The 288,358-nt window shown below is 37.2% G+C and overlaps 5 protein-coding genes and 1 pseudogene across 7 annotated transcripts; 3 read left to right on the top strand and 3 right to left on the bottom strand.

Annotated features, from left to right (window-relative positions):
- Nucleotides 1-76,256: 76,256 nt before the first annotated feature.
- LOC127423644 (serine/threonine-protein phosphatase 2A 55 kDa regulatory subunit B delta isoform-like) lies at nt 76,257-107,891 on the top strand. The gene is made up of 10 exons (XM_051668146.1): nt 76,257-76,422; nt 76,651-76,725; nt 92,628-92,725; nt 92,821-92,986; nt 95,191-95,303; nt 95,634-95,811; nt 100,255-100,419; nt 102,241-102,410; nt 102,657-102,748; nt 107,408-107,891. The coding sequence occupies exons 1-10, from the start codon at nt 76,413-76,415 to the stop codon at nt 107,685-107,687; spliced, it is 1,347 nt and encodes a 448-aa protein (XP_051524106.1). The 5' UTR covers nt 76,257-76,412; the 3' UTR covers nt 107,688-107,891.
- A 6,201-nt stretch (nt 107,892-114,092) lies between these two features.
- Nucleotides 114,093-125,738, bottom strand: LOC127423647 (BCL2/adenovirus E1B 19 kDa protein-interacting protein 3-like). Its single transcript, XM_051668150.1, has 6 exons — nt 125,595-125,738; nt 123,047-123,215; nt 122,549-122,627; nt 121,720-121,826; nt 121,449-121,598; nt 114,093-117,021 (listed from the first exon to the last, which is right to left on the bottom strand). The coding sequence occupies exons 1-6, from the start codon at nt 125,635-125,637 to the stop codon at nt 116,979-116,981; spliced, it is 591 nt and encodes a 196-aa protein (XP_051524110.1). The 5' UTR covers nt 125,638-125,738; the 3' UTR covers nt 114,093-116,978.
- Nucleotides 125,739-125,938: 200 nt separating this feature from the next.
- LOC127423637 (janus kinase and microtubule-interacting protein 3-like) lies at nt 125,939-206,545 on the top strand. Its single transcript, XM_051668120.1, has 27 exons — nt 125,939-126,090; nt 126,175-126,257; nt 130,484-130,571; nt 131,295-131,864; nt 139,471-139,710; nt 153,011-153,253; nt 155,711-155,953; nt 179,381-179,572; nt 184,715-184,834; nt 190,048-190,194; nt 190,380-190,511; nt 191,448-191,483; nt 192,024-192,095; nt 193,840-193,956; nt 194,270-194,398; nt 196,811-196,894; nt 197,903-197,965; nt 200,658-200,756; nt 201,010-201,108; nt 202,747-202,800; nt 202,916-202,981; nt 203,116-203,184; nt 203,620-203,697; nt 203,907-204,113; nt 204,575-204,640; nt 204,812-204,878; nt 205,999-206,545. Exons 5-27 carry the CDS (start codon nt 139,576-139,578, stop codon nt 206,028-206,030), a joined length of 2,550 nt encoding a protein of 849 aa, XP_051524080.1. The 5' UTR covers nt 125,939-126,090; nt 126,175-126,257; nt 130,484-130,571; nt 131,295-131,864; nt 139,471-139,575; the 3' UTR covers nt 206,031-206,545.
- A 7,303-nt stretch (nt 206,546-213,848) lies between these two features.
- On the top strand, nt 213,849-241,205 carry LOC127423639 (dihydropyrimidinase-related protein 4-like). Of its 2 annotated transcripts, none has more exons than XM_051668126.1 (14): nt 213,849-214,233; nt 221,664-221,752; nt 222,658-222,842; nt 224,480-224,644; nt 225,898-225,959; nt 226,067-226,147; nt 226,311-226,379; nt 226,544-226,664; nt 226,740-226,896; nt 228,572-228,713; nt 230,975-231,145; nt 231,579-231,758; nt 232,328-232,499; nt 240,011-241,205. In XM_051668126.1, exons 1-14 carry the CDS (start codon nt 213,883-213,885, stop codon nt 240,100-240,102), a joined length of 2,037 nt encoding a protein of 678 aa, XP_051524086.1. In that variant the 5' UTR covers nt 213,849-213,882; the 3' UTR covers nt 240,103-241,205. The 2 variants fall into 2 exon arrangements, with proteins under 2 accessions (XP_051524086.1, XP_051524087.1); XM_051668127.1 differs by lacking the exon at nt 213,849-214,233 and adding an exon at nt 216,123-216,412.
- Nucleotides 241,206-245,055: 3,850 nt separating this feature from the next.
- LOC127423649 (E3 ubiquitin-protein ligase TRIM35-like) lies at nt 245,056-250,400 on the bottom strand (annotated as a pseudogene).
- Nucleotides 250,401-255,982: 5,582 nt separating this feature from the next.
- LOC127423241 (kinesin-1 heavy chain) lies at nt 255,983-285,982 on the bottom strand. 2 transcript variants are annotated; one of them, XM_051667382.1, is made up of 26 exons: nt 285,807-285,982; nt 276,505-276,592; nt 272,218-272,291; nt 271,795-271,899; nt 271,665-271,713; nt 271,446-271,501; nt 271,262-271,349; nt 270,930-271,054; nt 270,647-270,751; nt 270,386-270,531; nt 268,292-268,440; nt 268,016-268,206; nt 264,027-264,095; nt 263,280-263,486; nt 262,609-262,752; nt 262,170-262,358; nt 261,779-261,896; nt 261,545-261,600; nt 261,330-261,439; nt 260,868-260,969; nt 260,722-260,782; nt 260,561-260,632; nt 257,963-258,067; nt 257,651-257,867; nt 257,135-257,270; nt 255,983-256,601 (listed from the first exon to the last, which is right to left on the bottom strand). In XM_051667382.1, exons 1-25 carry the CDS (start codon nt 285,930-285,932, stop codon nt 257,140-257,142), a joined length of 2,883 nt encoding a protein of 960 aa, XP_051523342.1. In that variant the 5' UTR covers nt 285,933-285,982; the 3' UTR covers nt 255,983-256,601; nt 257,135-257,139. The 2 variants fall into 2 exon arrangements, with proteins under 2 accessions (XP_051523342.1, XP_051523343.1); XM_051667383.1 differs by having other exon boundaries at nt 262,170-262,355.
- Nucleotides 285,983-288,358: the final 2,376 nt, after the last annotated feature.

Below are 288,358 nucleotides of genomic sequence, written 5' to 3'. Positions count from 1 at the left end.
CAGACAATATTGATTATCCAGCAAATAAAATTTGATGTTGTTAATCTAACAATTTATTCTGGACTTATTTTGTAGGGCAGTTATTGCATGTATTTATAAATGCTATGGTGTATATGTGTGTTTTTATTATTATTATTATTATTATTTTATTGTAAGGGGGTTCAGTGGAAAGGAGGAGGCGAGAACCGGCTTGACAACTTAAATAATAATTTAATAAACAACTTAAACAAAAACACACAACCATAAACACACAGTACAGCTGCCTGTAATTCTCTCTCTCTCTCGAACTGTCGTCCCCGGCCGCCTTTATCCCTCGCGCGCCCCATCAGGCTGATTGGGGACTGGGCGTGCGTCATTCCAGCACGGCCCCGCCCTCCTCGGCTCTACATTTATATATGTAGATTTTACCAGGGCTGTTGATTTAACACGTTAATTCAGTGCAATAATTCTATAAAAAATAACAAGGATAAAAAAAAAGACATTTCTATTGACTGCTAGTCACACTGTCATCATGCATCTGTCCTTGTTAATATATTTTTATCAATGCTGAAAATAATTTCATATGACATACCTTGCAATTGCGTGGCTGTGACTGAAGTCCCCCCTCTGTTGTACGAGTTGGTATCACCCAACTAGACGGCGGTGTCACGTGATACTGTTACTATTCTCAGCGCTGGCCATGATTCATTAACTCACAGTCATTTATTACTACTGGATGAGGGTTTTTTAAAATGCTTTTATAGATAATTCTATAATTGCAATTAGCAGTTTTTATTACAAATAACTATGCAGTGTAAAATGTCTCCAAATGGATAGAAAGCGTTCTTAGATTTAAATGTGTATGCGTGGAGGATTCGGTTTTCAAGCGTCAAGCGCTTGTATAAATATATAATATAAAAGATTTTTTCGTAAGATTTTGTAAGCCTAAATGGGAAAACTCTTGTGCCTGTGTGGGTACTGGAGCTGTTGCTATGGTTACGGACTGTGGCCGCGTGGTGCTTTAATGGCCAGGTGTCGCGAACTGAAAGTGAACTTTCAATTCACATGAAACTGAAGCTTAAACATGAATTCCAAAATATAAGAGAGGAATTCGATCTACTAGATTCATATCCATCAAAAAAGCGACTTAAAACGGCTGTTTGGCAGCATTTAAATGACTGACTGAAGACGGCGGATGTAAAACATGCAGACAGAAGTCCTAGAAAGACACACATTCTACAAATGGGACAGGATGCTCCACTAGTCTTCCAAAAACAAACTTGTAAGGTTAATATTTTTAGCTGTGTTGATTTTAAAGTGATGTATTAAAGATGCTACTTTTTGTATTGTTTAAGCATGCTGAGAGCATGTGGTGTATTTGTGTGTATTTAATATCATAGAAATTTCTGGTTGTTCTGTCAATGTTTTGGACCTCTGTTAAGATCGTGGATTCCGGGTAGTTCAGTGCTGGAATAATCAGGTGGGGGTTTGAAGCGAGGCCTCCCGCAAGGGAGACTCGCAACTCCCCGTCACGTAAGTCATAGCGCAGAGAAGATAACTTTTTGAGGAGGGGTTTGGCTGGTCTTTTAAAATCTTTCTGTTTGGTCACACCCAAAGAGGCTCTAAGCCAATCAGAGGCGGCTTTTCAGATACCAAGAGATCATCTCTCTATCCCTCTTTCTGAAGGTGATTAATGAGTCTTTGTTTTTAAGGTTTGTTAGTTTTCCCACACAAAAGTTAACACACTTTTGCACCTATATCATTATATAAAAGTCAGGATAAGAGACATGATATCTGTTAACATCAACATTCTCTACATAAACAGGCATGCATTTACATATGAATCATGACATACTTTCTTTTATGGTTAATTCACTAGACATTAATATTTGAATATACATTATTATACACTGTATAATTGAGCATCATGTATGCACATGGTCAGAATAATGCATTCTATGATTCTAACCACAGTTAGGCATCATGTGATTCATATTAGCATATTAAAATGAGGTTATGCGTGTTGTAAAGTGTAAAATGATGATACAATGGAGTATTTTTATAGTGTTATAGTTCATAATATTTGTATATGCCTGTCATGACAACAGGCCCCACCTGTGCAAAAATTGTCATAAATTTAAAACATATAAAACCACTATAAATGTGATGACTGTATTTTTTTAGAGAAAGCACTAGAATAAGCACTTTATAGCTCAGACAAATAACATGTCCAAAAACTTTTTTCCCAACATACAGATGTTAGGTTAAAATGTACATGAAAGTACAAGGGAAAGTGTGTATTTTAGGTGCTGTGACAAGTCAGCATTTCTTAAAAGTTTTTAAAGATCTTAATCACCTTTAAACTTCTTCTAGAAGTGCAAATAAACTATTGTCTTATTTAATATGAGTTTGTGGAAACAAAAAGTATAATAACAATATATTATATATGTATATACAGCTATATAAGATCATAAAATGTTGTTTAAAATAGTTAGAGGAAGAAAGTGTCACACAGCAGGACACTGATGACAATGATTACAATTTCATGTCAACTACCCATATAACTATGTGTAAATGTTTATTTAAAAAAATCAATGAAAACAAAGTTGGTAAAGAATATGTACATATATATATATATAAACAAATATAAATATATGTAAAATTTAAAAAAATTAAAGTGTAGATTTCTGCAGATATTTTGCATATTAATTGCTCATATTTTCACTCTATGTGAGTTTGTTGTGTCTATATCTGCAGTGTTTTAATTCCTTCTCCAAATTGTTCTTGAGAAAAAGTGAAAAGCCCTATGCTTTGACAAGTGCTGTTTCTGCTGTCCTTTAAACAAAGAAAGACTCAAAGACTCAAATAGTCACAAAGTAATATTTTTCATGACTTATTTTCTGCATTTTTATCAGGCGTGAGCATTATTCAGCAAGCCGTACTTCAGCTCCCAGTAATGCTTTGTGTTATTAATAAATTATGCAAATGACTATGTACTGATCATAGCTTTAATGTTTGCCAATTTTATTTATGTTGCTGTTATTGTATTTGTTGTAACTTGCAGTTATTTGTTATTCTGTGATTATTCAGAGCTCATATTATACTCAATATTTTTTGGTTGTCACCATTATTGTGATTTGTATGTCAAATAATCAGGTCCATGCGAGGTAATGCACAGGTATGGATAAGCGCTCTGATGCTTAAGTAATTTTAAAATATAAGACATTACATTATTTCAAAATAAAAGACATTGTATTGGCTTTACACGGTTTATTGATTATTCGCTCTGTAATGGGGTTTGCGCGGGCATGTCGGAGTCCAGGTCGGCCGCCTATATCACCAGTAGGACGGGCCAGTACTTGCGCAGCAGCGGGCCGGCCCAAATTACCCAGCGGCCCACCAGGAAAACCCCCAATGCTCCCGATGGCCAGCCCCCCAATGGATGGTTCTATACATTACCAGCAAATTAATTTCAATCAAAGCGTGATTGTAATGCTGAAATATTCATGTATCTCTTTGCCAACCCCTACAGTAAATGAATAGATATACCATAATTCAATGATTTACAGTTATGAAGGACTATTTTAAATACATTTTCTCCTTATATTTTAAAGAATAGCAAACTACAGTATTAGGAGGAATGAATGGACAGAACAAAATATTTTTGTACTGATTTTGAACTTCTCTGGATTTGCTTGCAGACAAATTAATCTCAGCAGGATTTGTGGAAGATCCGATGCATGAAGAAGCATCCTCAAAAAGTTATTAGCATGAAAGAATTCACTGTGTCCTGATATAGAGATAATCAGTTTTCTGGAGCATCGGTCTCAAGGGAACAATCACAATGAAATGTGAAATGAAACTGATCATTACTTTGAATGAAACCCCAATTAAATATTCATGACAGAAGAAGGATCACCATTGAAAAAATTTACTCAGAAATACTCTTTAGCAGAAGGATATATAAAATCACCTTTGGTTTAACTCATATTTCAACAAAATGCTGAGGTTATTGTATGGTTAAATAATACTTGCATATGTCTTGGTTAATATTGCTTTTGTGGTACTGTATGAGCCCAATACAATAAACATGCCATTGCTATGTGTTTGCTAAGACTTTTATAGTGTTTTTAGTGTGTTGTTATTCAGTTGCTAGGGTGTTCTGGGTGGTTGTTATGGTGGTCTGACTTACTGGCCCAAGAGAATAAAGTAGGGTGATCTGTATCCCAATAGTAATATAGTCTAAAATTAAGGGAAAAGTAACCAAACATATAACATCTTGGTCTAGTCTGGATCTCTTGGACTGTTGGTGGAGTTTACCTGAAAAGTAAGTTCAGCAGAGTGGAAGAAAGACCTTGAAAATCAATGTGGACGTGTGTACAGGGTTATATAATTATTTATCTGCCTCCTTTCTTTTTATACCTTGTCTTGTCTTTTACCTACAGTCCTTCGATCACTCTCTCTCTCTCTTTCTCTCTCTGGCTTTGTCTAACTGACTGCCTGGAAAATATTTGAAACTAATCAGTACAGTCAGTGAACAAAAACAGCTACTTTTCCCAATCACAGTGTTTGTGCATTTCCAATAAAATACATTTAATTGAAGCCATGACATGCTGTTGCAACAAGACATCTGCTATTGGATTATTTTAAAGCGTGATGGAAAAGGGTTTGGCTGCCTCAAGATAGTAGGTGGGCTTATAAGGAGAATGTTTTTTCAACAGGTGGGCTGATATCTTAATTCAGTTGATTGGATGATTCCCTCCCATTAGGTTTGCATGAACTACTTTTCGTGCACATACACGGTTGCAAATCCCAAAAGTGAGGGCTACAGGAATTGCAAGCAGAAATAAAAACTAGCAAATTTCAAAATAATTATTGGTTGGTTTTAGGCGTAGAGGTAGGGTTAGGTGTTGTAGTGTTATAGGGTTAGCATTATAGTGTCATGCAAATAAAATTATAAACTACATTTACCTGCCTGTTGCATGTTTTGTATTGTTTGTAAGTGTTTTGGTTCAGAAAAGGGGTTAGGTTTGGGGATCTAAAATATATGGTATAATGTAACTAAACACATTGTAACATACTGCGCTTAAACACGTGATTAATCCAAAGATTGTCAAACTTATGACAGAATTGTTTGAAATAAGGAGAGAAAGTCATGACACTAAAGTTGTGAGACTGACCTGGTTTTCCCAGTATAAGATTGTACATTTTAAATGTATGTATCTGCTGAAAGTGAATTTTGTCAACATTAAGGACTGCACTAGCATTTAGATGACCTCAAAGCAAACATACATGAGCCCCTTTCACACATGCAGCCAGATGCATTACAGGAAAATCTTTGGATTGCCTTTACTGGTAAATGATACTGCTATTCACACATGAAACTACTTTTCATCTTTTCCCATTTTGCTACCATTCACACATCAGTACCAAATGCCATTAAACTAGGTGTATTGTTTGCCAGAAATGACCTCAACACGTTTCTAGTTTCACTATCTGACCAGTTTGTTGATATTTTTTTTACTTCCGAATCACCGGTGTTAAACAGTGCAGAGTACTTGCGTCATCTCCATCAGAATATTCTTATGTCAGTGCGCCCTGACCTCATACGAACCGAAATCAGTAATCTTTTGGCTCTGTTCACACATACCATCAATATCGAAATTTATAGGTGGTAATACAATTTTGGATTAAGGAACAGAGCAAATGAACAGAGCAAAATAGGTAGGTAATTTTCTGGAAAAGGCTGTATGTGCGAATGCGACTATGGACTTAAAGCCATAAAACTCTCACTTTTATTTTATGGGGTTTTTAAATTACAAGGTCCTTTGGTATCTCTGTAATCTGTTGCTTAAAGACACCACAGCACAAAAATGCTTTAGGGCAAATGTTCTAAATGCAAACACACCCCAGGTGATGTGCAGCCAGAAAACTTTGCGAATAGTGGTAACATATGCAAAATATGATGGCATGCTGTGCACCTAATAATCCAAAGCCAGATGCTTCCATTAAGCACAGATGTTTTGAAAATGGTGTAAATAGGATAATGTGTACACCATGTGTATACGCCATAGTCATTTAATTCATATATTTACAAAATTAAAGACGAGCTCCTTGTGATGGCTATTACACTGTGAAACAGATCTAAAGACCATCTGACATTTAAAGCCATTACATCAAAGGCAGCAAATAAATATGTCCTATAAAAGCCAACACTCACAATGGCAACAATTTGTTAGTGTATTCACATACTAAATGCATAATTAATAATAATTAGAGAAGCCAATGATCTTTTCAGCAACCAATATGACCCAGGCATACAGTAAATGTCAAGATAAAAAATATATATAGAAAAGTGCCTTTTTTTTTTTTTTTTTTTTTTTTTTTTTTTTTGTAGAAAAGACAATTGATCTACTAGCCTATGAAAACAAAACAGGAAGGTTAATTTGTCCTTCTAAACAAGCATTTTAGGTATTTTTCCGAAATTAATAACAGCAATCAGAACAAGTGCTATGTTTATTATGCTATTTTACCATTGAAGACTTTTAATGTTTACTATTTTTTTTTTTTTTTATAAAAATGGCAAGCATCACTAACTATTGCTCATACTAAGGGTTAGTTTGAGAGACCGATATAAACTGAATGAATTCTGTAATATTATTCCAAAGTGCACTCTAATATTACACAGTGGAGCCTTTATAATCAAACCCAAGAATATCTGGCTCAATAACACATAATTCAAGGATAACACTAACCCACTGATTTCAAACGCTGCCTCTATTATAGTACATTATAGTGGCTAGTTGCACCCCAAAGTTTATTAGAACCATAGAAATTTAAGACAAACTGCATTGTAAGTGTGCGTGAGGTGTAAGGGCAGTGTGAATGTGCCTTTTCGACCAGGGTCCGATTCTGAATTTGTGGCGCTAGTTTCTGTTTCCGGGTCTAAACTCTTGCTATATTTTTTTTAAATACTACTTATAATAATACATAAAAATTACTATAAAGGTAGTTTTACTATTGTAGTAATGCAGTAACCATGTTTTTGGCAGACACCATACATTTTATGCAATTAACAATGGTTTTACTACAGTAATTTGGTGTTAAAATAGTAACCATGTTTATTTTTGTGGTTACAATTATTCTACTACAAAATACCGTGGTGACACTGTAGCTTCTGTAGTAAAACCATGGTTAATTTTGGTAAAGGAAGGATAGGGTTAGGGTTAAGTTTAGGGGCAGGGGTTGGTATAGTGTGTCTGTGGGACTCTACATAAACACAATAAACTTGCTGCAGTGATGCTCCTATACTGTATGTTAGTACTGTATTTAATTAAGGGTGCAAATAGCATCTGCCATTATTTGTACCAGGGTTGTGGTGCAAATAATATTTTCCACTATTTGCACTGGGGTGTAAATAGCATCCACCTCTATTTGCACCAAGGTGCAAATAGCATCTGCCAGAAAAATTCCACTGACTTGTCCATTTGGGAAACAGAGCCACAAAGTTGCATCAATAGTATAGGACTATTGGTAAAAACAAGCACTTTATAGTGCAATCTTTCTAGAAACTCCTGAAACTTTTCTAATAAATTAAAACTATGGACAACTCTTGTGTCTTACAGTGTCTTAAAATAAATCGCACCATACTGTATGCACATTCATACCTATACACGTTTATAATACTGAAAACCGTTTGACACTTCCAGGTTAATTTAAAAGAGCTGTGTTAGAGAGCTTCACCTCACCTAATTGGCCTTTTTTTGGGCCCAAGCACAATAGATGCATCTGCCTGCGAGTAAATTTGGTTCCAGATAAAGTCATCAATCTCTCGGCCAGCAGCCTTTGTCCACCAGCTTTTTACACTGCCAGTTTAGTCCCACATTGTTTTGGTTGGGAAGACCACACTTAGTGGCTTTGTAAAATGTGACATAGTCTGCAAAACTAAGACAAAAATATTTTGCCATTAGTTGAGCTAATGTTGTTATGTTAAAAGTCATATTTCAAGATTGATACAGTTGCATCGGCAGGACTGAATCTCTATACCCTTAGATGTAATCAGTTTGCCTGTAAACATGTTTACTTTTTGGAGTGTTTATTGTGGATATGCTATTGGACACTGATGTATGATTCTTTTTTTATCTTGATAAAAACCCTACAGCTGAGAATTGACTGTGTTTGTAGCTGCCTGACAAATCAGTTGTAGCAAAAACAGAATAAATAATCCAAACAAATATCCATCAGTTCCAATTTTTGTTCCACGGCTACTGGCTTTGTACTTCCACCTGCAGAAGAACAGAGCATTACTAATTCGATAAAATCTCAAATTGATCTTAACAAGAAAGGGCAAGTCTTTAGCGTAGCAGGTCTACTTCCAGCAACTGCTCTATATGGTGTTCCTGTGCAAGAGAGGTTTATGTTCAGTTTCTGCTCAGTCTAGTGGATGTACCGTTGTCAAATAGGGATGTTATCTTATGCTTGAGCAATGATGTGGAAAAAGGAGGGCCCGCACAGTACTGCAATGATAGACACACACACACACACCAGGGTAACTCAGCAGCCCTTTGTAAGATACTGTGTTTTATGAAAGTTTCCCTTGAAGGTGAAATATGTAATTTTTTTTTAATGTTAAAATACTTTGTTCTGTTCCAGATTAATGGAAAAGTTCTTCCAAAAATGAAAATTCCATAACACTTTCTATAAAGCCCATATTTATAATGCATTTCAAAGGCATTTTAAATCCATTATATTGCATTTGTAATGTCTGATAATACACCTTATAATTTTTTATAACTACTTAGAAATAATTGTAACCACAATTATAATCCATTATGATATTTAAATATTCATAGTTATACCACAGACTAGAGTATAATGCATTATAACATGACCAACGTCAGATTTTATCTGCAGAAGTTATAAGGTATTATATATATGTATGCTTGAAATAAAGTGACAAAAGCAATGTCTTCTTATAAACATCCATAAGATATTTTTAAATGGTTATAAGACATTATAAGTTAAGCTTGTGAGATTCTTGTTATTTATTTTCATATATTTGCAAGCTGTATTATATATTTTCATCAGGCCTATCAGACATTGCTTTTGTAACTTTACTTAAAGCAGGCCAAGACCACTTTAATGGTATACTCACGTCATAAAGCCTTATGACTGTTGACACTATGCTGCTTTTGCAGGACAGCATTTATATGATACATTATATACAGTATACTGTATATATACACATTGCATTACAACTACTGCAGATAAAATTGGATGTTGATTGTGTCATAATGAATTATACTCTTTAAGGTGTAACTATGAACAGGTATTAGAACAAGTATTATAATGTGTTATAACTGTAGTTGAAATTATTTTTTAACATAAGGTGTTTTATATGAGATATTATGAATGCATTACATTGCATTTTAAATATGGGCTTCATAGAAAGTGTTACTGAAAATTATATCATCATTTACTCACCCTCATGTCGTTCCAAATCTGTATAACTTTTTTCTGTGGAGCACAAAAGTAGAAATTTTGAATATAGTACTGGTTGCCAGTTTCTATGCAATTACAGCTTTCAAGCTTCAAAAAGGACACAAATACATTCTGACTAAACGGACACCTATTTACACTTAGTCACTTAAAGGAATAGTTCACCCAAAAATGACAATTCTCTCATCATTTACTCACCCTCATGCCATTCCAGATATGTATGACTTTTTTTCTTCTGCAGAATAAAAAACATAAAGCAGAATAACGCGGCTCTGTAGGTCCATACAATGCAAGTGAATGCTGACCAAAACTTTGAAGCTCCTATAAGCACATAAAGGCAGCGTAAAAGTAATCCATACGACTCCAGTGGTTTAATCCATGTCTTCTGAAGTGATTTAATCCATGTCTTCTGAAATGATTTTGGACCAAAATATAACTCCTTTTTCACTATAAATCTTGACATCAACAGTCTCCTTGGCAATCATGATTTCAAGCTCGATTACACTTCCTAGCACCATCTAGTGCTCAGCACATGCGTCAAGCACTAGGAAGTGTAATCGAGCTTGAAATAATGATCGTGCCCAGAGACTGCAATGGCAAGATGCACAGTGAAAAAGGAGTTACATTTTGGACAAAATGTATTAAATCATGACATGGATTAAACCACTGGAGTCTTATGGAGTATTTTATGCTGCCTTTATATGCTTATTGGAGCTTCAAAGTTTTGGTCAACATTCACTTGCATTGTATGACCCTACAGAGTTGAAAGATTCTTCTTAAAATAATTGTATTTGTGTTCTGCAGAAGAAAGAAAGTCATACACATTTGGGATGGCATGAGGGTGAGTAAATGTTGAGACAATTTTTATTTTTGCGTGAACTATTCCTTTAATGCATCTTGATTGATCAGATTGCTATACATTCTATTTACACATATTTGAGAGAGTTTCTGTTAAAAACTCATTTCTCCTGAGATAGTTTGAGACAATATAGGATGAGATGGGTCACTGGTATGCTAACGAATGGGGAAAATCGTAATGCTAAATATGACAGCTGTAGGAATGGGGAAAAAAGCCGTTTTTATCATGATATGGGCTAAAGAAGCACAATTTATGATACCATTGTTGTCATGTTTTATTGCTTGATTTGAAAAGATTTCACTCTTTCCCCATTCAAGTACACATGAGCTGTACTTGCATCCATAGAAAATAGCTGCCCGGAAGCATTACAAACATGGCCACTGAGTGACCTGAATTGCCTTAAGGATACTTTGGGTATAAGGATTGGGAAAGAGAAAAACAAACAGGACAACAACAAAAAAACACATGCTGACACCAGAGGTGTTGGTTACACCCCTGACAGGCTAAAATTTTCAGATGAGAAGTGCTGACAACATTATCAGACTCTAATCACTGCTGCCAGCTGATTATTTGAACTTATTCAAATTAATTAAAGTTAACTGGCATCAAACATTATCATCCAGCTGCAATATAGAAGCATGTATGCTTGCTTGAATTTATGGTGTAGAGGTGTAGAGTGTGAAAACAAGTTCTATGGCCGTGAAGATATGAAATGTAAGTGTTCTGTAGTACCACATAGCTTATGAGAGCTATTTGGCATGAGTATATGTGACATATTATATTGACAAGGTGAAATCAGAACAGCCACTGCTAGAATCTAAGCTTATTTGGTGTCATTGTGTGACAGTATAAAAGGTCACAACAAGGGCAGACAGAAAATAATAAAAACAAACAGCATTGCTTTACATGAACTATGGAAGAAAAACGATGTGTCCTAATAGTCATTGTAGTCTAGAATATCCTATACCTGTAGTTGTGAATATTTTCACTATGAATTTTTCACTCTCTGCAAATTGATATTTAAAATTCCTTGTCCAGTAATCACAAAAGTCATGAAAATGCATTGGTCAAGAGTTATGGGAACCCAGTATCCTATAGATGTAAGGCACTGACTACAGAATTAAGAGTACTGAAAATTATCTGTATATATCTTGTAGATATATGAAATGGAGGTAAGTTTTTCCACTTTTCCCAAAAAAAAAAAAAAAAATAAAGCAGAAGAAGAAACTTAATATTTCCAAATAGACACAGTTAAATGTGTCAAATTTCAAATGTATGAGTTTGAGCACTTTAAGCATAAAAAAATGTAAGCAAGCTCTATCGTAAACAACTTACTAAAGTTTGTTTACTGAAAGATATAAATACTTTCCATGATTTATTCTGTATGTTTACAGCTAAAGCCCAGTTAGACTGCATTTTAAAGACATTAACCATATATTAATAATGAGTAACTTCTGCCAAAAAGATACAAAAATAAAAAAAAATCTTGTGGGGTTGACAGTACAGTGGGAAATTGCATATAGTTTTACTAATTCAACTATTTATGTGCAATGTTTTTCAGGATTATTTCTTTATTTACTTTGTCATATACAGTTGGTTTCTACATAGGTGCAGTTTCTTTGTGTAGAGAGATGTTTGAAACATTGTTTTTTTTAGAAAGGGATTCATAGTTGACAGTGTTGGCGCTGTAAAGAATGACTTTTGCAAACTTACGAAGATTTTTAGAAGAATCACTCATCTTTGTTGGTCTAATCAATGCAAGTGAATGCTAACCAGACCTTTAAAGCTCCAAAAATCACATAAAGGCCACATGAAAGTAAAGAACCTTAACCAACAGCTATCCATTAGCAATAGACAGCTTGTTTGTGTGTTAGGGAAACTCAGACAGGCTTGCCTTTGCACCCCATGCGCATCAATGAGCCTTGGGCGCCCATGACCCTGTTCACCGTTGTCCTTCCTTGGACCACTTTTGGTAGGTACTAACCACTGCATACCAGGAACACTCCACAAGACCTGCTGTTTTGGAGATGCTCTGACCCAGTCATCTAGCCATCACAATTTGGCCCTTGTCAAAGTCGCTCAGATCTTTACGCTTGCCCATTTTTCCTGCTTCCAACACATGAAATTCAAGAACTGACTGTTCACTTGCTGCCTAATATGCCACACCCCTTGACCGGCACCATTGTAACAATATAATCAATGTTATTCACTTCATCTGTCAGTGGTTTTAATGTTATGGCTGAACAATGTATATGTAAACCTTCCTTTACAAGAGTAACGTTTTGGTCATGATCTTCAAATGTATTCTGGATATATTTAAAAGCTTGTTCCCCAAAGTTTTATAAAATTCTACACTTTTTGGGAGATAATAATTATTTTTTAAGTGATTCAAGTGCTGCAGTTACACTTCAGCCTTTTAAACAATGTTATTATTTTCCTAAGAACTAAAATAATAGTATGAAGGTTTCCATTTGTCGCTCAAAGCAGTTAGTGTTTGGATTTGCAGCATAAAGTCTGCAAATCAAGATTGCAGTTTATTGTGGCCACCACTTAGACTTTAATCTACTTTAAAAGCAACCAGTCACAGTTCATTTTGGTTTTATTTGTCATTTAGATGTTTGTCTGAAGAACTTGATACCTTAATCCACCAATGTGATTTTTTTTTATTTATTTTTTTTACTGGCAGTTCAGAAAACACAGCAGAAATTAGCGGAAATGAGGGTAGATTTTGTAATCTAAATTTATGTCCATCCATAAGTGAAAAGAACAGATTATTTCACAGAAATTATTCATTTAAAAAAGCAAAATTTATATACAATCATAATACCTTTTAAAGGAATGTTCCGGGTTTAGTTAAGCTTAATCGAAAGCATTTGTGGTATAATTTTGATTACCAAAAAATAGAAATAAATAAAATTGACTTGTCCATCGTTTATAAAAAATACAATTAAAAAAGCAGAAATCACGGTTACATTAAGGCACTTACAATGGAAGTGAAAGAGGCCATTTGTAAATGTATATAGTTAATAAATGTTCAAATACACAGTTTTAAAAGTATAGCCACAAACATTATATGTGAGTATGCATGATTTTAGTGTTATAAAAATCACTTATTATCCTTATGTATAAAGTTACATCTAATAAAACATCTTTGTTGTCATGACAATATAATGCAGTTTCCGCTATGAACCAATGAGGGTTAGGGGTGAGTGTAGGGGTGGGCTTTAGGGATAAGGGCCAATCAGGTAGCGAAACACAATGAGCACGATGGACACGATGGACAATGCATGATAATCTGATATAGGCTAATAATGACACAATCAATTCAATAAACGTTTGTTCATTATAGCTACTTTTATGATTAAAAAACCTAAACAAAAACGTCCGTCATGGAATTATAGCGTCTAATTAAAAAAATAATAATAATAATAATCAACAATGGGGGCGAAACAAAACAAATAAACTGCAATTTGCCCCATACATTTTTGTTTATAAACAAATATTAAAATAATAAATCGTTTGGATATGTCATATAATTTCTCACCTTGGCTAATTTCCTTGGTTTTTTATTTTATGATTTTTATATAGTTTCTTCATAACACAAAAGAGTTTTGCTGCCAAAGTTAGGTCAGATGTGTCCGGTGTTTCTCTACAGCTTGAGATGCACATAAGCCTGGTGTCCTTCTCTCCAGTTTAACTGTGATTCGTTAGAAGCTTATTACTGCGGGCACGTGAAACAGGATTAACAATGGCAGCTTTTGCCAGTGTGCGGGATACAAAATGCTGTAGTCGCGGATTAGGACTCCGCAAACTCTAGGGAATGTTAATATTTTCACCGGACATTGTGTCCGACAATGTTTGAATTTGTCGGACATTAGGACATTTTAACGGTCAAAAAACGGTAATTACCGGCTAATGGAAACCCTGGCCGGTAAATCCTGTAATATGATAATCCCATAATGCTGGTAAATCCCTGACTTTATCACAATAAAATCATTAAAAACATATAATGTTTAATGTTAATCTTGTGGTTATACTTTTTAAACAATGTGTATTTTAATGTTTATGGACTGGCCCCATTCACTTAATTGTAAGTGCCTTATTGTAACTGGTTTTTTTTTTTGGTTTTTTTTTGTGGTAATCATCATTATGGCACAAATGCTGTCAGTTGAGCTCAACTTGTATTTAACCCGCAACATTCCTTAGAAAATTAAAGATTTGATGCCACTAACCTAGAAAACTTTCGCAAATCCAGTGATTAGTTTCTCCTCAAAAGTGCTCACTGTATCAACAAGGTACTTGTTGTGAACACAACTTTGTTTCCAGGTGAACTTGTGAATCAGATTGAAACTGGAGATTTCAGCCATATTTATGTGCACTATACATCAGACAGTCAGTGAACGCCTTTAAGCATAACAGGGAGGAAGCTAAAAGACTAGAAATCAAAACATAAATGTTAGACCAGTTTTATTTTTTTTTATAAATTACTATAATTAGCAGAGTAATCCTTTAGGTTTGCCATTTCAAGTGATGGCTGAGTGGTTTTAAACCACATAAAGTCAGGGTGCAGAACACCTAGAAATGGATACAGATTAATTTTATAGAGTGCTTGCCAATTATGTTTAGAAATAGCCTGGGCCATAAGCTAGAGGTTGGGAAATTAAGACTTCAGAGACCGCAGGTTTGCAGACATCTTAGCATATCTTCTTTCTTTACCTTCTCTCTCCCTTTTTCCAACTGCTCATCCCTCCATCCTCCCACCTGAGCCAGAAAGATAGAGCATTGCTATGACATGCAGGGAGAGCACAGCTGTTCCTCTCTTTGGAAAAATGAACTAAAACCTCGCTGATTTCCCACTCGCTTCTGGGCCTTGAAATCTTTCGAGAAGGATAAGGAATCTCTAGTGGCAGGGGGACTGGAGGTAGAGATGTGAAGCTTCAAGGCTCAATGGTAAATACATTCAAACAGTCCTCATGGTGAGAAGGATTCAGGGTTGCCCACTTACAAGAGATGCATTTTGAAATATTCATTTGTGAACGAGTTTTGAAGTAAAGAGCAAGACCTGACAGAGAGAGAGAGAGAGAAAGGGTGAAGGTAAGCCGTCAAGAACTCTTCCCAGTATCTCCAGCACGCATCCATGCTAAAATATCTACCTGCATTCGTCGTTCTCCCCAATTTGGCCCAAAAAATGGGGAAAATTCAAGTAAAACCTGATTACAGCCAGTTATTAGTCAATATATAACACCTTTAAGAGTTGATTTATTAATGCATGCAATTTATGATCAAATTATACTGCTGTTCTTCTTTAGGTGTGTTCACTTATGGTGCGCTCTCTGTGATTTTGGTTTCTGGTAGGCAATTTACTCAACTGTTGTATCTAACTGTATCAGGCAACTGATCACAGTCTGGACTCCTATTGGAAGTTGTTGTGTTGTGTTGCTGCACATCTGTAAATCTCATTTCGAAATGCTTCATCCCCAATATTCACTGTCGCCCATGTCACCTGATATTGGAAACTCTCATTGGAAATATTGCTCATTTGCATTTTTCAAAAATGTGTGTTTAGAACTTGTTGGCATCTAATGCAACAAGGGGTGCTGAAGTCACTTGATTTTAGTAATAGACCTACCTATCTGTGTGTGAAAATAAAATGATGATGCTGCCACCTTTCTAAAGTTATTTTTTTTACCTGCAATTTTGCTCCATCATGGGTGAAAATTTGGTGAAAATTGTCATTTGGACCCCAGTATACAAAATAATTGATTACTCAGTAAATATTGATTCATTGCATTTAATATTTTGGCTTCCATAATAATTTTTGTTTATCTTTCACCAGTAAAAAAAAAAAAAAAAAAAGATAAAAAAACATAATTTTGAGCTGGGCACCTCTGGTTGAGCTGACACATACTGTATAATCAATAACTTTAAATCAGTAGTTTTATATTTTTCCACAGTTTTTCTTTTGATTGTGTCATTCGCAATGCTTCTTGAGGATTGTAGTTTATTCCCTCATAACAGATGGTAAGACAGTAAGACATAAGACAGATTGGTGTCAAAATATGCACTTAAGGAAAAGCACGAACTATAGTCTCTGTGATTTGCTTGCATCACTCCAGGCAAAAAAGATACACAATTCATAATTGATGTCAGTGTCCAAAAGAGAGTGGTGTTACTGTATTATTCAGTTCTGAATAATAGTTCAGTTCAGTTCTGTGCACAGTATAGAGATTTAATGAAAATTTGCTTGTCACTAACTGATTTTTCAGGAGTGAATTTGGTTTTAGAATGCAGTTGTTGTAAATAAACAAACTCTATGCAAGCAGAACGTGTCAGCCCATTTAGCTGAAGCTGCATCTGTGGATTTCAAGTCCTCTAAAAGTCTGCCAATATTAGTTAAAAAGGTACTTTTCTACTCTAATTACTTTGTCTATTATGTTACTGGCATTTGAAGAGATGACCTCAAGACCTTATCCAGACTCTTTAGATTCTGGCAAGGAAAATGGAAAACCCTGGGCGTTTTATGTAATTAGCTCAATGTTAATGCACTCCCATAGTCTAACTGTGCGGGACTTCTCTCACATAAGCTTAACCAGTTGACCGGACATACACTGCATTTAAATCCAAGATGCCATGGATCAAGGCAAGCTAAAACGTGCTAATGATCGTAAATGAAGCACTCTCATAACTAAAGTAGGGTGGAGTGTATTGGCTTGGCTTCAGGCAGTGTTTTAATTAGCAAAGTTGTTCCACATCTTGAGCCACAGGTATAGGGCCACAGGGATTGATTCTGTGAAATATCATTATAGTGATTATCAGTTGTAGTGCCGCTGGAGAGGATTGAGAATGTTGAAGCTCTAGGATTAATGAAAAGTGTATGTCGCTGTGGCAGGGTGAGCAAGAGACAGACACAGTGGGTGTGGCGTGAAGCCTCGAAGAGGCATTTATTTAAAAATAATAATAAACATAAAATGTTCATAAATGGGGAAAATAAAGTCTCCTGGGGGAATGGTGTTCAAAATAAAAGGGGACCTGGCATCCTCGTGGTGAAACGGGGCTCCGTGAGGTTCAAGGAAGTGTCCAGGAGAAAGTCAAGGGCATGAGTGGGGTTCGACGGCTACACGCGCTCCCCTCATATCCTCTGAGGTACAAGGATGGTGGCATCTCTGGCGGCCTGTCTTCCAAGGTGTGAGGGAATGGCGGCTCGGCCTCTAGCCCGTCGGCCGCAACACGTGCTGTCCTCCCCGGCGATAACTCCAACTCGAGCCGGGAGTCCGAATATTGGGCCCGGCCGCTCTTCTTATGCGGCCAGCACCCTGCCCACTCTGCCCTGGAATAGTGAGGATGCCAATGTGCACACATGGAGATTTGAAGCTGGCTCCCTGAGAAGAGGTGCGCTCTGCATTTTAAAGACAGTGGCGATGAAGCATTATTCAGGTGTGCTTCATCCACCACTGTCGAAACAAGGCTTATTAACTATGCATCTCTTCTCACTCTCCTGCCAACTCCCATCATGAGCCTGACTGAAGAATGGCTCTAAGAGGCAGGGCAACGATGATGAGAGGGAGGGGCGGGTCATTCCACCACATCCCCCACCCCCCAAGACCCCCCCCCCAGGTGTCACCCCTTCGGCACCTCCTCCCATGTTCGTTTACAACCATGGAGTCCAGAGCCAGAGGTACGCACTCTTTAGCCACCCACATGGGAATGCTACTTCTTCAACCAGGCCCTACGGTCGGAGTGGGCAAATGGGCGATATCTCTCCGGGCCAACTCTCACTCGCACCCGGGTGGGAACAGAGAAAAGCACTAATTAATATGACAGCCTCAAGCAACCCGCAGGGTAAATGCTTATTAAATGCCACATACCCTTTGCTGCGGCTGGGAGGCCATCCTCGTGTTTTCTCCATCCCACTCCAGGCTTCCCATCTAACCGGCGAACGAGAGGAAGAGTGACGTCACTGTTGGTGCCCAACTAAGCCGTCTCTGCCCATAAATGTGCCCGCATTCTCCACCACTGTGGCGGGGTGAGCAAGAGACTGACACAGTGGGTGTGGCGTCAAGCCTTGTAGATGCATTTATTAAAAATAATAATAAACATAAAATGTTCATAAATGGGGAAACAAAGTGTCCAGGGGGAATGGTGTTCAAAATAAAAGGGGATCTGGCATCCTCATGGTGAAACGGTGCTCTGTGTGGGTCAAGGTAGTGTCCAGGGGAAAGTCCAGGGCATGAGCGGGGTTTGACGGCCACGCGCATTCCTTTCCTATCCTCTGAGGTATGAGGGGTGGTGGCATCTCTGTCTTCCCAGGCCCACAGCAGGTGTGTGGGAATGGCAGCCCGGCCTCTAGCCCATCGGCCGCAACGCATGCTGTCCTCCCTGGCGACATTTCCAACTCGATCCGGGGATCCAAAGATCGGGCCCAGCCACTCTTCTTACGTGGCCAGCACCCTGTCTGCTCTGCCCTGGAAAAGCGAGGATGCCAGTGTATGCACACATGGAGATTTGAAGCCAGCTCCCCGAGAAGAGGTGCGCTCTGCGTTTTAAAGACAGTGGTGATGAAGCATTATTCACATCAGGTGTGCTTCATCCACCACTGTCAAAATGAAGCTTATTAACTATGCACTTCTTCTCACTCTCCTGCCAGACTCCTGTTGTGAGCCTGGCTGAAGGATGGTCCTAAGAGGCAGGGCGATGTTGACGAGAGGGAGGGGCGGGTCATTCCACCACAGTCACTTACATAATGAGAGAAACCCATGGCACTTCAAGTTGTCGCTTTTGATGCAAGAACTGTGCTTCTTCTTTAGTATTTTCTCTAGTTTCCAGAGAGCATCATCTTCTTCACTTGGCAATGGAGGATTAGGGATGCTAATTGTAAGGGACTGAACAATTCTACCTACAGTTTTAATTCTACTTAATTGTTAAAGTTCCTTAACAATTCCATTAACAATTGTTACAGTACTTGCAAAAAAAAAAAATAAAAAAAATTTTTTATTACACTATGCTCCTAATAAAATGTCCAACGTGGTTTACTGCTGTTGTAGCCCATCCCCCTCAACTCACCATTTTAAATGTATAGCCACAAGGCGTAAACAATATGCATGTTAAGTAAGGAATAATTGACGACAGACCATTGAATTATTGAAAATTAATGCACTATTTGTGTGCATTATTTTTCAATAATTCAACGGGCCGGAGTCAATTATTCCGCTTATACCACGGTTACCACACCTTAATACAATGTTCAGGGTTTTATCTCAAGACATTTTCTGGTTTTCGTCCCTAAAACACTCTTGTGAGTGGAACTACTTTCTTCCGCCACAGATTCAGCGTCTTGCTTTGATATAGTCTGAGCCTTCGTAGCTAGTTCGAAAATGTCACTTTAGAACTAGCAACAGAGGATTGTGAGGCTTGTGCTGTTTTACTCGAGGATTTACTGGAGTAATAAGGTAGTGCGTTTGTGCATAGGTGTGTGAGTTTGTGTGTGAGTTTGTTTTTGAGGGATCGAAACTGAGATTGCATCTTGGATTACCTTTTTTGTTGCAGCTCTCGTCAGAAGTAACATCACTTCAAAATCGCCAAGATGTAAGCTTAAGCACTTCTCAGCAGAAGTTTCACCATATTTCTGTTGTAAACCTTAACCTAACCTGAGATGCAGGTGTGCGCTGACATGACGGCTCTGTTTTTCGCTTGCAAGTGTGTGCGTAATGTGTATAATGTATGTGTGTCCACGTGTGTGAGAGCTTAAGAGAGGGGAAGGGGGAGCGCAAGGGTGTTTCCCATAGATACTTCAGTTAATATAGAAACTGTTGTATTGATCAAGTGTATCTAGCTTTGATACAGCTCAAGCCTTCATTGCTAGTTCGAAAACATCACTTTAGAACTAGCAATGGATGATGTGCTGCTTTTCGGAATTGGAGTAAAAAGGTAGTATGTGCGTGTGTGTGTGTGTGTGTGTGTGTGTGAGTGAGAGAAAGAGAGAAACTGATAGAGATCGTGAGTTGAATTGCCTGTTTAAAGTGGCTCTCGTCATGAATAACATCACTTCAAATTGCCAAAGTGTAAGTTTAAGTCTCAGCAGCAGCAAGTGTCACCATTCTTGCATACAGCTTTTCCATTGCTAAACAACTTTTTACAATCCCAGTGAGTCGCGGAGGTGTGCTGACTTTGCTCCTGAGAAAGTTTGTGTGAGAACGAAAGAGAGGGAGGGGTAGCGTGGTGCTTTCCACTATAGCTATGTGAGGCTGATTAGGGCAAAATACATTGAAACATAAAAAGTTTTACATATTAAAAGTTATTTCAGATAATAGAAACTGTTGTATTGATCAAGTCGCGGTGGTGCGGCTCTTTTTGTTGGTCGCGATTCAAGTCTCAGTGTGTGTGTGTGTGTGCGTGTGCGTGCACGTATGTGCGTGAGCGTGTGTAAGTTCGGGGGAGACGAGGGAGCGCGATGGCTCTTTTTAACTGAAATTGAAATAAATGTAGTATATTTTAGACATTGTTTGATGTTCTTAACCAATTAACTTTAACCAATGTCTTTGTTTTAATTGGTTATTTTGTTGTGGTAGCCTGTAGGGCTCTTTGAAATAACTAAAATAATTTGGCAAAGTGATATGGAACCATTATGCGGTCAAGACCTGGAACTTCTTTATAGCCATGCGTTTACTTGAAAAATAATTGCACACCTTAGAACATCCGTCAGCCAATCAGAATCAAACATTCAATGGACCCATGGTATAACATGATTTTATTGTGCTCACTAACCTTTTCTTTGGAACCAACTTTGCTGCCATGACGCCTTGATACTGTACACCCTAAAACGACCATAGAAACTATGATTTAAACATATTTACAGCTAAAATACTGTAATAGATTTGAACAGACGAGTTAATGTGCTTTTAAAGTGTTTTTATAAAATGATAGGCTTATCATTTCTGCCTTTAAACCCTCCAAAAATTGGCCCCATTCACTTCGATTGTAAGCGCCTCACTGTAACCTCAATTTTGCTCTTTTTTAAAACATTATGCCACAAATGCTGTCGATTGAGCTTAACTTGTTTTGATCCTGGAATATTCCTGTAAATGTTAAGCTCAGTCGACAGCATCTGTGATAAAATGTTGATTACCACAAAGATAATTTTGACCCATCCCTCAAAAATCGTGGTTACAGTAAGGCACTTACAATGAAAGTGAATTGGGCCAGTCCATAAACGTTAAAACATACACTGTCCCAAATATATAGTCACAAGATGTAAACATTATGCAGATTAATATGACTTCAGTGTGATAAAATTGCTTACTAACTTTATCTGTGTAAAATTATATTCAATATTACAATTTCGTTGACATGACAACATAACATTGGTAAACCCTGTTATCTGGTAAATGCCATAATGTAGGTAAATGCCATAATATTATCACACTCATATCATGTTAACACATATAATGTTTACATTTTGTAGCTTTACTTTTGAAACAATGTGTATTTTAATGTTTATGGACTGGCCCCATTCACTTCCATTGTAAGTGCCTTACTGTAACCTCAATGAAAACAAGCGAAAAACAATGAGCACATTTTCAGAGTGCCTCTTCTATAGCTGAGGCCACAGTCAATAAAAAAACTGTCCTCTGATATCCAAGAGAACAGTGTTTTGTTTCCATGGTTTATCGGGCAGACCCACACAGGCTTCAGCAAGTTACAACAGTCCTGACAGGAACATTTGGATCATGGTTCCCCTTGTGACAAAAGTGATGATGTGTGACTGCGCTCAGTCAGAAGTCATCCAGAGCTGCGACCTCATCGCAACATGCTAATTCCAGTCACTTGCTGCTTGTCACAGGAGTAAATTGATTCAGAGAAAAGCGTCCGAGAGAGAGAGGAAAATGAGTGACATAGAGTAAGAAACGTCAAATATAATGAAGAGAAAAGGTTGCAAAGATGTTAATGTGTTTTAGCAAACAAACGTATCTCCACAGTGCAGCGCTGGTACACCGCGTTCTCCGAAACCGTCTGAGGGAGGGGAAATAACAGGAACGTGAAAAGAGAATGACATAGGACTTTGCTGTAACTTTCTCAGAGGATTATGAGCTTAAAAGGGGAAATGCTTTCTGTTCCCAACTGTATTTAAGCCATCTTTCCAGTTTTCCTTTTGCCTCAGATTGGAACAGACTGAACTCATTTCTGTTCTGTGCTAGGTTTACTGTGAGGATGTTTTCTGAGATGTGACTTGAACAACAAAGGCTTTGGTGTAAAGGCTTGAACTCTGTCAGATGTCTTTTTTTTGATCCAAACACTCAGGATAATGAGAAACTGCCACCTGGATGATGCGACGGCAGCCATTGTGCGCCAGTATGCTCAACACATACTAGCTATTGGTGGTGAGGAGAGAGTAGACTTATAGAGCCAATTTATGGATGGGGATTATTAGGAGGCCATGATTGAGAAGGGCCAATGGGGGGAATTTGGCCAGGAGACCGGGGTTACACCCCTACTCTTTTACGAGAAGTGCCCTGGGATTTTTAATGACCACATAGAGTCAGGACCTTGGTTTATCGTCTCATCTGAAGGACGGTACCTTTTTACAGTATAGTGGCCCCTTTCCTATACTAGGGCATTAGGACCCACTCAAACTGCAGGGTGAGCACCCCCTGCTGGCCTCCCTAACACCTCTTCCAGGGTAACCAAATACATTTACAAGCTTGTTCAACCACGACCAAAATGTGCAGTAGCTCAACTGATTGAGTGTCGCACTTGCGATGCAAAGGACCCGGGAACAAATCCTGAACAGCTTGTGAGTCAACAAGTAATCTGAAAGTGTCATACAAGCACCACAACATGATGTGATTGGTTCAGCAACTACGCTTTTTATCTTGCATTTGTTTTTTATGACACTATCGTTTGGTTTAAGTTTAGGGTAGGAATGAAGTTTTTGTTAATTTACATAAAGCATTATCGTTATTAACCTTATCTGTTTTGAAGAAAATTTCACTCGCTTTTAGTGCCACTCAGTTGGGTAAGTTACTTAAAAATAGTAATCCACTACAAATGACTAATTATTTCTCTAACATTGTAATAAGATTACTTTACTAATTACTTCATTGGATAGTAATCACATTACTAATTTCTTTACTTCTAAGTTACTTTCTAAACGATTTTCATTTCAACAAATTCAAAATAATATCTATATTTCTGCCTTGTTCATTGTTCCACACAAGTCATACACTCAGCACCTCACATTTCTCCTTCACAATGACACGTTACGGGGCCATAATTCATGTATTCTACATAAATAATATATTAGAAATAAGCATAACCCTATAGTGTACTTACTGTAAAATTAATTAAATTAATTGAAAGTCAGTAACTGTGATTTGATTACAAGAATTTAAAATGTAATACATTGCACTACATTTTTGACTAAATTGTCATTAGATTACAGTAACTAATTACTTTTTAATTAGATTAAACCCAACACTAAACGTCACCACAGTCACGTGATTATGTTCAGATTTAGCATGTGTTGTCATGACACCCTAATTTGAATACTGAGGAAAGAGAAAGGATTTGAGAGCTGTAAATCAATCGGTTTATTTTTTCAAATGATTTATTTATTTTTATTTATTTTATTTTTTTTTGCTAAAACACAATCAGCAAAAGTGATGAATATAGAAATGCTAAAAGTGGATATGGCTCATTTACCATCAATTAACTCTGTGTCATCACTCCGCTTTCAGTCTAACTATTTGCTTGTAGCTTTTGTTTCCGGTAGAAGTGTATGCTTTTGCACATTTATATTGAAATGGTATTCCTCCCACCTTGTAAATCTCACACTAACACTTGCTAAAGAAATCATACGGGAATGAGAAGAACATTAAACCATACTGTTACTTGTGCTCACTTGATCAGCCTGTGCTTTATTTAAATGTATGTACTTTTATTTACTTTCTTTTTCATATTCATATTTCACTCTTTCTTTTTAGACCATTTTAAATTAGCTTTTGAGTATACCATATACCATTTGTTGGACAAAATGACACTCATCACTCACACCATTGAACCATTATTAATTACCCATGGTTGTCTCTGCATATTTAGCTGGGATATGAGAATTTAAACATTTATCTATCTATCTATCTATCTATCTATCTGTATGCATAGTTTAGCTCAATTTGGCTTAAGGATATAGAGCTTTCTTTGTAGTACATTTTTTACAGAATATGAATGAACAGGCTCTGTACTCTTATCTAATTTTGGAAACAGAGTAAGTACATTTACATATAAAAATGACAGTATACATCAAACAGAAGTGTGGTAGTGTGTGATCAAAGTTGCTATTATTTGTTTAGCTTTTTCTGGTCATTTGAGCTCAGGGTGTCAGGATAAGCGGATGATGTATTGAAGATACATGACAGAGATGTAAAGAGCTATATTATTATCCCATAAATTACAGCTATGTAGTTCTGAAATCAAATTCCACACCAGTCTTGGCATGTTTAATGAGGGTAAATCTGACATCTTTCTGTGCATCATGGAGTAATTACTGGTATTATCTTTTAATTTAGCTCGAAATGGAACTTCATAACTGGAAGTTTAAGTATGATATGACTGTGTTCTGCTTCATTATAGATTGCTTCGTATCTAATAAGAAGTAAAACTACATTTTTACTTGCTCTTTAGAAAACATGAGTGGTTGCTAGATGGTTGCTAGGAGGTTCTGGGTGGTTGTTTACTGGCCCAATTTATAAGAGCCCTGCCCCCATATTGATGATTCCGGTATGAGGAGATATTCTGGGCATCAACAGTGAACTATAAACAGGAGAAAGGAAAATTGTGGAGATTATTCACTGCCAGTGTGAGTGAATGTGTTGAGCCAAGCTTTACATCAAATAGACACACTCCATTAAACCCGCATGATGGTGGCTGTAAAACATTTCCATATGAAAGAGGAAAGAAGGTCAGTTCCTCTCCACTGGGACAGTCATACACCCTTCGTGAAAAAGAAAGAACTAAACTATCTGGAGTCTTTACTACAGAAGACCAGGCAATGATGCAAGAGGGACTCTAATGACAGACTAACACACTTGCTTTATGCTGTCAAGGTCAAAAGCTATTTAAAAACATATTCCTTTATGCATTTGTGAACAGGAGAGTTGAGGCGATTTAGCTCTGCAAATATTAAACTGTAATACTCTTGTGGTTTGGCCAAGTCGCCCAGTTACACAGTCGAAACCAATGAGAATTGACTTGAAGCCTTGTATCCTTCACTCTCTGTTAGGTCTTTTACTAAGTACTTCAAATAGACCTAATATTTTAGATATATTTATAACAGCAATTGGGTGGTAATAAGGTTAGGATTGTAAAGCAAAAAGCGCACCTGCTATGTTTCTTATTGCTCAGTATACGTTAAAGGACAGGGTTGGGGAGTAATGAAATACATGTAATGGGATTACGTATTTAAAATACTAAATATAAGTAACTGTATTCCACTACAGTTACAATTTAAATCATTGGTAATTAGAATACAGTTACATTCAAAAAGTATTTTGATTACTGAAGAGATTACTTTGCATTTTATTGTCATTTGTTTCATTTAATATTTAGTCCTTTCAGATGGAAAACATTTATACATATAAATGATGCAATCAAAAGTGCATTTGAACAGCGGTGAAACACTTTCTTATGATGTGTTACATTCATACGAGCAGACAGAGAAGTAAGTTTGAAGTAAGTTTGGAGCAGAAGAAATAGAAATAAACCATGTGTAAATTGTCATGTGAACCTTTAGCTTTATGCTAAGCTAAAATGCTATTTCAAGCCATTTTACATGCACCTGTTATCAGGTACAATCATATTTTTTATCAAGAAAATCTACATTAGATCATGTTTTTTCTCTCTCTCTCTCTCTCTCTCTAGTAATACCTTTGATATTAGGGCAAAAATCTTATTCTTGATAATAATTTTTGTATTGTTTTTCTGTATAGAAATTGAAAAGTCCTTAAAACAAGAACAATTTGCTTAATCTTGTTTTAGAAACAACACTGCATATGATATTTAGGTTTTTGAGAGAATGTATTTTTAACATGTGTATTTTGTCTTACTGTACTGGCAGAGTTTTTATAGTTAAAATAAGTGAGAAAATCTACCAGTGCTGAAGAAGTAATCCAAAGTATTTATATTACATTACTGACCTTGAGTAATCTAATGAAACACGTTGCGAATTACATTTTACAATAAAAGTAACCCTCTCAACCCTGTCATCAAAATGCAAATACTCTCATCATTTACTCACCCTCATGCCATCCTAGATGTGTATGATTTTCTTTCTTCTGCAGAACACATACAGAGATTTTTAGATGAATATATCCGCTCTGTAGGTCCTTACAAAGCACATAAAGTAGCATAGAAGTAATCCATATGACTCCAGTGGTTTAATCCATGTCTTCTGAAGCAATCCAATTGGTTTTGGGTGAGAATAGAACTTTGAAGCTCCAAAAAGCACATAAAGTAGCATAGGAGTAATCCATATGACTCCAGTGGTTTAATCCATGTCTTCTGAAGCAATCCAATTGGTTTTGGGTGAGAACAGAACTTTGAAGCTCCAAAAAGCACATAAAGTAGCATAGAAGTAATCCATATGACTCCAGTGGTTTAATCCATGTCTTCTGAAGCAATACAATCAAAAGTTTTGGGTGAGAACAGACCAAAATATATATCTTATATTTTACTTTACATCTTGCCATTTCAGTCTCTTGTCATGATAATGATTTCAAGCTCTGCTACACTTCCTATTGCTTGACACATGCGCAGCGCGCTAGATGGTGCTAGGAAGTGTAACTGAGCTTGGAATTATAATCGCCAAGCAGACTGCTGAAGTCAAGATTTACAGTTAAAAATGTAAAAATTTACAGTTTAGATATTTTTCTAAAAATCCTTGTTTGTGTTCTGCAGAAGAAAGAATGTCATACACGTCTGATGGCATGAGAGTGAGTAAATTATGAGAGAATTTTCATTTTTGGGTGAACTATCTATTTCACATTTTAATTTATACCAGGAAGTGAACTCCACAGCATTTAGAGAAAGTGAATAAAGACTAATGTTTGTCACGAATAAGGCTCTGAGGAAGATGATGAGGAGTAATCTGGATGTTTTCGGGGCTGCTCATGGACTAGAGTGAGCGATCATTCACACTTAAGTTGAGATATCTTTATTCTCTCATCCCTCTCTCTCTCTTTCCATCCCATCAGGAGGGAGATTTCATCTCCTAATGTGACTCTTCCTCTAGAGAAGGTATAGAGAGAGGGCAGATATCAATCAAAGAGGTATAGAATTGTTTGTGCTTCTGCCATTATCCACTGGAGGCGATTTCACTGGTGCGATGAGACTTTACTTCTTAGACAACCAATTATCTAGCCTCTATACTCACTTTGACATAGTGCTGAAGTTTGTTGGTTTTCTGGTTGTGTTAAAGGGATAGTACACCTAAATTTGAAAATTGTGTCATCATTTACTCACCCCCATGTTGTTCCAAACTTTTGTGGGTTATTCTGTGTCAAACCAACAAATTTTCAGAAACTTCTCCTGCTGAAATTTTTTATTTTGTTCAAACGTTTTAACTAAATCCAATAAATATTTGTCTAGTGCACTAGAAATGCATTTCTCTTGAAAAATGAGATGTTGACATTATTGTGTTTTATGTGAATAAATAAAAGGTACATTTCTAGTTTCAACATTATTTGTAAAGAAAATCTAGCATCATACCATGTGACCCACATTTGTTTTTCGACAATTGAAAATGGGTAAAATTTTACAATTCATGGATGGTGCCACATTGAGAGCCAGGGACCTCTGGTTGAGTTGGCATGGAATGACCCGAATTACATTTTTTTTTTTTTTTGGAAACACGTAAAGAAATGTTACGCAATATATACAGTCTCAGTCACCATTCACTTTCATTGTAGTGAAAAGTCCCTAACATTTTGCCTTGCTTACTTAGGTTATTGCTTACTGACCTGTGTTTTTACGATATTCTGAACCCTAGATGGTTCCTCCTTCAATGCAAATACTTTGCCTGTTTTATTGTTTGCCTCTTGTCAATAAGCTGTACAATTTGAGGTTGCATAAACAGTGCAGGATGAGTTACACACCGAAGTTTAATACTTAGGGTTAGAGGTTTGTTCAAATTAATATTTGTTTAATAACCTTTTTATGACATTTTAATGCTATATTAATAGAAGGATCAATCAAAATCAATGGAAAAATGTTTTTCTCAGACAGAGCAGTCAAAAGTGTTGAAATCTTTCAAATGAATGCGTCTGCTTTTCAGCACAGCTTCTTTTCATAATCTCAGAGTCCATGACTTAGCCAGTACTTTACTGATGGATGATCATCTTGAGCTTTCAGGAACAACTGTTTGTTATATTGATGATTCCCAGCAATGGTGCATTCTGAGATGTTCTGAACGAAGGCCTTTGAGAATAGTCAGCTCTTATAGCCAGCATGCATTCTTTCAAACACTCCACCAGGGGTTGGTGGAGGCAATGCAAAGCCCTTAAACATTTGTGCTTAAAAATATCTTTGAGCAAGGACAGGCCTGATACTGTGAGAAGTCTTCGTAAAGGCTGGTCTGGACGTTGCACTGAGCACAGCATGGTAGTGAGCCAGATATGTCAAGATGTTCTTACTTCAGTTTTCCTTTCTTCAGCTTATGGCTGAAGTTGTGTATGAGCAACTTTTAGCATTCTTCTCTTGTTCTGCAGACAACTTTGAGAAAGTTATAGAAAACCCACAGAAATGGCTAAACTGCATACCAATTTATCCAAGGAATAGTTCACCCAAAAATTAACATTCTGTCATTATTTGCTCACCCTCATGTGTTCATGGGCTTGGGATCGATGCTTTTTTCACGCATCATTAATCAGAACATTTTCTAGATGATTATCGATATATATGGCCATTTTTTCATATAAAAATAGGGCTGCTCATTGCACAATAGTCTTTGACTTTTCATACATATTTCTCAACACAATTTTGGTAAAGTGTGAGCCGCTGGGTAAATAAAAAGTTTAAATAGAAAGTCTTCTGTCTAGAACCGCCCCTGGTGTGTTGCAATCATTTGATTTGAAATTACTGTACATTACAAAAAATAAAAATAAAAATGAAATTCACAAGGTCAAACATGATATAAAGAGTAGTTGTAGTGCTTTCAATATAGTTATATATTTACAAATCACTCCTTTTTGTTTTTATTAGCGTTTTTCAAACTGTCCCAACTTTTTCGGAATTGGGGTTGTATATCAATGCCTCAACAATGTATCGATAAAATAACTTGTCATCAGTAATCAATATATCGATATTTTATGACATGCCTGGTTGTTCCCAACCCATATGGTGTCATTTATTTCCATGGAACACAAAAGGAGAATTTTGAAGAATCATACTGCAGCTCTTTTTCACACAAGTTTATAGTGTTCACCGCTGTTAAGCTCCAAAAAGGACAAGAAACACTATGAAAGAAAGTCATGTGGGTCTGAAATGACATACTGTAAAGGTGAATGAATAATGACTTTTCCTTTAAAAACAGTCATAATTTTATATATATATATTTTTTTTTTTTTTTTAATTTAAAGCACAATGTTTTGCTTGTAAAAACAGTGTCCAATACCCCAGCTTATTTTCAAAGCATTTTCTGTTCCAGTGAGCTGACAGATTCTTCAACACCACACACACTTGCTGTTATCATCACAGAACCAGCAGCTTAGGAGGAAAACAACCCTTTTTGTTTATATATATATATTGTTAATGCTGTCTATCATAAGTTGTGCTACCTAAATAATAGATAAATTGAATTTCTGCAGTGTTTAGAATTTTTCCAGTATTACATTTTCCCTCTGTAAGACATCTGGTTATTAATGCTGTTAGGGTTTCTGCTAACAAATAAATAATGAAACAAATAAATAACCGAATGCTAAGCAATCAAATCCAATTGTTAGACTTTCAACTGCACTACAAAGAAGTCCAATATCTCTCCTGTGCACAGGACATCACAGTCAAATGATATAGGTTTATTTGTTAAATCTATTTCAAATGTAGAGACCTGATCTTCTATATCTAGATACATGAGATGGTAATGATTCATTATAAAATGCAAGGGCACCATGAATGGATAAAGTATCCTCGACTCATAACATAAATGGATAATAACACTAAAAGTTTTTGCAGAATTTGCAGAGGGATTATATATCTTCTAATTGGTTTCGTGTAGAAACACAAGCAACCGATTCTTGCTGCTAATAAAAGTCATTGCCAAGGTCAAATGTTGTTGTTTTTTTTTATTCAGCACCAGTTAAAAAAAAAAACAGTTAATGCTCACTGAACTGAAATATTTAGGTCTATCAGATTTGCATTATAATATGCTCATTAAAAAGAAACATGCAAATCATATCCTATTACACTAGGGGGAAATGTGTAGAGCTTGTACAGGTTCACTTTTGTTTTTTAGCAGCAGATCCTTTAGAAACTGAAAAATACAGTTTGTAAAAATGCACTTCAAATGTTAATTGCTACATCTCTAAATCAGGTTTATTCAGCTTGCAAACTGCTAACCAAAACCAGCCTGTTTAAAATGTTCATTGGGAGGTTGCCAGTTATTTCACTCCATTTCTACTAAACTGCTTTCCTCATGGTGTATATACTGTATGTGTGCACTATTATTCACTGTTAGATGCCCGCACTGCACTGTGGAGAATGTGCTTCTCAGTTTTCGATCATTCAGTTTTAAAATCAGTGTGGCACCTTTTAGTGTCATTTCCCATCTGAAAAATAAATAAATAAAATAAAATAGTTAAAAACTGTCAGTTCCAACTAGAATTGACTGTCAAGTACTTGTTCAGGCTACCAAACACAATTAGTTCTCAACCAATGTGTTTGTTATACAGCAAGACTCTGTTCATAGTGGAGTACGGTGTAAAAGAGTCTAAATCGATGCACAGCAATGTGGGGCTTTACTGGTTGTTTAGATCAGTGTTACTATCAGAAATAATTAATAATTATTTCTTTAGTTATTAATTAATATTTAAATTAATTAATTGAATCTAACTCGTTAAAACCTCATATGGGGCGCCAGTAAATGTAGTGCGCTACGTTTAGGAGTGGGTTTGGTTATTAGCAATAATTAATAATTATCAAAGACAATTATTAATTATTAAAATCAATAGAACATTGATGAGAATCAATTGATCATTCAAATTCAACAATCATCAAAGATAATTATCAATTATCAAAAATCAATAGAATATTAATAAGGATTAACATTGACAGGGCACCACCCTGGAATCAGGGACTAATAACCAGATAGTAAAACAGTCTCAATATTAGATTGTTTTCTTTGGAAAATCGACATCCGAAGAATATCGATTTCCACAAAAAAAACAATGAATGAAGGCTTGAATCCGAGCACTGACATCCCGTCAGCATGACACAGGCGTATGCAAAACAAACCAAAACACTTCTCTTTGTAATATAAACAAAGTTTATTTATGCAGTAATATCAATTAAGAATTAATACAATGCAGTCAATAAACTTCCGACTTACAACTACAAACTAAACAGTGATATGATTAGATATGGAAATCAAAATAATCCTATAACACATGAGGGTGTGTGTGTTTGTGAGGGGTCGTGTGTGTGTGTGTGTGTGTGTGTGTGGTTAGTACAAGAGAGAGAGAGAATAAAGTGACGGCCCTAAAGCCGATTTCGCGATCGTGGGAGAGAAAGAAGCTGTTAGTTTATCGCTCAGAGACGCGGTGGACGGCTCATAAACAGTCCCGCGTTCTTTGACTCTTTAATGGATAAACTCAGTTTGCTGGTCTCACCCGCGATGGCGAAAATGCACAACAGTCCAATTTGGTTGGACCACAATACAGCAAAACAAATTTGTGATAATTAATACCCTGAGTATTAATAATGAGCGGACATGGCGGTCCGTAAACTGTACAAGCAAAAACCTTGAAACACAAGAATAACACACTATAATATTCTATCTCTGCCCAGACGTAAACCTCTTACTTGAATCGCATGAGGATGCAGAATATGTGTTCATCCGTCCTGTAATTCCGACCCGGTTCCTTGAGGCTCGGGTGATGACGGGAGGCCGTTTCCTCGCTCTGTCGGCAGGCGTACAGCTGACTGTTTCTCGGCGGGCTGGCGGAGAAATCAGAAATGTCGACTTGATTGAAGATGGAAGAGAAATCTTTAATCTCTTCACTTCTGCAGGCTTACGGATGAAGATGTGGATTGCTCAGCGGTCTCCTTCGGATCCGTTAGAGTGTTTGGTTGAACACAGAGTAATCTCAACTCGTCCAGCGAGATGGAGATTGTATGGCCACAGTTTCAAGTCGGACGTTACTTCCTTGTGCCACGAGGTTGCACCTGAGAGCAGCGATGAGCTACGTCTATACTCAGCGAACAAAGTTCCTGGAAGCAAATCCCAGAAGCATTTCAGAGGTATTTCTTCTCCTGATGATGTCATGGTTTGAGGGACGTTCTGGTGTGTGCCTTATCCAATAGGAGTTGAGAGTTCGATCCTTTAGTGAGCAAGGCTTCATGGGATTTGTAGTCTGTTTTGGACTCCCTTTGTTTGATTTTGGTGCGATTTTTATCAGTAAGATTTATGACTTGGTATGTGGGGGTTGAGTTAGGTTTTACGACTGTGTTAGGCCTGCCTTTGTCTTCTATCTGAATACATGAGGCCCAACAGCAAAATAGCATCAGTTTACTCGCCACCTTTCTTATATGGACCAATTTCAAAAGCACTAATTTGTTGATTTTGTAAGTGTTTCTGTCATGTTTTGTCTCAGGTTTAAAGTCAAAATTTGAGTTTTGTGGCTTTAGTCCATGTCTGTTAGCTTTCCAGGCCATCTACTGTATATGCTAGTGTATGATAAAAGTAGCTGATTTTAGCAAATATGTTTGAAATATTCACTCATCTTGCACTCATGGGTATATATAGTTTTTTGTCCAACAGAATGCTGTCTAGAATGATAATGTCCTTCCCCCTAAAAGCAACTACTTCTGGGTAGCAATAGAAAGTAGAAAATTTTGTCGCAAAAAAAATCAGAGCTCCTTAGACAGGGGAGGGCATTTATCTTCTGAAATATTTTTGCGTTCCCTCGTAATTACTTTGGGTTCTCTCACGATACATTTATCCATCCCTTACAAAATTAAACCATGGTTTAACTACCATAACTATAGCTGAACTATGGTATTTTAACTAATACCACATAGTAACCACAAAATTTATCATCATTTTACTGCAGTACAGTAACCATACAGTAGTTGGACTATGGTATTTGTAATATAACCATAGTAACCACAAAATGTATCATCATTTTACTACAGTACAGTAACCATACAGTAGTTGGACTATGGTATTTGTAATATAACCATAGTAACCACAAAATGCACCATACTTTTACTAAAGTAACTATAGTTAAGCTGTGGTATTTGTAATAAAACTATGACCACAAAATATACCATGGTTTTCCTACAATAACCATATTTTAACCTTGATTTTTGTAATTAAAAAAAAACAAACAAACAAACAAAACAAAAACATATTAATAATACAGCAAAACAAAAAACTATGGTTAAAAAAAATCATAATTATTCTGCAAATAATAATAATAATAATAATAATAATAAACTAAAAAAACTATGTTACTACTGTTTTACTATAGTAAAACCATGGTTAATTTGTGGTACAAGTATAATTTTTAAAACCATGATTTCCACCAAAAAACATGACCTTATCAAAATTTTTATTTTTTTTTTTATTTTTTTTTGTAATAACTATAGTTTTAAAAACATTGCAGATGTACCATAAATTAATCATGGTGTTACTATACTAAAACTAACCATGTATTTTTGGCAAAATTATTAGGATTTTTACTACCATAGTTTTGGCTTTTCTGTTTTATTAGGTTTATTCCACAAATATCATGGTTATATGGTTACTGTAGTAAAACCATGGTCAATTTTGTGGCTTTGGTTTTACTACAAATACCATATTGAACTATGGTTACAGTAGTAAAACTATGGTAAATTTTGAGGTTATGATTTTACTACAAATACCATTGTTGAACTATGGTTATTGTAGTAAAACCATGGTATGAATAAAGGTATTGTGAGGGAATGCAGAACTATTGTGAGGGAACACAAAAATATTTCAGGAAATAAATTCCCTTCCTGTCCTGTAAGGGAATCTGTTAAAATGGCACAGATAAAGAAATAAATAAATCAGTTTTTAAAAAAAGCTATTAGAGGTTTCAAAAAAAGAAGAACTCCTTCGATATGTGCCGCCCCAATTGCCTGTTTAAATAGAGCTGTTCAGCCGTGACGTCAGTTTGTAGGCGAAGCCATGGAGGTCTAATTCGCCATGGGTTCCCTCTGGATTTTCCTATGAGTTTTTATAATGGGGTGTTTGAACTTATGTGTAAATTAAGGTCTGTGGTAAACATTACTTGACAATATGTGGTTGTTTTGTTCTACAATGTAAATTACACACAGTCATACCTCAAATGTGAATTTTGAAACCGCAGTGCGTTTAAAAAAAAAAAAAGTATGTAATTCAATACGTCAAAATCAAAAATCAAAATTCCTGTTTGCTGTATGACTGTGTGTAATTTATGTTGTTGAACAAAACATCCACATATAAGCTGAACAATTCTATCCACAGTATTCTCAGCAAGTCCACTGTATTTTGCTTGGTGGGTGGAATTTTCGGTTGGCTAGCGGAAGTGCGATTGGTTGCTGTTTAGTGTGTAGCTGGTCACTGCTTGCTTGTGTGTCATGCGGTTAGATTCTTGCTTTATAAATGTTGTAAGATGTCTTTAAAATTCCCCGGATAATTTGTGCAGTTAATGGTTATCCTAATAATCAAGCGAAACTAAAGTTTTATCTAAAACAGCAATGTTATGATCAGAAACCACACGCAAAGCAAAGTGCTCCAGTCTCAGATGCTGCTTCTTCCATCAGCTGCCTGCAGAAGGATTGACTTAGGAACATCTGTTTGAAAAAGCTTGGAATATTTTGTTTGTGTGCTCTTTTCACACAGTCCGGCTACAACAGATGTCCAGAGCACAATGAATTACCTAAATGATAGCATTATTGTGCTAACAGGTGTGTGTACATGTGCTGAGAGTTTGTTCATTTCTATTCAGCATTGGCTTTTGTGAATGCTTCACGTGTTTTGAAATGCCATTATTTCTGAGAATAAAAAGGAACAGTGTCTTTCCTGAACTGTCTGTGAGTAGTGACGATGTTTTCAACAGTTTTCATGCTGTGATGCTAAATGGATAAATTCTACAGTGAAAGACCATAATTATTAGATGAGACATGTACAGTATTGAGATGTTTTATCACGTTTGAAATTAACTGTCACAGAGTAACTGAACCTAGCGAAGGTAGGATCCAATCATGGGACTTTATTGACTCAACAGGCAAAGCAATAACAGAACGAACGATAAAAGGAAAATAAAGGTAGGAAAACAAAACAAGTAATCCACAATAAGGATATCTAGACAACACTAGGAAGAAATAAACACACAGTAAATATAATGGGAGACTAGACAAAGGATGACTGAACTAGGAAGTCTATATATTCAGATGAATAGCTGATAGAGAAACGATGAACAGGTGAGAATACTAATCAGAAGTCCAGGGAATTAGATCGAGGAAGCATGGGATTGGAGGAGACTGAAGAGGGTATGACAGGCTTTTTTGAGGGGAGTTGAAGTTGGATGTCCCAAGTTGAGAGCCATGCCTTCCGCCCAGGTTGGTACACCAGAGTATCGGAACGTCAAGCATCAGTGTGGATCTTCTGATTCTGCATGGCTCATCGTAGATGAATGTGTGCCGAGTTCCATAGTTGCTCGCTGTTACGAAACCAGTAATCCACTGCCGGAACATCTGAAGGCTCCCCTGTCCATGAGAACAAGGGATGTTGAAACCCCAAGACGCACTGGAACGCAGTGAGCCCCGTAGAAGTATACCTGAGGTAATTTTGAGCATCTTCCACCCAGGGTAGAAATCGTCTCCATTCATGCTGATCCCGGTGACAGTATGTACGGAGGTACCTGCTGATCTCCTGAATCTTCCTCTCAGACTGCCCGTTGGATTGGGGATGATATCCAGAAGACAGGCTGACCGAAACTCCAAGAAGATGGAAAAAGGCCTTCCAGACTCTGGATATGAACTGGGGCCCTCTGTCCGAGACAATGTCTTCAGAGACCCCGAAGTTACGGAAAACATGCTGGAATAAAGCTTCGGTGGTCTCTAGCGCTGTAGGGAGCCCTTTAAGGTGAATTGGTCGGCAGGCTTTGGAAAACCTTTCAGCTGCCACCAGGATGCAGGTGTGTCCCTGAGACAGAGGGAGGTCAGTGACAATGTCCACGCCAAGGTGGGACCAGGGTCACTGAAGGATGGGAAGAGGTAGGAGTTTACCTGCTGGGAGGTGACGAGGAACCTTGGAGATGGCACATTCCTCACAGGACAGAACAAAGTTACTGACTTCTTGAGTTAGCCAGGGACACCAGTATATTTGTCGAACTAAGCAGAGAGTCTGGTTGATCCCAGGATGTCCAGATCCTGGGGATGAGTGGAGCCATTCCAGGAGATGCCAGTGCAGAGGTTCTGATGAAAGTGCGGCCAGGAGGACATTGGTTTAGGACTGGAGCATTCTCCCTGACACTAGCAATCTCTTGCTCGATGTTCCACTGAATTGGGCTCAGGAGGCAGGAAAGAGGAAGGATAGGTTCTGGTGAAGAGGAAGTGTAATCTGGAGAATGAATACATGATAGGGCATTGACTTCCAGGTTTTAAGAACCAGGGCGATAAGTGACAATTCATTGAAACTGGGTAAAGAACAGGGCCCATTGTGCCTGATGGGGATTCAATATTTTAACTAAGCGAAGGTATTCCAGATTTCAATTATCTGTGAGAACTTGAAATTGGAACCGGGCCCCCTCCAACCAGTGTCTCCATTACTCCAGAGCCAGTTTGATGGTTAGTAGCTCTCGATTGCCGATATCATAGTTTTGTTCAGCGGAAGTTAGCTTCTTGAAGAAGAATGCACATGGATGAAATTTGGCTGGGGTTCCCTGTCATTGAGATAAGATGGCCCCCACACCCTTAGTTGATGCGTCTGCCTCAACAATGAAGAGGAGATCCAGATTAGGGTGTATCAGGATTGGGGCACTGTTGAAGGTAGATTTAAGACATTGGAAGGATTGACTGTCTGCAGGAGTACAGGAGAGGATTTTAGGTTTATTTTTTAACAGATCAGTGAGTGGTGACCTTTTTACTGAAGCAACGGATAAATCTACGGTAGAAATTAGCAAAGCCAAGAAAGCATTCTAATTCTTTGAGGGTGGTGGGTTGTGGCCAGGATGTAAAGGCGGTCACTTTTTCTGGGTCCATCTGTACTCCTTGAGGTGAAATGATGTATCCTAAGAACTGGACAGAGGGTGGGTGGAAATGACATTTTCAGGCTTGAGATAAAGGTGCTGCTCACGGAGTCACTGGAGTACCTCTCGTACATTGTGGATATGCTCAGTGAGTGAGGATGAGTAGATTAAGATATCATCGATGTATACAATAACAAATCTGTACAGGAAGTCCCTGAGTACCTCATTCATAAAAGACTGAAAGATGGAGGGGGCATTGACCAATCCATAGGGCATGACTTGATACTCATAATGACCTGTCACGGTGATGAAAGCAGTCTTCCACTCGTCCCCCTCCCGGATACGGATCAAACTGTAGGCGCTCTGTAGATCCAATTTGAAGAATATGGTAGCTCCTCTCTGCTGTTCTAGGGCTGTCAGTACCAGAGGAAGAGGGTATTTAAATTTTACGGTAATGTCATTGAGGGCTGGGTAGTCAATGCAGGGACGCAATCCACCACCTTCTTTGCCACAAAGAAAAAGCTAGAGGCAGTGGGTGAAGTGGATGGACGAATGTACCCCTGATTCAAAGCCTCGTTAACATACTCCTCCATGGTTCATTGCTCAGGAATGGAGAGGGGGTATATCTTCCCGTCAGGCAGCGGGGTGCCTGGAAGTATCTTGATCGCACAATCCCATGGCCGATGAGGTGGAAATTGAGATGCTTTCTGGGGTCAGAATAATTCCAGAAATACCTGGTAGGCTGCAGGAATGTGGAGATCTGTGCCGATGGAGGGATTTTCAATGGATGTGGGATGACATGGAATTGATAAACAATTGCACAAACATCGGTCGCCCCAACGAGTGATACTCCCAGTAGACCAGCAGATTACTGGGTTGTGGTGAATGGGAAGCCAGGGAAGACCCAAAATGAAATCCACCATAGAGTTCTCTAGCACCAGCAGCATGATGGACTCCACATGTAGTGCCCCTATTCGCAGAGTGAGTGGTTCTGTCTGATGGATGATGCATCCTGAGCTGATGGCGTTGCCAACAAAGGAGTGAACAGGAATAGGAGAGGGACATGGGATCGCCTGACCCTTAAGCTTCTCAAGGAGGAGGTAAGCAATGAATTTTCCCACTGAGCTGTAGTCTATTAGGGTGAGAGCAGAGGTCGTATGAGTTGTGTTGGAGATGGTAGTTGTGATAGTGAAGGAGGTATGATGTACAGTGGGACAAAGAAGAGAGCTCACCATCACTCGAGGAGGGCACACCGGGGTAGCAAATGATCCGAAGCCCCACAGTAATGACAAAGGTGTTGATCTCATTGCCTCTTTCATTTGGCGAGTCGAGTGGAACTAAGCTTCATATGTTCCTCCTCGGAAAAATCCATCACTGGCTCAACAGACCTCCAGTGCGGCTCAGGGAAGACATGCCTGGACACTGGTATGAGACGGGCATGCAGACGAATATCGACCTGAATAGACAACTTAATGAACCTTTCCTGCCCCATGGTGTCATCAGCGCAAGCTAGCTGGCATTGCAAGGTGGTACTGAGCCCCTTTCGATAGGTGGTCAAGAGGGCAGGCTCGTTCCAGTTACTGGACGCTGCTAGGGTCTGAAATTTTAAGGTATAATCAGAGACAGAAAGTTGCTCTGGCAGAGATGAGTTAGTTGCTCCCCGGAGTGGAAGCCTGACACAGGATGTTCAAATACCTCCCAGAAGTGTTGCATGAAAGCTCTGGAAGAGTGAGTCATTGCCCCATTTTGATTCCAGATGGTAGCCCCCCACTGGAGCGCCCTGCCAGTCAATAGAGAGATGATGTATGCTACTTTAGCTCTTTCTGTAAGAAACCGATCAGGCTGCAGCTTGAATGCAAGGGAACATTGCAGAAGAAAGCCGTTACATTCCTCCGCGGAGCTGGCATAATGTGTCAGGGTGGCCTGTGGACTCGAACAGGGGCAAATCAGAAACATAGAAGTGGAAGGAGGATTGACTGGGGCAGGATCAGAATTACTCCTGGAAGACGGGGTAGCGGGACTCACTCCGGAAACGGAGAGAGTGGTGACCGCTGCTGTGAGGGTATCTAGAGCGATTTGGATGTTGTGCAGGGCGTCAGCATGTTGTTGAAGCATTTCCCCTTGTGCCAACAAAGTGTGGGCAATCGACGATTCTCCCACTGTATCCATTACAATCGGTCTAGTCTTCTGTCACAGAGAAACTGAACCAAGCAAAGGTAGGATCCAGTAGTGGGACTTTATTGACTCAACTGGCGAAGCAATAACAGAACGAACAATAACAGGAAAACAAACCAAGTAATTCACAATAAGGATATCTAGACACCACTAGGGGTGGGATTGGAGGAGACTGATGAGGGTATGACATTAATTCTATTATGATTTTCCTCTTTCCTGCATTTTTCCGGCCTGCAATTCACTTTCTTTTGAGTGTCTTTGCAGAATGTGTATGTCTTCCCTTAAGGAGAAATGGTGATTTCTTAATTCAGTGTGAACATTAATTCAGTAGTAATTAAATGTATTTGTGCAGTGCTTTTAATAATACATACTGTTTTATAGTTGCTCTACAGAGAACATTGAACATTTGTGTACAATGTATATAATGTATGTCCAAATAAATATGTATATTTGTATTGCATGTAGTTCTTTTTGTACAGTACAGTTTATTGTGTGGCTGCTAATATTTTTTTATTTCCTACACAAGAACAATAAATTCAATCTATCAACAAGATCATTTGTTCAGTCATCACTAAAACATTTTATGTAGGTTATAGCATTTAGATATGGAGATTAAGTATGTAAATTGACAATTATAAAGCTAGATTTAGCTTACTACACATTTATCGCCTGCAAAAAAATTGTATTTTATCCGAAAAATGGCAGCATGACAGTATCATCGCCTGAGTCCTACAATACACGAGCATCCTGCTGTCTAGACCTCCCCTGTGTTTGCAGTAAGTATATAATCTCGGTACAGCAAACTCTTCAGGTTCTGACTAAACTCAATGTATTCTTTAAAATAACCATAATTATCTACAGTTCTCAAAACATGTCCAACTTTACAGCTGTTAAGGCACTAATAGGCTACATAGCTTTTCAGGTTAGTTTGCTCAGGTTCTTCCATAAGACTCAACAAAATAACTAAAATGCTTCTATTTGCAATATATGGCCATAATCCTGAATTCCATAATCATTAACAGATAGGTGGGGAAAACAAATATTGCCTCGCTATAATTCTGCAATCATTTGTTCTCAAGTTTCTGTCATTTTTAATGCTGCTTTAGTACATAACATAATGATTGTTTACGCTTAACCAGAAGTTCCGCCCGCAATGCATCATGGGATTTAGGAATATTGTGGATAAGAAATATGTCAACATGCTGTAGGAAAGAAAACTGCTTGTCAAGCGATTTAACAGTATTTAACTATATTTTGTCTGAATTTCCTGCTAGATGGAAATGTTTCTAATGACAAATAAAAACTATAAGCTCTAAACACTGATGTTTTGTTTAAATAGTGAAAAAATATTAAACTATTGTATATTACAGAACTATTATTTGTAAATAGCCGCTGACAAAATAATGCAGCTCTGCCCACATGCCACAAAGAATGTTTCCATTTGGCTCACTTGTTGAAGCCCTGCCAAACACTTTGCAGGCTGTTTTGGAAACCACATTATTATATGAACTTTAAATTAGAATCACACACTGCATTCAAAACATACAGTTTATCACATAATTAACTAAGCTCTTTTGATTCCTATAATGGAATCTAGAAGCTATTTGAGAGCTGTAACCTGATGCAGTGTGGGTTAAAAGTAAAAAATGTTGCATCCCTTGAAAATGCGTGCAGGACATGATAATTGGGCAGGTTTGAAAGCCCATTTATGACTGGAGACGTGAACTGAATGAAGTTTATTTCAGGAAGATGTCAACATGTGTCCGCTGGTAAACAACACTAATGGGCAGGAGTCCTGAAAGCCGGTTCATCTTGAATCTCATGTCTGAGTTTGGAGAGATCGCTTTTCTGTACATATGTTGTAGCTCAAACAAATCCATAAATGTGTATTTACTGGCATGTGTGGTGATGTGAATAATTCTTGGTAGACAATTCACCCCTGCATCTCAATGGTGATTAAAGCACGTAAACATCCATGAATGCCGATTTGATTTTCCTAGTTCTTTTTGTGGTATTTTTCATCCAATAATGAAAATTAATGTAATTCTGAAGCTATATGCTGTTAATGTTTTTTATAAAAGTAGCCCATATGATTTGTGTGCTATATTTCAAGTTTTTAAAAGCTTTTTGTATAAGGAACAAACCAAAATTTAGGTTGTTGTTCACTGATAAGCTTCCTATTCACCAAAGCTCTCAAATCGTATTCGCCTTCCCACATATTCGAACTGCCGCATCACATTCTGTAACACGCATGAGAACAATGGATTTTGCTGTCAATAACACAAGAAATGCATTATGAAAACATTTTTAAATCTGACTGCGTTCACGTAAGAGTTTTCAGAACTTCGGCGGAGGGTACGATTTTCAGTGAATAACAACTTAAATTCAGTCTGTTCCTCACTCAAAGCTTTCAAATTCAGCTTTGACTTTAGAAGACTTGAAATATCGCACACAAGTCAAATGGACTATTTTTATTGTGCTTCTATGGTGTTCTTTTGTCCTTTTTGGAGCTTGACAGACGTAGTCACTATGAACTGTCATTATATGGAAAAAAGCTGCATTAAGATTATTCAAATTGTTTGCTTTTGTGTTCAACATAAAAAAAGAAAATATTAGCATACTGGTTTGGAATGACATGAGGGTGAGTAAATAATGACAAAATTTCAATTTCGATTTCTATTCCTTTAAGAAGACATACTTAACATTCATTGTGCATCCCTGGTATAAGAAACTTTCACTAACTAGAGAAGATACTGTAAGTTTGTCCTGACATACTGCATATTGAAACTGACAGCTTTATCATGCTGCTTCTCTTTACGACAAATCTACTGTAATTAGCAGCATATCATCACTGCCCAGTTTTACGGTGCAATTAGTAGTTCTTTACCCTTGTTGCTTTACTTTTAATGGATTTTTGTACTAGCGCAAAGCATTCAGGCTTAATTCCCCTGGCTATCAACATACCCCAAAGATTTTTTAATTAAATGTTTACTATAAATGACTGAGTCAATGGAAATCAATTAATTCTGTGCTTAACAACACTGTGTGTCTATATAGGTGTTTAAATAAGAAGCAGTTTACATGTAGACAGTATGGTTTTATTGTGGGTGTATCAATTTGAGTCTTTCTTTAAAAGAAGAAAGGTTTTTTTATTTGAAGACAGTAATATGTTAAGGCAATTTTAGGCATTGTAATGTCAGGGAATTTATTCTAATCTTAAATCATGTCATGATTGTGATAGATATTACCTCTAGTAAGGACTATTGATTTCGCCCTTGCCCGTATATGAATGTAGGACACCAGTACCTGTATATGTGAGTTGCCCCCCTCAGGACAGTCATTAGTGAAGCAACTGACTGATAGAGTCTGCAAACTACAGGGATACATTTTTTGCTGTACTTCATACTATGTGGGGATGGCCGGAGCCAATTGTAACACTTTTTACAAAACACTGGCCTTCATAATTCACAGACTACCAAAAATCTCTCTGCAATCTTTGGGTGTAAGTAGAATGTATATGCACCAAAAGTAACGGATCCATTGATAGACTTATACTTAGAAAGACTACATCATAATATTGAATTAAATGCAAGAAGTCAAAAGCCCACATAATAAAGACAGTTGTAACACCTCAATACAAGTCAATACAAGATAAGCTCAATCAACACCATTTGAGGCATAATGTTGATTAAGACTTAAAAATACAAATGATAAAATCAAGGATTTACCTTGTTTACTGGCATTATGTGGTAATGACAGTGAAGTAATATTGGATATAACTTATACAGAACATACACAGAAAAGGTTAATAAAAGATTTTATCTAACTAAAATCATGTTAGCATGTATAATGTTTACATCTTGTAGCTGTAATTTTGAAACAGGGTGTACTTTAATATTTATGGACTTGCCCCATTTTTAATCATGATTTTAGCTTTTATATATATATATATATATATACACAAGGGATGAGTTGATTTTTTATTATTATTTATTTTATTATTATTATTTTATTTTTTTTTATTATTATTATTTTGGTAATCAACATCATGCTCTCAAATGAGTTTGCTTGTATTGAATCCATTGTACTGTATCTAAAATAAGAGCATACCTCAAAGTAATAATTTCGATGTTCTAAAAGTTATTGTATAGTTTAGGTCTTTATATGGTGTTAATATTTTATCTGTCAGGAATAATTTGTGTTTAAATCCTTTTTACTAAATTATATTGATTAAATGATATTCAATGGTCTACAACCAGGGTTGGGGAGTAACGAAATACATGTAACGGGATTACGTATTTAAAATATAAAATATAAGTAACTGTATTCCACTACAGTTACAATTTAAATCATTGGTAATTAGAATACAGTTACATTCTAAAAGTATTTTGATTACTGAAGAGATTACTTTGCATTTTATTGACATTTGTTTCATTTAATATTTAATCCTTTCAGATGGAAAACATTTATACATATAAATGATGCGATCCAAAGTGCATTTGAACAGCAGTGAAACACTTTCTTATGATGTGTTACATTCATACGAGCAGACAGAGAAGTAAGTTTGAAGTAAGTTTGGAGCACAAAAAACAGAAATAAACCTTGTGTAAATTGTCAGCTTTACGCTAAGTTAAAATGCTATTTTTAACCATTTTACATGCACGTTACCAGGCACGATCATATTTTTATCAAGAAAATTTACGTTGGATCATAATTTCTTTTTTTCTAGTAAGACCTTTGATATTAGGGCAAAAATCTTATTCTTGATAATAGTTTTTGTATTGTTTTCCTATAAAAATATTTTTAAAAAATCCTTAAAACAAGATCAATTTGATGTATCTTGTTTTAGAAACAACACTGCATAAGATATTTATGTTTTTCAGAGAATGTATTTTTAACATGTGTATTTTGTCTTACTGTACCGGCAGAGCTTTTATAGTCAAAACAAGTGAAAAAATCTACCAGTGCTGAAGAAGTAATCCAAAGTATTTAGAATATGTTACTGACCTTGAGTAATCTAACGGAATACGTTACAAATTACATTTTACAGCATGTATTCTGTAATCTGTAGTGGAATACATTACAAAAGTAACCCTCCAAACCCTGTCTACAACTTGATACTTTTTATACAGCAGGAGAATAATACTGGACATCTAATAAAAAATACATACAGTATATACACTCACTGAGCACTTTATAGGAACTCTATGGTCCTAATAAAGTGCCCGACATGGACTTTTACTGTTGTAGCCCATTCACCTCAATGTTCGACGTGTTGTGCATTCTGAGATGATATTCTTCTCACCACAATTGTACAGAGCGGTTATCTGAGTTACTGTAGACTTTGTCAGTTTGAACCAGTTTGGCCATTCTCTGTTGACCTCTCTCATCAACAAGGCATTTCTGTCTGCAAAACTGACACTCACTGGATGATTTTTGTTTTTGGCGGAATTAGGAGTAAACTCTAGAGATTGTTATGCGTGAAAATCCCAGGAGATCAGCAGTTACAGAAATACTCAAACCAGCCCATCTGGCACCAACAATCATGCCACAGTTGAAATCACTGAGATCACATTTGTTCCCCCATTCTGATGGTTGATGTGACATGCTATATACCAACTAAAACTAAACAGCATTTTGCTCATTCTTTTACTGTTATTTTACATGACCGCTTTATGGAATTATATTTACTGGGAGACTTGGAATATTTATATTTAAAACTAAAAGGTCAGGTCCATTTAACATGAGCTAGTGAAGGCCAAAAGGAGTTTCAAAATGGTGAAAAGAAATAGTGACCTGAAAAAGCACCTAAAACACTCACTTAAACAGGTCTTAATTCAACTTCGGGCAATTTCATGTCCCACGGACTGGTTTAATTTTTATTTATTTATTTTTTTTTTTTTTTTCTAAATAAACTGTCCCACAGTTGTGGCGTCATTTCCATTTTTTTTTATTTTTTTTTACAGTTGGTGTACTTGTTAACCAAGTCAAGAAAAGTGTCAGTGAAGAGCATACTTGAGATGTTTGATAAGTGATGTTTAAATAACAATAAAAATAAAGGGAATTATCACTAGTGAGAGGGATATTTTTTATTGCATATAATTTCCAATCAAGCTGTAATTTTGCCAAGTTATGCAATTATCATTTAATTGTGTGTATGAGCGATACATAAAAATTTCCATCACAGATTTCTATACACAATACAGAATTTGAGATGTGGTGGAAAGGACACTTTGTTGGGAATTTTCATGACTTGCAGAAGAAAATAACAAAAATGGCATAAATCTGATCTCCTGAGATGCATGTACATACACTGTTGGATATGTTAGTAAAAAAATAAATAGTGAGTGTAAACAAATGTTGTAACAAGACTTTACTTTCTAGAAGTCATCCACTTTGCTATAAGTGCCTGAAGTTAAAGAAAAACCCATACATTCATATAAATATTAACCTAAAAGCTTGATTTTAAAACAGAAAAAAGTCCATGAACTACCTAAAATCACTGCAACAGCCTCTTGTGGCTTTTTGTTTTATTGTATTTTTGTAAGGTAAAAACTATTCTGTACGAAGACCTAATGTCATGCTACTCAGGAAATAGCAATCCGAATGTTAATTAGCTCTGCTTCTCTCTCAGACTGCTCATTTGTAAACATCTCTCTGGAATATGCTAAACCGAAGGCCACAGAATTGCTCATAAATGCCACCTCTGCACCTCCCATAATTCTCACTCATTGTGTTCTCTGGCTGGGTTTTAATAGACTCACAGTGTGTGAGCATCGTTCAGCAGTCTCTTTCCAGTGGCTTGCTCCCAGGAGTGAATTTCCATTGATTTAATAGGCGCTGAGAATCATTTGAGCGCTATCACACACATACAGTTCATTGAGCATGATGGAACTCTCACTTACCTGTAACTAAACGCAGAGCTGGTGGACTTATCAGACTTGGGGAATGATTAATAAACGTATGATTTCCATTGGTGGAACCTTTGCCTATATCCTTATTTCATTTATGTTCTTTAACATATCCTACATCTTCTTCAATACATTACATCACCTGCACATAACTGTATATCTGTATATAAAATATTCTAACAACATTATGGCGCTATTGTATATTTCTCTTTTTTTATCTGTTATATCGCATTTTTTAGTTATTTTTTATGTCACTATATGTATATATGTTTAAATGTATATGTTTGTATGTATGTACTGTATATACGTTGCATTCTCTTGCACTGGAAGCTTCTGTCACCAAGACAAATTCCTTGTGTGTGTAAGCATACTTGGCAATAAAGCTCATTCTGATTCTGATTCTGAAAGGGTCAACAAAGTGGCAATTAAAAAGCACTGGCTGAGAAACAGTACATTAAGTTTTGAGAGATGATTGTTTGGTGCCACTGAGATCTCGCCCCTCGGTGCATTTGTTCTTCAGCCATATTGAAACTCACTCACAAGTGGAGGTGCATACTAAACAGAATACATTCTGAGCAGAGGTTGTGTTAACTGGAAGTTTCTGCCATTTTACCACATTTTAAAAACATTAATAGATTTTAAGGGGTTGGGGGGTTAGGGATAGGCTAACTTCTTGGCTCCAGATGCTACCTCACAAAAAGTTTTTTTTTTCCTTGCAAAAGTTTGCATCAGTAAAAGTTTGTAGTAAAACCATAACCACAAAACGTACCATTGTTTTACAACAGAAACCACATTTGAACCATGAAATTCATGGTAAAACCATAGTAATATTAGAGGAAAACCAAAACTATGGTAATAAAAATCATAAACACTTACTTTTCACCCTGTTCCCCACAATGCTTTCTTTTGACATCTAAACACTTTTACTATGACGCTTGACTTGTAACGCTGTACATTTTAACGTATGCATTACATAACCAGCTGAATTAATAAGCCTGTTTACGTGCAATCTAATTGTGTGGCGGCTTAACTGATGGAGAGTTGCTCTTGCAATGCAAAGGACTGAATATTTTTAAAACTGGCATTTCATGACACTATCGGATAGGTTTAAGGTTTAGGGAAGGGAGGTAGGTTTTGTTAATGTAAAACTCGATTAGCATTAACCTTATAAACCTCATCAGTTTGAGAGAAAATTTAACTCAGTTTTGGTGCCACTCAGTGAACACTCCACTTCGGAACTGCTGTGATATGTGTAAGGAACCACCTAAAACCATTTTGCAAAAAATGTTTCCACAGTCACGTAATTTTTGCATTAAGATCTGGCTTTATTCTGGTATGGAATGCCCGCTTTTCAAAATCTTATCAATTCCTCATGGATAATATTAATGTCATCAAGTCCAATTCATTTTTGCCCTGTTGAATATCCTGTAGTTTTCGTAAAAAACTTACATTACCGAAGTAAATGCATTAAATGCTGTTTCATGTTGACTTTAAGCTAGGTATTGCAGAAATTAGAAGCTTTTATTTAGTTTATAAAATAAAGTAAAGGCTAAATGTAATTATTATAAACTTTACAAGCTTGAAATATTCCAAACTTTAGAAGGATGAGTATTTCTAGCTTTTTTTTTTTCTTCTGAAGAACAAGTATAATGAAAGGGAGGTTTGCTCTTTCTCTTTCTCTCCATGTCTAAATCACTGGGAATTTCAAATTAATTAACTACCAAGATGATTAATTATGAGATACTTATTAGTTTAGCATTAAGAGTGGCGGGTCTGACATTTCATATGGCTGAAACTACGCAGTGACAAGTCGCTATATTAAACATTTTTGTTTGTGCCAAACAAACACCTGTCAAAAAAGGCAAATCCACAAACCACTTACATTGAAATCACAGCAACCAGACAGAGAAAAGGTCTTGCAATATAACAACCAATCAGGCATGCTGTTAGCATGGCATTAACGTCAGTTGAATAATTAAAGAGTAGACTGTTTCGCTAGGTGTCTTCGCGATAAGTATTTAATATTGTTAGATTTTCTATTCCTTTGTTTGTTTGTTTTCTCTTTCAGGTAGTTTATGGAAGCAAAGGAAGATGCCCTCATCTTGTCAGCTCTCGTTTAAGGGCCAGTGACAACAGCCATACCACATTAAATCACTCTGTCACATGGTATTACTGGGCTAACCGAGCTTGTGGAGTTCTGACTGAGTCAGCCAGCTGATAAAATCACTCTCTGCCATCACACTCGGTCCTGCAGTATACAGATAGTGGCTCAGACACAGCAAGTCCATTTTAAAATGCGACGGGAATGAGCATTTAATTGCAAGGGTTAAATATTGTGAGCCCTTATCACAGTGTTTAAGGAATAAGTAACCCAAAAATGTTGTTCCAACCCTGTATGACTTAGAATGCATGAATAGAGTATGACTGTGAGTAAATGATTACAAAATTAAATTTTTTCAATAAAGTATCCCTTTAATGTAAGCTGATGTAAGCCTAGTGATTAAAGTATTTCAGCTTAATGCGTGCTGCATTGTTTCACTGTTTTCCTGCAAGCAAACTTTTGGCCTTGTCTTATCGTTCAGCATTTACATGTTTAATCATCAAGCCCCAAAGAACAAATGATAACCCTGAATTAATGGAAGTCAGTAAAGCGTTGCGATCCAAATAGATCTCTCTGCTTCATTTAATCTGGATATGAAAAGCAAAATCAAAGAGGAACAAACTGCTGTGTCAGAATATTTTCCTGCAGTAATTTTAATGTCATAAAAGGAACAGACTCACAGTATTTCACAATTCAAAACTTGATAGCCTTATAAAATATTTAAATGGGCCTGTCTGTAAATAAAGACTGTGGTAACGGGGCATGGTTTATTATGTTATGCATTACACATTTCAAAAAAAAAAAAAATGAATATGTCTGTGTTGTAATTTAAGGAAGTATTTATATGAAAGGTTATACCAGGCTTTTAAAAAAATATATACTAGTCAAGCTCAGGCACATTAAGTGTTGGGGAAGCTACTTTGAAAATGCAGCTTCCCAAGTTACAAGCTACTCATATTAAGTAGTTAAACTACAGTCAAGATGATTTTTTTTTTTTTTAAAGTAGCTAGCTACACTACAAAATACCAGTAAATAGTAGCTAACTACATCAAAGCTATTTAACCAAAAAAAAAAAAAAATATATATATATATATATATATATATATATATATATATATATATATACACACACACACACACACACACACACACACATATATATATATATATATATATATATATATATATATATATATATTAGTGCTGTCAGTCTATTACAATTTTTAATCATGATTAATTACATAATATTTTGTAGTTAATCGCGATTAATCGCAGATTTTGAAAGTGCTGAAATTTTACACTACATACTTCTTTTCCTGCCAAAATGAATTTATTTCCATCTTAAGAAAGAAAACAAAACAATATGTAACAATATAATGCTTATTTAACATTTTCCAAACAAAGCTTTCCACAGTACAAAGATAAAATAGCACCAATTCAAGTAACATTAAATGTTTCCCAAAGTCTACATGGGGGTTTGACTTATTGAAAGAACTAGTCTCCCCATAGGTTGCATATTCATTGCAATGCGCATTAAATCTCTTAAAATCAAATCCTCCACAACATTAATCTGCTGGTAGACTGTGGCTATCCACTTTGTTACAGCAATCATGAAGCTGCGTTCATGATTCGCGTCAGGGTGGCAATGTCAGCGGCGCTTTGAAATCCACGTGAAGAGCGCTTGCTAACAAACACATCTCATTCTGCGTTTTGGTAATAGTTAAGATTTGACTTGCTTCTGTGGTAATTCAAATGCGCCTTACAAAAATTACCCAGTTTCTACCACAAGTCCCATATGGGCTTGTTTTGAACATCAAATAATGTTACGAGCTCCTTTCTTTTTCATTTTTATCACAGAAGTGCTGCTGTGTGTGTGTGTGCAGAGATGTTTTTATTTATTGAGGCAACAACCTCTGCAGCATAGGAGAGAAAATAAATCAAATCTATGTTATATTTTAGCATCTTCAAAGTAGCCAGCCTTTGCAAAGAATTTTCAGAAATGTACTCTTGACATTTTCTCAACCAACTTTTTGAGGTATCACCCTGGGATGCTTTTTAAACAGTATTGAAGGAGTTCCCATCTATATGCTGGGCACTTATTAGCTGCTTTTCTTTATTATTCGGTCCAAGTCATTCATTTCAAAAGCTTTTTTTATATATATATAAAATTTTAGTTTTATAATGAAATAAATGAATATGGTGGCACAATTATATTTTTGTCTACAAAACTAATTTCAAACATTTAAGCGTACGCCTTCAGATCAAAAGATTTTTAAGATCATGAGAAACATTTCAGTCAAGTGATCCCAAACTTTTGAACGGCAGTGTATATATATATATATATATATATACAGGTGCATCTCAATAAATTAGAATGTCGTGGAAAAGTTCATTTATTTCAGTAATTCAACTCAAATTGTGAAACTCATGTATTAAATAAATTCAATGCACACAGACTGAAGTAGTTTAAGTCTTTGGTTCTTTTAATTGTGATGATTTTGGCTCACATTTAACAAAAACCCACCAATTCACTATCTCAAAAAATTAGAATACATCATAAGACCAATAAAAAAAACATTTTTAGTGAATTGTTGGCCTTCTGGAAAGTATGTTCATTTACTGTATATGTACTCAATACTTGGTAGGGGCTCCTTTTGCTTTAATTACTGCCTCAATTTGGCGTGGCATGGAGGTGATCAGTTTGTGGCACTGCTGAGGTGGTATGGAAGCCCAGGTTTCTTTGACAGTGGCCTTCAGCTCATCTGCATTGTTTGGTCTCTTGTTTCTCATTTTCCTCTTGACAATACCCCATAGATTCTCTATGGGGTTCAGGTCTGGTGAGTTTGCTGGCCAGTCAAGCACACCAACACCATGGTCATTTAACCAACTTTTGGTGCTTTTGGCAGTGTGGGCAGGTGCCAAATCCTGCTGGAAAATGAAATCAGCATCTTTAAAAAGCTGGTCAGCAGAAGGAAGCATGAAGTGCTCCAAAATTTCTTGGTAAACAGGTGCAGTGACTTTGGTTTTCAAAAAACACAATGGACCAACACCAGCAGATGGCATTGCACCCCAAATCATCACAGACTGTGGAAACTTAACACTGGACTTCAAGCAACTTGGGCTATGAGCTTCTCCACCCTTCTTCCAGACTCTAGGACCTTGGTTTCCAAATGAAATACAAAACTTGCTCTCATCTGAAAAGAGGACTTTGGACCACTGGGCAACAGTCCAGTTCTTCTTCTCCTTAGCCCAGGTAAGACGCCTCTGACGTTGTCTGTGGTTCAGGAGTGACTTAACAAGAGGAATATGACAACTGTAGCCAAATTCCTTGACATGTCTGTGTGTGGTGGATGCCTTAACCCCAGCCTCAGTCCATTCCTTGTGAAGTTCACCCAAATTCTTGAATCGATTTTGCTTGACAATCATAAGGCTGCGGTTCTCTCGGTTGGTTGTGCATCTTTTTCTTCCACACTTTTTCCTTCCACTCAACTTTCTGTTAACATGCTTGGATACAGCACTCTGTGAACAGCCAGCTTCTTTGGCAATGAATGTTTGTGGCTTATCCTCCTTGTGAAGGGTGTCAATGATTGTCTTCTGGACAACTGTCAGATCAGCAGTCTTCCTCATGATTGTGTAGCCTAGTGAACCAAACTGAGAGACCATTTTGAAGGCTCAGGAAACCTTTGCAGGTGTTTTGAGTTGATTAGCTGATTGGCATGTCACCATATTCTAATTTTTTGAGATAGTGAATTGGTGGGTTTTTGTTAAATGTGAGCCAAAATCATCACAATTAAAAGAACCAAAGACTTAAACTACTTCAGTCTGTGTGCATTGAATTTATTTAATACACGAGTTTCACAATTTGAGTTGAATTACTGAAATAAATGAACTTTTCCATGACATTCTAATTTATTGAGATGCACCTGTATATACACACACACAGGTGCTGGTCATATAATTAGAATATCATCAAAAAGTTGATTTTATTTCACTAATTCCATTCAAAAAGTGAAACTTGTATATTATATTCATTCATTACACACAGACTGATATATTTCAAATGTTTATTTCTTTTAATTTTGATGATTATAACTGACAACTAAGGAAAATCCCAAATTCAGTATCTCAGAAAATTACAATATTACTTAAGACCAATACAAAGAAAGGATTTTTAGAAATCTTGGCCAACTGAAAAGTATGAACATGAAAAGTATGAGAATGTACAGCACTCAATACTTAGTTGGGGCTCCTTTTGCCTGAATTACTGCAGCAATGCGGCGTGGCATGGAGTCGATCAGTCTGTGGCACTGCTCAGGTGTTATGAGAGCCCAGGTTGCTCTGATAGTGGCCTTCAGCTCATCTGCATTTTTTGGTCTCTTGTTTCTCATTTTCCTCTTGACAATACCCCATAGATTTTCTATGGGGTTAAGGTCAGGCGAGTTTGCTGGCCAATTAAGAACAGGGATACCAAGGTCCTTAAACCAGATACTGGTTGCTTTGGCACTGTGTGCAGGTGCCAAGTCCTGTTGGAAAATGAAATCTGCATCTCCATAAAGTTGGTCAGCAGCAGGAAGCATGAAGTGCTCTAAAACTTCCTGGTATACGGCTGCGTTGACCTTGGACCTCAGAAAACACAGTGGACCAACACCAGCAGATGACATGGCACCCCAAACCATCACTGACTGTGGAAACTTTACACTGGACCTCAAGCAACGTGGATTGTGTGCCTGTCCTCTCTTCCTCCAGACTCTGGGACCCTGATTTCCAAAGGAAATGCAAAATTTACTTTCATCAGAGAACATAACTTTGGACCACTCAGCAGCAGTCCAGACCTTTTTGTCTTTAGCCCAGGCGAGACGCTTCAGACGCTGTCTGTTGTTCAAGAGTGGCTTGACACAAGGAATGCGACAGCTGAAATCTTGCATACGTCTGTGCGTAGTGGTTCTCCCCCACATTTTTGAATGGGTTTTGTTTCACAATCCTCTCCAGGGTGCGGTTATCCCTATTGCTTGTACACCTTTTTCTACACATCTTTTCCTTCCCTTCACCTCTCTATTAATGTGCTTGGACACAGAGCTCTGTGAACAGCCAGCCTCTTTTGCAATGACCTTTTGTGTCTTGCCCTCCTTGTGCAACGTGTCAATGGTCGTCTTTTGGACAACTGTCAAGTCAGCAGTCTTCCCCATGATTGTGTAGCATACAGAACTAGACTGAGAGACCATTTAAAGGCCTTTGCAGGTGTTTTGAGTTAATTAGCTGATTAGAGTGTGGCACCAGGTGTCTTCAATATTGAACCTTTTCACAATATTCTAATTTTCTGAGATACTGAATTTGGGATTTTCCTTAGTTGTCAGTTATAATCATCAAAATTAAAAGAAATAAACATTTGAAATATATCAGTCTGTGTGTAATGAATGAATATAATATACAAGTTTCACTTTTTGAATGGAATTAGTGAAGTAAATCAACGTTTTGATGATATTCTAATTATATGACCAGCACCTGTATATATAAGTTTGGAGTAATGTACAGATTTTGCTGTTTCGAAAGGAAATTGGTACTTTAATTCACCAAAGCGGCATTCAGCTGATCACAAAGTATAGTCAGGACATTACTGATGTAAAAAAACAGCACCATCACTATTTGAAAAAGTCATTTTGATCAAATCTAGACAGGCCCCATTTCCAGCAGCCATCACTCCAACACCTGTTCCTTGAGTAATCATGCTAAATTGATAATTTGGTACTAGAAAATTACTTGCCATTATATCAAACACAGATGAAAGCTATTTGGTTCATTAAATGAAGCTTAACATTGTCTTTGTGTTTGTTTTTGAGTTGCCACAGTATGCAATAGACTGGCATGTCTTAAGGTCAATATTAGGTCAAAAATGGCAAAAAAGAAACAGCTTTCTCTAGAAACTCATCAGTCAATCTTTGTTTTGAGGAGTGAAGGCTATATAATGCTTGAAATTGCCAAAAAAAAAAAAAAAAACTGAAGATTTCATACAAAGGTGTACACTACAGTCTTTAAAGACAAAGGACAACTGGCTCTAACAAGGACAGAAAGAGATGTGGAAGGTCCAGATACAACTAAACAAGAGGATAAGTACATCAGAGACTCTAGTCTGAGAAATAGACGCCTCACATGTCCTCAGCTGACAGCTTCATTGAATTCTACCCGCTCAACACCAGTTTCATGTTCAACAGTAAAGAGAAGACTCAGGGGTGTAGGCCTTATGGAAAGAATTGCAAAGAAAAAGCCACTTTAGAAACAGAAAAACAAAAAGAAAAGGTTTGAGTGGGCAAAGAAACACAGACATTGGACAACAGATAACTGGAAAAGAGTGTTATGGATCTTAACTCCATTGAGCTTTTGTGGGATCAGCTTAGACTGTAAGGTGCGTGAGAAGTGCCCGACAAGACAGCCACATCTATGGCAAGTGCTACAGGAAGTGTGGGGTGAAATGTCACCTGAGTATCTGGACAAACTGACAGCTAGAATGCCAAGGATCTGCAAAGCTGTCATTGCTGCACGTGGAGGATTTTTTTGATGAGAACTCTTTGAAGTAGTTTAAGAAGTTCTGAACGTTATTAATGTCGTGTCTATACATTGTGATCAGTTGAATGCTACTTTGGTGAATAAAAGTACTAATTTCTTTCCATAAGAGCAAAATCTGTACATTATTCCAAACCTTTGGCCGCCAGTGTATGTATATATATACACAGGGTTGGGAGGGTTACTTTTGAAATATATTCCACTACAGATTACAGAATACATGATGTAAAATGTAATTTGTAACGTATTCCGTTAGATTACTCAAGGTCAGTAACATATTCTAAATACTTTGGATTACTTCTTCAGCACTGGTAGATTTTTTCACTTGTTTTGACAATAAAAGCTCTGCCAGTACAGTAAGACAAAATACACATGTTAAAAATACATTCACTGAAAAACATAAATATCTTATGCAGTGTTGTTTCTAAAACAAGATACATCAAATTGATCTTGTTTTAAGGATTCTTAGATATTTTTACAGGAAAACAATACAAAAAATTATTATCAAGAATACGATTTTTGCCCTAATATCAAAGGTCTTACTAGAAAAAAAGAAATTATGATCCAATGTGAATTTTCTTGATAAAAAAATATGATCGTGTCTGGTAACATGTGCATGTAAAATGGCTAGAAACAGCATTTTAGCTTAGCATAAAGCTGACAATTTACACAAGGTTTATTTCTGTTTTTTGTGCTCCAAACTTACTTCAAACTTACTTCTCTGTCTGCTTGTATGAATGTAACACATCATAATACTAGTATATACTGAATATATATATTCAGTATATACTAGTATATACTGTATATAGCAATCTGATTATTTATTGCATTCTGTGACCAGTTCCGATTGCAGAATTCAATATTTAAGTCATTTTTTACTATATATCTCCACTTTCACTTTCACGTTCTTCTTCTTTTGATTTTGGTGATTCGCAGTCTTTGCACATATCGTCACCTACTGGGCAGGGAGGAGAATTTATAGTAATAAAGGCCTTAAATATTGATTCTCACCCACACCTATCAAATAGTTTCTGAAGACATGGATTTAACCACTGGAGTCTTATGGATTACTTATATGCTTGGAGCTTTTTGGACCTACAGAGCTAAAATATTCTTCTATAAACCTGTTTTTGTTCAGCAGAAGAAAAAAAAAGTAATACACATCTATGATGCAGGGCCGGCCCATCTTACAGGCAACACAGGCAGCCGCCTAGGTCCCCTACATGCCTCAGGTGGTCCCACATACACAAGCAAAGTAAATGAACAAGTCACACGATTAAGACATATTGATGACTTTTATTTTGAATTTCTCTGCACTCCAATGGTTTCTAAATCGCACACACAGGCAGGACAACATGCAACACGTGTGGACCTGATCATTTAACATACAAATCATACATACATACAATGTCGGTGAAAACTAAAAACATCATATTACGTATAAAATGAGCTCTTTATAATCACAAAAACACTAATAAAGGAAAGTTACAACAAATAAAATAACAGCAGTGGATCAAAAATTGTGAAGAAGTAAAGCTAAGCAGTACACAATAATCTGCATAATGTATTCATTACGCAAAGCATTGCTGGGAACTGGAGCATGGACTTTTTCACAGTATTATTAGACAGGAAGGAATTCAGACACTGCTGATATAAAGATGCAAAAAACTCACACAGAGTGAAAATATGAGCAATTAATCTGGAAAATAACCAAACCATCCTATCTGCAAAGATCTCTGCTCTCTAAGAGGTACGTGTTTATTCTTTACATTTATTTACAAATACATATTTAGAGGTGTTGTGTTTATAGGCCCTATATAAAATATATAATTTTATTTATACATAATTATACACTATATATTGCTGTAGTTACCTTATTTTCCCTGTTTTCACTTTTGCACAAATTCTAGCCAATTTTTTGTTTTCATTGATTTTGTTGCTCTAAATAAACTAACACAGTTATGTGGGTAGTTGAAATGGAATTTCAAGCATTGTCAGCAGTGTCCTATAATATTAAAACTATCTAAAACTATTTGAAACAGCATTTTCTTATTTTGTGTTACTTTAATGGGTAACACTAATGGTTGTATTTATTAACATTAGTTAACTACATTAGTTAACATTAACTAACAATGAACAATACTTAATAATCTTGATTAATGTTAATTTCTACATATACTAGTCAATTTTTAACATTAAAAATTGTATAAGTTAACATTAGTTAAGACAATATGAACTAAAATGAACAAGCAATAAACAGTTGTATTTTTATAAATTGACATTAGCCAAGATAATTAAATGCTGGAAAATTTTATTATACATGGTTAAAGATACCTAATGCAAACCGTATTGTAAAATGTTACCCAGTAATTATCATACTTGCAGTTTCCATGACCTCATATTAATTGAGACACTGGTTTATTTGTACTTCTAGAAAAAAGTTGAAAGGCGATCAAAATAAGGCAATAAAATGGTGACTTGTCACCTAAAATACACATATTCCCTTGAGCATGCATGTTAACCTAACATCTTCATGTTGGGAAAAAAAGCTTTTGGACACGTTACTTGTCATCTACTGAGCTATATAGTGTAGTGCTTCTTTTTTAGTGCTTTCTATTAAAAAAAATCTGCTCATCACGTTTGCAGTGGTTCTATGGATGTTATAAAGTTATGACAGTTTTCACACCGGGGGGCTCATTTTCATGATTTCTCCTAGGGCCCCACAAACCCACGAGCCGGCCCTGCTGGGATGGCATGAGGGTGAGTAAATGATGAAAGAATTTTCATTTTTGCGTGAACTATCCCTTTAAATGATTTGGATTTCTCAGAAAAATATAGCTCATTTTGTAGAGTTGCTACTTTTAATTAACTTCTCCCCAACAACACTGGAAGGAAGTTATTTGTAGACAAAATCAGATTCATCAGTATGATAAAAAAAAAATGTGTTTGTTTCTGCACCGATTTAATTTTGCTCCTAATAACAAAGACTGTTTAGCCCAAGAAGGACAACTTGTATTAAAATAAATTGGAACACTCAATGTGGTGGATGTAAAAAAGGAAGTTCCGCCTTGCATGTAAAAGAGCCAATCACCTTTTAGATACAGACATCACTTGTCGGTGAACTCGCACATTCGCATTAGCTGGACCAGCCTGAAAAATAGTGTTATTTAGCGTTATCTGACATATAGACGCACAATTTATGATACCATTGATTGTTGTCAGATGTACTGTAAGTGCTGAAATATATTCTTTGATCATAATCTTGACCAACCGTTTTGGAGATTTTGGTCTTTCCCCATCCAAGTAGATAGGAGCTGTACTTTTATGCCGCTTGTATCCATAGAAAATAGCTATCCGGGAGCGTTCCAAAGATGGCCGCCAAGTAGACTGACTTGCTTTGAAAGGGGCTTTGCTGATAAGCCTGAGGGCCCAGTAGCCGACTCCCTCAGGAACCTGGAGTTTTAGGCCCATTACTAAAGTCATAACATGGTGCTCTGGCTTCAATTATTGTACAGAACTTATGCTTATGAAAAATAAATTGTAACAATTTTGTAACAACAAGGGAAATTGCAGTCATATGTTTGGGCAGGGTACACCTCAATTTTTTAAACTGTGAGGCTGTCCTAAAAATTATCTGATAAATTATCCAACTTCAGAATGCCCCTGGCCACCATATCCAACCAGAGAAAACTCGGTCACCTGGAATCAGGATACAAAATTGTCCTCAAACTTAAACTTGCATTGGAAATATTATTATTTGAACAATCTTTTAAAGGTGATGTGTATAATTTTTTTTCTTGTTAAAATACTCTCCTATGCCAGTGTAATATGCAAACACAACTATAAGTAAGCCATTTGAAGGTTAATTCCTACAAAAAGTGTAAACACAATGGGGAGGAAAAGCATACTACCATACTATTCTTACTATTTTGCGATATATAGATACAGCAGAAATATTTAGCCCGACATGTCAACATTGGCTCAACTAATGATGTGAGTCTGGGGCTGGGACTATATGTGTTTTCAATCAATGACAGGTGGGGTGAATATTTGGGGAAACCTGTTTGGAAACTTTATTTTTGCAATAGGGCTCAACAGTGCCCATCCACTTTCTCAACAATCTTGGTTCTGGAAGTATTTTTCCCATTAATTCCACAGAAATTTCATTAAAAAAAATATAAATAAAAATAAATAAATATATATATATATGTGGCAGCGGGGGCGTGGTCAAGCATCTCTCCGGAGAGAGAGAAAGCGAGTTAAATTATGTCTAACACCTGTCTCTAATTTCAGTGAGCACGGGGAGAGCAGCATAAATAGTGCCACACCGCAGGTAGACGAGAGAGAGAGCCTGAGCACCAGAGACCCGATTGTGAAGCCAAGAGTTTATTATTGCAAAGTTGAGAGTTTATTTTGTGAAGTAGTTTGTGGATTTTTAGAGTGAGTTATTGAACAGCATAAAAGCCTTGAAACACTGTATTTGCTGCAGTGAGGAAAATAAACGCTTACCTGAACCAGGAAATCTGCTTCTCGCCTCCTCCTTCCACTGAGAAGTGTTACAATATATATATATATATATATATATATATATATATATATATATATATATATATATATATATATATATATATATTAAAGTAATAAAAGAGTTCTAATCCATGAACCAAACCAACCAGCTCCAAGGTGAATCACAACATTGCAAACTTCGATTTGAAGCAAAAACATATATGAAAATCAGACAAAAAGACAAGGGTACAAGTTAGTGTAGCACACATATATACTGTAAATGTTATTATTCATAAAAAACATGTGGTGAAATTTGGCTTTTTATAAAATGTGCTCTGCCTGTGTTCAGATATTTAACATATACGCAAGTCAGATTAGCTTCTGAGTTTCTCGTACCGCTTTTCATTTCATTTTCACCTTAAAAACAGATCCTTGTCTTTTGGTATGCATGACTCCAGTCAGAACTGAATACTAATAGAGTAGAATAAAAAATAAAAAAAAATATTAAATAACTATTGCCACTCTCAGCTTTGCTTGAAAGCACCAAATTGGCATCATGTCTCCTTCTATCATCCAAGACCTCAACGATGCATAACCACAGCGCCCCAATGGACTCAATTGTAATTGCAAGATTTGATATTTCTTGTGCACATCCCTAGAAATAATGCAGACTGATGGCTTTAGCAGAAGCATATAGCATTGATTAGCAGCCTCGTTGATCACAGTATCTGTCTTTAAAGGTTTAAGTTATTGTTAAATATCAATTACCCAATTTTTATTTCAATTGTTGTGCTCTATTCTGTTTGGTGATGTTAGTGGAATAGAACTTAGATGCTTCACCTTTAATCTTTCCAAAAAATGGGAAATGTCAATCATTGCTGTTTTTGATACTCAGTGCTTAGACGTATGTCTCTTGAAGTTAAATTAGCATGACAGCCTTTTTCTATCACATAGTTCAAAGTCTTTGACAGTTTCTTGGGCTCTGCAAGAAGACCTCCTAGAGATGAACAGATCAAAAATCTATATTACAGCTCCTGTTCTCGTAGTCTTTGTATTAAACATATCTGTCTGGGTTTTGAGTTGTTTGCATGAGGATAATAACCCCCTTCAGTAGGGCAGATGGGAGGTCATTCCAACCTATCAGCTTTGATTTTTCCACAAATTTTCGTAACACTTGGTTGGAAACGCAAAAAATTAAGTTGCTAAAGTGCCCTCGACCTAAACTGTCTGCAAAACTCAAACAAGTTCCTAATTAACTGTTTTGGGAGGTCAGCAATCAGTTGTTGTTCAGTTTACATCCTAGTCCTCAGTGCATACAGAACAAGCTCCCAGCAGTTTGTGTTGAGTCGGCTGGTTTATATCCCTGAAAAGGGCACTGGGGGGATAAGTGTGGAGCATCAACATTTGTTATGCCTTAAATAATTCAACAACGCTATTCCATAGCTTTTTGTCAGCAGTAATTTCTCATGCAGTCTGTTGTGACAGAATACTTTTGTAAAGGTGTTAGATCAGTATATCATTGAGGATAATGAAACAACAGTATGATTTTTATGTGCAACGTAATTAACACTGTAAAAAAAAAAAAAACAATTGTTAAGGTAAAAAACTGGTAGCTGTGGTATATATATATTTTACAATCCTTTTCCATTAAAATTAAAAGCATTTCTTTACAGTGAATGAATTAAATTTGGTTGTAGATTGTGTGGCCTTAAGCTTTCAAAAGGTAAATAAATATTAACAAATATTAATTTTTATAAATGTAATGTTAGAAATATAATACAATAACAGATAAATATTCATAATAAATATTTATTAAAAATGTAATAAAATCATAAAAATATGAATATTTTAAATTGCAATTACTTATACAGAATAAATACACATATATAAATGTGTACAATATCAATTTAACACATTTAAAAAAAATTAAAATAATTATTACACATTTATATGTAGATTATACAGTATATTACTGTATACAAATTAAAACATTTTATATTGAAATATAATAATGATAAACTTCCATATTTTCCATATTTATGCTTTTGGCATATTAATATTTGATAGATTATTATAATAAATACTTAATTAAAGAATTTAATTATATTATATTATATTATATTATATTATATTATATTATATTATATTATATTATATTATATAAGAATGGCTTATTTATAGAAGATATTGGTCAATATTAACTCTCCTCTTATGGTAGGTGTGACAATTCTCTGGCTTTCTTGTGAAGGAGGAAGTGGGAGCCGGGCAAGCAATCCAACGTAAATCTTTATTTTTAATACTTTTCAGTATTCCAACATGGATTGCTTTTCAGCATAGCATAAATGAATACACACATGAATACTGCTGCGTGCTTTTCTCTCCCCGGTTTGGACTGCCCATTTATCCCTCTCCAGCTCTCAAAAGAATTGTTAGAGGTGATTTCCCACAGGTGTCAATCCTTACCATTCTTCCACTCCCAGCCTCACTCTCCACAAATCCACTACATTAGTATTTCAAGTTTGGTGAAGATAGCTATTCCTCTTCAAAAGTTATAGCCATTTAAGTAAAATTGGCCCCACCCACTGCTGACAATTTGGATGGGCGTGGCCATCCTGAATTGAAAGTTCAACATGTTTTTGATAATTACTGATATTGGGACTCCAGCTAATATTTCTGCACTAAATAAGTGTTGTTATAGAAATATATATTTTATATATTTTATTAAAACAAACATAATATTGTCTTTTCATTTTAATTGGACAACAATATAATTAATCATGTCTGGCAACTTGACAAATATGTTTTCAATATTTGTAGGATATATAAAAATTAAGGGGACATTTGATTATCTACAAGCATTTTGGAGATGACAGATTTCTTTGCAAACTAATTATATAAAACTCAGAAGACATTTTCAGTGTACCATAGTTCTTCAAATAAATTTCTATGCATTTATGTAAAACATAAATACAAGTTATTCAGCCATCTAAAAGGACTTCTTATCCTGTAGTATTACAGCCATCATCTGTCTGTTGAAATGCCTGATCATTTAAAATCTGCTGTTAGCCCCCCTTTCATCAGAAATTCATGACATTGAGCATGTTTCCTCAGAATGTAAAATTTATTTTAACTATAACTAGAGGTTGCTGGTCCATGAGATATCTGCTTCTGTGAGAGTGCAGATGTCAGTTTCTCTTATCTTTACCATGGGTGATGGAAAAGCAGCACAAACAGTCTACAATCGCAATATTAACATATTAAATTGTATTTGGGGAAGAAGCAACAACTATGAAATTACTTTGGTCATATGGATGCAAACAGTTTAGAATAATGACGCAGAGAGCCCAGCTTGGAATCTTACGTAGGTTCATGGAGTGTACTCAGCAACGTCTTACATTTTCTGGCATCTTGTTAACCAACATAGCTGAAAAGTGCTGATTTACAGGCTTTTTACCAACGTGTGTCAATTCACAGGATATTAAAATCACCAAGGCATTATTATTACAGGGCATTTTATTATAGTAGATAAAACACGCTGTATTTTTTTTTACCAGTGTGGGAACGTGCACACTGTAAAAAGTCTGAATAAAATTAGTGACATTACAAGGTATTTAAATTACTGAAGCTCTGGTAATAATTAAATTCCCCCACATCCACATATAAAACGAATCCTGTCCGATTAAATCTATCCCTCAGCCTTTGTTTTCATTTCCAGATGAAGATCTATAGGCTTATGTATGCTTATTACATTTCTTCATTACACAGGTGCTTTCATCAAAAGCAACTGGCAAATAAGGACAACAGAAGCTAATCTTCCAAAGGAGAAATTAAGAAAAAAATCTGTTATTTTAATTATTTATTTATCTGATTTACAAGGAGTGGCTGAATGGCAGAATATAACTATTTGTATTCTTTGAAGACATTTCATGTCATGTGGCTCTTTCTGGTGAACAAACAGTAAAACTTTCTCCATATTTCTAACAGCTTAAAAATGCAGTTGTATAAATAGCTATTTCTTCTGTTATAGCACTGTCAAATTGATGTAATTTTGCAAGTGACCTCATAGTGTTCCTTTTTCCATGTTTTTTTTAAGTTTTGCTAAGTTTTAAAATTGTGCTCACAAGATACAAGGCCAATTAGTTATTATGGGCCACAGCCCAAAATATATTTGATTATATCTTCAGAATGATTTGAAATACCAAAGTTCTTTTGACAATTTTTTGTCTGGAGGGTCTTTTGATGATGTATATTCATTCATTGAGAAAACGGCCTAGGACGAGTTTGAAAAAGTTTTTTTTTTGTGGGAATGGAAATCCTTGTGACCATATCACTGGGGGCACTGGTGAATTCAGAGAAGCTACACATTTTTATTGTAGCCAATATGGTTCTGGAGTTATAAGCAAAAACGTGAATTAGCTAATTATACCACCACCATGTGGCTGATTGTCACAAAATGTGATATGCGGCTTTGAGTTGACACCCTGCTTGTGTATAGTAATTTCCATAATCCTCGGCCATTCCCAATATGAGTTATTAGGTGCTGAAATTTGATTGCCCACTGGCAGCCAGATTTGTTGATTTGTGGAATCTATTTTTTAAGAATATGTTAGCACTTGAAGAAGATGCATATTTAATTTGAACTTTGTCACTCAAACAGCTGTGAAGTTATGACAGTTTGTTTGCTGTGGCACCCCCTAGTGGCAGAACTGTACGAAACTTTGCATACATCTTCAAAATGTCCTGCTGACTATGTATACCGAGTTTGGTTACGTTTGGGGTTTGCGTTGAGTAGATATTGATCAATAACTCAAATCCCATTTAAGTGAAGGAATTGGATCGTTAATATCTTTGGCAAGATTTGACATATCAAAATTCTTTGAATTTGTCAGGAGGGTCTGTAGATGATGTATACCAAAATTTGTGTCAATCGGACAAATGGCCTAGGAGGAGTTCGAAAAAGTAGGTTTTTCAAAATTTTATGGACGGAAATGAAATCGGAGATAAACATTTTGTAGGGCTTGATCCAGTGAATCAGAGGGGTTTTGATTTTGATTTTGATTCTAGCCCTCACAGTTGCAGAGATATGAGCCAAAATGTAAAGGTGCTAATTATAGCGCCACCTAGAGTCGGACGGTGTGCATGTATGCGCCTGAGTAGTGGTCAGGATTTGGGACCATCCAGCCAAGTTTGATGTCTCTAGAACTTACGGTCTTTGCTGCCCATTAATAATAAGAAAATCCTAACGGATACAATAGGGTTCCAGCACCTTCAGTGCTTGGACCCCTAATAATAAAAGCAAATCTGAGCAAAAACAATAGGGTTTCTAGCTCTTCGGACTTGAACCCCTAATAAAGACACACCACACAATGAGTTACAAGTCCTTACTAGCTGCAAAGTACTTTATGTCTGGAACAATTTTGTTAATTCCACTGAAAAATCTAGTTTTCTCGTTTGTGGTCTCGGTGAATTGTGAGGAACAAGTTTTCATCATGGATCAGTTCCAGGTTAAACCAATTCAGAGTCTGTTTACAATAATGTCTGGATCACTGCTAAGCTTTAGTAAATAAACCTTTAAACTCTAGCTGGAACAATAGCGTTTATGCTTTTTACAGTAAAACCAAAACCACTTGACATGTAACGACCTCTTTAATCTAGCATGGTGCATGTCCCCATTGTAAATAAGTGTGTTATGACTTCTAAGTGCCTGATTATCCCAGTTCAATAATGTGCTGCCTTACCACACACTTTAATATGAAAGGTGGTGTCATGTGCCTGTTATTGTTGCTCTTGCTGTGACAAATCACCACTTTCACTCACTCCCCCTGCCGTGTACAGAGCCATCACATCAAAACAACACAATGTAATCACAAACATCAATCTCTCATGCTCTTCCTACACACAAGTGAGATGTCTTCCCCAACATAACACAAAAACAATGTTCAGAAAACAGCATTTTAAGGCATTATAGTCACGCTCCTGATGCAAAGGCTGCTCTGAAAGGTAGGCAGTAAATTTAAACTGTCTTCTTACCTTCTAAGGCCAGGGGCCTCTACCATAAAGCTAGTTGAACAAACTTAGGGTTATTGGTTTCATAAGTTATTATGGCGGTGAACATCGGTAAAGGCCGGCCCACTTTCATGGTACCTAAAACCCTGGGTTGAGGCAAACTAAACTAAAACTTACCTGGCTTTTTACTTTGATTTGGTAATTACCAAAATGAGTTGGGCTTCGCTTCCGCTCTTCTGCCTGGATGAATCTGATGGTTTGAGGAGTAACCATGGTAACAGGCGATCTTCTTATCAGAGTGGATGATAAGCTTATGACAACAAAACTCACCCCCTCCCCTCAAAAAATTTATAAATAACGAAAGGAAGATAAAGACGGATATCCCAAACTATGTCTTATGAGCAGGTAAGTAGCATATCTTCTGCTGTTGTTTTGACTTATTGAAAACAGTTGTTTTCAAATAAATAGCATTATAAGTTAGGCAACAGTGACATTAGACATAATGATTACTAGTCATATGAGATAAAATGGTGGAAACTATAATAACTTAGCAAGCAGGCAACTAGACCAAGGTAGTATGGGCTACTAAATGTTAAATTTTTTCCATTGTCCTTCCTTCCTCGAAAATTACATTGAAAGCACTGCAGTATCACAAACTATAATAAAATGCCCCATTAGAGTGGCGAACACTATCTAACGAACTACCACACTAAGAGAGCTACCTGGCTAACTATCAGTCCAATAAAATATCTTATCTGTCCAGCAAGAAATATTCCATCTCTGGATCAGTTTTAAATCCTTTAAGATCTCGGAGTTGTCGCCACCTCTGAAAAGCCAATCCAATGTTGTTTTGTGTTTTATTATGGGCTCTGTCGCTTTCGTTTTTTGCTTGCAATCTCTTCTCTGTTCAAGGTTTCTTTATTTTGAAAATGGGTGATTCCCCAGAGGGTTGCCTTTTTGAATAGTCCATGTTCAATGTCGCTCATATGTTATGGCTACTAGCTTTCAGCTTCAAACTACTACCACACCTATCAGTGCACATACACTATGTTGGCAAAAGTATTCGCTCATCTGCCTTTAGACACATATGAACTTAAGTGACATCCCATTCTTAATCCATAGGGTTTAATATGACGTCGGCCCATCCTTTGCAGCTATAACAGCTTCAACTCTTCTGGGAAGGCTTTCCACAAGGTTTAGGAGTGTGTTTATGGGAATTTTTGACCATTCTTCCAGAAGCGCATTTGTGAGGTCAGACACTGATGTTGGACGAGAAGGCCTGGCTCGCAGTCTTCGCTCTAATTCATCCCAAAGGTGCTCTATCGGGTTGAGGTCAGGACTCTGTGCAGGCCAGTCAAGTTCTTCCGCACCAAACTCGCTTATCCATGTCTTTATGGACCTTGCTTTGTGCACTGGTGTGCAGTCATGTTGGAACAGGAAGGGGCCATCCCCAAACTGTTCCCACAAAGTTGGGAGCATGGAATTGTCCAAAATCTCTTGGTATGCTGAAGCATTCAGAGTTCCTTTCACTGGAACTAAGGGGCCAAGCCCAGCTCCTGAAAAACAACCCCACACCATAATCCCCCCTCCAACAAACTTCACAGTTGGCACAATGCAGTCAGACAAGTACCGTTCTCCTGGCAACCGCCAAACCCAGACTCGTCCATCAGATTGCCAGATAGAGAAGCGTGATTCATCACTCCAGAGAACGCTTCTCCACTGCTCTAGAGTCCAGTGGCGGCGTGTTTTACACCACTGCATCCGACGCTTTGCATTGCACTTGGTGATGTATGGCTTGGATGCAGCTGCTCGGCCATGGAAACCCATTCCATGAAGCTCTCTACGCACTGTTCTTGAGCTAATCTGAAGGCCACATGAACTTTGGAGGTCTGTAGCGATTGACTCTGCAGAAAGTTGGCGACCTCTGTGCACTATGCGCCTCAGCATCCGCTGACCCCGCTCTGTCATTTTACGTGGCCTACCACTTCGTGGCTGAGTTGCTGTCATTACCAATCGCTTCCACTTTGTTACAATACCACTGACAGTTGACTGTGGAATATTTAGTAGCGAGGAAATTTCACGACTGGACTTGTTGCACAGGTGGCATCCTATCACAGTACCACGCTGGAATTCACTGAGCTCCTGAGAGCAGCCCATTCTTTCACAAATGTTTGTAGAAGCAGTCTGCATGCCTAGGTGCTTCATTTTATACACCTGTGGCCATGGAAGTGATTGGAACACCTGAATTCAATTATTTGGATGGGTGAGCGAATACTTTTGGCAATATAGTGTACATGCACTGTAGTAGCTGGATCATATTTTTCTTTTATTTATGGACATGATGTAAACACACACAGACGAATTACGGAAGTATGCAATTTCCTGCGAAATTCTTCTAAAAATCTTCATTTGTGTTCAGCAGAAGAAAGAAAGACATACACATCTGCAATGGCATGAGGATGAGTAAATGATGAGAGAATTAAAATTTTTGGGTGAGCTATCCCTTTAAACTGGCTTCATGATAGGCCTTCATGCTGTACGCAAGTACGCAAACACAGTTTTGCCAATGCATTGCAAGTGTGCAGTCCTGTTTTTCTTGATGCATTGGTAACAAACCTCAATACTCAAGGGGGCGATAGAACCTTCAAATAGGGCTGTCGTTTACACGACAATGATGTACTAAAAACGGAAAAGTTTTTCCTTTGCGTTTTTGAAAAGTTTCGCGTACAGACGACAATGTTGTCAAAACGATCCCCGTTCACATGGATCCGCGAAAATGACTAAAAACGCTGTATTATGCATGCCAGGCCAGTAGTTGGCGATGTCACTTTGTAAAGAAACACTACGCGCCTGCACACATAAGCATTCTTCCACAGAGCGGTGAATACAAACAATGAAGATGGCAATCGCTGGTCGTAGTAGTGATGTAGTAAGAAACTCAATCTTGAGCAGCACAAACACATTCCTGTAGTCCGCCATTGTAGTTTTGAATGTCTCGCGCATTGTTTTGAAGTAGTCGCGCGCATGCCTATAGACTGAACGTAATACGCGTGTGGATGACGTCATCGTTTTCACAAACTTGCACTTTGAAACCTGTTTTCAAAGGTTTGTGTTTTCAGGCCCCAAAATAAAATAAAAAAACAGCTGGACAGTGATCAAAGACGTCCGATTGGCACATGTTTGCATAGAAAAACAATGGAAAAAGAGCACAAACGGGCACAAAAACAGTTCTGTGTGAATCGTCCCTTTTGCTGTGAGACGCTGATTCAGGTAGCAAGACGCAACGACCAAAGAACTCCACCTAAGTTATCTTCGGTGCTTGGCACACATCTAAAATTGTGTGCATTTTTATCTTATATTCAAATAAAAACTTGAATTTCAAATTTTAATTTGAGAGCCTTAAAATTGGATATTATTCAGGTTGCTAGATAAGCTAGATAATAAACATAATAAACATGTTTATGTGCGTTTGACAGAAGTTGACCTGAAAAAGAACATTTACTGCAAAAAAGACAGTTTACTCTATAGCACCACTTGTGGCAACAATGAGAATGCAACATGTATTTGCATTGTGTTATGAATTGTGTATGACATACTGTGAAACACATTGTCACCTGTAATCAAACTTAGCTAAAAGCATTTGCTTTCATATAGGCTACTTGCGCCTAAAATACCTTATTTTACTTAAACGGTAAGGCAGCATTACATGTTGCTAACCTTCACAGAGTATGCATTGTCAGAATTCATTATGACAAGTTCAGTGAAAGAAATGAGAGAGAAAAGTCTCATTAGATCTAATAAATATGTGGCCGTTTTACCCATTATCTGAGTGTGCTACTGTGTGTAAAACTTTTTGTTATGCTTATTAGACTGTTAATGTTTAGCTTAGCAACATGCTAAAGTCAAATCCTATTGAAATCAATTTTGCATCATGTGATGAGCGCTATTTGTGTGTAGTTGCTGCCTATTTAAAGCGTTCCAAAATAGTCACTTGAGAGGTCCCTTGGAAGTCAGCTCTCTATGTAGGCAGTAGACATCAAGGCAGCTCACATGGTTCTCTAGCATAGGCATACAAACACTTAAAAGCAAAACTCGGGCATTGTTGCATTTATTTATTGAGTGTATACAGTTGTATTTCAAATTGTCCGTGGTGTCCTGCTGAGACCAGATTTTTTTTCACGAGCATCTGCTTTCCAATTGTTTATTCAGGTGGGATTATGAAGTTTAAAAGGCCTGTTCTCATTACTCCCATGACTCAGTTTGATCTGAATATATATAGTTCAGTGGGAAAAGTGTAATTAATAATTTATGAACATGGAAAAGTAGGGCTGAATATCAATGGAACTAATGAAATCAGAGTAAAGGAGAACAAGATAAAAGAAGGACCAGGTCACTGTAGAGAGAGAGGAAGATGAGTGCAGACGGCAGAGACACACTCTGAGTATTTCTAACTTTGCAGTACACATGATATTTTGATAGACAGAGCTTAATGAAGATATTTTGCGGTTATAAAAATATATTTAAAGCAGAAGTGTGTGATTTTTACGCCACTAGCACCACCAAATGGAATTGCAAAAATAAAAATTGTTTCCAAACAGCTTTCCCGAATACTCCCCCCATCTGCCATTGGTCAAACAAAAAGATAGTCCCACCCCAAACTCCTACCATTGGCTAAGTGGTTGTTGCTGTGGCGGGCATTTGGGATGCTCAAAGTACTGTACAAAGCAATGTTTTTAAAGCGGCAAAGAGACAGTGTTTACAGTTCAACGAATGGCTTACTTACAGATGTCACTCCATGTTTAGGTTACATTAAAAAAACTTACACACTTTAAAGGGATAGTTCACCCAAAAATGAAAATAGTCTCATCATTTACTCACCCTCATTTTATCCCAGATGTGTATTAGTTTCTTTCTTCTGCTAAACCCCAGTGAAGATTTTTAGAAGAACATTTGAGCTTTGTAGGTGCTCACAATTCAAGTGAATGGGTACCAAAATTTTGAAACTCCAAAAAGCACATTAAAGCAGCATAAAAGTAATTCATACAACTCCAGTGGTTAAATCTATATCTTCAGAAGCTATATGGTAGGTGTGGTTGAGAAACAGATCAATATTTAAGTCCTTTTTCACTATAAATTCTCCTCCCTGCCCTGTAGGTGGTGATATGCACAAAGAATGTGAATTGCCAAATACAAAAAATGAAGAATGTGAAAGTGGGGATTGACTGAAAAAAAGAACTTAAATGTTAATCTGTTTCTCACCCACACCTCTCATATCGCTTCTGAAGAGATAGATTTAACCACTGGAGTCTTATGGATTACATTTATGCTGCATTTATATGACTTTTGTACTTTCCGAGTTCTGGCCACCAATCACTTGCATTGTATGGACTTACAGAGCTGAGATATTCTTCTAAAAATCTTCGTTTGTGTTTAGCAGAAAAAGAAAGTCATACAAATCTGATGGCATGAGGGTAAGTAAATGATGAGAGAATTTTCATTTATGGTTGAACTATCACAAAGTTTTTGGACTTTGACGCATTAACTCGCATGGACTACATTTATGATACTTTTGGGTCCTTTAAAGTGAATCACTATCCACTGCCATTGTATTGAAAACATGGTTTGCAATATTTCTTAAAGCATTTCCTTTTGTTTTCCGCATTAGCAAGGAAGTCGTACTGGTTTGAAATGACATGAGGGTGAGTAAATAATGACATAATTTTTGTTTTTTGGGTGAACTATTCCTATAAACTATTGTGTTCTTGACGCAAACTGTGTGTCATTCAAACCATTTTTTTTTAAAAAATTTTTTTAGTTTGTCTAGTTTCATTGCCATATTCTCATTTGTGGTCCTTCAGAAATAAAAGCTTGATGATTAAGCATCTGAGCTTATGAATAGCAGAAATAAGGTCCAATGACAACACTTGGTAGACTCCATTGCATAAAGTTTTACAAGACACATTGTGTATATAAAACACATCAAAGCGAATGTGTCTGCAGAATTATGATAAATTACACTCCTGCAGTAAGAGGTGTAATTTACTCGTAGTCTGGACTGAAGAAGAAATAGTCATCATAATTAAGGTGGTAAAATGAAGGCCTGCTTTTCTTCCTCTCCATAAGTGGCCAGCATTTTCTGTGTGATTTCCAAGCTAATTTAGTTTTTTTTAAGTATTGCACTTAAAAGTTTGTGTTATTCCCCACACTGCTGGAAAAGTGTAGCTTACATGCTCACATTGTCTATTTCATTAAAGGACACAAACACTCCTTCATATAAGAGTGTTCCTGATCTTTTGTCTTGACATCACCTAATGGTGGATTTGTAACCATATATACACTTCTGTAGCCTTATGTTTCAAGACAGCAATTGAACATATAGCATAAGGGAATACATTTTGAAAATGAGTTACACTATTCAAATTTTTTTTTACTAAAAAGAATGTTGAAAGTTTATGATTTTAACCATTTATAATTACCTTTTTGTGTTCACTAGTTCATTTTAAATGGTCATGTGATGTGAAAAATATATACATTTTAAGTACTATTCCACAAAAGTGTTTCATATCAACTACCCCTTTATCAATACCAATAGGAGTTGATGTTAAATAACCAACACAAACAAGTGCTCCACCTGTCTCTTATCTGCAGAGAAACAGCTTTGCATATGTTAGATAGAGTAAATCAGGCTGTTGAATAACAGGCTCATACCCTTAAATTACTGTTGGCCTATGGCCACTGGGGTAGACACATGGCTTACACACATAACCGTTTACATGGGGTTGGATGCTGATCAGCAGTGCACAGCTACATTTCAATTCTGTTGGCTTGAATACAATCCATTTATATGTAAAGATTGCCATCTGCTGGTCTTTAAAGCTGTATTGCTGTATTTAAAAAAAAAATCTAGGCCTACTGATGTGGAAAAATAGAGCACATTCAATCTCAGTAGGGTGCTAATGCACAGCATTTTATTTAATTTAATTTTGTGATTAGTTTGGGGAAGCAATCCACCTCATAGGGTTTGGTAACAACAACAGAAAACTGTCTGTCAGAACTATTATTATTATTATTATTATTATTTGCAATGCTAAAATTGTGCATCTGGAAATGTTTCACTGTGTTTTCTTAGGTGGACAAAATAATAATAATTCACCAGAATAATTAAACCACTGTTTTCCTATTTGAATATGAAAATTAGGGATGCACCGATTCGATACATGGATTGGTATCGGCTCTGATACTGGTGTTTTTTTAACCGGATCAGGTCTCAGTCTGACAAGACCGATCCAAATCCAATACTTATTAATAATAATGATAACAATTATAATTATTATTATTATTATTATTATTAAATTACAATAATATTTAACTTGAATGGGTTCCAAAAAAGTGGACTGATATCCTATTACAACTGAGGTGAACATAAAAGAGGTCTAAATCCATAATCCATCTATGTCTAGATACATGTTGAAAAAATGTGTATAGAAAACGGGCTTCTTTTCTACTGAGGACTTTCACTGGAATTACTGTTAATTTTGCTGCTGAATTATCCAGTAGACCATTTAAAAATACAGTTAGGCTACATATTTTTTATGTAATCTTTTTTTGTTTGTTTTGTCTATTTCATAATGAAATAATGTGTTTTTGTTTCTTTACATATAAAAGACTACCTCCAATCAGTTTCACACAGTGAGGTATTCTTAACTGATTAAGAAAAATACAACACTGGTATCTGAATCAGATCGGGAGAGAAAATTGGTATCGGTGCATCCCTAATAAAAATGCATGATTGGGGCCTGGGTAGCTCAGCGAGTATTGACGCTGACTACCACCCCTGGAGTCGCAAGTTTGAATCCAGGGCATGCTGAGTGACTCCAGCCAGGTCTCCTAAGCAACCAAATTGGCCCGGTTGCTAGTGAGGGTAGAGTCACATGGGGTAACCTCCTCGTGGTTCTCGGTCTCAATGGGACGCGTGGTGAGTTGTACGTGTAACGTGGAGAACAGCATGAGCCTCCACATGCTGGGAGTCTCTGCTGTGTCATGCACAGCGAGCCACGTGTTAAGATGCGTGGATTGACTGTCTGAGAAGCGGAGGCATCTGAGACTTGTCCTCCGCCACCTAGATTGAGGTGAGTAACCGCGCCACCACGAGGAACACTAAGTAGTGGGAATTGGGCATTCCAAACTGGAGAGAAAAAAAGGGGATAAATAAATGTTAGATTTAAAGTTAATGTAAAGAATGCATAATGTATAAATAAAACTACATACAGTATTCACATAATACTGCTGTCAGTAGCTTAATAATAAATCATCAATGAATTATAATGACATACAGCATTAAGCATTAATTAGGGTGTAGACAAGCGATCATCCATTGTTTAAATCACTGCTCACTTATTCTCTTTCCCATTAACTGTGTGGTATGATGTGTTTTGTTGCCGTGATAATGGCTCGTGCATGGTAATGACTCTTTATTGCAGAATGTCTGTGTTGATATACACTCTAATTTTGTTATGCTCTGCTCTCTGTAAAACATTGATCTACAGACATCTGCTGTATCCACATGAGTCTTGCAAACAGATCAATTATTCATTTTGATATTATTCAGTATGCTTTATTTATGTTCTCTTTCAAAACAAGGCTGAAGAACCCCAGGTAATGTCCTCAAATAAACACATCTAATGTGTAGGTTTAAAAATGGTACAGAAGAAACTGTCTTTACAGTAATTCGCTGATTATGATAGATAGATAGATTCACTGAACTTTAAAGCAAATGTTATCAAATAAATATTTTTTTTCTTGATCTGTCAGTTTATACAGATACAGTGGCTCCTCCATGTGGCAAACCAATGAAACAGCTCTAATACTGTACTGAACATTGACATCATACATTTCATTAAAGAATAACACACCTTACAAACACTGAGGAAGAGGTGACCTTAGTTTCAGAGGTGTATGAAGTGGTGTTTATTGATAAATTAAATTGGACTTTAAAAACTAGCAATTTGTAAAAGGAATATTCCGGGTTTAATGCAAGTTTAGCTCAATCGACAGCATTCGTGGCGTAATACTGATTATCATATCAATTTTTTTTGACTTGCCACTCCTTTTCTTAAAAAAAAAAAAAAAAGCACAAATCTGGGTTCCAGTGAGACACTTACAATGGAAGTGAATGGGGCCAATCCGTAAACGTTAAAGTACTCATTATTTCAAAAGTATAGCCACAAGACATACACAATATGCGTGTTAACATGATTTTAGTGAGGTAAGATCACTTACTAACCTTTTTTTGTGTAAAGTTATAGCCAATTTTACAACTTCGTGGCCATGACAATGTAATGTCAACAACATAAAATGACTGGAAAAAATGATGATTGAAACAACTTTACGGCTCAATTAATACATGAAAAATGGCCCAATTTAATTCCATTGTAAGTGTCTCACTGTTTGTGGTAATCAACATTATGCCACAAATGCTGTCGACTGAGCTTAACTTGTATTAAACACAATATTCCTTTAAACAGATTTACAGAGAATAGATATAAACTTAAAAATATTGAAATATTATATTTGGATCCAATATATATATATATAACCAATTATTATTATAATTAGTAGTAGTAGTAGTATTTGCAATGCTAAAATAATGCATCTGAAGCAAAGCGGCCTCGAGGGCCCCTAAATTAAATATATACATATTAAATAATAATAAAAATAATGTATGATAATAAGACGCTTCTACTTCTTACTGACAGTGATTCCAAATATGACAAATCATATGTATTAACTAAATCAAGCCATTCAGATCATGCTGAAGAATTACTTAATTAATCAGGATCTTTTTCGCTGTTGAAAACTACTGTAAACACAAGAAGGGGAAAAGTCTCCTGCAAACTACAAGGAATGAATGGCAGATGAAATGAAGATATGAAAGCTATGCACTCAAGTAGCCTATATGTAATGTAGGTACATTTGAACTGAAAAGTTGAACTGTGTTCTTAGGACAAGAGTAGTTTTCCTAAAGGGCAGGGCAGGGCTTATAGGTTATTATAACTTTATAATTTATGTACTTCATAGAAAATTCAACAATATAACATTAAAACTTGTGTAACTCTGCGCAAATCCCCACGCAGCGAGGACGCGCCGGGCGCACAGCCGCGCGCTTGATTAAATGACGTCACTTTGTCATGTCGACGGGCAACGTTCGCCATCTTGAACTGAAACAAAATCACGGGCAGATCACGCTCGCGCTGCTCCCGTGCGTCTCTACGCTCGCGCTCTCATACCGCGCTCGTTCACACCGCGATCGCCCGGTTCAGCTCACGAATAAGCCGCACTGAAGGCTCGAGGCAGAGACAGAGGCGATGATGGCAGGTAAACCGGGGTGTTTTTGTGCTGGTAGGCGGGGGCGCAGCGGCAGCTGTGCGGCCTAAACATCCAACCAGACCCCCTTAGATGATCAGACTCCCTTCTTTATTGCTTTAACACAGTATGCATGCTCATTTGGTGTAGGGCTCTTGGTTTAGTATGCTAATATGCCTCGAGGAGGTTGATTTGAGCATGCATTTAAATGCACCTGTGTTGTTGTTGCTTCTGCTGCAGGGGTCGGTGGAAGCAATGACTTCCAGTGGTGCTTCTCCCAGGTGAAAGGAGCCATAGACGAAGATGTTGCAGAAGGTAAGTGATGGTTTGCATTGCTTTTATGAAAGCTAGTAGAGATTAAAATGTTAGCGTGCTGACGTATAGAGGGTTCGAAGGAGTGCTGTATAGAGAATGGTGGCAGGTCATGGAGGAAAAAGCATGCATGGATGGGCTATGATGGCAAAAGAGATGGAGTCGGGTGTTGCAATCATTTCAGCATTCCTGCCTTTAGAAATATATACATTCATGCCACATATTATAGTTAATTTGCAAAGATCAGTACCTTAATGTGGCCCTTAATTTTTCAAATTGTTCCTACAAATCTGGTCTGTAGAGATAGAGTAGTCCATTAAAGTCCCAGTGGAATAACATTTTTTGAGTTAGTTTTTTAGTTTTTACTTTTAGTCTCTGTTTTTTATATGGTAGCGTACTTTTAAAAGTCGAACATTTACTTTTCGCAGCATTTAAAATGTACAGTCTTTGTATTCTGGGTCAACTGGCCAAAAAAAATTGATGACTCACCTTGCACTCAGGGGTGTATCCACATTTTATTTCCAATAAAATGCTCTCTAGAATTAAAGTGTCCCTCCCTAATGTGACTTGCATCTGACTAGTTTAACAAATTGGGTATTTAACAAAAAGGGATGAGCGTTGTGTCATGTTCCAATTGAATAGGAACTATGTCAGTACAGGTATGCATGTGGGTAATTGTTGGGAGTAAGATGCAGTCAGCATGGTACACAGAAAATGCATTAATATAAATGCAAAAATGTATTGAAATGACATGGGAAGTTGTAGATTGATGGATGGGACTGATGGAGGGTGTGCTGGATTCTAGGGCCCCTGTAGGGAAGCATATCCTGCCTTTGAGATAGCGGAAAGCACGTCCAACTAGTCCGACCGGTTCATATCATGCAAGTGCTGTTTTCGAAGAGCCATCCAAGATCCAGGCGTAACAGTTACTGGGTTTTAGGGAATAATTCTCTTTGACAGTATACTATGGTTTATTTTCATATGGAAAGACTGACTGGTTACCCTTACCATGGTGCTGGGATTTTGCTGTTCGTGTTTGGTTGGTTGGTTGGTTGGTTGTTGTTTTTGTTTTTTTTATTTTATTGGGGTGGGGGGTGTTCGCAGCTAAACTCTTTTTATATAATCTGCTGTCAAGAATATATGGACTGAAAATGGATATAATTATGTTTTATTAGCACTAATGATTATTTTAAATTAGACTTTGTTTGAAATAATTAAACAAATTCTACATGTCTTTATTAGGGATGCAACAAACCACTTGTTCTATAACAACACAATTCATTATAAAATTGAGTAAATAATAAATAAATAAAAAATGTAGCCTATTAAGAAAACCGTTATCATTAACTACTCTTGGATAATGCAGCAGCAAAACTAACAGTAATTCCAGTGAAAATCTTTAGTGAACATGAAGCCAGTTCTATTGGCACTTCCCCCCCCCCCCCCCCCACATTGTATGTGGACCTAGAATGTAGAATGGATTCTTTAGTGGATCACTTTTGTGTTCATTTTAGTTGTGATTAGGGCTGTCACAATTATGAAAATTGGCTGACGATTAATTGTCAAACAAAAAATTGCGATTATGACGATTAATTGTCTGTTTTCAGGCTCTCACGATTAATGGTCATAAATGGTCATATTTCTTAAGGTGCATGTGTGCATCATACACAAGATGTCATTTTACATATTTCACTTCTAATATACTGTATAAATCAAATTCTAAAACAGGGATATTTGATTTTCTTTTAAGGTTTTAAAAACTTGAAAATGTAGTTTCCAATATTAATTTCTAAATTCTTAATGTCTTTTTTGTCAACTTTACATTTACACGTTTTTTTTTGTTTTTGTTTTTTTGAACTCCTAAAAAAGAATATTTCATTCTTATAAAAAACAAAAACAAACAAAAAAAAAGATAATATATATACAGTTGTGCTCAAAAGTTTGCATACCCTGGCAGAAATTGTGAAATTTTGGCATTGATTTTGAAAATATGACTGATCGTGTAAAAAACTGTCTTTTATTTAAGAATAATGATCATATGAAGCCATTTATCATCACATAGTTGTTTGGCTCATTTTTAAATCATAATGAAAACAGAAATCACCCAAATGGCTCTGATCAAAAGTTTACATACCCTTGAATGTTTGGTCTTGTTACAGATATACAAGGTGACACACACAGGTTTAAATGGCAATTAAAGGTTAATTTCCCACACCTATGGCTTTTTAAATTGCAGTTAGTGTCTGTGTGTAAATAGTCAATGAGTTTGTTATCTCTCACATGGATGCACTGAGCAGGCTAGATACTGAGCCATGGGGAGCAGAAAAGAACTGTCAAAAGACCTGCATAACAAGGTAATGGAACTTTATAAAGATGGAAAAGGATATAAAAAGATATTCAAAGCCTTGAAAATGTCAGTCAGTACTGTTCAATCACTTATTAAGAAGTGGAAAATTTGGGGATCTCTTGATACCAAGCCAAGGTCAGGTAGACCAAGAAAGATTTCAGCCACAACTGCCAGAAGAATTGTTCAGGATACAAAGAAAAACCCACAGGTAACCTCAGGAGAAATACAGGCTGCTCTGGAAAAAGACGGTGTGGTTGTTTCAAGGAGCACAATACATGTTGACCCCTCTCCAAACATAGCGCTTATGGTTGTGACCATAAAGCTCTATTATGGTCTCATCGCTCCAAATTACAGTGTGCCAGAAGCTGTTAGGCATATCAAGGTGTTGTCGGGCATATTGTAACCAGGCTTTTTTGTGGCATTGGCTTCTTTCTGGCAACTACACAATGCAGCTCATTTTTGTTTAAGTATCGTCGTATTGTGCTCCTTGAAACAACCACACCGTCTTTTTCCAGAGCAGCCTGTATTTCTCCTGAGGTTACCTGTGGGTTTTTCTTTGTATCCCGAACAATTCTTCTGGCAGTTGTGGCTGAAATCTTTCTTGGTCTACCTGACCTGTTTTCAGCACCACAGTGGAAAAAAAAGTCTGTAAGACGTGAAGCGTCTGACTACTGCTTTTCTGAGACATCAGCACTCAAGGAACATCTCTCGTCCAATCAGATTCGAGGACCGAAACTAACTGTTGTATATTATGTAATATTATTTTATATTATACGATAGTAAAATATTTGTGTTCTAATTTCTTCATTTTCGCTCATTATTTTAAAGCTCTTTGAATAAACCCACGAGCCATTATTTTTCATGAACCAAAATCTTTGAGATTTCATCTCATCGTTTTATCACTCCACAGTCATAGAGTAAGCATGGTCTCCTCCTCTGTGTCACTGCGTGTATGAACCTGCTATGAGCAGGAACATTTGCCATTAAACAATTGTTAAAGTGAAACCGGAGTGCTTTGCGTTCACTATAAAAGTTTATATTTGTGCTTTTATATTTTCACTGGAGTTTGGCGCGAGCCTCTGCTGAAGTGCTTCACATGCTCTTCCAGACAGTAGCTGATTTGGTTGACGTGGTGTGGCTCAATGACGCACTTTGTTCAAATGTTCGTCCTTTCTTTCCACTTTCGGCCGAAAACTGGAAATAGCATTTATTGCCATTTGCGGCAGCCAAAATTTGGTGCATCCCTAATTTGCACATTATAACACCCGGAACACTCTTATGTTGTTCCGAACCCATATTATTCTCTTACTATGCCACAAAAAAGTCTATGTTAGGCAGAATAAGAATAGCTTCGGTCACGATACATGTTCATTGTACATGGAAAAAAATGCAGTGGTTAGCTAACTGGCTAACAGCTCCTTTGTGTTCCTTGGAAGAAACAATACATATGGGTTTGAAACAACAGGAAGAGTAGGTAAATGATGACAGAATGTCATCCCTTTCATTAAGTTTCCAGTAACTTTTGGTGGCTTTTCTATGGTGTGGTGGTGGTTGTGGATGATGTTGATGTATGCATCACTTTCAGATCTCCACTTTGTCCTCTGTAAAAAATAAAATAGATTTCTAGGAAACTGACACATGTACACTTGTGTAATATCATCTGAGCAGAGTGACCCATATGTGGAAGAGCAGGTTATTTACAGATGACGGTCACTGTATTGCAAGATGCAAAATCTTCAGTTCCATGGAATTCTGTAGAAGTTTCTATTTGGAGTTTTTTTTTAAGGCACTCTGAAAAGGTTGCACGCTTATTTGGTAAAAAGGAAAACTACAAAGTCACAATACACAATTTCAGTCTGATATTTTATCTTGAACCTTCAAGGCTTGTGGTTACTGTTGATAATATTGCCCATATTATTGATCTTTTTAGCACAATTTCAGTCCGTGTGTTACAGGATGCTAACAGAGAAACGAATGTGTGTTGACTCTTTCACACAAGTTTATAGCTCTGAGATGGTTGCTGGCTCCTGGCCAGGATATTTTCCATGTAAAAGTAATTCCTAAGTGTGAAGGTTTCCGGTTTCCTCTTCAATATTAATATATTTTTTTCTGGTGGGGCTTTTATGTTTTTGTTAGTCTTGTCTCAGAAAATCAAGGATTAGTCATCATTTGATGCTCTTCATTATTAAAACTGTTGGTTCTGTGCATTATGGAGCATGAATATTTCTTATAACACATTGGAAGCTGTTTCTGTGCCCTTCTGAACTTGTTTCAAAGCTTTTATTGGAATAAATGTGTGAAATAAGGTTTATAATAACTCTAGAATGTTTGACTCATCAGTGATAAATAAGGCATAAATAAGATTTCCAATGTTTGTTTACTAAGTGGTAGGGCCAGTGCTTTAGTCCTATTTGCTGTTTATTATAGGTATGGGCAGGGCAGAATAACTTAAAATCATACTTCAATATCCGTTGTTGCCAAGCAGATTCAAATAGCTTAATGTAAGTACTGAAACACAATCAAATCTGGTTTAAAATAATCGACACATTTTCCACATTGTTTTTCACTAGGCTAAATGAACACACACACACACACACACACACACACACACACACAAAAAATGGATGTTTAATAATTTTTATTTTTGTGCACCTAAATAATGATATATGGTCATTCAGGCTCAGCAGTATAGAATATTAATGATATATTCAATGACTTTTGCTGGCGACATAAAATTAAGCAACATCTTAAATACCACATTGATTTTAATGGAGAGGACCGAATTGAGTCGACTTGAAGTACTACCGGTACTGCAGAAACACCGGTTTTTTTATTTCAGTATTTACTTTTGACATTTGTAATTATAATAGTACAATATGTTGACTTGGTTCCAAAAATAATGTTGAAAAGTGGGCTGAGACCCATAATACAAAGTGGACAGGTACAATGTGAATACGAAGAAGAGTGTTTTCTTTATTTGTTTGTGGCTAAAGTGAAAAATGTCAAAGTTTAGTTCTGTTTTTTTTAAGAGGGCTCAAGTATGAACCCTCAAGGAGAAGCCTTTTTATTGGCAATAGAACATGGGCAAAACGTTACTTTTGTCGTAGTTCAAATCAAATCGCAATATTTTTCAAAATAATTGCAATATGACTTTGGCCAAATCTTGCAGCCCTAATTTTTTTAATAGATTTTAACTGTTTTTATTCATTTTTACTTCTTGCATTAAACATTTCGAATCTACTTGTAAACAATGGCTGTTTGGTCAAAATTATGGTTCCTCTGATCTAAAAAAAAAAAAAAAAAAAGAAAATCCTTATAAAACTTAAAGTTTTGCTGCTTTTAGTCCATATGTACAGTATTAGCTTAAGTAATCCGCAGAACTGCGGCTCACTGGATGTTTTTTTTTGTTTTTGGTACCATTCGGAGTAAATTCTAGAGACTATTGTGTGTGACACGATCAAAATAACTAAGATACATTTTCCCGTATCTGCATGATTTTATGCATTGCACTGCTGCCACACGATTGGCTGATTAGATAATCGCATGAATAAGTAGATGTACAGGTGTTCCAATCAAAGTGCTCTGTGAGTGTATATGCTTCTGTGCTTCTAAATGTTCACAAAATTTGTTGTCAGAAGATATAAGCATTTAAAATCTATTGTCTCTCTTTTCTGGCTTAACAGACCAAGGCAAAATCATGAAACTTAGTCCAATCAAATGCTTTTTAGAACGAGAACGCACCATTCCCCTATATCTGTTCAGCGCACATGGCTGTGTTGTAACATGCGCTGATATATGCCTTCGCAGGGCACTTCAAAGAGAGCACAATCCATCCTTAGGGGTCGTTCCAAACATATTTGCCAATAAAAATCGCTAAAAACGTGAGTTATTAGTGACCGTTATCACCTTTCAGCCCTCTGAAGCTCTGAAAGTCGAGGATAATTGTCTTTTGAAGGGAATAGGGCATAGGGATGATCACTTCTGAATAGAACATGCACGAAGGAGCTGGATGGGAAGAAGTTGCTAGAGTTTATTCCTTTGTTTAATGCAGGCGTTTTTTTCTCAGTTTTCTTGGGATGTACAGCACTTGTAAGTGTTCTTCATTCTTTGTTTAGTGTGTTGTGATTCAAAAGATTGATATATTGTGATCATTTCCCCGCTAGTTTTTCGCATCTGCATTGACTTGCACAACGGCTCCAGCTTCGTTGTGAGCAAAGGCCGTCAAATGCGTTATTTGTTTCTGGGCTGGTTGTGTGGTAATGTTTTCAGTTCGGTCATTGTTCGTTTCTCAAGTCAGTGGAAAAGCGGTCGGACTCCGTAGGGAGTTTGCAGTGCAGCCCCTCCCAAAAACAGTTATACATCATGTTATTTGTTTTTTGGTTCATATCCCAGAAAAGGGTATGTGTCAATCATGGGTGGGTGGGTAGGTGGGTGGGTGGGGGGGGGGGTTCCTCATCATAACTGTCGGACATGGCCGCAGGGCACCCCTTGCCCACCCTCCCTTCACGCGAGCCAACGCCGTCCACACCGCAGCTTCTACCAGGCTTTTAAATCTTCCTCTGCTGTCTTCTGTGCTCTGCTGACAGCCACAGCCTGGAACTGTGTTACTATGGCCTCTACCTACCTTTCACGATGGGTATGTGTGCGGTTATCTCTGTCGGTTTCTCACACTGGCTACTCCGCTTGTTTTCAAGCTTTATGAGGTCAGGCTTAGTCTGCATTTCCTATTGCTAGGAGACTCCTCGCTGATCTTGCGACATCTAACGTTGTTTTGTTTGGGTTACTGTATGATGCTCTAATTTTATCTTGATCAGGGGGTGCTGATGTAATCACTGCTGTACATTGTGGGGGATGTCCGATCTGGATGTTAGATGCTTTTGGACGGATCGTAGATATTTGCTTGCTTGGCTTTTTTACAGGGTGGTCACCATCCATGACATACCTGCCTACATTACTGCTGTTGTTTTTGTTTGCATTGTGATACTGTACTGTGGTGTTTCCTCAGATGTGTCTTCGGTTGTGTTTTTCTCTCTCGCTCTCTTTAGTGGAGGATAGATGATCTGACCAGTAACTCATAATGAAAGATCAGGCTAGTTAATGGCCATGACACTCCATAAGGCATAAGGAGAAAAGAGATTTTGCATCTTGATAATAAAGGCTATTTTTAGGAAGAATTTTTACATTGTGGCATTATTTTCATGACAATTTAGCACATATTGCATCCCCCCCACCACATCATCTTAAATTAGAGGTGCAAGTTATGGAAAAAAATATATAAATGCACAGCTCCAAATTGCCAGCTTATTCATTGACCCATGTTTGATTTGTGTGTGATTGGTCCTGATTTCATAAATATCTAATAACAGTTTGTGTCATTTTATACATGGGTGACTTTGTCGTCAACTATGTATTCAAAACACAAGTCAGATCATATGAGAATCACAACATACAAAAAAACACAAACATAATCACAAATTGTGTTTAAAACCCTCAATCATTTTATCAAGAAACATTTGTTATTAATGAGAAAATGGAATCTACTAGTGGTAGACCAATATGGGTTTTTTAATGGCCGATGCTGATATCCAGAGAGCAGGGTGGCCGTTACAATGCCGATATATCACACAATTTAATATAGTAAATAACATAAACATAAAATTGCTAAAAAAAATAAATAATATTTAGCACTATATGTACTCAATTTCACACACAATTTGTAAAAAAATAAAATAAAAGACTCTAAAAAATAATATTGTATTTTAAATGGTAGATAGCGGGTTTAATCATCAAATGTTAGTAATTTATTTGCACATGAAGAAATTGTTAATATATTAGGAAGAAGGAAATAACAGTACATACAGTAGTCCAGAAACCATGGATGGCATGTGGCATGTCCACTTTAACAGTCGCATTTACTCTTAAAAATAAAAATACAGAATTAAACTAATTGTACATACACTGCATAATGAATAAGACATCTACTTATAGCACACGTGAAGCGCTTTTACCTTGAAGTTGCACCAGATACTATTTAGCAGAGATGGGCCACTTCTATTAAAATGAATGGGAGAAATTAGAACGCCCAACTGCAGCCAACCGTCAACGGATGTAGATAGGAAGTCCCGCCTTACAGGTAAAAGAGCCAATCACCTTTTAGATACAGACATTATCTGTCAATCAACTTGAGTACAAGCATGCGCATTAGCTATAAAAGCTGGGGAAATTGAGTTTTTTAGCGTAATCTGAGGTAAAGAAGCACCATTTATGATACCATTGTCAGATTTTACTGCTGACATCCATTAATGCTGCACGATTGATTGAATAAAGATTGAAATCACAATATGACATTGTGCGATTACTAAGCCTTAAAAGGCTGCATCATTACTAGCAAAGTTTGTCAAAATGATCACTTTTCCATTTGTTGGCTATACAGTTGAAGTCAGAAGTTTACATACACAGGCTGAAGTCATTAAAACTAATTTAACCACTCCACAGATTTAATATTAGCAAACTATAGTTTTGGCAAGTCGTTTAAAACATGTATTTTGTGCATGACACGAGTAACAATTGTTTACAGACAGATTGTTTCACTTTTAACTGACTATATCACAATTCCAGTGGGTCAGAAGTTTACATACATCAAGTTAACTGTGCCTTTAAGCTTGGAAAATTCCAGAAAATGATGTCAGGCCTTTAGACAATTAGCTTCTGATAGGAGGTGTACTGAATTGGAGGTGTAGCTGTGGATGAATTTTAAGGCCTACCTTCAAACTCAGTGCCTTATGCTTGACATCATGGGAAAATCAAAAGAAATCAGCCAAGACCTCAGAAAAAACATTGTGGACCTCCAAGTCTGGTTCATACTTGGGAGCAATTTCCAAATGCCTGAAGTTACCATGTTCATCTGTACAAACAATAGTACGCAAGTATAAACACCGTGGGACCACACAGCCATCATACCGCTCAGGAACGAGATGCATTCTGTCTCCTAGAGATGAACGTAGTTTGGTGCAAAAAATGCAGATCAATCCCAGAACAACAGCAAAGGACCTTGTGAAGATGCTGGAGGAAACAGGTAGACAAGTATCTATATCCACAGTAAAACGAGTCCTATATCGACATTACCTGAAAGGCTGCTCAGCAAGGAAGAAGCCACTGCTCCAAAACCGCCATTAAAAAAAGCCACATTACAGTCTGCAAGTGCACATAGGGTCAAAGATCTTACTTTTTGGAGAAATGTCCTCTGGTCTAATGAAACAAAAATTGAACTGTTTGGCCATAATGACCATTTTTATGTTTGGAGGAAAAAGGGTGAGGCTTGCAAGCCGAAGAACACCATCCCAACCGTGAAGCATGGGTGTGGCAGCATCATGTTGTGGGGGTGCTTTGCTGCAGGAGGGACTGGTGCACTTCACAAAATAGATGGCATCATGAGGAAGGAAAATTTTGTGGATATATTGAAGCAACATCTCAAGACATCAGCCAGGAAGTTAAAGCTTGGTCGCAAATGGGTCTTCCAAATGGACATTAACCCCACGCATACCTCCAAAGTTGTGGCAAAGTGACTGAAGAACAACAAAGTCAAGGTATTGGAGTTGCCATCACAAAGCCCTGACCTCAATCCGATAGAAAATTTGTGGGCAGAACTGAAAAAGCGTGTGTGAGCAAGGAGGCCTACAAACCTGTTGCACCAGTTCTGTCTGGAGGAATGGGCCAAAATTCCAGCAACTTATTGTGAGAAGCTTGTAGAAGGCTACCCAAAATGATTGACCCAAGTTAAACAATTTAAAGGCAATGCTACCAAATACAAACAAAGTGTATATAAACTTCTGACCCACTGGGGATGTGGTGAAAGAAATAAAAGCTGAAATAAATCATTATCTCTTTACTATTATTCTGACATTTCACATTCTTAAAATAAAGTAGTGATCCTAACTGACCTAAGACGGTGAATGTTTTATACGATTAAATGTCAAGAATTGTGAAAAACTGAGTTTAAATGTATTTGGTTAAGGTGTATGTAAACTTCTGGCGTCAACTGTATATGCTGTACACTTGAAACACATCACAGAACAAAGAAATAATTTGCGATCTATCTGAATCATCATGGCAAAAGGTGTGGCAGATGTTTGATTCTCCCATAAATAGCCTCTCCATAATTTGAAATGAAGTGCCCATAACTGTCACGCAACTAACGCTTTATGGGTAAAGAGAAAAGTAAGAAGACCGTTCATCAACATGTGCACGCTGAGGCCAGTTATGATCTTAAACCGGTGTATACCTGCATGATGGATGAAGATGAGCTACATTCACACTGTGTACAATCGTACTGGGAATATCACCGCTGTCTAAGTCAGTCTCTGTGTTGTTAAAGTGTCACGTTCATTTGGAGCACGACACGTGCAGCTGATCAGATCGGGAGCGGCATTAAGACAAGCGCTATGAATTCTTTCTTTCTTCCTTATTCAGCCTTTGGTGGATTTACAACGTATGTAACTTTAGCGTTTGCAATATTTTTTGCAAAATCTCGATTTCTCGATTTAAAATAAATCGCGTCAAAACGCAAATTCGAACTAATTAGAGAATTTTTTATTTTTTATTTAAAAATTTGTGTAAACAAAACACTTTTTTTTTCCTTCCTATTAAAAACTTTTACTGTTTACTGAGCTTTTAGTTGATGTGTTTTAATTCACATCACCAGAATGTATTGCTGGTCAGAGGGGATGAATAATTTTGATTACAACTGTACATGTAAAATGTGAGTTCTTTTGTTTTTTGAATTGCAAAAACAGAGTAGTACAAAATAGCCTTTTTCAAATCAATCAACCCCTTTTTTTTATTTATTTATTTTTTAATCTTTTATCTCTTTTTGTGGCTTAAAATTTTGGCCTGTCATGTGTTCAGCAGATCCAATCCATGTTCAATGGTAAATATTTATTATTATTAGAACAGTAAAGTTCAGCCTATAGTTTTTTTGTTAAAATCGGTATCTGCCAAAAAGAAAAATCAAATCGGTGCATCTCTTATTATCTTGTATATTTTTTGTATTGGTAATTTTGATGTTTTTTATGTCTTAAAGAGACAAACTGTCTTGGTAACACTTGACAATAAGGTTGTATTTGTTAACATTAGTTAATTGCATTATTTAAAATGAACATGTTTTTTACAAGTATTAATTTTGTTAAATGTTAATGTCAACATATACTGTTATTTTTTTTAATGTAAAGTTGTATACGTTTTAGTTAATGAATTATGAACTAAAAACGAACAATTGTATTATCATAATTAACATTAACCAAAATCAATAAATGCTGTAATACAATATTGTTCATTGTTAATTCATGATACTCAATACATTCATGTTAACAAATAGAACCTTATTTTAAAGCGTTACCAAAATTGTTATGGTCCCATAAATGTGTTTCATTTTCTTTTATGAAAATAGTTTTTCTTTCATTTGATTTTGGGCTGAAATGTGATCAGGACATGTTCTTGACTGGTTTATGTAAGATTCACTTACTAGGCTAATACTGAGTCATCAGATTACTCGCTGTGACTTAAGTGTGACTAGATATTGATTAATCGGACACACTGTACCGAACACACACACAAACACATGCTGAGGCTTTCATTTGTTTATTGCTCATTAGCTCTTTCTTTTTACCCTGGAACACTGTTGGTTTGTTTGGTTTTTTTTTTTTTTTTTTTTTGCCTTCAACTTTTGGTGTCTTTTGGGAAATTCTCTCTCTCTTGGGAGCTTATCTATATTTATAAAAGATTGTACAAAATGCTTGACTTTAGAAAGCAGATTGGTGAGAAAATGAACTTGATAACTTGACTTAATATAGAGTTGCCATGGCAAAATTGGTTTATCCAAAAAAAAAAAAAAAAAAAAAAGGAACAGTTCACCCACAAATGAAAGTTCTCTCATCATTTAATCACCCTCATGTCGTTCCAAACATGTATGGTTTTCTTTTTTTCCATGGAACACAAAACAAAATACTTTGAAAGTTTATGCAGCTCATTTCCTTGCTATTAAAGTGAATAGGGATGGATGCTGTCAAGCTCCAAAAAGCACTATAAAAGAAGTTTTGCATGTATTTCAAGTCTGTGAGAAACAGACCGAAATGTAACTTAATTACTGAAAATCTTTTCCACAATTGTCACTCAAATCTCAAACACTAGGTTTGACATTAACGGCGCAAAACATAATTCGTTTTGCGTGCGTCGCAACCAAGTGCAACAGTATGTGGACGCATGTGGTTTTGTACTGCTTTTATGATAGTGTGAAGTTTTTCTAACAGCCCTTGTTCACTTTATGCTTTTGTTGAATGGAAAAGAGCAGCTTGGACATTTTTAAATATTTTTTTGTCTCATGGAAGAAAATCATACCGGTAGGAAAACGGCAAGAGGGGGTGAGTAAAGGCCCTGATATACTTCCGGAGAAGTTCTTCTTCGTTCAAGGGTAAAAAGAAGTTCTAAACAGACGAGCAACGGTATACTTTATGCTAACATTCAGATACCTGCCACACCGCTGTGTGAGGCGTTTAGAGGAGCATTTAAATATGAGGATGCTAAATGTAAAACCTTTAAAATGTGTTATCAATGACATTTTGCCTCATTCTTTGAGTAGAAGTCACGGTCAGTAAAATAAGTTGTTTTCACATTTACATTTATGCATTTGGGGGACGCTTTTATCCAAAGTATCCCTTATTACAGGGACAATCCCCCTGGAGCAACCTGGAGTTAAGTGCCTTGCTCAAGGACACAATGGTGGTGGCTGTGGGGATTGAACCAACAACCTTCTGCTTACCTGTTCAGTGCTTTAGTCCACGACACCACCACCACTCCTTTTAACCACTCGATGATTTTTACATTGTGAATTCATGGTGCTTATGCACTAACACGCTATATGTGGCCATAATATGCGCAATTACACTGTTATTTTAATTTATGATGACACTTATACAACTGCAACGATGGCTGTATGTAAAGTGTTAATGATGATAATACAGACAAAAGAATGGTGATAGAGGCTTATCTTACTTTGGGCATATGTATGAATAGCTTTCGCTGCAGACGGCACATGAGTGAATAGGCAATTGAGAGTACTTGAGTAGATTTGATTCCTTTTGTGGAATTATTAAACAAAACAAAAAAAAAATCTCATGGCATGTTCTTGGAAAATGTGTCTATGCAAACGATTGTAGTGATGTAGGTAAATGTGCACCAGCTCACTAATAACTATACGCCGGGGTGTTGACATTGAATACAGACTGAACAAAGTAGTAGGTGGAGCTTCAGGACACACCTACCGATGATGTGGACCAATGGCAGTAAGGTGTTTAGCAGCCAGGTAGACGTTTTCCTAAAAGTTTGCCCAGGCGGGCTGTTACGAACCACCAAAACGAACGCAAAAACACCTTTTTGGCCACATTTTTTTTAAAATGATGTCACGCCCGTTCGGTTTTCGATTTCTTATAAAGTACATCTGGGCCTTAAATGTTGACAGACTTTTCGTTTTTGGGTGAACCATCCCTTTAAAGTCTTACACAAGAGAAAAGTTTCTCTGAACCATACGGTTTTTGTGTAAACTGTTAACACCAAACAAGTCTTTTTGCTGTTGATCATATCATAACTTCCAGATACCATTTATTTTGATCGGACACATAACCTGTTACAGTGCTTGATGTTTAAACAAAACCTGTAGAGAAAACTAGTACTGAAACAAGACAATATGCTGAATCATTTATATTAGATCAGAGTTCATATGAATTTTTCAATGTTAGTTTTGTTGAAAATCAGTATTTCTCAGCCTGCTGATTTAGAATTTCTCTATTGTCAACTAGGCCTGTCGCGATTATTAAATAACCGTCTGATCGCGGTTATTTGATCTAACCTCAGTTATTTGAGACAACCGCGATTAATGGGCGTTCAGTTTTCAATCACATTATGATGCCCAAATAAGGGCGTATTTTAAGTGAATATACTGAATAAAAATCCTTTGAACGGTGCATTTATGTGTCATTCAGTTGAACTCCCGAGTCAGAGCGTCACTGAGCCGCACCGTGGAGGTCAACCAGCTCCTGACCCGAAGAGCGCGTGAAGCACTCTGATGCGCACGCTGTCAGCAGCGGCTCGCGCCAAACTCCAGCGAAAATATAAGCGAACAAGTATAAACGTTGATAGTGAACGCAAAGTGCTCCGGTTTCACTTTAAACTATTGTGTAATGGCAAAGGTTCCTGGTTCATACACGCTGTGTTAATGACACACGGTGACAAAGTGGAGACGACACACGCTTACTCTATTTCTGTGGAGTGAGAAAATGATGAAACGAAATCTTAAAGGTTTTGCTTCATGACAAATCCGAGCATTAAAATAACGTGTGAAATTGAAGAAATTAGGAAAGTAGAATATTTCTATCGCATAATTTAAATAAACTGTATATAAACAAATATTTAAAAAATGATAAAATATGAGATCAAAAAACAAGTGTAAAGTTGACCAAAAAGAGACATTTTAAGTATTCAGAAATATTTGGATATTTAAAACATTATTTTTCATGTCATTCATAAGTTATTAAAGCCTAAAAAAGGAAATCATAGTTTATTCCTATTTTATTATTTGATTTATTTGAATTTAAATATGTAAAAATTACATCTTGAGGTAATAAAAAAAATCACACCTTAAAAATGACAATTAATCGTGAAAGCCCTGAACGAGACAATTAATCGTCATAATCGCAATTATTTGTTTGACAGTTAATCGTCAGCCAAATTTCATAATCGTGACAGCCCTATCTATTGTAGGAAATGTTTATGAAATGTTTAGTTTTGGTTTAGTTACAAAATTGTTTAGAGATTTGTAAAAGAGAAGCTTTATCATCTCTTGCATTGCAATTTTGAGGTGTGAATTGTTGGCCACCCTGACTGTATTGAGCTAATTGTTCTGTTTCAGGAACAGTGAATCATGCCTCTGTCCCTTTGTCCTTCAGAGAGAGAGAGAGAGAGAGAGAGAGGGTAGCAGGAGGGGTGTAGAGAGGAAATGATCCACGGAGAAACAAAGAAAATGGAAATTGTTGGCATTTTGTAATGTCAAAGTTTGCGATTTTTGTTAAAACATCAAGTTGATCATGGATTAAGTTAAAAGTTTGTAGACTACACAATAATATATATATATATATTTCTTATTGAAACATTGAAGCCCCCCACCCACTTTGTTTGTTATTATATAGCCAGTAGAATTTATTTTTTCGATTTATTTGGAAGAGGGATATTCTCACTATAGAGAGCATTTTATTGGACAAAAAATTTGCCTGTGAGCTCAAGACGAGTCATCAGTATTTTTTGGTCAGTTTCAGAAGTGGAGCAAGTTTTACTAAAAGATTACAAAGACAAGCATTATTTTTATTTGGAATAGTGTGCTCTGATAATAATGCACACAAGACCTGGAACGTTTCTTAAATTAAATAGATGATGGGATCTACTTTTCACAAAGCTTTGCCTGTTGAATGTATGAAATAATAATTGTTTATCTCTCTTCCTTTTGGATGTTCAGCGGACATTATCTCAACTGTTGAATTTAACTATTCTGGGGAGTTACTAGCCACAGGAGACAAAGGGGGAAGAGTCGTCATATTTCAGCGGGAACAGGAGGTGATGCAACCCAAAGACTGTATATTGATTTGATAATTTTCTAAAACAATGTGACTCAATTGGAAGTTTAATTTATGTGTTCAATAATCTTACAGAGTAAAAACCGCCCACTCTCGAGAGGGGAATATAACGTGTACAGCACTTTTCAGAGTCACGAACCTGAGTTTGATTACTTGAAAAGTTTAGAAATTGAGGAGAAGATCAATAAAATCAGATGGCTCCCGCAACAGAATGCTGCACACTTTCTCCTCTCCACAAATGGTATGTGAAATTGTTTTGTGCTTGTGTTTTTATTTTTTTGTAGTATTTGTATCTCTGTTCTAAAACCTAGGGAGCTGACTACCTAGACAGCTGGGTCAATTTTGACAAAAGTGAAAAAAAAAAGGGACTTTTACGCAATGTTTTTGCGCTATGTATTTCGAGGTCAACCGATAGTGGATTTTGCCGATACGATAACTAAAGGCCTGTTCACACCAAACCCATTTTTTCGGTATGAATGTTCTTTCCAAACGAGCTTTTGTACGGTAAATATGAATTTCGATGGCGCTATTTATACCGAGTCTGACAAAGCGTCCTCCGACAATCCAAAAGTTTTTTTTACTTAGTGTTCCGATTTTTTTTTCTTTCTTCGGACTGCAGTGAAAACTGACTGACCAATGAAATAAGAGATTTTTGTCAGTCACTGCAGCTGCTCAATTCAGCGTGTCGGTGCCGCTAATCAACTGGCAAACACCGGCATTGGACATGCAGCTCATACACACACAAAAATTATATACTTAAAAATAAATAGTTGCGGTTCATGTACCCTTGAGTACTGCAAACATAAACCCGTTCTATTTTTGAAAGTCTGCTTATGGTGTTTTGTTTTAATATGCATTATTTAATATGTATATCACTGTGCCGGTTATATTCTCTTGGCATTAAAAATAGCAGCGACGTTCAGCAATTTGTTTAAACTAAGCTTGTAGTAAAATCCCATAAAAAGATTTGTTACATGCAATGTTTTAGACAAACGAATTGCAGAACCACACTGCTATTTTTATTGCAAGGATAATATAACAAATTATTGCAATTTAAATAAAGAACAGGCAGTGAACCATTATTTTTAATATGCATCCTATTTTATACTAAACTGTTATTCTTAATGTACATTATTTCACATGTATTTATATCACTGTACCTTGTGTTATATTACCCAGGCATTATAAAAAGTGAAGTTGGGTTCTGGAGTTTGTTTGGAAGATACTTATAGATAAATACATGTGCAAATATAAATAGGACATACTGTATATTTATGGAACAGTGCTCTTTACTCATCTCACTCGCATTAAAAACACAGATTATATACTACTTTAAAAAGAACATATTGAAACGGTTATGACGAATTAGGTAAATAAATGTCTTAACAGCGTTCATTAGGCTATGTTAATATCTAACAGCTGAATGTATGGGGAGAAACATGTTTAGATCAGCAACAGCGCCGCCTACTGTACAGGGGTGAAATAGTGTTTCATTTCGTATTTATATGGACTCCGTGTGGATAGACGTTCTGTCAGAGGTTCATCTTGCAAAATTGTTACGGATTTGGTGTGAACAGGCCTTAAGGTGGTGGAAAAGGCCATTAACCGATGAATCAGCCAGTAGTTTTTAAAATCGATTTGTTGAATGTCAAAAAAGTGTATTAGTCTTTCCTTGCTATGATGGGTGCAGACATAGAGGCTACAAGAGTCCAAATAAAATCCCAGTTTATTGTGCAATCAAAATTCCCCAAATAACCTGGGGAAAAAAAACATGATTTAATGCGTAACATAAAAATTTTAACTGTAAACAAGCCCGGAATACAAAGAGGACTCTTATTTTTAAATGACGGAGACTTGGCTCCATTAAAATGCTTAAAATTAAGCATTTATAGCCTCTAGAGATGCTCCGATCGATCGGCCACCAATCGGAATCTGCCTATGACGTGATAGATAATTTGGCCGATCGCATAAACCGATTGCTAACGTCGCAAAAGACACGCGGCTCCTTTAAGACATCAGCAGCGCTGTCATGGCATTAATGAGGGGAATACTGGCATAGTGTTGTAAGACAACAAACTTGATCCAGCAGTTAAGAACGATGCAGTGGGAGAGGTATGGCGGAAATGAAAAGTTTGTGTATTATACTGTTAATATGGCATTTCACACACGACAAGGCAAAAGGAAAACCTAATGGAGGAATAATATAATTTTTTTTGCTGATAACCGATAGTTACAAAAAGCAACTAATGACACAGATTAATCAGTAAAACCGATATATCGGTCTGCCTCTATATGTATTGTAGGCTTATTGGCGTAACGCATTGTTGCTAGGTTTTTGTGTACTTCTCTTTTTCCATTGCTTTTCTAAACAAACATGCATTAGATGGTTCAATATGTATATGGATGTGAAATGTTTTTTGATTGTTTTATTTTTCTATCAAAAAGACAAAACCATTAAACTATGGAAGATCAGTGAAAGGGACAAACGAGCGGAAGGATACAACCTTAAAGACGAAGACGGAAGACTGCGAGATCAGTATCGAATCACATCACTACGGGTTAGTCTGTCATTCCTGTTCACAGGTGAAATTTCTAGGTGACTGCATTTGAAGCCATTGAAGCATTGGTTTTTAATTCATGATATGTAATGTGTTAAAAGTCGGACCATGTAGTTTTGACTGTATATAGTCTACTATTGCACAGAAGAAAAGTGTCAGTGGGTAAAGACTAAGTGTTTCTCACATGGTTGAGAATATAATTCCTTATCCAATGAAATACAGCAGAAATCAGGAGGCCTTACTTATCGCATGAATCCAGGATGGGTTGCAGGCTTTTATTTTTGTTGGGTATTCATATTTCATGAAGAGACTCTCTCTGGTGTTTTGCAGGTTCCTGTATTGATGCCGATGGACTTGATGGTGGAAGCCAGCCCGCGCAGAATATTCGCAAACGCACATACATATCACATCAATTCCATTTCAGTAAATAGTGATTATGAAACATACCTTTCTGCAGACGACCTCAGAATAAACCTCTGGCATTTAGAAATCACAGATAGAAGTTTTAGTATCCTTGGCATAATCAGTGACATCTTTGGAGTTTTGTTGCAGTGTTACCTCCCATCTAGATCAGAATGTGTCTTGCTTTAAAGGGGTCCATCCATCCATCCACACTGATCAGCCGCAACATTAAAACAACCTGCCTAATATTAAATTCTAGAGCCTGTTGTGTGTGAAAATCCCAGGAGATCAGCAGTTACAGAAATACTCAAACCAGCCCGTCAGGCACCAACAACCATCCATGCAATTATCTAATCAGCCAATCGTGTGGCAGCAGTGCATAAAATCATGCAGATACGGGTCTGGAGCTTCAGTTAATGTGCACATCAACCATCAGAATGGGGGAAAATGTGATCTCAATGATTTGGACCGTGGCATGATTGTTGGTGCCAGACGGGCTGGTTTGAGTATTTCTGTAACTGCTGATCTCCTGGGGTTTTCACACACAGTAGTCTCTAGAATTTACACCGAATGGTACCAAAAACAAAAAGCATCCAGTGAGCGGCAGTTCTGTGGACAGAAATGCCTTGGTGAGAGAGGTTAACAGAGAATGGCCAGACTGGTTCGAACTGACAAAGTCTACGGTAACTCGGATAACAGCTCTGTACAATTCTGGTGAGAAGAATAACATCTCAGAATGCTATTCTGAGATGTGGGTTGGCGCTGTTTTAATTAACATTAAAACCACCTGCCTAATATCGCGTAGGTCCCCCTCGTGCCACCAGAACAACTCTGACCTGTCGAGGCATGGACTCCACAAGACCTCTGATGGTGTCCTGTGGTATCTGGTACCAAGACGTTAGTAGCAGATCCTTTAAGTCCTGTAAGCACATCCCATAAATGCTCAATCGGTTTGAGATCTGGGGAATTTGGAGGCCAAGTCAACACCTTGAACTCTTTGTCAAGTTCCTCAAACCATTCCTGAACAATTTTTGCAGTGTGGCAGGGTGCATTATCCTGCTGAAAGAGGCCACTTCCATCAGGGAATACCGTTGCCATGAAGGGGTGTACATGGTCTGCATCAATTTTTAGGTAGGTGGTACGTGTCAATGTAACATCCACATGAATGCCAGGACCCAAGGTTTCCCAGCAGAACATTGTCCAGTGCATCACACTGCCTCCACTGGCCTGCCTTCTTCCCATAGTGCATCTTGCTGCCATCTCTTCCCCAGGTAAACGACGCACACACACCCGGCCGTCCACATGATCTAAAAGAAAACGTGATTCATCAGACCAGGCCACTTGCTTCATGGTCCAGTTCTGAAGCTCACGTGCCCATTGTAGGCGCTTTCGGCGGTGGACAGGGGTCAGCATGGGCACTCTGTGGCTACGCAGCCCCATACGCAGCAAGCTGCGATGCACTATGTTCTGACACCTTTCTATCGTGGCCAGCGTTAAGTTTTTCAGCAATTTGTGCTACAGTAGCTCTTCTGTGCAATCGGATCAGACGGACTAGCCATCGCTCCCCATGCAAATCAATAAACCTTGGGCGCCCATGACCCTGTTGCCGGTTCACCAGTTGTCCTTCCTTGGACCACTTTTGGTAGGTACTAACCACTGCATACCAGGAACACCCCACAAGACCTGCCGTTTTGGAGATGCTCTGACCCAGTCGTCTAGCCATTACAATTTGGCCCTTGCCAAGTCACTCAGATCCTTACACTTGCCCATTTTTCCTGCTTCTAACACATGAAATTCAAGAACTGACTGTTCACTTTCTGCCTAATATATCCCACCCCTTAACAGGTGCCATTGTAACAAGTTAATAAATATTATTCACTTAATTAGGAGTGTGCAGGGAAAAACATTAAATGAACATTTAATAAAAAATAATAATAATAAACCCCCTGTGTCATTTAAGTCTCATTTTTATTTATGCAGTCAGCGATGGTCAAAAAACATTTACAAAACAGTTACTGTTTGCAGTCATTGCTCGATACGAGTGACGTATGCTGGTAAAACTTCGATATTTGATAAGCTATTTACACCGACATCACCTGAGGATATATAGCGCGCGGTGCGCACAGAGCCGCAGGTTTGCCGAAACTGCACGCAGACACACACCCTTCCGTCTTTAAGCGGGCACTCGGTGCTAGTTCGGACAGACATGAAACAAGAATTAATGCGTTTGGGGTGTTCATAGCCAAAGTTATGTTGCCCTTACTCCATTGATGAAGATGTGGGATTTCCGCGTATGATTAAAATACTCAATTCGTGTTATGACATCCATTCTCGTATTCATTTTAATAGCAAGTTTATTTCTTCTGTAGTGATGTACAGATTCTGAACTTTGAATATACGTTGAGTTGAGTTTGAAATGCACTTTATTGATGCATGTAGCGTAATAATGCAGGTATTAGGTTAAAATGTTGAGTTAGTAATTCGAGAATTTAAATTTTTTTAGTTAAGGACCCTAACGAAAATTAACCATGGTTTTACTGTAGTAATATTTTAGTAACCATGACTGTAAAAACAAGTACTGTTGTCACCATGGTTTTCTTAGCAGAAATCAGGGTTTTGATAAATTAACCATGGTTTTATGTAGTAATACTGTAGTAACCATATAGTAACCATTTTTTTACAACAGTAATACTATAGTTTCCATTTTGTAACCTTGATTTTACTATCGTATTGTAACCATGACAGTAACCATGATAATTTTGTGGTTACTATGATTTTACTACAAATATAATGTTTAAACTATGGTTACTGTAGTAAAACCATGGTAATGCGGGCAAATCTCTTGAAGTGTCTGTTACCAAATAGAATATTTTTTATTTGGATTTGGCAGTGATATCTTTTTTTTTTTCCCCGAACATAAATGCCAAACTGTACCAAAACCGTGATACAAACTGAACCATGAGAAATGTGAACCGTTACACCCCTAATACATACAGGGAATATACACTATATTGCCAAAAGTATTCGCTCACCCATCCCATCCAAATAATTGAATTCAGGTGTTCCAATCACTTCCATGGCCACAGGTGTATAAAATGAAGCACCTAGGCATGCATACTGCTTCTATAAATATTTGTGAAAGAATGGGCCGCTCTCAGGAGCTCAGTGAATTCCAGCGTGGTACTGTGATAGGATGCCACCTGTGCAACAAGTCCAGTCGTGAAATTTTCTCGCTACTAAATATTCCACAGTCAACTGTCAGTGGTATTATAACAAAGCGGAAGCGATTGGGAATGACAGCAACTCAGCCACGAAGTGGTAGGCCACGTAAAATGACAGAGCGGGGTCAGCGGATGCTGAGGCGCATAGTGCGCAGAGGTCGCCAACTTTCTGCAGAGTCAGTCGCTACAGACCTCCAAAGTTCATGTGGCCTTCAGATTAGCTCAAGAACAGTGCGTAGAGAGCTTCATGGAATGGGTTTCCATGGCCGAGCAGCTGCATCCAAGCCATACATCACCAAGTGCAATGCAAAGCGTCGGATTCAGTGGTGTAAAGCACGCCGCCACTGGACTCTAGAGCAGTGGAGATGCGTTCTCTGGAGTGACGAATCACGCTTCTCCATCTGGCAATCTGATGGACGAGTCTGGGTTTGGCGGTTGCCAGGAGAACAGTACTTGTCTGACTGCATTGTGCCAACTGTGAAGTTTGGTGGAGGGGGGATTATGGTGTGGCGTTGTTTTTCAGGAGCTGGGCTTGGCCCCTTAGTTCCAGTGAAAGGAACTCTGAATGCTTCAGCATACCAAGAGATTTTGGACAATTCCATGCTCCCAACTTTGTGGGAACAGCTTGGGGATGGCCCCTTCCTGTTCCAACATGACTGCACACCAGTGCACAAAGCAAGGTCCATAAAGACATGGATGAGCGAGTTTGGTGTGGAAGAACTTGACTGGCCTGCACAGAATCCTGACCTCAACCCGATAGAGCACCTTTAGGATGAATTAGAGCGAAGACTGCGAGCCAGGCCTTCTCGTCCAACATCAGTGTCTGACCTCACAAATGCGCTTCTGGAAGAATGGTCAAAAATTCCTATAAACACACTCCTAAACCTTGTGGAAAGCCTTCCCAGAAGAGTTGAAGCTGTTATAGCTGCAAAGGGTGGGCTGACGCCATATTAAACCCTATGGATTAAGAATGGGATGTCGCTTAAGTTCATATGCGTCTAAAGGTAGATGAGCGAATACTTTTGGCAATATAGTGTGTGTATGTGTGTGTGTGTGTGTGTGTGTGTGTATATATATATATATATATATATATATATATATATATACACACACACACACACACACATACATACAGAATAATATATATATATATATATATATATATATATATATATATATATTATTTTATTAAATGTTTATTTAATGTTTTTCCCTGCCTACTCCTAATTATTTAATTACTTGCTGCTGGAATAGATCGCAACTCTTTTAAACAGTTTGAAGTTTTCTGCTACTCTGCTGTTGGTTTCCTTCACCATTTCCCCCCTCAGACATTGTAGATATTAAGCCAGCCAATATGGAAGAGCTGACAGAGGTGATTACAGCGGCCGAGTGCCACCCACACCAGTGTAACGTCTTTGTATACAGCAGTAGTAAAGGAACCATCCGCCTATGTGACATGAGGGCCGGCGCGCTCTGCGATAGACATAGCAAATGTGAGTATTTATGCTGCTATATTGATATTCCTCAAACATTCTGGTTAGGGATTTTTCTGAACTTGTAACTCTGAGTATTCATATTCTGCAATTCAGTCCGAACTGCTTAACGCACAGACTGCAAGTTTAAATGAACTAACAATGAACAATACTTTTACAGCATTTATTAATGATTACCTTTAAATTCTACTAGGGCTGGGAAATTTAACAATGTTTATGTGATTAATAGGAATAGTTCACCCAAAAATGAAAATTCTCTCATAATTCATTTACCCTGATGCCATCCCAGATGTGTATGACTGTCTTTCTTCAGCTGATTTTTAGAAGAATATAGAGCTCTTGTCAGGTCCTTATAATGCAAGTACATGGGTGCCAGCAATTTGACGGTCCAAAAGTCATATTTAGGCAGCATAAAAGAAATCCATGTGACTGCAGTCGATCAATGAATGTCTTCTGAAGCGAATCGATTTGTGTGAAAAATAAATTGATAATTTAAACAGTATGAACTTTTAAAAAACGCTGTCTGGTAGCAGCTGACGCGAAGCTTGACCTAAGCACGTCGGTGAGTTCACGCAGGAATTCGGAAGCGGCACTTATTTACCACAGAAGAACGATCATCACACGAGAGTTTGACTATTTCAAACAGCATCAGATGTGTGGATGGAAGCGCCGATTTAATGTTAAAAACGTTTTAATTATCTACTTGTTTCTTACATAAACCTGTCGATTCGCTTCATAAGATATTCATTGATCGACTGCCTAAATGTAACTTTTGGACTGTCAAAGTGCTGGCACCCATGTATTCCATTATAAGGACCTGACAGAGCTCTATCATCTTCTAAAAATCTTCATTTGTGTTCTACTGAAGAAAGGCAGTCATATGCTGTCTTATGGTCAGTTGTTACCCAGCATTCAATGGCGACAATATTTGCATACTTCTGATCTGTTTGTGCACTGAATTGTGATTGGTCTTCCATGCATATTTTTAACCATTTATTTCATTTACACAGAATTAAAGCCTTAATCTAAAGCTTACCTAAAACGTTCAAATTATTCTTGTGCTGCTTTGAAAGCACTGGAAGGCTATTTCCTTTGGGAAATGCAAATCTAGTTTAGATATGTTATTTGTACCCATCATAGTCTAGAGGTACACACAACTGTTTGCAAACGATATTTTTGTTTCTACCTCTGTTATTCTTTTCCTTTTTTTATTTCCTCTTTTTCATTTCCATCACTTAACTTTCCATGTGAGAATGTTACTAACCATGACCTCAGTCAGTAGTGTCCCCTTAAACACATTCAGACTCTTACTACATGGCCATGGAAAATTGTGGCCTATTTTGTCTGTTTTTGCAATAGGCTTCCACTGTTCAATGTCAGCAAGCTCTTGTATTACGTAATCAGCGGATTATGTAATTAAACAAACGCCGTGTTCTCAACATGGATCTCGCTCCAGACCAGCAAAGCAAAACAGCACAACTCTGGCCATTTACTTCCTGTCAGATCCACTTGGTGCAAAACATCAGACACTGGAAATTAAAAAAAAAAAAAAATGCATGAAATTAAAAATGGTTTCCACAATTATTTTAATTTAGGTTTGCAAATGGACACTTTATTTTGAGTATTTGTTAAGCTGATCTCAAACTGCCTTTGTTGGTAATAGTGTACTTGCTAACTAAATACTGCAGAAATAAAAGTATGGTAGTATGCTATTCTGAACCTGGCCTTTAAAGTGTTGTGAGAAACGTGTAATGTCATCTAAAACAAAGACATTATCTTTTATTATTAACACAAATATTTGATTTCTTTGTTCCTCCAAAGTTTTTGAGGAGCCAGAAGACCCCAGCAGTCGGTCGTTCTTCTCGGAAATCATCTCTTCCATATCCGACGTCAAGTTCAGCCACAGCGGCAGATACATGATGACCCGGGATTACCTCTCCGTGAAGGTCTGGGATCTGAACATGGAGAACCGGCCCGTAGAGACCTACCAGGTAAACTACAGTTGTGATTATTGCAACAGCAAACACAGAACATTCCAGAACACGTGCTGTCATGTTGTGTATGTTTCATGAACATGCTATTTCACATCTTGGATTAATACATTCTTAAAATACTTACGGCACCTCCCTAAGAACACTTTTTCACACAGGGCTAATACATGTCTTTTTTTGCACTTAATTATAAGCAGTATTCTCTTTGTTTGTTCTTGCTGAATCACATGTGCTTCTCCAATGCAGGTACACGAGTACCTACGTAGCAAGTTGTGCTCGCTCTACGAGAACGACTGCATTTTCGACAAGTTTGAGTGCTGTTGGAATGGTTCAGACAGGTGAGTAGCCCATATTTAAAACAGATTTCGTTTAAGATGCGTATTTAAAGCTGAAGTATGCAACATTTTCTGTGTTAAAATACTTTCTCCTATCCCAGCTTTATATGCAGAGACAGCCATAAGCCATTCATAGGTTGATTTAGAAAAAAAACTGTAAACACTTGGGGGCCTGGGTATCTCAGCGAGTAAAGACGCTGACTACCACCCCTGGAGTCGTGAGTTTGAATCCAGAGCATGCTGAGTGACTCCACCAAGGTCTCCTAAGCAACCAAATTGGCCTGGTTGTTAGGGAGGGAAGAGTCACTTTGGGTTAACCTCCTCGTGGTTAGCTCTCGGTGGGGCGCGTGGTGAGTTGTGCGTGAAGCCTCCACATGTGCTATGTGATAAGATGCACGGATTGACGTCTCAGATGCGGAGTTGAATGTGTATTTCACTCACCAGTGATTTGATTAGTATATTGGCGAAGATGTTCAGCATCCATTCCCTGCATGTTGAGAGTTTAAGTTTGGTATGACACATTCCGTGTAATGTGTGTCCAAAGATGAGATCCACGCATATCCATTTGTCATTGAATAATGTATTTTCTTAATACCCTTTCTGTTCTATTCAGTCAAAAACAAAACCGATGAGGATTGAGCCATTCTAGTTCTCCCTCGTTAATAAGCATTCATTAGCTTTTTTCCCCATCCAAGTTGCGAATTTAATTTTACTCAAAAAACCACATCGCTGCAAAAACAATGTGCAAATAAAGCCGCGTTTCCAACCCAATACGTTATAGATTATTGTAAGAGTGACATTTTTATATCTCTTATCTGTTCGAGTTAGCAGCTGGATGCAGTGAAGTGCATAAATGTCAAAATAAGAGTCCCCAGTGTATTTCAGCTTTTAAACTTAAGAGTTCCGCACTATGAATCACATCTTTTTTTCTTTTTTCCCTTGGTTATCATTATTTTGGTTGCACCATAAACTGCATCTGGAAATAATTCATTTTGGGCTCTTGTAGCCTCTGTCTGGTCCTCCCCATCACAGGAAGGAAAGACTAAGAACATTTAATAAAGGCTTCCAGTTTTTTAAACTATTGGCAGATTAATTACCTTTCAACTCATATCGTATCAGCAAAATCCAATATTGGTCGACCTCTAATTTGTATTTATTTATATAATGGTACATAAACAATTTTAATGTGATATTTATGTGGAAAACATGTCTTAAGTATTTTAAACTTGAATATACACTACTGTTCAAAAGTTTAGGGTCACTCATTTTATTTTTTTCACATTTTAGAATAATAGTAAAGTCATCACAACTATGGAATAATAGAAATGGAAATATGGGAATTATATTGTGACTAAAATCCAAAATAAATCAAAACTATGTTATATTTTAGCATCTTCAAAGTGGCCACACTTTTTGCAGAAATGTACTCTTGACATTTTCTCAACCAACTTCTTGAGGTATCACCCCGGGATGCTTTTGAAACAGTATTGAAGGAGTTCCCATCTATATGCTGGGCACTTATTGGCTGCTTTTCTAAATTATTCAATCCAAGTCATCCATTTCAAAACCTTTTTTTTATTTATTTTTTTTTTTTATTACATTTTAGTTTTGTAATAAATTAATATTTTGGCACAATTATATTTTTGTCTACAAAACTAATTTCAAACATTTATGCATACGTCTTTAGATCAAAAGATTTTTAAGATCATGAGAAACATTTCAGGCAAGTGACCCCAAACTTTTGAACGGTAGTGTATCCTACCCTGTTTTACTGATAAGCAATGTTAAGGCCATGTTGAATGTGTGCTCCTGCCTGTTTAAGTAAGAGTCTGTGAGACTTGATTTATTTTGAGATTGTGTGGGTTTGTTTTGGTATGGGGATACGGTATTAATTTGATTTGTTCAGGTCTTGAAAAAGGTCTTAAGTCTTAAATTTGATTTTAAAAACTCTGCAGCAACCCTGCATGGGTTCAAAACAACAAAATTGTCACTTCCGGAGAAATTTTATTAATAAAATACTTTTACTTTAGAGCACTCAGACAAAACATTGTAAAGAACTTTGTCTCGTGTCTGGGAGCGACAGCGCGTCACACAGTTCTGGGAGCACTATGTGTTTGTGCTTTCCTCCTTTATTATGTCTTTGTCGTACGGAATATATTTGAGTATAATATATTTTTCAAAAGTGTCAATAAACCTGCTCTACGGCACAGTTCATTCGATTTATTTGCTGTGCAAAATCTTTGCAGGCTTTGAATTCTCAGGACACCGTTATTTCAGGATGACCAGAGCAACATTTCAAATGCGATGATTGATTGGTCCGCTGCTTAGTCCAGTTATGAACGAGTTATTCAGTCACGTTACTTTTTTAATGCACACCTTGTATTCCTAATAAATCCGATATGAGTTTATTCGGTTAATGTGTTTCCATCATAGTTTATGCGCATTTCTTCTTACCCAATAAAAAATGTATCCACCACAAGCGAGCGTATACATTTTTATGTGTTTTATCCAAAAATGCACAAAAAAAAATATGTGGCTGGAAACCAAGCTCTTTACAGATGCTTTTAACAACTGCTGGTTTTCTTAAAGAGACGGTACCGATTTTTAGCACCGGTTCTACAAACAATGTAAATACTTGTAAATAGTACAAATTGTGCATTGAACAGTAAAAATGTAACAAAATATAATACATGCAATAAAATATCATATTTATTCATGAAATACAGGGATTCATTCACTTTTAAAAAGCTAAAATGTACCAAATTGATAAAAAACAAATACAATATAATTTGTAAAATGTCTATTTTATATAATGTAGGGTACAACGAGGCAAAAGGGTCCATTGGGTAAAAGGCTTCTTTGATTTTATTTTCTTCCAAAACACTAAATAGCAACAAAGTCTACCACAGCACTTTCCTAAACATCTGTTTGTCACTATGAACTGCAAAATTTTCCTCTTCCATGAGATCATTGCGTGTAATGTCTAAAGGTTGATTCTGAGTCAATTTGATCTAATATTTTATTTTTTTTATGTATTTTTTTAAATCTTGTACATTTATGCAGGTAATGAATATCTTGGAAAATATCATCTATTTTGGGACAAAATACTTATTTGTCATTTTCAATTTTGTCCAAGGTGATTTATATATGTTTATATATATATATATATATATAAAACAATAATTGGCCAATAAGTGAAAAGATAGCATTTGGCGAATAGATTTGATAAGAAACATTTTGAAAGTGGGCTCACAGTGACAGATCCAATCACAATGGAGATTAATTTGTTTATAGAATACATAAGATGTAATAATGTCAAATGTGATTGAAATGAACAAGAAATTATGCACCCTTTTCTGAAGTGGTTATTTGGAGTAAGCAATATCTTAATTTGTTTCTCAAAAAAGCATCTTGTTGTCTAAAAAATAATTGCACAAGTTGACAAATCATGCACTATAACTTTTGCACCGTATGTACACTATATCGCTATAACCCCACCCTTCCAGGGGCCTTTTACCCCCAAGTGAAAGAGCCTTTTACCCCAGGTGTGGGGTAAAAGTCTCTCTCGCCACCTTTTGAAAAAAAAATTTTTTTTATTCAAAACAACCTTCTGTTGCTATTTCTTTTCACTCAAATTGTGCTGCTCCATCAGTATTCAATAATAATACATTTATTTCTTTAATCTTGAGACACTTTGTGACCAGAAAAAAAAGCTAATTTTCCTTAAGGTGTGCCTTTAGCCCCATTGTACCCTACCTACTTAGAAGGTCCACTGAATAATTAACAGCATTAGCTTGGAGACATTTTTTTTCATATGTAAGCAAAATGGACATTATTAATGTATATATCCCCATATGAATCAAAATCAAATTAGAAAATCTGTATCGATACCCAGCCCTAGTGTTTTGGAAGAAAAGCAAAGAACACATTGAATCTGACATTTTCAAATCCAACCTAGACCACTTACATATTTAGGAAATAATTGGATGCGTATTTGGGACTTCAGTATGATTAGTCAGATTTATAGAGTTATTTTAGATTATATTTAAAGGCATCCTCTTCCTGAACATAATTTAGCAATTTTAATTTATTTTGAGTTAATAATACTCACTCAGACGGTTTTTTACTTAAGATATTTAAATGTGAAACAAAAGCATAATAGAGTTTACACTGCTATAATGGCAAATTTTTAAAGCGAATTTTGGTATTTAAGAGAGAGGTCTAATCAGGTTTTGTGCGGAGAATTGTTCTTTATACCATTATTGAAAATCTTTTAGTTTGTTCACCCTCATAATTAATCAGTATGCGATGTTATGCAGGCCTTCGCTTGGCCTCCATTTATTTATTTATTTTGTTGTTTACTTCTGACGCGCATACCAGTGTGTTTTACGCATGCAGGTTTAGGATTTCAGGAGCGTTGCCTGTTCAAACCAATCACACAAAAAAATTGAATTTGATCAAAAAGTCTGAATTTGATACTTTTGGCTTGTGGTGTGAATGTAGCCAAATCCTGAAAAAAACTGCCTTTAGGTAACCTCACAGGTGGTTATGTGATTGAGCATAACGGTAAGTCTGTTGCCTGGAAATAACACCTAATCTTCTATATTCTTTAACCCCCTCTCTGATTAGTCCAAATTGTCTCTCTGATTCTATCTTCTCCAGTGCCATTATGACGGGTTCCTACAACAACTTCTTCAGGATGTTTGACAGGAACACGCGCAGGGACATCACACTGGAGGCCTCACGGGAGAACAGTAAACCCCGTGCCATGCTCAAACCGCGCAAGGTCTGCACCGGCGGCAAACGGAAGAAAGACGAAATCAGCGTGGATAGCCTGGACTTCAACAAGAAGATCCTACACACCGCCTGGCACCCGAAAGAGAACGTCATAGCTGTGGCCGCCACCAACAACCTGTATATATTCCAGGACAAAATTAATTAAAAAAAATAAATAAATAAAAAAAAAGAGAGAGAGAGAGAGAGAGAGAGAGTGATTTAAGAAGAGAAAACAAAAAAAACAAAATCAAGATAAAGAAATATCCCCCCCCCAATCCCCATTTCCCCCGGCACAGATCGGAGGACACTCGAAAAGTCTTGTACTTTGCAATGTTAAGCCTAGTCGTTAAATCTGTAAGAGAAAAATGCCCCCCCCCCCCCCCCCCACACACCAAAAAGCAAGGAGAACGCCAATATGAACCTCAAGCAACGGAATTGACGAACACCAATCAGCATTAAAAGGCTAGATCTAGTCGTACATGTATTCGTCTTTCGGCTGAGCCTTACGTTTTTATGATTTGATGACCAAAAGTATGGAACACACCACAGGATGAGTATCGTCTCGCTGTCAAAGTAGTATGTACTCACTGTTTGACTTCAAATGCAGGCCTTCATGATGTTTTGTTCACGGCTGTTAACATTCCTTCCCCTGGCCCAACTCTCAGGCCTTGATGTTCTACATTTTTAAGCACTTAAAACAGGTCTCCATTTTTGTCAGTGGACAGTTGTTTTTGTTTTTATTTTTGTTCTGGTTTTATTTTGTACTTTTTTCTTGTTTTCTCATGCATTATAATATCTACTCACTGACTGTATCTATATATTACACCATCTGGTGTCAAACCACTTAATAAAAGTAACATAACTACAAAGAGAAAGCGTTTTCTACATTGTGAGCAGGTATGTATGATTTTAAGTTTTATATTTGCATGTAGATCTGGAGCGCCAATGGTAAAAATGTGAAATCAACCTGCTGTTCCCATATTGGCAGCATTATAGGGGAATTCCACCCAAAAATATGAAATAATTGCCATGTACTGATTTACATCAACAAAAACGCAGCCTGCTTTTTTTTTATCGAACAAGTCTAAAAATTCATTTTCTTGATCAGTATTTTGTTTTTTGAGAATATATCTTAAGCTTAGCTTTCTTGTGCAATTGGCAAATAGTTTCCCCCCATGTTTTAAGCTTAAACCTCACTAAATTTTGGTGGATTTATGCTTAAAACAAAAACATTGCCTAGGGCAGGGGTGTCAAACTCAGTTCCTGGAGGGTCGCAGCCGTGCTCTAAAATGCCGCCTCGTAATCTTCAGCACTCCTGAAGACCTTGATTAGCTGCTTCAGGTGTGTTTAATTAGGGTTGGAGCTAAACTCTGCTGGACTGTGGCCCTCCAGGAACCGAGTTTGACACCCCTGGCCTAGGGGGTAAGGAGTGTAAACCTAATTTAAGACATTCTCTGAAAACAAGTCAGTATCTTGAGCAATTTTGTTTCTCAAGTAAATTTGTCTTGCTTTAAGGATGTTTAGATATTTTTACTGATCAAGACCAAAATACTGATTAAGAAAATGATTTTTTTGCAGTGTATTAAAGGAACGTTCTGGGTTCAATACAAGTTGAGCTCAGTCGACAGTATTTGTGGCATGATTATTACCAGAATATATTCAACTCGTCCCTCGTTTATTAAAAAATAAATTTAAAAATAAGCAAAAATCGCTTTCACATTAAGGCACTTACAATGGAAGTGAATGGGGCCAGTTGGTAAATGTTAAAATATGAATTGTTTCAAAAGTATAGCCACAAGATGTAAACGTTAAATGCGTTAACGTGATTTTAGTGCAATAAAATAGCTTACTAACCTTATCTCTGTAAAATTTGATCCAATAGTACAACTTGGTTGCCATGACGACGCAACGCCGTGAACCCTGTAAGTGATTTTACCACACTAAAATCATGCAAAACAGATTTAAAACAGACTAAAGTCATGGTAACATGTATAATGTTTATGTCTTGTGGCTTTAATTTTGAAATGGTGTGTTTTTAAAAGTTTATGGATTGGCCCCATTCACTTCCATTGTATGTGCATTACTGTAACCACTTTTTTTTTTTTTTTTTTTTTTTTTTTAAACGAGGGACGAGTCAATTATTATTATTTTTTACATTTTTTTTGTGGTTATCAACATTGTCACAATTGCTGTCGATTTAGCATAACTTGTATTGAAAATGGAACATTCCTTTTAAGTAATGAGCTGAATAAATTAGTGATTATTAAGAATTCAAAAACATGGAAGATCGGCAAACCAAACTGAGTTGTAGAGAGAATTCCTTTCTTAATCTGCCATTTGGGAAGCAAATGTCCATATTGTACTACTTGAATTTGCGGTTGCACTGTATGATGGAGGACCTTGCCATAAGTTTCAGTATTGCCGTCAGTTTTGCTTTCGATTCAGTTTTCATTTTGGTATTAGAGGATTTTCTTTGTTTATTCTGTAAAGGGTTTCTACCGCCTTACGTCTGTCTGTATGTCCTAATCATTCGCACCCAGTAACCTCGAAGACTAGATGAGCTCTTAAATGTCCCCAGTCGCCAAATGCAGTGCCCTTCAAAACCCTTTTTGCCCTTTTTTTAACACTCCATTTGTCCGTTTATGTGCTGCTACAGTTCGTGCAGCTTAGTATTTTCAGTGCTAATAGAGACATACTGTCAGTGACCGTCGTAGAACACTCAAATCAAAAACAATGTGTTGAGTGCCTCTTATAAAGCGATAGTTCACCCAAAAAATTTAAATTCTGTCCTTTATTTACCCTCATGTTGTTCCAAACCTTTTTTTTTTTTTCATGGAACTTAAACCATTCACTTTCAATGTGTGTAATAAATAATGCGACGCAACTGAATGGTGATTGAGATGCATAACATCTTATTTTGTGTTCCACAGCAGAAAGTCATGTGGGTTTGGAACAACATGAGGGTGAGTAAATAATGGCAGAATTTTCCTTTTAGGATGAGCTATACCTTTAAGACAAAACTGTCTTTCTTCCAGTCAATCATGTCAAACAATGATCATGTGCTGATTTTGAGATACTCCTTGCAGTGTCAATTCCTGTACAAAAGAAAAAAGTTTGGGCAAGAAATATTTGTGCAGAAAATTGATCTAAATGGATTTGTCTCGCATCAGGACACGGTTTAAAGAAACCAGTGACACAGTTTGTTCTGCTGAAGTTTGACCAGCAGCTACAAAACTGATGTGAAAATGAAAAATGTTACTTAACGGTTGAAAATGACAAAGTTGTTGTATAGTTGATTGTGACGCTCTTTAAATCTAGGAACTGACAGGTCGGCTAAATCTCACAGACCTTGTTCCCTGTTAAATGATGATGATGCTAACATTGTGAAAGTGTACACTTGTTTGATTATTTTTGACCAAAGTTAAATAAAATTTTAATTGTGTTTATCTGAATCAAAACTCTGCGCAACACTTATTCAAATCATATTAAACAGCCTTTGCAAACTTAGCAGGCTTGTTTGGAACTAGCTTACTGCAAAGAATATACTGTTTGTAAATGTACACTACTTTGTAATATAGTGCATTTTTATCCAATTTAGTGTAGAAACTAAGGCTGGGAACAAAATTTGATGCACAGATGCAACCCTTTTCCCAAATGAAAATGTGTCAGTGCAAAAATTCATGAGTGGTATTTTAAATCATAATATTATGGAAAAATCATTTTTAATAGCATCGTTACTCCCTGAATATAAATGGAATCGTTCATTTTGCTTTTTGGGTAACACTTCACAATAAAGTTGAAATTGTTAACATTAATGCTTTAGGTATCATTAACAATGAACAATATACACTGCCTGGCCAAAAAAAAAAAAAAAGTCTCTGTTTGGATTTAAATAAGCAGATACTGAAGAGCCTATGATTGGATCATTATTGCAGTGATTAATATGTTTCAGCTGGCAACAATTCTTTTAACCCTAACTGATGCAGTGTGTAGCTTCTCATTTCTTAAACAAACATGTCGGAAGACGTATCCCGTGGTTGTGGAAAAGATATTACTGTGTTTCAGAAGGAGCAAACTATTGACTAAGATTGCAGAAATCACTGGAATTGGGTTAAGAACTGTCCAACACATTAAAACCTGGAAGGATAGTGGTGAACTATCAGCTTTGTGGAAGAAATATTGAATGGTCGTGATCGGAGATCACTAAAACGCTTGAAGTCACATCGTAAAAAAATTGACAGTAGGACACACATCTATGTTTAATAGTGAAAGTAAGAGCATTTCCACACGAACAATGTGACGAGAACTTACAGGATTGGGACTAAACAGCTGTGTGGCTACAAGAAAGCCACTTGTTAGTGAGGTTAATCGGAAAAAACGACTTCAATTTTCTAGGGAGCATAACGATTGGACTGTGGAGTAATGGATAAAAGTCACGTGGGTCTGATGAGTCCAGATTTACCCTATTCCAAAGTGATGGGTGCATCAGGGTAAGAAGGGAAGCCCATGAATTGATGCACCCTTCATGCATAGTGCCCACTGTACAAGCCTCTGGAGGCAGTGTTATGATCTGGGGTTGTTTCAATTGGTCAGGTCTAGGCTCAGCAACATTATGTGGCAATAAAATGAAGTCAGCTGACTACCTGAATGTACTGAATGACCAGATTATCCCATCAATGGATTTCTTTTCCCCTGACAGCACGGGCATATTCCAGGATGACAATGATAAGATTCATTGGGCTCAAATTGTGAAAGAGTGGTTCAGGGAGCATGAGGAATCATTTTCACACATGAATTGGCCACCACAGAGCCCTGACCATAACCCTATTAAAAGTCTTCGGGATGTGCTGGAGAAGACTTTACAGAGTGGTTCGACTCTCCCGTCATCCATACAAGATCTCTGCCAAAAATGTATGCAACTCTGGACTGAAATAAATGTTGTGATGTTACATAAGGTTGTCGAAACAATGCCACGACGAATGCGTGCCGTAATCAAAGCTAAAGGCGGTCCAAAGAAATATTTGAGTATGTGACATTTTTTGAGCCAGGCGGTGTATTTAAACTGCATTTAATAATCTTGGTTAATGTTAATCTATATAATTGATCATTGTTAGTTCATAATGCATAAGCTTCTGTTAACCCTCCTATTGTGTTCAGAATCTGCATAAACCTTTTGCATTTGGGGGTCAATTTTGACCCGGTGGATTTCAAGCTCATAAATCATTCATAACCCCATGGTTTCATCTAAAACTATATTGCAAGTCATTAATAAGTTCTTAACTGTTCATACATGTAGAAAGATTGATATTTTTGGCATGTTAACTGATAAAATAAAAGTTATTAATTAATATGCCTTTTTTTTTAAATAAATGTAGAAATTCTTTCAAATTTCAAAATATACAATAACTACAGCAAAACCAGTGTGATACATGTGATACATGTTTTTTTTTTTTATAAATTTCTGTGAAATGTTATCTAAATGTAATATACTATTTATATTAACATCTAATATGAGAATTACTAGTAATTTGAGTGAATTTCCTGTTACTCATAACTGCTCTTTTCAACTTGGTGGTCAAAAGTTATGAAACATATTCTATTTCAACTAAACATCATCAGCACAACTGTATAACGCTATACAACATTAATACTTCTTTGCCATGTTTTTAAGCTAAATCTATTCTATTTACTTGCAACTACCGTATATTGATGCGTGAGTATACTGTAAGCTGGTTCGGCATCAGATGTCTGCAGAGTAAAATGTGTGAATGAACAAAATCTTGCCCTTTAGGCCATAGTATCTTTGATTTAGTTTATTTGTTATGTTTGTTACATCTGTCATGTCTGTTTTGTACAGAAATGTGTGTGTCTGTGTGTGACTGTATGTGTTTGTGCATGTTTTTAAACAAGATACAGTCCCAGTGAGAGACAAAAAATGCGTGAGAGAGTATGGGAAAGATGCTGAATTTAAGTGAATTGTTTATAAGAAAAAATCTCATTCATAGATGTAAAAAAAAAAAAAAAAAGAAATCGACATAATGTCATGTGTAAAGCCACAATTGATGCCCGGGTCATAATTGACCCACGAACGCAAAAGATGTAACAGTTTTTTGTTTTGTTTTTTTAATGTCTATCTCAAACAATTGTATTAAAAAAATGTAAAAAAAAAAATATATATATATATATATATATATATATATATATATATATATTATATAATATCATTGTGTATTTTGACAGTCTTGACAGTCAAAGTTTGGTTCCCGTACTAAAAACTATGTGGTATTTAAAAATGACCTACCTACCTCTCCTGGGTCAAAAATGACCCACATGCAATAGAAGGGTTTATGTGTACAACTTATGGTAAAAACAATCTATTATATGTTGCAATTAACATCAACCAAGATAATAACTGGTGTAAAAGTATGTTCATTCTTAGTTCATGTTCACAAATACAACCTTACTGTAAAGTGCTGTGACATTTAACTGAAATCTCCTTTAATATCACTTAAGATAAATTAATGTTTGAATCCTTTGATTTACAGACATTTTAAAGAATCCAAGACAACTCTTACATTTGGAAAACATTTATTTCTGTTGATTTCATCTTTTGATACAAAACCACTATGAAACTAACACATATACCGAATCTGATTTTTAAAGACTACAAAACATGCACAATTTTACACAATTTCCCTTATACTCCCTTGCCTGATTCATGAACTGTTTAAGGCAATCTTTGGGCTGGAAGCCTGACCGTTCAGATACATGATTTCTGATTGCACTTCAGTTCAGCATTAAGGCAAACTTAAACAACATCGGTAAATACACATCTCAAGTCATCTTGAAGTATTTTGTACCTTATTTGTAATTTCAGTGGAGGTGAGCTAATATGGTCAACTTTGGCTTGGGTTTTTTTTTTTTTTTTTTAAACAATATGAAAATGACTGCTTTACAGAGAAAGGTTGCACTGTATATACTACACTGCCTGGCCAAAAAAAAGAGTTGCTGTTTGTATTTAAATAAGCAGATACTGAAGAGCCTATGATTGGATCATTATTGCAGTGATTAATATGTTTCAGCTGGCAACAATTCTTTTAACCCTAACTGATGCAGTGTGTAGCTTCTCATTTCTTAAACAACCATGTCGGAAGACGTATCCCGTGGTCGTGGAAAAGATGTTACTGTTTTTCAGAAGAGGCAAATTATTGGCCTGCATCAAGCAAAGAAAACTACTAAGGAGATTGCTGAAATCACTGGAATGGGCTTAAGAACTTTTCCAATGCATTATTAAAACCTGGAAGGATAGTGGTGAACTATCAGCTTTGTGGAAGCTTGGTCACATCATAAAAAATCAACTGTAGAACTCACGGCTATGTTTAATATTTAAAGTAAGAGCATTTACACACGCACAATGCAACGAGAACTTACAGGATTGGGACTAAACAGCTATGTGGCCATAAGAAAGCCACTTGTTATTGAGGCTACTCTGAAAAATCTACTTCAAATTGCTAGGGAGCATAACGATTGGACTGTAGAGCAATGGAAAAAGGTCATGTGGTCTGATGAGTCCAGATTTACCCTGTACCAAAGCGATGGGTGCATCAGGGTAAGAAGGGAAGCACATGAAGCGATGCACCCGTCATGCATAGTGCCCACTGTACAAGCCTCTGGAGGCAGTGTTATGATCTGGGGTTGCTTCAGTTGGTCAGGTCTAGGCTCAGCAATGCAATAAAATGAAGTCAGCTGACTACCTGAATGTACTGAATGATTATCCCATCAATAGATTTTTTATTCCTTGGCGGCATGGGCATATTCCAGGATGACAATGCTAAGATTCACTGGGCTCAAATTGTGAAAGAGTGGTTCAGGGAGCACGAGGAATCATTTTCACACATGAATTGGCCACCACAGAGTCCTGACCATAACCCCATTGAAAGTCTTAAGGATGTGCTGGAGAAGACTCTATGGAGTGGTTCGACTCTCCTGTCATCAGTACAAGATCTCGGCCAAAAAAGAATGCAACTCTGGACTGAAATAAATGTTGTGACGTTGAATAAGTTTGTCAAAACAATGCCACGAGGGATGCACGCTGTAATCAAAGCTAAAGGCGGTCCAATGAAATATTAGAGTATGCAACTTTTTTTTTTTTTTTTTTTGGCCAGGCAGTGTAGATAATACTGTATACTGCCAGATTCCCAAAGCAAACGGGCATTTTGGTGTTCAAAACATTATAAATGCAGAAACAGCCTCATAGCACAGAGAATTGTAGACTTGAAAAGATAATACATATATATGTACTGTTTATTTTTTTCTTTCTTTTTAATCAAATGTTGAGATTTATTTTAAAGTTTGATACGATCCCTGTTTTGATATGGTCCAGAAAGGTGAAAATCTCTTCCCAATTCACTGTCTAAGGCTTTGTTCAGACATGCAGCAAAAATCTGATAATTTTGTTGGCATATCGGACTAATCTGTTCAGTTGTTTGTTGTCTGAACATCAAAAAAACACATGAAATCCAATTTTTACAAAGCTGCTTCAAAGTTCATCCATATGTGGTTTGAAATCTTGATTAAAATCAGGAATGCATCTTAGTCTGAATGGTCAAATTGGATTTTATTTTATCATTTGGGACGAAATGCATATGTAATGTCAAAAGATGTGCAATATTGTCTGTAGCTGTGCCCAAATACAAATTTTTTGCTCACTCTTTCCTCATACAGCAAACTACTGTGACATTCACTATGTAATGAATGAGTGAACGAGTGAGCCGTTTTTGGTCATTTATGTCTCTCGAACCGTGAGATATCAAGAAAAACTTGAGCAAGGACAAAATTTCCAGTTTTCCGTCCTCTAGTCTTTTGGCATTTTACTTTAGCAACTGATGTACTGTAGATACAATGGATATTGACTATATTGTCTGAAAAATAAAAGGAAATGACAGTGTGAACTGTCAGTGGATTCAAAAAACAAATCATATTTATGTGCAGTGTGAACAAAGCCTTAATTTCAGGTACCACATCAATAGAGTTCTCTGAATCCAGCATCCCGTGATCATTTGTTTCCATTAAACCCTTTCGGAATTCTCTTTTGTCCTTTATTCCCCCTTTTTATGATCCTCTCAATATTGTAAGTAGTCTTGGTGCAAGAAAATACAAAATTATGAGGATGCAGAACATCTAATTATCTGCCTATGAGCCTAACTTGACCTTCCCCCGCAGTGACGGCCCTGTAATGAACTGGCATCATTATGTGCTGCAGAGGAACAATGGGAAAGGCCAGTGGAATACACAAGGGGGAAGCGAGACAGAGTGGCCCACAACCAGGGAGAGGAAGTGTGTCATGTTACCTCGTCCTATCTGCATCTACACAAGCACCGATTCAAGACAAAGCAGCTGAGATGGTGAATGTGCGGATATGAGATTTTTCTTGTGTGTTTTTTCCTTTAGCGTTCCCTTAAAAGGGGCCGGAGGTAGTTAAACGCCTTCCAATGTACACCCTAAAAAGGAAGAAGATATTTTTAGAAAAGACTGAGATTGATCAATTGTGTATAACATGCATATATAATAAATCTGAATATATACAGTGCCCTCAAATGGTACTTGGACACTTAAGCATTCTTAAAAATTTAACCATTAGAAAAAAATATTAAATCAAGTGGCATTTATTTTAAAAGAAAGACAGAACAGGGACTGGGTAGCTCAGTGGTAAAATACGCTGGCTACCACCCCTGGAATTCGAATCCCAGGGGTGTGCTGAGTGACTCCAGCCAGGTCTCCTAAGCAACCAAATTGGCCCGGTTGCTAGGAAGGGTGGAGTCACATGGGGTAACCTCCTCGTGGTCGCTATAATGTGGTTTGTTCTCGGTGGGGCACGTGGTGTGTTGAGCGCAGATGCCGCGGTGCATGGCGTGAAGCCTCCACACGCACTGTCTCTGTTGCAACGCGCTCAACAAACCACGTGATAAGATGCGCGGGTTGATGGTCTCAGACACGGAGGCAACTGGGATTCGTCCTCTGCCACCCGGATTGAGGCGAGTCACTACGCGACCATGAGGACTTATAGCGCACTGGGAATTGGGCATTCCAAATTGGGAGAAAAAAGGGGAAAAATCCAAAAAAAAAAAGATAGAACAAGGACACACAATATTTTACCAAAAGAACTTTGGTAAGTTCTAACCTCTCTTTGGAGGTTTTAAAATTAGGGCTGTCAATTGATTAATATTTTTAATTTATTACATAATATGCTGATTAATTAATCAAATTTATCGCATATATCAATATTTGCAGAGAAAGGCCCCTTAAAAAATGATTCAATATTTAATCATTGAATAATTATATGTAAATAATTCTAAATTTAATAAATATAATAAAATTGGCAATTTGCAATTGAATTCGTCAATCTGTCCGAAATAGACTTATTGTAAGGACGTGTATATGTGCATGCGTCAGATGGACGATTTTGGAGCATCTCACATTGGATGGTTTGTTGTCTGTACAGCTGCACATTGCCTATAGAGCTGAAGTTGCGCTTACTGCCTCCTGCTGACTGGGACTCGTAATAACATGAAGGTGTTACTTCAGCCATAATGTCAATTTTTTGTGATGGGAGAAAGGTGCCTCAGGTTGTTCCTGGCAGGGTACTCAGCCATACAGGCTCCATATGGTTAGGATTAGGGATGGGGCAGGGTTAGGGCATTTGTTGCCTGCCAGCGAACCCAGGAGGCTAATTGCCCATGGGTTCCCTCTGGATTTTCCGATGGGTTCCCTTACAAAAATTGAGAGTTCATGGCAAATTTGCCGCAAACTTGCAGCAAATTCACCACTGATTATTTCACATGCAAATGAGCTTTGTGGCAAACTGTCCATTGTTGCCAAAGGTTTGCTGCAAGTTCACCACTACTGGTGAAGAGCTGCAAACTTCTGGAAAACATTTGCAGTGAATCAAAAGCTCAGTTGCATGTGAAAAAAATGAGTGGCAAATTTGAGGCAAGTTTGTGGCTAGTTTGCCAGAACTCTAGATATTTTGTAAGGGTTTTTATAATGCCAGTTTTGGATTTATGAGTAAAATAAGGTCTGTGGTAAACACTACTTGCAGATACTTGGACGTTTTCCCTAACAAAAATCAAGAGTTCTGGCAAATTTGCCGCAAATATTTTGCAGCAGGATCACCACTACTGGTGAGTAGCTGCAAACTTCTGGCAAACATTTGTGGCGAATCGCAAGCTCATTTGCATGTGAAAATAATGAGTGGTAAATTTGCTGCAAGTTTGTCAGAACTTTTGTATGGGTTGTTCTACAACATAAATAACACAGTCATATCTCAAACGTGAATTTTAAAGCCGCCATGTTTTAAAAATACAATTGTTGCTAACATGTTGCTAAATAAGTACTACAACTACCAAAAGCTTGTGAGTGTATGTGCCTGAGGAAACACAAAACCGTCATAGTCCTTATTTAGCAACTTGTTAGCAAAATACTTTTTTTTTTTTTTTTAAAACACATGACGGCTTCAAAATTCATGTTTAGGCTATGATTGTGTGTCATTTATTCTGTAGAACAAAACATCATAGAATCTTCAAGTAATGTTTACCACAGACCTTATTTTACTCATAAATCCCAAACTGCCATTATAAAAACACATAGGAAAATCCCAAGAGAACCCGTAGCTCAAAAATGCTAATTATCATCTGGGTTTTTGGACTACAACCTGAACAGGTCTATTGCTCCTATGGTAATAAAACTCCTTATTACGACCCGGGGGAATGATTAATTGCATGAATTAATGTGTTAAATTGACAGCCCTATTTAAAATATAAAACAATAGATGATGACAAGTATTTGGACACTTAACTAAGGTGCTGAACTACACCTGTGTGAACTGACTTCACACATCTACCAAAATGACCTTAGGAACAGTGTTAATAATTAAATTAATGGAAAAGTGAAGTTAGCTCTGAGACAAGCTCAAGCATCATTTGCTTGCCAGTTGGTTTCATTTTTTCTTGTATCTAATACAATGAAATGCAGGCATTTTTAAGTGTGGCTTAAGTGTCCAAATATTTTTTGAGGTCACTATATATTTGCATTGGAACATTTTTGAAGTGAATTAGGTCGGTAGACAAGCAGACAAATACGTTTCAGCTCTTTCTCAGAGATACTGCAGGTTCATTTTCCATTCTTTTCAGTGCTGCTTTGAAAGCAGTCATAAATCTGTGGAGTACTTTTTGCGTTAGCAGAGTTGTGAGCTAACAGCCGAGAAGTGCTAAGTCATGCTAACCTCCAGAGCACGCTAGCATGCATTCCAGCACGCAGACCACGTCCACTACTGACCAAAACATAGAGGGTAGACACAAAAAACAAGTACACTAGACACATTTACTGTATATGTTACTGTAAAATACTGAAATATTTTTAAAAGTACACCTTAAAGGAATAGTTCACCCAAAAATGGAAACTCTCATCATTTACTCACTCTTATGCCATCCCAGATGTCTATGACTTTCTTTCTTCAGCAGAACACAAATTAATACTTTTAGAAGAATATCACAGCTCTGTAAGTCCATACATTGCAAGTAAATGGGTGCCAACATTTTTAAGTTCCAAAAATCACAGCATAGTCCATATAAAAGTAATCCATTGGTTCATTCAATGTCTTCAGAAGCGATATGATAGGTGTGGGTGAGAAAGAGATCAATATTTAATTCCTTTTTTACTATAAATTCTCCTCCCTGCTCAATCTCCACTTTCACATTCTTCTTGTGTTTTCGGTGATTCACAATCTTCATGCATATGCCCCATACTGGGCAGGGAGAAAATGGATTTAAAATATCGATCTGTTTCTCACGCACCTATCATCTCACTTCTGAAGATATGGATTTAACCAATGGAGTCGTATGGATTACTTCTATGCTGCCTTTGTGCTTTTTGGAGCGTCAAAATGTTGGCACCCATTTACTTGCATTATGAGGACCTACAGAGCTGAGATATTCTTATAAAAATCCTAATTTGTGTTCTGCAGAAGAAAGAAAGTCATACACATCTGGGATGTCATGAGGTTGAGTAAATGATGAGAGAATTTTATTTTTGGGTGAACTATTCCTTTAATGGACTTCAAACCTTGAAGATTTACTAGGGCTGGGTATTGATACAGATTTTTCGATTTGATTAGATTCCTATACGATTTGATTCAATTCTGATTAATTTAGGTATATTTCATTTATAATGTCCATTTTGCTAACAAGTAAAAAAAACAAACAATTCTCTTTCAGCTTACGCTTTAAATTTTACAGTGAACCTTCTGACTTGGTAAATTACGAAATTATTCTTTTTAAGAATGAATAACAGGGCCCACAGTAAGCAGTTTACTTTAGTAAGAAGTAAACTTTAAAGTAAAAGAAAAAGACTGAATTTGGGATTTTAAGAATCAATATCAGGATTGTTCAAATGAAGACTGCGATTAATCGGAACATGGATATTTTTATTCCCTGCCCCTGTGCTGTACATTAAATGTGTATTAATTAAGGATTATTAATATCCAAGTCCAAAAAATACAAGGCTTAAGGCCTTGTGCTCAGAAAACAATCTTTTTAACAAAACTCTATTTTACATTTTCGGAAGAAAATGCGAGCTGTTTGCCCATTCTTGGTGGTTGCTTACTGGCCAAAGTCAAAAGATCCCACCCACAAGTCTGATAATGACTAAATATGTGATATTCTGGTCCATACATATGACTTTAATGAAAATCCATTGGATTGTTTTAGCCATTTTATCATCTGCCAAGCAAACATCATAAATTTGATTGTTTAGAAAAGTAATATTCCACCTCTCCTCAACTAGCAGCACGATTTGAGGTATCATTCAAATGTGTGGGACAAGTTAAGTGCGTTAGGGTTTGTAGAGTTAGGGGTTTGATCAAATTACTCACCCAAGACCCACAGCAAGGATGTGTGAAAGGACCAAAGAGGGCAGGAAAACTTTGAGGAATTCTGCTGAGAAGATCCCTCCCTTCTTCATCATACTGGTGTTCCTTATGCTGAGGGTGCTGGAGCGCTTCGGGTGCTTCAGCAAAAACTCCCTACAAAGACATTTACTGTATCAGATATTTGAGCATAACCCCCAACAGCGAGCATGGACTGCCATTATTACATTATGATGTATGTTTGTACATTGAGTAGATTTCTAAAAGTTTCAGATACTTAGGCTGCAGGTTTTCGGGTCGACTCGACCAATCCCATATCCAGTCTGCGTTTTTCTTCATCAGAATTTCCACCTCTCTTCTGCGCTCCAGATAGTCTTCCTCTGACTAAACCCAAACCACAAGAAAAAAATAAGATTTGGAACAGATCATTTCACACTTGTTGCAAGACACTGAGGTTTGATTACAATAATATACTGTTTGGGTCATTTCACAAAAGATGGCTAACAGATTACTTTTTTGTCTTATGTTGTATTGTTATTTAAAGGTGCACTCAGTAACTTTTCTTTGTGTCATCGTGGACTTACTGACACCTAGCAGCTTGGATGCAGCATCATTTAAAATGAATTCTTTTCAGTTTCAAATGCCATTGTAGAAATGTAGTATTCACAGTCAGCCATGATTACTTCAATCAATGAGTGAAAGTGTCAAATAACAGGATGGTTACTGAGATTTAGTGAGTAGTATTCGGCTGGTCATGTGATTCTAAAATGGCAGCCCCCATGTGTGGACCCTCTCCATGTAGAATAAAACAGCTTTTATTAGGTTACTGATATGACTGGAGTCTTCATTTTAATGTGAGTGGTCATTATTTCCTACATATTTTGCAAAATTACAATTCATTGAATTTTTTAATGAGGAAAAAATTACTGAGTGCACCTTTAGGTCTTTCATTTGTAAATAGCCACAAGAAAAGGTCTGATAATCCTGGTTACAGCAATTCTTCAGGTTTGAGACTCCTTTTATGACAAACTCGATAGTTTAGATCCTGCACTAGTAACCGAAGTTAGTTAAGTCACAGTACGGTAATAGCTGCTGCTCATTTTCACCTGTGAGCTGTTTTTTTCTCCAGAGCTGTGGACTTCTGAGCCCCTGCGCAGATGCAAAGGAGTCTGAGATCTTGGAGGACTGGCGAGTAAATTGAAACAACATTTATTATAATCTCATCCCTATGTCGTATAAAACCTGTATGCTGTTATTACTTTCTGTGGAACACAAAAAAAGAATTTTTGAAAAAAATATTCACACAGCTGTTTTCCATACAACGACAGTTCATAGTTTTTGTCAAGCTCCAAAAAATGTCATATAATCACCATAAAAGTAGTTTATACAACTCATGCTCTTTAAAATACCAAATATAACAGCATACAAGCTTTTGGAACAACATAATTCCTTTAACATCTCACAAGCGTATGCTATTCTGTAAGTTCCCTTGCCAGGAATAATACACCATTTCAGTTCACACTCTAAACATAAACAATGCATTCATGACTGTATATAAATCAAACACAATAGCATATGACTGATTAAAAACTGGTCATCCTGACCTGTCACATGGTAAGCTGCCCCTGGAACTGCTCCTGCCCGACTCGTGCTGAGCATCCAGCAGCATTTTCTCCAGGTCTCCACTAGGAGCAGTGCTAGCAGATTGATCCTCTGCAGCTCCTTTAGGCGTGTTGCTGCCTCCATTATTAAAATGCAGCTCCACCCAAGAACCTGCAGGCAAAAGCAAAATAATATAAGGGAATAAGATTGTAATCTTTTATATGGTAGTTCTTATAGTACTATGTTGTATGGAGGTTTTATTATTATAGTCTATTAATATTGGTTAATGTTAAAATATACTAATATATATATAGAGAGAGATTTTGTCAGTTCAAACCAGTCTAGTTCTCTGTTGACCTCTCTCATCAACAAGGCATTTGTATGTGAAAATCCCAGGAGATCAGCAGTTACAGAAATACTCACACCAGCCCATCTGGCACCAACAATCATCCATGCAATTATCTAATCAGCCAGTCGTGTGGCAGCAGTGCAGTGCATAAAATCATGCTGATACGGGTCAGGAGCTTCAGATAATGTTCACATCAACCATCAGAATGGGGGAACAAATGTGATCTAAGTGATTTGGACTGTGCCATGATTGTTGGTGCCAGATGGGCTGGTTTGAGTATTTCTGTGACTGCTGATCTCCTAGAATTTACTCCGAATAGTGCCAAAAACAAAAAAACATCCAGTGAGGGGCAGTTCTGTGGATGGAAATGCCTTGTTGATGAGAGAGGTCAACAGAGAATGGCCAGACTGGTTCAAACTGACAAAGTCTACGGTAACTCAGATAACCACTCTGTACAATTGTGGTGAGAAGAATATAATCTCAGAATGCTATTCTGAGATGCGACTTGGCGTTGTTTTGGTGTCAATAGGGATACCTACACAATGGCTGTGTCTGGTTTCGAAGGCTTCGTGCTAGGTAGGACCCGTCCTTTGAAGGCTGCAGTATACCGAGCGTCCTCGTTTAAAGGAGACGGCCTTCGTAGGACAAACGGAAACCGAATGTAACATGGTTGCTATGACAGCACGCCACTCTTTAACAAGCGCCAGTGCTTTGAGTGAGAAGGGAACAAAGTCCCTTTGGAAGGGAATGTATGAGGTACATTTATAATGATGTAAAGAGAAAAGAAAATAGATTTTACAGGTGTACTTTTAGTCTAATAAATTATTATTTTAATTATATATTATATACTCATCTACTGAGGTACTTCATCTTTGGAATTAACATTCCTTGCGTTTGAATATCATATTTACGGGCAAATTTGCGTTATATTTTGAGACATTTCCGTTGAAGCAAAGAATTGTGGGTTGTGAGTGCCCACGAAGGATACACCTCAAGCATCCTCCGAATTCCCGTGAAAGGTCGCATTCGAAGGCTGCATTCGAAGTGTCCTATTCGCTTTTCTGAAAGGAGGCGGCCGACAAATGCGACCTCAGGAGGACGCAGCCTTCCAAACGAGACACAGACAATATTAGGCAGGTGGTTTTAATGTTGTGGCTGATCGGTATATATATATCGACTGGATGAATGGATTGATGGATGGATAAGATAGATAATAAAAATGTCTTACTAAAACTTTCAATTAGGAAAAAAGAAAATATTCATTAATATCAATGCTTAGGTCTGTGAAAGTTAATAAGAATCTATGTTTGTTCCAGTGTTGCAAGCAAAACACGTCAAAACCTGTTATGAATATTTTATTAGCATCAACGTCATTATCATGACATTGAAAATGGGTTAGGCATGAATCAGTTGCATTGGCATGACACAGCGACCATAAATATATAGATAAACATCAGGGTATGCCAGCCAGCACTTGAGCCTCGACCTAGCAAGCCAGAGGAAAAATAAACAGAGCTCTATATATAGCTCATGATGACCGCTAATTACGTCCTCAACGTCAGGTCATTTTATTCCATATTCATCATCCAATGAAATCAGGCCTGCGTAACCTCCACCTCCTTTCCCAAGAGAGTGCGAACGTGCCTGCGTGCGTTTGTTTATGTCTGCATTGTGTCGCGCACACATCAAAGGGAATTCGAATTTGAATGATAAATTCGAACGCGTCTCGTACCGCTGTTACACTGTTTCAACGGCTCAGTGAAACACTAATTATGAAATACTCTTGCAAAAGACTTCCTCTTTCATATATGTGCTTCCATTTTTATTATCGTAGTCGGAGCACATGCGTCATGCCTGTGGTGTTACACACACCTGCATCTTTTTTGGCACATTTCATGCCCGTGAAATTTTAATAACCATTTGATAATTTTTAAATGTTATGTGAAAGTGGGATTTGAAGCATATAGCATGACAAATAAGGACATGGTCACTAATTTAGTATCTAACTGACAGCTTAGTCATATATACTGTAGTAATATTTTATATTCAGAGCTTGAAGTTTTAGGTAAAAAAAAAAAAACATGCTGTAAAATTGAAATTTTAACTCCTGCAGTATTATTTAATATTGAGTGAATTTAAGCATAAATGCATAAAGGCTCACGTTAGCTCTCGTTGTTTATGCAAACATTACAGTTACATACCCTGAAGGTTTTCTTCGGGTGCACTTTGTGTCTCGGTCGACATTTCAGTGTCCTGTACCGAAAAACAACCCGCAGAAGATGATTCAAGAATAAATCCTTTAAATTGATTCGATATTATTTAAGAATGCTCGACATAGCCAGCCCTATCCAAAGGCATGGGTTATTTCACGTCCAAAAATAAGTGTTTCGCTATGAGAACAGCTCTTGTCTATATATTTCGGATGTCCAACAGCAAGTGAATTATTCCACGAAACCACACAGCTGCTGGTGAGCCAGCCTGCACCAGAATATAGGGCAGACAGAAGCATGACAACAATACTGGCACTCGGGATGCCAGATTGTGCGAATCACCACCTAAATGTTGTTGCCAGATTGCGGTCAAAAACTCCTCCAGGTTTTATCCCCGTCTTTGAATGTTTGCCAGTCAAGGGATCATTAGTCCATGCACTGACCATCTGATGCATATTGCACACAAAATTGGAAAACACCTTCTCAAGTTAGTAATTGCTAATTTGATTGGCTGGTTTGATGGTATTTCTGTAAGTTAAAGCTCACAGGGCTTTTTTATCAATCTGCCTAGAAACAGATTCACAAGGTTCTGGGTTGATACCGCGACAAGCACTTTTGAGGAGGAAATTGACTGAATTTTCCAAAGTTTGCCAGGTTAGTGACATCAAATGTTTTAAAGATATTCAGAGTTTGTTTAAGGCACATAATACAGAGTAAAGCGGATATCCATGAGCATAACTGCATATTCTGCTTTGTTTATTTAGTTACGTCTGTGAAATAGCCTGTACTGGGGTTTTCTTTGCTGTAATTAAGACTCTTTACAAATTTTCTGCAAGTTTTCCGTGCAATCGCTCGTGGAGACTGCTGCGCTATTTTTTTAAAATATCTTTTTACCCACAGCTGCCTTTTATTATAGTATAGTATAATATATCTCAGAGAACCCCGCCCCTAAACGACACACAAAGGGTGTGTTCCATTGTGAAGGCTCATCCTTATGCCCTAATACCTTCAATGGTAAAGGTAGACCGATATATTGGTTTTATCGCTTAAATGGGGCCGATAGTTTCTTTTTGGAACTATCGTTATTGGAAAAAATCTATGCTGATCTATTGCTGATAGTTTTTTTTTTGTTTGTTTTATTAATATTACTCCATGTTCCTCTGTGGCCGGCGCTGGAGGCTTCTACAGTTAGAACATTTTGGTTCTACAGAAAAGGTGGCCTCTTCACCTTATTGCTCAGTACACCTTATCAGATGAAATATATATTTACAAAACCCTTCATCTGGTGAATATAGGCTATAAAATGCTTAATAACAGAGCCAAGTCTTAGCCATTTCAAAATAAGAGTACCCGGTGTGTTTAAAGTGTTTTATAGTCAAAAGTAAAAGTCCTGCGTTATGCAAACAATTTTCTTTAATATTTTTATTTATTTATAATTTTTTTGGTTAGTATTGGGATTTTGAATGCACAATAAACTGTCTCTGGGATCTTATTAATTTTGTAATAAGTTTGTAAACTCTGGTTACCTCTAATATAGTAAGGAAAGACTAAGAATATATATTTTACATTCTATAAATAATTTGTTTTAAACTATCTGCCGATTAATCGGTTATCGACCCTATCCACCACTTTAGTTATCGTATTGGAAAAATCCACTATCCGTCGACCTCTAGTTGAAGGGTGTAGGGCTCAAAAATATTGGAAATTCGGAACACAATTCAGCGTCATCTTTCCATGTCAAAGGAGCCGCTGTTACGTCTAACAAGGTTGACGCTAATCAACATCACTCGTACATTAAAGCTGCACTATGTAACTTTGTGCTCTCTAGCGACATCTGTGGTTGAAACTTAAAATTGCAAGCAATCTGGGGAAGAACATTTTATGTCAGTCGTGTTTCGGCACTGCTCTTCTGGCAGATGAATCTCATGATTTGATCTTACCTGGACATCGCCTGTGTGTGATCATGACTGGGAGATATTCGGAGCCGGAGCCATAACATGCTATTTTCATATTGATATTATGTTATACAATAAAACATTTGAAACTGAAATATGACTTGCTTTGATGAAGATGAAAAACACTCCTATTTACATATTTTGAATGAATACATTTTTCATTTTCTGACACTACACTCAAAGCGCTTTTACATTGCGAACAGGGGACTCAATCTCCACAACCAACACCAGTTACCAGTATATTTTAAAATTATTATTCAAGTATTTTATCTACTATTATTGTTTGTATTGTACTACACTGGCGGTCAAATTCAAAAGTAACATTCAGTATCATTAAGTACTGCAGTGCATCTCCTCATGGACTGCACCAGATTTGGACTGCACCAAGTTCTTAGACATTTCTGGGGGGAATGGCCCTAGCCCTCACCCTCTGATCCAACAGGTCCCAGACGTGCTCAATGGGATTGAGATCCGGGCTCTTCACTGGCCATGGCAGAACACTGACATTCCTGTCTTGCAGGAAATCATGCACAGAATGAGCAGTATGGCTGGTGGCATTGTCATGCTGGAAGGTCATGTCAGGATGAGCCTGCAGGAAGGGTACCACATGAGGGATGAGGGTGTCTTCCTTGTAACGCACAGCAATGAGATTGCATGCAATGACAACAAGCTCAGTCCGATGATGCTGTGACACACCGCCCCAGACCATGACGGACCCTCCACCTCCAAATCGATCCTGCTCCAGAGTACAGGCCTCGGTGTAACGTTCATTCCTTCGATGGTCAGACTTGCGTTTATCATCACCCCTGGTGAGACAAAACTGCGACTCATCAGTGAAGAGCACTTTTTACCAGTCTTGTGTGGTCCAGCGAAGGTGGGTTTGTGCCCATAGGCGACGTTGTTGCCGGTGATGTCTGGTAAGGATCTGCCTTACAACAGACCTACAAGCCCTCAGTCCAGCCTCTCTCAACCTATTGTGGACAGTCTGAGCACTGATGGAGGGATTGTGTGTCCCTGGTGTAACTTGGGCAGGTGTGATATTCGGATGTACCGATCCTGTGCAGATGATGTTACACGTGATCTGCCTCTGCGAGGATGATCAGCTGTCCTTCCTGTCTCCCTGTAGCGCTGTCTTAGGCGTCTCACATTACGAACATTGCAATTTATTGCCCTGGCCACATCTGCAGTCCTCATGCCTCCATGCAGCATCCCTAAGGCACATTCACACAGAAGAGCAAAGACCCTGGGCATCTTTCTTTTGGTGTTTTTCAGAGTCTGTAGAAAGGTCTCTTTAGTGTCCTTTTAGTTTTTATAACTGTGACCTTAATTGCCTACTGTCTGTAAGCTGTTAGTGTCTTAACAACTGTTCCACAGGTGCATGTTCATTAATTGTTTATGGTTCATTGAACAAGCATGGAAAACATTGTTTAAACCCTTTACAATAAAGATCTGTAAAGTTATTTGGATTTTTACAAAATTATATTTAAAATACAGTGTCCTGAAAAAGGGATGTTTCTTTTTTTGTTGAGTTTATATAAGGAGCCTCCAAAAACAGCTTAGTCCTTCAAGAGCAAGGATCATTTGAGACTTGTCAATTTGCTAACAGATGCTTAAGCAAATAATCCACCACTTTGAGAACAATGTTCCCCAAAGACAAATTGGAAGGATTTTGGGCATTTCACCCTCTTCAGTGCACAATATAGTTAAAAGATTCAAGGAATCTTGGTCAAATCTCGGTGCGTAAAGGGCAAGACGAAAACCACTTCTGAATGCGCTTGATCTCTCCCTCATATATCGCTGTCTTAAAAAACATTCATCTGTAATGGATATCATGAACATGGGCTTGGGATTACTTTAGTAAACCTTTGTTAGTCAACACCATTCGCAGCTGCATCCACAGATGCAAGTTAAGACTTTAAAATGTAAAGCAGAAGCCCTTCATCAACACTGTCTAGAAGCGCTGCTGACTTCTCTGGACTCGGTCTCATCTTAGATGGTAAGTAGAACAGTGGAACCAAGTTTTTTGTTCCGATGAGTCCACATTTCAAATAGTTTTTGAAAAACACAGCCATCCTGTGCTCCGGGCCAAAGAGGAAACGGAACATCCAAGCGGTTATCGGCGTCAGGTTCAAAAGGCAGTGTCTGTATTGGCCTGGGGTGTGTCAGTGCCCATGGCATGGGTAACTCGCACATCTGTGAGGGCACCATTAATGCAGACAGATATGTAAACATTTTAGAGTAGCATATACTGCCATCCAGCACCATCTTTTTTAAGGACATCACAGAATTTTCAGCAAGACAACTTCAAACCACATACTGGCTGAATTGGCCTGCCTGCAGTCCTGACCATCTCCCATTGAGAATGTGTGGTGCATTATGAAGCGCACAATACGGCAACAGAGACCCCATGCAATTGTACAGCTGAAGACATGTATAATGGATGAATGGGGGAAAATTCCACTTTTTAAACTTAAACTTGTGTCTTCAGTGTTTAAATGCTTAAGTGTTATTAGAAGAAATGGTGATGTTTCACAGTGGTAAACACTCGACTGTCCCAACTTTTTTGGAGTGTGTTGCAATCATCTGATTTGAAATTAGTGTACATTTAAAAAAAAAAAAAAAAATATACACAAGGTTAAACATCATATAATATTTAGTTGTTGTGCTTTCAATATAGCAAAGGGTGAATGTAATTTCCAAATCAATCCATTTTGTTTTTATTAGCATTTTTCATACTGTACCAAATTTTTCAGAGTTGGGGTTGTAAAAACATAAAACAAGGATTCAATAATGATGGAGAGAGGTTTTTAAAAACTGAAGTTCTATATATTCTATCTCGAGACATCTGTGTTCTGTTTAATTCATTGCACTGTGTCTAGCGTTTTTTTTTAAGCGCAGGTGTCACAAAGATTCAATGTTCTAAAGAATTTCAGGTTGCAAAGAGGACTTCAAATGACTTACACATGACTCCAGATTATTCTTCACCCAGAAAAATTCCTGTGCTTGATTTATGGTAAGCCAAAGTTTTTCTCTTTTACTCTGGTGTGCTGCTGGGCCACCATGCAATGTTAAAACTGTGTGTTTACTGTTACTATACTCTTACGAATGTTGCCTACGATGCTTAAATAAAATACAGTCTATTGCAATGAATTTACTTGCTTGGAGAAGAATTATAAAGCGAGTGAGCGATTTTGGGTTTGGGTCGACTTTGGTCTTAACATTTGACGGTACCGGTCGTGTTGGGTCAAGTTGTGTCACACTGTCTCTGATGTGGGCAAGATTCGGGCTTTCGGGACCTCTTGTAGTGATGCAGAAATGACTGCATCAGTCATTTCATGTATTTGTTATTTGGTTCTCATTTCGCAGGCGCCATCTCTATGGTTGGAGGATAGTTCACTGCACTACACTAAGATGATAACATTGTTCTCCAGTATTTTTAAGCCATCCTCAATTATGCAGTTCCTATCATCATCCATCTGCATGCTTTATGAAGTCTCCAACATATGAAAGCTATGCAGTGCATAGGGTAACACTTAAAGTTGGTATATAGAGGTAGATTTATTTAGTTGTTTCACAGTTCACTACCTCTCTGTAAATGCATGGGATGGATGGATAGTGACGTTATGTGATAGAGATGCAGTTGCAGTACATTGACCAGCGGGTGGCTACAGCATTCTGTCTTTCCATGTATATCTCTCTCTCTCACACACTCTCTCTCTCTCTTCCTCACACACAGGCACCCTCAAACCCGGGATAGAAGCCAGGCATACAACGCATCCAGCAAAACTGCCAAATCCTAGTGTGCTTGCACGCCTGTGCATATGTGTGTGTGTGTGTGTGTGTGCTCTGTGCATGCAACTGTCTCTATTCCTCTGCCTCCCCCCTCCTCTCCTCCTCTCTCCTGCTGGCATCATCTCTCGCTCTTCATCAGGGATGGTGAGGGAGTGTTTATGGTAAGTGCATAAAACCACTTCTCTCTCTTCCTTCAAAATATCTCCTCTAAAAAGCCGTAGCTCCCCCAGAGTTCCTCCTTTTTTCATTCGTTATTCCCGTTTGGAGCTATTCATGGTGATGCATCACTACCGGCTTCTCTATTACTGAAGATCCAGGCGTCTGCGCAGATTGTAAGCAGCCCTGTTCTGCTGTGGATTCAAGCATCTTCCTGCATGGAATTCAGGGCATGACAACATGCATCACTTGTCGTTTCAGAGCATGTGCTACAACTCGCACGTAATGATGGAGGACCAACAGCTTCCCGGATAAAACCGGCAAACTAAAACATCACATCTCAAATCATGCATTTAAGGTTAGTTGCAATCTTAATGCGTTGAATTCTAATAAAATCAAGCTTGCAGTCTTCACTTTTTAGATTCAACCAGGGTGGCATCAAATTTGTGATATGTTTTAGACTCGTGTGATTACCAGATAATGATCCTGAGCTCGGCCTGCTGGGATGTTTGTCAGAACTGTCAATACGAGCTGCGGAATAGCGGTGCAAAGGGGAAATGTTGATCAAATTATACTGGTAGCAGTTGCAGCCGCGCTTACGCAGAATGTTATAATGTTCACAGGCTGTCGTGTGCCCACTGAGACATTTGTTGAAATGTTCCCGAAGGGCCATCTGCGACACAGTCTCTTTCTGCCTGACATCTATTTCTTTGTATGCCTGGCAGAGAAACACAGCACAGGTTGCATAGGTTGTTTTCAAGTTCCAGGCAACCAATGATAAAATGTGCTGTTCTTTTGAATATGCATTGGTCTGAACTCATCTGAACTCATTGACTTTCGACAGGAAGGTTTAGCAAGGTTGTTTTGGTTTGTTTTTCATTCATATCACTGTTGGTGCAGCTTACTGTGTTATTGATTTATGTTCAAAGCTATTACAAGCAATGCCTTGGTTGTGCTGATAATAGACACATAATGGAAAGAAGACACAAGATATTGACCAGACTGTCACTTTCAAGTTGAATTTGACTCCAAACACAGAGTTTGCATGGGATGTTGTTATAAAATCAATATCATCATAAACTTATAATAACAAATGAGAAATGTGTGTTACCTTAATTTGAATGTCATTTCTTTGATTGGAGGCATTGCAAATGATAACAGTATAACAAAGCAGTGTTTTTTTAAATGAAAAGTAATTAAAGGTAATTTTCTATGTTAAAAATATCTTCAAGCCATTTGTAGGTTGATTCCCTCTAAAAGTGTAAACAAGGTAGCTCAGTGATGCAATAAATGCATTACTATATTACTATGTCCACATAGCAACATTGGCTCAACTAATGGTGTGAGTCTGGGGGTGGGACTATCTTTTTGGCTGACCAATGAATGCCATGGGGAGTTTTCGGAAAACCATTTGGAGACGCTAGTTACGCAGCAATTACAAACTGCACCTTTAATTCAAATGAAATAATGCCCTCATGTTGATGAATGTAAGTCTGAGAGGTAAAAATGACTGTAGTGTGCTGAGTCACTGTTATTCAGTGAGATTAGAGGCTTCATGTAATTATAAGTGTATTTGAATAGTTCCAGCATAATACTGTAAAGTAGGATTACCCTAATAGATGAAAATACTGAATCCCTGGAAATCAATGAAGGTGGCTTTTATTCATGAAAGGATCTTTTTGTAAAGTGGTTATAAAGGAGATGTGTTGCACTCTCTGCTTTCTTTATCATCTGTTAGGACTTCAAAAAAAAATTCAATTCATAGCAATTTTGTAGAATTTATAGAATTTTCCTTTTTCGGTGAACTATCCATTTAGTCTTAGACCCAACTAGTGTCAGTGTGGTTAAATTGTCATCATTGGTAATTTAGGCCATGGGTAATTTGTATCCAGGTAACAGCTGGTGATAATTATTCAGGTTTGATTCTCTGATTAGAGCTTAGTAATGGATCTGGAAGAGGCAGACACTAATTGAACTGTACTTCAGACCTGTCGTTAAAGCTACAGTACATATTAAAAGTGCTGTTATCTTACCCAATGATCCACATAATGTATTCAGAGCAATTGGGCAAGGCTGAAGGGTGTCTCATCACTTTTGGTAAACATTTTTTGGTAAAGAGAGAAGCATGCATTGCCTAATTCAGTACACATTCTTTCTTTCATTATCTGTCATACTTTGACAAGTACCATGCTGATGGAAATAACTACAGTGCATATATCTAGATAGCTGGGTGGCCAATAACTGACATAATGCAGATAAGAGTGGAGCTAGTTGTCACACGGGGAAGGTGTCACAAGGGGTATATCTCAGTAGCGACAAGATTTGGAGTCAAAAGTTCTGATATACAAATGCGTGTTTTCTCTTGCATAGGTTTTGTATGTTGGTTTCAAACATCTAGTTCAAGGGTCAACTATATTATGAATGCAGACTTTTATCCAAAAGGCATGTTGTCACATTTTTATTGGTGCATGTTGTCGCGTGTTTTTCAATATCATACATTAATGCAATCTATCTCTCCTACATAATATAATTTAATGACAGAAAAATGCACACGATGTTGAAATTATTTTACTCAATTTTTCACACAATTTAAGTCACTGTTTTCTTTTTTGAAGCAAAATTTGTTAATTGTCACTATATTTCAATTCAGTTATATAAAATAGGGTGTTTTATAGATTTATTAGTGTATAGCAAGTATACATTTATGTTCAACCTTTTACAAAAATTCATAAAGTAATATTGTAATAATATTAACCATGATTGTAACCATGATTTTTGGCAGAAACCATGATTCTGATACAGTTAATCATGGTTTTACTACAAATGCATGGTTAAACTATGGTAACTGTATTTGCAAAAGGAAATTTCACCCTAATTACATATCAGGTGAAATGATTGAATTCTGCAATCAGAACTGATTTTGATAATTTATTAATAATTGTGCACTGTACATATTATTGTAATTGGTAAAAAAAACATCCCACTGATCAAATAGCCACGAGTCATATGTTGTTGTTGTCTTTGGCATATATGTTACATGTTAACATGTGTTGCTCATGAGCCACTTTTCACTTATAACTTCATGAAAAATAAATTGAACATAAAATATCACATACCATCACATAGATGAGGGGATACCCGTTAAAACAAGCCCACACAAAACGTAATCGGATGCATAGGTCATTAGATAATCCACATGAAGCACAATGTGTACACAGCACATAATGTGATATCTGGCTAAAAACACGTTAGCTTTTCTGGATCAGATGACTTCATCAGAAATGATGTAGTATGTTGTCCAGCATCATGGAACGCAAAACCAATCGTATTAGGATTCAGATCGCTGCAACCAGAGATGGAAATCATCTAAATATGGGCGGAGAGGATTTTTAACTTTAATTACATATGGCCACCAGGAGATGGCACCAAGTACATGACACGGACTCAATGATGGCTCGAATGGAACTGAATGAGATCTCGTAACTCATGCCTGCATCCTTTGGAGAGAGAGCATACCTTTAGTCATTGTATTTGCATGTGTAACTGGACACTTGGAGATGTTTTTGGACACTAGGATAAATTATTTTTGTAATGTTATAACTTTTGATTGCTTTCTCGTATCAACACAACATTTTACTCAGTTACAGTTTTTCAGAGCTTCCTTATTTTCACCATGAGATATATAATGTCAAATAAGAAAAAGACAAAATTATTGGCTCAAGTTTATTTGTGATTTTTCAGCAGTTTCTTAGGCTCAGAGTCTCATAATTTGGCATCATAATCATTATATCATAAAAAATAAAAAAACACATTTTCTTTAAAATGATATCAAACAATTGACTCCCTTTTGTTTTATGTAGAGTTATAAAACTTTAACTGAAACAGGAAATCTTTAAAACACCTTCAGAGCTTAAAGGGTTCAATAGCTTCAATTTAGCTGGCTTTTGTTAGTAGCTTGACTGTTGTTTAAATACTTTAACTTATGTGTAGCTTGAAACTTGTCAAAATAGCTTCCCCAACTTTATATAGACCTAGCATGGAGCCACGTTCATAAGTGCAAGCAAGACACTGAAACTCCTCAAGGCAAGCCAAGAGCTCCCTGATAATTGAGCAGGAAGAGACACTTACCCATCTAGTGTACTTGCAAAGTGCATCTCTGATTACATCTTCAAAACAAATATGATATACTGAGTGCTCTTAAAGCAAATGGCATCCCTTATATGAATGAATTAATTAATTGCTTGCATATCTAGTAATATAATTGTTTTTCTGTAATTGTGAAAGTTGCTTAAATGCAGATGCTTCGATGCTTCTTCAACTGTCAATAGTGAAAGAGGTTTTGTGCCATATTTTGTCCTTTTCATAGTGGATCACTGAAGCACAATAACCATGGAAAACAATGGAGTGAAATCCCATACAAGCCAGTCAACATGTTGTAAGATTCCTCTTATCTTTTGGAGACAATCTGTAGTCTGCTGCAGTGATCTGTCATCCTTATAGCTGGGGAAATGTTTCTGCTGAGATTAGATGATTTGTGATTTGTCAAAGTATTAAATATCTCCAATACTGCCGAGGAGATACAGTTGTCTAGACTGATCGTTTTTCTCTGGAATCCAGACTGCTACAGTATATGCTATATATAAGAATTTGATGATAAATGTTTGAGTTCATATTGAAATCTTTGACCTTCAATTGCAGGCTTTGGTATCTTGACAAATATAAGCACAGTGTAAGACATGTGAGAAATGAAGAAATTATACACATGAGTCTTTTTCTTCACTATGGCTGTCTAGGAAAAACAATCGATATATTGCTGAAATTGGGGTAATGTTTTTCTCTCTTAAGGCAGAAAAGAGAAAAGGAGACACAAAAAATGTCTCGGTAGAAACAAATTGAGAAGCAGGAGACTTCAGCAAAAGTCTCCATTTGCTCTTAATGTAATTCCTGTCTGAGAGGAACCAAAGAGATGTTAAAGAGATCTGATTTGAAATTATTTATTGATCTGATTTGAGTCGGGTAGTCTGATCAGAAACTGATCCTGTGTTGAGTTGGATGAGTTAGAAGCCAAATGGAATGATATGACTTATTTGCTTACAAAGAGTTAAACTTTTGAAAGAAGGCAAAGACTCTTTCCATGTTCCAATTAGTGTATAATCTGATGTTGATACAACTGAGATAACAACCACTGTTACAAAACTTTTATTAACCATTGATTAATTTACTGAATTAATCAGCGTTGGCTGACAGGGATTTGCATTCCAACTCTGCGTGATGCCATAGTGACTATTGCCATGGTTACCAATGCTTGGAAGCAGTGGCATTCCTGGTTAAAATGCACATCACGGTTGTGGAAGTCTTTCTGGACAGGTCATGGTTTGAAAGTGAGAAGTCCCATCTGTTAAAAGCACAAAATTACAGTTAAATTCTATCTGGCAGAAGAGACAATGATGTTAAGAATATATAACAACCATGTGCACTATAAAAGTGTCACCACTTCTTGCTACTCACTGAACTCTCTGGGGGAAAGAACCTCCTCTATAGTAATTGGAATGAAACATTAGTTACTTATATATTCAAAAAAAAAAAAAAAAAAAAAAGGCTGTGTACAGAATGGAGTAGATATTGACCGATAGTGGATTTTACCAAAAACAATAATTACGGTGGGGAAAAAGGCTGATAACCGATTAACCGGCAATAGTTTTTAAATTCGATTTAAAGAATGTTAAAAAATTACTTTACTATAATGGGCACAGACATAAAGGCTACAAGAGTCCAACATGAATAAAATCCCAGATTCTGTTTATTGTTCAACCAAAATCCCAATAATAAATATACAGGTGCATCTCAATAAATTAGAATGTCGTGGAAAAGTTCATTTCAGTAATTCAACTCAAATTGTGAAACTCGTGTATTAAATAAATTCAATGCATACAGACTGAAGTAGTTTCAGTCTTTGGTTCTTTTAATTGTGATGATTTTGGCTCACATTTAACAAAAACCCACCAATTCACTATCTCAAAAAATTAGAATACATCATAAGACCAATAAAAAAAACATTTTTAGTGAATTGTTGGCCTTCTGGAAAGTATGTTCATTTACTGTATATGTACTCAATACTTGGTAGGGGCTCATTTTGCTTTAATTCGTTAAAAATCAAGTCTTTTGGACTAACGGTTCCATAGTTAAAGCCATTTTTAGATTTGTAATCATTATAGCACCACCTAGAGGCAGAGGTGCGCCTATTTTTTGTGTGTCCTCAGAATGATGCCATACATATGTGTACCAAATTTGGTGACAATATCTCATTCCGTTCATGAGTTATAACTATTAAAAGAGCACCTATTATGGTTTTTAAACGTGCCTAATTTTGTTTTAAAGGTCTCATACAATAAATTTACATACATCCAAGTTCAATAAACACTTTAATTTATTCATAATTTAAACTGCAGCATTTCCTTTTTTTCCCAGTGTCAAAAACGACTCGTTCAATGATCCGTACTAAAAGATTTATTCTAAACTCCTTTCAGAGAGCCTACTCTGCTCTGATTGTTCAGATGTCCCAGTCTGTTGTGATTGGTCTACTGCTTAGTGTAGTGTTTGAGGGTGGGTCAAAGCTGTTCGCGAGCAGCCAATGAAGACCAGAGGAGTGTTTTTTGTTTCCAAATTACATAGGTTAGTACAGGAAGTAAGTCTGGAATTACTAACGACCCGTTTCAGGTGTTCAAACTATACGGCATGATGCAATGAAACACTGGAAAAAAGAATTTTGTTTCTGTAAAACATTACGGTTGATATTAATTCTGGTTTATTCGTCACACTGGAATTGGAAGGTCAAGTCAAGCACATAGCAATATATTGTACATTTTGGCAAATGTAGTAGGTCATCCTTGCATAAAAAATAAACTGCATACTGTGCATAGTATACATATAGTACACTACATAAATACTAAGTGTAGTATGCTATTTGCAAATATAGCATAAAAAAAATGATGTCATATTTACATTTGGCAGACGCTTTTATCCAAAGCGACTTACAGTGCCCTGATTACAGGGACAATCCCCCTGGAGCAACCTGGAGTTAAGTGCCTTGCTCAAGGACACAATGGTGGTGGCTGTGGGGATTGAACCAACAACCTTCCGCTTACCAGTTCAGTGCTTTTAGTCCACTACACCACCACCACTCCTATTTCTCTGGAGGATGTGATTAATGTATGTTAATGTAAAGCTATATGGCTCTTAATGTTTGCCAGTGAGACGCGTGTAATTCATCACTAGCAATATAACAGGATTACTTGTAGAAAATTATCCGCCTACTTAAAAACCCTTTTGCTTACTCTGTTTTTTCTTTCTCACAGAGCATCTCTGCACCTGTTCAGTGACTTCATCATCTGCCTTCCTTTCAGCTATTTTATCCGGAAAAAAGTCACTTTTTTGATATTCAGTGACTGAGTCTCTGTTTTGAGAGCTGTAACTTTATCAGTAAATGGCACTATACCACTGTATTCAATGTCCTCTAGTCTTAAAAGTGAAGTTAGTCATGTTTTCAGTGTTACAATACTATCTTGTATCCCAGAGACAACTATAAGTAAGCCATTCTTAGGTTGATTTTCCCCAGATGTTTATTTGAGCATCACAACCAGCCCGACACTGCAACATTTGCTCAACCAATGTTGTGAGTTTGGGTGGAGCTATCTGTTTGTCCGACCAATGCACGATAGGAGGAAGTTTTGGGAAACGTGTTTAAAAAAACAAAACAAAAAAAACAGTGATTATTTTTTACATTTCGTTTTTACGTAAAGGTTATTCATTTGTTAGAAGTGTGCACTTGTCAAACCATTTCATGGGGGTTTTATTTTGTATTTCAGGCTAAATTAACGTTTAGTGAAACAGTTAAAATGTATTACTGTAGTTGTCCATTATCTCAATGACGTCTGTAAACTTTTGTCTTTTTCTATGAATTTCAGGTGGGTGGAAAGATGTAGCTGAGGAAAAAAACGGACCAGAATCTTGACCAATCACAAACTCAGGTCATCCCTGAAAGGGGCGTGGCCTGTGGACTACTGCCCAACATGTCCAAGAAAGCACCCAGTGGGCGGGGCAAAGGGGAGCGCCCTGACGCCATGGCAGCCCTGCAAGCAGCCAATGAGGAGCTGAGGGCCAAACTCACAGAAATCCAAATCGAACTGCAGCAGGAGAAGAGCAAGGTTTGTGTCTAGAGCTAATTCCTGCTTGTGGTGTGGCTTCCCTGATGCTGAAAACATGCAAAAGTGGTTTTCACTGTAATTGAAATGTATTAGGCGACTTTGTGATATTTTATGTTCTGGTATTATATGGTTCGATTACATTCAGTCTGGAAAGGGCTTCTCAGCTGTGGCTATTTTAAATGTCTGATTAATAGACATTTTAAGCTAAACTTAAATTAAGCTCTAGTTGATGTTGTTGTTTTTTTAATCCCACAAAATAGTTTTAACAGTTTGTAATCACACCACAAAACGTGTTGATTGAAAACCACTTTCAATTGGGGTGCCTTGCCCCATTGACTTTCCATTGTAAGTAGTGATGTAATTGCGTCTTTTTGTTTCCGACTGTTTATTTAAAAGATTTATTTCTCTGGAGTTTAGCCTCTGAATAGTCATCTTCTTTTGGCACATCTTCTGCATTTGTCACTAAAATTGCTTAGATCCGTATCCTGTATTATGTGTGTGGGCAGAACAAGAGTCAAGTCAAAGTAGGTTTATAAAAGAATAATTTATGGCAGCCACCTTTTAAGGGGAAGAAATTAATAAAGAATCCAGGGGTACTGAACTGAAGTTTGCTTCATTGCTTAATGGCAATGTTGTGAGCCTCTCATGTTTTATAGATTGGGTTTATTTTGATTAAGTGGCTGTGTGACCCATCATGTTTGGTGTTGGCTGCTTCATGGGCTCATTAGCATTGGGAAACATTGTTAAATGTGGGTTGAAAAACTATAGGCATTCCATCAGAGCAGGTTCAATGTCAGGCTAGCTTGTGACTTGACAGATGGTTAGGAGGTAATGGTTTAACTAAGTCCATTACTTCCATGCCTTGTTGACCTCTAGGGGTTTCTCAAGGGGAGAGGATGGTTCTTTAGAGCTGTGAGAGTGTTGAAACCATCCATTTCATGTCCTGATGATTGACAGAAGTGGTGTGAGACTCTGTTCACTGTCAGTTCGAACACTTTTGAAAAATTTGATTAGATGAAGGTAGCAGAGTCCAACTAGGGCTGGTCGGTTTTTCCGATTTTTCCGATTAATTCAAATTTGCGTTTTGACACGATCTTTTATAATTTTTTTTAAATCGAGAAATCGAGATTTTGCCCCAAAAAAATTGCAAACGCTAAAGTTAGATACATTGTAAATCCACCAAAGGCTGAATAAGGAAGAGAAAAATAATTCTTAGTGCTTGTCTTAATGTAATATTCCAAGTACGATTGTACACAGTGTGATTGTAGCTCAGCTTCATCCATCATGCAGGTATACACCGGTTTAAGATCATAACTGGCCTCAGCGTGCACATGTTGATGAACGGTCTTCTTACTTTTCTCTTTACCCATAAAGCGTTAGTTGCATGTCAGTTATGGGCACTTCATTTCAAATCATGGAGAGGCTATATATGGGAGAATCAAACATCCGCCACACCTTTTGCCATGATGATTCAGATCGATCGCAAATTATTGCTTTGTTCTGTGATGTGCATTTGGCAAGCGGTCATTTTGACAAACTTTGCTAGTTGAATTGTAATGATAAATTATTTCATATTGCTGCACTGCTCAGTATGAACCGCTAGAGGGCGCGTCTCTATCTGCAGGGGTTTATGAATATACACACAAATTGTTTGACGTACAATGAGTACTTTCTAGATAAACTTGATAATTTATAAATATTGATTTCTAGATAGACTTGATAATTTATAAATATTGATTTCTAGATAGACTTGGTTTGGATAAAATGAATACCGACACTGGCTAAGAATTATTTAGCAGTTTTCTTTTTCTATTATTTTTGTATTAGATTTAAATGTATTTTACTTTTACGCTCTTTTGACAACTTCCTCCATGGTGCATTTGGTGCATTTGTAAATTTTACTTGCACACCTTTGTTTCCTATAATGAAAAGAACTTGGATTTCTCTAACCAGGTTGCCTTGCATTCTCATAAAGAACATACAATTTGAATCATGTTGGAGTACATTTACAAGTTGAAAAAAAAATCGAATCTTGAATCATCCACAAGTTTGATAAAAATTTTGATTTTATTTTTTCGCCATATCGTCCAGCCCTAAGTCCAACACAACTCACTAATGTCTCAGTTATTCTGTTATGACACTGAACACTTTAACTTTTCGGAGATTAAAAAACAAATGTATTCACTTAAGGATGACGTGTAAAATTTGTTTCAGTGCTAAAATACTTTCTCCTATCCCAGCTTAAATGTATTGTTCACCCAAATATGAAAAGTCATTATTTACTCACCATCTTGTCGTTCCAAATAAGTATGCTGTAGATATGTTTGAAGAATCTTTAAACAGCCCTTTTTTTTTCTCATTGAAATACAGTTAATAGTTACTCATCAGGATTAAAAAAAAAAAAAAAACACTATAGAAGTTGTCCATATGACTTGTACACTATATTCCAGGTCTTCTAAAGCCGTACGATAGCATTGTGTGAGAAATGTGTTAAGTCATTATTTACTAAAAATCGTCTAAAGCATTTTTTCTTTTTTTTTTTTTTGCTTTTCTGGTGCCACCAGTGGTGCAGAAATGACACATATCTCTTTTAAAAATGATTATCTTTGCCTGCTCTAAAAGGCTTGGTTCACCTAAAAATGCTTGAATAACTTCATTGTTCTCATGGAAACACAAGCAGAACAAATTGCTGTGCAAATTGTTTGTAAAGCCATTCTTGCAAACATTTTTGCATTATGTACTCAAGAATTGGTTTTGAAAATGATTTACACAGAAAATAGTTTTGCTTGTGTTTCATAAATGTGGCCCATTGACTCTGAAAACAGAATAACTGCAAATATCAAAGTTATAATCATGCAGCGTTGTGTGATATATGCAACCTGGTCTCTTAGAATCACGTTACTATACCTACATTTTTGCTAAATGATTTTTTGACGGCTTGATGATTCGATATTTGCTTTTTATGAGACTATCGGTTGGGTTTAGGTTTAAGGTTAAGGGTAGGGAGCTATGTTTTCTTGATTTAAAACTCAGTGGAGCATAAAATCTGTTTGGGAGAAAATTTATTTCACTTTAAGCACCACTCGGTGGACATTTCACCTCAGAACTGCCACGAAAAGTGTAAGGAACCACATAATATATTTGAGCAACAATGTCGCCACAGTCACATCATTTTCTTGAGATCAGGCTGTGATTAGAACCAGTTTAATAATATTTGAATCCGAAAGTAAAGACTCACTGTGCATGTGTACACCGATCAGCCACAACATAAAAAACACCTGCCTGACTTCAGCCAGGTCTCCTAAGCAACCAAATTGGCCCAGTTGCTAGGGAGGTTAGAGTCACATGGGGTAACCTCCTCGTGGTCGCTATAATGTGGTTCTCGCTCTTGGTGGGGCGCGTGGCGAGTTGTGCATGGATGGCGCGGAGAATAGCGTGAAACCTCCACATGCGCTATGTCTCCGCGGTAACGCGCTCAACAAGCCACGTGATGAGATACGCGGAGATAACTGAGATTCATCCTCCGCCACCTGAAATAAGGCGAGTCACTATGCCACCACGAGGACTTAGAGCGCATTGGGAATTGGGCATATCAAATTGGGGAGAAAATAATGCAAAATAAAAAAAACACCTGCCTAATATTGTGTAGGTCCCCCTTGTGCCGCCAAAACATCTCATAATAGCATTCTATCTGAAGCTCCTGACCCATATCTGCATGATTTTATGCACTGCACTGCTGACACACGATTGGCTGATTAGATAATCGCATGGATGATTGTTGGTGCCAGACAGGCTGGTTTGAGTATTTCTGTAACTGCTGATCTCCTGGGATTTTCACACAAAACAGTCTCAAGAATTTATTCCGAATGGTGCCATAAACAAAAAACATCCAGTGAGCAGCAGTTCTGCGGATGGAAATGCCTTGTTGATGAGAGGTCAACAGAGAATGGCCAGACTGGTTCGAACTGACAAAGTCTACGGTAACTCTGATAACCGCTCTGTACACTTGTGGTGAGAAGAATAGCATCTCGGAATGCCATTCTGAGATGCAGGTTGGCACTGTTGTGGTGGCACGAGGGGGAACTACACAATATTAGGCAGTTGATTTTAATGTTATGGCTGATCGGTGTATATTAGTGTTCTCTCATTGTGTGTCTGTGTAAATACTGCAGTGAGTCTGCAAGATCAATACTCACATCTCAGGGTAAAAATACATGACACCAAGGTTCTGCAGGAAAGGACACTGGAAAATACAAATTGCCACTGAAAATCTGCTCATACAAGCATGAAAGCTCAATGTGAAACACCATTCGCAACACAGTTTACATCAGACATATTTACAAATAATACGTGATAATCAACAAAACAAAATGTAGGATAGTACCTTTTTTCCGGGAATTGTTTTGGAGCTTGAAAAGTGGGTGATGCATGCCAGATGGTTAGAGGGAAGGAGTTGAAAAGTAAAAGAGATATGTGTTGGCAGCCAGAAAGAAAATTTGTTTCAGAGGCAAAGAAAGTTTTATCAAAATATCATAAGTTTACAAAGACATTGCAAATATGGTTTACTTATAATAACATGCACTGATGAATCATGCACAATAAGACCAGGATCATGCATTAAGAAAGTATATAGGGTCCTGTACTGGATTCTCTATAAAGGTATTCCCTATACTGTATACATTTTAATGTATGTTGCAGTTTGAACCTTTTATTATCTGAATGATTTAGAGGGAACATAAGGGAAAATATAATTACTCTAATATAATTGTGGCTGACACTATTAATGTTCCCATTGAGAAAATGTCAGACAATAATTTTAATAAGTACAATCGAAAAATGTATTATAGATACACTTCAGTTATCTGATGAATTATGGTATACTGTATATACTGTAAGATCAGCCTGGAATCTGTTCAATGCATATCATATAGCTGTACCTACAGGAATTCAATTGTCACTACATTCTTGTTTATCTTTGATTTAAAGTCGAAGGGTAAATTATCTGGAATAATGCGTTCTCTGCCTGTGCACATCTGGCAGTAATGGGAGAGTTTTATTGTGATATTCTGACCCTTGTACCGCACAACTGGGAAAACACTCTAACAGGCCAATTACTGATTGTGCTTTAAAGCCAAGCGCACTTCTATACCTTTTTTCATGCAAAATTGCTTTTCTGATTGCAGAAACATGCAATCCAATGTTCAGGCATGACTGAGGGCACCAGTATTGTGAAGATGGGCAGAGAGAGAATAAATTGATTCATTATAATTTGCGAAAAATAAAGTGCACAGTGTTCTTAATGACAAGATGTGCTGGGAAAATATGGAGACAGGGTTAGTTCTGTCAAATAGCCAAAGGCGGATCTTGAGCCCTGCCTTGCCAGTAAATGACTGATGTATTTAAGAATCTTGTTAGACTAACAGAGAGCCAGAGAAACCCCGGAGGGAAAGACACAGATAATTAAAATTGTGAAATTTTGTTCAAAAGGAAGTTTACAAAAAATTAAAGTTATTTACTCACTTCCAAACACAAATGAGAATGCCCCATTGAGAGCTCCATATATCTGGGATATATCCTTATAGGAGATACTGCAGATACAATACTAAAATGCAGATACAAAAAGGAAAGTTTATTCTGACCCAGAATATAAATAGATATTAAGAGATCTTTAATACTTCTAGAGTTATAGGCACATCAACTTTGGAAAAATAGCACAAAAAGTGGTTTTCCCATTTTTGAGCTCGCACCATTGGCGTATAACATAACGAGGTGTTTACGTCAACTGATTTTAACAACGGACCTACTTATGTATGTGTAAATTAAAATAATGATGCTGCCACATTTCGAAGGTTATTTTTGATCCAAAGTCAAAGCGAAAGATTTTATTTTGACCCCAGTCTACAAAATAATTGATTACTCAGTATATATTGAAATGGCATTTTATATTTTAGCATTCATCACCATTTATGTTTATCTTTCACCAGTAAAAGCAAATACATTTTCCAGCGAGCCGATCTATACAACATAACTTTACCATTCAGCAAGACTCGTCAACAATAACATCATCCAGGACAACCAGAAACCTTGGGGTCATGTTTGACAAACAGTTAAACTTCACAAACCACATCGCAAAGGTAGCCCCATCATGCAGATTTGCACTGTACAACATTAGGAAGATCAGATCTTTCCTATCTAAGCATGCTACCCAACTTATTGTCATATCTAGACTGGACTACTGAAATGCTCTTCTGGCAGAACTTCCCGCATATACAGTCAAACCTCTTCAACTGGTCCAGAACACAGCGGCATGTTTGGTTTTCAATAAGCACAAGAGAGTGCATGTTATGCCTCTCCATCAAATTGCACTGGCAGCCATTGGTTGCTTGCCTCAAGTTTAAGGCATTGATGCTCGCTTACAGAACAGACACTGGTTCCGTTCCCCCCATCTAAACTCAGAGGCTTGCGACCGCAGGCGAATAGCGCCATGTTGTGCCATCTTAAAAGGGCACAAGATCACTTTTTTCGGACTTTCACTACCACCATTTCTCACTGGTGGAACGACCCTCCGAACTCCATCCGAGCAGCTGATTCTGTAACTACTTTCAAGAAACATCTAAAGAATCATCTCTTTCATGAGCACTTGACCCAATCCAACTAATGCACTGTCATTGTTCTTCCTAAAAAATAAATAAATAAATAAAAAAAATCACCCATTCTTTCACCACTGTCTATCATTTCCTCCCTTCTTGTACTTCTCTGAGCAATTTGAAACATTGAATTGCAGCACTTCTCATGTTATTGCCTCTTTATGAGGAATCGCTTCTGCTGTGTTCCTCATTTGTAAGTCGATTTGGATAAAAGCATCTGCTAAAAGAATAAATGTAAATTTAAATGGTTGACAGGGATTGACCCAACATAAAGGTTTGGAACAACATGAGAATGAGTAAATAATGAAAGAATTTACATGTTTGGGTGATCTATTCTTTTAAGACACTGTAGGCCAATGAAGTAGCAAACAATTCAATTCAAGTGCTGTTATATTCACTTCTTAACTTAAACTATAAGCTAGTTTTAAGGAAGACTTGACGCACACACCATGAAAATAAAGATCTCCTCTTCTCGTGTGCTGTGACAACACAGTTCAATGTGAAAACTGTCAGAAATGCCTTACAGATGTGCTGTCAGACTGCTGCTAGCAGCTAGCATCAATGCAGCTATTGTGATGGGCTTCGTGAGACTGACAGTAAGAGGAGACATAGGAGCTGTCTCTGCTGTTGTTAGGCTGGAATGAACAATGCTCTTCATGTATGATGGAAATGGATGGATTTGGTGTCTCACACGGCATGTCTCCAACTGTAAATAATAGTGGCCTAGGTTGTGCAATTGCAACTAGAATACTATAGAAGAGAGACGTTGGTTCTGATTGGTGTTTAAAGGCATGTACTCTGATTATTAGTGCAAAAGATACTTTTTTTTTTTTTTTTTCACCATACGTTTTAAAATTATATTTAGATTAAGTAACCATGGTGGTTCTTATGTAAGGCAATTTCAATTATTTTCCCTGACCTTTGTTTCACCTCTCTCTCTGATCATAATGTAAGAAGCAAGTCTGTTGGTGGAAAGGGACTCTGAGATAAGCATTGTTTCTTGTTTCTTCTAAACATCAAAGTCTGGCATAAAGAACTACTCCAACCTAGTGTGCCCCTGTCCCTGCTACACACAGCCCTCTGTAAATCCTGTATTGCTTTTAACAGGTTTTGCACATTATCCAGCTGTGATAAGTAGCACACATTTTATAGGCTGTAGTTTGTTTTGCTAACCTGCTCTTTTGTTTTGGCTATGTACTGTTAAAGGAATATTCCGGAAGTTAAGCTCAATCGACAGCATTTGTGGCATAATGTTGATTACCACAAACATTTATTTTGACTTGTCCCTCCCTTTTCTTTAAAAAAAAAAAAAAAAATCAAAAATCAGGGTTACAGTGAGGCACTTACAATGGAAGTAAATGGGGCCAATCCGTAAATGTTAAAATACTCACTCAGTGTTTCCCACAAGATTTTGTGAGACTGTGGTGGGTGGAACTCAGACCCTCTTGGGGGGTTCGGGGGTATGCTCCCCTTAAGAAAATGTTGTACATTTTAAAGTTAAATGCATCAATGTGGTGCACTTTGAGAGCAAAATTAAGAGGCTAGATCTATGAAGAACTTTGTGCTCTTGTAAACAATTGTATGCTCTAGTAGTAATTTAATCATAAACACATTGGTTGTATAGATATGAATGGTGATGACATTGCAAAAATGTCACACCCACAAAGCATAAACGAGAGTTTAACGCAGTTCACAAATGGTCAAAACACAAAATCAATTACAGCATACATTTGAGCCAGGGCTCGACATTAAGCATTGTGATGTGCTTGTCGTCCGGACAAGTAAATTGGTCATTCACTTGTCCGAGTAAAAAAAGTTACTTGTCCAGAGAGAACAAATGACATTTAAATTACATGATGGCCAACCTAATAGTGTACCTATGCAATCAACTAAATTCTCTGCGACCAGAACTGTAAACTGCACTGGGTAGGGGAGGAGGCTATTGTCATATGGTAATTATTTTGTTACGTATGGTAGTCAAATACAGAAATGCCTCCATCGTCATCATTAACAGCAGGGGTGCTCACACTTGTATGAAATGAGATCTACTTTTTCATCATGTTATTGCAGCAGGATCTACCATGTGCTATAAAGGCTATACATTATCACAATACCAAAATTTCAGTAGTCGATAGTGAAATTTGACAATTCTCAATACCAGCTTTAATACCACAACAAATAAAAACACTAACTAATATGTTAATTATGGAAGAATGGTTTCAAGTTCTTAAGTAATTATTCAAGACTAGTAGCACGCGAGTGCATGTTCAGCACACACACATACACTGCCTGTCAATCAAACAGGGCGCAGCTTTTACTAGAAAATTACGTGCTCTTGATTAATTTCAACAGCAGAATAAGAACATGAACTTTCTAATAAGTGGCACAGGCCTAGGCTATCACAAATATAGATGGTTATTGATTTGTTATTGATGTTTTAATCAGTCTGCTTGTCCGGTCGGGCAAGTAAAATTCTCTTTCACTTGCCTCTTCAAAAATCCACTTGTCCCGGACAAGCGGAAAAGCTTTAATGTTGAGCCCTGTGAGCCATCAAAGAAATGAAGCAAAAGTGCTTACCTGTGTTGAACTTACTCCTCAGATGCTGAAAATAGTTACATTGTCAGAGCCGCTGGTAATAACGTTAACATTAGATAATTGGTTCCAGTGCGTGTGTGTATGAGCATGCCCACTTACTAACCTTTTCTGTGTAAAGTTATAGCCAATTTTACAACTTCATTGCCATGATGATGTAATGTCAACAAACCCTAAAATGACTGAAAAAATTATGATTTAAACAACTTTACACCTCAAATAATACATTAGTTTTATCATAAGAATTAATGTAAGTGCTTTAATAAAATAATATGCTTCACATTTCTGCCTTTTTAAACCCTCCAAAAATTGGACCTATTCACTTCCATTGTAAGTGCCTCACTGTAACCTCGATTTTTGCTTTATTTATTAATTTTTTTTAAGAAAAGGAGGGACAATTCAAAATTAATTTTTGTGGTAATTAACACTGTGCCACAAATGCTTTCGATTGAGCTTAACTTGTACTGAGCCCGGAATATTCCTTTAAGCTTTGTTGATGGCATTTGTGGCACAGTGTTGATTACCACAAAATATATATGTTTAAAAAAAGCAAAAACAGTAAGTTGCAGCTACAGTTAGGCACTTACAATGAAAGTCTATGGGTCCAGAGTTCCAGACTGTTTAAAAGTAGAAAAGTTTGTGGGGGGCCTGGGTAACTCAGCAAGTAAAGACGCTGACTACCACACCTAGAGTCGCAAGTTCGAATCCAGGGCTTGTTGAGTGACTCCAGTCAGGCTTCCTAAGCAACCAATTGGCCCGGTTGCTAGGGTGGGTAGAGTCACATTGGGTTAACCTCCTCGTGGTCGCTATAATGTGGGGCGCGTGGTGAGTTGTGCGTGGATGCCGCGGAGAATAGCGTGAAGCCTCCACACGCACTAGGTCTCCGCGGTAACACGTTCAACAAGCCACGTGATAAGATGCGCGGATTGACGTTTCAGACGTGGAGGCCACTGAGGTCTATACAAGTCACTACGCCACCATGAGGACTTAGAGCGCATTAGGAATTGGGCATTCCAAATTGGGGAGAAAAAAATAAAGTAGAAAAGTTAAGCTGTTGTTTTTTTTTCCAACTTTTTAGCTGTGAACATACAGCATCTAAATTGTCCCTTTTGAGGGACTATTTTCTATGGACTTCCGGTTATGCATCACCAACATTATTCATGTATGTTTTATTATTTAAAAAAAAAAAAAGGAAAAAACTGAATGAAATTTTTTTTTGGTTGGAAAGTCTTATGCCAACACGAAATCTTTCAAAGCAGTGTATTTTTTATTATGATTATTTGCCTGGCTTTGTGTACCTCCTCTTTGTAACCATGAATTTAGCTTTTTTTTAAATATATATATTCTGTGGCAATCAACATATTATGCCACATACACTGCTGATAAAGCTCAGCTTGTATTGAACCTGGAATATTCCTTTAATGTCACGGATGGTTGGGTCTTCACCAGAGGCTAATGGGATGTCTTGGTCTCCATCTCTGATGAATACAAGGACTTTTGGAGTTAAACGCTGTCTCCACATACTCTCTCCAGCTGCATTAAAAATGTAAATTCCCTGTAGACTAACAGTTATTTGTCATCTGCAGTCCGGTGACCATCTGACCCAGTTTTGGTTCAGGGTGGTGGTGTGTCAGCCAGCTAATTTCACCTCAGGCTTTCCGTCTCCATCTGGCTGCCGACGATCAGAGCCAAAGCTATAAAGGGCAGCAGACCTGCAGGGTACAGAGCATTGATTTGCACTTTTCACTCATTGTTTAGGCTGTTCTTTCAGACTCTAACTGAGTTTAATGTGGCTTTGTTTAGAAGGCAATCACAACCCACTCTCTTTCCCTAATAATCACTCTTCGATAGGTTATACTCACTAAACCTGTCTAAAGAAAATTCCTGGTCATATTTAACCCCTGATCAATACAAAAAAATATGAAATTGTATTTTTCATAAAGAAAATTAAGCCTCCATTTAGGACCATTGAGCTTTTTTGCATAGTGACATTATTTTCAGAACACAAAAGAATATTCAGTCGACAGCATTTGTGGCATAATGTTGATATAAATATAATTTTGACTCGTCCATACTTTTCTTTAAAAAAAAGCAAAAATCTGGGTTACAGTGAGGCACTTACAATGGAAGTGAATGAGGCCGATTTTTTTGAGGGTTTAAAGGCAGAAATGTGAAGCTTATAATTTTAAAAAAGCACTTACATTAATTCCTTTGTTAAAACTTGTGTATTATTTGAGCTGTAAAGTTGTTTAAATAGGTTGTTTTAGGCTTTTAGGGTTTACAACGTTGTGTCGTCATGGCAATACAGTTGTAAAATTGGATATAACTTTACATAGAAAAGGTTAGTCAGTGTTTCTATAACATTAAAACCATGTTAACATGCATATTGTTTATGTCTTGTGGCTATAGTTTAAAACAGGGAGTGTTTTAACGTTTACAGATTGGCCCCATTCACTTCCACTGTAAGTGTCTCACTGTAACCCAGATATTTGCTTTTTTTTAAAGAAAAGGAGGAGCGAGTCTAAATACATTTTTGTGGTAATGAACATTATGCTGTGGATTAAGCTTAAATTGTATTGAACCCAGAATATTCCTTTAAGAACATTTTTAAGAACCCAGTTCTTATTACCATAACGTGTCCGGACATTTTACTTTTGCTATTCCCATTGTTTTCAGTGATTGTTGTCATTACCGTAACTTACCGTACTATATTACAGTAAAAAAAAGATCCTGTTGTACAGTGATTTTTTTTTTTCTTTATTAAAATCAGTGAAATTCTATGATTTATAAATACATTATAATTAAAGTAATATATCATATTTGCCATGTTATGGAAATGAGAATACCATTTATGACCATATTTTGTTGTATTGCGGTTGAGTGCAGATGAACGTAATGCAAAAAAGTCTTAATGGCCCTAAAACTTTTTTTTTCTATATGAAAAATATAATTTCTTATTTGTTTCTTTTTATTTTGGAGTAAAATTGGACCAGTACATTTTCTTGATAGGTTTCATAAGAGTCATCCCACTATGTCTGTCAAATAAAAGAGACAAAACTCCCCAAAATGTATTTTGTTATTTCATTTGTGTTATTTTTGGCTTTCAATTTACAGTAGTTCTTCCTCCAGTATTGCTTTTTGTGGTAGAAATTCAAGATGTAATCTGTTACATTTATTGTTGTATATCACGAGCCAGTGGCAGCATGTGTCGAATTGTGTTAGAACAGCAGAGGGTGTTCCTAATTTGACCCTGAATATTCTATTGTACGGTCATGTCCTGACACACTAATGCTCTATTTATAGGGCACACTGAATGTCCGTACTGCATTGAATTATGGAACATTGCCTACAGCTGTCGTGCAGCGTTACTTTGCATAAACAACACTTTTTAATACATTGTGTATTATGCATGATACTACATTTAATTGAAATCTGTGTGTCAGTTGTTCTCAGTCATATGCCTATTTGAAGAGAGCTAGTCAGCTCTGAGTTAAAGGTGCTGTAAATGATAATTTTTGGAATATCACAAATTAAATGTCCCTACAAACCTAACAGATATCACTGAAATTGTGTCTTGAGAAACCATTCTCACAGCTTCTAATCTTTTGATTCACCTCAGAGTGGGCTGATTTGGTTTATGACTTAGAACACTTTTAAGAAATCCCTATGAAAAAATAAACAGGGAAAACACTTTCAGAACCAAGACAGCTTGGTTAGCAGGCACTATTGCACTCTATAGGCTTTAGTTACATCACAGCCATTAACTATGATTTGTTGGTTGCAGGGAGAGGAACGTTCTCGTTCTAGAGATTATTTGATTGGTAAAAAATCTGTAGTGCAACATGAGTCTTCAATATTGCCACAATGTTTTCCTGGAAGAGAAAGACTATACATTTATAATTTGTATATTTGTTAAAAGTCTAAAATTTGGCAACTTTAAGGAGTAAACTAGCATATAGATGGACCCAATGGACTACAAGATGGAAAACTCCTTTTTTTTTTTTTATCTCAAAGGGTCTTTAATTGTTTACACCTGAGTTAACTGTTTACATCTTTCTCAGGTTAGTAAGCTGGAGAGGGAGAAGTCTCAGGAGGTTCGTCATGAGCAGCACAAGTCAACGGTGGTGGTGACAGAGTTAAAAGCCAAACTGCACGAAGAGAAACTTCGGGAGCTGCACAATGTCCGGGAGACGCTCCTACGCCAACACGAGTCTGAAATGGTGCGGGTCATTAAGATCAAAGATGGAGAGATCCAGAGGCTCCAGGCGCTTGTTAGTGCCCTCAGAGATGGATCCACCGATAAGGTACCAAAAAATCCAGTTTACAGTTCCCTAAAATCTGGAAAGTCCATGGAATGTTGTACCAGGACTAGAGCTGGGGAAAAAAATATATATACGTACATTTGAATGATCGCAATATCGATTCTTAAAATCCCAAGATTGATCTTTTACTCTATGCGCAACTCTCTATAATGAGTAAATCACTTGCATATGTGACCAAATTTCACTCTTTGTGACTGAAAATGTCTGTGAATGCCAATGACTGGTACATTTTTGCCAGTGATCGAGTCATATATTGGCGAAGTTTAGTAGAGTGTTGAGAGTATAATTTCGGTTAGACTTGTTCTGTGTAATGTGCGAAGAGCGCTTGCTGACATAAAATGATGGAGAAAGGACCTGCAATGCTATTTGATGAAGTGAGGCACATTTTAATTACCACAGAAGCACGTCAAGTCTTAACTATCACCAAAACATGGAATGAGACGTTTTTGTCTGCAAGCACACTTCATGTGGATTTCAAAGCGGTGCAGACGTTGATGCCCTGACGCGAATCATGAACGCGGCTTCGCAATTGCTGTAGGAAAGCGGATAGCCACAGTCTACCGGCGGATTGCATACGATTTCAGTTTAACAGATTTAAAGCCCATTGCAATGAAAATGGAACCTATGGGAAGACTAGTTCTTTCAGTTAGTCAAACTTTGGGAAATATTTAATGTTACTTGAATTGGAGCCATTTCAGTCCATTTCTGTCTTTATGCGGTGGAAGGCTTTGTTTGGATAATGTTAATAAAGCATGATATTGTTAAATTTTTTTTTTCTTTACTAAGATGGAAATAAATTGACTGGAAAAGAAGTGTATATATATAGTGTCAAATTTCAGCGCTTTCAAAATCTGCGATTTAATCGCAATTAACTGCAAAAATGTTATAGATTTAATCGCAATTAAACATTTTAATCGACTGACAGCACTAATATATATACACTGGCGGCCAAAAGTTTGGAATAATGTACAGATTTTGCTCTTATGAAAAGAAATTGGTATTTCTAGTCACCAAAATGGCATTCAGCTGATCACAATGTATATTCAGGACATATATAATGTGAAAAATTACTATTACAATTTGAAAAAAAAAACTACTTCAATATACTTGCAGATCCTTGGCATTCTAGCTGTCAGTTTGTCCAGAACTCAGGTGACATTTCACCTCACGCTTCCTGTAGCACTTGCCATAGATGTGGCTGTCTTGTCGGGCACTTCTCACACACCTTACAGTCTAGCTGATCCCACAAAAGCTCAATGGGTTTAAGATCCATAACACTCTTTTCCAATTATCTGTTGTCCAATGTCTGTGTTTCTTTGCCCACTCTAACCTTTTCTTTTTGTTTTTCTGTTTCAAAAGTGGCTTTTTCTTTGCAATTCTTCCCATAAGGCCTGCACCCCTGAGTCTTCTCTTTTCTGTTGTACATGAAACTGGTGTTGAGCGGGTAGAATTCAATGAAGCTGTCAGCTGAGGACATGTGAGGCGTCTATTTCTCAAACTAGAGACTCTGATGTACTTATCCTCTTGTTTAGTTGTACATCTGGCCTTCCACATCTCTTTCTGTCCTTGTTAGAGCCAGTTGTCCTTTGTCTTTGAAGACTGTAGTGTACACCTTTGTATGAAGTCTTCAGTTTTTTGAGCATCGTATAGCCTTCATTCCTCAAAACAATTATTGACTGATGAGTTTCTAGAGGAAGCTTTTTCTTTTTTGCCATTTTTTACCTAATGCCAGTCTATTGCATACTGTGGCAACTCAACAAACACAAAGACAATGTTAAGCTTAATTTAACAAACCAAAGAGCTTTCAACTGTGTTTGATATAATGGCAAGTGATTTTCTAGTACTAAACTGTTATATATAACAGTATATATTTAATATAATATATGCAATTTCAAGATATCAAATTTATTAATGGAATACATGGAATCTGTAAATTAAAAAAAAACTTAAATATGATCAAACTGATGAATCTAATTTGTACATTTAAAAAAAAAAAATCATGTAAGTTAGACACTTTATTTTTTTTATTTTTTAAGTCAGAAAGTTCTCTGTATAATTAACAGCATTAGCTGAGAGATTTTTTTTTCATATGTAAGCAAAATGGAATTTATAACCGAAATATACCCAAATGAATCGGAAACTAATAAAGAGCTTGTGAATCGGAATCATATCGAATCGGGAAATTTGCATCAATACCCAGCCCTAACCAGAACTAACAAGTATGTTGATTTAGGAACATGTACAATTTGGTGAAATCACGGTAAGCATTACTTTGTTGTGCAAATGTACCGATTAAAAAAAAAAACAAACAAACAAAAAAAAAAAAAAAACGACACAGTACGTGGTTTGAGATTTGCCTCACTTTAACTTGTATATACTGAAATCTGAATTTCTGAACATACAGTATCTCCAGACCGTGTGGTTTCTATGGTGTTGCAGGTGAAGACCGCATTGATGGCAGAGGCACGAGATGAGGCCAGGAGGAGTTTCGAAGGCGAGCGCATGCGAATGCAGCAGGAGATTACAGAGCTGAAGGGGGTGAAAAGGCACATGGAGGACGCATTAAGTGTGGCTGTACAAGCCGACAAGACCAAAGCTGCTGAGATCCGGAGTGTGTACCATCTACACCAGGAGGAAATCAACCGCATCAAGAGAGAGTGTGAGAGAGAGATCCGCAGACTGGTGCGTAATACTGTTTCAGTGAATACACAATTAATCAAGATATTACTCTGTTAGTTAAATTTTCAAGTTTGTGTATGCTGGTCTTTTCAGCTGGGAATATTGTGTTTCCCTGTAGACTCATATTTGGTGTCAGCCGATATTTAAAGTTCTGAGCTACTAACACAAAGTGTACAGGTTGAAAGCAGCACTTACCCGAGGCCGCTCCATAGGGACTGAATTTGATGTGCAGTTAGTGTGCTGAATAAAAAAATCTGTCAGGGCTTCACTCTGTTCACACAGAAAACTGCATAGGTTTTGCCATGATGGGAACTTTGCTATATTTTACAGGAATCTGTCCTTTTATTCCCTATTGTAATTTGGAGCAAGGAATGATTAAACATTAGGTTTAGGTTTCTTGTACTAGTAAACTGGTTTGTATTTATACAGGAAGAGCTTATTTTCTTACATTCCAATTGTATTCAATTTTAATTCAAATTCACAGTTAGTTCTTTATTAGTTCACATTCAATTCACATTTAATTCATGCTTTATATTTAGCTTAATTGTAGGGCTGCCCCCTAATAGTCGACCAAACGTTAGTCAATGAGAAGAGTCTTTGTCGACCAAGTTTTGATTGGTCGGTTGGTTGCAGAAAAAAAAAATACTCCACAGGAAACTGACGAACACCGGTATTACCGTTGCTTGGACACTAGGTGGTACTATGGGGTAATTTTCATTAAGCAGGGTTAGGATTAAGCCTACACAATAAAGCAAGACACCTTGATTTCAAACTTTGAACTTTATTTTTTATTTATTTTCACTAAAAATTCAAATGAAACTGGAAAAAAATTAAGTGCAATTAAAATGTGTGTTGTTCAACTTTTTGAAAGATGGCTTTACAACAGTTGTGAAGGGCAACACCTCTCTGGCAAAGAACCTACTTCATCTGTGCATTCTCTGCCGGTCGGGTATTTGGTTATCCGGGGAAATACATCATGTGTGTTAATAAATTTGTTTTGTTCCCTCCTCCACGATATATACACTACCGGTCAAAAGTTTTGAAACACTTGACCGAAATGTTTCTCATGATCTTAAAAATCTTTTGATCTGAAGGTGTATGCTTAAATGTTTGAAATTAGTTTTGTAGACAAAAATATAATTGTGCCACCATATTAATTTATTTCATTATAAAACTAAAATGTAATTTAAAAAAAAAAGTTTTTGAAATTGATGACTGATGAAACGCAGCCAGTAAGTGCCGAACATAGATGGGAACTCCTTCAATACTGTTTAAAAAGCATCCCAGGGTGATACCTCAAGAAGTTGGTTGAGAAAATGTCAAGAGTACATGTCTGCAAATTCTAGGCAAAGGGTGACTACTTTGAAGATGCTAAAATATAACACAGTTTTGGTTTATTTTGGATTTTGTTTAGTCACAACATAATTCCCATAGTTCCATTAATGTTATTCCATAGTTTTGATGACTTTACTATTATTCAAAAAATTGAAAAAAATTATAATAAAGAATGAGCAAGTGTTTCAAAACTTTTGACCGGGTGTGTGTGTGTGTGTGTGTGTGTGTGTGTCGCAATATCCAGTTACATCAGCAAGGGATCGGTGAATATTCTTGCTTTTAGTGATTTTGCATTGAAAATTTATTTATTTAAAAAACGAAAAACGTATTCTTTATATACATACATTTCTAAAGTCAAATTGCACTCCAAACGAAACAAAAAAGCAATTAAAATAATGAAGTGATCAAAAAAATATGTAAGTAACCATCTTTCCATTTACCATCAGGCAAGTCTCCGTCTAAACATGCAGGTGGAAAATTACTTACACAAATGAAGACATCAAAACAATTATAAATGTAAAAATAATAATTATAATGATGATAATAATCACTGAAATATAAATCATGGTTCGAGGTGAATGTGTTTTTGTATTATTTTATGTTTTAATCACAGATGTGTAGGCTGCAGAGTTGTGGTCACAATGAACTGCTCTGTGGAAATAAAGTGAACTCAAAACACCTCCTGAGCTGAGATGTCTGAGGTCATTTGCAGCACTCATAGACGATACTGTTCTTGCAAAAAAAATAAAAAATCAGAAGACAGAAACAAAGAAAGAGTGAGCATCTTTTACATGCACGTGTTCCACGAGACTGCACGCCTCCATACAAACAGCGTGTCATACATGCGCATAGACACTTTTCTGTCATCTGTTCTTAATAATATAATAAAGTGTGTTTCTTCAAACGTGTGTCTATGTGTCTATGGGCAAATTATTTGTAATATTAATTTGATAATAATAATAATAGCCTAATAATAATAATGATAATAATTATCTAATTCATTAATGGGATAACGAGACAAATATCGTCTTGACATCACAAAGGCATCAGCTAGTGGCGATCACTCTGATCATCCTCGATCCCCGACATCATCGTCTATCGGCACAACCCTAATGTGCATTTCTCTCTATAAATTAACAAAATGTTCAGACAGTCTCCTTGCTGGTTTTTCCAACACATTCAGGATCATTACTGCTTTTGCCGGAGTCGCTGCTGCTCGCTTCGTGCGTGCGCTTGTAAAATGTATATTTTAAAGGCACATTATTACGGTTTAGTATTTCTCTGTAATGTAGAACAGTGTTAACAATGTTACTTATAACATTCTTTCTCAGCCCTGGAACTCAAACCATTTACTGATGCCCCCCCATAAAATATATATTTAAGTAATTAAATTAATATCATAAACGTGCAACAACTAGTCGACTAATGGCTTAAACTAACGCCTACTAATCGACTAGGAAAATCTTTGGTCGGGGGCAGCCCTACATAATTGTGTGTATATCAAAATGGCAGAGTGTGTTCCCGAGTGTGCTTCATTGTGTGCATGACTGCACTATAAATTGAAGCTGCTTTCTTCCCTTACAGTGCTTTTGTGGTCTGGGCTTGTTGCCATCTGCTTTTCCTGGAGCATGAAAATATCACTGCAGTCCGTGCCCACTTGTATTGATCTCTTCTCCTGTGGCTGAGTGTTCTACACTAACAATATCCCTTCAGACATTCAGTAAATAAGAGAAATACTGTGGAAAACAGGCTTGAGTCAGACCTCTGAATGATATGTCTAGATGTGTACCGGACTGCTTTATGTAATTCACACATGAGAACGATGAAGTAACATGGAGTAATGCAGAAATAGAGAGCATGATGTGTCTTAAACAAGTCAAGACGTTGACAAAAAAAACAAAAAATGTATTAACCTCTTCAACTCTGGGGCATTTTTGGGCTGCCGCCTGCAAAACACCCCCCCCCCCCCATTTTACAATTTTATGATGAATAGAATTATTATTATTATTATTATTATTATTATTATTATCATTTTGTTTTTTGTTTTTTGTTTTTGTCCTAAATTTGTAAGCATGTAATTCTAGTTCTGTTCACTCCATCTCCCTCCAAAAAGTCTTGTTTTATACCACTAGGTGGCAGCAAGTACTTGAATTATTTTTTTCACTATCACATTCCATCACAATATACAGATCTGAAATTTAGGTGGCGCTCTAACACATTTTACACAGATGTGCTCGTCCATAGACATTCAATCAAATTTTCATTTCACACACCACCCCCATTGTTTCATCGAATATCTCGGCCTCTGAGTGGACTAGAAACTCAATCTAGGTGTCAAAGCTGAGATCCTCCCCTTTGCGAAGATGTATAACATTTTATCATCAGTATTCGATAACATATAATACTAATGATTTGTTTAGCATGCTTAGCATATTTTTCTGGACATCTACGATAAAATATTGGATTATTCACAAGCAAGCTCAAAGACAAGTAAAAAATGGCAAAAGCAGATATAAAGTTTAGCTATTTGGGGCTTACAGCAGCAGTGATCGGCACATAAATGAAAAGATTGTATTTGATGTCTTACAAAAATAATATTTCACTTTGTGATTCTTGATAAAGGGTCTTGTAAGACACAAAAAGGGAAGTTAAATTTAGCTGTTTATGGATGCTGAGCAACATGTGAGGTCACCAGTACGCTTATATTGGCCATTTTTCAAAGGCTTCGAATGTGGCTCATCTTATCAGCTTTTGAAGTCAGAACTATCCATTTCATAATTTTTGTACGGTTTTGAGCCTTTTTTTTGTTGTTGGAGGTTATATATAAAGTGACACTCATGTTATGCATTTGGTATGAATAATGTTATACAATTATATTTATAATTTTTCAATTTGCGTCCATCAATTTCTAAATAAAAAGGACATTATTTAAATCAGATTGTACCTTTTATTTGTAAAATATAAATTCACTTGAATATCAAAAAATATTCATTTCCACATGGCCATTTAACATGTAAACTTTTTTTTTTCTTCATTGAATTTCAACAAAAATAAATATATTGTGATAAATACAGTTACCCTGATGTAAATTTACTCATACCGTGATATGCAGTTTTGATCATGCCACTCACTCCTTTTTATATACATGTTCTGTTGTCTCTGCCTGTCCCTAATCCAACATGGTTTTATAAAATCATGATGCTATACCTACATTTTTGCAGAATGACTTTTACATGGCTCATTGTACGTACCGCAGCACTTTCCTGGTGAAATGAACACTAGAAGCACTACAACAACAATGACTTTTTTTCACTTTCACACACATTACAGGTAAAATGCAGATTATCAGTTATTTAACACTTTTCGCTCTGTTCATCAGACAAAGCTATCTTATGACATCTAAACAATTTCAATAAAGTGCATGACTTGTAAGTCGATACATTTTAACGTTTGCATTGCATGACCAACTACGTACATTTACCAGCTTGCTCAGGCTTGATCAAATTGTGCAGTTGCTCAACTGATAGAGCATTGCAATTGCATTGCAAAGGACTAGAGTATGAGTCCTGAAGAGCATGCGAGTCGATGTGAGCCAAAAGTGTAATAGAAGCAACACAAAATGAAGTGGTTGCGTTTTTCATCTCACATTTTCTTTTTATGACACTATTGGTTAGGTTTAGGTTTAGGGTAGGGAGATAGGTTTTGTTGGTTTTAAACTCGATAGAACATTAACCCTAAACATCATCTGTTTAGGAGAAAATGTAACTCACTTTTAGCCCCACATTGTAAACATTTCACCTTGGAACTGCTGCATTACATGTAAGGTACCATGTCATATCATTTAGCAGAAGTGTCACCACAAACAAGTAATTAGCATAAGATCAGCCTGCCCTAAACTCATTCCATGCTATTAACTCATTGGACTTATTGAGTAAATGTTACCAGTGTATTATCCTGTGGACTGTGATGGCAGAAGGTCTGTATGTTATTGGAGACCTGTGCTGTTAAGTATGTTGAAGAGTATTGATCATTTGAAGTATTTATTGTATCACCAGGGCTGGCTTGAAGATGTTAATCACATAATCACACAGCGAGCAGTGTGGCAGGAAATGCCAAGGTGAATATAATTTGTAGGTGTGTGCGTGTGTGTGTAGGGGTGCATGTTTGCTGATACAGCTCTTTGAATGTCCTTCGTGGACAGGACAGGCCACCCAAAAAAGAATGCTGTAAGCCAGCCCTTCATTAGTGGTGCTTGCTGAGGCAAGCATTACTATTACTATTGATCATACTAAGGGTTAAGGATTTGAACAAACCTCTAACCCCAAGTTTTAAACTTCAGTACATATGAATGATATGAATGATCCCTCAAATCATGCAGATTGTTGAGGTATCTGCAAGGCCATCCTGCTGAAAAAAGAGCTTTAACCAGCTTGAAGACCAGCTTAAACCAGCTAAGACCACCAAACCACTTTAGGCTTGTAACCATTAAAGGAATATTATGGGTTCAGTACAATTAAAGCTCAACTGACAGCATCTGTGGCTTAATGTTGATTACCACAAAAAACTTATTTGGACTCATTCCTCTTTTTACAAGCAAACACTGAGGTTACAATGAGGTACTTGCAATGGAAGTGAATTGGGCCAATTTTTGGAGGGTTTAAAGGCAGAAGTGTGAAGCTTATAATTTTAGAAAAGATATTTACATTAATAGCATTTCTGTTAAATCTTGTATATTATTTGAGCTGTAAAGTTTAAATTGTCATTTTTGCAGTCGTTTTAAGGTTTTAGGGTTTATGCTGTTACATTTTCATGGCAATAATGTTGGATATAACTTTATAAAGTTTAGTAAGCGATTTTATTATACCAAAGTCATGTAAACACCCATATGCCCAAAGGACTGTTCCGGGTTACGTCTTTGTGGCTATACTTATGTGCCTCACTGTAACCCAGATTTTTGCTCTTTTTTTTTTGTTTTAAGAAAAGGAGGGACAATTCAAAATAATTTTTGTGGTACTTATCATTATGAGACAAATGCTGTCAATTAAGCTTAACTTGTATTGAACCCGGAACATTTCATTGAGCATTACAACTTTCTCTTTGTGGATGATAAAACAGGCCAAAAATTCCCATAAACTTAAATTGAAGGAGGGACCTGAGTTATATCTAGAGAACAGAATATTATAGATGCTTGGGGTGTGCTCTTTTTGAAACTTTTGACACCTTAACCACATAGCAACTTTCTAACAACCACTCCCAAGCACAACTCACGTTAAAATGTTAAAATCTGTTGCTACTTTTTGTGCAGTGCTGTCAGTCGATTAAATTTTTAATCGCGATTAATCCCATAATTTTTTGTAGTTAATCGCTGAATTTGAAAGTGCTGAATTTTGACACTATACATTGATGAGCCAAAACATTATGACCACCTGTCTGTTGTGGTGTTGGTCCTCCATGTGCCATCAAAACAGCGCCGACCCACTGAGGAATGGACTCTACAAGACCCCTGAAGTTATCCTGTGGTATCTGGCACCAAGACATTAGCAGCAGATCCTTCAAGTCCTGTAAGTTGCGAGGTGGTGCTGCCGTGGATCAGACTTGTCTGTCCAGCACATCCCACAGATGCTCAATCAGACTTGGAGGCCAGGGCAACACCTTGAAATTTTCATCATGTTCCTCAAACCATTCTTGAACAATGTGTGCAGTGTGGCAGGGAACATTATTCCACTGCCATCAGGGAACACCTTTGCCATGAAGGGTGTACCTGGACTGCAACGATGTTTAGATAGATGGCATGTGTCAAATTGTTGTCCACATGAATGGCCGGACCCAGGGTTTCCAAGTAGAACATTTCCCAGAGCATCACACTCCCTCCACCGGCTTGTCGTCTTCCCACAGTGCCATCATTTTGTTCTGACGCTCATGTGCCCAATATAGGTGCTTTCGACTGTGGACAGGGGTCATCATGGGCACTCTGACCGGTCTGCGGCTATGAGGCAGGGTGTGATGCACTGTGTGTTATGACACATTCCTCTGTAACCATCATTAAAGTTTTCTGTAACCTGTGTCACAGTAGACCTTCTGTTGGTTCGGACCAGACGGGATTGCCTTTGTTGCTCTTGCGAATCATTGAGCCTTGGGTGCCCAACACCTTGTTTCCAGTTTGTGGTTTGTCCCTCCTCAGACCACTGTTGGTAGGTACTCACCACTGCTGACCAAGAGCACCCCACAAGCCTTGTCGTTTCAGAGATGCTCTAACCCAGTTGTCTGGCCATAACATTTTGGCCCTTGTCAAAGTCGCTCAGGTCTTTGCTCCTGCCCAATTCTTCTGCATTCAACACGTTTGACTACAAGAACTGATTGTTGGCTTACCATCTAATCTACCCAGACCTTGACATGTGGCCTTGTTAGGAGATGATTAACGTTATTTGCTTCACTTTTGAGTGGTTATAATGTTTTGGCTCATCGTTATATACTTCTTTTCCTGTTAAAATGCATTTATTTTCATCTTACGAAAGAAAACAAAACAATATGTAACAATATAATGCTTTATTAACATTTTCCAAGCAAAGCCGTCCTCAGTATAAAGCTAGAAATGCACTAAAATAGCACCCATGTAACATTAAACATTTCCCAAAGTCTAAGTGGGAGTTTGACTAATTGAAAGAACTAGTCCCCACATAGGTTGCATATTCATTGCAATGGGCATTTAATCTCTTAAACTTAAACTCCACAATATTAATCTGCTGGTAGACTGTGGCTATCCGCTTTTGCACGGCAATCATGAAGTTGTGTTCATGATTCGCGCCAGCATCAAGCGCTGTTTTGAACTTCACATGAAAAGCACTTGCAGACAAATATGTCTCATTCGGCGTTCTGGTGATAGTTAAGACTTTGCTTGCTTCTGCTGTAATTAAAATGTGCCTTAAATAGGCTGAAAAATGCTAGATTTGTATTTTTATGTTGTATTAACAGTAATTGTGTTAATCGCGATTAAGAGAAATTACCACGTTAAACGTTTTGAATTAAACGCATGCGTTAATGTTTTAATTTTGACAGCTCTACTTTTGTGAAACTAATTTGGATGGATGAGGAAAAAGGTGAAAATGTTAGTGGAAGATGTCAGAAAGATAAAATAATAAGATGGTAGATTAAGCATCAGAGTGATGAATCACAAGATACATTGGGCTCTATTTTCATGAGTACGCAAAGCGCACCGCTACACGCTACGACCGTGCGCGACGTCTTATCCAATTTTTGTAAGAGTGCTAATTCTAAGTGCAATTTTCATGCCAGCGCAAATGGGCGTGGGTGGAAGTGTTTGCGCTACTGTGGGTGTATTGTATGTAAATGAAGTGGCGCAAAGTGCAATTTGCTATTTTCCGAAGAATTTAATCGTTGCGCTAAGACGTTTCAGTACCACCTCTTAACTCAGCACAAAGTCCAAAGTCAGTTCCTGCATTTGCAGTTTGGATATTCCACCAGTAGGTGGTAATAAAGTTCATGTCCAAATTCTTAAACTATTGTGGAACATTAAATTAAGTCCCTGACAATCACTTTGAGAGAGAGAAAAAAAAATATGAGCTTGTGTTAAACTATCTAAAGGTCATGGCTTATTTTTCAATTATTATCATTGTTTATATTTACAATTGTATTTTTGATCTTATATATAATATATATTTTTATTTATTTATTTTTTTAAGTCATTGCAAAAGGGGCTGGTGGAAGAAGTTGGACAGAGTAAAATGTTTGGATTTGGTATGATTTTTTTTTTTACCAATTTGTTATTTTGATTTATATTTTGTTTCGTAATTTGAATTTTGAAATATATTTGGTTTAATCAATAAATGAATTACATTTGTCAAAATCAAGCAGTAGAAGTGAAGTACGTTCCGATACAATCTCTGTTAATACTAGCCATGATTTGTGCATCAGTAGATGAAAAGGATTAATAATACTTACATTCTCTAAAATTTAAAGGAGCATACATCTAAATTCTGACAAGAATTGCATTTTCCATGCATATAAAAGGAGTGTGTGTCACTGTCATAGAAATATGCCGTACAGCCCATTTACACTACCAACTTTGTATGAATGTGCTATCTTTGTTTAAATCGTTGGTGCTTGAAGGAATAGACTATAAATTAGGATGCAGACGCTGAATAAACAGAGAAGAACCTCAAAATTAAAATGCACTTGGTCCAGCATTTTGCATGTTGCATGCATGATTTCACCAAACCCACTTGCGCTTAGACTTAGCACATGCTTGCACGAAAATACCAAAACTTCATGGCCATGCCCATTGACTTTGCGCTTATGACTTAAGGCAGGGCTACTCAACTGGGGGCCCATGGTCCAAATCCGGCCCGTTTGAAATTTTCAATGGCCCGCGTTAGGTTGTCAGTTGTCTTGAGGGCTGTTCACACTGAACACATTTTGTGTCTGTTCATGCTGTTTTTAAATTGTGTTCTTATGTAAATTCGTGCTAGACGGATGTTGTGCCATATCTCTATGTTTTTACAGTGTCTCTTGCAAGAGCACCGTGTTTTTCAGACTCTTCCAGAGATTGCACTACGAATGATCATTTATCCATCATTTTGACGGAATGGGAAGATTAAAGAGCTAAAATCATGGAGACAGAAAAGTTCTGTTCATTAATTTTGTAAAGAAAACATTCGATGTGGAAAGTCAAAAGTTTAAATCATTACATATATAACAAACTTAGATTTGAGTAATGTCTGATGCAACTCTGGTGCATAGAGAAAGCAATTTTCTCCATATATAACAAACTTCACTGTTGTTGTTTAATACAGTTTTTACTATCAGTCTTAATTACTCTCTCTCATGAACACAGATGTTTATTTATACAGTTAACAAATATTATAGACCTACTATAACACGTTATTCTTGGCCCGCATGCCTCAAAGATTTTTCCATCTGGCCCACTTGTCAATCAAGTTGAATAGCCCTGACTTAAGGCATTGTGATTCGCGTAACGCTTGCACTCTTAAAATAGGGCCCCTTTTCTCTGATTCAAATCTTAATCCTTTGATCTGATTGGTTGGCTCCAGTGATGACATCAGCACCAGCCACAGCTGACAGGATGCAAGACCAGCTTCTTTAAACAGAGACAGAGGGTTTGTTTCTGTGAAGATAGAAAACAGTTCCGCATTTTTTTAGGAGAAAGTATTTTAACTTAGAAAAAAATACACGCTTTACTTTTAGTATTTCATGGCATTATTGTTTCTGTGTGAGAAAACTTGGTGTCTGATTCTCTTCTGTACATATACTGTACTACATTGATCCATCATTTGTAGGTTGATTTCCTTGAAAACTATAAACCGTGTGTCTTTTTGGCACTATAAAACTTCCTCTGTTAGTTTTGAGCAACCTGTCTAGCCCGACACAGCAACATTGACTCAACCAGTGGCGTGAGGTGGCAAGCGGGACTGTTTGTTTGACCAACGGCAAGGCTTTTTGAAAACAATCGTTTATTTTTACAATTCCATTGTTGCACAGACATGAAAATGACACTCTACAGCTTTATTATAACTCATTTATATTCACGTTTTTGTTTTGAAATGGCAATCATTTATGTATTCCCCAATGATTTAGCAAGTTAAATTCTATAATTCTATTGCCCTATGTCACTGATGCTTAGTCATTGAACTTGTAGGGCATGGCAATAGCAACATCAAGGTTGTGGGTTCACTTCCCAGGGGCAAACATGTACATCTAAAGTTTTTTTGTAATAAAGTTGTTGAATGCATACATTTCTATTATGCTTTTTGGGATTTTACCTTTCTTTTAGTGTGTAATATAGCTGTTTGTGCATGTAAAATGTCTGCAAAGTTACAAAGCACAAAGGGAGTTACTCTCTCCCACAGAAAACACTGTGGGAGAGTTTCTGAACTGCCTGAAATGTCTGGTTTGCAGTCCAGCTGCAAAACCACTATGTAACACATTTGCATAATGTTCGCATTTGGAATGTGCTGCTTAGGAAGCCTAGGGAGCTGAAACTCAGTTATGGGAAGGGGGCGTTACATTTCCGACACACGCTCTAAGCGGTTGACCAGTCACAACAGACTGGGCCAGCTGACCAATCAGAGCAGACTGGGCTTTTCGGAAAGGGGGGCTTTAAAGAGACGGGACCTAAATCAGAGCGTTTCAGACAGAGGGTGAAAAGAGTTACTGCAGCAATGTACAGCATGAGAAAAATTATGTGTTTTTTGAACATTAAAGCATGTAAACCTATTATAGTAGACCCCCAAAATAAAATTATGAACGTGTAAATGAGCATAATATGAGTTCTTTAACTGTAATGTAGTAAAATATATTTAGTACGGCTGTGTATAAAAAAAAAAAAAATAAAAAAAACAGATATTCCAACTAATTGCTATCTTCAACAATGCCCAAGAGTAGAAAGTAGTACAGAACTGGGGTATAAAAAAAAACAAAACTCCCCTATGATTTTTGACGTGGGCCTTCCTCAGAGACTAAACGCATGGGGGTGTTTTTCAACTCTTTGTCTACAGCCATATGTTAATAAAGGCTTTTTAATGTATTAAAAGTGCCATGGTTATTTTTTTAAAATTATTATTATGATTATTTTGACTTATTGCGATCTTCATTTGAACGATCCCAGTATCGATTCTTAAAATCAGAAGATTGATTGATTACTCTGAGAGCGCTCATGTAGTTACGGTAATGCAGGTACATGCCTAAATCGTAAAATACTCTTCAAAATTCCATAAAAAATGTCTTGAGTTATTAATTGAAACACAGACAATTAGGTCTAAAGTGAACAGAGGGACAAAAAAAAAAAAAAAAATTTGTATCAAAATGTCGGACTAGAAGTGTAACTGCAGCTTAATAGAAGAGTAGATAGTAGGCACAATGTACAATGATGCTATACTTATCCATGCTGAGCAAAGAAGTTGATTGGCTCAACATACAGTTCATTAGAGAACGCTATTGGAAGAAGGAAAATCAAGAATTTGGAGCTTATCCATGAAGCAGCATGGCTTGCTGTATTCACCTCTTTAAGCACTGCGCCAGCAGGAGAAAACTATGCGGTGTCCATCTCTCAATGCCATGGAGCCCTGTGGTCTGGCCCAGAGCCAGGGTACTAGATGTCCACAGTTGATATTCCTAATTAGCTTCAGATTAAATTAATTCCACATGCGCATTAATCGCCAAGGAAACAGTGAGGCGTGTGTAATGGCATACATCATAATCAATGTATTCAGTAGGGTCAAGTCAATGTTAATTTATACACAGTAGCACATTTAAAAACAACAGCAGTGGAGCCAAAGTGCTACTGTATACAATTCAGAAAGCAATTCAATATACAATAAAAAATAAAAAATAAAAATAAAAAAGAGAGAGAGATAGAAAAACATTTAAAATAGAAAAAATTATTTAAATAACATTATGCTAATGAAAAAAAAGGAATGACCCACTCAGACCTCTGATAGAATAGGAATAAAAATGAGCCTTAAGGCTGGATTTAAAAATAGCTACACAAGCATGCTCTGTAACATGCATATATGCTGCATAAGTGATTTCCTCTAGCCACAAAGAGAACAGGGAATAATCGCTCCCACCAAACCATGAAGCCCTTTAAATAACACAGATAAATATAGACACACTGTGATTTTCTGCGAGATGCATTGATCACTGTGGTAACGCCTGCGTAGGGCGTGCCACTGTGAGTCCCCTGATAGACAGAGCGAATGAGTCATTTTTCACACCAGAAAGACTGAAAGAGGGAGATATAAAAAGAGAGGTATTCTTTCATTCATTAAATACTTTTCTTTTTAACGGGTTAATATATAACACACACCTGCTCTGCATTTCTAATACAGAGATTAAGACTGAAATGGTGAAATCAAATCATTTTAGAGACACTGTATAGGGAAGACCAGGGCAAGTTGTCACACAGGGCATTATGTTAGTATCTATAAGATTCTTCTGTCCTTCAATCTAAAGTTCCAATTTCATCATATATATATATTTTAAATAGCTATTGGTCTACATTCAAGCTAGATTCAGCAATAATGAGGGTAATATTTGTTTGAAAGGTTTAACTGCTATTAGGACAAGGTTTCTTTTATTTTTTTTAATTTTTATTTTTTTTAATTGTCAGGCATGTTGTCATATTTATATCGGGGCAGGTTGTTACATGTTTTTTGTTAAAATTGTATGCAATTTATTAATTACAACATCTGCACTGTAGGCCAAAACAATGGTTTGATATTTTTGTGCATTACCTTTTACATCTTTGCTGTTTCATGAATTGTTTGTTTGGTGCTTCATAATTGTTTTTCTATTTACATTTAGTGGAAAAGCCATTATACCGCTATAATAGGCTATAATAGGCTATTTAAAGGGATAGTTCACCCAAAAATAAAAGTTCTGTCATCATTTACTCACCCTCATGCCATCCCAGATGTGTATGACTTTTACTTCTGCTGATCTCAAACTAAGATTTTGAGAAGAACATTTCAGCTCTGTAGGTCCTTACAATACAAGTGAATGGTGACCAAATCTGGGAAACTCCAAAAATCACATAAATGCAGCATAAAAGTAATCCATAAGACTCCAGTGGTTTAATCCATGTCTTCAGAAGCGATATAAAAGTCAGTGAGTGAGAAACAGATCAATATTTAAGTCCTTTTTTACTATAAATTTCCACTTATCCCTTTAATGGCAGGGTCCCATTGTGACAACTTACCCCATATAAGGGTCATTATCAAAATATGGTGACAAGCATGTCCCTTGACTTTTCAGTCATGAAAAATATTTCAAGAAAAGGCTTAATTCTCTAACCTAACCTTGTATTAAATAATATTAAATGGTTTGATTTTTAATATTGTTTTACACATTTATAAAATAAAAATATATTAGAGAATATTTAAATTTGTCAACTGCCTGAAAAAACCTTGTCCCCTACATCTGGTACAACACTTATGTGAGATTTACAGTTATGTACTGTATGTGTTTATTTTTTACGCATTTTATTTTCTCAGGTCAAAAAAATCTAAAATAGCCACAAATTTGTCGCTCGTTATTTTCACATGCAAATGAGCTTTTGATTCACCGCAAATGTTTGCCAGAAGTTTGCAGCTCTTCACCGGTAGTGGTGAACCTCCAGCAAACCTTTGGCAACAAAGGACAATTTGCTGCAAATTTGCAGCAAAGCTCATTTGCATGTGAAAATTATCAGTGGTGAATTTGCGGCAAGTTAGCCATGAAATCTCAATTTAAGTAAGGGTAGTGTAAGGCCTAACAAATGTGCGAAAAGTAAAACAAAATAAGTAATTATCATTTAAATAATTTAAAAATAATGTTTTTTCCATTTAATTCATTTCATTGGTGTTATCATGTTGTAAACTTGTATTTTGACATTACAAAAAAATATAAAGTAATTGATCCTCACTTTGTAACTGAGTCAAAGATTTTCATAAATATGCTGCTGATTACCACTTCCACATGCATGCTTTAGAAACTGTACGTCTGAGACGTATAAGTCTAATTCAAGTCGTCAACCTTTATTTAGCACATTTAAAAACAACAGAAGTTGACCCAAACTGCTTTACAAATCAATCAAATATATACAACATCAGAATTATATACATGCAAAAAAAGAAATAATAATAATACATAAAAAGAATACAATTTTAAAAACTGCATCAGATATTTACTTAAACATATTAAATGTTCTATTCAAATGCTAAAGAAAATAAATACGTTTTCAAAGAGGATTTAAAAATGGCTATTGAAGAAGCTGACCTCACATGATAAGGGAGACTATTCCAGAGTTTAGGACCCACCACAGAGAAAGTACAATCACCCTTGGATGTATAGCAACAACGAGGAACATTCAAAAGAAGTTGATGAGAAGACCTGAGTGCTCTGGTGGGGGAGTAAGGGACCACTAGATCACTAATATATTTGGGCGTGAGACCAAAAAATGACTTCTAAACAAAATTCAGGGTTGATTTAAAATCGACCCTGAATTTAACGGGAAGCCAGTGTAGAGACGCTAATATAGGAGTAATGTGATCCCTCTTTCTTGACCCTGTCAAAAGCCTAGCTGCTGCATTTTGAACCATCTGTAGGCAGGATAACGCTGTTTGGGGGAGGCTAAAGTACAATGAGTTACAATAATATAACCTTGATGAAATTAGTGAGTGGATCACAATTTCCAGGTCTTTGCTGGAAAGAAAATGTTTGACTTTAGCGATAGATCTCAGGTAGAAATAGCTACCCTTGACAACGGCACTAATTTGTTTATTAAAAAATAATGATGAATCTAAAATCACCCCAAGACTTCTTACATGATCTTGTACATTCGACAACAGAGGACCTAACTGGGCGGCCAGGCCAGGTAATGAGGACATTGGGGGACCTCAAATTAGAACTTTAGTTTTACTCTCATTTAATTAAAAAAAACATTTGCCAGCCAATGTTTAATATCTTCGAAGCAATTTTGGATGTTATCAAATGAACACTTCTTGTCTAAGCTTACTGGTAAGTAAAATTGGGAATCGTCAGCATAACAGTGATGGGATATGCTGTACTTCTGGAAAATAGAGCTTAGAGGAAGCATATACTAAGAAAATAACAAGGGTCCTAAAATCGACCCTTAAGGGACGCCACATTGTAAATGAGCTGATGTAGAAGAGAAATTACCTACATTTACAGAAAACATCCTATCTTTTAGATAGGAGGCAAATCACTGGAGGGCCACACCCTGGATGCCAACCCCACACTCGAGACGATTGAGAAGAATGCTATGGTTGATAGTGTCGAACGCGGCACTAAGATCTAATAGGACTAAGACAACATTGTAAGCCTGAATCCATGGAGAGCAAAATATCATTAGCAACCTTGAGCAATGCGGATTCAGGGCTGTGCAAGGGTCTGAAGCCAGACTGCAATGTGTCTAAAATGTCAAATGTATTTAGATAGGAGTAAAGCTGCGAATAGATGACTCTTTCCAAGATCTTAGAAATAAAAGGCAATTTAGAGATTGGCCTATAAATATTGTGTATTGCCGGATCCAAAGAAGGTTTTTTAACAAAGGATTTAGATTTGCATGCTTAAAACTGTTAGAAACAACTCCATTAGCTAAGTAGCTGTTAACTATCGCTGTCACACTAGAAGTAATAGTTGTAAAAATGTCTTTAAAAAGTCGCAGAGATAGAATGTCCAGCTTGTAACTTGTAACTGGGACACTTCATCTTACTTCATGTACGTCTGCTATCTGTTCTGACGAAACTGGTTCAAAGTGAGTCAGGGAGCTGGACGGGGAAGTTATTTGTGGTTGATCCACTTGCGAAGGTATAATAGCACCTTTAATATGTTTGATTTTGTGAGTAAATAAGTTTAAAAAATTTGTCACAGGTCTCTTGAGTAGTGTCCAAAAAATGCATCTCTCATAGGGTTTAAGACAGAATGGATGGCATTAAACAATACTTTTGGTCGAATTCAGTGTTTGAATCAGTGCATAATTAGCATAATGACTCTCTTGAGCTATGAGGCCATCTTGTCAATTACGTGATTTGTTAGAGCTGTAATTTGTGAAAGGTCAGTCTAAAGATTTTCCATTTGCATGTAGAAATGTGAGAGGAATTTTAAAAAAGCCTAAGGGAACTGAATACTGTTAAACAGCATGATGGAGAGGAAGAGGTATGGCAGCTATGCATTTATGTACGTGCATGTCCTGAAGGAAGGTAAAGGCAGGAAGTGGATGTCGAAGAAGACTATAAAGTATAGGGAAAGCAAAGATCTTAACCCTTTAAGCTCAGATTGGGCCCGCTGAGAAAAAAAATTATTATACAAATATTATAAACTACAGTCTTGACGAAAACAAAATAGATATCGTTTTAAAGCTTAGAAGCTGTACTTTACAGTGCATGTAGGCATTATGACCAAAACGGAACAAGACAAATCAGAAGTTTTCGGTTTTGTTGATTTATTAATTATTTTGCACTTTGCATATTTTTGTAATGGGTCAAACCATCAAACTGATCAAATAGCAATGTGTCATCTGTCGTTGGAAAGCTCTCAAAGAGTAGAATACAACCAGTATTAGTGAGCAACAGCTAAGTATATGACTCACACACAACATAATCGGATGCATAGATCATTAGATAATTCACACGAAGCACAATGTGTACACAGCACATAATGTGATATCTGGCTAAAAACACATTAGCTTTCCTGGATCGGATGACTTCATCGGAAATAACATAGTATGTTGTCCAGCATCATGGAACGCTAAACCATCGTATTAGGATTCAGATCGCTACAACCAGAGGTGGAAGTCATCCAAATATGGGCAGAGAGGAGCATTCACTCTAATTACATATGGCCACCAGGAGATGGCACCAAGAACATGACACAGACTCGATGGCTCAAATGACACCTAATGGAACTGAATGAGATCTCGTTACTCATGACTGCATGCTTTGGAGAGAGAGCGTACCTTTAGTTGTTGTTGTATTCACATGTGTAATTAGTTCTTATGTACAATTATTATGTTTTATTTATTTGGAGAGGCTTTTTGACACTTTCAGACATTTTTGGACACTAGGATAAATTATATTTGTAATGGTATAACTTTTGATTGCTATATCGTATCAACAGTTTTTTTGTTTTGTTACAGTTGACTGGATTGGCAACAAAACAAAAGCAGTTTTTCAGAGCTACCTTATTTACACCCAGAGAAATACAGTGTCAAATCAAAGAAATAAGAGAAAAAGTTAATTTTTGGCTCAAGTTTTTCAGCATTTCTTAGGCTGAGAGATGCATATGAAATCATATTGCAGTGCTTCTCAACTGGTATGTCTATTCGGACTGGGTCGTGGGCAGCAGGGAAAGAACAATGCCATGGTTCTCCCATTAAAGATATTTCGGTGGCTGCCCAAGTGATAGCCTATTTAGGACTGCCGAGGCAGATTTAATGATAATCTCGCAATCAGCTAAAGGCTTCTCTGCACTTTTGCACGAGTGTAATGGAACCAGCTCGCAATCATGATCTACTCTTCTCTCTGGCACATGCTTGCAACAACCGGACTTCCCTCGATATTGCGGTGCGCAGACCTCAAAACTGATGTGACCAATTTCAATTCTAGTAAAACTTTTCTAGTTTAAAGCGTTACGGAGAAAGTCAAGTTGAACCTCTCGGACAGTAGGCAGCCCTGACATGCCAAACAGCACTGAGGAGGAAAAGAGCAACACTGTGCTATGCGCGAAGTTTTTTTTTTTTTTTTCATTATACATCATCACCTTTACAAAATTGTTTCACGATTTTACATGAGTAAAAGTAACTGTTATATTTTGACAAAATGTTATAGTTTCATATGAAATAATCTAAAGGTAGAATCTATTAGACCTCATTTTATATCAACAGTGGCAGTTGTAGTTAAAGTTTCAAAATGTGTTTCAGCTAGTTATAATTTTTTTCATAAATACTATAATTTATTATTATTATTATTATTACTATTATTTAAGACTAGCTACACTGACCTAACCATGGTAATGAGGAGCCTTTCCTCCTGTGTAATACGTATGTTCTGTTTGAATTATGTTTGAAATTAGGAAACAAACTATAATAATGTTAATAATGGGCTCATATAAGTAAATATGCTCTTCAGTTTTTAAAAGGGGGGAGAGATAACGTCCTGTCACTTTGTTGTTGACGTCAGTAACAAAAATAATGTCACTTGATGCATGTCCTTGTACTTGAATACCACGAACGAAATATGCAACATAAAAGGAATTGCGAACCAGGATACATTAAATACAGGTTACGTTTTTACTACGGTGGGTCGCCACTTGATTTCCAATGTAAAATCTGGGTCCTGAAGCAAAACCAGTTCAGAACCACTGATCTATATCATTAAAAAAAAGACACATTTTCTTTAAAATTATACCAAACAATTGACCCTCTTTGTTTTTGTTGAGTTGTAAGCCTTTAATTTTGGGCATGCCACTAAAACAGGAAATCATTATCAGGAAATCACCCCAACTATATAATTTTTTAAAGGGTAGAAAATAACAGCCTTGAAGTCAACATGAAATCATAACTGACCCTATTTTCTTTCTTAACATGTTGCTTGTCTTAATGTGAACAATTCACCTTATTCCAAAGAGGAAAAAGCTAATCTTCATAATCTAACTTGCTCCGCCTCTGAAATGACTTCTTTTGTTCGGCTGACATCACCAAGCCCTCATTTTTAATCCCTCCCCCCCAACTGCCTGTCATGTAGAGACTACTATTTATAATTCCTGATGGATAAAATCAAGTCCCACCCTACATTTACATGGAAGTAAAATGGGTTGTGAATGCTGTTTCATTTGATTATTTCCCATGTCATTAATTCAGATAAAACTCAAACAACTCAGATTTAGTTGAAACATGACATTCTATCTAAGGCTCTCAATTGGGCAGAGAAGCTAAATTCGAATTTTTACCATAATTTTCTAAATTCAAATTTTAAAGTCAGCTGATTTTTTTTAATCAGTCTGTTTCCTTAGTCTACAAGAGGGTGCATTGAATACATATAACCATACAGCACCATGTTGTATTATTGCAAAGAACATTCCCGGCTGTTAAAAAACATTCCATTTTAAGATAAAGTGCATAAAATAAAAAATAAAAAAGTTTTAGTCGGTTCATATTCTCAAATTTTAAGTCAAAAGTAAAACGAGGGTGGAAACATGGTATTACACTTGCACTGGTGCCACAGTATATACTACCACAGACTCAAACTTCATAATAACAGCAATATACCACAGTGTTTTTCATTAATTACAGCTGTATATAGGGTGGTATTCGGCTGAACTCGGTGGTAAAGCGGCTCATGACCCCTGGTCAGGGGCTGTTCAAACAGACGGAACACAACAGAAAGGAACAGAACGCAAGGATCTCGAGACACATTTCCAACTTAAACTGCTTTACAGACAAAACCCATTGCTCTGAGAAATGCTGATATGAGAACAAGACACAATGGCCAAAGACCTCCACCTATTGTAAGGGGCTGTTCACACCAAACGCTTTTGCAACCATCCAGTTTACCATTTGTTTTTCTATGTAAACGCGCTAGATGAACGTCTTTGTTTCGCTTTGTTTTTGTTTATTCAGCGTCTCATGCAGGAGCACTGTTTTTAGATGCCATGACAAGTTAAAAAGAACTTTAAAGCACGTCTCGAGACACCTGGTTTCTGTTAAACTGTATTTTGTTGTGCTTCATATAGCCTTTTTAAGCGCAAGAATGCGATCGATCTGAAATCATCTCCAGTGCTTGGCACACATCCAAAATTAGAATGCGCAGTTTTAGCATTCGAATGTGAGTATTTTTCTTAAATTCGACGAATATTCGAATTTCGAATTTTAATTTGACTGGCCTAATTCTATCAGGGATGTCAGATTTCACGTGATTTTTCTAACAGTTTTCTTCTTAACCCAAATGAAAGCCTTCTGGGTCTCCTTGATGTGATTGTTTAATTAATGAGGTATTACTGACATCAGATAGATATTTAGAGTAGGAAATATATCACATAAAGAACCAAATATCATGCCAGTTTAATCTTGTACCGTTTGAATTGTGTTACGGATTAGGGGTGTAACGGTTCTCGGTAAAAAAAATAAAAAAAGGAACCATACGGTTCACCACCCACGGTTTGGTAAGCACTGGCACCGTGGTTCACCTCAAGTTTAATGACGCATCTAGAGCAAGGTTTGGTGAAGAAAAGAAAACATCAAACAGACAGGCACAGGTACAACCTCCATTAATGCACCTGAATGGATACGCTCCGCCTGTGTTTCACATGGGTCAGCTTGATGACATCACTGTTCTGCACGTGTTGTGTGTAGTTGAAAATGGCAAGTGGAAAAAACGAGCCGCTGGTAGGGAAGCCCCCTGCGTTATTCAGGTCACCTGTCTGGAAACAGTTTCTTTTTGCAATCAATTACAACAGCGATGGTCAAAAAACATTTACAAAACAGGCACTGTTTGCAGACATCGCACGCGAGTGCTGTATACTGGTAATACATCGACATATGATCATTTACGATGAAATCACCGGGGTAAAATAGCACGCAGGGCACACAGATCCGCAGATGAGCCGAAACTGCACACATCCCTTTCGTTTTTAAAGAAGGACTATTACACTAAGGGGTATTTGTTGCCAACGATACTGTATGTTTCCCTACTCCTCTGATGAAGATGTGTGATTTCCGTGTATGATTAAAACACTCGAGCTGCTCCAGCCAGATCTCCTAAGCAACCAAATTGGCCCGGTTGCTAGGGAGGGTAGAGTCACATGGGGTAACCTCCTCGTGGTCGCTATAATGTAGTTTGCTCTCGGTGGGGTGTGTGGTGAGTTGTGCGTGGATGCTGCAGAGAATAGCGTGAGCCTCCACACGCGCTATGTCTCCGTGGTAATGCGCTCAACAAGCCACGTGATAAGATGCGGAGGCAACTGAGATTCGCCCTCTGCCACCCGGATTGAGGCAAGTCACTATGCCACCACGAAGACTTGGAGCGCACTGGGAATTGGGCATTGTAAATTGGTGAGAAAAAAGGGGAGAAAATGAAAAAAGAAAAAAAGCACTCAAGCCGCGTCGCAGCATCCCTCGTATCCATTTTAACAGCAAAATTCCTTCTATAGTTATGTAGGCCTGCAGCTTCTGAATATTGAATATATGTGCAGTAGAGTTTGAAATGCATTTTATGTCGATGCACATAGTGTAATAGTGCAGGTATTAAGTTAAAATGTTGATTTAGTAATTAGAGAAAAGGTTTGGTTTTTTTTTTTAGTTAAAGACCCTGATGAAAATTAACAATGGTTTTACTATAGTAATATTGTAGTAACTATGACTGCTGTCACCATGGTTTTCTTTGCAGAAATCATGGTTTTGATGCAATTAACCATGGTTTTACAACAGTAATACTGTAGTTTCCATATAGTAACCATGATTATACTATATACTATAAACTTGACAGTAACCATGCTGATTTTATGGTTACTATGTTTTTACTATAAATACCATAGTTAAACTATGGTTACTGTAAAATAATGATTTTTATTTAGGGAAAACCTGTTGAAGTGTTTGTTACCAAATAGAGTATTCTTACTTCAGATTTGGGAGTAATGTTTTTTTTTTGTTGTTTTTTTTTATATTGCAAATACCGAGCCGTACTGAAACAGTGACCCTAAAACCATGATACAAACCGAACTGTGAGAAATGTGAACTGTTACACCCCTAATACGGATATATCACTGTTAATTAACACACAGCCATTGTGGCTTGATTCAATGTTTACTGCTTTAAGAGAGGGGTGTGGCTTATCACTGTCTGGGTGGTCGTGCTGCTGGCTAATATTTTCATGTGTGTTCCTGTAGCATTTGCTGTCCTGAGTGGACAAGGAAAACTGCCCAATGTTGTGTGGGTGTGATGTGTGTCCTCATTACCATGTGTGAACTGCATCCACAGGTATTTTAAAAAAAAACGTTTACCCAAAAATGACAAGTCTGTCATTGTTTAGTAAAATTTAAGTTGTTATTCACTGAAAATCTTGATATTTGTCCTAGCTCTTGAGAGAAGTAGCGAAGAATAAATCATTCTTTTCAATCCGATCTTTTCAATAAATCAGTTGATCCAGTTCACAGAATCTGATTCTCACGTTAAATTCAATGAATCATTGATTAACAGCTCACTGGATAGGAAGATTATCAGTGAATTCGGTCTTTATTATGTCTTTTACTTACTCGAAGCTGTTGTATGACATTAGAACACTTGAAATATAAAGTATGAGTCATATGAACCACTTTTATTGTTCTTTTTTGTAATTATGGAGCTTGACAAGCCCCAGTCATTCACTTTCATTGTATAGAAAAAAGTAGCCTGAAAATTCACCTGTTCTGTTTTAAGGGTTTTTGAAACAACATGAGGGTGAGTAAATTATGACAGAATTTTTCATTTTTGGGTTAACTTTTCTTTAGCATAAAGGAGTATGTGTGTTGGCATGAGTGTTTCTGAGCATGTATGAGTGTGTGACTGTGCTGTGTTCTGTCCTGTAGATGGATGAGATTAAAGTAAAGGAGCGTGCAGTCTGTGGGCTGGAGAGAGAGCTCAGCACTCAGGCGGGGCACACGTGGAGGTTACAGCAGCAGAAACAGGCTGTAGATACTCAGCTGGCCCTGCTGCGAGACTCCAGCCCCAGACGAGAAGGCCCTTACTCGCCAGACGCAGCAGAGAACACAGCTAACCCTGTAAGCACCTCTCCTTCATTACTAAACCATTTGCTGAACTTTCAAATGAAAATTCTGTCATCATTCACTCACCCTCATTTCGTTTACAAACCCGTATGACTTTCTTTCTTCTCTGGAACACAAAAGGAGATGTTTGGCAGAATGTTAGCCTCAGTCACCATTCACTTTTATTGCATGGAAAAACAATGCAATGAAAGTAAACGGTGAGTCACTGAGACTAACATACTGCCAAACATCTCCTTTTGTGTTCCAGGGAAGAAAGTCAGTCATACAGGTTTTTGGTTGGTGAACGGTATTTACTTAGAGAAAGTTAATCGATTTAATCTTTACAACACAGAGTGCTTTGCCTGGATTCTCACCCTTGGCAGAATGACTCTAATTTCCTATTCCTTCCCACATCGCACATAGGAAAGCATAAATTACAGCATAATTAATTAGCATAATTTTCTTCTTTTAACCTCACAGAAAGTCAGTGATAGATGTGAAAGACAGGTTACCATTAACAGCAAAAACTTTTATTTATTTATTTATTTAGTGTTTCTAGACAGACTTTTGTATCAGCACAATTACGGATGTAGCATAACTTTAATTCTACCATCATTATTTCTCAGTTTAATACAACATTTTTCAGCTAAATAAAGCAAGAGGTTTGTCTGCTTTTTCCCAATGCATAGAGTTTGGTTTGAGTTTTTGTGTAGTTACACTTTACTCCTGCCCCACACACACACACACACACACACACACACACACACACACAAACATAATTTAAAGGAATATTCTGGGTTCAATACAAGTTAAGCTCAATCAACAGCATTTGCGTCATTATATTGATTACCACAAAAATTGATTTTGAATTGTTCACCTTTTCTTTAAAAAAAAAAGCAAAAATCGAGGTTACAGTGAGACACTTTCAATGGAAGTGAATGGGGCCAAGTTTTCGAAGGCAGAAATGTTAAGCTTATAATTTTATAAAAGCACTAACATTAATTCTCCTGTTAAAACTTGTGTATTATTTGAGCTGTAAAGTTGTTTATATCGATATTTTTATGGTTGTTTTAGGTTTTGCGGTTTTATGTCGTCATGGCAACAAAGTTGTAAAATTGTATAAAACTTTACTCAGAAAATGTTAGCAAGCTATTTTATGACACTAAAATCATGTTAACATGCATATTGTTTACATCTTGTGGCTATACTTTTGAAACAGTGATTATTTAAATGTTTAGGGATTGGCCCCATTCACTTCCATTCTGAGTTCCCGTGGTTCCTTAAAAAGTTAAATATGAATATGAGTTAAAATTGTTAAATGGTATAACAAAAGTATTAATAATCATTTAAAAGGTCTTTAATTTGGGTATGTAAATACCAGAACCGCGATACGGCCCTAATGTGATTATTAAACATTAAAAGGTATAGTCTGCGTGCTCTGCAGGCTTCATAGTGAAGAGCATGCGGGGAACTCAACATTCAGTGTTTCCAGTGGCTTCAGAGCATTTCACAATCAATAAATACCAGACATTTATGACAAGTGATCGCTGATGATCTACTGTTGATGAATCATGACAATGTTTACTGTAAAATGTTTATATTGTAATACATTGTAGATGAATGTAAGTGTGCATATTTTATTTCCCTTCTCTGGTTGAAGGAGAAGCTGGAAGCAGTGAAGAGTCCCCAGTGTATTTCAAGCTAGTTTATTGTTAAAAGCCCTGCGTTATGCACCACATTTTTTTTCTGGTTGCTATTGATATACAGTTGTGTGAAAAAGTGTTTGCCCCCTTCCTGATTTCTTATTTTTTTGCATGTTTGTCACACTTAAATGTTTCAGATCATCAAACAAGTTTAAATATTAGTCAAAGATAACACAAATAAACACAAAATGCAGTTTTAGGAAAACAAAATCCAAACCTACATGGCCCTGTGTGAAAAAGTGTTTGCCCCACCTGTTAAAACATAACTTAACTGTGGTTTATCACACCTGATTTCAATTTCTCTAGCCACACCCAGGCCTGATTACTGCCACACCTGTTCTCAATCAAAAAATCACTTAAATAGGACCTGCCTGACAAAGCAAAGTAGACCAAAAGATCTTCAAAAGCTAGACATCATGCCAAGATCCAAAGAAATTCAGGAACAAATGAGAAAGAAAGTAATTGAGATCTATCAGTCTGGAAAAGTTTATAAAGCCATTTCTAAAGCTTTGGGACTCCAGAGAACCACAGTGAGAGCCATTATCCACAAATGGCGAAAACATGGAACAGTGGTGAACCTTCCCAGGAGTGGCCGGCCGACCAAAATTACCCCAAGAGCACAGCGACAACTCATCCAAGAGGTCACAAAAGACCCCACAACAACATCCAAAGAACTGCAGGCCTCACTTGCCTCAGTTAAGGTCAGTGTTCATGACTCCACCATATGAAAGAGACTGGGCAAAAATGGCCTGCATGGCAGAGTTCCAAGACGAAAACCACTGCTGAGCAAAAAGAACATTAAGGCTTGTCTCATTTTTGCCAGAAAACATCTTGATGATCCCCAAGACTTTTGGAAAAATACTCTGTGGACTAACGAGACAAAAGTTGAACTTTTTGGAAGGTGTGTGTCCTATTACATCTGGTGTAAAAGTAACACCGCATTTCAGAAAAAGAACATCATACCAACAGTAAAATATGGTGGTGGTAGTGTGATGGTCTGGGGCTGTTTTGCTGCTTCAGGACCTGGAAGACTTACTGTGATAAATGGAACCATGAATTCTGCTGTCTACCAAAAAATCCTTAAGGAGAATGTCTGGCCATCTGTTCGTGACCTCAAGCTGAAGCGAACCTGCAGCAGGACAATGATCCAAAACACACCAGCAAGTCCACCTCTGAATGGCTGAAGAAAAACAAAATGAAGATTTTGGAGTGGCCTAGTCAAAGTCCTGACCTGAATCCTATTGAGATGCTGTGGCATGACCTTAAAAAGGCAGTTCATGCTCGAAAACCCTCCAATGTGGCTGAATTACAACAATTCTGCAAAGATGAATGGGCCAAAATTCCCCCACAGCGCTGTAAAAGACTCATTGCAAGTTATCGCAAACGCTTGATTGCAGTTGTTGCTGCTAAGGGTGGCCCAACCAGTTATTAGGTTTAGGGGGCAATCACTTTTTCACACAGGGCCATGTAGGTTTGGATTTTGTTTTCCCTTAATAATAACAACCTTCATTTAGAAACTGCATTTTGTGTTTACTTGTGTTATCTTTGACTAATATTTAAACTTGTTTGATGATCTGAAACATTTAAGTGTGACAAACATGCAAAAAAAATAAGAAATCAGGAAGGAGGCAAACACTTTTTCACACCACTGTATATTTTGGTTGCTCAATAATCTGCTTCTGGGGTTTCATTTAATTTGGACTCTTGTAGTCTCTGTCTGGCCTGTCTGTCACAGGAAGGAAAGACTAAGAACACTTTTGAACACATTCAATATATCGTTTTTTAAAAACTATAGTCATAAGTCTTTTTATTGTCATTTGCACAATCGCACATGGTAGAAACTGAGCATTGACATTTTTAATAGGTAGATTTATCTGATGTTGCCTTTCTTTCAACACATAATCGTATCGGCAAAATCCAATATCAGTCGACCTCTAATTCATATGTTTTGATATATTGGTACATAAACTAATTTTAACATGATGTGTGTGGAATACATATGTGGAAAACATGTCTTCCCTTGAGTATTTCAAACTTATACAATAAAATAAATAAATAAATAAATAAATACAAAAGCAAATAATATCCACAAGTTCCAAAATAAAATGTAGATTTGATTCCGTTTTATGTTTTATTTGTCATTTAATGTCACTTTTGACATTTGTCACTTGTGTGACAGATTCCTAATGACTAATGACACATTTGGTGAAAAGATGTAATAAAACGGTAAAAATGTTTTCAACATATTTGTGTGTCCATTTAAATCATCACAAGCATTTCTGTCATATTTTATGAGTTTTCAGAGTCAATTCAGCTACATTTCCTTCATCACTCCCAGTACGATTAGGTGTTTGAAAAAGTGCAACTTTCTTTTTTGCCTTTTACTTAAAAATTTGCAGCAATTAAACTTAAGTTTTTGATTGTATTGGGTTGATTTTATTTTTCAAGTGTAGGCTAAAGGTGTAGCTAAGTTAATGTTAATGATATTACAGAATCTATATAGATAGGAGCATTGCTAGTTTTTGCTTTCAAATGGGCCGTCACCTTTACATTTACACTCAGCAGTATGTAGACAGCTCTTCATGTCTGCTAGAGGTGATCACCTTCTCAGAGCTGTTAGAATATGCATGGCTTCACTCATAAGCTGCAAACGCACATACTTTAGATTCACACTTGGTATATCCTCATATCTTCGTGGTGTGCTCATATGTGAGGCTTTTTCCACACCAGTAGATCTTTGGCTTTGCTGTATTGTATTGCTGTTGTTGGTGTGATAATGGGTACAGCTGTGGTGGGCTGCTGCTTTCATTTGCTCTGCAGGAGAGAAGATGGATTTGATCAGTGACCTTTCAGCTTTTTGTCAGATGTGGCCACACTAGAGCACTCTGGTTTTGTTTCCTCTTTTTACAGTTTCTAAGGTTACTTGCCGTAATGGATCATTTGCTATGTACAGCTAACTCCATCTGTGTTCATTGGATATGTCACCACAGCACAATGCAACTTTAAGGGTCCCAGATTATTTAAAAGCAACAACTTTTTCAATGTATTTGATTTAAAGGTGAAGTGTGTAATGTCTGCGCTACTAGTAACACCAAATGGAATAGCAAAAAAATAACTAGAAAAGTAAAGTTTGTCAAGATATCTTTAAAGTTGGTTTGACAGCCTTGTCTTAAAGTTTAATTTTTTTTTTTAAATGCTTGCGGTTTGAATGGGTTTTTGTACTTTGAATACTCTGAGGTATATACAGTCTTAAAAGTTGAATACGGTTATAATGTCTTGTTAGACACAATTAGGCTAAAATTAGGTGTAATACTGATAGTTTATTTATTGTATTTATTTATTGTTGTATCTTGCATAAGGAGAAAAGAGAAAGAGAGCTCAGATTATTTATCATACACATCAAGACACATCTATTGTTTTTGTTGCAGTTACCTGCAGTTGGTTTGTTTTCCAGGTACAGCAGTTGGATGAGAAGGACGCTCGACGTTTCCAGCTGAAAATAGCAGAACTGAGTGCTGTTATCCGCAAACTAGAAGACCGCAATGCTCTGCTGTCAGAGGAACGCAATGAACTGGTGAGCCTTTTTAGTTTTATGGTTCAACTAAAATTATGTTTATAAAGTTTGTTTGATTTTTATTTTGTTGTTTTGTTTTTCATTGAGGTTTTTATTATTATTATTATTTACATATAACCTTGTCCAGATAAAATTTAAATTATTCTGTCTTCTTAATAATTACCTTGATATAATTATAATGATCTGTTGGTGTAGAACTGCCTTTACTGTGTGCTTTTCAAATTTCTTTTTAGTCTCCCTTTTGAAACAGAATCTGATTAATATATATATATATATGTTTAAAGTTTTTTATTATTATTGCTTTTAAAACATGAACTGCATTTACTTATGACTTGTTCTGATGAATAACAAAAAAAGATTTTTAAAGAATACAGTATATATGTACAGTATGTGTATGTGTGTAATATATATATATATATATATATATATATATATATTACTGTATTCTTTAAATATCTTATAAATACACACTACCGGTCAAACGATTGAAACACTTGACTGCATTTTTTCTCATGATCTTAAAAATCTTTTGATCTGAAGGTGTATGCTTAAATGTTTGAAATTAGTTTTGTAGACAAAAATATGATTGTGCCAACATATTAATTGTTTTCATTATAAAACAAAAATGTAATTAAAGAAAAATTTTTTTGAAATGGATGACTTGGACCAAATAATAAAGAAAAGCAGCCAATAAGTGCCCAACATAGATGGGAACTCCTTCAATACTGTTTAAAAAGCATCCCAGGGTGATACCTCAAGAAGTTGGTTGAGAAAATGTCAAGAGTACATTTCTGCAAATTCTAGGCAAAGGGTGACTACTTTGAAGATGCTAAAATATAACACAGTTTTGATTTATTTTGGATTTTGTTTAGTCACAACATAATTCCCATAGTTCCATTTATGTTATTCCCTATATTTGATGACTTCACTATTATTCTAAAATTATAATAAAGAATGAAGTGTTTCAAAACTTTTGACTGGTAGTGTATATATACCATTGTGCTCAGAAGTTTGCATACCCTTGGAGAATTGGTACTATATGTACCATTTTTAAAGAAAACATGAGTGAGCAGGCAAAACACATTTATTTTATTTCTTATGGGATTCTGTAGGTAATAACAGAATGGCACAATCATAAAACAAAACATGGCAACAAAGAAAAAAATTAAATGACCCCTGTTCAAAAGTCTGCATACCCTTAGTTCTTAATACTGTGTATTGCCCCCTTTAGCATCAATGACAGTGTGCAGTCTTTTGTAATAGTTGTCTATGAGGCCCCAGATTCTAGCAGGTGGTATAGCTGCCCATTCGTCTTGGCAAAATGCCTCCAGGTCATGCAAAGTCTTTGGTCATCTTGCATGAACCGCACGTTTGAGATCCCCCCAGAGTGGCTCGATGATATTAAGGTCAGGAGACTGTAATGGCCACTCCAGAACCTTCACCTTTTTCTGCTGTAACCACTGGAGGGTCAACTTGGCCTTGTGCTTAGGGTCACTGTCATGCTGGAAAATCTAAGAGCGTCCCATGCGCAGCTGTCGTGCAGAAGAATGCAAATTGTCTGCCAGTATTTTCTGATAACATGCTGCATTCATCTTGACATCAATTTTCACAAGATTCCCCGTGCCTCAGTGAGCCACCAACATGCTTCACAGTGGAGGTGGTATTCTTTTCACTATAGGCCTTGTTGACCCCTCTCCAAACATAGCACTTATGGTTGTGACCATAAAGCTTTATTTTGGTCTCGTCACTCCAAATTACAGTGTGCCAGAAGCTGCGAGTCGTGTCAAGGTGTTGTCGGGCATATTGTAACCGGGCTTTTTTTGTGGCATTGGCGCAGTAAAGGCTTCTTTCTGGCAACTTGACCATGCAGCTCATTTTTGTTCAAGTATCGTCGTATTGTGCTCCATGAAACAACCACACCATCTTTTTCCAGAGCAGCCTGTATTTCTCCTGAGGTTACCTGTGGGTTTTTCTTTGTATCCCGAACAATTCTTCTGGCAGTTGTGGCTGAAATCTTTTTTGGTCTACCTGACCTTGGCTTGGTATCAAAAGATCCCTGAATTTTCCACTTCTTAATAAGTGATTGAACAGTACTGACTGGCATTTTCAAGGCTTTGGATATCTTTGTATATCCTTTTCCATCTTTATAAAGTTCCATTACCTTGTTACGCATGTCTTTTGACAGTTCTTTTCTGCTCCCCATGGCTCAGTATCTAGCCTGCTCAGTGCATCCACGTGAGAGCTAACAAACTCATTGACTATTTATACACAGACACTAATTGCAATTTAAAAAGCCATAGGTGTGGGAAATTAACTTTTAATTGCCATTTAAACCTGTGTGTGTCACCTTGTGTGTCTGTAACAAGGCCAAACATTCAAGGGTATGTAAACTTTTGATCAGGGCCATTTGGGTGATTTCTGTTATCATTATGATTTAAAAAGGAGCCAAACAACTATGTGATGATAAATGGCTTCATATGATCACTATCCTTAAATAATATCCTTACATTTCACAATTTCTGCCAGGTTATGCAAACTTTTGAGCACAACTGTGTGTGTGTGTGTGTATGTGTATATATATATATATATATATATATATATATATATATATATATATATATATATATATATACATATATACACAAACACACACATACATACACACACACACACAGTTGTGGCCAAAAATATTGGCACCCTTGGTAAATATGAACAAAGAAGGCTGCGAAAAATATGTCTTTATTGTTTATCCTTTTGATCTTTCATTCAGAATATTTACAAAAATATATCCTCAACTGGATGTCAAACAGAACACAAACAAAACCACAAGTTTTATCAAAAAACTAATATTTTGTCAAATATACAGTATGTGTGGCACAATTATTGGCACCCTTTTATTCAATACTTTGTGTAACCTCGCTTTGCCAAGATAACATCTCTAAGTCTTCTCCTATAATGCCTAATGAGGTTGGAGAAACATGGCAAGGGATCTGAGACCATTCCTCCATACAGTATCTCTCCAGATCCTACAAATTCCGAGGTGTAGGCTGGTGGACTGTCCTCTTCAGTTCTCCCAGCAGGTTTTCTATGGGGTATAGGTCAATGGACCATGTCAGAACCTTTATTTTGTGGGAAGTGAACCATTTTTGTGTTGATTTTGATGTGTGTTTTGGATCATTGTCCTGCTGGAAGATCCAACCACTGCCCATTTTAAGCTTTCAGACAGAGGCAGTCAGGTTTTGATTTTTTTTATCTGTTGGTATTTGAAAGAGTCCGTGATGCCATGTATCAGAACAAGATGTCCAGGACCTCTGGCATAAAAACAGCCCCACAACATTAAAGATCCACCACCATATTTAACCGTGGGCATGGGGTACTTTATATGGCTACCTCTCTGTGTGCGCCAAACCCATCTCTGGTGTTTGCTGCCAAAAAGCGCTTTTTTTGTTTTATCTGACCATAGAACCCGGTCCCATTTGAAGTTCCAGTAGTGTCTGGCAAACTGAAGATGCTTGAGTTTGTTGTTGGATGAGAGCAGAGGCTTTTTTCTTGAAACCCTTCCAAACAACTTGTGGTGATGAAAGTGATGTCTGCTTGTAGTTTTGGAGACTTTTTGACCCCAGGATCCAACTTATTTCTGCAATTTTCCAGCTGTGGTCCTTGGAGAATTTTTGGCCACTCGAACCATCCTCCTCACCGTGCGTGGAGACAATATAGACACATGTCCTCTTCCAGGCCGATTCTTAAGATCTCCAGTTGATTGGAACTTCTTAATTGTTGTCATGATGGTGGAAATGGTCATTTTCAATGCTTTAGCTATTTTCTTATAGCCACTTCCCGTTTTGTGAAGCTCAACAACATTTTGCCACACATCATAACTTTATTCTTTGGTCTTATCCAATTGTGATGAATGACTAAGGGAATTTGGCTTGTGTGTTACCTCATATTTATATCCATGTGAAAAAGGAAGCCATGGCTGAACAATTTCATGTTCCTCATCACCCAGGTGTACTAAAACAATGTAAAATATGAATGGGAATATACTTCAGATATATTGTACTCATAAGAATTTCTAGGGGTGCCAATAATTGTGGCAAACGTGTTTTGGAGAAAGTATTTATTTAATTGAGATTTTTCCCTCCTTCCAATTAGTTTACTTCAATTAAAGGTTAGATTTTTGTGAATATTTTGAATGAAAAATCAATAGGATAAACAATAAAGACATATTTTTCACAGCCTATTTTGCTCATATTTACCAAGGGTGCCTATATTTTTAGCCAAAACGGTGTGTGTGTGTGTGTATATATATATATATATATATATATTATATAATGTGTGTGTGTGTATGTATATGTGTGTATATATAGAGAGAGAGAGAGAGCGAGAGAGATCGAGATCTAATTGTGTGTCTCTTTGTCCTGGGCTGGGCAAAATAATCATCCAATAATTGCTGACCTTTTCTGTGTCATGGATATTGTCATATCATATTATTTAAAGGGTGTGTATGCCTTTCTAAGTGTTATGTGATAGTGAAGATGCTCCCAGTAATAGCAGTAAGTATTCTCAGACTGGGAGCAGTGATGAATGACTTCAGTGTTTCCTCCTGTCAACTCAGACCATCTTAAAGATCAATACAGAGAGTGACTTAAACACAACAGCTGAAATCTGCATGAAAATGAATTTACCACTCAATAGAGTCCTCAAAAATGATATAATATTTGTGAAGACACTAAAGTAGACTTAAACACAGCTGCTAATGTATTTAATTAATCAAGTCGGCTTCACTCTTGATTTATATGTCATGTCTGAACTAATTATCAATTAGACTGTCAAGTCGGCTTTAAAGAGAGCATTTCCATAGATTGTCCTACAATGTCATCTTAGATTTTTACATGGAAATACAATGGCGAATTTACTGCCTATTAGATGTTCAAATTACGTTGCGTTTAAGTTTTAGTATACTCCTAAAAGTTTTAGTTATACAGTACACATTTAAAATCAGTTTTTTATCATCTGGGAAAATGGACTAAATATATTGATCTTGTTCGCAGTGGCATTTCCAAACTTTTGTTCAATCAAATGCTCTCTATAAAGAGAATTCCCTGGTCCCTATTCATGGGTATTTTGTGAAGGTCTGAAATCAGTACCCAGTTTGCCATCCCAACATTTACATAAACTGTATAAAAACTGTTTGTTTATGTGTGTTCACCCAGTTAAAGCGTCTCCGTGAAGCTGAAAGCCAGTATAAACCGGTACTGGATAAGAACAGACGCCTGAGTCGCAAAAATGAGGAACTGGCTCACGCATTGAGACGCGTGGAAAACAAACTGCACTTCGTCACTCAGGAGAACATCGAAATGGTAATAAACCACAATGCTGTCTTTCCTTGAAGACATCAGGATTTTGTTTACTAATGCTGTGCCATATGCATTGCTTGTTTCAAATGAGTATGCATGCTTTTTTGCAAATAAATGGAAATAAATAGAAAAATAATTTACAATGAGGCTGGTAGAGCTAGTTGATCATTGCATTTCTTATTTTGCAGAGAGAGAAAGTGGGGACGATACGGAGGCCCAGCTCTCTAAACGATCTGGATCAGAGTCAAGAGGAAAGAGAGATTGAGTTTCTACGACTGCAAGTGTTGGAACAACAGAACATAATCGACAATCTGTCCAAGGTATCAGTGAGACAGCAAAATGCATCATTCTTCTCATGTACAAAGATCTACAAATGTATTTAGTTATTTAATTTATAAGTTAACATGAAACACAATTCATTTTACTTTCGTAAGTGAAACAGTATATTTAATGAGAAAAAGAATGTAAGACAGGACTCAATTTTATCCATCTGGAATTGTTTTGATCGTGAAAAGTGGGTGTCACATACCAAAATGGATTCAGGTGATTGGAGAAGAGAGGTCCAAAAGTAAAATGGATTTGTAGCATTTCCTTTTTTTTTTTTTTTTTTCCCAATATGGAATGCCCAATTCCCAATGCGCTCTAAGTCCTCGTGGTAGCGTAGTGACTCGCCTCAATCCGGTTGGCGGAGGACGAATCTCAGTTGCCTCCGCGTCTGAGACCGTCAATCCGCGCATCTTATCACGTGGCTTGTTGAGCGCGCTACCGCGGAGACGTAGCGCATGTGGAGGCCCACGCTATTCTCCGCAGCATCCACGCACAACTCGCCACGCGCCCCACCGAGAGCGAGAACCACACGTTATAGCGACCACGAGGAGGTTACCCCATGTGACTCTACCCTCCCTAGCAACTGGGCCAATTTGGTTGCTTCGGAGACCTGGCTGGAGTCACTCTGCACTCCCTGGATTCGAACTCGCGACTCCAGGGGTGGTAGTCAGCGTCAATACTCGCTGAGCTACCCAGGCCCCGATTTGTAGCATTTTCAAAAAAGAAACAGAGGCAGAGCAAGTTATTACACTTTGATAAAAGAATAAAAAATTTTTGGTTTGGTATAAAATGCAACAATGAATTGTTACAATAAGACCAGAAATATGCATAAAGAAAGTAAATAGGGTAAATTTTGGTGTCATGTTGACTTCATCAATGAAAAAATAATATACTGTTCTTTGATCAGTTTATTTCATTTTTCTTTCCAGGCTCTGGAAACAGCTGGATACGTAAAGACTGTGATTGTGAGTTATTTTACAACGTGAAATAGTGTTTTTGCTTTATGCATGATCAACATGTTGACTAAACACAGTCCAGATGAAAATTACGACGTTATGATGAATGTTTGCTGTTGGAGAGAATTTCATCACCATTGTTTTCTCAAAGGGTGAATGAAATTAATGTAACGGTAGCCAGCTGGTAGGAAGCTGTGCAGTGTGTAAACCTCACTCCCCTGGCCTCAAATGTGCACTAGCGACTGACGCAAGAGGCTGTAGCATTTAGCCTCCTCGTTATCGCACCCGCCTCCCATGCTGGAGACCCCAGTTCGAATCCCGCTCGGAGAGGGTCGAGCAGGACTGGTTACAATAGCATCTCAAATGATCAAGCAATGCACACTGAATGTGAGGTCAATGAATCAAATAAATGACCATAGTTATACATAAGATACAGTCCTAGACATGCAAATATTTTAGGACAAAAAGCAAGGATTTCTCATGTAATGGAGAATATTAGATTTACTAAAACTGTGTTTTGATGTGTCATTCTTGTTTTGTTTTTTTCAGGAGAGAGACATGCTGTTAAGATACAGGAGGCAGGACAGTCTGCGCAGGAAGAAGCCCTTCAGAACATGTAGGGTACGTAAACATAAGGACTGTCTGATTTTAAAGGGATAGTTCACCCAAAAATGTAGATTCTCTCATAATTTACTCACTGTGGCAGCGGGGGCGTGGTCAAGCATCTCTCTGGAGAGAGAGAAAGCGGTAAGGGCGCTTACACCTGAGCTAAATTATGTCTAACACCTGTCTCTAATTTCAGTGAGCACGGGGAGAGCGGCATAAATAGAGCGACACAACACTTAGACGAGAGAGAGAATTGCAGGCAGCTGTACTGTGTGGTTTTGGTTGTGTGTTTAAGTTGTTTATTAAATTATTATTTAAGTTGTCAAGCCGGTTCTCGCCTCCTCCTTTCCACTAAACCCCCTTACACTGGTGCCGAAACCCGGGAAGGAGGAGGGATTCCCGTCGCAGAGTCCTCAACACTGCCGTCCACCCAGGGGAGTGCCGCTGCCGTCCGACGGGGGACGGAGTAGCCCGACCACCCGGACGCGGGGAACGGCCGCCATCCGCGAGGCGAGTGGGGACGGGACTCCCCGACCGCCTGGAGCGAGGGAGCCGCTGCCGGGGGCGAAGGAGTGCCCTTCCGTCCCCCGGGAACGCGGAGGGGTCGAGAGAAGACCGCCGTCTGTGGGGGGAGGAGGGAAGCGACTCCCCGACCGCCTGGAGTGGTAGGGCCGCTGCCAGGGGCGGAGGAGTGTCCCCACGGGACACCGGGAACGCGGAGGGGCGTTCTGTCCGCTGGGGGTCGGAGGTCTGACTCCGGTCCGCCCGGGGAGGAGCAGCTGCAGTCCGCCTGAGAGGGTGGAGTAGTGATCGAGGACCATGCGACAGCGCATCAGAGAACCGGCTTGATAACTTAAATAATAATTTAATAAACAACTTAAACACACAACCAAAACCACACAGTACAGCTGCCTGCAATTCTCTCTCTTGACTAAGTGTTGTGTCGCTCTATTTATGCCGTTCTCCCCGTGCTCACTGAAATTAGAGACAGGTGTTAGACATAATGTAGCTCAGGTGTAAGCGCCCTTACCGCTTTCTCTCTCTCCGGAGAGATGCTTGACCACGCCCCCGCTGCCACACTCACCCTCCTGCCATCCCGGATGTGTGACTTTTTCGTCTGCTGAACACAAAGATTTTTAGAAGAATATCTCAGTTCGGTCCTTTCAATGCAAGTGAAGGGTGACCAGAATTTTGAAGGTCCAAAAATCACATAAAGGCAGCATAAAAGTAATCGATACAACTCTTGTGGTTTAATATATGTGTCTTGAACCGATGCAATCACTTTGGGTGAGAAACAGAACAATATTTCAATCCTTTTTTACTATAAATCTCCACTTTCACTTTCAGAATGTGAAATTTATAGAGATTTATAGTAAAAAAGGAAAATACTTAAATATTGATCTGTTTCTCACCCACACCTATCATATCACTTCTGAAGACAAAGATTTAACCACTGGAGTCATATGGATTACTTTTATGCTGCCATTATGTGATTTTTTTGAGCTTCAAAGTTCTGGTCACCATTTACTTGCATTGTATGGACCTACAGAGCTGAAATATTCTTCTAATTTTCTTTGTTTGAGTTCAGCAGAAGAAAGAAAGTCATACACATCTGGGATGGCATGAGGGCGAACTATCATTTTTGGGTGAACTATCCCTTTAAGACTTGAGTACAAGCAAGGGGTTTTCATGTTTTCTAATGTCTCTGTTTCTCTCTCTCTGTCTGTGTGTGTGTGTGTGTGTGTGTGTGTGTGTGTAGCCGGTGGTGGAGACGTTTTTTGGCTATGATGAAGAAGGCTCTATAGACTCAGATGGCTCTTCTATTTCCTACCACACTGACAGAACGCCATGCACACCCGACGATGACCTCGAAGAGGTTTGTGTGTGTGTTTCTGTTTCACCTAAATTGTAAGGACCAAAAGGTCCCCACAATATAGATAAAAACCTGAAATCACCCACACCAACATTCCCATCATTCAAACGGCTTAATAAACACACAATAAGGGTTTAATTCAAATCTAAAAGTGCATAAATGTGTCTTTTAGGATAAGGGGATAGAAAATATTGTTAGGTAAATGTAAACACAATAGATGTCAATGGACAGTCTTTGTGATTACAGTAATACCAACATGTGTGAGTGATTGTGTCTTTAAACTATCACTGTAAACTAGTCATCTTCCTGTGTTCAGGGAATGCTTAAAGAAGAAACAGAGCTACGTTTCCGTCAGCTGACAATGGAGTATCAGGCTCTTCAGCGAGCGTATGCTCTCCTGCAGGAACAAGTCGGGGGAACATTTGATGCAGAGAAGGAGGTCAAGGTAAATCAATCAAACATCTCATCTCTAAAATATTTATATATGCACTCTTATAATAACAACTCTGGCCTGAAGGCTGAATGGCTCATATGAATAAGATGCTTTTTGTATTATTACCCTGTGTGCTCACCAGCCGTGACAAGAGTATTTGTGGGATTGTTTTGTAATTTCACTCCACATAATTTCCGGTTTCAGTGTGGACAGAAAACTACTAATACTTATTAATGTAAAAAAATAAAAATAAAAACTTCACGCCAGTAAGCCTATCAACCACCCAGAAATCCCTAGAACAGGGTTTTTTAAACTGGGGGTACGGGGACCGGTGCCAGGGGGTCTGCAAAAAAACTTCCTTTAGGGAAAAAAAAAAAAAACAGAAATAAAAGTCAAATATAGCTGCAAACAGCAATTTCAGAGCATGGCACACCAATGGCAAACATTTTGATTGAATTTAGAATTCTGTTAATGATTTTAAGTAAAGTTGTGAAAAAAGACATTAGTTTGATGACTTGATAACTTTTGACCAATAGGTGGCACTGTGACAAAGCGTTCATGAGATACAGCTTCAGATCCTTATTGGCATCTTGCCATATAATTTGTTTACACGTTACACGAGAGCGGTTTTACGCGTTACATAAAAACGGTTTCATAACTTTTTTTCATGATTGTTCCTAGATGATGCACAGAAAATGTCATGCAAAACGGATTTACGGCCTAGGAGAAGTTTGAAAAAGTATGTTTTCAATTAAATTCAAAATGGCAGACAGTATGGCTGACCATGGCAAACTGGGTATCATTCGACATATGCTCCAAGGAATCTAAAGCGACCAGTCTCGTGATTGTAAGCTAAACTATTCAGAAGTTATGAGCAAAAATAGCCAGTTTCTTGACCACTAGGTGGTGCTATGCCGAAACTATGCAGGTACTCTCACATCATGCTTGTGATGACATATAGTTTCGTGTCATTACGTTAAAGCGTTGTGAAGATACAGCATCGTGTCCATTTTTGAGTGTCCGATGTCGAATTCGTTGATGCAGTATACAAGAACAGTTTGGTTTATCATCATGAATCTCAAAACATTTTGTCATGAGTGTCTCTAGATGATGCAAAATTTCAAGCAAATCGGACATACGGTCTAGGAAGAGTTCGAAAAGTAGGTTTTTCGGAAAATTTTAAATGGCGGACAACCTAGTGGGCGGAGCTTAAAAACAAAAACCAATGAATCAGAGGAAAAAATAATTTTGTTTCTAGGACTTGTACGTAAGTGACACTTTGAACTGTTGGTGGTGCTTGAGGGTTTTGTGCGTGGCCCCTAATTGGCATAAAATTTAATATATGGTGAAAAAAATATATTAGTATAATAAGGGTTGTTTTTTACTGTTCTCTATAAAGCCACTTTAAAACAATATATATGTATATATTTTTTTATTGTATACTCTTATATAGGGGTGGGTAAAAATATTGATTTTCCGAAGAATCACCTCTTCATCTGAACAATCTAGATGAGAGTAAAAGTTGTTCCGTGATATGTGTGTCCAAAAAGGAGATCCAAGCGACCCATTTGTCAATGAATAATGTGTCTTTTAGTACCCTTTCTGTTCTCAGATGTTGATCAAAAACAACAAATCATGAACATTTAAATCTAATCATGCATGGCACAGATGAGAATAAGCACTTTGAGTCCTCTCTCTTTAACATGCGCTCATTTACAGATGCTCTTTACAGAAATGCCGGTTTTCTTAAAGAGACAGTACTGGTTTTTAGCACATTTCCAACAAATCAATGTAAATACCTGTAAATAGTAAAAATCAGGCAATTAAACAATAAACATGTAACAAAAAAATAATATATGAAATATAATATCTTATTTATTGATTGATTACATGGATTTGTTCATTTTTAAATGTGAACAAAATGATGAAAAACTAATAAAATATAATTACTAAAATGTATATCTAGTTAGAAGGTCCCCTGTATAATTAACAGTATTATCTAGGGGTGAATTTCTTTCATATATAAGCAAAGGGGACATTTTAACTGAAATATACCCATATGAATCGATATATAGTAGAATCGAATCGGAATCTAATCGAGAGCTTGTGAATTGGAATAGAATCGAGAAAGCTGTATAAGTACCCAGCACTATTTCTCGCACAGAGGGTTCCCCGCAAAGGGATTATTAAATTTGGGGGTCCTTGGCATCAAATGTTTGAAAACCCTTGCCCTTGAAAATGCTGAAATCCACTGAGAACACCTTAGCAACTGCATGGCAATGCTCAGGCAACTACCCAAAACACTCAAAGGAAAAGCACCACTCACACTTTCTTTAGAAAACTTACCAGTCTAGATGCTAATTTTTCTGTACTGCCATTCTTGCATATACTTTAAATGTCTCTGCTGTTGACTGTCTGGTTTAGACTCGAGAGCAACTGCAGGCTGAACTGATCCGGTATCAGACCAGAATATCAGATCTGGAGTGTGTTCTGAGTCAACAGGGACAGGTAAAACAGTGTTACTGGTTCCAACTTGAATTTAGCAACATTTCTAGTTGTATAACTGCATTAAAGACTGTGATAACAACAGTAGTTCTGGACTGACATAGAATATTGTGCAAATCTTGTCATGTAGGATTTCATTTTGGTAGGGAACACAGTTGTATTTCAGTAACGATTTGATAATTAGTTGGTGAGATCTAGCAATTTAGAACACTTTTGTAAACACTCTCTTCGCTTGTTATATGAGATGTAGTGTTGCTGCGTTTACTCACGGGCTGTGGGTTTGCTGTCAGGTCTAAGAATTGTATAATTGCCCAATCCTTCAATAACAGCCCCTTTTTCAAAGTCTGCATTACACTGTGTGTAGGTTTACGAAACAGTTTGCACTGAAATGTGCCCCTCAAACTATTAAAAATGTTTAAATCCTTCAGAAGGATATGCAGAGCTGCAGGTGCTACACACAGTGAAAGTTTGTTGGCCTTTTCCACATTTTACTGTAATCGTTAGTTATTTTAGTGTTTAAGAATAATTCTATGTATCCAATGTCCAAATGGGACAAGTTTCTGAACACTTATAAGACCAAGGAAAGTTTGAAAGTTCCTCATGATACCCCTTTAATGGAAAATATTTCTTCAACTATTGGTATTTCTCTCTATGAAGAGAAGAGTCATATATTAATTCCCTCAATGAAGAAAACATGAAAGCTGATTATAAATCAGTGGTGCTTATATATCAGTGTGGGCTGTGAGGCTTTACACCTGCTGGTGAATTTGCTCTGGGATCAGAAATGTTCTGAAGGTACAGAAACAAGAGTGTGGCTGTGATTTTGTGTCCAATTGTTTGAGGTTTGTGAGATTTGAGAGAAGTCATTGTTGCACAGCAATTAATTGCATGTGCTTCCTAAAGTGAATTACATTTCAAACTATCATTGGTCATGCATGACCTTGTATCCTTGGTATTACACTATAATATCGACTAATATTCATATCTTCTGATATTATGTATGTCTTTCAGGATATGAAATGGATTGAGGATAAACAAGCTTTGTACCAACGCAACCAGGAGCTTGTAGAAAAGGTGTGTGCACAGGCCTCCTATTTTAGCTAAACATGTTATCTCAGAAACACAGATCAAAAGTAGAACACATTTTTTTTATTCATAATAACATTTGCACATTGGCAAACTTTTAGTACAGTTTTGTACATTTTAAATCCGAATTATGGGAGGCCTGGGTAGCTCAGTGGTAAAATACGCTGGCTACCACCCCTGGAGTTCGCTAGTTCGAATCCCAGGCCGTGCTGAGTGACTCCAGCCAGGTCTCCTAAGCAACCAAATTGGCCCAGTTGCTAATGAGGGTAGAGTCACATAGGGTAACCTCCTCGTGATCACTATAATGTGGTTCGTTCTCAGTGGGGTGTGTGGTGAGTTGAGCGTGGTTGCCGCAGTGGATGGCGTGAAGCCTCCACACGCACTATGTCTCCGTGGCAACGCGCTCAACAAGCCACGTGATAAGATGCGCGGGTTGATGATCTCAGACGCGGAGGCAACTGGGATTCGTACTTCGCCACCCGGACTGAAGCAAATCACTACGCGACCACAAGGTTTAAAAAAAAAAAAAAAGAAAAAAAAAAAGCACAATGGGAGAAAAAGAAAAAAAAAAGAAAAAAAATTCGTATAGGCTGGTTAACAAGAATAAAGGGTCAAATTAGGTAAATTAGCCACTTTTTTATGTGCAATATGGAAACGTGGAATTTTGACCTGGAAGAGGAGACAGTAATATCCACTGTTAAAGTGGAGTTTTGTCCATCCTGGTATTGCGACGTTTGTTTGGTTTTTTTTGTTTCTTTGGTCATAGGGTAACCATTGAAAACAAACATACTTATTGTAGTAATAATGTAGTAACTATGAAAAGTAATTTCAGTAACCATGTTTATTTGGCAGAAACCATGGTTTTAATACAGTATACTGTATTTACATTTATGCATTTGGCAATCGCTTTTATCCAAAGCGACTTCAGTGCCCTTATTACAGGGACAATCCCCCCAGAGCAACCTGGAGTTAAGTGTCTTGCTCAAGGACACAATGGTGGTGGCTGTGGGGATCGAACCAGCAACTGATTACCAGTTATGTGCTTTAGCTAACTATGCCACCACCACTCACATACTGTATCCTCCTGAGACCCCGCGTCCACATACATGGACATTACGTTTTGGCATCGTTATAGGCTATGCATAATTTAATCTAATTTAAACTGACTGATCTCAGTTCAGGAGACTCTAGGCTGTCATTAAAGGGTTAAACTTTCTACGCACCATGTCATGTGACAAAACAAAATGCCGCCATTCACAGTGGAGTTTGTCTTTGGGAGAAACGGCAACAAAACTACACCTGGTAAAAAACCCAATTAAGTTTTTGCATTAAAGCCTGTTTGAGTCAAAAGAGTAGAGTCTCTAGTTTCATACGATATGTCATTTTAAACATTTCAGCGATTTATCGCGAAACGGCACGCTGTTAAACACAATGACCACGTACGTGGACTATAGGCTAATTTTCCTTAAAATATCCTATATTCACTGTGCATTATCGCATAGTGAATCAATGGATGCATCCACAAGCTGGAAACTGTTGCTTTCAGAGGCTGTATACAGAGTTAGGATGAAAACAAGGTGAATTTCAAACTGTTCTGAGACCTGCGCAGACAGACAGCACATTGGAGGTTAAGTCATTCCCAATTATGGAGCAAGGGAGCATCCTATAGCTTTCCTATGAAGCCAAGTGCATTCACTCCTAAAATGTGGTCAAAAGTTCCATTTCAGGCTGCAGATGATGTTTGGATCACTCAACATGTTTGACAGACATGAGACAATGATAATCAGTACACAGATTCAGAATTTATAATGTATAATTTTATTTTAACATGGTTGGCAGTGATTGGATGATGCTGACCATTACTTTGAATCAGAATTCATTATGCTAATTTCTGATCAATGTCTGTAACAGCTCACAAACATGAATAACCAACACACCTGGAAACAAAACAAAACAAATCTGACTTTCTATAGCTTGGTATTATTTCAAATTTCACAACTCAGTCCCACTGTCTTAAAAAAAAGTTTTCTTTTTTTGCTGCATGTTTCTTAGAATCTACTAGTAACAATTCAAAAAGGGGAATGGAAAATGCACACAGCAGTCACACAGGGGTCTCAGGAGGGTATCCATATAGTAACCATGGTATTACTATAGATTAACCATGGTCATTTTTGTGGTTACTATGATTTTGGTATTTGTAGTAAAACCATAATAACCACAAAATGATGTTATAAATTATTATAATTATAATTTTTGTTATCATAGTTTTCATTTTCCTGTAATATTACTATGGTTTTACAATCAAATATCACTTTAAAATATAGTTACTATAGTAAAACCCTGGTAAATTTATTGCGAGGCGACGCAAAACTATTTCAGAAAAAATATTCCCCCACTGTCCTCTAAGGAGCTCCTTAAGTTTGAATGACTAACAGTTTGAATGTTAAGCCTTGAGCTTAACCTCTATGACATTTGTGCCTTTTATGATCAAACAAAAAGTCCAAAGGGTACTGTATGAATGACTCGGAAATTACCCTCTTTCAGAAGGTCAAGAATTGTGTTAATTAATTTCTGTAAGGCATTTTCAGCTTCTGAATGCAGCTCATCTGTTATCTTGTAAGGTTTTCCTGTAAGAGGATATTTAACCGTCAGTTTTTGTGCCTTTTTGTTCCGGTTACAGATTAAAAACATGGAGACAGAGGAGACCCGACTTAAAAATGAAATTCAGGATGCAAAAGACCAAAATGAACTCTTGGAGTTCAGAATTCTTGAACTTGAAGTGAGTGTGACGGATATCTTTTTAACTGCAGAATTGATCAAGTCTGTGCAAGTGTTTCAGACACAGATTTAGACTTAGGAACAGAAGAATGGTGAATCACCTTTGTCAGAGCAATTGGATGAATTATCATATTTTTTTATATAACTCTTTTAAACTTTTGAACTAAAGCATTATAGAGCATGTTGCTTGGTGTTACAGTGAAGTTCCTTCACATTGTCTGAGAGTTTGATAATGATACTTTTTTTTTCTCCAGGAAAGAGAGAGAAGATCTCCAGCCATAAACTTCCAGAACATTCATTTTGCTGAGGGCATGAGTGCCCTACAGATCTACTGTGAGGCAGAGGGCATTACTGTGAGTTACCCTTAACAATATGCCAGTTTTTATGTCTCAGTAACTATAAGGTTTTGAACTTCATTTGCACAAATGCTTGTTTTCTCTTTAAACACTAAGTTCAAAACTATTTTAAATTAGGCCTGTGTGTGTGTGTATGTGTATGTATGTGTGTGTGTGTGTGTGCGCGTGCGCGTGTGTGTGTGTGAATTCCATCCTTTTTAACTAAAATTCTTCTATTTCTTTTTTTATGTCTTCTATTTTTATTTAATTATTATATTTTTATTTTTTATAATTAATAATTGTGTGTGTGTGTGTGTGTGTGTGTGTGTGTATATATAGAATATATTTGTATTAGATTTATAATATACTGGTTTATTGAATTATAATATTTATATTTATAATACATTTTATTTATCATATACTGTTTTATTTAATAATATTTTATATTTATTTATAATTATTCTATTCTTGTCATTCTGTTTTTGCATTAGATTTATTATATACTGATTTATTGAATTATAATATTTCTATTTTTATAATTAATAATATTATGTATTTATCAGATACTGTTTTTATTTAATCCTAATATTTATATTCATGTTTTGTTATTAGTAATTGTATATTTGACATGTTTTTGTAATGTTCTTTAATGTTTTAATTATATTTTTGTGGTATAAAATATATTTAGTGGTTAAGTGGCTAAGTGGCAGTGGTGGCTCAGCGGTTAAGGCTCTGGGTTACTGATCAGAAGGCCAGGGGTTCAAGCCCCAGCACCGCCAAGATGCCACTGTTGGGCCCTTGAGCAAGGCCCTTGACCCTATCTGCTCCAGGGGCACAATATCATGGCTGACCCTGCACTCTGACCCCAGCTTAGCTGGGATATGTGAAAAAAAAAAGAATTTCACTGTATATGTGCAAATGTATAATGTGTGATAAATAAATATAATTAAATTAATTAAATTAAAAAAATATTTCTATTTAGTTTTATTTATGTTTAATTATATTTAATAATTTTATAATAGTTCTTGAGTAAACACTGGGATACATTAAGGCAATGGGCCAACTATATAATCAAGGTAGATTTTAACCGAAAGGATGAACTGTGTTCTCAGGACAAGGGTATTTTTAATAAATGTCTGGTTGGGGAAAGTCGTCACATATTGCAGCTTTATACAATTCATTAATTACTCATTTCTGTTTTCAAACTATCAAACTATAAACTAACGATAGTTTGATATTTTTAAATAATCTTTTCCTTTTTTGCTATTTCATTAATTGTTTGGTGTTTCATAAAGCAGGTTCTCATTCTGACAACTTACCCCCATACAGTGTGACAACATGTCCCTCTTACCCCCATTATATAAACTCTCACATTTATCTAAAGAGATTGTAATATATTTTTAGTTAACAGTTATCATAAACCCCAAATATTGAGAACATTTTAACCACTTAATATATTACACAATTTTAAGGCTTGCAGTCAGTTGAGAAATCATTTATTCTCCACAGGTTGGAACGGTGGAACTGATATCATCTCAAAAACACCTAGTAAACAATAGCTGATTCAACACAGATCAAATCTGCCGTTCGTCTGGAGAGTGACTAATATCTTAATATTCCTCCAATAAAAGTTTTCCCTTTTTTTCCACAATACAGGAAATTGTAATAACAGAACTGATGAAGAAACTCGACATTCTGGGGGATAACGCCGTAAGTGTATGTTGATTTCATATGTAAATGTGTGTGCTTAGACATGTCTGGGTGTATGAATAGGCATGCATTTTTTTTGTCACTGATATCTCATCTTTCATTGGATGACGCACAGAATCTGACCAATGAGGAGCAAGTGGTGGTTATTCATGCCAGAACGGTATTAACCTTAGCAGAAAAGGTATGCACTCGCATTTGTTTATTCTTTTCTTAAAAAATGTCTTTTATTTTGTTAACCATTTTGTGTCCATTTCTTGCATAATGTATTTATGAGTTGCCAGTGTTTCTGTCTTTTGTTGTCTTTGTTTGGTCCAGTGGTTGGAGCACATCGAGGTCACCAAATCAGGATTACATCAGAAAATGTTGGACATTGAAAGTGAAAAGGTAAATGCATCCATTAAGGCCATTACACATTTCCATAAGATCCTTTTGCGTAAATCTCAAAAACCTTAAAGAACTCATATTTCACACCAAAAAAAATAAAAATAAAATAATAATAATTTAAAAATTATATGATTAATAAAAATAATTATTTATATATATGTATGTATATATATATATATATATATATATATATATATATATATATACATACATACATACATACATATGTAGACAGTATTTGAGTTTCTTTACACTTAATGCATATTTTAAATGTGAAATTATATATTAACCACCCCAAGATTTTTTTTTATTTATTATTATTTTATTTTTTTTACTGTGTGACATTCACCCACTTATATATGCAGGATGACTTTGGATAATGCAGTATGCTTTTGTATAAAACTAATAATTTTGTCCTGTCATTTTGCTCTAAAGGAGCACTTTAGCAAACAAAAAGGATATTTAGATGAGGAGTTGGACTACAGGAAACAGTCTTTGGATCAGGCACATAAGGTAAGGCCCATCATTTTGGTGTAAGAGATCATAATTCAATGCAAAGCTTTTCCAATGGACAGTACACTATATGGTTTTATTCTCAAGCACTGCAGAGAATCAGTGATCTATGACGAGGACTATTTCTGTTTTTCTGGGCCCCCTGGTGGTAAATATGTGTCATTACATGCCCACACCCCTGTGTCCACTCTCTCTTGTTTCTTTCTCAGCGTATTCTCGAGTTAGAGGCGATGCTGTTCGATGCTCTGCAACGGGAAGAGACGGGCGGGAAGGTATCTGAGCTGCTGACAGAGCAGGATCGTGATTCGCTGAGAGAAGCTGTCAATCAGTGGAAGAGGCAGGTCCTCAGTGAATTACGAGAGAGAGATGCTCAGATACTCAGAGAGAGGATGGAACTGCTACAACATGCTCAAGTGGTACCTGTCTATGACTTGAAATCTTGTTTTAAATAAGACGCATAAAGACTTTCCTGTTGTGACATATTTCCTACTGGAACAGGGAGTTGTGGCGGGACATATCAAATGTCTCGTCTCTTTTGCTAATAATGGGCAATAGGCTTTAGTATATGTCACAGTCGTGAACCCTGATTTGTGGCTTGCTATTTCTGAGGAAGGTAGTATGTCAGAGGCAGGTTTTATTTCTATTTTGGGGAAGGGACATTATCATTCTAGAGAGCACTTGGACAAATATCTATATTTTTGGTCTGTAAAAGACTATAAAATTCAACTGTAATATACTGTAATTACAAAATAATAATATAATTTTATTATAAAGTTAATTTGTCATCTTATAGTACACTCTCATATAGATAGATGGCCTTTAAGCAAAGCTGAATATGTTGATAAAATGTATAATAATCTGTTTTTCTTCTTTACAGAGAATAAAAGAGCTGGAAGAATGGATAGAGACACAAAAACGACAAATAAAGGAACTAGAAGAAAAAGTAAGTGTTTAGACTGAACACTTATTTTTTACCTTTCAAGTTCAACACGACCATCTTCACTAATATCTGTATCTCTGTCAAAATTAATGGTAATTCTCTTCTCTTTGTTCCGTTGTCTTGTTTTTCGTTCCTATGTTCAGTTTTTATTTTTATTTTTGTTTTTTTCTTTAGCCTTCATTCTTTGGTCGTAGCTCTTCCTGCAAGCAAGAAAGGATGTTGCGTGGCTTAGTGGACCCCGGTAAAGCATGTACTTCATATACACCAGATAATAAAACTTGTCTATCATATATTATCATGCTGTACTTCTATATCAGTTTTTTCTTTGTTGCCTTACAAAACTGGGCCTTTTAAGACAAAAAAAAAATATCAGTGGTAACCATATTTTCCACCAAAACACCATAGTGTTATACTACAATACTACAGTTATTGTTATTAATATAAAGTCATAATATACTAGAAAAGGAAAGTTTGTCTGTTTGCTTGATGAAGAATTGTCTGACAGTTTAAAACATTTGGAAGTTTGAAGGTTATGCCTTGTGTACTTTAAAAGCAGTCACATATGATGTGCCACATGGTTGCTAGGTAGTTTCTAGTGTGTTTTGGGTGGTTGCTAGGGCACTACTCAACAATTACTTACTAATGTGTGGTTGCTAAGTTACTAGACAGTTACTAAGGTGTTCTGCATGGTTTCTAGCGCATTCTGGGTGGTTGCTAAGGCATTGCTTAGCAGTTTATAGGGCACTGCAATGTGGTTGTTAAGGTGTTCTAAGTGGCTGCCAGGCTATTGCAAAGCAGTTGCTTAGATGTTGAGAGTGGTTGCGAGGAGGTTGCTAAGTGGTTGCTAAAGTGTTCTGAGTGATTGCAAGGGGACAGACAGGTAGAGAGATAGATAGAAAGTCAGTCAGACAGACAAACTGATCGATTAATCGATTGATAGATGGACGGATGAACATATTAATGGATGGATGGATGGATGTATAGACAGACAGATAGATGGATAGACAGACAGTAAGACAGATAGACAGACTGACTGACGGATGGATGGATGGATGGACGGACGGACAGGTAGACAGACAGATAGATGGACAGAAAGACAGAGACAGACAGACAGACAGTAAGACAGACCAACCGATGGGAGGATGGATGAATAGACACGGATAGGTGAATAGACCGACAGACTGATAGATTGATAGACAGGTAGACAGACGGATATGCTGTGTATATATAGATAGACAGACAGACAATAGCTCTACTATTTATGGTATTATGGCAGAAACTATGATTACCATGATCCATTTCATAAGCATTAGGTCACAAAGTTGTCAGCCACTGATTTTAATGTTATGTTTTTTGTGTAGGACACAGGCTTCAAGTGTTCTATCTTCTGTAACAGAGGAGCGGCCGCACTTGTGTCATCAGAGGTCCCAGCCGTCAATTCTGTGCTGATACGAGACTTTAAACTGTTCACATCAACTTAAACTGGCCTCTTCATGATCTACGGCTAATGGAATATGGTGCTGTCTCTATCTTGTGGACTCAAACTGTTTTTATCCTCCTGACCTTTTAAACTTTGCTTTGTGTGACCTCTTTGCGTGTGGAATTTAAGGACTCTTAAATTGAAATGCTCTCTCCTTTCCCTGCCAAGCAGGTGGCTGCTGGAGGCTGCTTCCCTTTGGAAGCCTGATGGAATGAGAGGTGTTACGGTAAAATCCTTCCTCCCACTGTTTACACTCACTCTACTTTGGTTCCCGATGGCACGTCATGGTGCTGGCATGGTGGCGCTAGTCCCTTCCTGTGCAATGTTAGAAATGGACCTGAAATTTAAATGTTGGAATTAAATCATGTCTGGTTTTCTAATGTATAGGAGCAGTATTTCAAATAAATTTATCAGAGGAAGACTGATAAGAGGATGTTTCTGGGTCTTTTTCTGTTGTGTAAAAAAATGAATGATGTAAATGCCCAGTAAGTGCCTTTGAAAAGCTTTAAACTCTGGTGATCCCAAGGTAAGGTTGATTTGTGCATATTTTTGAGGTTTTGTGTTTCCTTCTTAATTTTTTGTGTATTTATCAAAACATTGGATGCTTTTCACAGTGTTAAATGTCTCATGTTGAAATATTCTTGTTCTTCTGTCCTTGACAGCAACAGTACGATAAGTAGAGGGTGCCACAGAACTACAAAGTTTATGATTTTAAACAGATAGTTCACCCAAAAGTTGTTCAGAGTATACTGATTCATTAAGTAAGCCAATATATTTTAGGTATGGCCCATAATGACTGTATGGCCTTTATCTTGTGAGTGCAATGTCCAAACTTTATAAAACTTGGTACACATGAACAACAGGACACTCTTTGGACATATGCCAAATTTCCAATGCTTGGGGGCACAATAAATAAAGAAAATCTTTAAACTTGCAAACTCGGTGTTGACATTTACAACCAATACAACTGGATCCATGGCATCATCAGGATCTGTTTGTTCAAATTTGGCAATCTTGGTCATTTCCAAACTGCTTGAACTCTGATGATTACCACGTGCAGCTATATTTATAAACTTACTTTGGTGTAATGAACTGTGAGTGGTATCGGTTTGAATGGGCCACATTAAAAGCAGCATTAAAATATCTATGCACATTTTCCAAACTGCTCTTTATTTGTTAATTTAGGTCTCTATCATTTCATGTTGAAAATATGTAACCAAAAACAACTGTTTAAGCCCAAGAACTAAAAGTCCCCCACTGTGTCAACACCACTGAGTTCAGGTAAAATGGGCCAGCAACTACATTATCTTTTTCTTCAAATTGAAAGTTTTTCTTTTTTTTTTCTTTCTTTTTTTTTTTTTTGCAAATTTGTCTTCTCAATTGGAGACCATAAAGATATAATTTATTATACCTTAATCTCAGATGTTCAATAATTCAGTACACCTGAAAATGTTTCTAAAGGAGATTTTCTCAAAAACATCAACAAAAAAACAATGGTGAAATCAAACAGTCTTATTGATTAACCTGTGAATTTGTTATTTTAGGAGTTAAACTAATGTAATAGATATTCATGTCAGGCAGCTAATATACTTTCCTGTCTGCTAAAATTCATCTCAGGTATGGAGAAAATGAGAGAGGAATGGAGGAGAGGAGATAGTGGTAAAATCTAGGTTTTCCGCCTCTGGCTGATTTGCACATCTCACTCTGTTACATCTATTACTAAGAAATGCCACTGCCTTACAATCAAAAAAGAACCAGGGAAGCAGAATGATCCGTAATATTCGAGCTGTGGCTCGCAGATACCCAGGAGTCCTTTGAGTTTTTAGAAATATGATCATGGACTTTGAAGGTAAAGCTTTGCTCCTTCCAAAGGGAAGCAAAAACTCATTTTTGCTATATGATATGAATTTAGGAGCATTAGATATGGAAAGAAAAAGTCGCCTTAGTTTTTTCACACATGCCCACACGTTTTATAAATACACACCCTGGATTTATGATTTTATTATAGACTATGAGTTGTTTGCAGAATTTAGATTTTACTCAATTCAATACTGGTAACTGTGGTCAACCTATATATTTTCAATTTCTGTGGAAATGGGAATGAATCAACATGTGTACATACATGTCAGTTAGACTAAATGAAATGTAAACATCTCGGTTACTGTCGTAACCTCCGTTCCCTGATGGAGGGAACGAGACGTTGTGTCAATGTAGTGACTATAGGGGTCACTCTTGAGAGCCCCGAACACCTCAGATCTTTGAGAAAAGGCCAATGAGAATTGGCGAGTGAAATTTGCATACCACTCCCCCAGACATACGAGTATAAAAGGAGCTGGCTTGCAACCACTCATTCAGGTTTTGTGCTGAGGAGCCGAGACAGTGTCCCGGCCATTTCAGCGGGTAGTACAGCATTATGGCAGGGGGGACACAACGTCTCGTTCCCTCCATCAGGGAACGGAGGTTACGACAGTAACCGAGAAGTTCCCCTTCTGTCACTCACTCAACGTTGTGTCAATGTATTGACACTAGGGGTCCCTATACGAAACGCCACAACTAGCTGAACTGTGTTACGTAGACTGCCAGTGCAAGCAAGCTGCTACGTGCGTAGTAGCAGGTGCAATGGTCCGTATTTCCGAACTTACCTGTTCGTACCTGACAGAACACGGGACGAAACCGGCTCGACCCGGAGATTGTAAAATCTCATGAAGGTATTGGGTATCGCCCAGCCTGCTGCCCTGCAGATGTCTGCTAGAGAGGTGCCATGGGCCAGTGCCCACGAGGATGCCAGACTCCTTGTGGAGTGTGCTTGTATTCCCGAAGGGGCGGGCATGGCCTGGGCCAGAAATGCCATAGTGATGGCATCCACGATCCAGTGGGCAAGCCTCTGTTTGGAGACAGCATTCCCTTTCCACTGTCTGCCAAAGCAGACAAAGAGCTGCTCAGAGCGTCTAAAGCTCTGCGTGTGATCAAAGTAGATGTGCAAAGTACGCACTGGACACAGCAATGACAGGGCTGGGTCTGCCTCCTCCTGGGGCAGCGCTTGCAGGTTCACCACCTGATCCCTGAAGGGGGTTGTGGGAACCTTGGGCACATAACCCGGCCAGGGTCTCAGGATTACGTGACCGTCACCTGGACCGAACTCCAGGCAGGTATTGCTGACAGAGAACGCTTGAAGGTCCCCGACCCTATTGATGGAGGTGATCGCAATCAGGAGGGCCGTCTTCAAGGAGAGGACTTTCAGCTCGACTGACTCTAGTGGCTCAAAGGGGGCTCCGCAAAGGTCCAGGAGGACCACGGAGAGATCCCGTGAGGGGAACAGGCGTGGCCTAGGAGGATTCAGCCTCCGGGCACCTCTCAGGAACCTGATGATCAGGTCATGCTTCCCTAAGGACTTACCGTCCACTGTATCGTGGTGTGCCGTTATAGCAGCCACATACACTTTCAAGGTGGAGGGGGACAGCCGTTCCTGCAGCCTCTCCTGCAGGAAGGAAAGCACTGACCCGACTGCACATCTCTTAGGGTCTTCAGCTCGGGAAGAACACCAATTCGCGAACCGACGCCACTTCAGGGTATAAAGCTGCCTCGTGGAGGGAGCTCTGGCCTGAGTGATCATGTCTACCACTGCTGGTGGTAGGCCACTTAGGTCTTCCGTGTCCCGTTCAAGGGCCAGATGTGGAGGTTCCAGAGGTCTGGGTGCGGGTGCCAGATTGTGCCTCGTCCCTGAGAAAGAAGGTCCTTCCTCAGGGGAATTCGCCAGGGAGGGGCTGTCGCGAGGAGTGTGAGGTCTGTGAACCAAGTCTGGGTGGGCCAATACGGGGCCACGAGTGTGACCTGCTCCTTGTCCTCCCTGACCTTGCACAGGATCTGTGCAAGTAGGCTTACTGGGGGAATGCATACTTGCACAGCCCCCGGGGCCAGCTGTGTGCCAACGCATCTGGGCCAAGGGGGGCCCTCGTCGGAGAATACCAGAGCGGGCAGTGGGAGGTTTCTCGGGAGTCAAATAGGTCTACTTGTGCTTTGCCAAACTGACTCCAAATCAGCTGGACCACCTGGGGGTGGATTCTCCACTCTCCCCTGAGCATCACCTGCCATGACAGTGCATCCACTGTGGAGTTGAGGTTGCCCGGGATGTGAGTGGCCCGCAGCGACCTCAGTCGCCACCAACTCCATAGGCGTGGCTGTGAGTGGTGCCCCGAACCCAGGAACCAATCATCTAGCCGCGAGGGCTCAGGGGAGGGTGGAAGGTTCCACTCCAACCCGACACACACGGCGGCCCGGGCAAGCATGGCGGTCATCTGGCCGTCAGCCTCAGACTGGGCGGGCCGACCCGAAGGTGGCAGCCCAGTCGAGTCCTCGGCGTCTGACATCGCCAGTATGCTCTCTGATGCAGCGATCGAGCACTCATACCGCTCCGGAGCTCCAAAAGGGACACTAAGCTGGCCATGGGGTTAGCTGGTCTCCTCTTGGAACTCGACGGGGACAAACGAGCGTGCTGGGGAATGGGAGGTCCTCTGGGATTGACCCGGCGGAGCCACGCCCATCGAAGCCCCCAAATCGCCTCCAGTGCCAGCTAGGCCGGCCGGCCTCGTACCCGGAGGTAAAAGGTGAGGCACGGGGGGCGGCTAGAGTGGCTTTTCCCCAGAAGAAGGAAAGCCGCGACCGCAACGTTGCCATGGTCATATTCTCGCAATGAGAACTTGAACCATCCATGAACACTGCCTCGGTGTGATTGCTGCCCAGACACGTGAGGCAGCGCCCGTGGCCATCGGAAGTGGAGAGATAGCGACCGCATTCAGAAAGACGGAAAGGCATCTTTATAAAGACGCGTCTTTAAAAAGACGTTCAACGTCAATGTGTGTGCTCTAACAGAGAAAATATACTCTTTAGCAGGAATATACACTCTTTTAGTGCTGTCGAAGCGTCCAGGAGCGAAATCTGCACACGTCATGCAGAAGGAGAGAAAGCCGCTGGAAATGCTCTGTATATCCAACAGCATACGCTTCTTAAGAGGTGAATGGAACAGCAGTAGTATTCAGCTCGCTGATAGTACAACCGCTCGGCTCCAAAGATAATCTGAATGAGTGCTTGCGAGCCAGCTCTTTTATACTCGTATGTCCGGGGGAGTGGCATGCAAATTCCACTCACCAATTCTCATTGGCCTTTTCTCAAAGATCTGAGGTGTTCGGGGCTCTCAAGAGTGACCCCTAGTGTCACTACATCGACACAGCGTCAAGTGAGTGACAGAAGGGGAACCCTTCTTTCCTCAGGCTTTTCTCACTGTTGTGCCATTGTGTGCTTTTATGACCCATGCTGGCTTGAAAGTGTTTATTAACGCATTCACTCCTAGAGGCTTTCAGCATATGTGGCAGGATTCCCTTTCCTTTGGGCACATCTTCAAACCTGCAGATGGGCTTTCCCACATCTCCACATGCACAGATGAGACCAGACACACTGTAAATGACATCTGCAGCGCATTCAGCATCTGACTGTTTAACATCAAAATGAGTAACACATTTTATTTATACTTTAGTAATAAAATTTTTGAGGCAATAAAATAATTCTTATCAAGGACAATTAGAGCAGATAAATAACTAACTTTTTTTTTTTTTTTTTGACTGATCATTGAAAACTTCACTTTTTTATAAAAATAGTCCTATTTACATCTTGTAATTACACTCGTTTATAAACTATGTCCAGAGGTGATCTGTGATATTTAAAGGGTAAATACATGAATCACACATCTAAAATACTGCATAAAAACACACAATTGCTTAAAGGTTAATGACAAATAATGATATCCCTGATGATAAAAGAAAAATATTGTAAAAGTCTAGTTTTAAATACAATTGTGAAGTTCTTAGACAAGTAATTGGCCTATTTGTATTAATGTTGGTTTAAAATGTTTGAGGAAAAAATAAATTCTACAAAGGTTTTAAATAAATGACTCTGAATTTTATATATATATATATATATATATATAAGTAAGGTTAAAAGGACCAGTGACATTACCTAAAATACAAATATTTTACAATCAATTGACAATTGATCTTTACAAAAAATATATATTTTAAAATGTGCAGTGTTTTAAAATTTTATATTTGGGTTCATGTTGTTTTTTTATAAATATGAATGTATTTTTTTAAATAGAACATTTTCAACAAAGGTTTTAATTAATGACTCTAAATGTCAAGTGGTGTAACCAGTAAACTCAAGTAAACAGATTTCCTTATTTACTTTTTTCCTTACAGCTTGAATACACTTTGAATAATGAGTGTACTTAATTCTTAATTAACGCTGGAGCATTTTTGGGCTGCCACCTGCAATTTTTCACACTCAAATTTAAAAGCTCACCATTCACACATCTGTGGACTAATTACAAAAAAATGTGTCTAATTTTTTTCCATAGCCATTCAGTCTAATTTTCAAGTCATGCACCATGCTTGTTATTTCATCGAATACCTCGGCCTCTGAGTGGACTAGAAGCTCAATTTAAGTATCATTAGAAAGCGGAGGTCCTCCCCTTTGTGGTGATATATAACATTTTATTATCAATAGTCAAAAACATATTCTTCTGATGATTTGTTCAGCATGCTTTTCCTGATAGGTGGCATATTTTGTTATGGACATCTAAGATATAACATTGGATTATTCAGCCAAGCAAGCTCACAGAGACACAGACAAGTAAAAAATGGCTTAAAAGCAGATAAAGGTTTTTAGCTATTTGGGGCTTACAGCATTAGTGATTGGTGCACAAAAGAGTTCATTTTTGATGACTTACAGAAAGCATATTTCACTTTGATTCTTTTGAAAATATTTTTCGATCTGTGGTATTAAGGCAACAAAATACTTTTATTTTCCTATAAATAGTTCTACCCCATTACATCTAAGGGATGCTAATTTTCAACATGAATGTTATGAGACCTTATTTTATTATATTAATTAACATAAATGCATAAGTGATCTCTGAGAAGAATAGGTTATCTCTGAAAATGTCAAAAGTTCTAAGCTTTCAAATGATACCTCATAGGTCAGACTTATGTATACGTAAACTTTAAAGGTGCATTCAGTAAATTTTTCCTCATTAAAAAAGTTGAACCCCCTAAAGACTCATTTTAATTTTGCAATATATGTAGGAAATCATGACCACATTAAAATAAAGACTCCATTCATATCAGTAACCTAATAAAAGCTGTTTTATTCTTCATGGAGAGGGGCCACACATGGGGGCTGCCATTTTAGATTTACATGACCAGCCAAATACTACATGCTTAATCACAGTAACCATCCTGTTATTTGACACTTTCTCTCATTGATTAAAGTAATTATGGCTGACTGTGAATACTACATTTCTACAATGGCATCTGAAACTGAAAACTAGTCATTTTAAATGATGCTGCATCCAAGCCGCTAGGTGTCAGTGTAAGTCCAAGATGACACAAAGACAAAAGTTACTGAGTGCACCTTTAACGTTTTAAGTGTAAACTTTTTTCGCGATATATAGCGAAAGACGGTTTCTATTTGGTTTGCAAAATAATCAATGTAAATTTATCTCAAGGGAGCGCTGGTGTCTTTCGTAATCCAGTGACTGGAGGATTTCAGCACCACGCCTCTCTGGACAGCTCCTATAAGAGTACCTGCTTACAGTGTCTCTAACAGAAGTCTGTGTGCTGCACATGGGATGAGTGTGTCCCTGGAATACTAGTCAATACAACCCCATACGACGTCCTTCAAACGAGCTTCCCATTTGTTCACCAACATTAAAGCCATGGCTGAGAGAAAACTCTTTCCCCAGGATGATGACCAAGGTTCCCTGCTCTCCAGACTTGGCACAGACAGCCCTAAACCCAGGGTGAAGTTCGGAGGCATGTTCTGTAATATCGAAGGGGCTTTTGAGAACAAAACATTGAATTTTGAGTCGTACAGTCCCAACTCTGCGAGGAGGAATCCCAAGGCACGCGTGGATGACCAGAGAGATAATTTCAGCGATACTTCGAGCGTGAACGACTTTTCCAGCGTGAGTCGAGCAGAGGCACCGCACACCCCGTCCTGCAGGTCAAAGGGTCAGACCGTCGTATACCCTACCGGACACAACCGTGTGCACAACGGGCGACGAGAGGTAACCACTCCTGTTATAACAGTCACTATTAAACTGTAGATAGACCAACCTTTGGTATACAGTTAAAGAATGCCAATTTGATTGCCATTTATTTCCAGTTAAAGGATCTCTCTGAGAGACGATGTCTGTGTCAAAGCTCTATAAAAAGAAGCTAATAAAAGCTAAGCATAACATAGATACAACTATGATATTTAATACTTAATACATACTTAAAGGGTCTATTAACAATTATGTTCTGGCTTATAGGCTAAATAAATCAAACAGCTGTGACTAGTAGAAAAACACTGACTAGTGATTCAAATTATTTTTTCATTACTGTAAATTAAAGTTTACAAAGGCAAAATGATCATTATAAAGTCAAATTACTGTTACATTACTGCATATTTAGCAAAAATGTTAAGCAAAAATATTGTCAAATAATTGAGACAGTACAGTATATTAAAAGTTTAAAAAAGCAAAATTCACTGTAAAAAAAAGTTTAATTATTGTTACAGTACTTTATATTGTTTAAAAAAGTTAATTTTTGATAAAAATAAAAATAAAAAATGGTCAAATTATTGACTAATTGTAAAAAAAAAGAAAAAAAAGTTGTTATTGTTAAATTACTATATATTAAAAGTTAAAAAATATATTGTAAAAAGTCAAATTATTGTTACAATACTGTATATTGTTTAAAAAAAGCACAATTATTGTAAAAAATACAAATTGTCAAATTACTGATACATTACTCTCATTGTAAAAAAAAAGGAAAAGTATTGTTAAATTATTGTTACATTAATGTATATTAAAAGTTTAAAAAGCAAAATTACTGTAAAACTCCAGTTATTGTAACATTACTGTATATTGTTTAAAAAAGCAAAATTATTGTAAAAAATGAAAATTGTCAAATTATTTATACATTACTCTGTAAAAAAAGTAAAATTATTGTTAAATTATTGTTACATTACTGTATATTAGATGTTTAAAAAAATCAAAATTATTGTCAACCATTCTAATTATTGTTTATTTACTCTATATTGTTTTAAAAAAGAAACATTCTTGTAAAAAAAAATACAAATTATTGTCAAATTATTCATAAATTAATCTCATTGTAAAATAGTAAAATCATTGTAAAAAAAAAAAAAAGTAAAATTAATGTTACCTATTACAAACTATTGTTACCTAACTGCATATAAAAGTAAAAAAAAAAAAAAAAAAAAAAAAAATACAAATAAAATAAAAAGGCTTAGTTATTGAAAATGAAAAAAAAAAAAAAAGTACAGTTACCATCAAATTCTTGTTACATTTCATTAAAAGTTAAAGTTAAAAACTATACATGTACTCCGGGTTCATTATTTCCTTTTATTTTTTTTTTATTTTTTTATATATATATATATATATATATATATATAAATTGTTTTTAAGGTTATTAATTTGTAGTTTCCCAAGTGTAACCAAGAATAACGTTGTTGACTTTCACTAAGACTAACTCTTTATATAATATACTTTATATCATTTAATCTGTAACATATATGTGTTTTTAGAGACATTCGTTTTATTTCACTGGGCTATCCAAGGAGCAAAATACAGCTGCTCTCTTTACTCACTGGGAAACATGGGATTAAATGTCTAAAAAGTCCAAAACTTTTCATCTACTAACAAAACTCCACTATTAAAATAGTTAAATACAATTAAAATGGTGTAAAACGACTAATTAAAGAGATCGTAAAGTAAATACGTGAGTGAATGATCTGATCTCGTAAAATGATTTGAACAGTGAGTTGAGTTACTTCATTGACTCTACAGCAGTAAAGCTCGTGTTTGAAGGATTGAGCCTCGCCCCTAATCGCCTCTTGTGTGCAGGATGGTCTGTGAATATTAAATCAGCAGATGGTAAGCGGACTGGAGAGAGAGGGTGTGGGCTCTGGAGTTTTTGTCTACTGTGACTATTGAGCCCCGATAAACTACATTTCACCCCGAATATTGATATCCGTCCACCACACACACACACACACACACACACACACACGTGCACAGCACCTTTATTCTGACGTGCACACCGATCCGATCATCTCTAGAGGTTTTTTTTTATTATTTTATTTTTTTATTTATTTTTTTTTTGTGCATCCTCGGAAATCAAAGCTCTGCTCAAACCGGTGGCATGTCTTTCCAAGGCAAGAAGAACATCCCTCGTTCAACGGTAAGCAAAGTTAAACGTTAGGCCACCGGTGAATGTTTTCTGGTTGCAGTAACCGAGAGATGATGATGATGATGGTGATGATGATGATGATGCGATTTATTGTGCAGTCATGGTTGAGCCGCCGCCGGCAAAAACCTGCTGTCCGAGAAACACGGCTATATAGCCGGTAACACGATACGAGCTGCACCGATTACGTTTAATACATTAAATAATGCCTTTACATATGCATGCTTATTCATGAAAACGGGTTTGGTTCAGTGTTAAATGTCATTAAATGTGTGCCAGGCGGTGGCGCAGCGTTTATCCCCGGTTTCACATGTCCATTGTGTCTTTCATTCATTCATTAAGCTACCGTTACTTTAATTTCGGGTCACATTTGTACCGGTTTTTCTGACTTGTTTATTATAAGAGAAAAGAATCGCTTTGTATGTTCAGTAATAGTGTTGCAGCTCCAATTGCACACATTGCAAAATGTCAGAATTGCGAGCCAAGTCGGCCATGCGTTCAAATAGCTTCTCTGGCCTAGACGTCTGTCTGGGGGCCGTGCCCATGAGCCGCTGCCCCTGTCCGGTCTTAAAGAAGCGAGGATTCATCTATGCGCACCACAGGAGCGAGAAAACCCGGGGACGAGCGCTATTAACGCGGCCAAATTGAATTCAGTTCTCTTGACCTGACCCACTCGAGTTCCCGAACTGAGTCTGACCCACATTTAAAGCTAAAGGAAGCAACTATAATCAGCATGACATTGATGTAGGAAACGTCTGCATTTCTTGATAAAAATCATGTGATGTAAGGATAATGGGATACTGTGGCTAGCTGCCACACATTATTGTATGTGGGGTAAGTTGTCACAAAACAATAGCCCGTTATGGACTTTTCAGCAACACTGAAGTAAACATTAAAATAAACATGAAACAGTGTAAACTATCAAACTATTGCTTTTGCCAAAAAATATTTGTATTAATAAATTATTTATGTGACAGCTTGAATGACATGCAAAATAGGGTACAACAATGCAAAATTAGAGGTAATTTGATCTAACATTTAATAACATTTCAAATGTTGCAAATTCATGTAGCTAATGGGAATCCCTGAAATTATCGCATTTATGGGTATGTATATCTTTTGGGGTAAAAAGCCCCCATAAAACAAACTGCTTTTCTTAAGATGTGTTATGAAGAATGTTCAGAGTGGGCTGAAATTGAATGACCCAATCACAAGGGAGATTCATTTGTGTAACTTCCTGAGACCCGAGCATGACTGCTGTGTGCATTTTCCATTTCCCTTTTTGATTTATAACTTGTAGCACCTAATAAATATGCAAATAAATAAATAATTCTAGAGCAAAAACATTTTCTAAAAAAATAATGCAACATATGTGGACAGCAGGACTATTATTAATAACGGAATAATACCAAGATAGAAATTTTTTTATTTTTTTATATGTTTCCAGGAGTGTTGGTTATTCAGGTTTTGGAAACGTTACAGGCATTACATCAGAAATTAGCATAATTTATGGACAGCATCATCTAGTCACTGCCAAACATGTTAAATTATACATTATAAATTCTGAATCCAAGTACTGATTAGTATTGTCCCATGTCTGCCAAACATGTTGAGTGGTACAAACATTGTCAGAAACATAACTTTTGGTTGGATTTTTAGGAATGAATGCAATTAGCTGCATAGAAAAGCTATAGGTTGCTCCCTATTTAGTGAATGATTAACCTCCAGTGTGCTGTCTGTCTGCACTGGTCTCAGAACAGTTCGAAATGCACCGTATTTTCATCCTAACTTTGTATAAGCCTCTGAAATCAAAATTTTTAAGCTTTTGGATGAACCCATTTCTTTTCAATGTGATAATTCCCAGTGAATATAGGATTTCTAAGGAAAAAATGCACTAAAGTACACATTTGTGTACATTGTGTTAAGCAGCATGGTGTTTCGCGATAAATAGCTCAAATTTTAAAAATGGCATTTCGGATGAAACTAGAGACTCTAATCTTTTTTACTCAAACAGTTTTCAATGTAAAAACTTAATAAGGTTTCTTACCAGATGTAGTTTTGTTGGTGTTTCTCCCAAAGACAAACTCCGCTGTGTTCGGCGCCATATTGTTTTGTCGCATGACTCCGCACGTTGAAAGTTTAAACCTTTACTGGCAGGCCAGATTGTCCTGAACTGAGATCAATCAGTTTAAAATAAATTAAATGATGCGTTTTATATAGCAAAGACAAAATATAACGTCCACGCATGTGTACGGGGGGTCGCACGAGGTTATAGAATACTTGAGATGTAATGAAATGCCAAATGTGATTGAAATTAATAGGAAATGGTGCACCCTTTTCTTTGAATAAGTATTATCTTAATTTGTTACTCAAAATAAGCATTTGCATTAATTGACACATTTTGCCCTATAACTATTGCCTTTATATCTACAGTATACTATATCACTAACCACCCCAATTTTAATCAGAACAACCTTCTGTTATTATTAATTTTTTTTTACACTAATTATGTTGCTTCATCAATATTCAGTCAAAAGAAATTTATTTTTTCAATCTTGATACATTTTGTAACCAGAAAAAAAAAAAAAAAAAAAAACTTTAAAAGATAAATATGAAGAAAAAAAAATATGATGATATTGGAATTTTACTTTGGAGGTCAGAATTGACCAAAATTATTCTAATTGAATTTTGATTTGATTTTGAACTATAGTGTGTGTTTAAAAATAAACATTGAAAACTGCTAGAGAAAATACACATTTGTGTAATTGAACTTTTAACTTAAATCCTTATAGTTACTGATATACAGCGCTTGTGACACCTCTGGTCTCCTCTAATCATTCATGCAACATACACTAGCCAACTCCTATAATCCATTACTAAAAGTCTCAATGCCCTAGATATTCAGTAGGTCAACTGTAACATGAAGTGCAGTCCTGGTAGTGCACACTGCTCTGTTAGACCTAACCAGGCTTTTTTTTTTTACAGTAACATACTGGCAACAATGTTGCCAGCTAGTTACTCTAAAAGCCAGGTTCAGTAAGCTACTGCTACAGTACTGAATACTGTAATTGATGACTGAAGTATATTACTGTAAAAATGATTTAATTGTATAGTAACTATCTGTAATTATCATATGTAGTCAAAAAAATGGGTTACTGTAATATATAACCATATTATTGCTGTTGAATTGTTAATTTTTTTAGGGAAAAATTTCATTCAAATAAATTTATATTTAAAAAGTATATTTTATTGGTACATTGCAAATGTTTCATATACATTCTGTATATATTCTTCCAATAAAAACATATGAATTCATGTAATCACTCATTAAACACACTGAATACACATTTAACTTTACAGTTAACCATATGTAACACTAAACATAAAATAATGTAAACATTCCAGCAGCATTACCTTGCTATTTTGGTACTTCACCATGCCATTCACTTCAGAGTGCAGTCTGTCAGTCATTATACAGCCAGAATGAGGAAAATAATGATAATAATAAGAATAATGTAACCCAAAGGACAATCTAAACACAACTTGAAGCACCTAAAGTAATCACATAGCACCCTCATATCTATCTTCTATATCTGGCTAAACACATTTCAGTCACATACTTATACAAGTATGAATATAATAACTTGAGACAAAGTTTTGTTAATATTTCCATAAAGAGATTTTTGCCTTAAGGAAGGAAGAAATAGTTCATCCAATGACAATTCTGTCATTACTGCATGTACTTTAGCCTAATGTTCCTCTAAACCTGTATGTCTTCTGTGGAACATGAAAGGGAAAGTTTTATAAAAGGGAAGAGACTGGAGTCGAATTGAATATTTTATCCTGCCTTTATGTGCTTTTTGGAGCTTCAAAGTTCTGATCACCATTCACTTGCATTGTATGGACCTACAGAGCTGAAATATTCTTCATTCGTGTTCTGCTGAAGAAAGCAAGTCATTTGCTGTATTTAGTTCCAGTTTGTTAATGTATTAATTAGATATATAGTAATTTACGGTTATTAATGAGTGACGTCACAGAAATTACCCATGATGCAATGCATATTACAGTTAAATACTGTATGATTATATTATAGTAATTTACTGGTCATTTTACAGTTATTTATCCTATAAACTACAGTAAGGGTTAAAAGTGTGCATCAAAGAACCATCACTGTCTGTCTTGTCTCTCCTCAAGCAACACTGTGGCCCAGAATCAGAAATGCTCGGCAGGGATTTTGGCTGTGCCAGTTATGGGCTGCCCATGGAGGTGTCACATTGCATTAAAGTGAAGCTCTGTGGTTTGCACACCATCCAGCCACTGTAACTGAGTGCCAAGTGTGGTAAAATACCCTTTAGCATAACGCTTTGGCCTAACATCTTTTGTGTTCTATGTAAGGTAGAGAGTCATACTGATTTGGAACAATATGAGTGTGAGTAAATGAAGACCAAATGTTCATTTCGAATGAACAATCCCTATAAGTTTATCTATTGATCTAATGCCATTAGTTGAAGGTTGGGCAAGGAAACTAGTTGGCATTGTCTAACAACACTGTGAAAGTTTTATCATGCCTGAGTGCCCTAACAAGCCCTGTTGCCTGGCATAGCTCCATGCCAGGGAAGATAATGAAGGGTAAGTGTGCAGGCATTGCTTTAGCTGACCAATATATGGTCTCCTATAAGTGGACTTATGAATTCAACTCATCAGACAGACATAATGGTGCAAAAATGGACAGTGAAAAGTGTCATTAACATATTTCTCCCTCTTAAGACATTCATTCATGCAAATAACACCAGTCACGCATGGATAATATAGTAAATAGAAAATTGATGTCAGAGATGAATGGAGTTGCCACTTATATTTCTTTTGTATTCACTACCTCTGTCTGGATTTTTGGTGTCTGGTCTTTCAATGATATAATCTCTGATTAGCTCATTAAAGAACATTGCATATTCTGCATAGAAGGATTGCATAGATGGATTTGCATGCATTATACAGCTCTTTGTTCTCTTTGAAATCACTGTATATCAACAATTAAAGCTTTCTCAGAACTGGGCCAGTACATTACAAAGAGATTGATATTACTGGTATCTTTACATTTGTAATATCAACTTTCACCTTCAAAGATATTGTAAAAAATAACATTATAACCTTTGAAATAACTTAAAAATATGATGCACTGAATTTGTATCATTCATCAGTAAAATTGTATGTAATCTCTTTTTTATGTCATCTCTTTTTTCCCCAGAGTGATAAGCTCATCATCAAAGGTGGGAAAATTGTAAATGACGACCAGTCGTTTTATGCCGACATTTTTATTGAAGATGGGACCATTAAGTAAGATTTCATTATTTTTCACAATCAAACAATAAAAAGTTTACATAAAAACATTCTGCAAAATTGCAAACTTATACTTTCATAAATGTTTATTTTAGGTCCTTTTATCTATTTTATTTATTTTTCAGTTCTTAACTTTCTTTTTTTTAATTTTTTTTTATGGAATACAATTAACAATATGATTAGCACAATCTTACTAACCTTTCTTGTTTCGTGCTTGTTTTGTTTTTGTTTTATTTTGTTTCAGTTTCAGTTCAGTTTTTGTTTTTTGTTTCAGTTCGATTTTTGTTTTGTTTTGTTTCAGTTCGGTTTTTGTTTTATTTTGTTTTGTTTCAGTTCAGTTTTTGTTTTGTTTCAGTTCGGTTTTTGTTTTGTTTTGTTTCAGTTCGGTTTTTGTTTTATTTTGTTTGGTTTCAGTTCAGTTTTTGTTTTGTTTCAGTTCGGTTTTTGTTTTGTTTTGTTTCAGTTCGGTTTTTGTTTTATTTTGTTTTGTTTCAGTTCAGTTTTTGTTTTGTTTCAGTTCGGTTTTTGTTTTATTTTGTTTTGTTTCAGTTCGGTTTTTGTTTTGTTTTGTTTCAGTTCGGTTTTTGTTTTGCTTTGTTTTGTTTTGTTTCAGTTCGTTTTTGTTTTGTTTTGTTTCAGTTCAGTTTTTGTTTTATTTTGTTTTGTTTCAGTTCGGTTTTTGTTTTGTTTCAGTTCGGTTTGGTTTTTGGTTTGGTAATGATTTTTCTTAAATTAGATGGAATCCAGTTAACAATATGACAGGCACAATTTTACTGACTTTGTTTTGTTTTGTTTTTTGTTTGTTTTGGTAATGATTTGCCTGAAATGAAATGGAACACAATTAAAAATATGACAAGCACAATCTTGAAGCCTTTTGACAATGTTCAAAAATGTTTGTGCAGGCAGATTGGAGAGAACCTCATTGTACCGTCAGGTGTAAAGACAGTGGATGCATATGGGCACATTGTGATCCCTGGGGGCATCGATGTTAACACCTGTCTGCAGGCCCCTCACCTGGGCATGACCCCAGCAGATGACTTCTACCATGGAACACGTGCTGCTCTGGCTGGAGGAACCACCATGATCAGTATGTCATTTACATGAACAAACATCTTACACCATACATAGGAGAAGAGAGCCGAAGTTAATTTCAGTAAGGATCAGATCATTTGTTTCAGAAGGTGGTAAAAGATAAGCTCAACAATGGCTCTTTACTGGTTTATCTGCAACATAGAAATAAGTCAGGTTTGCTCTGATAGGGTCATGGGCAGCAGGGATGTGCACATACAGTATAACTAACCATATAATCGTGCATCATTAGGTTAAAATAAATAGACATTTCCACTGTTAACAGGGAGCAGAAAACATTTCCAATGTATTGTGTTGAGGGAACGTAACTGTAAATCGTGCTGGATGAAATTGTGCATGCTTTGATGGAAGAAAAGGAAGGTCTCAGTATAAAAGTGTGTGTGTGCATGTGTGTTGTACAGTATTAGGGCTTAAGAGCTTGTCCAGTCTCATAAAATCAGTTGAATTGGGGTCACAGCACTGTCAAAAACGATTCACTTCTCCTCTGCTAAACTTTTCTTTCATAAGCCACTGTACTTCTTTATGGGGTCAGTCAGGAGACAAAAATGACCCCCTTAATGCATTTGTAATCTTAACATGTTCATTTTTATTTTTATTTAATGGTGATGCGTGTAATGTTTATGATAGGAAAATTCTTTCTCCTGTCACAGTTTAATGTGCAGAGACTAAGTAAGCCATTAAGTAAGCCATTCGTAGGTTGACTTCCTAAAGAGTGCAAACACTGTGGTGTCAACAATGCTACCTAGTCTCATAAACTAGAGTCCCATTACTTTACCTACATGGCTCGCTCTATGAATCACAGCAGTTTCCTGGTTATGAACACTAGAGGTGCTAAAACAACTATTACTTTTATTCTTTCACATGAATCACGAGTAAAACAGCAGATTATCTGTTCATAAACACTTACTTTTGACCCCATTTTTCACACAACGCTATCTTACGACATCAAAAAACACTTACTATAGCGCATGATTGTAAGACACTACTTTTCAACATATGCATTACATAACCAACTACATTTATAAGCATGTTCAAATGCGATCAAATTGTGCGGTAGCTCAACTGATATAGAGTTGCACTTGTGATGTAAAGGACCGGAGTATGAGTTCTGAAGAGCACACGAGTCAACACGTGAGCCGAGAGTGTCATAGAAGCAACAGAAAATGTCGCTTTTCAGCAATTCAGCACATTAGCTTTTTATGGCACTATTGATCAGGTTTAGGTTTAATGTTTAGGGTAGGGAGGTAGGTTTTGTTCATTTAAAACCCGATAGAGAATTAACCTTAACCTCATCTGTTTGAGAGAAAAATGAACTCACTTTTAGTGCCACCTAGTGGACATTTGACCTCCGAACTGCCGCAATACGTGAGAAACCACATAATATCATTTTGCTAAAATGTCACCACATTCATTTTTTATGAGATCTGGCTTGAAATTAAACTTCACCTTTAAAAGTGTCAATATTATGTTATATAGACCTAATGAAGATACTGTGTCTGTTTATGACCACAATGTATTAAAATTCATGCATCTAACCCCCCTCTTTATCAAAGGCTCAGTAGTATTTTTCTTGGCATGATAAGCATGTTTTTCTTCAGTATGCTCTGCTGTGTCTTGATCACTACCTTCCTTTAGTTGACCATGTCGTGCCTGAACCGGGATCAAGTTTACTGGCAGCTTATGACACGTGGAGGGATTCGGCAGATAAGAGGTCATGCTGTGACTACTCCCTGCACATTGACATCACACGTTGGCATGATGGTCTATTTGAGGAACTCGAGACTCTGGTCAAAGATAAAGGTGATGTGAGATTTCAGGTGTGACTCTGATATTCTTTTTATTTCCCCCTAATATATAGATATTGCATTGTAAGTTGTATATTGTAATGAAGTTTTTTTAAAAAAAAATTTTATGCTTACACACTGCCAAAAAATAGAACGGAAAGAATGGAACTACAGTATAATGCACTGTAACTTAAACGTTAATTTACACAAATAATTGGGTAGTTACACAAGCTCTGAGATATCTTTGAGTAGGGCCCTATGAAATGCGTTTTATTTTTTATATATATTTTTTTATAATTCCATTTTATTTTTTCACAAATTCAGTGTTTTTCTGTTTTATTTTTTCTAAATTCTGTATTTGAATTAATTTAATTTGATCATCAAAGGGTTTAAACAAATTAAATAAATATTTTGACAAATAATATTCATTAAAAATGTAATAAAATAAAAATAGAACAATTAATTTTCATAATAACATTGCATTCATTATTTTCAAATGAAGTTCTTTTATACAAATCATCATTGCACAATCCAAAACACAACATTTTATTTTTTTAAATTAGTTATTTTGTCAAATAAAGTGCTACACAGAGAATCAGAGCATCACAGATGTGAGATATCACTTAAATACTATTATTATTATTACTACTACAGTAAATATCATATAAAGATAAATATACAGTAGTGATATATTTCTGTTAATATATTTTTCTCCCATTTAAATCAAGCTTTTATTTTGGCAGAAAACTCAGTGAAGCCCTTTCGGTTTCTATGTGTTTTTGACTGTATTTTCTCACCGCCAGATAAGCAGGTCACTACATGGCCCAGTGTGATTATTAAACTGTTAAATTATGTGATTTAAGTAAATTAATATATAGTCTGTATGTGCTGCGTGTTTCACAGTGAATAAGTGCTCAGCTCTTTGTCATCTGCTACACAAACAGATGCTCATGATGTGTTTTTTTCAGTGTATGAGTAGCCGGCTCCACACATTCACTTTGAAGTGCACAGCACATGCAGACTATATATTTATTTAATTAAATCGCAGCCTTTTGCTATTTAATAATCAGACTAGGTCATATCACAATTTGAATTTGATTAATGTGCATTCAAACATTAATTTTTGTTCCGCATCTCAGAAATCATAGTGTGAACAGCAATCTAAGCTCAAATACACATTAAGCTCAAATACACATTGAGATATGGCATGCATTACCACACAACTCCTAGAAAAAGATATGTAACTCTTAATTCTGTTTCTTATTTTAGGGGTAAACTCCTTCCTCATCTTCATGGCTTACAAGGACAAGTATCAGAGCTCTGATGCACAGGTATGTCTGCCATGTGACATCACTTCCATAGGTCACAGTAATAAAGGACATTCCTAGACCAAACACAAGGCATGTTGTAGAACTGATACCACTTTGTGTTTCTGTAGATCTATGAGATGTTTAGTGCTATGAGAGATCTGGGGGCCATAGCACAGGTTCATGCTGAAAATGGTGACATCATTGAGGAGGTAACCTTGATGTATCACTTATTATGTATTATAAATCTGTGTGTCTTCTGATGTTAATGCATTTCTATTATCAAATGATTTTATAAAATGTGCTAGTCTCTTTCATTCCTGCACCATCCTTTCCTCTACACTCGATGCATATTGGTCATGTTTATAATCCCAGGAACAGAAGAAGCTTTTGGATGTGGGAATCATCGGCCCAGAGGGACACGTACTGAGCCACTCAGAGGAGGTTGGTCTTTATGTTCCAAGTCAGTGTACAGTGACCCCAAAAAGTACTGTATATGGACACCTAAGCCACACCCATATGTACTTCTCGAGCAGTTGATTCTGAAACCATTCAAATCTGCTCTACTACTGGTGAACTATTTTAATCATTATGTTGTTCTTCCCCAGGTGGAGACTGAGGCTGTGTATCGAGCCATTACTATTGCAAAACAGGCCAACTGCCCCCTCTACATCACCAAAGTGATGAGCAAACCAGCTGCTGATGTCATCGCCAAGGCCAGGAAGAAGGGTATGAAACAACAGCAAAAAGGCGAAAAGGCAGTAAATATATTTAGTTTCATGCATTTCGATTTTGCATTTTCAGGCATGGTCATCTACGGGGAACCAATCGCAGCCAGCCTCGGCACAGATGGATCACACTATTGGAGCAAAGACTGGGCCAAAGCAGCCGCATTTGTCATGTCTCCGCCCCTTAACCCTGACACGAGCACTCCAGAATACCTCAGTTCACTACTGTCCTGGTAAGCAGTGAAAATGAAGCAACTTTGAAATCAACATTGAAATAAAAATTCACCGCATTGATGGGAAAAAATTATTTGGGAGGAACAAAAAATAAGTAAACACTTCTGCATTTTCTCTCGCTTGAATGCTTTGTGAGCTGTTGAAAATCAGTATCATTCAATAAGAAGAGAAATTGCAATGAATAGTGTATAATAGGAATGCATAGCATAATCTCCAATTTATGAATGTGTTAAACTACCAAAGACTACACATTTAAGTGATGCCCAGAAGTTGCCTAGACAAAATATAGGAAAAATAAGATCTGCTTTGTTCTCATTTGTGTTGATATTATTATTATTATTATATCTTTATGGTGGTGCTTTTTCATCAATTAATACAAATTGTTAAATTACGAAGGAAGTCATGTTAATTCTCATAGTAGATCTGTAGACACAAAAATCGTAAAGGATAATAAGACTTTTTTTAGTCATGTATGATTTGTGTTTGAATCGGTTGAGTGAAAGATTAAAAAAGAATCACTCAAAACACACAGAAAGACGCCACCTATTGGCATAACGATGTTACCTATAGAAAGTGTTACTGAGGAATAGGTGAACGAATTTGAACAAATACTTTTGGTGAACGGATTCAAAAGATTTGAGTCACTGAGTTGATTCAGAATCCCCTCCACTATTACAGAGCATTCGCATGCTGGAATACAAATACAAGAGTGCCAGAAGTTTCTCGTTAAACACTAATATTGTTAGAGAATGCAAGCTTTTTTATAAAGGAATGCAAGGTTTCTCAGGGGAATGTAAAATGTTTGCGAGACAATTCAAAGTATTTATTCATTTTCCTACCAACTTGTTTTTCCCATCAGCAAGTTTGCTTTGGCAAATGAATCGCTGAATCAGAGTTTAGAATCAGTTAATTGAAACTGATGATTAAATGAATCATTAAATCAGTGTTCAGAATCGGTTAATTTAAAGAGACAGTTTGAACTGATCCCTGGAAATGAATCAAACTGAGATGCTCACGCTTCGTTGCTGCAAAGTGCTTTTCGAGGCAAATCAGTCCGCTCGTCAGCCATCTTTGAAAAATGGTTAGTCAAGATTAAGATCAAAGAACATATTTCAATTGAGCTGAAAAATCTGACAACAATGGTGTCATACATTATCTATTGTGCCTCTTTAGTTCAGATAACGCTAAAAACCGCTATTTTCCCGGTTGGTCTAGCTAATGTGCATACGCGTTCTGGAGTTGATTGACAGGTGATGTCTGTAGGTAATAGGTGATTGGCTCTTTTTCCTGTAAGGCAGGACTTCCTTTTCTACATCCACCATATTGGGCTTTCCAATTTCTCCCATTCATTTTAGTACAAGTGGTCCGTCTCAGGCAAAATAGTCTTTGGTCACTCTCATACTCGCAAGTAGCAAGACAAAGAGGGGCCGCGAAATTAGTTTGATGATCTCTGACATGATCTTTAGTAAACTTAATGACTAAATAAATATTACATTAAAATCATCGCGATGGTATTCAGCAAAATCTTTGTGAATATTTTATGAGTATTCAATAGGTATATCGCTCAGCCCTATACAGTATGAAGATACGGTACAGTATATCTTTGAAGTTAAATATCTGGGTCTTTAAAAGCATAGCACTTACTTACAGTGAGTATATGAAACTCTGTTTCAGTGGGGATCTTCAAGTAACAGCCAGCGCCCATTGCACCTTCTCCACAGCACAGAAAGCTGTCGGAAAGGACAACTTCACTCTCATTCCAGAGGGAACCAACGGCATTGAGGAACGGATGAGCATCGTCTGGGACAAAGCTGTGGTATTTATTCATTACTCTCTATGTAACATCTCTATTTAATCTGTTCAGTGAACACATGAGCAATTCAATGACTTGTATTACACATTAATGTATACAGGTAGATAAATAATATCGCAGGATGGGCTCCCCCTGCTGACTCTAGTTAGTGGAGAGAAAAACACCTCAAGTTTAACCACCGGCGGGTCCAAAATGGGGCGATATGTCACGAAAAAAGTTTACGCTTAAAATGTTCAAGTCCGCAGATACAGTTGTGCTCAAAAGTTTGCATACCCTGGCGGAAATTGTGAAATTCTGACACTGATTTTGTGTCTTTTATTTAAGGATAGTGATGAAGCCATTTATCATCACATAGTTGTTTGGCTCCTTTTCAAATCATAATGGTAACAGAAATCACCCAAATGGCCCTGATCAAAAGTTTACATACCCTTGAATGTTTGGCCTTGTTATAGACACACAAGGAAAATTCGGGGATCTCTTGATACCAAGCCAAGGTCAGGTAGACCAAGAAAGATTTCAGCCACAACTGCCAGAAGAATTGTTCGGGATACAAAGAAAAACCCACAGGTAACCTCAGGAAAAATACAGGCTGCTCTGGAAAAAGATGGTGTGTTTGTTTCAAGGAGCGCAATATGACGATACTTGAACAAAAGTTAGCTGCATGGTCAAGTTACCAGAAAGAAGCCTTTACTGCGCCAATGCCACAAAAAAGCCCGGTTACAATATGCCCGACAACACCTTGATATGCCTCACGGCTTCTGGCACACTGTAATTTGAAGTGACGAGACCAAAATAGAGCTTTATGGTCACAACCAAAAGCGCTTTGTTTGGAGAGGGGTCAACAAGGCCTATAGTGAAAAGAATACCATCCCCACTGTGAAGCATGGTGGTGGATTACTGATGTTTTGGGGGTGTGTGAGCTCTAAAGGCACGGGGAATCTTACGAAAATTGATAGCAAGATGAATGCAGCATGTTATCAGAAAATACTGGCAGATGAAAGGCAAGACGACCAAAGACTTTGCATGACCTGGAGACATTTTGCCAAGACGAATGGACAGCTATACCACCTGCAAGAATTTGGGGCCTCATAAACAACTATTACAAAAGACTGCACGCTGTCATTAATGCTAAAGGGGGCAATACACAGTATTAAGAACTAAGGGTATGCAGACTTTTGAACAGGGTTCATTTCATTATTTTTTTTGTTGCCATGTTTTGTTTTATGATTGTGCCATTCTGTTATAACCTACAGTTGAATATGAATCCCATAAGAAATAAAAGAAATGTCTTTTGCCTGCTTACTGTGTTTTTTTTTTTTTAATGGTACATATATTACCAATCTGCCAAGGGTATGCAAACTTTTGAGCACAACTGTACATAAGTCTGGCATATGTGGTGTCATTTGAAAGCTTAAAATATAAACCTTTCATAGATAACCATCACTTCTGCATTTATGTTACAGAAAATAACAAAATAAGACTTGAAAACATCCACATCACAAATAAGTGCCACCTAGAGGTAATGTGGTAGAAATATGAATATGAATGTAAAAGTCTTTTAAAATGGCACTTGAATAGACAAATCCTATTCATTCTCAATGCAACTGTACAGTTTATTTTGTTTCTCTAATACCACAGTTCAAAAGAATCACAAAGTAAAATATGATTTCTGTAAGGCATCAAATTCAAATGTCTGTTTTATGTGCCGATCACTGCTGCTGTAAGCCTCAAATAGCTAAAAACTTTATATCTGCTGTTACCTTAGGCAGTTTCTACAAAACTACAAAAAAGGAGAGGATCTCAGCTTTCTAATGACACCTAGATTAAGCTTCTAGTCCACTCAGAGGCCGAGATATTCGATAAAACAATTGGGGTGGTGCATGAACTGAAAATGACACTGAATGTCTATGGACCAGCTGCTTTGAAAAAATGAGAATTTTAAAATACAATAGTATAAAATATAAAAATGCAAATGAGAATGACTTGACCCTACTATGTTTCTTCTTCTCTTTCCTCTCATGATATGTTTATAAATTCCTTCTATAAGCCCCAACAACTTTAGATGATGTATTTTAATGTAGACAGAATTTAATAGTAGTTCAGGTTAGGGTTGGGTTAAAATTAAAGATGATGTTTGTATTTTTTTTTTTTTACACATGTTACAGTACTTTCTCCTGTCCCATCTTGATCTTAATATCCCAGGAACAACTATAAGTAAACCATTTGTACCATTGCAGTTACTACATTTTGTTTTTGTTGCACAGGCAACAGGTAAAATGGACGAGAATGATTTTGTTGCAGTAACCAGCACAAACGCTGCAAAAATCTTCAACCTGTACCCCCGGAAAGGCCGAATCGCTGTTGGATCTGATGCCGACATCGTCATCTGGAACACAAAGGAGACGAAAGTCTTCTCTGCCAAATCTCACAATCTGGTATGAGAATTCCAACCTCAGTTACACCATCTCTTAAATGGGAAAAGGTTACCAATCAACCAGTTAACAATATCTGTATTTATTCAACATAAGTTTTAAAGTTTAACAGCTCAAAGTAATAAAATGGATTGAAAGGATACTATTTCTATTAGATCGGATTGTTTTGAATACAGTGGGATTCGAGTGGTTCTCAGATGGTTTTACTTCAGGACATCAATTTGCAACCCAACACAATTCCAGACCTGTGACATGTGGTCTGGATTCTTTTAGCTTGCATAGTTTTGTTCTTGGTTTTCGAGGATGAGGGCATGTCACACAATTGCGTTGCAATCATTTTACTAACTTCTAACTGACAGATGAATTTGCACCAAAATATTGTAGAGTTTGACAGATCCTTCTCTGTCCTAATTTTGGCTCCCTGTGTCCTCTGCAGACAGTGGAGATGAATATTTTTGAAGGCATGGAGTGCCGAGGTTTCCCTGTAGTGGTCATCAGTCAGGGCAGGGTCGTTCTAGAAGATGGGACACTGAATGTGACAGAGGTTTCAGGGCGTTTCATCCCAAGAAAAGCCTTTCCTGACTATGTCTACAAGAGAATCAAAGCCCGAGGCAGGGTAAGACATGCTGTGACCCAATGCTCATGGATCTTTCTATGGTTATGGATGCTGACTATCTCATACCACACTGTAAACCCTAATGTTGTCATTATTGGAAAAATCAAGTTGTCTTAATTAAACATTACTTAAACTCAAATATCTATGTTCCTTTAAATTATTCTTCTTAAAAATCCATAGACTTAAGATATTAAGTGTTAATAACTCAAACTATTGAGTACAAATTTGTGGCTATGGGGAATACCTATACACACAACAACATTTAAATGGCAAATCTGAGTTAAGTCTACTTGCATCTAGTTATCATAAATAGTTAAGTTCATTCTATTTGACCAAGTTAAATTACCTTAATTACACACGTTTTGGTGACGCCATTACTCAATTCAATTGAGCCAATGTGTTGACTCAATCATTTCAGTAAAATCAACTTGCTAGGGTTTTCAGTGCATGGCAAAAAGAAAATTTTAAACATCCAATATCTCTTTGGGAAGAGCATTACCCTTGAGTTATTCCATGAAACGTTTGTTTTTTTTCAAAGGTTCGCTTTCATTATCACGTTTTCTTTGTAGATGGCTGATGCTCGTGGTGTTCCCAGAGGAAATTATGATGGCCCAGTCCATGATGTCATTAGTATGACCAAATCTGTACCAGCCACTCCAACCACTAGGGGGCCAACTTGTCCAGGAAAGATCCCACTTGGACCAGCCAGAAATTTGCACCAGTCTGGGTTTACTCTATCTGGTAAGCACCCTGTTGATTTGGTTCCTTGCCCCTCGATTTGGGTTGTTTGCCGCTCGTAACTGAATTGAGAATGCTTTTTAAATTCCAGTTTAATTCTTAAATTTTAATTAAGGTAACAAACAGGTTCCATAGTTGTAATTTGTATTTGAATTGGACCATCAGAGGCTCAAGCACCGATATTGATGATATATATATATATGAAGCCAAATATGCCTTATTCGGAAAGGCACGAATAATGACTTTAAAACGAATAACGTATTCATCCGAATAATATAAAAGATATTAGTATGAATGATTATCCAAATCACAAGGATAAATCTAATCTAAAATTAAAACAAAAATTCTATTTCATGCAGATATTAATATCTGAATTACCAGGAAAAACCACAACATATTCCACAGTTAATGTAGCCTACAAATTCAGCTTCATCTGGTAAGAAGAAAAAAAAATATAATAATGTTTTTTTAAATAATATTTGTATAATAATAATAATAATAATAATAATAATAGTTATTATTATTATTATTAGGCTATTATTAAGAAAAGGCATATACAAGGCATATTTTATTAATAGAAACTATAAATGTAAGAGTAATACTTAAAAATGGGCATTTCATTTAGTTTTGACGCACTTCCGGTTTAAGCCCCGCGCACACTCAGTTCTATCCGAATACAGAGACAGATAACTTTGTCATATGAACAGATACAGATACAAATACAGATAATGGCTTCGCTGCACACCCCTAATTATACACAGAAATACTCAAACCAGCCCGTCTGGCACCAGCAATCATCCAATCGTGTGGCAGCAGTGCAGTGCATAAAATCAGGCAGATACAGGTCAGGAGCTTCAGTTAATGTTCACGTGAACCATCAAAATGTGGAAAAAATGTGATCTCAGTGATTTGGACTGTGGCATGATTGTTGGTGCCAGACGGGCTGGTTTGAGTATTTCTGTAACTGCTGATCTCCTGGGATTTTCATGCACAACAGTCTCTAGAATTTACTCAGAATTGTGCCAAAAACAAACAAAAAAACATCCAGTGAGCGGCAGTTCTGTGGATGGAAACGCCTTGTTGATGAGAGAGGTCAATAAAGAATGGCCAGACTGGTTCAAACTGACAAAGTCTACGGTAACTCTGATAACTGTTAACCAATAACAATTGCTCTGTACAATTGTGGTGAGAAGAATATCATCTCAGAATGCTATTCTGAGATGCGGGTTGGCGCTGTTTTGGTGACACAAGGGGGACCTACACAATATTAGGCAGGCGGTTTTAATGTTGTGGCTGATCATTGTGTGTGTATATATATATTATATAACCAGTGGCTTCCTAAAAACACTTGCGCAAGTGTTTTTAGGAAGCCACTGGTTATAAAAAAAAAATAATGATTTTGATTAGGGCTGTCGATTTAACGCGTTAACTCAGTGCGATTAATTATTTAAAAAAATAACACGTTAAAAAAACGTAATTAATCGTTCCCAAACCGTCATAAGGAATATGCCTACCATCTGAGCAATTCAAGTTTGTAGTACCACCTTTTTTCTCCAGGGGGCAGTATGCGAAACTTCAGCTATATAGGCAATGTGTAGCTTATACAAAGAACAAACCAACCCTTCACCAAATAGCACAAGATGAGAACGCATTCTTGCTTTCAAACACTTGATGGAGCGCAAATCCGAATACAAGGACCTCAAGATGTGTTTTTCTAAGTTTCAAACTATGTTTAACTTGACACAGTGACCTAAAAACGGTATGTTTATGACGTGACACAACCAAAGTGAGACGCTCTAAAAGCATCTGTCTGACACAGGTGTACAGATGCTTTTAGAGCGTCTCACTTTGGTTGTGTCACGTCATAAACATACCGTTTTTAGGTCGCTGTGTCAAGTTAAACATAGTGTCCTTAGAAAAGTTCTTATAAAAAATCTCGGACTGATTGACAAATTTAATTGCAAAATGGATTACTGTAAACTGTAGGCCAATGATTGGCTAATGTTCAATAATATGGAAATAAACAATATATTGGATTCTAGTCTTATCAATGATTTACTCATCCACCACAATAATGTAATGGATTTTAATTATCTGAATTATTATTTTATATAATATATTTTATTAGTAATTATTTAAATGTACTATTTATAATTATTTCATCATTGTATATTAAATTGAGTTATATTAGTTGTATTATATTAGTTGTATAACAACTAATGAGAACTACTGACGTTGAAGATAAACTCAGCAAAAAAAGAAACGTCCTCTCACTTTCAGCTGCTATTATTTTTCAGCAAACTTAACATGTGTAAATATTTGTATGAACATAAAAAGATTCAACTACTAAGACATAAACTGAACAAGTTTCTCAGACATGTGACTAACAGAAATGGAATAATGTGTCCCTGAACAAAGGGGGGGTCAAAATCAAAAGTAACAGTCAGTATCTGGTGTGGCCAACAGCTGCATCAAGTACTGCAGTGCATCTCCTCCTCATGGACTGCATCAGATTTGCCAGTTCTTGCTGTGAGACGTTACCCCACTCTTCCACCAAAGCACTTGCAAGATCCCGGACATTTCTGAGGGGAATGGCCCTAGCCCTCACCGTCCGATCCAACAGGTCCCAGACGTGCACAATGGGATTGAGATCCGGGCTCTTCGCTGGCCATGGCAGAACACTGACATTCCTGTCTTGCAGAAAATCATGCACAGAACGAGCAGTATGTCTGGTGGCATTGTCATGCTGGAGGGTCATGTCAGGATGAGCCTGCAGGAAGGGTACCACATGAGGGAGGAGGATGTCTTCCCTGTAACACACAGCATTAAGATTGGCTGCAATGACAACAAGCTCAGTCCGATGATGCTGTGACACACCGCCCCAGACCATGACGAACACTCCGCCTCCAAATCGATCCCACTGCAGAGTACAGGCCTCGGTGTAACGCTCATTCCTTCGACGATAAACACGAGTCCGACCATCACCCCTGGTGAGACAAAACCGCGACTCGTCAGAAAAAAGCACTTTTTGCCAGTCCTGTCTGGTCCAGCAAAATTGGGTTTATGCCCATAGGTGACGTTGTTGCCGGTGATGTCTGGTAAGGACTTGCCTTACAACAGGCCTACAAGCCCTCAGTCCAGCCTCTCTCAGCCTATTGTGGACAGTCTGAGCACTAATGGAGGGATTGTGTGTTCCTTGTGTAACTCAGGCAGTTGTTGTTGCCATCCTGTACCTGTCCCGCAGGTGTGATATTCGGATGTACTGATTCTGTGCAGGTGTTGTTACACGTAGTCTGCCACTGCGAGGACAATCAGCTGTCCTTCCTGTCTCCCTGTAGAGCTGTCTTAGGCGTCTCACAGTACGGACATTGCAATTTATTGCCCTGGCCACATCTGAGGTCCTCATGCCTCCATGCAGCATGCCTAAGGCATGTTCACACAGATGAACAGGGACCCTGGGCATCTTTCTTTTGGTGTTTTTCAGAGTCAGTATAAAGGTCTCTTTAGTGTCCTGAGTTTTTATAACTGTGACCTTAATTGCCTACTGTCTGTGAGCTGTTAGTGTCTTAATGACCGTTCCACAGGTGCATGTTCATTAATTGTTTATGGTTCATTGAACAAGCATGGAAAACATTGTTTAAACACTTTACAATAAAGATCTGTAAATATATTTGGATTTTTACAAAATTATCTTTAAAATACAGTGTCCTGAAAAAGGGACGTTTCTTTTTTGCTGAGTTTATATTTGCTGTTATAATGAAGAAAAAAAAATAAAAATCACGTCACTTTGTAATGTAGTAAATTCCATCAATACCATAAAACAAATATTTAAAAATAAAATAAGAAAAGCACAGAAAACAGCTACTAAGGCCCAGTGTTGCATTTTTGCTATGCTTAAAATTGTCAACTTTATGAAAGTTGATATTTTGGGAGGATGTAATCATTTTTCAATCAATGGAATTTTTTTTTATTTAAAATTATTACAGGACAAATTCCAGTTTAATTCCAAATTTTTAATTGAGGTAGCAAACAGGATCCAAAATTTTCATTTGTACAATTATTATTCAGGGTTCCCATGCGTCCCGGAAAACCTGGAATTTTGCAGTGCAGTTTTTCAGTCATGGAACATGATTTCCAAAATTATGTTCTGGAAAATAATTAGATGTCCTGGAAAATATTTTAGAATATTAAAACAGTTTGACTGTGTCATTAATAAGGTTTTTGTTACATGTACAAAAACATGGAAACTAAGGGTGTGCAGCAAAACCATTATCTGTATTTGTATCTGTATCTGTTCATATGACAAAATTATCTGTATCTGTCTCTGTATTCGGATAGAACATTGTGTGGGCGGGGCTTAAACCGGAAGTGCGTCAAAACTAAATGAAACACCCATTTTTAAGTGTTACTCTTTGTAGTTTCTATTAATAAAATATACCTTGTCTATGCCTTTTCATAATAATAGCCTAATAATTATTTTTATTATTATTATTATTATTAATATTTCTCCCCTTTTCTCCCCAATTTGGAATTGCCAATGTGCCCTAAGTCCTCATGGTGGCATAGTGACTCGCCTCAATCTAGGTGGCGGAGGATGAATCTCAGTTGCCTCAGCATCTGAGACCATCAATCCCCGCATTTTATCATGTGGCTTGTTGAGCGCATTACCGCAGAGACATAGCTTGTGTGGAGGCTTCACGCTATTCTCTGCAGCATCCACGCACAACTCACCACGCACCCCACCGAGCGAGAACCACATAATAGCGACCACGAGGAGGTTACCCCATGTGACTCTACCCTCCCTAGCAACCGGGCTAATTTGGTTGCTTAGGAGACCTGGCAGAATTTTTGTTTGTCTGTGTATATATAACAACATTATTCTGAAGGCAGGAGGTGTCAAGCAAAATGTGAAATGTCAAGCACACATTTTGCAGTGAATAATAAATACAAATTAAAATATTAAAAGAAATTAAAATAAAATCAATATAGCCTACAAACAGGTGAAAGTCCCATAAGTCTGTCAGGATTTTTTACGATAGGACTCCATTATTTAGTATAATAATAATAATAATAATGTTAAATTAATACAGCGCCTTTCCAGTTAAAGAACGCTTAACATTTTCAAATTTAACACACTTTAAAGAAAAAGAAGGATAAAAAAGATGGCATTTCAGTTTTTTTTTTTTTTTACATAAGCAGGAATATTCCTAATAGATGAATACTCTATGGAGCATTTAAACCTTTATGGAGCATTTTAACTTTTTTCAGAATAAAGTCTTAACCAGTTAATAACCTTAATCGCTGATGTGAATATAAATGTGGTCAACTTTAAGAGACGGATAGACGAGCTCTGCTGTGAAATCATCATTTCAGGTCAGGAATTTTACATCGCGCTCAGGATTAGGCTGTAAATGAATACATGAGAATCACATGTGAATCATGTGATACATTAACATAGACATTTCAAGAATAGAAATTGTATATGATGTCATATCTTAGTTCATATTACACTTGACAAGCTCCAGAAACGCACAATTAACAAGAGGCCGCAAACGAGTCGAGACCGTGCCCATCCGATCTGAAATCACACTGTGCGCATTTTCATTCATAAGGTTTACACTTTAGAAATGTTGGCTGCACAGATTCATAAATTCATTGTAATTTTGGATATGTTTATTTGAAATGTCGCTTTATCCTTGTGCTTTTTGGATAATCAGTCAAACGAATGTTTTTTATATTATTCGGATGAATCCGTTATTCGTTTTAAAGTCATTATTCGTACCTTTCCGTATAAGGTATTCGGCTTTGGGTACATCCCTAATGGAAACGATCGAGACACTGAATAGGTGTCTAATACACATTTGTATAGTTTTGGCACTGCTGCCGGCTACGCATCATGAAACAGCGTCAACGGTTGACTGGCGTGAACGAAGCCCGGTCACGTACATTTCTTGCTCATTTGTTGTCATCTCTGCTTCACTCCAACAAAATAGTTTCGGTATTGATATAGTGCAAAATAAGATTTTCGTTCCATAATTACCGTTGTGTTAACTACGAAAACATTTGAGTTGTAAACTTCAGACAATGACAATGCAGTCAGACCGCTGAAATAAATGTTTGAATGTACAATTAATCAAATTAAAATTGTGATATGTCCTAGTGTGATTATTAAACTGCAAAAGGCTGCGATTTAATTAAATGTATGTATAATCTGCATGTGCTGCGCACTTCAAAATGAATTTGTGAAGTCGGCCGTTCATACACTGGCAACACACGAGTCATGAGCATTCATGACAGAAAGCAGAGCTTTGAGGCGTGCAGCACATACAGACTATTAATTTATTTAAATAAATCACAGCTTTTGGGGGTTCAATAATCAAACTGGGCCACATCCGGAGGTGAGAAACTACTGTCAAAGCCACACAAATGGCAAAATAAAAGCTTGATTTAAATGGATGTGTGAAATGGGGAAAAACAGATAACAATATATTACTACTTTATAGTAATATAGTCATTTTTACACAACATTTTGTTATCTAAAAATGGTTGAATACAGAATTCAGAAAAAATAGGCATCCAATAACCACAATATACATCATGGCCTCTCGTGTGTTTTTGCTTCAACGTTACATCTGTTGGGCACAGAAAATGTCCTGGAAAATTGTGGGAACCCTGATTATTATCAGCTATCTTTAGCTTGGAAAATTGCTAATTTTTACAACAACAAAAAAAGTGTTAGCAATTGTGTCAGCTAGCTGTGACCTTTTTGTGTGACTTTAACAAGCTGCGACAGTTAATATGCAAAGAAATCTTCCTGCTAAAACTGTTGTTGTGATACAGTTCAGAGTGTCGGCTATTGTTACAGTTTTTGTAGTTTCAACCCATATGTAATCAAAAAAAAAATTGTGCTTTAAACAAATGCTGCAATTCCTCTACGCTGGGTCTCTGAGGGATAAGGAAGTAGAATTACAATTAAATTAAATTCAAAGAAATTTAACTGCTGTAAATGTGAAACATAAATTTCATTTTTGAGCATGAATTAGCTATAAACAAGTTATCATACTAACAAGATATGAGGTATTTCCAGAAACAGATGATTTGAAAATTATTTTTGAAATGCCACCTTTACAAATGTATAAAAAAAACTATAATTTTATAGACTGTGGTGGAAGAAAACTTGATCAAAACTTCAGTATTTTTTATAAAAGTTGTCTGAAAACGGTATTGATAAATTAGTTTAGACACATATGTATAATGAAAATGATATTTTCCGATCGATTTTTAAAGTCTAAAATTGGTCCATCCCTGCTTCTTACTGTCTGCAGCATATAAGTCTCTTTATCTAACTCTCCGTCTCTGTGACCTCAATCCTGTAGAAGTAATTTAATGCAACTCATGCAGACATGCTCTCATTAAAGTGAACTCTGTAGAGTTAATTTGCATGGAATCTAAGCCAAACAAACAAGCAAACAGCAATGAGTTTAAACCATTTTCTCCCTCTCTGTCTAATTAAGGCACTCAAATGGATGACCACATCCCAAGGCGTACGGCACAAAAGATCGTAGCGCCACCTGGAGGCCGTTCCAATATCACATCCCTCTCTTGAGCTTCATCCAGCAGAGGATCTGGGCCAAGCAGCAACATGTCCGTCTCCTTCAGCTTCCAGTTTTATAGTACCGAATCATGCAAATATTTACCTTAATAACTCCATATACTCGCCATGACCTCTGCCAATCCAATAGGCTATGCAGCAAACTAAATATAGCTTTCCATAAATTCATAATCTCTGTGTAATCAACCTGCCTCATTCTAATGTAGCATGTTCTTTTGATCGAGTCACACAGACTGCATTCTACTGTAGCGTAGCATTGATGGCGTACAGACGGCTAGTGATCGTTGTGTTTGTGAAGTTGAACTACTGAATGGATCTCATTGTATTACTGCCTTTAAACCAGTGCTTTCCTCATGCTGACATTTAGATTCTGTAAACTGTGTCATTTCTGCACCACAAGCGGCATCAGTAGGAATTGGAGAAAGCTATACATTAGCATTTCCATTCATTTCAAACATAGCAATTATACACTTTAATACTCTGTCACTGTTGTGTTTTAAAGGAAAATCAAGAACTACCAAATGAAGGTCTTAGCGCTGAATTATTAAGAAAGAGTAATTGTTAGGTTTATCTATGTCGAAAGAGCTAAAACAAAAAACAAAAAAGGACTGTAGACCAATTCTTATGTGCATTCATAATTTACAGTTACAGTAAGGTATCATTGTGCTAATGCTAATCACATTGCAATGCATTTTGCCATTTTTGTATGTTTCTACAAAAACATTTGGTGCTCTCAATATACAGATGAAAACACATGCCAATGTGTTACTGTGAGAAACATTCTTTTTTGAACCCAGACAAGCATTTATAATTCTTTTGAGATAAGACCTTGTTTATATTCCTGTTATGTGTTTAATTACAAACAGGCTTTTTTGTAGTCTTAACCGGTATTTGCTGGAAACCTTCTCCAAATTAGATGTCATGTAATTTTTGTGAGATATTTCAAAGGTCAGGTGAGAGAAAACTGTTCCGTGGATTGTCTTTTCTAACTTGTGTTCGTTCTGTAAATATTTGTTTCTTTTTCATTTTTTGTGTATGGTTTGCATGTTGTCAATAATAAAAACAACTGGTTAAAGAAACATTATTTCTTTACGGTGCCTCTGTAATTTCATCTTTTATATTTAGTCTTTATAATAGTCATTATTATTGTGAAATGACAACAAGGGATGATTGTAACAAACAGTGCAATAACTTTTCAGCTTTTCATTCTATGCAGGGATGAATTTTCATAACTTTTCTAGTTGATAATTTAATAATTAATTAATTATTTATTTATCACACGTTATACATTTTGCACATATACAGTGAAATTCTTTTTTTCACATATCCCAGCTAAGCTGGGGTCAGAGTGCAGGGTCAGCCATGATACGGCGCCCCTGGAGCAGATAGGGTCAACAGTAGCATCTTGGTGGTGCTGGGGCTTGAACCCCCGACCTTCTGATCAGTAACCCAGAGCCTTAACCGCTGAGCCACCACTGCCCTCCTAGTGAAGTAAGCGGATGAGCGCTGGACCAATAGCAGTGCGCTAATGTTGATTGATGGGCTGGCTGCCCAATCATCTAAGAGATACATCCATATAGCGCCTTGGGTCTGGGATCAAGCTGGGATATGAGATTACTGGATAACAATTAAAACATGTTTTAGATTCTCTTTCTGAAAGCAAATATCTATTCAATAAGTTCAATGTAGAGCTCAGCATAAATATTGAAGGTCCTATTGGAAGGTTCTTCATGCAGAGTCATGACTGCACTAAAAGGTTAAAAACATTTGTGCATGCCAAAGCTAATGTGAGTGTGAGCGAGTATCTGCTTTCTACAGAAGCATCTGTCAACCGCTGGGGTTTGACGAGGCTGGACAGGTGCACATTTTATCAGAAGCTTATTGTGAACTCGGTTCACTCTCTTTAACTCAAAGACAACCGGTCCCTGCTGCTCAAGCTTATGCGAAAATACATGATTCCGGTTTTTTTCCATGTGGGGCAATAATCAGCATAGAAAGTCATAAGTATACAGTAGTCTACATAAAATTATGTATTTTCTATGAATGCATATGATGCAGTGGTTTCCTTCTGGAACAAAGCAGATATACATGTTCTACTAAAAAGAGAGAAGCCTCATTTTTTCGGGCAAAAGGAAGTAGTGTAATTCCAAAAATGTTCTGTTATAAACCTTTAGGTCTTTGGTTTCATAAAAAAACTGGAACAAAATGAACCTGTTATTAACTGGTTTACCGGCATTTTAAAAGAAAGTTTTCACTCCAGACAGGAAAAAAATGTGTTCGTTTTCGTTCCTTGATCCGTTTTTAGTCCGTGGTTCTAAACCACAAACCCAAAAGGATTAAACTTTGGCGTGTCACCGTTTGTGCCATGAACATGAATAATGGAAGGCCATAATGTTAAAAATCTCTTTAGGCGTAACATGTACAGACCTTGTGTGTAAAGACGAATTTCGTCTAGACCAGAAAGTGTTTATGACATAATGTTTTATTACTGTGTCTAAACACGTTATTTCATATCCAGACGACCTCGTGTAATTGCGTGTTGACGTATTTACCTGGAATTCGACTGTCGGAATAAAAGTCACATGCACAAGCTTGGAAACCTAACAAAACTACTGTTATTCAACATGCTATTTTATTTATTCTATTTTACTTTCCCAATTTGGAATGCCCAATTCCCACTACTTAGTAAGTCCTCAATCTGGGTGGTGGAGGACAAGTCTCAGTTGCCTCCACTTCTGAGACAGTCAATCCACGCATCTTATCACATGGCTCCCTGTGCTTGACACTGCGGAGACTCACAGCATGTGGAGGCTCATACTACTCTCCGCGATTCATGCACAACTCACCACGCGCCCCATTGAGAGCGAGAACCCCTAATCGTGACCACGAGGAGGTTACCCCATGTGACTCTACCCTCCCTAGCAACCGGGCCAATTTGGTTGCTTAGGAGACCTGGCTGGAGTCACTCAGCACACCCTGGATTCAAACTCACGAATCCAGGGTTGGTAGTCAGCGTCAATACTTGCTGAGCTACCCAGGCTCCCCTCTATTTTATAATTATTTATTTTAATGTACAATAATGTATTTATTAATGTAAAGTATCAGTGAATGTGTATTCAAAAAATTTCTAGGAGAGACCGGCGCATGTCACATTATACTGTATATAAATTGCACAATATTACAGCATATAAAACGTGTGACATCTAGCTATGCTCTCCCATATATGCTGTGTTTTTTTGGGGGGGATAATTTGGGCAATGAATTCATATAAGAAAAAAGAACCTGCAAATATATTAATAAATATATATATATATATATATATATATATATACACACACACACTGCATCACTCTCTTGACTACATAATGAATGTCAAGATTATATATTATATTGTCTATCATCTATATAATGCATGATGAGAAAAATTATAAATACTATACCAAATATAAAAACATACATATACAAAATAATATAAAAATAATTATGATCAAGGACAGAAATATATATAAGGATTATCTGTTATTTCGATTCTGCCTGTTCATTTATACCAGGTGAAAAACTTAAATGGGCAGACATTTGGTTGCTTAAAATCTCATGAAAATTCGTACATATTTCGTATGGTCTGGCATGATGTTGTTCGCATAAACTTGTACGACTTCATCACGTGCAAATTTCCGGATATGTAATGCAGAAGCGCGAGTTCTGCACACAAGGCGTTAAGGACATACTTATTAATATTATGCCCTTACCCAAATCCCTTATCTAAACTTAACCAACCAGTAGAGTGTGTAAACATGATAGGAAGCTGTTGTGTGACAGAAGCAAGTAATTGTTGCGTATTAGATGGAAACGATGTCTAGCGACGTCATTGGCTGTAGTGAAAGTTGTACAAATTTATATGAGTGCAGTCGTATAATATCATAGTATGATATCGTACGACTGCACTCATATAAATTTGTACGACTTTTTATTTTGTCGCATGATACAAATTAGCCAAATTGAGAAAAGTCATACGAAACCTGACGATTTTGCCATGAGTGTGTGTTGGACCTAAAACTAAGGTCTAGAACTTTTAATTGATCAAAGCATCTCGCATACAAAACACTCCTAACATTTAAGGGTTTAAATGATCTTGCCTCAACTTATTTGTCTGATTTACTTCACCCATATCGCCCGCCTTTTGTCAGTTCCTAGATTTAAACTGGCCACAGTGGGCGGTTGGTCATTCAGTGTTGTTGCTCCTAAACTGTGGATCTCACTACCTCTTTATCTTCACAATATCTCCTCTTTAACTGCTTTCAAGTCTCAACTAAATGCACAATACTAGAAGAAAAGCATCAGTGTGCTTTTTTGGAACACTAACATAGCCCTATAAAATTCTAGATACTTACTGTTTAGGTAACTTTTGAAAAAATGCCGGCAAAATTCCCTGTATTAAACTAAATAAATTACCAAATGAATAAAGCATTAAAAAATGACATTAAAAAAAATTACCAAACGAAAAAATTATATTGTTAGGCCTATACAATTGCCTTTTCTTTACACAAACTTAAACTAGCCTTACCCTGATTTGTAGACGAAAAAAGTCAGCTGAATGACATTCTAAGAATGTTCTACACTTTTTTCAAGACTATAAACTATCAGAACTATTTGTCCAATGCTGAGTTCACTTTCAGAAAACGAGCTTTTGAACATTTTAAAACTTTTAAATCTAACCCTCTTTACCTTGGATTGCATATGCTGAGCTGCTTCAGAAAATGTAAATTGCATTATGACGCTAAAATTAATTTTAGATGACAATCAAGTTCAGTCAGTCGTTAAATGTTGCTGGACAAATATGCGGGACATAATGCAGTTGTGATGGCAATGCTTTAGATTAGATGATTGTTCAAAATAGCCTATTGAATATCAGGAATATATCATATGTAAACCCTCATATTACACCACATCTATTTTTCTTTAATAGCTGTGCACACAGTATATACACATCGATGGTCCTTATACTAAGACTGAAAGTTTCCCCCACTACTTGGTGCAGGTTGCCAGCTTGAACAGGGCCATGACGATTCGCTTTCGGGTCGGAAGCGGTGGCAACCTGCAATAGGCACAACATCAGGACCAATATAACAGTGCTATCCGAAAGGCAACTGGTCCCTTTTGATTGCAATTCCTCATCTTCTGATTGCATTTATTTGTGAAATTAAAATAACAGTAAGCTGGCTAATTTCAATGAATTGTCTCAATACTCTCCCCATTTTACCAAAACTTTGGGGGAAAAAAAATTAGGGCCATTTGGGAGGCAAAAGGTACACAGCGATATACACACATTTCTGTATGGAAATGGCTTAAGGGCAGATTTATTTTGCCACGATCAGGGCTTAGAAGGAACCACTCTTCATGCTGCACTGATTCTCTCACCACTCCCAGTGCCCATTCTCTGCAGTCTCCAACCTCAACGTCCCAGCAATGGCGACCCAAGCTGAAACCCTCGGAGCCCAGGACACATTCATAGTAGCAGTAACATTCTGGGTAGTCTGGGATCTGTTGGTCTTTTTCGGTGTAGCGGATGGTGGTGAGGTCCTTAGATAGAGAGACGCAGACATCTGCTGTGTTGGGGTCAAGGATCACCGGAGCTGAAAGGAAGAGGTTTGAGGAATGGGTTACATATTGATTCATGGATTTAGCTTGCATGGAATCTTGCTTGCTGCTTTCCCTAGTGGTCAATGATGATTTCAATGGATATCCTTTATTATCAAAGAATATACCAATCAGGTGCAAGTTGGACATGCTCTTGAGTCAATCAGATTTGAGGGATATGGAAAATGGTAGGGTTAGGGTTAGAGTTTAGGGATAGGACTTGGAACAACATTCATGTCAAAGAAACAAATTTGGAAAAATCATGGTGACATGACAGAGGACAACATAGAAACCCGTGCCTTAATGCCCCCTACTACGGATTTTAGTAAGACTAAACATAGAGATTAAAACCTTGTTAAATGTTGATGTCCATCATCCTCATCTAAGAATTTGCATGTTGTTAACTTGTTACATATTGAGAAACAATGACCTGTTCATTCTTACTGTATGTGACAACGGTCTGCATCTTCTCCCACACTCTGAACTTAAGGCAGCCAATGTGTTTGGTCACATCAATCAAAGCTCCTGAGATTTCTTTAGGATCCTGCACAGTGCACTCCATTCTGTGAAATAAAGAGAAAGAAGCTTCATCAAAATAACTGTGATCTTTATCTAAATTCAACAATGGGCCTCATTCAACAAACTCTATTCATGCATGTTGGATTAATCTGGGAGAAACAGTCAAAAGCCGTATTACTGTTCTGATGTCTTCTTGTAGTTCTGTAAAGGAGAAAGATCAAACAGAATTTTCAGCAACTCTGATATTGTATTACTGTTTAGGAGTGCTTTTTTTTAACTGACAAAGTTTGGATGCGATTGTAATTTTGTTGCAAAATAAAGTTACAAAATTTTCTTGATTAGTTTCCCTATCCTCAAAAATGACATATCATCATCGCTCATGGGATCTTCTGTTGAACTGATGGCCTCTTTTAATGTTGCTATCTCATCTGTTAATCTGTCCATTTTCTCCTTTATCCTCTGGCTCTTCTGCTCCTCCATGTCCTTCAGAACATGCAGCATGGAAATCTCCTCATCATGAAGGAACTGATAGAGTTTTTCAAAGTTCTCCTTTATCAGACACATTGTGTTCTGTGCTTGCCTCTGTCAGAAGAGAGACTTTAAATTAACATGAATTTTAAACATGTCAAATTATCTCAGGAAATATTTGTACTATTTGTGTTGAATTGTACAACATTAAAAAGGTCAGACCTTTGCTATTCGCCCAGGCTCTTGTTATACAGTCGTGTGAAAAAGTGTTTGCCCCCTTCCTGATTTCTTATTTTTTTGCATGTTTGTCACACTTAAATGTTTCAGATCATCAAACAAGTTTAAATATTAGTCAAAGATAACACAAGTAAACACAAAATGCAGTTTTTAAATGAAGGTTGTTATTATTAAGGGAAAACAAAATCCAAACCTACATGGCCCTGTGTGAAAAAGTGTTTGCACCACCTGTTAAAACATAACTTAACTGTGGTTTATCACACCTGAGTTCAATTTCTCTAGCCACACCTAGGCCTGATTACTGCCACACCTGTTCTCAATCAAGAAATCACTTAAATAGGACCTGCCTGACAAAGTGAAGTAGACCAAACGATCTTCAAAAGCTAGACATCATGCCGAGATCCAAAGAAATTCAGGCACAAATGAGAAAGAAAGTAATTGAGATCTATCAGTCTGGAAAAGGTTATAAAGCCATTTCTAAAGATTTGGGACTCCAGAGAACCACAGTGAGAGCCATTATCCACAAATGGCGAAAACATGGAACAGTGGTGAACCTTCCCAGGAGTGGCCGGCCGACCAAAATTACCCCAAGAGCGCAGCGACGACTCATCCAAGAGGTCACAAAAGACCCCACAACAACATCCAAAGAACTGCAGGCCTCACTTGCCTCAGTTAAGGTCAGTGTTCATGACTCCACCATAAGAAAGAGACTGGGCAAAAATGGCCTGCATGGCAGAGTTCCAAGACGAAAACCACTGCTGAGCAAAAAGAACATTAAGGCTCGTCTCATTTTTGCCAGAAAACATCTTGATGATCCCCAAGACTTTTGGGAAAATACTCTGTGGACTGACGAGACAAAAGTTGAACTTTTTGGAAGGTGTGTGTCCCATTACATCTGGTGTAAAAGTAACACCGCATTTCAGAAAAAGAACATCATACCAACAGTAAACTATGGTGGTGGTAGTGTGATGGTCTGGGGCTGTTTTGCTGCTTCAGGACCTGGAAGACTTGCTGTGATAAATGGAACCATGAATTCTGTCTACCAAAAAATCCTGAAAGAGAAGGTCCGGCCATCTGTTCGTGACCTCAAGCTGAAGCGAACTTGGGTTCTGCAGCAGGACAATGATCCAAAACACACCAGCAAGTCCACCTCTGAATGGCTGAAGAAAAACAAAATGAAGACTTTGGAGTGGCCTAGTCAAAGTCCTGACCTGAATCCTATTGAGATGCTGTGGCATGACCTTAAAAAGGCAGTTCATGCTCGAAAACCCTCCAATGTGGCTGAATTACAACAATTCTGCAAAGATGAGTGGGCCAAAATTCCTCCACAGCGCTGTAAATGACTCATTGCAAGTTATCGCAAATGCTTGATTGCAGTTGTTGCTGCTAAGGGTGGCCCAACCAGTTATTAGGTTTAGGGGGCAATCACTTTTTCACACAGGGCCATGTAGGTTTGGATTTTGTTTTCCCTTAATAATAACAACCTTCATTTAAAAACTGCATTTTGTGTTTACTTGTGTTATCTTTGACTAATATTTAAACTTGTTTGATGATCTGAAACATTTAAGTGTGACAAACATGCAAAAAAATAAGAAATCAGGAAGGGGGCAAACACTTTTTCACACCACTGTATCTAGATTGGACTACTGCAATGCTCTTCTAGCAGGACTTCCTGCATGTATGATCAAACCTCTGCAATTGATCCAGAACGTGGCCGCACGTGTGGTCTTTAACGTGCTCAAGAGAATGGATGTCATGCCTTTCTTTATCTCGTGACAAAGTTTAATATGTATGGTTAGGGGTTTGTTTACATTCCTAATCCTATGTATGACTAATAGTAAAAGCCTAGTGGGGATTGCCTTAGCAAACAGTGCACAGTAAACTTCGATCACAGCATGGTCAGCAGACTTGTGAACCAAAATATTTACCAAATGCTCACTGTAGCCATTTACCTCTCTAAAACCAGACTACTTCTGATCAAACATGCAAATTGCCAAAAACAGGATGAATATCCTGTTAATCTAGTCTTGCACTGATTATTTCACTCTGAGGGATTTGAGTGGAGATGTTACTCTAATGTGTTCTGAAATGTCTTGCTTGGCAGGTTTCCTTGGCCGTGTTTAATGTCTCCAGTTTATCTTGCAGAGGTATTAGAGCTGCTCTCAACTCCCTCTGTGAGAAGGAATAAATGTCAGTATTTTTTTTTCTGCATATGCATCTGTTTTGCATGCTAAATTAATGCACGTATCTATCCTTAATATGATAAGACAAGTACTTGGCTTAAAAGAAATGCAATTAATCCATATTTCTACCAGTTTATAATCCATTTTATCCATTCATTGCAGCACATTTATACATTTGAGGCATCCAGAAAAATTTTGAGGTCATATCCATGGGTGTAACTTGATATTTTAGCTAGGAATGTAGCGGAGAGACACGCATGGCATTGTGAATGGTTCACAAATCAATCTGCGCTGAAATGTCCAACTTATACTCTTAAAAACTGACTGAAATGATCAGACAATCTACTCCTTCAGAAAGATGTGCAGAGCTGTAGGTGCTACACACAGCCAGAAACAGCACAAGGTTTGACATACTTTCCCACATTATACTCTTGTTAGTTCTGCTAGTGTTTAGGAATAACACAGCTTCCTCATCCAAATGTGGGCAGTTATATGTTCAAGTGTGACTGGCGTCAGAATGTTACGGAAGTACGGACTGAGCAATTATTGCAGCTTAGTTGTAATAATGTATTTTTTTCACTGGGAAGGAAAGTTACAGTACACTTTCATTTGAAAAATAAAAATATTCTTCATGATATGACCTCTTTAAAGTTATGATTACAATTGCTCTGAGCATTGCTGTAAAAATCAAATAAATCAATTAGAGGTGCTGCAGGGACTCCAAATGGAGCTTTATACTCAAACAAGCCTGAAATGCACCATTTTCTCACCTTGCACTCTTGAGTGGCCTCTTCTATGGAGCTACAATCGTGATCTTCATGTTCCTCTCCCTGATACTCAACAGAGATCAATTCCTTATCCTCCATACAGTAGTGAGTCAGTCTCTCTCTGTGCTGTTTGCACAAATATCCATCATCTGCCGTCCTTCTGCCCTCCTCTCCGTTTCCCACCCGACGCAGCTGCCCTCAGAACAGCACGTTGAGCAGTTCCTTCAAAATGCTGTCCAGAAACTCATGTCTGTAGCACTCTGTACAGCCTGGCTGGTCTTGCCTGAGCTCATGCTGGCACAACTGAAGACAAGACTGGCACAGACAGTGCCCTCAGGGTAGAAGAGCCCCTTCGCCCTGGCATCCAGGGCATCCAGAGTTGTTCGAGGGTGTGAAAGGTTGATTGTCTGACATTTTGATCTGGTAGTTGTCTCGATGTTGTAAATCTAACAGTTGTGATTCTTTTTGCTTGGTGCTATGATCCGGGTATCAAACGAAATCCCTATTTGGATAGTCTATTTATGAAACAGTTATTTTTATGCAAGGTCTCCTGGCTGTTTATATCAGTTCAAGTTCTCTTAGCTAAGTGGAGAGAGAAGTAGAGATGATTGCTGAATCACTGTGTTCTCTCTTGCAGGAAGTCGTAAAGTGATCCCTCTTCCAAAAACAAAAAATAAATAAATAAATAAATTGCCATTTGGACTGAAGTAAGGGCCTATGATAGGATCATTATTGCAGTGATAAATATGTTTCTGCTGGCAACAACTCTTTTAACCCTAACTGATGCAGTGTGTAGCTTCTCATTTCTTAAACAACCATGTCAGAAGACATTTCCTGTGGTCGTGGAAATTATTTTACTCTGTTTCAGAAGGGGCAAATAATTGGCCTGCATCAAGCAAAGAAAACAACTGAGGAGATTGCTGAAATCATTGGAAATGGGTTAAGAACTGTCCAACGCATTATTAAAACCTGGAAAGGTAGTGGTGAACCATCAGCTTTGTGGAAGAAATGTGGTTGGAAAAAAATCTTGAGATCATTAAAACGCTTGGTCACATCGTTAAAAAAAAAAAAAAAAAAAAAAAAAAAATCGACAGTAGAACTCACGGCTATGTTTAATAGTGAAAGTAAGAGCATTTACACACGCACAATGCGATGAGAACTTACAGGATTGGGACTAAACATCTGTGTGGTCACAAGAATGTCACTTGTTAGTGAGGTTAATTGGAAAAAATTACTTCAATTTGCTAGGGAGCATAAATATTGGACTGTGGAGCAATGGGAAAAGGTCACGTGGTCTGATGAGTCCAGATTTACCTTATACCAAAGCGATGGGCACGTCAGGGTAAGAAGGAAAGCACATGAAGCGATGCACCCGTCATGCATAGTGCCCACTGTACAAGCCTCTGGAGGCAGTGTAATGATCTGGGGTTGTTTCAATTGGTCAGGTCTAGGCTCAGCCACATTATGCGGCAATAAAGTCAGCTGACTACCTGAATGTACTGAATGACCAAATCATCCCATCAATGGATTTTTTCTTCCCTGACGGCATGGGAATATTCCAGGACGAAAATGCCAAGATTCATCTGGCTCAAATTGTGAAAGAGTGGTTCAGGGAGCATGAGGAATCATTTTCACACATGAATTGGCCACCACAGAGCCCTGACCATAATCCCATTGAAAGTCTTTGGGATGTGCTGGAGAAGACTCTATGGAGTGGTTCGACTCTCCTGTCATCAATTCAAGATCTCTGCCAAAAATTAATGCAACTCTGGATGGAAATAAATGTTGTGACATTGTATAAGGTTGTCGAAACAATGCCACGACGAATGCGCGCCGTAATCAAAGCTAAAGGCATGCCTAACGAAATATTTATGTATGCACATTTTTTTTTTTTTTTTTTGGCCAGGCAGTGTATCTGACAGTGATGCTAGTTGGTACTCTGCTTGTCAACAGGAAAATATCTCCCCTCTTATAGGCCCTTTCCCACTACAGGGACTAAAGCCTGTTTTAGGTACTTTTCCCTGGGACTAGTACTTTTCGTCATTTTCACACCTTAAGGAAAATTTTTTGATTCTCTCCCGTTGTTGCCATTGAATCGCACGTGCCAACAATGTCCAAATAAAAATGGTCGATACTAGATGACATCACTATGGGGGTTACTTTTGTGAGTGCAAAGCAAAGAGGAAAAGTCTCCTTGGTCGGTCTGTTCCTCATAAGAGTTCTCATCTAGAAAGTTACTAAGGGAAAAGTACCAGGACTGTATGTGAGAAAGGGGCTAAAAGCTTGTCACGAGACCGGCTTGGGAAAATCGTATAAGACAAAACCTTGTGTACCAGTAAAAATCTTTATATTTTTATTTAAGCAGGACTTTGCAGAAAGAAAACCTTTTCTATAAAGGAAATTATGCATTAATTTGGAGCACTGACAAATGAACATGTTGGAATGCAATTCTCAAATTAGTTACTATTTATAACAGATATTTGCGATAAAGCTTTAACAAACACAAACACACCCAGGTCTGTTTTACCCAACTTTATTTGCGTTTCATGTCAAGGGGTGAAAACTTGGCCTACAGTAAGCAACTGAAGGAAATATACACAGCAATTCAGTCTACACATTTTGAAGAACCTACATCTGAGTACATACATCTGATCACCTCATTACCATAACATCATCTCATTAGAGCCATTTTAACTGAATGTTTTCCCCAGTAACTGTTAAAAATGCAGATTCAAGGCAAAGAAAAAGACCAAATATAATAATGACAATCTTCAAAACACATGATCTCCTCAAAGCTAACAATAATTATAAAATTCAGTGAAGGAACTGGATGCTTGAGATGCAAATTTTCAGTTTTCAACAAGTGCGGTTTTTAATTGAGATGGTACATTTTAAAGTGCTTTTAAAAGATTAAATTGTGAACAAGACAAAACATTTTCTTCAGTACTGCGAACCTTGCACTACGCCAGATTTATATTGCACACATATGGTCCTAAAACTCCAAAATCTTCAATATTCCCCCTGCTACTACAGTACTACTGTAATTTACACAGGACACCCAGTAGGTTCCGGATCCAATTGGAAAAAAACCAAACCAAAGGAAAATGGAAACGAAGTCATCGGAATCTACATATACTTGTCGTAAGAAAAACATGACAAATGTTTACTTAAAAAAAACAACAAACAGTTGAACAGCAAAATTCCTAGCCTACAATAAAACAGAAATAAATAAAACAATATTATCTAGTTGCAAGTACAACTAAATGAAAACATTACCTAAAATGATTAAATAAAACCCCGCCCACTGTTACATAGGCCCCACCCACTAACACTACTCAAAAAAGGCAGTAATGTTGAATGAAAAGCATTGGAACCATAAGAATCGAGAGCCAATCAGCAGGTATACATGAGCAAACACAGTCACAAGGTAAACAAAATCACAGCAGATGAGGATCCACGTTCGATTGCCTTACAATTTTTGGTTGTATAAGTCAGAACTAAATGCTGTGTGGTTTCCCGTGGGTTGTTTGCACCTTACAGTTTGAAATGCACGGATACGTTCACCATTTCTAAAACTTTAAAGTATGGACCCTAAACCTAACAAAACCGTAAATTATTTATAAAGGGTAAAAAGCAGGAGTGAATGTATATAGTGACTCCAATAGCTGTTTGGCCACTGCGCAAACCTCACTTACACAAAAATAGAAAATAATGTTTAGGTCAAATACAAAACAAAATAGAAAATTACACTTCCATATTGCCTTGAGAGAGCATTTATGAAGGGTAGGGGACGAGACCATTTCCACATTTAAAACGCTCTGAAATCCCTTAAAGGAAAGCCAGAAATTAAAATTAGCTTCTGCCAATCAAATTTGCGATCGGCTACGTGAAAGCCGATGGCATTCGCCGTCACTCATGTCAAACCTGGTGAAATGTTTCTTTATGCACCATATTTGTACACAAGTGCAAATGAGATTTGCGAGGGGATGATTCTTTGCAAGTAATGACTAATTTTTTGGGGTTTTTTTGTCTTTTTTTTAGCTTGAAAGCATCCATCCCCATAATTTTTCTTAGAATTGAAAAGAGCAGCATAAACATTCTGCAAAGCATCTTCTTTTGCAATCCACAGAAGAATGAAAATCATTTGGAACATTTGGAGTAAATGACAATTTTCATTTTTAAGTGAACGATTTCTTTAAAGGAATATTCCGGGTTCAATACAAGTTAAGCTCAATCGAAAGCATTTGTGGCATAATGTTGATTACCACAAAAAATTATTTCAATTTGCCTGTCTTTTTTTTTTTTTAAAGAAAGAAGCAAAAATCAAGGTAACAGTGAGGCACTTGGGCCAATTTTTGGAGGGTTTAAAGACAGAAATGTGAATATTATAACTTTATAATTTAACATGAATTCTTCTATTAAAACTCATGTATTATTTGAGCTGTAAAGTTGTTAAAATTGTAATTTTTACAGTCGTTTTAGGGTTTGTTGACATTACATCATGGCAAATAAGTAAAATTGGCTATAACTTTACATAGAAAAGTTAAGACAGCGATTTTATCACACTAATCATGTTAACACACATATTGTTTGTCTTGTGGCCTTACTTTTGAAATAGTATTTTAACATTTAACATTACAAATAGGCACCATTCACTTCCATTGCAGGTGCTCCTTTTTTAAGGAGGGATGAGTCAAACAACATTTCTGTGGTATTCAACTTTATGCGACAAACGCTATCGATTAAGCTTAACTTGTATTGAAACCAGAATAATCCTTTAAATTCAATGTGAGGTCCCCTGGGCTAAATACATTATTGAAAACACTACATATTTCTAAATAGACAATCTAATTACAATCCTGTCTGGGTATATATTTTTAGGTAGAACTATGAGGAAAGTCCACACACATGATTAATGTTGATTTGTAGTGATTTTTGAAAACCAAAGGGCTACAGAGTAGCAGCAATGTGTCAAACTCTACCTGTGAGAACTGAAATGACAAAAAGAACGTAACATTGTATTAGTATTATTAGTAGTACTTTATTTTTTTATTTTAGCTAAGACTCATCTAAGACCTCAGGCTGTGATTTACACACGTCTTTATGATGTAACAATGATTCGTTTTGTTCGTACAGTGCTTTAAATATACCTGTAGCATAGGTGTGTCCAGATTAAGCAGCCTTTCTCCTTTAATATAACTGCATTTGACTGTCTATTTTAGACTACCCTTTCATCATAGTTATTTTCTTTTCATTATGTCCATCATTCTTACAAAAACAAGTTCATTGGTTCCTATATACAGTTCAATTGTAGTGTTTAACTTACTGTCAGCCACAACATTAAAACCACCTGCCTAATATTGTGTAGGTCCACCTCGTGCCGCCAAAACAGCGCCAACCCACATCTCAGAATAGCATTCTGAGATGTTATTCTTCTCACCACAATTGTACAGAGCAGTTATCTGAATTACAGTAGAATCTGTCAGTTCGATCCAATTTGGCCATTCTCTGTTGACCTCTCTCATCAACAAAGAATTTCTGTCCACAGAACTGCCACTCACTGGATGTTTTTGGCACCATTTTGAGTAAATTTTAGAGACTATAGTGCATGAAAATCCCAGGATATCAGCAGTTACAGAAATACTCAAACCAGCCCATCTGGCACCAACAATCATGCCACAGTCCAAATCACTGAGATCAAAATTTTGATGGTTGATGTGAATATTAACTGAAGCTCCTGACCCATATCTGCATGATTTTATGCACTGCACTGCTGACACACGATTGGCTGATTAGATAATCGCATGGATGATTGTTGGTGCCAGACGGGCTGATTTGAGTATTTCTGTAACGCTGATCTCCTGGGATTTTCACACACAACAGTCTCTAGAATTTACTAAGAATGGTGCCATAAGCAAAAAACATCCAGTGAACGGCAGTTCTGCGGATGGAAATGCCTTGTTGATGAGAGGTCAACAGAGAATGGCCAGACTGGTTCGAACTGACAAAGTCTACGGTAACTCAGGTTTGTTACAATTAACTGTACAATTGCTATTCTGAGATGCGGGTTGGCGCTGTTTTGGCGGCATGAGGGGGACCTACACAATATTAGATGGATGGTTTTAATGTTGTGGCTGATCGGTGTATATAGGTGAAATGTTCAATAGAAAATACTCAGAGAGAACAAGCTAACTCTCCACACAAAAAACAAAACAGCAACATACATAAATAAGGCTAAAATAATGCAGCTAATATTTTTTTCTTCTTTTTGTTTTTAACCATTTTTCATTCATTTCTGCCTTTTTTTTTTCTTCTGTAAATGTGAAATACATTCAACTTGGCACAGTGAGGGGACGTGGAGAGCATTATGTGAGCAAAACCTACTGTGCAAGAGTGAGAGATACTCGCTAGTTACACGTGTGTCCACTGGTGCAAAAAGCCTGTTTTTATGTTTTTGTTTTCTTTATATTTTTAAAGGGAAGATATAAGAGATAAGAATGGAGGAACAACTGTACAGCCCAGACGGGGATAGTATTTCATCGTTCATACACATATATATACTTATATTCATTTTCATATGTATAGTATTGAAACTTCCCGTGCTGTGGAATGCCTGTTTAGATTTTTTGGGACGATATCAGCTTCAGCTGGGGCTACAGGGGTTAAATTCAGCATTCAACAGCTAGAAACAATGAGAGAGAGAGAGAGAGAGAGAGAGAGGGGGGGGGGGGTGTGGACAGTGAAAACAGAACATGAGTCAAAATTAATCATATAAGTTGAATGTTTTCTTTTCATCAAAGTCAACATGAAATATCATTCGGAAGCCATTTTACTTCCATAATGTGCAGCATTTCTAAATAAAACAGGATATATATATATATATATATATATATATATATACAGTAAAGGGGATGGAACTTGATTTTATCTATTGCAAATTGATTGGACCATGAAAAGTGGGCGTTATTCAAATATCGAAAACATCATTTTCAAATCTCTATTGGAGTGGTGGTGGCATAGTGGACTAAAGCACTGAACTGGTAAGCAAAAGGTTGTTGGTTCAATCCCCAGAACCATCACCATTGCGTCCTTGAGCAAGGCACTTAACTCCAGGTTGCTCCAGGGGGATTGTCCCTGTAATAAGGGCACTGTAAGTCGCTTTGGATAAAAGCGTCTGCCAAATGCATAAATGTAAATGTAAATCCATCTACTTACTTATTTTACTGTTTGACTCCGCCTCCACCACGGATGCCCAGTAATTGGTTGTTCTGGAAGAGCCCCGCCCCTGAACGGTTGACACTGGGGTGGGTGGGAGAGGCGACAGGTGGCTGACCTGGTCTGATTGGCTTGGCTGTGAAAAGAAACAATGAAACTGGTTAGTCGGACCCAGAAACAAGTTGGGTTAAGAATGCGTAACTAAATTTGCTAAAATGTGCAGTATATAACCAGAGCACAATGCTGTCATCCCTTCATTTTTGATGCGACAAGTAAGTCGGAAGTGTACGATTATTATACATCATTGGGTTAAAATTACATATAAATGTTTTTATTGCTGAGAGGATAAATGGCACTACTTCACTGAATTAAACTTGCAACATAGTGAGGTCATGTGACAACTACGTAGCATACTATTGTTTGATTATCTTTATATAAATCGTGCCATTTCAAACACTATTTTATCAGAAGAGCAGAGTGTTGCTATCTATCAGGGTGTACAGTATGTGTACTGACCGATCTGTGCGGAGTGTCCTCTGCGGGCCATGTTCTTGGCCCTGACGGCCTCTTTGATGCGGTCCACCTCCTGCTGGTAGCGTTTGCGGTCTCGGGCTGCATTCTCTTTGGCCTCTTTTAGTGCAGACTCCAGAGCCTTCACGCGCTCTGCTGTTGCCCGCAGACGCTTCTCTAGCTTGGGGAGCTCACAGCGCAGGTCAGCATTATCACGCACCAGCTAGACAGAGAAAAAGAATGTAGAGAGTGAGTGTGAGTGTGTTGTGAGAGAATCTACAACCTTTTGAGTGTACATGGTTTCAAATGCGTGTTTACCTGCTTGTGCACTTTAGTGAGCTGCTCAAGGTTGTTCTCAAGGAATGAGATCTTCTGTTTTTGTGCTGCGCTCCCGCCAGTGTCATCAGAGTCCATCTCAGAACTCTATAAAAAATTTTTTTAAAAAACACACACACATACATATATTATTCAGGCCTTTCTGAGAGTGGTCAAGCCCTGTTGTGGGTGGACGCTAGCTGACAAATGGCCAGCAGGTCTGAAGTACCCATTCCCCCCGTTGCGTCTCATTCCTCCACTCCTCTCCAAAATCAGGGAGGAAATGGAAACAGTACTACTGATCGCACCGAAGTGGCCAAATCAACCGTGGTTTCCAGAAATAGTGGAGCTCCTATATGCGCATCCGTGAGAAATCCCACTGAGATGGGACCTTCTTTCTCAGGCTCGCGGCTCAATTTGGCACCCGCGGCCGGAGTTATGGAATCTACGTGTGGCCGTTGAGCGGGTCACGTCCGATGACGAAGACCACTCACAGGCGATAAAGAATACAATTTTGCATGCTCGAGCCCCATCTACGAGACGGCTCTATGCCTACAAATGGAATGTGTTTGTTAAATGGTGCAAAATGCGACGTGACAATCCCGTTAATTACCCTATTTCTGTCATTTTGGAATTTTTACAGGATGCAGGTCTTACTCTGTCTATGCTAAAGTATATGTAGCCGCTATTTTGGCAAATCATACAGTAGGTAGACACGCCCAGCGACAATCCCTACATGGGACCTGGCTTTGGTGCTGAACGCGCTGACTAAAGCCCCCTTTGAGCCGATCGAGACTATCGATCTGTGTTCTCTTTCCTTGAAAACAGCTCTCTTACTCGCCCTGGCGTCCGTTAAAAGGGTGAGTGATCTGCAGGCGCTCTCAACGCACAGCTCCTGTCTGGAGACTGAAAAAAGTTATATTCCCAAAGTGCTCTCTACCACCTTTAAGGCGCAGGTAATCACTTTACAAGCCTTTTACCCCCCTCCCTTCCAGTCAGAAGAGCAACGCTCCCTTCATACGCTCTGTCCAGTCAGAGCGCTACACACCTATGTGTCCCGCACAAGCCAGTTCAGACAAATGGGCCACCTTTTTGTCCTTTTGGTCGCTCGAAGGGCATGCCAGTCTCAAAGCAGAGACTGTCACATTGGATTGTCGATGCTATAACAATGGCATACAAATCTCAGGGAATCCAATGCCCTATTGGCATTAAGGCCCACTCAACGAGAGGTACGCCGTGGGAAAATGGTGTTTTCATACAAGAAATCTGCCTGGCAGCAGGTTGGGCTTCGCCCAGCACCGATTTTACAACCTTGACGTGCAGATATTGTCTGTGCAGCAACATTAATTCATTGTGTTCTAAGGTCCGCCTCGAGAACTCGATGAATTCACTTCGCTCCCAGACCGCACGCGCCTGTGCTCTCCTAGGTCCGCTTAGCGTTTTCTATTCAACAATGCAATACTCGGCCCTTCATGTTAAGCACCGTCATACTTCGTTTATGAAAAAAAATTGGTACATCCAAGTATCAAATTTGACCAAAAGATATTTCAGTTCTCTAGCTTTCCCACCTTTTCTTCTGGGTAGTAGATTTTTCCCTGCCGTGCATTCAATTGTTGAATAGGCATGTACTAAAATTGTAACTAAAATGTACACTTGATTTTCAACAAGCAGAATAATTCAGAAATTGTTGCAATATATAGTTAAGATATTATAAAATGCTAAAAGTGCAAAATATTCTTTAAAAAGTATGTTAATCTATTAATATTCAGTATATATATCACCCCCCCCCCCATCATTTTACACTTTGGCACCACTATAAAACAGATTTTCGTTAAGAGGCATCTTAAGTGCCGTTGTTCACTAATCAAGAATTTATGCATTTTAAATGGTTTTCAACATGGGTCAAAAATGACCTGAAGGACAAAAGGAGGGTGCAGTTTCTTAAAGTGATAGTTCACCCAAAAATGAAAATTCTCTCATTATTTACTCACCGTCATGTAATCCCAGATGTGCATAACTTTCTTTTTTCTGCAGAACACAAAGATTTTTAGAAGAATATTTCAGCTCTGTAGGTCCATATTATGAAAGTGATTGGTGTCCCCACCTTTCAAGCTCCAAAAAGCACATAAAGGCAGCATAAAAATAATCCATATGACTCCGCTGGCTATGTTTTCAAAAGCAATATGATAGGTGTAGGTGAGAATCAGATCAATATTTAACATTAATATCAACATTCTGGAATTGAAGATTTATATTAAAAATGGACTGAAATTTTGATCTGTTTCTCACCCAAAGTGATTGCATTGCTTCAAAAGACATATATTAAACCACTGGAGTTGTATGGATTACTTTTACGCTGTTTTCTGTGATTTTTGGACCTTAAAAAAGTTCTGGCCACCATTCACTTGCATAACAGACCTACAGAGCAGAGATATTTTTCTAAAAATCTTAATTTGTTTTCAGCAGAAGAAAAAGTCATACACATCTGGGATGGCATGAGCGTGAGTAAATGGTGAGAGAAGTTTCATTTTTGGGGGAACTATTTCTTTAAGACAACAGGAGGGTTAACTATAGGAGAACATAATTACAACTTTATTGTACCTTCTTGACCCGTGTGGCCAGATCCTGGACAAACAGTTTCCTCAGGTTATGAAGAGTCTGTAGCTCTTTGGCCTGTAGAGAGGAAAAAGAGATCACAGAGAGAACACATACACAGTATGTAAAGTGACATTTCTCAGACACAGAATGAAGATGTGCCGTACCACTGTCTCCTCCAGGCCTTTGAGATCCTGTCTGGCCTGCTCTCTTCTGTCCTGCATCACCCTGTAAATATATTTAATCATTAACACAAAACAAAACACTTTCTTGTACACCATTCAAATCTCTGCATGTTGTGTTTTTGACGTACGTGAGCTCATGCAGTTTGCGGCTCTTCTCCTGATCAGTAGATTTGAGTTTCTCATGTTCCACCTTCAAACGCTCCTGCTCCAACATGATCTTTTGATTCAGACTGCAGATACAACAACAGATTTAGAAATATATGGAGTCTGAGCACATGTGGCCTTGACTCAGTGCAAGATTGCTGCTCTTCGTGTGTTTTGTGTGTGCATGCAGGTTGGGCTATACTTGAGCGCCACATTTTAAAAATGCAATTGTATTAAAAATGCAGTCCTCGCTGGTTAAAAAAAATGCTCATAAATTGGCCAAATCATGTTTTGCTTAAAATATGCTAATATTAAAATGTTTCTGTAAGGGTTAAGGTTTATGGTAAGGGTATGGAAAATATAATTACCCTTATATAAAAATAATTGCGTCTATGAAATGTCCTCACTAATATAGTGAAACAAAAGTGCAAGTATGTGTGTCTTACTCTTGTAGCTCAGTAATGAGCTTCTCCTTGGTCTCCAGCTCATCTCTCAGGCTGCTCAGTTGTTTCTGATGAGCTTCTCTGTGGTTCTGAATCTGTTGCTCAACTGCAGTCTGTAAACAAACAGAGAAACACTGTTACCATCTCTCTTCAAGTATAAACAATCAGCTTTTAACTGTTCAACTCAACACAAGCATGTAATTTGAAAAAAGACTTACCTTGACTTCAGTAGCAGATTGTATCTCATTCTCCTTCTCCATTGCATGAACTTTCTCTACGCACGGGAAAATAAATTGCATCAAAAAACCATGTCACTCAGAACTAATGCCCTTTCACCACAACAGGGCAGTGATGAGCAAAAGTTAAGGGGCCCTTGCCTGGACTGCATTGATTTTACTGATTCATTAATAAATGCGAGAGATTATAAATATGAGAGAGAAGCATGTGTGTACCCTGGGCACTGATTTTGACCAGTTCCTCATTGAGAGAATCAACATTCTCCTCTAGCTGTCTCTTCTTCTGCTCAACGTTCTGTAGATACTCGGTCAGAGACTTGATCTTTGCCTCATACTGCAAACAGAAACAGACAAGTACATCTCATTGTTCATTTTTAATATCCAAGCTATTATTGTAATTTAGAGCATGTATTGTTCTTATGTACATCATACATTAATCATCTATTAAAAACATAAGAAGACAGGATTTACATGTTTTTGAGTGGTCGCCTAATGGCCGAATATCTATGAGATTTTACACACATTTTTCCCACCAGGTGAAAAGTACAATTGTGCAGCTGGATGGGACGCAGTGTAAAAGAGACCGTGGGAGAAAAGGGGTGTTTACCTGAGAGATACGGAGCTGACAGGCTGCAAGCTCTTTCTCATTCTCATCCATTTTCTTACTGCTCTCGGCCTGAGTGCTCTCCAGATGCTTACTGCGCTTCACCAGAGTCTTTACCTCCGACTTCATCTTACTGATGTAAAGACGTGCCACAGTGAACTCTTCATCTATGAGACCTCCTCCCTCATGCTGCTGAGAGACAGAGAATAACAGAAGAAAAGAGACAAAGAGAAACAGAAAAAATTGAGGTTAGAGAAGAGGGTGAGCAGTTTTTTTGAAAAGCAAAAGGAAAGAGGGAATTAAAAAGCAGAGATGAAGAGATGTTTGGGGGTGGGGTTATGTTGTTAAGGGAAAGAGAAGTTAATTTTAATGATTAAATACATTCAGGTTTGATGACTTTTTCTATTGGAAAATGGATAATGATGGTTTGTTGTTTTGTTACCTTGATGTCATTGCTGCCCACGGCGATGCCAATCTCTGCCAGGTCTTTGAGCAGTGATGACATCATCTCAGTCACTCTCTTCTTCTGATGGTTGGTCATTTCCTTTAGTTTCTGCAGCTCAGAATCAATTGATGCAAGAATGCTCTGAAATAATAGGGATACACATAATGTTCAGAACCGACATGTTCATCAGTGGGTTAATTACGGATACCATAACCTTGCGTAGCCACACTTTTAACTATCGGCTTTAAGCTAATTTTGGTCAAGAACAGCCTAATTGTGACAGGAAGGAGCTGTATGGTTGACATGTAAAGTGACCAGGCAGTTCACTTTTAAGTGGTGTTTAGAGGTCAGGTTCATCTGAAATCATCTATAACTCAGAGTACACAATTATGCTCGTGGACATCTAGTTCACGTGCTACAAGGTTTCTTTGAACCTCGTAAATTGTCCAATCCAGATATTATTATTTGGTGCTCATTGTAGCAGCCTGAAAACAGCAGGTGAACAATAACCTGTATTCACATTGTGCCCAATAAAGTAAAAAACACTAACGCAAAACCTTGAGGGACTTATTGCTTAAACATTTCCTCAGAGTGCTTTCAATGCGTTTAACACTTTCCTGTTCTGTCTATATTTCATTAACCACATTCAGACTTGAGTTTCTCCTCACAGATTTCTGGTTAAGCTCTTCATTCAGGGTCTCAAACTCCTTGGTCTTGTCCTCCACTTCCTGACTCTTCTGATCGTAGTTGACAGCGAGCTCCTCCAGGGCCTGCAGCACCTCCTTCACCTCCTCTTTAGATGCCTCGTTCTCCATCTGCAGACGCGTCAGCTCCGCCTGAAGGTTGTCATGGTCCCGTCGCGTTGAGGCCAGAAGCTACAAACACATATTCGGATAAATATACGTCCAAACTTCTATTATTTTAAAGACCTCACATTGAATACATCAATAGGTTTTGAGTTTGTCCACTGTGAAAGTAAAACATTAATCTGTGCATTTACATTTACGCATTTGGCAGACACTTTTATCCAAAGCGACTTACAGTGTACTTATTACAGGGACAATCCCCCCAGAGCAACCTGGAGTTAAGTGCCTTGCTCAAGGACACAATGGTGGTGGCAGTGGGGATTGAACCAGCAACCAGTTATGTGCTTTAGCCCACTACGCCACCACCAAATTCACTTTTTTTTTGGTCTCATACAGATATAGGAGAGATTGACAGGAAATTATCTCGAAAGAGAGGGGGTGTGGGATAGTGACACTGCACAGGCCGTATTTAAGCCTGCATCAGTCGCACGAGCACCACAACTCAACATGTAAGGTGCACATGTGTGGCTTGGCCAGAAACTTTTAACTGTTTTTTTTTTTTTTTTTGTCAGAGATAATGTGAATTTGATGTAGCTGTTCAGTTCTCACCTCCTCCTGATCCAACATCTGCTGCTTAAGTTTCTCAGCCAGCTGAGACTGCTGATTAATTTCATCATCCTACAGACACAAAGAGGCACCTTCTTAACTTCAATGTTATTTTTGTTATTAATATCAACCATGAATATCACCTTTAAGACGCTGTTCCAAGCTAAAAATAGTTTATTGTACTAATTTAGAGAACACCCTCTAAACTCTCCAAAAAGTGTTAAGCCCTTTTGCTGCCCCTGAGAGAATGTCATTGTGTACAGTTGCTGTCCCAACTTTAAAGAATCGGACCACAGATGTACCAACGCAATTGGTCATGCAATTGTGTTAATAATAAAAAAATCACTACTGTCACTTCAGAGTAGAGATAGAACAATATTGGCTTTACCCAAGAATCAGTGCCGATAGTTGCTTCTGAATCAGAAAAAAAATCTATGCCAATAGTTTCAGATATTATTTTTTTAATTCCTCATCAATAAATCTCATCTGGTGAAATATATATATTATATATACACTATATGGCCAAAAGTTTGTGGACCCCATATGTGCTTGATAAACATTTGATTTCAAAACCTTAGTCATCAATTTCCCCCTTTGCTGTTATAACAGCTTCCACTCTTTTGGGAAGGCTTTCCACTATACTGTATATAGTAACATGGCTGCATGGATTTGCTCTCATTCAGACACAAGGCTATCAGTGAGGTCAGGAACTGATGTTGGTCGATAGGGCCTGACTTACAGTTGCTGTTCCAGTTCACCCCAAAAGTGATCAGTGGGGTTCAGGTCTGGGCTTTGTGCAGGCCAGTCAATTTCTTCCACGCCAGACACAGTAAACCATTTCTTTATGGACCTCACTTTGTTCACAGGGGCACTGTCATGCTGGAACAGAAAAGGGCTATCCCCAAACAGTTGCCACAAATTTGGAAACACACAAAGCCCAAGCCATTACATAAAGAAACATTAAGATATTTCTTTACTGGATTTAATGGAGTACCCAAATTCTTTAATTAGAAGGGGGTGTCCACAAACTTTTGGCCATATATATATATATATATACAGGTGCTGGTCATATAATTAGAATATCATCAAAAAGTTGATTTATTTCACTAATTCCATTCAAAAAGTGAAACTTGTATATTATATTCATTCATTACACACAGACTGATATATTTCAAATGTTTATTTCTTTTAATTTTGATGATTATAACTGACAACTAAGGAAAATCCCAAATTCAGTATCTCAGAAAATTAGAATATTACTTAAGACCAATACAAAGAAAGGATTTTTAGAAATCTTGGCCAACTGAAAAGTATGAACATGAAAAGTATGAGCATGTACAGCACTCGATACTTAGTTGGGGCTCCTTTTGCCTGAATTACTGCAGCAATGCGGCATGGCATGGAGTCGATCAGTCTGTGGCACTGCTCAGGTGTTATGAGAGCCCAGGTTGCTCTGATAGTGGCCTTCAGCTCTTCTGCATTGTTGGGTCTGGCATATCGCATCTTCCTCTTCACAATACCCCATAGATTTTGGCGAGTTTGCTGGCCAATTAAGAACAGGGATACCATGGTCCTTAAACCAGATACTGGTTGCTTTGGCACTGTGTGCAGGTGCCAAGTCCTGTTGGAAAATGAAATCTGCATCTCCATAAAGTTGGTCAGCAGCAGGAAGCATGAAGTGCTCTAAAACTTCCTGGTATACGGCTGCGTTGACCTTGGACCTCAGAAAACACAGTGGACCAACACCAGCAGATGACATGGCACCCCAAACCATCACTGACTGTGGAAACTTTACACTGGACCTCAAGCAACGTGGATTGTGTGCCTCTCCTCTCTTCCTCCAGACTCTGGGACCCTGATTTCCAAAGGAAATGCAAAATTTACTTTCATCAGAGAACATAACTTTGGACCACTCAGCAGCAGTCCAGTCCTTTTTGTCTTTAGCCCAGGCGAGACGCTTCAGACGCTGTCTGTTGTTCAAGAGTGGCTTGACACAAGGAATGCGACAGCTGAAATCTTGCATACGTCTGTGCGTAGTGGTTCTCCCCCACATTTTTGAATGGGTTTTGTTTCACAATCCTCTCCAGGGTGCGGTTATCCCTATTGCTTGTACACTTTTTTCTACCACATCTTTTCCTTCCCTTCGCCTCTCTATTAATGTGCTTGGACACAGAGCTCTGTGAACAGCCAGCCTCTTTTGCAATGACCTTTTGTGTCTTGCCCTCCTTGTGCAACGTGTCAATGGTCGTCTTTTGGACAACTGTCAAGTCAGCAGTCTTCCCCATGATTGTGTAGCGTACAGAACTAGACTGAGAGACCATTTAAAGGCCTTTGCAGGTGTTTTGAGTTAATTAGCTGATTAGAGTGTGGCACCAGGTGTCTTCAATATTGAACCTTTTCACAATATTCTAATTTTCTGAGATACTGAATTTGGGATTTTCCTTAGTTGTCAGTTATAATCATCAAAATTGAAGAAATAAACATTTGAAATATATCAGTCTGTGTACAATGAACCAGCACCTATATATATATAGGCTATAAAAGCTTCATTTGTTAAATATTTACACATAGAGCACTGAAACAGAGCCAAGCCTCTGTAATTTTTAACCTTCATATAGTATTCAGTAAATACATTTTCCTAATTTAATAAAAATGGTTTCCTTTATCTGAGCAGTACAAGACTTGTTGACTTTTCCTCCATTTGCCATCTGAAAATACAAAAATTGGGCTTGATTCGATAAGTCTAAGTGGTCGTTAAAAAAAAAAAGCAACACCTTTGGTATTCACGGTCAAAATTGACCGACCATCGAAAATGAATGGGAATGACCAAAAAACAGCCATTTTTTAAAAATCTGTCAAATACAAATCAATAAATCAGCCACAATCCGGAAAATAAAAACAAGAAATTTCAGAGAGAGACTATAAAACATCCTCAGTGCAAAACATATACACCCACTCAAACACACTTACACAAAAATGAACTGGTGAGACTATAACACAGAACTTCTTTTTTACATAAAAATAATCACAATGCTAAACACAAAAACTCGATACTATAACACACTCACAATGCAGAACACACACAGACAGACAGAGAGAGAGAGAGAGAGAGAGAGAGAGAGAGAGAGCACACCAGGGCATCAATAAGTGGAGCTCTACAGCCATCTTTTGGTCATTGTTGGCATTACAAGTCATCTGATGATTTCCAGCTGATGACAGCAATCTGACACACTCACACTTGCAAAATACATTTTTTATATAAAAAGTTTGAAATTGAAAAATATTTACTCTAATTCTGTTTTATACTCTAACTGAACTTACTGAATTTTGCATTAAGTTTCTTGATGTTCATTTTCATTATATTATTATGCATTTACTTTGAGTTATTACATTTTTGTGTTTGAAATAAATTATTGGTAGAAAAATACTTATTCTGTGTCTTCTCTTTGTAACGCCATGGTCAGGTTTGATTGAAAGCATAATGACATTAACTGCAAAAACTGACACTTCAAATAAAATTTTAAATGCTAAACTTTGACAAATTATAGTTTGACAATGTCTAAATATATATCCAAATGCATATCTTGTGATAAAATACAAAATTAGGTTACCTACAATAAACTGATTTTGGGATTTTATTCATTTTTAACTCTTGTAGCCCCAACGTAAGCCCCATAGTAAGGAAAGACTAAGAAATCTTTGATCATTCTGTAAATTGATAAAAAAAAATTTGTTTAAACTATCAGCCAACTAATTGGTTATCGGCCTTTACCACCACCTTAGTTATCGGTATTGGCAAAATTCACTATTGGTCGACCTCTACTTCAGAATACTCTATCCTTCCCTAATAAACATAATATTACATTTTATGATCATGACATTTTTTACTGTACTAAGACATCAATTTCGCATCATCATAGCAATATCTGAAAACTCTAACTAACGTGAATAGCCCAAATGATTTGTTCATATATGGCCAGTATTTGTCTCACCTTGTCGTCCAGCTGTTTGTAGAGTTTTGCCAGTTCAGCCTCACATTTCACACGCTCAGCGTCAGTGAGTTTGAGGCCGGGCATGCTGGGAGACGATGCAAATTTATCATTATTCACCACATTATCTAGAGCCAGAACATCTGCATTCGCCTTCTCTTTATCATACTGCTCCTCAATGGGCACACTTTCGCCTGAAAACACACAAACCCACAAGTTGCGATGTAGTAGTGCGTAGGTGCGTGTAGTTTGTGTATGGGTGAGTATGTATGCATTTACCATTCCTCCAGCGGTTGAGTTCATTCTCCAGCCAGGTGATGGTGTTCTTCAGTGTCTTGTTCTTCTCTTTCTCTTTCTCATATTTCTTCTTCCACTGCTCTGCTGTCAGCTCCACATTCACACACACTGTATTCTTAATGGTCTTCGCTCTGAGGACATCGATACAAAAAAGCACAGTTACCACTTTATCACAGAGCAGAAGTGGAGACATTATTACGCTTTACATGAAGTATCTAAAAAAGATTTACACTCAAATTTAAAAGCTCAGCATTCACACATAATGTGTACCAACTGCAAAAAAATTGTCTCATTTATATTTTATATATAAATGAATATCTTGCACTAGAAGCTCAATCTAGGTGTAATTAGAATGCAATGATCTATTTTGCGATGATATATAAAATTTGACCATCAATTGTCGAAATGTTTTTCTTATGATTTGTTTAGCATGCTTTTTCATGCTGGATGGCATATTTTATTCTGGACATCTAAGATATAACATTGTATTATTCAGCCAAGCAACAAGCTCACAGACAAGTAAAAAATGGCAATTTTTGTGACATGAATGTTTTCAGGTAGGGCGAACGATATGGACCAAAAAAAAATGTAATTGCGATTATTTTGAAAAATAAATTTCGATTGCGATTTGAACTGCGATATAATAAACAAAACAAAAAAACTGATTCCTTTTAACCAAAATTAAACCATGTTTTGCACATGCTTTACTGCCAACCAGAAATACTGTTCTAGAAAGCATTCACACTTCCTCCAAAGTTCAAAGTCCTCTTTAAAAAAAAAACAAAAAAACAAAAAACAACCACTTTATCATTTTTTTTTAAACCCAGTCAACTTGAATTTTATATTATTGCAATAATAATAATAATAATGATGAAGAAATTGTAATAGAAATATATTATTGTATAATAATAATTATCATTATTACTATAATATTTCATTATTATTATTACTATTTATAAGTAATTTATTTCTTTAATAATTTTTTAACTTACTATGCAATCCCGGTAAACCCTCAAGCCATTATTTCGGTGGAAGCTTTTATTTTGAAACCTGAAGGGATGGAAGTTTATGTTGTTTGAAGCTGAGCTGACAACAGCCTTTTAATGCAGTGAAATGATCTCATCTGCCTTGCTGTCAACAAAAAAACTGCTCTCATGGGGTTATTTTAAATGTGTATAGTAAATTGTAGTGGCCAAACATAGAGGTATGTGAAATTACGCAAATGTGCAATTAAAGTAAATCTGAGGCGCTTTAAATAATGCGCTCCGTGTACGTTAGCACACCTAACTGAACTCGGAGCACATCTGTCACTCAGGGCACCAGATCAGTAGAGTTTGTATGAAGCACAGAACCACTCTGAAACCACATGTGTAATGTATTTAAGAAAGCACTACACACTACAGACAAAACAGCTGTGCACATAGGCGCAGCACAGTGGGCAGTGCGTTGAGACTATTTATTTCTTTAATTAAATCGCAGCCTTTGTGGTTTGAAAATCGCACTGGGTCATTTTGCGATTTAGATTTTATTTCGGTTAATCATCCAGCCCTATTTTCAGGCCTTATTTTGTTATTTTATATAACATAAATGCAAAAGTGATGAAGCTTTCAAATGATACCTCATATGCCAGACTTATGTATACAGGGATTTTAACGTTTTAAGCTTAAACTTTTTTCTCGATATAGTACCCCCCTTTAAATATATGCAACATCATGTTCTAACAATGTGCATCAAGTGATACATTTTATTTGAAAATTTCATTAAACATCTCTTTCATTTTAATCCAATTGGGTTTTTTTGTTTTTGGCAAGGTATTTTGACAGTTGCTTGCTTTCAATTTCCACCCACAAAGAAGTCTCACTGCTCCAAAATCCCATCCCACATCTGATTGGCTGTGATTTTGTCACGTCATGCAGCATATCAAATTCAATAAGGACAGAACTTCTGATGCTCAAAACATAGCTGCACCTAGTTAGTACGAGGCATAAAGGTGTCTTTTCTCTCTTCAGTGCGAGTATAAGCATTTCACTCTCATTAAAAGGAGGCAGACATCTGTGTGCACATGTATCGCCTCACCGCTGTCCAAACATGAGTGTGGATTTGGTCTCGGCATCGTTGTATGAGGAGGGAGAGCAGCAGATCACTATAGTCGTTCTGCAGTTTCCACCCAGAGAATCCTGCAAGATCCTTGTCATCTTACTGTCTCTGTACGGAACATACGTCTGACAGAAAGAAAGACGGAGATACCAGTTTTACCCCCATCCATTTAATAATGCAGTTAACTGTTCCTAATCGGTACACTACTGCATATGTACGAACTAGGTGCAGCACACCTACCGATCCTTCAGCCAGAGCAGAGATGACGTTGCCCAGGGCGGAAAGAGATTTATTAATGTTTTTGGCTTCATCCAACACAGCGCCCTCTGCTCCAGTTTTACTGACCTGCGTTCACACACAAATCAGATCAGAGACAGATCAGTGCTGTCACACATGAAACAAATAGGGAACTACTCAACTCACACCTGCTATTACTATTACGGAGAGAGACAGAGAGAGCAAGTGAAAGAGGAAATGCAAAGAACAGTAGAGGAACAGAAAATGAGAGAGGAAGAGAGATTACCTTCTCACTTCCTGCTAAATCCACCAGGTAGAGTTTCCCGCTTAGTTTCTGCTCTGTCTGTGTGTTCTCTTGCTTGACGTTTATCAGGAAGATACTGTGACTCCTGGAGCTGTGCTCGTTCATATCTGAAAAACAGACACAAAATCATAGGAAGGGACAGACTAAGTGAAGTAGGCCATTTTAACTCAATTTTGACTACATGCACACAGCAGGAGACACTTCTGGTTGTACAAACATTCCACAAGCAGGCAAATTTGAAAGCATTTCATGAAACTAAACTGAGAGTAGAACAGGTAGCAGAAAGTTTAGGTTTCTATAACAGAAGGGCTTACTTGTGACGGCCACATGTCTGTTGGATTTGCCTTCATCTATGGTGTCCATGACTTCCTCAGGGCTACACACAAACCGTTCTGTACAACCCTGCAGGCACAGAGAGACAGACAAGGACAGAGGTCACAAAATGCGAACCATTCTTTCACTAATGCAAACGTAGCTGATTCCTAAATTAAGTCACACCTTCACATAGGGAACTCTATTCTTGTCTTCATGTACAGACAGATTGGTCTTAGATACTGAAAGAGAGACAAAGAGGTTATTTTTGATTGTATTTAAGATCCCTTTTCTAGAAATAACAAAACCCTGTTGCTACTCAGACAGAACACTCAAATTACACTCCAAAATCTCTGTTAATTCATTAAATCAGTTTGTTTCACATTCAGCTCAAGTTATACGTACCATCCAGCAGGTCCCTGATTTTGTCCAGGTAAATCTCAAAATAGGAGACCTGCCAATGCGAAAGAGTTGAGAGTAAACAGACTGTGCGGCTTCTCTATAGACTCTAAATTAAATTAAGGACAGTTCATACCTTGATATGGAATTCCAGGTTTTCATCCATGGAGTAAATGTAGTTAAATATATCCTGGACGATACGTGGAATGATCCCCATGCCGTCCGGATCATGCAAGTTGCCCTAGATAATCACACATACACACAAAGTCAGCCAATCACTATCATCTATCACATGGTTCACCAGTGAATCTTGTGTAGGTGGTTTATAGAACATAATAATAATAATAAGGCATATAACATAAGCAGTACATTATATCCTACAAAACCAGTGAAATCAAAGCAACATTAAGTAAATAATTTGCCAAGATTACATTTATTGCACAACTTAAGCTACTAAATATAACAAGCAATTTCATTTATAGTACTTTTTGAAATCTGACTGCCTATTGTAGAAATGATTCTTCATGGATTCCTTTATGTTTCTCAGATGAATTCTCACCTCCATAGTGTGTGTTTTTCCAGAGGAGGTTTGTCCATAAGCAAATATTGTACCGTTATAACCCTCAAGCACATCTACAGGGCAAAAAGACAAAAAAACATTTGAATACAGTCCTATAGGAATTCATTTATGCTTATAGTAACCAAAATAGTAGGCTATAACGACCAATATAAATGATTAAAATAATAATGGAGAGTTTTCTCTTTAGCATAGTGATTAACATTCATGCAAGTGAGGAACAGTTTGCAGGCAGTGACAGAGTGTCAAATAAATAGTGTATTAAGTCACTCTTTTTTAGGTAAATACTAGGGCTTGTGTATTGATACAGATGTCTCGATTCGATACCGATTCACACGCTCTCGATTCGATTCATATCTCGATTCGATATCAGTTCATATGGGTAGATTTCTGTTACAATGTCCATTTTGCTTACATATAAAATAAATCCTCTCTCAGATAATGCTCTTAATTATAAAAGAACCTTCTAGGCAACCCTTCCAGGTACAATTCCAAAATACTTATTTTACAAATTATATTTTATCATTAGTTTTTCATCAAATTGGTCACATTTTATCTTTTGAAAAATGTTTAAATTCAGTCTATTCCATCATTTAATGTTTTGAAATTGCATATATTATGTTGCATATATACACTCACCGAGCACTTTATTAGGAACACCTATAACTAACGTTTCTGTAACTGCTGATCTCCTGAGTTTTCACGCACAACAGACAGAATGGTGCCAAAAACAAAAAGCATCCAGTAAGCAGGTCTTTGGACGGAAACGCCTTATTGATGAGAAAGGTCAGTGGAGAATGGCCAGACTGGTTCGAGCTGACAGAAAGGCTATGGTAACTCAGATAACCACTCTGTACAATTGTAGTGAGCAGAATAGCATCTCAGAATGCACAACATGTCGAACACTGAGGCAGATGGGCTACAACAGTAGAAGACCACGTCGGGCACTTTATTGGAACCATAGTGTTTAGGGATGCACCGATATCTTTTTCTCTTCCGATCCGATTCCGATATCGGAAATCTCAGTATCGGCCATACCGATCCCGATCTGATACCAGTGTTGTTTTTTTGCATAATCAGTTTAGAATATCTTTACATTATTTTGTGGAACGAATTGGGTGTGCTCTTTAATATGTAAAGAAAAACAAACCTCTAACTACACATTATTTCAATATAAATGTATTGCTTATTAAGAAACACTTTATTATTAACTAGTATACTGGATAATGTAGCAGCAAAATTAACAGTAATTCCAGTATAAGTCAACAGTAGAAAAGAAGCCGTTTCTTTTTTTTCCCTCCAACTTGTATCTGGACTTTAAAGGATTCAGATCTCTTTTTTGTTCAATTTAGTTATAAGATATCAGCTCACTTTTCATTCACACAGTTATTTTTTGGAGCCCATTCAATAATAATAATAATATATTATAATAGTAATATATAGTAATGTACAGTATCTCAATCGTGCACCTTTAACTTTTAAACCCTCACGCTTTTATTACGACATTCTGAACTCTCCAGGAAGTCCTGTAAGTGTGTCTGTTTGTAGGTAAGTTCACAGTAGTTTAATTCGCTTCTTATTCAAATTCTGAAAAAAAAAAAAAAAAAAAAAGCACCTCCAGTGCCATACTAAATGCATATATATAAGTGAACCGAACTATTGAGCATCTACATCTGAGATGCTGTTTGTGAGTAGCGCTCAAATATTGTGCACCGCATGAAGGCTAAAAATAGCCACGAGTGTGTGTGTAAACAGAGCAGCGCCATTCACTGACGCGCTGGAGCTGCGTGTGCATTTTATATATTTACTTATTAAACACAGCCTTTTGTGATTCACAGAGCTACTGCACGTCTTCAAGTGGCTTTGAATAAAATACACGAGTCATATGAACTGCTTTAATAGTGTTTTCATGGTCCTTGTGTGTCATTTTTGGAGCTTGACAGTAACGAACATGACGCACACAGTATCGGATTTGGATCGGGCTCATCAGACCGATACCCGATCCGTTTTAAAGCTTCCGTATCGGAGCCGATACCGATCCAGATATCGGATCGGTGCATCCCTAATAGTGTTCCTATATAAAGTCACAGATAAACTATATAATAAAGTGCTATTTATACACTACCGGTCAAAAGTTTTGAAACACTTATTCTTTATTATAATTTTTCACATTTAGAATAATAGTAAAGTCATCAAAACTATAGAATAACTTAAATGGAACTATGGGAATTATGTTGTGACTAAACAAAAAACAACAAAAAGTTGTGACTGTGTTATATTTTAGCATCTTCAAAGTAGTCACCCTTTGCCTACAATTTTCAGACATGTACTCTTGACATTTTCTCAACCAACTTCTTGAGGTATCACCCCGGGATGCTTTTTAAACAGTATTGAAGGAGTTCCCATCTATGTTTGGGCACTTATTGGCTGCTTTTCTTTATTATTTGGTCCAAGTCATCAATTTCAAAAACTTTTTTTTATTTTTTATTAAATTGTAGTTTTATAATGAAATAAATTAATATGGTGGCACAATTATATTTTTGTCTACAAAACTAATTTCAAACATTGAAGCATACACCTTCAGGTCAAAAGATTTTTAAGATCATGAGAAACAATTCAGTCAAGCGTTTCAAAACTTTTGACAGGTAGGGTATATGGAGTGTATTTAAAACAAAATTGTGCATAATTTGTACTATTTACAAGTATTTACATTGATGTAGAACACGTGCTTAATCGGTAATGTCTCTTTAAGACTAGCGCCATCAGTCTGTAAGCATCCATGTGTGTTAAAAATTAAATGTTTCTTTTTTTTTTTGTCGTTGTAAAAAAAACAAAAAACAGAAAGGGTATTAATAGAGACATTTTTCAGTGACATATGGATCTGTGGATCTCGTCTTTGGACACACAGAACTAGTAAAACCAAACTTACTCTCAACACGCAGTAAAAGTACCTCTGTGCTAATACCTTCTCCAATATACTAATCAATCAAGTTGAGTAAAATCTGAACATTTACTAGCCAGTGGCCAATCACAGGCATTTTTAGTCGCATAGCGTGAGATTTGGTGCACATGCGAGTGAGTTGCCACAAAGTAAAAGATTGATCGGGGGGGGGGGGGGGGGTTGGTGATCATGTGATGCCATGCGAGGTTCGGACACGTGAAGGGCGAGCTCTGCGCACTTTGCTAGTTTTAAAACTTTTTTATGTCATAAACCGGTGAGATTTGATACACCCTGATCCTTAACAGTTCTAGGAAGACAATGTGTCAAAGAATTCAAAATCCTCAGGCTCTGGAGACATTAAAAGACACTTACATGCTCAAGCTGACGCCCCCGAACAGGCCGCAAGCCCGGCAGCCGATTTGGCCGGAGAAGTGAAGGAAATTCTGTGAGAATTTTTGAACATGTCGGCAATGCTGACGAAGGTCGTTGCTGACTTGGAGGATCTTGCTGTAATACGTTGAACGATCACTGCCATGGAGACGAAATTCACTGAGGTGGTTACAAGAGTGGGGGATGTCAAGAAACAGATCGATTATCTGGAGTCATCGGAGAGGGAATTAGCTGCTAATCCGCTAGCGACCAAGGTGGATTTGGTGCACGTCTGGGAGAAGTTGGATTTGGTGCACGTCTGGGAGAAGTTGGAGGACTTGGAGAATAGTAACCGGCGAAATAACGTCTGAATTGTTGGAATTCCTGAGGACGAAGAAGGTCGGGATATGGCGAAATTCCTAGACGGGCTCCTTCCAAGTCTGCTCAACATATCAGGCCATAAACTGGAAATCGAGCGAGCTCACAGGGTTACGGCTCGGCGAACTTTGGTTGAGAGTTTAGAGCCTTATGTGTGACGTATTGGACACTCAACTTTCATTTTGCCCCAGACTCTGTATCTTAGGCGATGGGACAGTCATTAATTTTGGGGATAGACATTTAAAAAGTTGGGTTCTTGCCAGAGTTATGATCGGCAGACGGATCATCCTCAGGGGATGGAAGTCGGCTGGGGAACCCTCGTTTCGGAAGTGGTGCGGGAATAATAACAAAAAGATCGATCTTGGGATTTGAGAATCGATATCGATATAGAGATCGTTCAAACGAAGATAGCGATGCATTGGAAAATCTATATTTTTACCCAGCCCCAGTAAATACATAAAGTTTACAAGTTAAATACAGATTCTGAATGTCTGTAATGTTTATTACTGTCTATTCTAATAGTGTACTTCCTCAATTGTGTCCTTTGGTTGTATGACGACTCCTGATGACTTGCTCCTCACCTTTAACAATCTTCTGAGCACATGCGTTGTAAACCTGCTCCTGAGTAGTGTTAGACTGAAACACGCGGTCAAACGCATACGGTCTTCCCTAGAGAGAGAGAGAGAGAGAGAGAGAGAGAGAGAGAGAGAGAGAGAGAGAATAAATTATTATAGGTTATTATGCATGTTCAGTGGAAGCCTCATTATATAACTTTGATAGCCTGAAGCAGCACTGAATCAGAAGACCACAGTCATAAGACTCAAAGATGCACTTTCAGAGGAGAAACGTTGAAGCCATAAAAGAATAAATACAGCCTAAACATGACATCACCACTACAGGCTAAAGTACAAAACATCCTTCGCTCCTGCTAACGTTACTTAGCTAGTCTCCGCCGTTTAGGTTTCAATGGTAACAGAAACTCCTTTGATTGGTGGATCTTGCATCTAAACTTTACTATTATGTGTGTCTGTAGAGCTGTTAGGAGAGGTGAAGGATTAGCTGCAATATTTAAATATGTCTTTCAAAGCAAGCGTTACTTGGTGATTACTTGACCTTTGAATTGTCTAAGTATTGTACTAAAAGGTGCTCCACACATTCTATTTACAATTATTTACAGGCCTCCAAAATACTCCCCTGGCTTTGCTGATGATTTTACAGAACTGTTATCAACAACTTCCTCTGGAATTTGACTGTTTTTTTATTGCTGGGGACTTCAACATTCATATAGATAATCATGGACACAACACAAAAAGAACTCATAACAGCTTTAACCACGTTAAATCCGACTCAGCATGTACACTGGCGGCAAAAAGTTTGGAATAATGTACAGATTTTGCTCTTATGGAAAGAATTTGGTACTTTTATTCACCAAAGTGGCATTCAACTGATCACAATGTATAGTCAGGACATTAAATGTGAAAATTTACTATTACACTTTCTTAAACTACTTCAAAGAGTTCTTAACAAAAAACTCATCCATGTGCAGCAATGACAGCTTTGCAGATCTTTGGCATTCTAGCTGTCAGTTTGTCCAGAAACTCAGGTGACATTTCACCCCATGCTTCCTGTTGCACTTGCCATAGATGTGGCTGTCTTGTCGGGCACTTCTCACGCACCTTACAGTCTAGCTGATCCCACAAAAGCTCAATGGAGTTAAGATCCATAACACTCTTTTCCAATTATCTGTTGTCCAATGTCTGTGTTTCTTTGCCCACTCAAACCTTTTCTTTTTGTTTTCTGTTTCAAAAGTGGCTTTTTCTTTGCAATTCTTCCCACAAGGCCTACACCCCTGAGTCTTCTCTTTACTGTTGAACATGAAACTGGTGTTGAGCATGTAGAATTCAATGAAGCTGTCAGCTGAGGACATGTGAGGCGTCTATTTCTCAGACTAGAGTCTCTGATGTACTTATCCTCTTGTTTAGTTGTATCTGGACCTTCCACATCTCTTTCTGTCCTTGTTAGAGCCAGTTGTCCTTTGTCTTTAAAGACTGTAGTGTACACCTTTGTATGAAATCTTCAGTTTTTTGGCAATTTCAAGCATTGTATAGCCTTCATTCCTCAAAACAATGATTGACTGACGAGTTTCTAGAGAAAGCTGTTTCTTTTTTGCCATTTTTTACATAATATTTACCTTAAGACATGCCAGTATTGCAACTCAGAAACAAACACCAAAACAATGTTAAGCTTCATTTTACAAACCAAATAGCTTTCAACTGTGTTTGATATAATGGCAAGTGATTTTCTAGTACCAAATTAGCAATTTAGCATGATTACTCAAGGATAAGGTGTTGGAGTGATGGCTGCTGGAAATGGGGCCTGTCTAGATTTGATCAAAAATGACTTTTTCAAATAGTGATGGTGCTGTTTTTTTACATCAGTAATGTCCTGACTATACTTTGTGATCAGCTGAATGCCACTTTGGTGAATTAAAGTACCAATTTCCTTCCGAAACAGCAAAATCTGTACATTACTCCAAACTTTTGGCCGCCAGTGTAGATGGACCCACACACAATCACGAACACACTCTTGATCTGCTCATTAGTAAGGGTCTGAACATTTCATCCACTATTATTAAGGACGTTGCGCTATCTGACCATTTCTGTATTTTCATAGAAATATTGATTTCTCCTGCGACTGAAGTTAGATCTGTCTCTGTCAAAAAGACATACAAAAATGAGAACACTAGTGTGCAATTTATCAAGGCTATATCTTTGAAACCGGGTATATCCACAGACCGGGTTGATGTTCTTCTCGATAACTTTAACTCAAAAGTTAAAAATGCTATTGATGGCATTGCTCCTGTAAAGGTCAGGACAATCACTAGCAGGTGTAAAGCACCTTGGAGAAACACAACAGCAGTGATAAACATGAAAAGAAAATGCAGGAAAGCAGAACGAATGTGGTGGAAAACAAAACTTTAAGTCCATTATAATATCTATAAAGACAGCCTTCATGCTTTCAATATAGAACTAGGCAAAGCTAGGCAGACCTTCTCAAACATTATTAACAGCAATATAAACAACACCCGCACTCTTTTTGCTACTGTAGAGAGACTAACAAACCCCTCAACACAGGTTCCCTGTGAAATGCTCTCTGACAACAAATGCAATAAGTTTGCATCTTTTTTTATGAAGACCAATGATATCAGAATGGCGATCAGCTCATCCTCATGTTGCACTGAAGTCAGACAGAACCCACCACAAAAACTTCAGAAATTAATCACTATGTCTGATTTTGAGGGATTTGATGGCAAAACCCTGGAAGAACCAGTACAGCATCTTAAAACGTCAACTTGCTGTCTTGACACACTCCCCACATGATTTTTCAAAAATGTGTTTAAGTGTCTGGAAAAAGATCTGTTAGAAATAGTAAATGCGTCACTCCTTTCAAGCACGTTTCTGATGTCCCTGAAAACTGCAGTTGTCAAGCCCCTTCTTAAAAAGAGCAATCTAGATAACTCAATATTGAACAACTACAGACCAATCTCAAATCTTCCTTTCATAGGCAAAATCATTGAAAAGGTTGTTGTCAGCTGAATCTTAATCTCAAATGGCTACTTGGACAATTTCCAGTCTGGCACACAAATAGCACAGAGACGGCACACATAAAGATCCATAATGATATTCATCTAAATACTGATTCAGGCAAAATATCAGTGCTAGTATCATTAGATCTCAGTGCTGCTTTTGACACTGTTGATCACAACATTCTCCTAGACAGATTGGAAAACTGGGTAGGGCTCTCTGGGACAGTCCTCAGCTGGTTCAGGTCTTATCTAGAAGGGAGGGGTTTCTATGTGAACATAGGCAACTATGAATCTGATGATGTGTGGAGTCCCACAAGGCTCAATTCTTGCACCGCTCCTGTTCAACCTGTATATGCTCCCACTAGGCAAATCTATGAAAAAGAACCAAATTGCATACCATAGCTATGCAGACGACAACCAAACCTATCTAGCCCTATCGCTAAATTACTACAGCCCCATAGACTCTCTTTGCCAGTGCATTGATGAAATTAACAGTTGGATTTGCCAAAACGTCCTTCAGTTAAATGACAAGACAGAGGTCACTGTATCTGGCAACTAAGGTGAAATTCCCAAGGTGAATACATACCTTGGCAAAAAAAAATCAAGTAAGGAATCTTGGTGTCATTTTGGAGTCAGACCTTAGTTTCAGTAGTCACATCAAAGCAATAACTATATCAGCCTAATATCATCTCAAAAATAAAGCCAGACTTAGATGTTTTGTATCCAGTCAAGCATAGAGAAACTTGTTCATGCATTCATCACCAGTAGGGTGGACTACTGCAATGGACTGCTCTCAGGCCTTCCCAAAAAGACACCTGCAGCTCATTCAGAATGCCGCTGCCAGGATTCTCACCTGAACCAAAAAAATCAGAGCATATTACTCCAGTCCTCAGGTCTTTACACTGGCTTCCAGTTAGAATTTATTTTAAAGCACTATTATTCGTTTATACACTGGCGGGCAAAAGTTTGGAATAATGTACCAATTTCCTTCTGAAACAGCTAAATCTGTACATTATTCCAAACTTTTGGCAGCCAGTATATATATATAGAGATATACAGGTATATGCACTTGAAGTCAGAAGTTTACATACACTTTAGCCAAATACATTTAAACTCTGTTTTTCACAACTCCTGGCATTTAATCGTAGAAAAAAATTCCCTGTCACAGGTCAGTTAGGATCATTATTTTAAGAATGTGAAATATCAGAATAATAGTAGAGAGAATGATTTATTTCAGCTTTTTTTTTTTTTTTTTTCATCAAATTCCCAGTGGGTCAGAAGTTTACATACACTTTGTTAGTATTTGGTAGCATTGCCTTTAAATTGTTGAACTTGGGTCAAACATTTTGGGTAGCCTTCCACAAGCTTCTCATAATAAGTTGCTGGACTTTTGGCCAATTCCTCCAGACAGAACTGGTGTAACTGAGTCAGGTTTGTAGGCCTCCTTGCTCGCAGAGGCTTTTTCAGTTCTGCCCACAAGTTTTCTATCGGATTGAGGTCAGGGCTTTGTGATGGCCACTCCAATACCTTGACTTTGTTGTCCTTAAGCCATTTTGCCACAACTTTGGAGGTATGCTTGAGGTCATTGTCCATTTGGAAGACCCATTTGCAACTGAACTTTAACTTCCTGGTTGATGTCTTGAGATGTTGCTTCAATATATCCACATAATTTTCCTTCCTCATGATGCCATTTATTTTGTGAAGTGCACCAGTCCCTCCTGCAGCAAAGCACCCCCACATCATGATGCTGCCACACCCATGCTTCACGGTTGGGATGGTGTTCATTGGCTTGCAAGCCTCATCATTTTTTTCTCCAAACATAAAAATGGTCATTATGGCCAAACAGTTACATTTTTGTTTCATTAGACCAGAGGACATTTCTCCAAAAAGTAAGATCTTTGTCCCCATGTGCACTTGCGAACTGTAGTCTGGCTTTTTATGGCGGTTTTGGAGCAGTGGCTCGATAAAGGACTCATTTTACTGTGGATATAGATACTTGTCTACCTGTTTCCTCCAGCATCTTCACAAGGTCCTTTGCTGTTGTTTTGGGATTGATTTGCACTTTTCGCACCAAACTACACTGATCTCTAGGAAACAGAATGCGTCTCCTTCTTGAGCAGTATGATGTTTATACTCTCATACTATTGTTTGTTCAGATGAACCAGACTTCCTATTTACAAATAAAAACAGTTTAATTCATGAATATTTCAAATGTCATGACTATTTGATTGTTTACGGTGCTGAGTGTAAACAGCTGTGTTTTAGATGAACAGTTTAATATATCTGGATGCAATGTGTTGGATGTGCATTGTGTGTAAAACCTGAAATTGAATTCGATCATTTTCTGAAGCTTGTTCATTCTCTGCAGCCAAACGTATAACGAAGCACATAATTTTAGTTTGCAAAAATGTTGCCATGCAATTTCATGAGATCAGGTTACCTCAGATCAGATCAGGCTTGATTCATCGGTAGTCTAAAACCGATATATCGGTCAACCTCTAACAACTACTAACACTTAAACGTGCGAAGCAAGCATAGTTATCGGCTACTGATAATCTCAAGATGGCCAAATAATACCTCTCAATATCGGTCAATTGCCAACCAATTTTAACATTCAGCGACTCTCTCGCCCAGTATGCAAAGAGAATTTCAAACACAAAGATTATACAACATCACAGCTTTGGAATATCAAACCAATCACCTATTCTGAGATCTTCAGACAATCACAAGACTGGGTGAAGAGTGTTTTTGTGTGTCCTGAGGCCACCTCTGCTGTCAGGAATGGAACAGCACTGTTTACTGCTCTCAGTATTCCCAATGAGGGATTATAACTGCATTCCCATCGGTTATAAAGATGGGAAAGTACGTCACATGTTTCAAACTGTGCATGAGAGCATATACTGTGCTTCTGCACAAACATGGAGAGTTAAAGAAGAAACAGGCAAAAGATGAATAATCATGTACTGTTCTAATTACAGCATGTTCATTCACTCCTTCTTAGATGAAATTACCCTTTAATAATTAATGGCGAAGACAGACATATCAACATAATAAGACATAAAAAGTAGAGGACAAAAAGTAGGCTACATAATCCAAAGTCACTAAGCTAAAGGTGTTCTGATCCTTGTGTTTCTAAAGCAGCTGGACAGACAGGTTTGGGTTCTTCAATACTGCAAGATTTATTGCCTAATTTATGACCATATCTACCTGCTGAAAGTCATTATACCAACATAAATGGTCCATTATACTAAACCGGTGGAGTGGACAGTGATAGTTGCTCTGGTGCCCAATGTTGGCAGCTCAAAACAGCTAGAGGACAAAACTCATATGGCCGACAATCCGTGGTCTCTCAAACACACACTCACTCACTTCAGTCCCCTGGCAAACAAAAGGGCGAGTGTTGGTCAGTCAGTATGGTGCAACAACAGAAATGGAGTCCAAGAATGATACAAATGCATAAAACTCTATAAAATAGAAATTCTCTAATAATACCATGAAACTGCCCAACCTAACACCCAACCCCATTCATTAAGTTGTACACTACAAAACATGTATGAGACACCTTTATGACCTAGTTCTGCAACTTGCAAGATTTCCATACCATTTTACTCAAATAATAAATATCAATACTGAATTTTGAGTTCATTTAAGAATCTTAAATCTATGTACAAAGCTGTTACACAAGGTGGGCTGACTATAAATATATTTTTGTCAGAAAATTACTACACTATTCCAGCATGGAAAGCCATTTTCAGATGACAAATAAATTAGAAACAATAAAAAATTTTTTAAAAAAAATCATATATAAAAAATAATTGTTTAAAAAAAGGAGAGATATGCAAAATAGATTTGTCAAAAGTATCAGTACTTCGGTACCAAGTTGGTACTAAAATAAAAAAGATGTAACAATACCAGTGATTCTACAGTACCGAGCACTGATGTAATTCAGTACCCGCACACTGTTTTACTGACACACGACTGCTTTCAAATACTCTCACGCTTATGAGCGTAAAATGCACAATTAATCAAATTAAAATCGTGATATTGTGTGATTATTAAACCGCGAAATGCTGCAATCTTAGTCTGTACGAGCTGCATACGCTTTAAATGAATGTGTGAAGCAGACCGCTCATACACTGGGAACTCCACAGACATTGAGAACCATTCGCATTGTATGAAAGATGACAGAGCAGAGCACTAATCCACTCTGAAGCGTTATTTTTATTTAATTTATATAATTAAATCACAGCATCTGCGCTTTAACGATCTCACTGGGCCATGTAGCGAACTGTTTATCCAGAGAAGTTAAACTTCTGTCAAAAATACACGTCAAAATAAAAGCATAATTCATAATAAAAGTTAAATACCTGAAATTGAAGGAATGACAACAGAAATATATTATAATTGTACAGTAAAATATAATCCTCACTGTAGAAATAATAACAATAATTATTATTATTATTATAAATAATGACTAATGAATAATGATTGTAATAATAATAAATATTAAGCAATATATCACAAGCAAGAGTGCTTTTGTACTGAATAAATGTTAAAAATGCAATGGTATGTTGATAAATAATTGTCCTATTTACTTGTTAAAAGTTTTTTAAAGTTTAAGGGAAAATGTTTGATTAGACACCATTTTGATAATGAAATGAAATTACACTTTAAAACATGGAATTCTGGGAAAATTAGAAAAATAAAAAGCAAAAAAGGATTTAGGGAAATAAATAAAATGGATTTCAGTAGTAGTTACTACTGAAGTGTTAGTAACACGAAGGAAACATGCATATCTTTTAATTTATTATTTACATTGAAATTTAACTTTAGGCTAAAGGAGCGTGTTCAATAGCACATTATCATATTAGCAACTTTTTTCTGTGGTATCAAAATTGGTATCAAGAACCATGAAATTTCACTGGTATCAGTACCGACTACTTAAATGTTGGTACCCTGACAACACCAATGCAAAGCCAAGGCATCTAGATGGGGATATTTTTAGTCCAGATGAGTTTTTTTTATTTTTTTTTATTGTAGAAGACAGCTGTTATACAGTTTCCACACCACATTTTAGTGTCATTTCAACTCGACACATGCTTTCATAAACAAAATCTAAATTTTAAACATTTAAGAAACTAAACTAGAACATTTGAAACAATTGAATTATGTAGAAATATGCATACAGGTCCAAACAAACACACAAAATTGGTAAATAACAGGGCTGTGTTGATACAATCAAATATCGATATCACAATACTTTTTCTCATGATATTGTATCTATACTTTAGATCCATGTATCGAGAGATATATATATATATATATATATATATATATATATATATATATATATATATACATATATACATACATACATACACACACACACACACACACACACACAGCCTGTCAAAAGTTTTGAAACACACATTTTTTTATACATTTTTTTTTTCTTCACATTTTAGAATAATAGTAAAGTCATCAAAACTATTGATTCATAATCTAATCAAATACTGATATCGTGATGTATCGCAATATATCGGATTGCGATATCCTATCATGAGGTGCCAGCCTATACCCAACCCTAGTAAATAAACAATCTGGACTTAAGCGCTGTTTCTAAAAACAGTATATTTATTCATATGTTCCTAACAGAGTCACAAATAATAAAGGAAGAGAAAATATCTGGCCTAGTAAATCATTTAAAACAGTCTTTGTTCATTTGGCCATGTGTTAGCTATTAAATACGCCAAATCATAACATATGACACAAGTAATTGTTATGATCACAACTGAAGTAATGAATCATATTTTAACTTAGACTGATGCAATTTTCATGACTGAATACGAAATATTGGTGCATTGATTTTATAAATAGACATTAGCATACGGGCTAGCTTTTAGCACGTTTTCATCACCAGAAACCCCTTCAAACCTCGCCACAAATATAAATTATGACTAAAACGCAAACATTTACCTTATTATGAGATAAATATCAAAACTGTGATGTTTAAAACCCTACAATTTTGCCGCATTACGTCTGAGGGCTGTTAGCCACAGAGCTAACGATGCCTAAAACTCCTCACCTTGCAATAATATCTCAGATATAAGCATTTAACACTTAACACGCATCTTTAACAATAAATAGAGTCATAGTTCCTCATAAATATGAATTTAAAGTGATATTTTTCTGTCAGGAACTGTCTGCAGGTAGTTAGCAGATGCTAAAACACATCGAGGCGGGGTTTACAGAAGAATAATCGCTGTGATTTATGAATTAATAATGTGATAAACTCACCCCGATGACCACATTATCATCTCCTTGAAATTTGGGGATGTACTTATCCCCTCTCATCACCTCCGAGCTGTTTAAAGGCCGAAAACGGCACATGACTTTGATGGTGCACTCGGCCGGATCCGCCATCTTCAGCTGTGATGAGGAGGAGGATGAAGATGAGATTTCGTCCCGATGATGTGAATGTGTTTGGGGTTTGATACGTTGAGGTGGAAGTGGGCTTTGACAGAATGGATTTAGGGTGGAGGTGGAGAGTAAGTTGCCATCACACCACCCAGCAACAATAACACACACAAATACACACATAAGGACACAAACATGCAACACAAGTGTGAGGGCAATTTTGCCCTCTGGAGTTGATATTTCAGGACCATTTATAACTTTATGAGGGAATATCATTTTATGTCAAATACTTAATTGATTTTTATATTTCGGCTGCAATTCAGCTTTATTGGCATGACAATTGGAGTATAGTACTGCCAAAGCATTTTAAGGTTATGTAAATACAAACTGTTTTAAATAAGATAATAATACAGTAATAAATACAACAATTAATAGTAATGGGGGGGGAAAAGAAAGATATCTCTCTTTCTCTCTCTCTCTCTCTCTCTCTCTCTCTCTCTCTCTCTCTCTCTCTCTCTCTATATATATATATATAAATATACAGCTCTGGAAAAAATTAAGAGACCACTGCAAAATAATTTTTATAGGTATGTATTTGAGTAAAATGAACATTTTTGTTTCATTCTTTGAAGTACTGACAACATTTCTCCCAAATTCCAAATAAAAATATTGTCATATAGAGCATTTATTTGCAGAAAATGACAACTGGTCAAAATAACAAAAAAGGATGCAGTGTTTTAACAAGTTCATATTCATTTTTAAACAACACAATACTAATGTTTTAACTTAGGAAGAGTTCAGAAATCAATATTTGATGGAATAACCCTGAAGCTTTCATGCGTCTTGGCATGCTCTCCACCAGTCTTGGGTGACTTTATGCCACTCCTGGTGCAAAAATTCAAGCATCTCGGCTTTGTTTGATGGCTTGTGGCCATCCATCTTCTTCTTGATCACAGAGGTTTTCAATGGGGTTCAGGTCTGGAGATTGGGCTGGCCATGACAGGGTCTTGATCCGGTGGGCCTCCATCCACACCTTGATTGACCTGGCTGTGTGGCATGGAGCATTGTCCTGCTGGAAAAACCAATCCTCAGAGTTGGGAAAGGAAGCAAGTTTTCTTCCAGGATAACCTTTTACGTGGCTTGATTTATGCATCCTTCACAAAAACGAATCTGTCGATACCAGCCTTGCTGAAGCACCTCTAGATCATCAAATTACTGAGAACACCTGTTCTACAATTGCACATGCACTTGGAAAACTGGGATAGTGTTAGCAGGGTCCTGCTTTACCAAAGGGGACGCAGATCACCCTAATGGTGACATCACACTAAACAACTATTTACAACAAAACAACAAAAACAATACCACCCCAGATCTCCGGGATGTCAGTTTTAGATCTTTTCATCTGGAAAGCCTCACAAGCTATTTAACATCTGCTAAACACTTACAAAGATGTGATTTTTTTCTTTTCTTTTCTTTTTTGTCTTATTGACATCCGAGACTTACTTATTGACATTCGTCTTATAGACATATTGCAGATGAGCAAACAACGTAAAAAATATGTCTTCCAGATGTAAATCACACAACAGTCTGGGTGATGTACGTGTGCTATCAGAGACAAAAGAGCTAAAGGGACTTAAGTATTTTTAAAACTATTTAAATGTCCCCATTTATTCCCTTTTATCAAGGAAACATAATTAAACAATCCAAGCACAAGGAACTATAGGTATTCCCCGAAGCCTCAATTTTGTACTCAATCGTTTGAGTTATTAACACTCAAAACCTTAAGTCAATGGATTTGTGAGAAAAATCAGTTCAAGGACATAGATATTTGAGTTATGAGCCCAAACGTGACATTTTAAGTAATGTTTAGTTAAGAAAACTTGAGTTTTACAGTAATGACAACATTAGGGTTTACAGCTTGTATAACTATAGTCAGAGAACAGAATTCTAACAGAATTATAATTTTAATTTTTGAATTATTTTGTCACTTTCACCCTGGCAGACACACATGCTGTAGCTCAGAAAGAACAATCTTGATTTCTTTTTTTTTTTTCTCCCTTTTTCTTCCCAATTTGGAATGCCCAATTCCCAATGCGCTCTAAGTCCTCATGGTGGCATATTGACTCGCCTCAATCCAGGTACCGGAGGACGAAACTCAGTTGCGTCCACATCTGAGACCGTCAATCCGCGCATCTTATAACGTGGCTTGTTGAGCGCGTTACCATGGAGACGTAGCGTGTGTGGAGGCTCACGCTATTCTCCGCGGCATCCACGCACAACTCACCACGTGCCCCACCGAGAGCGAGAACCACATTATAGTAACCACGAGGAGTTAACCCAACGTGACTCTACCCTCCCTAGCAACCGGGCCAATTGGTTGCTTAGGAGACCTGGCTGGAGTCACTCAGCATGCCCTGATTCGAACTTGCGAC

Source organism: Myxocyprinus asiaticus, chromosome 32 (assembly GCF_019703515.2).
Source record: "Myxocyprinus asiaticus isolate MX2 ecotype Aquarium Trade chromosome 32, UBuf_Myxa_2, whole genome shotgun sequence".
NCBI lineage: Eukaryota > Metazoa > Chordata > Actinopteri > Cypriniformes > Catostomidae > Myxocyprinus > Myxocyprinus asiaticus.
The sequence above is the reverse complement of the archived record's forward strand: the minus strand, read 5'-3'. Positions and strand labels throughout refer to the sequence as shown.

Bases quoted from the DNA above. Each gene is read 5' to 3' on its own strand.
- LOC127423639 (XM_051668126.1), top strand. From the start codon at position 213,883: ATGGCTGAGAGAAAACTCTTTCCCCAGGATGATGACCAAGGTTCCCTG. The intron at 226,665-226,739 runs GTATGAAACAAC...TTGCATTTTCAG, and splicing joins CGCCAAGGCCAGGAAGAAGG to GCATGGTCATCTACGGGGAA. The intron at 231,146-231,578 runs GTATGAGAATTC...TGTCCTCTGCAG, and splicing joins CTGCCAAATCTCACAATCTG to ACAGTGGAGATGAATATTTT.
- LOC127423647 (XM_051668150.1), bottom strand. From the start codon at position 125,637: ATGTCGACCGAGACACAAAGTGCACCCGAAGAAAACCTTCAGG. The intron at 122,628-123,046 runs GTCAGGATGACC...TTTACTCGCCAG, and splicing joins GGCAGCTTACCATGTGACAG to TCCTCCAAGATCTCAGACTC. The intron at 117,022-121,448 runs GTGAGTAATTTG...CTTCCTTTTTAG, and splicing joins ATCCTTGCTGTGGGTCTTGG to GGTGTACATTGGAAGGCGTT.
- LOC127423241 (XM_051667382.1), bottom strand. From the start codon at position 285,932: ATGGCGGATCCGGCCGAGTGCACCATCAAAGTCATGTGCCGTTTTCGG. The intron at 271,350-271,445 runs GTGTGACTTAAT...CTGTGCCTGCAG, and splicing joins ATAGAGTTCCCTATGTGAAG to GGTTGTACAGAACGGTTTGT. The intron at 260,633-260,721 runs GTACGGCACATC...TCCTCTCTACAG, and splicing joins AAGGCCTGGAGGAGACAGTG to GCCAAAGAGCTACAGACTCT.
- LOC127423644 (XM_051668146.1), top strand. The intron at 95,812-100,254 runs GTATCCTTGGCA...TTCCCCCCTCAG, and splicing joins AATCACAGATAGAAGTTTTA to ACATTGTAGATATTAAGCCA. The intron at 102,411-102,656 runs GTAAACTACAGT...TCTCCAATGCAG, and splicing joins GGCCCGTAGAGACCTACCAG to GTACACGAGTACCTACGTAG.
- LOC127423637 (XM_051668120.1), top strand. From the start codon at position 139,576: ATGTCCAAGAAAGCACCCAGTGGGCGGGGCAAAGGGGAGCGCCCTGAC. The intron at 179,573-184,714 runs GTAAGCACCTCT...TTTGTTTTCCAG, and splicing joins CAGAGAACACAGCTAACCCT to GTACAGCAGTTGGATGAGAA. The intron at 203,185-203,619 runs GTAAATGCATCC...TTTGCTCTAAAG, and splicing joins TGGACATTGAAAGTGAAAAG to GAGCACTTTAGCAAACAAAA.